General features: G+C 43.9%; 4 protein-coding genes across 5 annotated transcripts; all 4 read right to left on the reverse strand.

Annotated features, from left to right (window-relative positions):
- Positions 1-41,378: 41,378 nt before the first annotated feature.
- On the reverse strand, positions 41,379-54,174 carry GMPPA (GDP-mannose pyrophosphorylase A). 2 transcript variants are annotated; one of them, XM_083352570.1, is made up of 13 exons: positions 53,616-54,174; positions 52,683-52,780; positions 52,448-52,551; positions 51,852-52,044; positions 51,598-51,657; positions 51,284-51,414; positions 51,143-51,157; positions 50,736-50,870; positions 49,454-49,551; positions 48,773-48,819; positions 47,666-47,758; positions 44,253-44,421; positions 41,379-44,096 (listed from the first exon to the last, which is right to left on the reverse strand). In XM_083352570.1, exons 1-13 carry the CDS (start codon positions 53,653-53,655, stop codon positions 43,996-43,998), a joined length of 1,284 nt encoding a protein of 427 aa, XP_083208696.1. In that variant the 5' UTR covers positions 53,656-54,174; the 3' UTR covers positions 41,379-43,995. The 2 variants fall into 2 exon arrangements, with proteins under 2 accessions (XP_083208696.1, XP_083208697.1); XM_083352571.1 differs by lacking the exon at positions 51,143-51,157.
- Positions 54,175-58,426: 4,252 nt separating this feature from the next.
- Positions 58,427-65,344, reverse strand: SPEGNB (SPEG neighbor). Its single transcript, XM_083348617.1, has 5 exons — positions 65,183-65,344; positions 64,493-64,614; positions 61,992-62,299; positions 59,543-59,684; positions 58,427-59,084 (listed from the first exon to the last, which is right to left on the reverse strand). The coding sequence occupies exons 2-5, from the start codon at positions 64,612-64,614 to the stop codon at positions 58,946-58,948; spliced, it is 711 nt and encodes a 236-aa protein (XP_083204743.1). The 5' UTR covers positions 65,183-65,344; the 3' UTR covers positions 58,427-58,945.
- An 8,232-nt stretch (positions 65,345-73,576) lies between these two features.
- On the reverse strand, positions 73,577-222,679 carry SPEG (striated muscle enriched protein kinase). Its single transcript, XM_083348568.1, has 41 exons — positions 222,111-222,679; positions 162,388-162,477; positions 155,097-155,439; positions 147,179-148,545; positions 145,639-145,782; positions 144,635-144,817; positions 139,483-139,691; positions 139,143-139,231; positions 138,026-138,201; positions 133,878-134,138; positions 130,303-130,461; positions 129,327-129,516; positions 125,132-125,361; positions 123,043-123,162; positions 122,108-122,212; positions 118,884-119,090; positions 116,038-116,161; positions 114,971-115,143; positions 114,504-114,616; positions 113,870-114,038; positions 112,806-112,899; positions 107,632-107,832; positions 107,334-107,394; positions 105,252-105,329; positions 102,851-103,023; positions 102,088-102,114; positions 101,621-101,773; positions 99,195-99,237; positions 98,903-98,971; positions 94,593-96,774; positions 93,048-93,203; positions 91,924-92,040; positions 89,816-89,983; positions 89,565-89,687; positions 88,559-88,723; positions 86,929-87,655; positions 85,256-85,495; positions 80,311-80,534; positions 78,288-78,363; positions 77,833-77,982; positions 73,577-76,066 (listed from the first exon to the last, which is right to left on the reverse strand). Exons 1-41 carry the CDS (start codon positions 222,541-222,543, stop codon positions 75,862-75,864), a joined length of 10,317 nt encoding a protein of 3,438 aa, XP_083204694.1. The 5' UTR covers positions 222,544-222,679; the 3' UTR covers positions 73,577-75,861.
- A 5,763-nt stretch (positions 222,680-228,442) lies between these two features.
- On the reverse strand, positions 228,443-240,571 carry DES (desmin). The gene is made up of 9 exons (XM_083349520.1): positions 239,956-240,571; positions 236,294-236,354; positions 234,824-234,919; positions 233,546-233,707; positions 233,291-233,416; positions 232,632-232,852; positions 231,956-231,999; positions 230,281-230,363; positions 228,443-229,909 (listed from the first exon to the last, which is right to left on the reverse strand). Exons 1-9 carry the CDS (start codon positions 240,507-240,509, stop codon positions 229,868-229,870), a joined length of 1,389 nt encoding a protein of 462 aa, XP_083205646.1. The 5' UTR covers positions 240,510-240,571; the 3' UTR covers positions 228,443-229,867.
- Positions 240,572-247,174: the final 6,603 nt, after the last annotated feature.

A 247,174-nucleotide genomic window follows, 5' to 3' on the forward strand; every position in this document is an offset into this window, starting at 1 on the left:
CCTTCTGCTGAGTGATATGGTTCTAGATATTTGCTCAGTGAAATGTAACAAATACAATGGATAAATCTGCAAAACTAAAATGATTGTGAGAATACCAGTAACAAATCTAAACACTCTTTCAAGTACTTGTGGGACCTTCCCTTTAATACAGATAGAAGATCATTTGTATACAGTGTATACTATTTGATTAATGTACATTTTATCTTTTCACTCCAGTGGGTAGTCCAGGTGGCTAACAAGTTTTTTTTAAGCAAAGCAATATAAATGCATAAATTAAAATGAACACTTCTGGGGATACTATTTTAGAGAAAGAGACCCTAAAAATGAAGAGAAGCGTCTCTTCTCACTGCAAAAATGCAGAGCCTTGAAGACTGTTTTGATGATGCTGGACTGAGAGGTTCACTCAAAATGCCTACCTTGTACCTTGACCAAAGCGACTCTGGCCAACCAAGCCAGGCTTTGAAGGAGACTTTAATTGATTATTCGAACCTAATCAGTTAACGTGGAACACTGATCCTGCTTTGATGTCTCCATTAAGAGTCCCAGATTAAGCAACATGCACAACCATTAATCCTTGGTTGCTTTAGGGGGGAAGGAACACAGCAGTAGAGAAGAAAAGACCAAAAGATGAATTTAGTCCCATTAAAAGGCTGCTTTTTTTTCTTCCATTCTTTCTCTTTCTCCCAACAACACACACAAACACACACATCTACCTACCTTCTTCATTGTACCACCTAGACAGATTGTTTTAGGAACAGAAGATTTGCTCTGATTCAGAGGCTTCAAAATCAGGGCCAAGTGCCCTTCACAAAGAGACATTTCAGCCAGATGCAAACAGCTGGGCTCTTTCCCCTGTGAAAGAGCCTTGGTGTAGCAGTGGGCTAATGCCTCCTTAAGTAACACCAGCTGCCTGCAATTAGTGCAGGTTCAAGTCCCACCAGGCTCAAGGTTGACTCAGCCTTCCATCCTTCCGAGGTAGGTAAAATGAGGACCCAGATTGTTGGGGGCAATAAGCTGACTTTGTAATAATGCCGCTTGGGGGTGGGGGGCGAAAGCCCTAATAAGCAGGCATATGCATAGAATGAAGGCTACTGCTAAGCTTATAAGCCGCCCTGAGTCTTCGGAGAAGGGCGGGATATAAATGGAATTAAAATAAAAAATAAATAAAACTGCCTGTTTTGGAGCTGCCAAATCCAGGCAGAATTACTTTATCTAGGCTGTGCTTGTACTGTACTTGCCGCAGAAAGAGACTCTCACACATGCATGAAGGCCAGTCCAATGGGGCCACTAAGATGAAGATATTGCTTGCTCTGCTCTGCTTTTCTCCCTTCAGATTCCATGTTTTCAGTTCCCTCTATGCAAAATGTCATCTGCAAACTGCTTTTCCATGTCCTGCTTTGATTAATTTCTTTGATACCAAGTTTGGACTGGAGCTTCTCGATCTGGTTATTTTTTCCATGCAGAAGTGTACCTCGTGTATGTGCCATATTCATCCTATAAGGCAGTATTTCTCAACCTCAGCAACCTTTAAGATGTGTGGACTTCAACTCCCAGAATTTCCTTCCCAGAAGAACAAGGACTCTGGGGATTGGGTATACTAGCTGTGAAGAAGTTCTGTCTAAAAGCTCATAAAAACTGGAGTCACCCTGAAGCTATGAAATTCAGGATCCAAAGAAAAGTCCATTTCAGTTCAAATTACAGACACAAAAAAAACTAGACACATTTGTTTTTGTTCTGAATTTATGTTGCAATCAAGTCTGCAATTGCTCTAAAGACCCTGCTAGCAAGATCTGAGTAGGGATCAGCAATAAAGGAAGAAAGGGAGTTAGGATTTGCGCTGGGTTAACCAAGTGGGGCAGGAGACAACTGAGATGGCTAGTTGGCTATGGCCAAGACTGCATTAGCGATCTTCTTCCCCTTTCTCATCTAGTATTGCTCAACAGATACAACCATCTGGCCTGGAAAATGAGAGGGGTGAAATCCTAGCATACCTGGAGGGTGGCAGGTTTGACTGGGATAGAATGCAAGATGATAGAGCACCGAATGGCCTGCATTATCTTCAAGTGCAGAGATGGGAGGGGGAGAACCAAGTTACTGAATGCTGCCAGGTGCTAAAATCTCCTGGCAAATAGAAAGATAGAACAAGGGATTCATGACATGGCTGGAACCTTTCACATCAAGATGCTTATTTTCTATCTTATTTCCTATCTCCTATCTCATAGGGAAACATCAAAAAATGCACCCTTGGAAATCGGAAAGAACACTGTCAATTCTATTACTCGTTCTGCTATTTGCTGTGAATACTGTTACAAGTTGTCCTGTTCCTATATTTCTTTCAACACAGGTAGTCCTGTCTTAGTGACCATAACTGGGACTGGCAATGGTCACTAAGTAAAGCAGTCACTAAGTGAAACCCCTGACTGTGCTTATGAACTTATGTCAGTTTTGCTTTGCTTTACAGACCTGCAAAGGTCTTTTCCATCACGGTCAAAACTGTGAATAATTGCTGTGTGAGGCAGTCTCTAAGCGAGGACAAGTTATATGGTCAGTATCTAAATGGAGGAGAATTGTGGCAACTGGTTACATCTTCTAATGTCCATGGATTTAACATAGATTGTATTCAACCCTGTCTGGCTTATGCACATGCAGGGACTCCTTTTGCGGACTCTGTGAAATGTCAGGATGTCAGGCTTCCTTTATTTGATGTTAGAACTTGAAGTTGCACAGGATACCAACCTCCAATAGATCAATTCATTGCAAGACAAGGAAAGCCATTAAGAAAGGAGAGCAGTGACTGCTAGGCATAACATAAAAGACTTATTTGTAGTGATTTCACGATTTAGTTATTTTCTCAGTGTAATGGGCTCTTGGAGCCCCATTTTTGGATAAAAGAAGGAGATCGGTACCTATCGTTTGTTACTGGAATGGACTTGACTGATTTCAGGCTGGTGTTTCTGATATTGCCAGACCCAGCTCTCTCAAGTCAACATCTTTAACTAAACAGTCCTTTTGGGTAGGATTCATATATTGAGCTAAACCATAATATACATTACTTGTTTGCAGTCCCCTGTGTTTTCAACTGGTTTGTAATTTGTGCATTTCATAGACTAATCATACTCTGGAGTAGCCAGTATAGAGAAGGAAATTAATCTCTTCAGCATCTCATACGGCCTTGGGAAGATTTATCTTCTGAAATGTATTTGCTTTGAAACTGGGAGAAATTGCAAATTGGCACAGAACCTTGGTGGTGAAAGGAAAACTCTTCTTCCAGTTCAAATGCTAGCTTTAGAAGAGGAGTTTTTTTGTAGGATCTCGATTGTTATTACTCCCTCCTCAATTGGACCTCATTCATATGTTTAATTATCTTCAGATGCCTTAACAATTCTATAGAGTTTTCCGTAACAGCTAGTTACTATGGCTAAATTGTACCTCCAAGGGCAGAGGCAGTATACTACTTCACAAAACCATTTGGTTGGTACAGCAGTGGGATAGAGAAAGGGCTGTCCCATTTGGGATCCTCCCAGGAGCATCTACCTGTCCAGGGTTAGAGAATAAGATGGCAAGACTATGCAAACTTCAGAAAACATCAGAATAGGTATTTTGGCTCCTCGCTCCCTGAGAGGTGAACACAGCACCTTGCTGAAGCCCAGGAGAAAAAAGAACAAAAAAGAACCGTAGGCTACTTTAATGAAGCAATTGGGAGATAAGTTGGGACTTAAGATTTTCCGGGGCAGAAATTTATTTATTATTTATTTTTTATTTTAATTCCATTTATATCCCACCTTTCTCCGAAGACTCAGGGCGGCTTACAAGCTTAGCAGTAGCCTTCATTCTATGTATATGCCTGCTTATTAGGGCTTTCACACACACACCAAGCGGCATTATTACAAAGTCAGCTTAATTGCCCCCAACAATCTGGGTCCTCATTTTACCTACCTCGGAAGGATGGAAGACTGAGTCAACCTTGAGCCTGGTGGGACTCGAACCTGCACTAATTGCAGGCAGCTGGTGTTACTTAAGGAGGCATTAGCCCACTGGTCCACCAAGGCTCTGTGAGGAAAATGTCAATAATCACCTGCCAGCTAGCATGAGAAACATAAAGTGGTGTGTCTGATCAGCCAAGAAAAAAAATGCCAAGTTTAAATCCAAGAGGATAGAAGGTAAATGCAGGCCTTCCTTATCAGGAAATAGGAGGGATGATGCAAGAACTCCCACTGATAGGCCCTAAGACTGCCCAGAAGTCCTGAAAACTCACAGAATTCCAAAAGGAGAACCATTTTGCCTCAGTTTTAAGTTAATTAGTCAGAAATAAAGTAACTCAACCGCCTATGAGATTAAGCCAGTACACACCTGGAGGAAAGCTCTTATTAGTAATGAAATAGGCAATGTTTGATTTTTCCCAACCACAGCTCACAACCATGCTGAACTGAAAAAGGTCAGAGCAGATTTATGGATGAAAGGAGTGCAGGAGATAGAATTTGCATTTAAAAATTGGCCAAAGGAGAGAATCAGTGACAAATGAGTCAAGAATGAATCTCTATATAGTTCCCAAGTTGGGGTACATATATCTAAAAGATTTTACAGTGCCCCCAACACTTGAATAAATGTTTATGTCTTTTACCTCCATGTGCGCTTCTTTGTCATGTTAATGAAAATAATTCCCAAGACCGATACTCATTGCCTGAACGCATAACACATAATTCCAGTTTCCTACCATTTGCTAAAATTAATGCATTTTTACCCCAGTGGGCCATTAATTAAGTATTAAGATGTGGGGATTGGTTTGCTAAAATTCAAAACATTGTTTCTTAGGCTCTTTACGAAGGCATCGTGAGGCTGTAATAATTGTCATTCAATTTAGGAAAAGAAGGTAAAGAAACTTCAATCTCAGAAAGACAGCCTACAGCACTTCTGATATGAAGGAATGAACTGTTTTTTCAATCAATGAATACTTCTATTCAAAACCCAGCTTCTTCTGGACATTTTGGGTGAGTTCTAGGTTTTTAGGCTCCTAACTTTTAAAATAAGAACTTCTGATTGAATTTGCATAACTTGTGAAACAAACTCGCCAAGAGGTTGACTATGGCTTGGGTCTACAATAGGCCAACTATTGCCAACACAAATATGTAAAATCAGAGTATCTTATATCCATGTCATCTTTTAACTAGTTGGCCTTCTTTTGCTTAGTTTTCCTGTTTATCCTGTTAAATGTCTTACAAAATAACCCATTTAAGAGTACCAGAAAAGGGTGGCAAAATTTAAAATGACCATTAGATGGCAGCAAAGCCAAAAACCTACAGAAAAACCAGACATTTCTGACATCTAGTGGTTATTGAGATTTTTGCTGTTTAGATCTAGATGCCATTAGGGCTTTTGTTTCTGCCGCTGGCCTCCTAGTTCAGGGGTCTCCAACCCCTGGTCCGTGGACCTGTACCGGGCTGCAGCATGCCAGCAACCGATCTGCACAAACAAGCAAAGCCCCATCTGCGGGATCCAGGCAGCACACAAAACCACGCACCCTCAGGTCCACAGAAAAACCTGTCCTCATGGAACTGGTCCCTGGTGCCCCAAAGGTTGGGTATCTCTCTCCTAGTTTCTGATATCTGGAGACAGCACTATGCTGACATGATCACACAGTATTGTGATTAGCTAGAAAACATGATTTTTATTACTTTTCTTGGAAACCCACCCATATCTTTCTTTTTCATCTCTGCTGTTTGATACATATGTGGCTTCATTGTAAATGGCTTGAGATATATATATATATATATATATATATATATATATATATATATATATATATATATATATATATATATATATATATATATATATATATGTGTGTGTGTGTGTGTGTGTGTGTGTGTGTGTGTGTGTGTGTGTGTGTGTGTAGATCTAGAGTCTCGGGTTTCTTCCCGCGTTCCTTTCATCTTCAGAAAGTTGTGGCGACGTTTCGACGAAATCCCATCCGTCATCATCAGGCCGGAGTGTTCCTCCTGCTGCTTCCAGGAGCAATGCGTGGTCTGGCTGTTCCTTTCCTTCCAACTGCCGGTGGGGCTGTGTTCTGACTGGGTGGAGGCGTGGCTGCTTTCTGATTGGGTGGGGGAAAGCAGTCACGCCTCCACCCAGTCAGAACACAGCCCCACCGGCAGTTGGAAGGAAAGGAACAGCCAGACCACGCATTGCTCCTGGAAGCAGCAGGAGGAACACTCCGGCCTGATGATGACGGATGGGATTTCGTCGAAACGTCGCCACAACTTTCAGAAGATGAAAGGAACGCGGGAAGAAACCCGAGACTCTAGATCTACACATACAGACACCCACGAGAATCTATATAGAAAACATATATATATATATATATATATATATATATATATATATATATATATATATATATATATATTCAAATTCAGAAATTCCCCAACCCTGTGAGCACAGAAAAGGAATGCAAAGTTTTTGCTTTGTAACTGGGAGACTTTTCATGCAAATCTATCAGTGGCGGGATTCACCCAGTTCGCACCACTTCAGCAGAACCGGTAGCTAATTTTTTGTTGCCCAGGCCCAGAATGGACTTCTGGAAGCGGCATCCACACAGAAAACCAGTTGTTCACATATTTGAATCCCACCTCTGAAATCTATGCTTATTGCAAACATTTTTTCCTCCACTGAGATCTTCCTGTTCTCTTGTGTTTATGGCTGGCTGTACATTGCTCAAGAAGTACTTGGGCTCCTGGGCAGCATGTGTTGGCTGGTCTTTGGGAAACACAGTTGGCTTTCATTTTACCTTTATTTCAGCTGACTGGTTGCTTAAACTACAAAGGACTCTCTCTAATTAGTCCATCTGTTACCTATGTGAGTTCACTTGGCCTGGTTTTATTGAGCACTCTCCTTATTACAACACTTCTTGGGCTCATCTGGCACCTAGTTTCCTGGAAAGAAGTGGAGTTATTACTCCCTCTTCAGCAAGAGGAGTTACAGTGAAATTAAACTGGCCATAGATTTAAGACCCCAGGTGATAGCAAGGGCCTCTCCACGGCACTTGCCTTGGGAACTTCTTGAGGTGGAGAGACGTAACAACTCTGTGTAAATGCTAGTGATGCCTCCAGATGACCAAGCTAACTGGTGTTCAACAACATCTGGATGGCCTAAGTTGGCTGTTAGCATCATGCATAAACCCTTTTGCTTAACTCTAACATAAAATACTACATACACTTTACAATCTGAAGCAAACAAACATATTCAAAATGAACAAGTATCAAATCATTTTTTTCTTGTTTCTCTCATACTTATACCCATCTCTCATTGTTCTATTGTTCTAAATTCAATGTTCTCCCTCTCTTTGGACAAATTTTTGACCTTATCCTTTTAATCCTTCTTCCAAACTTCATTCAAGTTTTCTATGCTTGATGACATTAAATAGATCATTGTTGATTTCAGAAAATGCAGACACAGCCACACTTCTCTGTGCATAAATGATTCACCTGTGGAAATGGTTACCAGCATTAAATTCCTGGGTGTGCAGTTAACAAGTAGGCTGAGTTGGTTGCTCAACAGTGAGACACTGATGAAGCGGGCACAGCAGCGCCTGCATTTTCTGCATTGCATGAGAAAAGCACATCTTCCTTCTCCTATCCTTACCACTTTCTACAGGGGGACGATCGAGAGCAACCTGTCATACAGCATCACAGTCTGGTTTGGAAGCATCACTGCTTCAGACAGGAAGGTGGTGCAGAGAGTGGTGAGGATGGCTGAAAAGATCATTGGCAGTTCCCTCCCTCCCATCCAGGACACAGCACAGAAGCGTTGCTTGAGCAGGGTCCGTAAGAGTGTCTGGGACACTACACATCCTCTTCACAACCTGTTTTCCTTGCTATCTTCTGGGAGGAGGCTTCGTGGTATCCAAAACAGAACATCCAGATTCAGTCACAATTTAATTCCATACAGTATTAACCTTGTGAACTCTCAGGCTTCCTCCTTCCGTTATATATTCAAGATGGACAGTGTTTAATATTCATATGTTATGTATATGTAGGGTGTCAAGTCTATATATATGTTGTATGTAGTATATATATATATGTTGTATATAGTAAGTTTAGGTGTGTGTCATATATCTGTTCATTTTGAGAGCAGGCAACTAAATTTCATTTTTGATGTGTGTCGCTGTGCTCACAGTAAACAAATGATAATAAAGTTATCTTATATTATCTTATTATTCTATTTGTACATATTACCTTCATCCACACTTTCCCTTTCCTCCCATTCTCTTATTAGTTTATTGTAAGATGCTTGGATTAAGAACCTACACAGTTTCTTGGTTTTCTATTTTTATTTAGTTTTGTTTTAAATGTTTTAAAGTATCATTTGGTTTAAGCCAGCATACAAGTTTAATAAATAATGATAAATAAATAAATATTTGTCCATTTCATTTCTAGTGCCATTATAGTAATCATTTAATAATTTTTATTGAAATTTAAAATTATGAAGAAAAAAAACTAATACAAACCAAAGAGAATATAAATAAGAAAAAATAGAAAGTGGAAAAAGAGGGAAAAGGGGAGGGGAAAAGGGAAAACTACATAAAAGATAAAAATATATAAAAGAAATAATATAAGGGATGCCTTTAATATAAGGGATATAATATAAGTATACACATTTTCAATAGCTTAACACATCCTCTAATATTTCAACCAAACTCACTTCATCCATATCTCCTCTTTTATCTATTGTCAAATAATAAAACTTCATATTTCAATCTTAATCAGCAAAAGTCCATTAAGAGCTAACACACACACACACATGTATGTATGTATGTATATGTGGATCTTTGGTCATTCGGGTTTTTCCCCGCGTAGAATTGAAGGTGTAGGAGCAACGTTTCGACGGAATCCCATCCGTCATCATCAGGCTGGTGGCTTCAGCTTCCTTCTTCTGGGAGAAGCATGTGGTAGTGGCTGTTTGTTCCTCTTTTTTAAACTGCCAGAGGGGGTGTGTTCTGTGGGTGGAGGTGTGCTCTGATTGGGTGGGGGATTAGGTGTGTTCTGATTGGGTGGGAGTGTGTTTTGAATGGTGGGGGTGTTCTGATTGGGTGGGGGTGTGTTTTGAGTGGATGGGCTGGTCTCAGCTGCCAGCCTTAGACCTGAGCTGGTGAGTTGTGCTGCTTTTGTTCGGCTTCGTGTTTGTGGTGGTGCCGTGTTTTTATAGTGGGTGTCAGTTTGCTTATTGTGTGGTTTGGAGGGGTTTAAAGTGGCTGATGTTGCAGCTGTAGTTAGGTTTCTGTTTTGTGGTTGTGTGTCGTTATCATTGTGGGTTCGGATTTGCTTTTTGAATGGTTGTGTGGTGGTGATGTCATGTGATGTTATCATGAGTTTGGTACCATTCTTGGTGGTTGGGACTCGTCTGTCAATCAAGGCGGGTTTCCAAATGGCTGGTAGGCGAGAGGTATCATCTCGTTTGTTCATGCTGTAGGGGCGTTTTTCTATCTCAATGGCTTCTCTGATTATTCTGTTGTTAAAATGTTCAATTTTGGCGATAGTTTTGGTTTTTTTAAAATCAATTTCATGTCCCGTGGCTTCAAAGTGTTGGACCAGGGATGAAGTTTGTTCTCCCTTTCTGAGTGAGTTTTTGTGCTCTTCAATGCGTGCACTTATTCTTCTGTTGGTCTGTCCGATGTATGTGGTGGGGCAGGTGGTGCATGGGATTTTGTATACTCCTTCGTTTTCTAACCCAATTATGTCCTTGGGGTTTCTTAGGATGGTGGATACTTTTCTGTCTGTGTAGAATGCTGTTTTGATGTTGTGTTTTTGGAGGATCTTGCTGATTCTGTCTGTGGTCCCTTTTAAGTATGGGAGGAGGGCTTTGCCATTTTCTTGTTCTCTGTCTTGGGTTTTTGTGGGTGTCTCTCTTCGGATTAAGTTGGTAATCGTGTTTCTTTAGAATCCATTGGCTGTTAGTACATTAGTGAGAGTGTGTAGTTCGGTTTTTAGGTGTTGTTCGTCAGCTAGGTGTTTTGTTCTGGAGATGAGTGTCTTGGCTATGGAGTTGATCTGTGCTGGGTGGTGGTGTGAGAGTGCGTTCAGATAGCGGTTTGTGTGTGTTTTTTATGGTAGATAGTGTGTCCTAGGGATGTATGTATATGTATATACGTATAAACTTTAAACAAGTAAATCAGTTTTATAATTCTTTCCTGTAATTTACACTACCCCTTGTCACTTTCTCTAAAGCTCATTTTTCCATGTCTTATTCTTATATCTGAAAACCAATCTTTAAAACTTCATTTAAACTTAATCAAGAAAAATTCCATTAAGAGGTACTAGAAACACCAAATTGAAAATATTAATCCTTAATCCCTTCAAATTATGTCCCACAAATTATTTTCTTATCATCTTCTCTTGCTCTTCTCTCAATTATATCACTTTATCTAAAAATACAAAATTCTTTTTTCCCCATATCTTATTCATAAATATTTTTTTAAAAACATTATTCAGTCCTAACCAAGAAAAAAACCATAGAAAAGCGAGGACTGTATACAGTTCAAGTTTGAACAGATATGCCCATTTTGTATACCTTAGTTTTAGCTTTAAGGGTCTTTATTATTCCTTTTTAGGTCATGCCCCCAAAACTAATTTCTTCTCCCTTTTGCTTTTCTCAGGAATTCCTTCAAACTTTAAAAACATCTCTTGTGTAAATCCAAAGGAAGAAAATTGTCCAAATCACTTTTCTGAGTTAAGATCCATGTGTCCAAGTCATTCTCCTGGTTTATTATTTGTGTCACTTAACTATTGAAATTCACCCATATTTCATTTGTAGATATAGTATTTGTCAATATCATTCTTATATCCTGTCAATTTAAAATCCATATTCAAATCCATATTCAAATTCTAATTTTCAGCTAAGAAATCTTTTTAAGCCCATTTTTTTTTGTATTCAACAGTCTAAATAGTAAATCCTGGATACCTTGCTGCCAAATATCCTTAAATTCTACCAGAGTTAAAATATTTTTCTCCATTCTGTATTAGTGAAAGTTCTCCTATAATTATAATCTTTAATTCTGGTTGACTCACGCAGCTTTCATGGTCTCTTCTGATTACATTTTTCTCTCATCCAGAACATTTCCCAGGAAGAAATCTTTTTACACTTAAACTCAAAACTTACACATATTTAAATAGTATTTTAAGCAAATAAGAAATAATATCTTTTTAAAGACTTGTTTCCAATCAATCTGGCCCCTTAGTCTATTTAAAAACTTTCCAAAATCAGCATTCCAATCACACTTTTTGCTGCTTACTTCCAAATAAATAAAAGTTTTTCTCTAGCACCATCAGTTTTTAAACTTATATAAATCTTTCACTGAGGGTTGGAGGGAAATCACCTTATGTAATAAAACTTGTCTTTCTAGGGATTCTTAATGTCCAAAAAGCAATGTATAAGCCATTTCCAATAAAAGTGATTAAGAGGGGAAGTGGGTGAACCCACTGTCCTTATGAAAGACTCTAACTGCAGCTTGGTTAAAGCTATTTCTCCCAATTCCCAGAGCAATAAATCCCACTGGGGACTGCTACTTTATGGTCCTGTCAAAAGGAACATCTGCAAGGAACACTCTGGGTGATCACAAGTCCTCTTCTTCTCCGGAGAGGAATTCAGGGAACTGATTCTTTCAGCACTTCCCACTTGATTATTGGTTCTACTAAAAGCAAAGCTGTTTTAGTCTGCCATTACTCCCCATAGTCATCAATTTTTGGTTGATTAGTTGATTGATTGGTTATGTGCCATCAAGTGAATGTCAATTATTAGTGACTATATAGATTTGATCCAAGATGATCTGTGCTCAACCTGATCTTTTATGTCTCTCAATGAGGCACCCATTGCTGGTCAGGCCCCAAACCAAGAATGACATGTGGTGATTCTTCCAAGCTGAGTTCTTTTTTTCTTTCTTTCACACCCATAGGCAAAATCTTACTAGACTGAGGATTCTACTATCTGCATCTACAATATACTCTGTGAACTATTAGGGAGGAACTGCTTCACCTCTTTCTCTCATATGTAACATCTGGACTGAGTTGCCTCTTACTCCTCTGGATTGCACCTCCTATCTCCTGGAAATCCATCTCCTCACTAATTCCATCACACTGTTGTCCTTATTGAGACCATCCACCTTGCTGCCAATCATCCTCTCTCTTTTCTTCCTTTCCCCCCATCATTAAGAGTTTTCTCCAGAAATATACGTAGCGCTACCCCTGAAAGGACCGCTGGAGTCTGGGTTCCCCTGGCCCTCTTGGTATGGCTGCTGGTCTACAGTGGTCCCTCACTTAGGCACCTCTACTTGGCTGGAACATGTGATGAGGTGGTGGTCAGTCTCTCTCAGTAGACAGTTCATGTGCAGGGAAAGCATTAAGGTAGCTGGTTTCTTCTTCTTCTTCTTCTTCTTCTTCTTCTTCTTCTTCTTCTTCTTCTTCTTCTCCTCCTCCTCCTCCTCCTCCTCCTCCTCCTCCTCCTCCTCCTTCTCTCTCGCTTGCCCCACAGAAGCCTCTCCTCTTCTATCTCCTTCTCTCCCTCAGGCTTACCTCATAAAAGCCTCTCCCTATTGTCCTCTCTCCCAGGCTTATCCCCCAGAACCTGGGCCTCAGCAGAGCCTCCACTCTTCTCTGCCCTCTCTCTGACTCCTCCCCCAGGCATCTCCTAGCACTGCCTCTTCAGCTCACCCTACCCCTGCTACATATACATCTAAGAAAATAACGGTTCATTTTAAGATTGCCCCAGTCTTTACGATTCTACAATCAAGGTGCAAATCTCTTCTATTTTGTTGGTACAAGCATCCACAATTCATTCTATCACAATAGTGCTATGAGGGATAGGGTGGGGCTGAGGATCGGCTTTTGCTACTACCTAATGCTTCCTTGCCACTCTTATCTTGGGCTTGTACAGCTACAAGTAATCTCCCGATCTTGGCCCGATTTTCAGTGGTCCAATTAGGACATTTTAGACTTCATGGCCTTATGCAGCTTCCCCCTCTTGAGGTGATAATTTGCATTACTTTTACAAATTTTACTGCATTACCTAATTTGCAGTACAGTCAGCCAGACCTGTTACACTTTGGATCCCTGCTGCTCATTCTCCTGAGTGAAACCATGGGGCTCTGTCCCAAAGCCCTCTTCCAAATCATTCACCACTGGGTCTGCAATGTTGTACGTAGCAGTCTTCTAAAATGGTAGATAAACCAGAAAGCCATCTTCATAAAAAATATCCCCATGTTCTTATATCAATCAATGACAGCCCCTAAGTTAAACAGTTTTTCTATCACCTAGGTGCCTGACAGATGGGAAAAGGCCAGCCATTTTGTACTGGGCAATTCCTTTTATAAGTTTATTCTACTGCCCACACCATTGGAATAAGGAACTGGCCATTGTTCCAGCAGATGGAAGGATTGTAAGTGGACTTTTGTAAAAGAGCTGACAAAGGAACAGAATTAACTTGCAGGTGCAAGTGCAATGTTGATATTAAAACCATTAGAATAAATAATTGGGGGAAAAAACAAAGTTGATTATTCTCTGAGGCATAAATCTAAGCCAGTGACTCTGCACCAGTTACTCTTTCTCGGCTTATCTATTGTATGGATAAAGACAGGAGACTGGTAGGTTTATTCATAGATGCAAACACATTCACATGTGTACACATCCCAAAGCAAATATGAGATTAAAGAAATCTTTCATAGAGATGTTCTAAATACATGGCACCACATTTCAACAGCATGGAGGAAAAGCTGAGCCAAGAACAGCTGCTAAGAATTGGTATGGTGTGCTTTATTTTGTCACAAATCTTTTATAGAAAAGATTATTTAATTGTAGGGACTCTGGCATGTTGCTAGCAGGCACACAGGTTTCCATAAAGGCTTCCCCAAATGCCCCCAAATAATAACACTGTGTTTGTTCTGCTCAGCAACTTTCCTACTCCCCTTTTCATGGTATGAGGAACAAGTGATTTCAGCCTTGAAATCTAGAGCTGAGAGAGGAAATGAAAAAGAGGGAGGTTTTTTGTGGTTGTTCAATCTGAGACTGATGCCTGAGCTAAAGCAACATAGATATTGTAATCTAAGTACTTAGTTTTAGTTTAGTTTTAGTTTTATTTAATTTGTATACCGCCCTTCTCCTTGGTAGGGACTCAGGGCGGTTCACAGGGCATATATAAAAAAAAGACAATACAAAAATTAAAAAAGATTAAACCCATGCCCAGTTAAAAACAGTTATACAAATCTAAAAAGACGAATTAAAACCCAAAATCCCCCGTCAGGCCAGACCAGCCATTTCAAATAGGTGGGTCTTCAGGCCACGACGGAAAGTTCGGAGGTCTGATGCCGTCCGGAGCTCCACCGGCAGTTGGTTCCATAATGCCGGAGCGCCCACAGAGAAGGCCCTCCCCCTGGGGGCCACCAGTCGGCATTCCTTGACTGGCGGCACCCTGAGGAGGCCCTCTCTGTGGGAACGCACAGGGCGGAGGGGAGTTGATGCCGGCAGCAGGTGGTCCCTGAGGTATCCCGGACCCATGCCATGTAAGGACTTAAAGATCGTAACCAAAACCTTGAATCTCACCCGAAAGACAACTGGTAACCAATGCAGCTCGCGGAGCAAAGGTGTAACATGGGAGTACCGGGAAACTCCCAAGGCAACTCTCGCGGCCGCATTCTGTACCAGTTGGAGCCTCCGAGTGGTCTTCAAGGGAAGCCCCATGTAGAGAGCATTACAGTAGTCAAGGCGAGAGGTCACGAGCGCATGAGTGACCGTACACAGGGCATCCCGGTTCAGATAGGGTCGCAACTGGCGCACCAGGCGAACCTGGGCGAAAGCCCCCCTAGTCACGGCCACTATATGATCTTCCAGGGTAAGCCGTGAATCTAGGAGGACTCCCAAGTTGCGAGCCCTATCCACGGGGGGTAAGAGCTCACCCCCCATAGAAAGAGATGGAACATTTTGAATGTCCCGGGATGCCGGAATGTACAGCCACTCAGTCTTGTCAGGGTTGAGTTGAAGTCTGTTCCTCCCCATCCAGACCCGAACCGCCTCCAGGCAACGGGACATCACAGCGAGGGCATCACTGGGGTGGTTTGGGGTCGAAATAAAAAGTTGGGTATCATCGGCATATTGATGATACCCAACTCCAAAACCACGAATGATCTCACCCAGCGGTTTCATATAGATGTTGAACAGGAGGGGCGAGAGGACCGATCCCTGAGGAACTCCACAAACGAGAGTCCTAGGGGTCGACCTCTGCCCCCCTGCCAACACCGACTGCGAGCGTCCCAGGAGATAGGAGGAGAACCACTGAAAAACTGTGCCTCCCACTCCCAATCCCCTGAGACGCTGCAGCAAGATACCATGGTCGATGGTATCGAAAGCCACCGAGAGGTCTAATAGGACTAAGACAGAGGAATATCCCCTATCCCGAGCCCTCCAGAGATCATTCACTTACTATATTGGGGGGGAGAGAGATTAGTTAGTTAGGGGTAGTGTCAGGGCTGCCATCTTCAGCAAACTCTGCTTCACTGGCATCCTTCCATAAAATGAAAGGGAGGGGCAGGCAACTGGAAAAGTAAGAAATGGGCATGGGAATGAGCAGGAAAAGGGGAGGGGGTGACAGGGTGACAGGAACAAGAGGTGTCGATCTGGACTAAACCGACAGATCAAGGATGAAGCCTGAGAATGGAATGCAAAACTACACCAATCTTCAAAGCCATTCCCAAAGCATCAAAAAGAAATGCTATTGGACAAATGATAAACTGGTCAAGTGGGAGGGCCAGAGGAAGGGGGAAATTACAAACTTTGTGCGAGAATACTCAGATCCAGCTTTGCTTTTGCTGTAAGCACTTGACTTTAGTAAAAGTACCTTTCACTTCAAAGAATGGAGTCGAGGGTCTTTCTTCCCTAAATGTCTAAGTTGGGACAAGTCTGACATCAGGCTAGAAACTAGGAGACCATGAATTAAACTGCAGGGACTAATCCAGCCAGTTGCCAGGAGACAATACTGACTTGAAGGCACATATACATACAGGTGAAACTCGAAAAATTAGAATATTGTGCAAAAGTTCATTTATTTCAGTAATGCACCTTAAAAGGGGAAACTAATATATGAGATAGACTCATTACATGCAAAGCAAGATAGTTCAAGCTGTGATTTGTCATAATTGTGATGATTATGGCGTACAGCTCATGAAAACCCCAAATCCACAATCTCAGAAAATTAGAATATTACATGCAATCAATAAAACAAGGAGTGTACATAGAACAATATCGGACCTCTGAAAAGTATAAGTATGCATATGTACTCAGTACTTGGTTTGGGCCCCTTTTGCAGCAATTACTGCCTCAATGCGGTGTGGCATGGAAGCTATCAGCCAGTAGCACTGCTGAGGTGTTATGGAAGACCAGGATGCTTCAATAGCGGCCTTCAGCTCTTCTGCATTGTTCAGTCTCATGCCTCTCATATTTCTCTTGGCAATGCCCCATAGATTCTCTATGGGGTTCAGGTCAGGCGGTTTTGCTGGCCAATCAAGCACAGTAATCCCACGGTCATTGAACCAGGTTTTGGTGCTTTTGGCAGTGTGGGCAGGTGCCAAGTCCTGCTGGAAAATGAAGTCAGCATCCCCATAAAGCTCGTCTGCGGAAGGAAGCATGAAGTGCTCCAAAATCTCCTGGTAGACGGCTGCATTGACCCTGGACTTAATGAAGCACAGTGAACCAACACCAGCAGATGACATGGCTCCCCAAATCAACACAGACTGTGGAAACTTCACACTGGACTTCAAGCATCTTGCAGTGTGTGCCTCTCCATTCTTCCTCCAGACTCTGGGTCCTTGGTTTCCAAATGAAATGCAAAAGTTGTTCTCATCAGAAAAGAGGACTTTGGACCACTGAGCAACGGACCAGGTCTGTTTTTCTTTAGCCCAGGTGAGACGCTTCTGACATTGTTTGTTGGTCAGGAGTGGCTTGACAAGAGGAATACGACATTTGAAGCCCATGTCCAGGATCCGTCTGTGTGTGGTGGCTCTTGATGCACTGACTCCAGCCTCAGTCCACTTCTTGTGAAAGTCCCCAACACTTTTGAATGGCCTTTTCCTGACAATCCTCTCCAGGCTGCGGTCATCCCTGCTGCTTGTGCACCTTTTTCTTCCACACTTTTCCCTTCCACATAACTTTCTATTAATGTGCTTTGATACAGCACTTTGGGAACATCCAACTTCTTTTGCAATTACCTTTTGAGGCTTTCCCTCCTTATGGAGGGTGTCAATGATGGTTTTCTGCACAACTGTCAGGTCAGCAGTCTTCCCCATGATTGTGATTCCTACTGAACCAGATTGAGAGACCATTTAAAGGCTCAGGAAACCTTTGCAGGTGTTATGGCTTAATTAGCTGATTAGAGTGGGACACTTTGAGCCTAGAATGTTGTACCTTTTCACAATATTCTAATTTTCTGAGATTGTGGATTTGGGGTTTTCATGAGCTGTACGCCATAATCATCACAATTATGACAAATCACAGCTTGAACTATCTTGCTTTGCATGTAATGAGTCTATCTCATATATTAGTTTCCCCTTTTAAGGTGCATTACTGAAATAAATGAACTTTTGCACGATATTCTAATTTTTCGAGTTTCACCTGTACATAACAAAAAAATGCACTATAGAGATGTCTGACTAAAATACAGTTAAAAGAGAACAATATACAATATTGAAGTGACTAATATTGGTTTACAACAGAAATGGCCCTTTTCTTAATACTGCTCATGCAGTTTCAGATTGTAGCACTATTTTGGGCAGGATCTCTTAATTTCCCAAAGAAGCTGCTCAAAGTCAGAGAGCAAACTGGGGCCTCTTATAGCTGTTTGAAAGGCTGTCAGGACAGGGAAAGCAGGAGAGCAAATGGATTACTCCATGGTCAGCCAAAGTGGGGGTGAAGAATTGGTAATGGTAACAATAATTGAGAACTTACCTCAGGGATTGAAGGAAAAAGCAATATATATTGTACTAATAGGATTGGTTCGGCTTGACTTAGCATGTTATGTGAACCTAACCAGGTGTAGTTTGTTTAATAAACTATGGCTGAGCAAACTAGCATGATGTATGAACTCAGAGAGACCTCTCAAAAGGAAGATATTGAGTAATAATAGGATAGTCATCAGCAGAGAACATCTAGCAAATAGTATCAAATGTGATCATAGATCATCACTCAGACCTTGCTCCCAAAATTCCCATACACACCACCCAACAAAACATATTCAAATGCACAAGGACTTTCAAGTTATTACCTGACAAGTTGCCAAGACAGGAAGTTGATAATTTCCTGACTTTGCCCGTGACAAGCTGCAAGATGGGGATATTTAACCTCTGTATCTAATTAAAAAGTCATGCCTAGGAGATGTCTTCTAAAAATCTTTCTGATCTGTGGCCACATAAATCTAGATAACTTTTTCTTTCCATCTTATTTTTGAGCACACCCTTAATCAAAAAACAATCCTCTAGGATGGGGGAGACAACTCAGACCAGAGATGATGAACCTATGTATCAAAGAAGACAGAGCATGATGTTTTGGGTTAGATACCAGCAGACTCAAGTTAGGCATTTTCAGAATTTTTGACATGCCAGGCCCCAAAGTTCACCATCACTGACTTAGACTTGAATTTCAATCATCTCTAATTAGCATCATCAGTGGCTTTGTGTTGCAACCATTGCATAATACATCTGGTGAGTACCAATTTGCCTATCATTGTTTTAAGGGGAAAAAGTACCAATTTGTCTATCTCTATCTTCCTAGTTTTACATCATTTTATACAGAGGGCATTTGAGGTATCTTGTTATTTAATCAGTACTTTCCTCAGCAAACAATTGGCTAAAGCCTTCACAGCCTTACCACCAATAGTGAATATGTTTAGCAAAATCTCTTTTTCCTCTAACATTATAAAGGATTGCTTTCTCTGGCTAACTGCAGGCTCCTGTGAAATTGAAACAACCTGTTTCCTGGATAGCAATAAAATAAATCGGATCCACCCTGTTGCTTCATGTCTACAGGCCAAATTAGACAAGGTAAATGAGATTTACAATAGTCACTTCTGCTTCTTCATACATCTGTCTGCACTCACAAATTTGGATACCTTTGTATGATTTTTATTTATTTATTTATTTTTATTTTAATTCCATTTATATCCCGCCCTTCTCCAAAGACTCAAGGTGGCTTACAATTTTAAAGCACAAATCAATGTGCTTAGCAATAGCCTGGTGTTATGTATTCACATGTTAATAACGTTCGTATATATATAAACAGGGCTGAGGTAAAGCCGCGGCAGCTTTTGACAGCTGTCAAAAGCTGCCGGACAGAACTACGCAGGCGCCAACCGACTGACAGCTCTCGGCTGTCAAAATCACCTGGCAACAGCACGCGCTACCGATGACAGCTCCGAGCTGTCAAAACCAGCCGACTCCGATTGGCGGAAGCGAACGGCGCGGGAACCCGGCTCAGCCCTGATTGGCCAAACTGTTGACGGCTGCTAGTATAAATAGGAGCAATGTTCTTCTGTTCTTTGCCTGGTTCGTGAATAAGTTAAGTTGCTTAACTTCGCTGTCTCGCCTGCTTCTTCTATAAAGCACCTTCATTCTATGTATATGCCTGCTTATTAGGGCTTTTGCCCCTCCAAGCGGCATTATTACAAAGTCAGCTTATTGCCCCCAACAATCTGGGTCCTCATTTTACCTACCTCGGAAGGATGGAAGGCTGAGTCAACCTTGAGCCTGGTATATAACCACATACAACAAATCAAAAATGGATCTCCCCCCTCCCCCCTCCAATATTCAATAACTGGATAAATAATGAAAGAGGTAAAAAATACAGAGAGTAATGTCAGTAGTGTGGTCAATTTTTGTGTCTTTTTCCTTGTTTGTTTCAGTCACTACTGTGGTGTTTTCCACTCTTGCATTCTTAGTGACGCCTGTATTTCAGATGGAAAATCTCTGAAGTCCAGGGGACTGAAATTGCTCTCACATTCCTCACTCATCCTGATATACCAGTGGAATCATCAGTACTGACCTGATATACTTGCACTTTCTGTGTTCATAGGTCTCATTTGTCCCCTTGTTGACAGTACCATAAGTAGCAAACCAAGGGAAGGGCCAAACTGTTGGCCTTGAGAGATGATGTGGGGCAAGGTTCCATGAGCACTTTTCCCTTAACAAGTTTACACTTCTGGTTATTCACCATGGGAAAGCAATTCTCACACACCAAGGCTGGTGCCTGTGAAAGGGGCCTTAGTCCAGTCTTGAGAGAGAGGAAACATGCAGTGTTGCAAGAAAACAGGGAGCTCCTTCTTCTCATTCTCTCCTCACCCTCCCTCTGCCTCTGGCTGCCACTCCATTAACTCCACTGGGATCAGTCGATAGCAGCGTAATTGTTCCCTGCTAAAAACGCATTCCCGCTGTTTAGAAAGGCTAATCCAGAAGCTGCAAAGGTCAAGTGCTGACATTTCCCAGTGCGGTTCCTAATGCAGAAGCAGAGCCACTGAAGTGGGGGGAGGGAGCCCCAAAGGAATCAGTTCCACAGATGGGTGTCATAAGCATGCAGGCAATACTTTTCACTCCACAGTTTTGGGAGCAACAGCCTGCTTCTCTGACAGCCTCTGACAAAAGTTCTCTGTGTTCCAGGAAAGTGTTTCTCAATCTTGACAACTTTGAGCTGTGTGGACTTCAACTCCCAGAATTCCCCAGCCAACAATGACTGCATGAAGTTCCGGGTGAAGTTCAGAATGCTGGCTGAGGAATTCTGGGAGTTGGATGTCCACACAGCTCAAAGTTGCCAAGATTGAGAAATACTGCTCTAGGAAAATTGAGTTATGCTTGGTATTTGGCAATTTGGGTTACTAAAGAGATGATGAAGAAGAAGAAGGAGAAGGAGAAGGAGAAGAAGAAGAAGAAGAAGAAGAAGAAGAAGAAGAAGAAGAAGAAGAAGAAGAAGAAGAAGAAGAAGAAGAAGAAGAAGAAGAAGAAGAAGAAGAAGAAGAAGAAGAGTCAAAGGATAAGCCTGGGTGTCTAAAATCTGCTCCTTTGTCTTAGGAATGTTTTGTTTACCCAATGTTCCTTCTAAACATATTGAAGGAAGATTGGATGTGACTCCATCACATTTTACCATAAAGCTGGACAAATGATCAGCCACACCTATAAATGCTATGGACTGCTTTGATTTCAAGGGCACATACTTTCCTGACAATAATAGCAAGATCAGCTGCTCCATCAGTGCCACTGAAATGCTGTTTTTACAAATAACTATCATTTGGTAGACTTATTTGTTTGATAATTTAAGAAATTTATACAGCCAACTATCTACCCAAGGAACTCCAAGGGATGGACAAGACTCAGAATCATCTATAGGATCCATTAAAAGGAAACTTGACTGTGGCCCCTAAAAACCCGATTATTAATTCATCAAACAAACCACATCCACACCAGAGCTCTAGCAATATCCATCCACAATTTATCATTATCTCAGGTGAACCACAGGTGTCACTTCAGAGAAGTACAATCAGAAAATCAAGGGAAGTTACAATCCTGTATCCTCCTGGGATATTGTGCTGTTAAATGGCAGGTGGCTTGGTTATGGGTAAGCATCCATAGAATTGCATTGAAAGAGTCTCTGTGTATCAAGAGGTGAAGGCAGCTACTTATTTCTTCATCCACCCCTCCTCTGGCTTATCTCAGCTTCTGCTGAAACCTTTTGCTCTTAATGGAACAAGGAAGGGGAAGCCAGCAGAGAGTGGATTTCTGCGCACCCCTTTCATAGCAGCTCTGCTTTGGGTCCCATGGCCAGAAGGGAGGAAGGCTGAATAATGGAACTGTCAGCCCCATCTTTTGAAAAAGCTCAAAACCTTCTTTGTACATAAAGTCTGAGTGCTTTTTGCAATATTTTTAAACTGTTTTATTATTTTGGTGGGGACATTTCCCCCACCCCCCTTACTCTATCCTTGTTTCATGGCCCTCCATAAGCTCCATAAGAGCAAAACTGGGCTCCCTGCTGTTCCCATGTGGTTGAGGACAAGACTTGCTTGGCTTTGATTAATCCCTCCCACTTCAGCAGAGCCCTCCCTCTGCACCTCTAATCTGTGAGGTAGCCTATGTCTGGACACAAGTCCAGTGCTCTTTCAGAAGAGCGCTAAGCCTATGTTCAAAAATAGCGTGACTGGCAGGTCCTGTGCATTGCTAGCTGTTCAGCAACTTGACAGGTCGCAAAACAGGCCACTCCAAGTGCCCACCCATCCTTGCCCATCTTAACCTGGTCCACATTGGTGGAAACACTTGGTGTGAGGAAAAAGTGAAGCCGGGTAATGCACCAATCACTTCCTTTAATTCATTCCACATTTAAGCAGTAAGGATAGCATCGGTTGGAGCCCTTATTCCTGAGTCAATATAGGACTTGCAATTGGGGCAGCAAATTTATGTAGCTCGAGGACTGGTGAATTGCACTCTAACTCAGCCATCTGGCTGTTCCCTTATATTTCATGATTATACCAGGGATGATGAGAATCAATAACGCTGCTTGTTCAGGGGTGAGAAGGAAAGCAAGTAGTACAGAATTTAACTGTGTTTTCTGCTCCTGTATAGCTTGCTATACACAAAAATAAATAATACAATATATCAAAATTTGAAAGGCGCTTTATCCATTCTTCACTTGATTTAATCAATGTCCATTTCAGTTCCTCCTTTGTAATGACTCTGCATTCATCTATCTCAGGTATGTGCAATAAAGAGGTTGTGGGCTATTTCTGTGAGCCCCAAAGCCCCCAACATGTTCTCTGTCCTCAATGAATTGAAGTGAAAGGTGCTACTGTTTGGGGGGGGGGAGTAAATCTAAAAAACAAAGAACACCCCCCCCCTTCAATCACTTGGAAATGCCAGCTTTGTGGCCTGCTCTCTCTTAATTTCAGGAGCAGCAGGATCATAGATGGCTATAATATGCTTCATGCACAACATAGAATATCTTTGAACAGTGTCTTCATTATGAAGACCTTCAGACATAAAGAATTTTCATGAAAACACAGATGAGGGGCCTTATAGGCCTGGAGTCAAATCTTCAGTCACGACACTTGCAAGGTTAGGTAAAGAGAGCCCTGGCTCGCCACCTCATTTATTCCACTGAATTGTTTTGAGTATGAAAAAGGAGGAGAAAAGTGTAGCTCTATATTCTTGGAATAAAAGTACTGTAGATATAAAGCTTCTTTTGAGCTGAACGTCACTAGTGGGGATTTCACAACACAGCCAAGTTAAGTTCTTGGCCACCAAGTTTAAATGGTTTGCCATTTCTTTTAGGAATTATTTTCCAAAAAGACTAGAGTCTTCAAATTTCCCATTCCAGGATTGGGCTCTGTTTGAGCTTTTCAAAATCACCTCAGTCACTTTATAATGTAAGGTAATGTAGCAGCTTCTTATCTCTGGAAGCTGCTTGTGTCCGTATGGCTGGCTGATCATGGGTTAAAAAAAAACAACCTTTGTGTATTTGTGTTGGAGGGGAGGGGGGGAGAAATGGAATATAATTTGATGCTATTTGAAACCTCTGGGGTTGTCTGTATTAGTTATCAGTTTAAATGTTTATGGGATTCCATATACTATATTTATATTTGCTATGCAAAGCAAGAAGGGGGGAAAAAAGAACACCGGGTTTGTTTTTAAAATTACTAACCTATCACAAACATTTCCTCTCTGGAATGGCGGAGTGGGGAGTGGGGGGGGCTGTAGACAAGGATGGCTTTTCCTCAGTATCGCTTTCCTTCTCTGCCTTTACTCCGGTATGAACTGAGCATCTGAAGTATCAACACTGCAAAACATAATGCCGGCTTGGGGAGGGGGGACAGGGAGTCATTGGGGGCCCTTTTCTTGCCCCTCCCCCTCCCCCCTTGTCCCAGGCGCGCCCTCTCCCCGTCGCCTGCGGCTCAGCCTCGAGGCGACGAGTCTCTACCACACAAGAGCAGCCGCCGCTTCAGCGGGCTTCCCCGTTTTCCCCGTGGTTCCATTTCTTCTAGGTCAGGGGTCAGGGATAGGCAACCTCGGCTCTTTTATGACTCATGGACTTCAACTCCCAGAATTCCTGAGCCAGCTTGGCTGGCTCAGGAATTCTGGGAGTTGAAGTCCATGAGTCATAAAAGAGCTGAGGTTGCCTACCCCTGCTCTAGGTCCTTCTCAATTCACCCCTTTTCCCTCCCAGTTGTTTGGCTAGCCCTGCCGGGCGACCTCCTCTCAACAGCCGAGAGAAGTCAGGCAGCTCAGGCGGAGGCGTCTGAAGCGAAAGGCTATCGGATAAGGAGTCCTGGGTTAGCTTGGTGCAGGGGACGACGTGAGTGAACTGGCGCCGCTTGAGATGGGCTGGCTGGAGCGCGCTTGGGTGCTGTTAAATGTCGGAGAGGCTCCCTACTTCTCAAACGATCCCTCGAAAGACGCGCTGCTCTTCTAGGGAAGCCGTCGGAGAAGGAACCCCCGGGATTGTGTTGGCTTTTATATCCTGCCCAGCCTCTCCCCTTTTCCTCTGCCTTCCCCTTTTCTGTCAGATGCAAAGCACCGACCCACACACCGCACCCAGACCGCTGGGGCAATCCTGCTTCAAGGTCTCGGTGAGGTCATGCCCTCTGTACAATTGGAAAGGCTGACTCAGTTGCCCATCTCATTCCTAGATGGGGGCAAAGACGTCTGCCACTTGTGGGGACCTAGTCAAAATTTCTGCCACCCTTTCCAGTCCCCCCTCCCATAGGGACACATTGCAATCATTCTTGACTTGGATCCCAACTGGCACGTGCACTGCACAAAATCTCCCAGGGAGCATAGCTTATCCAGCAGGCAGAGACTGATGCCCCCTGCTTGCTGTCATGGCAACCAGCCTCTGTCAGCTTCGGGGTCAGTGGGGGCCTGGTGATCATTGTCCTGGTGATCATCTCTGGTAAACTACTGCTGGCAGAAGATCTGCCGCAAGCCACTCCATTCGTATCAGGAGCATTGTACAGTCTTTTGGGTAGCCCAGGGGTAGGCAACCTTGGCTCTTTTATGACTCGTGGACTTCAATTCAGGCTGGCTCAGGAATTCTGGGAGTTGAAGTCCACGAGTCATAAAAGAGCCAAGGTTGCCTACCCCTGGGGTAGCCAAATCAAAGAGCCCCCCCTTCCCAATTCTCCAGGGAAGGCATTCTGCAGAGGCTAGAAAGCTGGGACATACCACTCCGTGGCGAGTCCACATTTCACTGAGCTGTTCTGGGAGGGGATTCCCAGCCCCTCACAACCAGTTCCCAAAGGGTTAACTTATCTGCACTGTGTGCCAAGCGCCAGCCAGGAATTTCACTTTTATGGGCTGAATTGGGCTTGGAAACTATCTGGGAGCAAATGTGAGCGCCCCAATTATTCCTGGGGAGATAAACGCAGTGGCTGGTGCCTCATTAACATTCCCCAGCCTAGGCAGCTTTAGATGGGAGTCTGCTGGTGCAATGTACATTGATAAAAGAAAGCAGCTGGGAGACACAGCAGCCACTGCACTCCAAGCTTTGTAAACACATGCACATACACAATATAGCCACATGGATTAAGTCATGCTCATGTATCCACACCTATTGCTTAGTGCAAATGGACTCACACATCAGCCTTTTTCCCATATGTCTAGCTGAATCACGAGGAGAAGAGTACATAGGCATCTGTGGGGTGGGCAAATGGCAAAACATTTATGATGCAAATGTCATCTGCAAACACCTAATAGTGGTATTTGCGTGATGACATTCCATATGGGGGTTATTATGCTTAGCTGTGAATGTCACTGGAAGTATACAGTGAACAGCCTATCCCGTACATACTGTATGCCTGTGTGAAATCTTACCAAATCAGCAGTATTCTAAGTTCAGGCACTGGGGGCAGAAATTTAAAATCCCCCATTTTCAAAAGTGAAGTGATTGAACTTCTTCTCAAGAGCAGGGTACGGTAGCAGATTATGCACAAGCAGGAAAGGGTGGCTTCCTCCAGTCTGTGAAACGGCAGGCAGGACTCACTTGCCTGAAGGGTAAATTGGTTCTTCCCTTACGGCCCCCCTCGCTTCAATCTTTCTCTTCATCACTCTTCTTCTGCCTGCTGCTGCTTTGCTTGATTCCCTCCTCCAACCCTCTTCTTGACACTGCCATTTTTCCTGCCTCCACTCCACCCTCTGGTCACAGAAGTAGCCAAGAGGCTGGTTTGATTTGTTGTGACAGTGAAGCACCAAATTCTCAGTGGGGACCTGTGAGCCTCTGGCGTCTCCTTATATCTTGTCCCCACCATCAGTCTGGGTAAAGTCATGTTGGTCATGGGTGGAAGGCCAAGGTCCAGGATGACCCAGAGGTAGGAATGGCTTCTGAAGGGTCAGGGGCTGCTTGTTGCAAGGAGAAAAAGATGAGGTCCACAGTGGGGGAATCAACAAAGTGGACTGTGCTATTCTGCCTTCCAGCTCCCCACCTTTATTCACAAGGGTAGCAAGCAAGGAGGAACGTTTGAACTAAAGAGGCTTCCCCCCCACACACACACACCCCGAAAGATGCAGTACTCGGACAGGGTACTCAGCCTGGGCTATGGGGGACAGGAGCCCCACTGCTTCTCCACACCTTCTGTTCCAGTTAGTGGTGGCCCAGTCTCCAGGGGCCAGCTAATGGATTCTGCTTTGCTGAGTACAGCCTATTGATCCAGCAGTAATTAAAGTTGCTCCAAATTCCTACTCAGATTCAACTTTACGCAGTTGGGATGTGTGCAAAACACACCTTGTCTAGGGGGGGCGGGGGAGAAAGCTGATCCTGTGTTTCCTTGGATCTGCAGGAAGCATGACCTAACTCTGTTCCTGCAACCCTTCTACAGCTCTTAGGTCGTAATTTCCAGAACGCTGGCTTTACATCTGTGGATTTTATTCCAGAGTGAAGACTTTGGGAATTCTTTCCTGTCTGGAAGAGGTCAGCATGGTTCCTTATGTTCCTTGAACCCCATGGACTGGGAGAGATCCCCCTGCCCTGAACCCTGGTCTGATTCACATGCTATATATATTCACAAACATGCTGGAAGTAGGAAGATGTAAATCCTTACATAGATTTACCAGCCTGCAAAGTGTTTTGTGATTATTACAACCACAACCTCATTTTTTTTCCTCTGAGGAGCTCACGGCTGTAAATGTTTCTCTTCACAATAACCCTGTGAGGTCGATTTGAAAAGGAATGATTTGCTGTGCCCGGGGGCAAGCTGTCTTCCTATCGGAGAGCTGGTGCCAACTGCACAGCCCTGAGAAAGCCAACTATTTCAGGAAAATTGTGTTCCCTGATGTGGCCATTGCTTCTGCTGTTTCATATGAATGCTCCTGAAAACCCTTGGGGAAACCTGCCCATATGGAGCAGCTATGAAAGACAGCAACATGGAGCACCAGCTAAAAAAAGAGGTGACTTTTGACAAAAGGAACAAAGATGTCATGAATTTCATTCTAATAAGCATTAAGAAAAATAAGAGTTCTCCCAGAACAAAAGCAAGCTGACAGGAGGTGTCATGGATGGGGAACAGTTTGAGGAGAACCTCATCCAAAATTCTCCCAAGAGCCATTCTTTAAAATCTTAATTTGGAGTGAGTCATTGTGTCCTTAAGGCTTGTGTGGCAAAGTGTTTTCTCCAATGGGACAATTAAAGCCAACTGAGAGGGATACAATCCAAGAGCAGGCAAGGGATCCACAATTGAGGGATCAAATGGGTGCCTCAAAGGTGGGGCATTGTGTGTGTGTGTGTGTGTGTGTTGGGTGGGCTGTCTGGAATTGCCTGTTCATTGAAAGAGGAAAGGAGAAACCATGATTTATTACCTGTTTTGCAATGGGATAGGTTCCCCCTTTTTGCTGAGGTTGAAACCTTAAAGCAGGTGATAAAGTTAGTCCTCTCTAAGTTGTATAGGAACCCCACCCCCACAGTCCTTTCTATTGTGGCCAAGACACATAATGTTTCTATCCACTATCCCCCCCCCCCACACACACACACAGTTTACTCTTCTTTCAGAATAAGGGGGATTGAAGTGAGAAGTATTTTGGCAGAGTAGAGCAAGGGGAATCTGAGGAATGTGAATGAAACTTGGAAGAGATGGAAGAGTCATACCTCACCATTCCCCAATATATACCCATCCTGTTCTACTGTCCCTTCACGCAACCACTTATCATGCAGAGGGATGCCTGTCCCAGAGATGCCAGCCTCATTGGGGGCAAGCACGCATTGTTTCTGTGTGGCAGCCAACACAGCACTCAGCTCCAAGGACGATGTCTCCTCCAGACACAAAGCAAGGGCATTTGTCTCGTTGCCTTCCATGAGGAACCTCCCTCCACGGGCCAGCCCTCTTCTAGGAGATCCTGGGGTTGGCCTAGATTCCCTCTGCTCCAATTCAGCAAGTGTCCTTTGTGCCCTCTGCTGCTTTTCCAGCCAAGCTGGAGCTTGAGGACTTTCCCTTCAGTTGGTTAGAGCAATGTTTCTCAACCTTGGGAACTTTTAAGATAAGAAGACTTCAACTCCCAGAATTCATGCTGGCTGGGGAATTTTGGGAGTTGAAGTACATACATCTTCAAGTTGCGAAGGTTGAGAAATACTGAGTTTGTTAGAGGATGGAAAGAAGGGAGGGATAGAAATTTTTTTTTGAGGCTGGTCATGGATGGCTTCTCACTGTTCTCAACAGCTGGAAGACTGCAGGAAGCTTGTAATGACACAGCCCCACAGCTAGATGAGAATCAATTAATTGTTTGGATCCTTTTTGTGTGTGGGTGCAGTTAAAGGTAGGATTGGGGCAAACCATTCCCACTGTCACCCTGAAATACCTATTCCCTCTCCCCACCTCAAATTGTGCCGTCGAAAGTGTTGAGCATCAAGGTACATAAGATCATTCTGTTTTCCTCCATGGCAATTAATACCAGATAACTACTATCCTTGTGTGGTTTTGAGCTTACAATCACTCGCAGAGAGTCCAACTGGAGAAATACAGCCCTTGAGCTCTTCTTAATCATCTTGATTGTACAACAAGGCTGGTTAGTGTGTTAAGGAATAACTAATCTGTACTGGGAATTGGAGGGTGTGCCTAAGAAAGATGTCTGCTTCTATCCTTCACTCTCGAATAATATGTCCAAAGAAGGTTAGTTGTATAACCCCAGTTAAATTGTCATATTTAAGCTAAGATGGCGGACGTGCGGGCGGCCGTGTGAGGTTGAGCTCTGCAGGTCCGAGAAGATAGGCGTCTTAGGAGCCCCTCAGGGCTTTTTTCTTTATGCCCTGGGCTGGGGGAAGGGTGGCAGCAATGAATTTTGCAACTGTCTAGGTCTTTTTACCAGCTTGACCGGCGTTTCGCTGGGCTGCCGGTTTGCTTTCTGCTCAGCTGCTCAGCTGGTCGTCGGGAGTTTCCGGCTATGTCGGGCGGTCTTGGCTTCTTCGGCGGCATTTGGAGTTCCCGGCGGCTGGCGGCGGCGGTGCTACGGCGGCGGCGACGGAGCTGTTTGCGATCTGCGTGGCCTGCCTTTTCTACCGCTTTCTTTTCGACCGACCTGCCTCTGCTTTCTGCCTGCTTTCTGCCTGCATCAGCCTAATGGCGACGACGGCGGCGGCGGCGGCGGCGGCGTTGTTCCCGGGCCGTTTTCGGGCCACTTTACCATCGATTATTGTGGTTTGGCCTGCTTTTACCGAACCGTTTGTCCCTCTGCCTCCTGGACCTTTTTGGTCCGTTTCTTATCGGCGGTGGCGGTGGCTCTCCCCGGATTGTTTGCGGCCTTGGCGGCGTTCTGATGGCTACGGTGGCTACGGTGATGGCGGCGGCTGTGTCCATAGCGGCTCAGCGGCAGCGGCTTCGATGACTCAGCGATGGTGTTATGCCCGGTTTGCCGGCCCCCCGGTTGGTTTTGCATATCCCAGATGGGTTGGCACCCCCACTGCTTCTGATGGCCCTGAAGGTTCCTGGGCTAGCCGGTTGATCCCGGTGGAGCCCAGTGGGGCCTTGTGGACTTGGGCCATTTTGAAGGACTTTGGAAGATCGGCGGGGAATTTAATGGACCTGGGGGAGCCAATCTTTGTTGACCACAGTCTGGAAGGCCCCAATAATTATCAAACTGAGGGCCTATGGACTGGTGGTCAGTTACAACCTCTGGGAATGACGAGACAACGGGGGTCTTGGCTGTCATCAGAATTGACTATGATGGTTTGTTTTTGTTTTTTACAATCGACTGCGCATTGCCCCTTATACCCCAAAGGACAGAGAATTCTGGGTATGGGCCATTGTGAGAGGATGGCCGAATTTACATCTCCTGCCCCTAGAGGTGAGAGCTCTATGGGGCAGGCCATACCCAGTGGGGTTGCTCCAGACTTCCATCCCCCCCCCCGAGAATTGGCTCTGTAACCGTAGTGAGAGGACGGTGGTAGGCCTGCCCGGGGGGCTTATCCAGCTGAGTGGCAGCGGCTGGACGGAGGCCTGGGACTCCCTCTCCGAATAGATCCTCCTCATGGACTATCATCTATGGACTGCCTACGATTCGGACTGCTATTTATGCCTTCCTTTAAATATTCGTCCACGGATTTATGCGCCCTCAGGGGTGCTCCCCCCTCCTGGGTGCGACCCGCCTTGCCAGCCGATTATAACCTCGAGGAAGGGCCCATTTATTGGGACCCTGAGAGTTGGCTGGGCACGGGTAGGGGCCTTCGTCGTAGACCTAATAAGAGGCCCCTGATTATTTTTCTTTCAAAATTTTTTAGGGGGTTAGGGAAGCGGGAGGGTTCTTTTGGTTGTTTGGATAAGGGGGGCTATCCAACTACCGCTGTTCTGGCTAGGGCCGATGGAGATCGCTGGGGGGAGGAGCGGGGGTCGGTCACCTCCGGGGCTCCAGGGCTGGTCGTGGGGCTACCTATTCCCACGACATCAGGGAATGGCAGCAGATGGAGGAGCAGAGGGCCGTATCGATCTCAGGGAAGGCCTCTCCGCTACTTACAAGCGGTGAGGCACTCCGACCCTCTGGCTCTACCCCAAGGTCCCGGGAGTGAGGGTGTGCAGCCCCCTGAGCTCCGGCTGGTGTATTTGAACGCCAGGTCCGTCGCTAATAAGGCTCCTCTCGTTCGTGATCTGGTCGAGGGTGAGCAGGCGGACCTGGCTTGCATCACGGAGACTTGGTTGGGCCCAGAGGGCGGGATTCCTCTGGTTGATCTTTGCCCACCAGGTTTCCGGGTGCTGCACCGGCCTCGGGCTCAGGGTAGGGGTGGGGGTGTGGCTGTTGTTATGAGGGAGACCTTGTGTCCGCGGGAGGCCACTGTTCCTCAGATAGTCGGGTGTGAGTCTCTCTTTTTGAGATGCGGCCCTGGTGCGCAGTTGGGCTTGCTGCTGGTGTACCTTTCGCCTAGTCATGCAGCAGCAGCCCTGCCTGAGCTGCTCGATGTCCTCTCTGCGCTGGTGGTTGAGTTCCCGAAACTTATAGTTTTGGGGGATTTCAACCTACCATCGCTGGGAGGATCATCTGAGTTGGCCCGGGAGTTCATGGCTTCCATGACGGCCATGGACCTGACGCAGGTAATTTCGGGACCGACTCATGAGGGAGGCCACACCCTTGACCTAGTTTTTTTATCTGGACAGTGGTTAGATGATCTTGGTGGGGGCTCTCCAATTATTATGCCCCTGTCATGGACCGATCATCATCTCCTGCGACTGGTCTTCCGTTTTGCCACCCCCCGCCGTGGGTGTTTGGAACCAATTAAATGGTACCGCCCCAGACGCTTAATGGATCCCCAGAGGTTCCAGACAGCTCTGGGGTCCCCACCTGCCTCCCTTGCTCACAGCTCGGCAGATGCCTTAGTGGAAGCCTGGGAAAGGACGGCCACTGAGGCTCTTGATCGAGTTGTACCCCTGCGGCCCCTGACCCGGTGCAGATCCCGTCGAGCTCCATGGTTCTCTGCGGAGCTTCGGGAGATGAAGCGTCGGAGACGGGGCCTAGAGAGCGGTTGGAGGTCCAGCCGATCCGAATCCGACCGATTGCGACTAAGAGCCTACATTAGGTCTTATCTCGCTGCGATAAGGGAGGCGAGGTCTAACCACTTCGCCACCCTTATCGCGTCCGCAGATAATCGCCCGGCCGCCCTGTTTAGGGTGACTCGCTCCCTCCTAAATCAGGAGGTGAGGGAGGATCCCTTGCAGGGCCGTGCCGAGGAGTTTAACCAACATCTGTCGGACAAAATCGCTCGGATTCGGACCGGTCTGGACTCTGACTGGGCAGAGTCTGACGATCAGGACACGGGTGGTCTTGTCGATATCATCTGGGAGGAGTTTGATTCTGTGACTCCGGAGGAAGTGGACAGGATCATGGGGAGGCTGAGCACCACCACATGTTTATTGGACCCGTGCCCTTCCTGGCTGGTTTATGCAGCCCGGGAGAGGACACGCAGCTGGTTCCAGGCAGTTATATCGGCTTCTTTGAGTGAGGGTATCTTCCCCGCCGTCTTGAAGGAGGCGGTGGTGAGGCCTCTCCTCAAGAAGCCTGCCCTGGACCCTGCTGTATTGAATAACTTTCGTCCTGTCTCCAACCTTCGCTTTCTTGCGAAGGTTGTTGAGAGTGTGGTGGCGCATCAGCTCCCTCTGGTCCTGGATGAAGCGGATTATCTAGACCCGTACCAATCGGGTTTCAGGCCCGGGCACAGCACGGAGACGGCATTGGTCGCGCTGGTGAATGATCTCTGGAGGGCTCGGGACAGGGGGCATTCCTCTGTCCTAGTCCTATTAGACCTCTCGGCGGCTTTCGATACCATCGACCATGGTATCTTGCTGCGGCGTCTCAGGGGATTGGGATTGGGAGTGGGAGGCACAGTTTTACGGTGGTTCTCCTCCTATCTCTTGGGACGTTCGCAGTCGGTGTTGGCAGGGGGGCAGAGGTCGACCGCGAGGTCTCTCATTTGTGGAGTTCCTCAGGGGTCGGTCCTCTCGCCTCTCCTGTTCAACATCTATATGAAGCCGCTGGGTGAGATCATTCGTGGCTTTGGAGTTGGGTATCATCAGTACGCTGATGATACCCAACTTTTCTTTTCGACCCCAAACCACCCCAGTGATGCCCTCGACGTGATGTCCCGTTGCCTGGAGGCGGTTCGGGTCTGGATGGGGAGGAACAGACTCCGGCTCAACCCCGACAAGACTGAGTGGCTTTGCATATCTTCATCCCGGGTTTATTCGGACATTCCACCTCTAACTATGGGGGGTGAATTATTACCCCCCGTAGATAGGGCTCGCAACTTGGGGGTCCTCCTAGATTCACGGCTCACCTTGGAAGATCATATAGGAGCCGTGACTAGGGGGGCCTTTGCACAGGTTCGCCTGGTGCGTCAGTTGCGGCCCTATCTTAGCCGGGATGATCTGTGCACGGTCACTCATGCGCTCGTGTCCTCTCGTCTGGACTACTGCAACGCTCTCTACATGGGGCTGCCCTTGAGGACCACTCGGAAGCTCCAACTGGTACAGAATGCAGCCGCGAGAGTGGTGTTGGGAGTCTCCCGATACTCCCACGTTACACCTCTGCTCCGTGAGCTGCATTGGTTGCCAGTTGTCTTCCGGGTGAGATTCAAGGTACTGGTAACGGTATTCAAAGCACTCCATGGCATGGGGCCGGAGTACCTCAGGGAACATCTGCTGCCGGCATCAAGCTCCCTGCGCCCTGTGCGTTCCCACAGAGAGGGCCTCCTCAGGGTGCCACCGATCAGAGAATGTCGATTGGTGGCCCCCAGGGGGAGATCCTTCTCTGTGGGCGCTCCGGAGCTGTGGAATCAGCTACCGGTAGAGCTCCGGATGGCGCCCGATCTTCGCTCCTTTCGCCGCGATCTCAAGACATTTTTGTTTGTACAAGCCGGCCTAGCCTGAGGGGGAGTGTTGGGGTTGTTTTATTTTTTGTTTTTTAATTTTTCTGGGGGTTTTTAGCGTTGTATCATATTGTTTTTAACTAGGGCAATTGTTTAATCTGTTTTTAATGTTTGTATTGGTTATTTTATTCTGCCCTGTGAACCGCCCTGAGTCCTCAGGGAGAAGGGCGGTATATAAATGTTATTAAATTAAATTAAATTAAATATAAACCAGGGACCAAGGAGAAACAAAATAGCATGTGGGGTTTGTGTGTGTTTGTGTGTATGTGTGTGGGGGAGGAGAAAGAGGGAGAGACAATGCACACAAGAGAAGCAGCCGGGTGGTTGTGTTGTGCCATTGTGTAAGTAAAATTCAATACTCAACGAAAAATCTAATGTTTAGCGAATTGGCTAATAAAAATCTTAGTATGGCGATACTGCCCTCTGCTGGCAATTTGTAATATTGCCAATTCAAACCCGGTTTAGAAACTCATCTGGTACATAAAAGAGAGAAAAGAAGCGAAATGAGTTAGATGGGAAAGCATTTGCCTGTGAATTGAGGTGAATTTAATAGAATGGGGAAAAAATTCTTCTGATAAGCACAAAAGAAATTGCTGAAAACAAAGGAATGAGCAGATATTCTAAGTCGCTGCTGAAAAGCATAGATTAGCCTGAAAATTAGACATGGGGGTGGAGATGGGAGCTGCTTCTCAGATGAATTAATTCCTTTTTGTATCTCTTAAACAGATCTTCCCCCTCCCGTTGTCTTCCCTTTCCATTTACCAGTTCCCTTCTCCACCCAGTTTTCTCCTTTCTCTTTCCATCACTTTACAGAGCGGCTTTCATTTTCCTCCCTGCATCTCCCCTTGGTTGGGTTTTTTTTTTTTTCTCCTTCTCCTCCTCTTTGAGTGGTGTGCAAGCCAGAGTGTTTGGTTGGCTTATGGAGACGGGAATCGGTTGATTATGTAAATGGGGCGTTTTATGTTGTAGGATATTCATTCTTTTTCTCTCCCCCTTTTTACAGCATATTCAGGCAAGAATACATGCATGCATACATGCACACCTGCAGACACAGTTACTTTCTATAGGATAGCTGGTTTTAGTTAAAGATGGTAACTTTAAGTCTGGTAAAGTGGGGAAGCTGGCCCTTGCTCACAAGATAGGAATGTTTGATAGATGAAAAGATCAACTTCCCATCTACTCTTCGTGGGGAGGGGGGCACCTTCCAGATAAACACTGCAAAGATAAATTAAGATGGCTGAGCGCTTAATTTTTCAGAATTCCCTACTTTATTTGCTTTTCAATAAGTGTCCGTTAACCTGACATGATAGTCCTTAAAACATATCCGACTCTCCAGTTTTAGGATTCCTTGCCTAGCATCATCTGATAAAAGAAAAAGAAACTATAGTAAGTAGGTGAAAGTTATACAAATTTACCTTTCACTATACTTTTTGTAGTTCAGAAAAAGTGATCCTTCCTTCCTTCCTTCCTTCCTTCCTTCCTTCCTTCCTTCCTTCCTTCCTTCCTTCCTTCCTTCCTTCCTTCCTCACACTCCAGAAGATGGCACTATAAGGCCAGAATATAAACCTTCCATATGGTTGGCAGTGACATGAGATTCACACACAGATTAAGTTATGAAACAGTTCTCTTCTGCACTGTTTTTACTGAGAAAGATAAATTTGCTCCTTCATATATATTAGAGCTCCAATGCCTTTAGCAGCTTCTCGAAATTTTGACATTCGAGACTGCAGTTTTCCCTAGCAGATGCATAGTACTGGAAGTTTCCCATCCTTGCTTTTTCCTATAGCTCTTGGACACAGCAAGGCAGTTCAATTATGCAGCAATATGTCATGTTATGCCATTCAGTTCCCAGTACAGAGACAATGTCAGGAGACAGACACTGACTCAGAACTGGACTGATGGTTTCTTGCAACCTAATGTGATTTTCTTGAGTTATGTTTACAAGAGAGAGAGAGAGAGAGAAAGAGAGAGATTCTGTGTTATACACAAGGGGAAATCCAAAGAAAGGAAGAAGAAATACTGCTTGGAATATCATGCATTGCTACCCCTGATCCTATCCTAGATTCCTACAATTCCCCTATCCCATTACAAATCAACAATACTCCCACCACCACCACCACAACTTTCTTTATAATGGTTGATTATGAAAAAGGGGAGGGCAAATGCCAAGACCTTTGTGTGGTTGTGGCCAAAGAATTCAAATTTTGTCTTAACATTTCAAAGTGTTTTTATTTCAAAATGTTTCAGCCTTACCAAGGTTTTCTCCTGCAAATTTAGACAATGACTGTTGAGGTTGGAGAAAGGGTTTCTTTCTGAAAATTTTTTCCATGCAGATCACTGTGGTAGAAGCAACAACTTGTGGACGACCACTCCACTGCTAGCTGTGATTTGCCGTATGAGTTCTGTTTTTGCTGATACAATCAGTTTGGGGGCAATTCTGCTAGATGTTTTTTCTCAGTCTTCAATCTATTGTCCTAAAGTCAGTGAAGAAACTGAAGCAGCAAATAGGCTGGATGTTTCAGCAAGACAAGTATTTACACCGTACCTCCAAATCAACCATGAAGTACGAGAACGATAAGGGCATGTATTGTGTAGTGGGTCCGACGCAAGGAAGAGACGCCAGCTGGTGTGTGAGTTCAGCTCTTTATTGGAGGGGGGGTAGCGAACTGGGGAATGAGGGTTACCTGGCCTCCTTAAATACCCGGCCAGGTAAGCGGACAGCCAATGGGGTTGGCCCTACGTTTCCCGCCGAAACTGGGTTTCCCGCCGAAACCGTTCAGGCCAATGCCCCCTGGTGGCTGTTGCTATGCAGGTGCCTGCATACATAACACCATGCCAGAGGAACTAAGAAACTCAAAGGTGCTTTTTCAAAAGGCAGCTGGAATTTGAAGATGTTTCACTTCCAAGAAGCTTCTTCAGTTCTGACCGACGATAACTGAGAATCTCCATAGGGCCTAAGAATATTTCTGAGCTAGGCAAGTTCTGCAAGGAAGAGTTGGAAAATGACCCAAAGCAAGGCTAGAATGACTCTCGCCTAGAAATACAAATCATTCGGAAATGATTGTTGTTTCAGCCAAAGGAAAGTGGTGACCTTCGAAGTGTCACAGCTGCTGTGCTGTGCTGTATTCACTGTTTTTTTGTGTGCATTAAATGCACAAAAATCATCAAGTATGCATTCAAATTTACAGATAGATATTGAGATTAATTTTACTCAGTGGAAAAGTTGTGTGAGTTTCTGTTCACTTAGGCAGTCACTGGAATATACAAATCAATAAGGGGTACATAAACTGTTACATACCAGGGTGTGTCTGTCTGTCTCTGTGTGTGTGTGTGTATCTGTCTGTCTGTCTTTCTGTGTGTAAACTCAAATCCATTTCAGAAGCTGCCCCCTTCTCCCCCACAGTGGAAAGAAGTGAGTGGAGGAAAATACAGTTGTTGGCAACTTTCCTTCCCTTATCCCTCTACCCTCTTTCTAGGTTTTGTTTTCACAGAAAGCAAAGACAAAGCTGTTAGTTTTATTTGAAGGCTATTATTATTCGTTTATTTTTATTTCGTCCAGCTTCTTTGCAAATGCCTATGCTAGCTGGTCCTTTTTTTCAGGATGCTGGCAAATTGCCCCATCCTGATGGACTCTGGAATGAGCCATGGACTTAACTCTCTGTAAATACGCCTGGGACCAGAGCGCTGCTTTTCTTTTTATTAATGGACACGGCCAATTCTAAACACAGTAGCTGGAGCTATTCCCTCCTCCCCACCACCCGCCCCCATGCACTGTGCAGAATTTATCAACTCTGCATTTCATTATGCACTCTCCCACTGTTATAAGATCCCCATGGAACTCCTTACAATCTGCTTTAGATTTAACTATGCTGAATAATTTATCATCTGCAAATTTTGCTACATCCCTGCTCAATCCCTTTTCCAAGTCATTAATGAATGTGTTAAAAAAGCTTGGGTCCCATTATAGATCTCTGAGGCTCCCTACGGTTTATCTCTCTCTGCTGTGCAAATTGACCATTTATGCCTGCCTTCTATTTCCTATAATTCAGCCACTTGCTTATCCACAAAAGGATGTCTCCGCTTATGCCAGAACGACTTAACCTGATACAGGGGCCTCTGATGGCGGACTTTATAGCCTGCTTTATGAAAAGTCTAATTATACACATCTTTGCTCATGTATTCACTGACATTCGCTCAAGCTTTCAGCAAAGTTCTGAGCCACGTTCACCTCATTTCAACTCTGCTCTTTCCTCACTTGCTAGATTTTGCACCTGGAAATCGGTTTATATTAGTTTATAAAAATAATTGCTATTCCCTCCAGGTTTGGCCTACCCAGATAAGCCTTGGCCTGATTATCAGAAGCACCCAGAGAGCCTGGTGGGCACAACAAACCCTTCGCCACGTGGCCAGAGCTCAGAGCAGAGAGGGACTTGCCCACCCCAGCTCAATCCCTGGCATTTTATTTCTTTAATTCCTCCCCTCCCTGAGCCTTAGCAGTGTGTTAAGTACTTTATAATCCCCCTCCCCTCCAGTTTCACAGTCCAGCATTTTATAGAAGCCTGCGTTTTAGGGAAGATAAAATTCACAATTCCATTAGCAGGGCAGAAGTGGCCAAGGATTAAAGCAGACCAGCTGCCGAATAGGGCAAGGGTGGGCACTCATGAGGTGATAGGAAAGGGATGGGATGGGCTTGGGGAGGGTCAAAGGCCAAACTCACAACCAAGGACCCAAAGGCTCTGTCTGGGCAATGGGTGCAAGTAGGTCAACAGCTGCATTAGTCATTTCTGTCAAAATGCCTCTATGAGAAATAAAGGGGGAGGTGGTGGTTCCATATTCAAGGCCTCAACCAAGATACCCATAATGTTATCATTTGATCAAGGGTGATCTTCAGAGCTCCCTTCCTACACTTTCTCTTGCCAGCAGCTACACTCCGTGACAATTACCCTGCAAGGTAGGCTGGGCTGAGAGTGCGACTGACCCAAATTCACCCAGTGATTTCTATGCAACCTGAAGCTGGCTCTCCCCGATGTCTGTCGACTTCATTACTGCTGATTTTAAGTCTTCATATTGTTCCTTCTTCTATATTGAGTTATTACATTGAATGGCCTCTAATAATCGGAATGTGGGTAAGATAGGCTTGCATGTTATGTTCACAACGGCTGTTAGTGACAGGAACCATTCAGAAACTGGTTCTGAGTAACGTTTTGAGGGTGGGACCTCTGAGGGCGAATGGCAGGCCGAAGGCAGCTCCGTGTATGAAGCGGAGCTGATAATTGTGGCTGAAAGGAGGAGCCGATGGGTAGATCAACTCCATTAACCATCTCTGGTCAAAGAGGGGACTCGAGATCTCCCAGGCTGCACTTCATATGGTTGCTTCTCCTCAGGAGCCTGCACAGTAGGGGCTCCTGGGAAAACCAGGAGCCAAGGGAATTTGTCACATTTGCTCCATCCACAATCAGAGCCTTTCAAAGGACACCAAGCTTGCGCTTCCTTCGCTAATCACTTTTGGACATTGGTTATTAATTCTCTAAATAAGTTAGACACTTTCAAAATGGCAACACTGAGTGCCTTCAATTCTTAATATAGGAAAATGAAACACTCTTCATAAGCTTTAAGAATTTAAAATAAACAACAAAATTCAAGTTACGTTTTTTGCTATAGAAAGTTTTAAGCAGGCTAAAGGCTCAGAAAAAATTAGAATATTTGATTCTGAATATTAAGACTTTGGAATTAATTTTTTAAAAAATAAATGCATTTTTATGGGAAAGAAAAAAAATAGTTTTGATATTGGAGACATAACAAGGTGACAAGTTCGGAGACATTTTTGAGAAATTGCATCAGGACCTTTAATCAATAATGTCAGCTGTGTTGTGTGTTCTTAGGGACGGTTTGTTCCCAGAAGAACTTGTTACAGAAAAAGATTTACAGCAATATTTATCTGAAAGCAACATGGACAACAATTTGTCATTAGACATACAAAAAAAATTGGATGAGGCTTTAAAAATTAATACGAAATAAACATGCCAATCTCAAAGAGCAATTGGAAAGATTTCTTCTTGCTAGACCTATAAAAGAGGCTTTTTAACATTTTGGAAAAAATAAAAGACAAGGATCAATAATCTAAATGAACTAAAGAGTAAGATTATTTTACGTAAATGGAAAGAACAGAAACTTGGTTTATTTGATCAGGGTTAAAATGGGACATGTTATTTGGGGTGGGTGGTTTTTTTTGGAATTTGCTGACATTTGGACTGGAAAAATGTTGTGTATTGAATTTGCTTACAATTGACATAGCACTTAGGCGTTTTCCCCTATACTGTAGTCATTTTATGTAATCTGATAGTATTTAAATTGCTTTATATCTAATGGTTGTTTTACTTAAAATATACGTGAGCTTGTTCTTCTTACAGGAGAATTTGTCCCTCTTGCTATCTTAAGTATCAATCTTTTGTTCATAGTAGGATACCGAGACCACTTTATGCCTTCTAAATGTGCATCTGCTGTTAAGATTTGAGATATGGTGAGAGTTATATCTGTTAATTAATGTTATCACTTTAGGGCAGTTTGGATTTTTTGCTAATACCCAGATTGGAGATGTTACTTATTGGATTTGCCTATAATTAAGAGTTATAGAATGAGGTGTTTTGTATCTGCTAATTAAGAGGAGTTGAAGAAATAATGAAATTGTTTATACTTGTCACGATTAAGGTGGGAAATCACTTTTTAAGGTTTTTTTTTTCACCCTTTAATATTTTTTTTGCCTTCTTGCACCTTTTATTCTATTTTTTCTTTTCCTTTTTAGTTTGTATTATTATTACTATTGTAATTATTTATTTATTTATTTATTTTATTATATTTATATACTGCCCTTTCCCGAAGGACTCAGGGCGGTTTACAGGGTGATTAAAACAAAAAATACAAAAGTTAAAAACAGATTTTAAAAAATTATATCCGTCCCTGAACAAATAAAATTAAAATTAAAATTCTCAGCCTGGGCCAGAGAGCTCGAAGAGCCAGGTCTTCAGGTCCCGGCGGAACGAACGGAGGTCGGGGGCAGTCCTAACCTCCACTGGCAGCTAGTTCCAAAGGGCAGGCGCGCCCACTGAGAAGGCCCTATCCCTGGGTGTCGTCCGCCAGCAGTCTCTTTCCGGCGGCACCCTGAGAAGACCCTCCCTGTGGGAGCGCACTGGACGAAGGGAGCTTGATGCCGGCAGCAGGTGTTCCCTCAGATATCCCGGACCCATGCCATTTAGGGCTTTATAGGTCATCACCAGCACCTTGAATCTCACCCGGAGGGCAACCGGGAGCCAATGCAGCTCACGGAGTAGATGTGTTACATGGGAGTATCGGGAAACCCCCATCACAACTCGCACGGCCGCATTCTGCACCAGCTGAAGCCTCCGAGTGGTCCTCAAGGGCAGCCCCATGTAGAGAGCATTGCAGTAGTCTAAACGGGAGGTCACGAGTGCATGCGTGACTGTGCGTAGGGCATCTTTATCAAGATCTTTATCTTTATCAAGAGAGGATCCTTAATAAAATAATTTTAAAAATGTTTTGAGGGTCACATTCCATTTTGATAAGGCCAAAGTTAAAGTAGCTAAGTATGTAGGTGTTATGTGTATGAATGCATTCGGAAATAATCAATAGAATTATTTGCATTTGCATGTCCTCTGCATGTCTACTCAGAAGTAAAAGACAGGCCAGCCAGAAAAGTTCTGCAAACATATTCAAAATTCTTACCAGCTTCAGTGTGACTTCCAGTGAAGCAAGTTGTAACCTCTTTGTAGAAAGTAAACAAAAAACAAACCCTGGATGAATTATAAGCCACAGGTCTTTGTATCATTCCTTCTCCATTTTTCCATCCAGTACAAAGCTTCTATTTTCTTAGAGAAAATTTGGAGATATTGCTACTCAAACAATACAATCGATTTAGAGGTAAATCCAATTAAGTTGGATTATTATCACGTAAGAGAGTGGCAGGTTTTATGCTTTCTTAAACAGAATTAAATAACGAGCAGAATCGGAAAGCGCTGATTATATTTACAACTCTGATGCAGCTCCTGTAAAAAATAAATAAAAGCATCCTTCCCCAGCATCTCCCCTTCTGACAACTGGCTTTACAACACAGCATCCTCGGGAATAACACATTAATGATGTGTGACTAATGCTGCAGGCATCAAGCCCTTCCCAAGGATTGCTAGGTTCATTTACCAATCGGCCTGTTCTATTTCTAGTCATTACTTAAGCTCTGAGGCCTCAGAGGCAAACAGAAGGCAAACAGGAACCTCATTCGAGTTGAGCCCGACTCCATCATGGGCTCCAGATAGCAGAAACTGCATTTCTTAAGGGATGTTTTTTGACATCCCAGTCTAGGCTTCCCAGGCACTTTCCAGGACTAACCAGACAAGACCTTGCTTAGCTCCAGAGCCCAAATGATATTCAGAGAGGTACTGCAGGTTGGAGGAGGGGAGCAATGAAAGATTACAGGAAGCAATTAGCTAAAGTTGCCAATTTACCATTATCGGGTTCCCTTTGCCATTAACCAACTATAAAGAAAATCGTGCTTCCAATAGTAGGAGAAAGATAAATCCTCTCTTGATAAATGGGTATCCGATGAACATGCCAGGGGCTCCGTAGTGGGACTCGAAGAAAAACCAGCAGAGATGGATCAGCCCAAACTGATCAAGGGACAGGTATTGATTTCAGCTGTTTGGGACCCAGGATTCTGTAGGGACAAGAGTTTGCTGGAAAACATCACTTTGAAAAATGCCACCTCAGAACATTTGGGCTGGTTAGTGGGCTTTGATTAGCTTATTACAGGGACTCAAAAAAGCCAGTCGACATTTGGTTAGCTTTAACCCAGAAAGAACTGAAGGTACAGGGTTAAACTAACCTCCCCCATCAGCCCTGACTTTCAACATGATGAGAGTTAAACCAGGGTGACCATTCATCCATATTCTCACTGCTAGCACAGATAACATGGAGAATCCTTGCAAAAACAGGGTTTTTCTAGGCATGTTTGTTTCAACTTTCCTGCTTACAACATGAATAACACGGGGTGGGTGGGGGGGGGGGAAGGAAAGAGAGATACATTTCTCCCAACCCGCTATGTTTTTCAAAGGATATTTTTCTCCAAATAATAATAAAAAGAGAAGTCAGCTAGGTGCATTGCATTTGCAACCTCAGTTCTTTTATGGAAAGGTTGATGGGTAAGGACTTCTTTCTCCAGGGACACGAATGAAAGTTGGGCACCAAATGAATCTGTGTTGGGAGTCCCTATCTGCTTCCTTTCCCAAAAGCCTCTGAATAGTAGCAGCTCTTATTCCAGGCTTTATATGGGAAGCCATTCATTCCATTCACTGGGATGGAGGTAATATACCCAAAGCTTTCCACAATATAGGTTTATTATTGGTGACTTCTTAGCAACACTTTCTCACTCATTTCAAAGTTTCAACTTGGCTTGCATTGTATTAGAACAGGGAAACAAATCAGTTCCTCCACCTTGTAAACAACCAGAGGCAGATAGAGGTCCGGCATCTGACGATTTCCTTAGTGCACAAGTTCACAATGTTGTGCGTGGGGGGGGGAGCGGGGGGAAGGGGACACTACATGGAAAGGAAGGGAGAATTGCAGGTCTTTTTGCCATGTGAGCTGCAATACTTGATCTGAAGTTGCCCCTAACTCTGTTTCATAGGTGGCATGAGGAATGAAGCTCTTGGGACCGATGGGATTTAACTGGAGGATGAACAAAGGCATTTGGCAGCCACGGAAGGCTGCAGAGATGCGTCCTCTCAGCTACACACCTTTCTCTGTCAATGGCCTTTAGCGAGGTAAAGTTCAGGCAGGCCTCTTCCTTGGAGAGGTTTACTGGCAGTCAAGTCAGGGAGAGAGGGGGTGAGTCAACTTCTTCCAGCCTTAGAAAGAGACTCATATTCATATTCCCATTCCCTGAAAAAGCCCAGAAGGACATTGCAGACGACACCAAAGCCATAGATCTTGGCCTACCCAGACTGAATGAGGCTTGAGAGGAAGTCTGATGGTCACAAATTACACTATTATGACGCCCTTGAACTTTCTGTCTGGAAGTCACCAGTGGTCAATTCACGGCTCATTAAAGAATGATCTGATTCTTGAAGCTGCGGCTGAGTTCCTTGTGAGGAAGCACGATGGAGTTCAGGATGACCACTTCAGCGGGAATGGTCACATTGCATCCTGTTGGCGGGGTGGGGTGTGGGGAGAGGTTTAAAAAGGATTAGCTCAGAAAACAGGCTGGGGAGGAGCTGTAATCCCACAAGGGACTCCTGCTTAAAAAGGCAGGAGGGTCCCCACTGTTTATTGGGGAAGGGAGAGACAGGATGCAAAACTTACCCAGAATGGTGATAGATGGAGTCAGACGGCCATCTCGGAAGAGTGTCTCGCTGTTGATCTTTGCATAGGGATCGTTTGGATTGGGATCACTGGGGGTGCCCTCTACACGGGCCCAGCGTCCAATTGTGCTGTCCCAGCCGACAATGCTGTTGAGCACACACGTATGGTCCTATGGAAAAGAGAGTGGGGCATTCTATGGGGAGTCAGCCACACATTGCCCGGAGCTGCCAAAGTTCAGTTCTCCCACAAATCAGGCGCACCGCAGCCCCTGCAACTTCTTTCCTTTTTGAAAGAACTGCAAACAACCGAAGCTTCCCAGGAAAGGCTACATCCCATGAAATTTCAGTGAACTTGTAGAAAAAAGCAAATTAAAAATCGGCTCCTTCCCAGCACTTGGGGCATTTTACAATTAATGCCTTATGTTACTGAACCACAGACTTTTGCTAGATCCAATAGAGATTATCCTTGGGTGCTGAAAAAGGAGTGCAGGGAACAACTCTCCAACAATTCAGTCCACGCATTTTAAAAAGAAACAGGCAAAAAGGACAGAGGCCAGAGGGGAAGAAAAAGGAGGAAAGACTTAGTTCATTGATACATCAGGCAGCTGGGAAGCAATTCAGCCTTTATGAATACCCCCCCCCCCCCGCAGCCTGTGCAAAAGAGATTCCCGCCTCCAAAAGTGCAGTAGCAGACATTTTAAGGGCTTCAGTTCATTTCCTAAGACCCTGCATCTGATCCAGAGAATTGTAGGCCACAGAACCTGGGCCACAAGTACATAGCGCTGCAGGCGATAGGCATCATCATCATCATCATCATCATCATCATCGTAATAGGCCCCTTGGGTGCAATCCCAAAACAACTAGAGCACCTCTTGGACACCATTGGCATTGACAAATTCACCATCAGTCAATTGCAAAAGGCAACCTTACTAGGAACAGCTTCCATTCTGCAACGATATCTATAATACTATCAATTCAAACATCCACATCTGCCTATCCCATGTCCTTGGTAAGGACTCGATTGCTAAACAAAAATGCTAAATCCAGTTTCAACATCTGGCTGACTGTGCAATGAATAATAATAATAATAATAATAATAATAATAATAATAATAATAATAATAATAATAATAATAATAATAATAATAATAAGTTAGCTTTGAAGAGGACCAACAAATCTCTTTGTTCATTCAGTGCAATACTCTATTATAAACATTTACAGCACAGTAGCACCTCCTGCTGGGCAGTAGAAAAATATGAAAAGCAAATACTCTAGATGCAGAATAGGACAACTTGCCACAGACAACTCACTATGGCCACCTCACCATGGCCAACTCACTGCGGGATAACTCATTGCAGGACAATTTATATCAGTGTAATTCTCATCCTGCAGTAAGTTGTCCTAGTTGTAGCAAGTCGCCTGTGACAAGTTGGCTGTGGTGAGTTGGCCTCAGCAAATTGTCATATAACCCTCTAGATGTTAGGAAAACCTGCTAGGTATAGCATTAATCCCAATGTAACATCCCCAAGTGATACAAGGCAAGATTATCACTGTGTTACTGCATTAATACCCGATCTTTTCTTTGAGGTTTCAGGGTACTGTAGGTTGTGATTCTCTCTTCATTTGTGCTTTTGAATAAGATTCCTCTCATTATGTGCTAACAACAACTTGTAGGTTGGACCAAGAAATAGGAACTGACCAAAAGACACCCAGCAGGTTTTATGGCTGAATGAGATTTGAACTAGGGTCTCCATGATTCCAGGCCATATTTCCAATGCTATGTTATATTGGTTCTGTGTATGGACCTGTCCAATTATAGTGGATTCCACCAATTCCAGGCAACATTGCTTACAGTTAGGAATGGCAACAGTTGCATCCAATACAAATAGTCCTCATTTACTGACACTAATTAGGACCAGGAACTCCATTACTAAGTGATGTAGTCATGAGATGCAGGTTCATGTGACCGTGCCAGCCTATGAAAGCATCTGTGGCAGTCCCAAGAGGCATTATTAGGCAAATCCTGTACGGCTGCAGCATCCCACGGTCATGTGATCACCTTTTGTGACTTCCTGCCAGCTTCCCCATTGACTTTGTTTGTCAGACACCAGCAGCGAAGGACCCAAATGGCAAACATGTGATTGTGGGATGATGTGACACTGTAAACTGTGAGGCAGTTAACAGTACCAGATCGCAATCATATTTTAACTATAGGAATGCTGTGATAAAAGTAACTACTAGGACAAGTCTGGGTAAGTACCCCTCACCCAGTTCAGCCGTCGATTGCTGAACGAATGGATGTTAAACGAGTATGATCAGGCATGTAGTAGTCTGAGCAAAGCTGTGATCAAGAGTCTGGTGCAAAGCCTCTTATTAAATTTATTAATTTTTTATGCCTCCAATCTCCCCTATAAGGCGGCTCTGGGCAGCTTACAGAACAAAACAAAAATAACTAAAATATTAAACCTACGCAGATTTAAGATGACAAAAACTATACTAAAACCAGAACTGAGAGAGGGATGGGACAACAATGTTCAGGAGGCATTTTTGTTGAGCCACCCTTGGTGCCTCCAGGTGGGACCATCTCAAAGCAGAATGTTCCAGCACTCGCAGCGCCATTTCACTCAACCTCTAACATATAAATAAAGTGGGAGATGATGGATGATCTTTCCCCACATTTCTTAAACGGGACGCATGGAGAGGAAATGAAACTGGGAAAATGAAATTGCACTGTTTCGGAGAAGACAGGAGCTTTGTTTAATAACAGACCTGCCTTTCTTTTTTATCATTTCGTAAGTGATCCAATATCTAAATCACCCCAGAAGAACACTCACTAATAAAACACACTAATATATATATATGCCTGATCATACTCCTTTAACATCCATTGGTTCAGCAATCGATGGCTGAACTGGGTGAGGGGTACTTACCCAGACTTGTCCTAGTAGTTACTTTTATCACAGAATTCCTATAGTTAAAATATGATTGCGATATGGTACCGTTAACTGCCTCGCAGTTTACAGTGTCACATCATCCCACAATTACATGTTTGCCATTTGGGTCCTTCGCTGCTGGCGTCTTGACAAACAAAGTCTATGGAAAAGCTGGCAGGAAGTCACAAAAATATATATATTTTTAAGCATCAATGGGGCAACGCTTGTATAATCAGTGAAGACACGGCTATAAGTTAAGTAAGAATTAAACTGAGGGGTTTGCCGTATGCTAAATAATAAATAAATAAATGAGGGATAAGGATTTAATTTTCCACAGATGACATGCCATTATTTGACTTGCAGGAAGTTTATGGGACGCCCAGCAACAATGATATAAAACGACTGCATAAATATCAATGCTAAAAATGCAAGTCATGCAAATGCCAGGTTCTGGCCCACGGGATTTTCAGAAAACACCTACCTGGAGAGACGCTCCGTGCAGAATGATGGATTCACGTACTCGCACTCCTGCACCAATGGTCACTCCTTTCCCAATGGAGACATTGGGGCCCAGCTACAGGAAAAAAAACCATGGGAAAGACGCCAGTGGTCACTGACCGGGCAGGCAAGAGTCTCTCCTTAGCCCCCAGGCTTCTTCTGTCCTCAGGGGCAAAGACAGGGACTAGATGGAACACCCTCGAAAACCCAGCCCGGCCCCAGACATGCTAAAGCGAGGGTGGTGAGGGGGATTCTTTTTAAGAAGTCTCTAAGTGTCAGCTGAGGCTTAGCCCCCCAACCAACCACCCTTTAAACCCTCTACCAGTGCTTTTTAAAATCCTATTATTGGGAGGGGAAAAGGGAGGGGAAAGGAAAGACCAGTCATCGCGTCCTGTCAGCACTTTTGAGGTAATCAAGGCAAGAAACCAAAACCACGAGTACTAAGCTTGTAAGCCGCCCTGAGTCTTCGGAGAAGGGCGGGATATAAATGGAATTAAAATAAAATAAATAAATAACTAATACCTTTATTGCGGACCTGGCCAGTCTGAAAGCACTTCTTCCTTTCCCTCCCTTTTACTTTCCAGAGAACTAGGAAGCTCCCTTCCGAGGCGCTTTCCCTGCCCGTTCCTTCTGTGAGCTGAGATAGTTTTGGTCTGAGTTTGCCTACACTCCTCTTCCTCCTGTCTGCCAAGGTTATATACTCTATTACACCCACCCCCTCCCTCCCCAATCCCCTCAAAGCATCCTTCCCTTAATACTGCAATTAAGCTTGAGGGGAAAGAACTAATTTGTTTATACCAGGGGTAGGCAACCTTGGCTCTTTTATGACTCGTGGACTTCAACTCCCAGAATTCCTGAGCCAGCTGTGCTAGCGTAGGAACTCTGGGAGTTGAAGTCCACAAGTCATAAAAGAGCCAAGGTTGCCTACTCCTGGTTTATACCCATGCAAGCACACACAGCTGTAAATAACCTATTTGAGCACGGGGTGGGGGGTGGGGTGGGGGGAATGGCAGGCCTGCCAAGACACTGTGACCCTGGGTCCTCATTCTTTTGTGGGAAGCAGCAGGTATCGCCCAACCCACAGACTTACCACAGCACTGGCATCCACCGAGGCCGTTGGATGAATATAGACATTCCCTGTATGGAAAAGCAGCAGCAATTACTTCTGCTCTCCTCTCTCCTCCATGAGACATTTCCATTCTTCCGAAGGCTTTGCTAGAGGAGGTCACCTGCTTTACAATAGGGGCTTTCCAGCTCTAGCACTGAGTTATTCGGTGATCCCTGGACACACACCTCTCAACATCACTTCTGAATGCCTTTCCCCACACAGGGATCAGCCGCTAAAATTACCTCACTACTGAAACTTGTAGCAAAGCAAGGAAGGTTCTTGCCAGAATGCTCAAGATTTTGGAACCAATTATATGAGGAAAAGCGAGACAATTCTCCAACTTAGGTAAAAAAAAACACTTTCAAAAACATTTCATCCAAAACAATCCAAACAACAATGTAGTATTAATAAATGAAACCCCCTCTGATCCCCCCCAGGAACTGAGGAAAATATGCCAGACATTTTGGAGTCCTAGGACAGATATGATAGCTTAAGAAACTGATCTGCCATTATGGTCTCTCCAGCAAGACATCCACAGGACTGATGGAGCTGGATGAGAGGACAGCTTTACCCATAGGGACGACCAAAAGTGTGTGCCTTATTCCCGCCAACGGAATGTATTGCTGTTTTTGCCTCACAGTGTAATGTGGAAGGAGGAGATACCTCGGATGGTGGGCCCACCAGGTTGGTTCTGGGCAAGTCTCTCCGGATGACACTGGCTGTAGCAGCTCAGATAAAGACGATTGGCATAGATGGCAGAGCTGGCAAAAAGAACATGGGAGCTATTATGTTTGGCCCCCAATTCTCAAACATCACACTTTACCTGTATTGCCAGCCTCATGTAGACAAAACAAGAAATCAAATTACTCTGATCAGGAACAAACACACACACACACACACACACACACACACACACACACACAAACTCAATTATAAGAAAATGACATTCTACCTGGCACAGTATCCATATTTATATTCAAAAATTCAGATTTTCTTTCTTTTATGCTGGGGTCCTGCCATTTATCTGACAAGCCACAGATCTAACCCTGATGGATGCTAACCTACAAAACCAAGGCTTCAGTTAAAGTGATGCACATCTTAATTCATTTGGATGCTCTTCCTTTTCTACAGATGATTTAGACAAGAAGCAAGAGAGAGATTTACAGGGGCAATATACAGCCCAGGAAACAAAATGAGCAGCCAGGCTCACCGTCTCTCATCTGCTCTGACTTGCTACTTCAAACAAAGGGAATGGTTTCTCTTACCACTGCGACACATATTTTTCATGGCGCATTCTGAAGTCTCTCCCTCATTTGCATTATCTGCATATTTGCTCAAGGAAGAAATAGTTAAGTTTTATAAAACCCAAAGTTGTGTACAAGGCAGCTGAGTCAACCCTGTGTTCACAGATACACTCGGCTCCAATTTGCAACCACTGCCTGTCCACTTCATGTGCCACTGAATACAGGGAATCCTTAAGTGATAACTACAGTTAGGACCAGAATTTCTGTCGCTGGGCAAGGTGGTTGTTAAGTAAGTCGCACCCAATTTTTACAACTTTTTTTTCCCACTTGCCATAGTTGTTAAGCAAATCACTGCAAAGGTTAACTGAATCGTGCAGTTGTTAAGCAAATCCAGCTTCCTCCATTGACCTTGTTTATTGGAAGCCAGCTGGGAAGGTTGCAAACGACAAACACGTGACCCCCAGAACACTGCAGCCATTGTAAATACACGCCCGTTGCCAAGCGCCTGAATTCTGATCACGTAAGGGTGGGGATACTGTGTCGGTTGTAAATGCAGGGACTGGTTTAAGTCACTGTTTTCAGTACCACTGTAAACTTCATATGGTTGCTAAATGAATGGTTATAAGTTGAGGACGACCTTGTATGAGTCTGGGAACCGCTACCACCTTGGGTGTCAAATAAAGCCCCTCCCTCTTCCTCACCCGGCAGATTTGATCTGGCTCCAGAATCCTTCCGTCCTGTAGGCAAAGAGGCGCCCCTGCCCAGCGAGGCCTGTAAAGATGTCTTGCTCCAGCCGGATGGCTCCAGCCCTTTGCCAACCGTTTGTGTTCTCCTCCCTGTGGGAATGAGACAAAGACAAGCTGAGGAGCAGCATATTGCTTCCTAGGAAGAGAGAGAGAGAGAGAGAGTACATATGCAACCAGAAAATGAAGCTCTCAAGCCATAGGAAGAATGAATTTGGGAGCAGCACAACTTCCTCCAGCAATTGGGAAACTGGAAAAAAACAACAACTAGATTTCTACCTAGTGTCTAAGTTCTACGGAACCAAAAGGAACATCAATGACTCTTGAAAAATGCACATGCAGGATGAAGGGAGATGGACACTTACCCAAGGTACGAATACCTGCGTGAGGGCAAAGGTTGGCAGGAAGAGGAGATGAACAGAAAGAGAGAGAGAGATGGTAGATGAGTGACCTGCCGTTATGCAGAGCAGGAAGGACCCAGACGTAACGCTGGAAAGGACACTCACAAGAGCAGCTCCTGCTGGCTACGTTGGAAGACTTCCCCAATGTGATGGAAGATGGCTGGGGTAAATAGGTAGATGCCACAGTTGATGAGCTCGCTCACAAAAGTGCTGGGCTTCTCCACATAGTGCAAGACCTGGAAAAGGGGACATAGGTGGAAGTGACAAGAGCCTTGCCAATGTCGTGCACAGTGCTGAAAAAGATTCCTGGGATCTGGCATGCGGAAGGCAGGCCTTCTCTTTTCGGCTCACTAGTGGGCCCTGCCTCCTTCCCAGCCACCACCACCCCCCCGCTTCTGCCTGGCTTCCTACCTTCATACCTCGTGTGTGTCAGCATTTGCCACAATACAGCCATAGTTCAGAGACTGCTTCCTATTGGCCTGCAGAAAAGAAGATTGGCATGGATGCACTGAGGGGACAGAAACATCGGAAGCTTCTGGGAGGTTTAAAAGAGGATCTTAAGGCCCCAGGCTCTCCTGCCTGGTACCCTGGGATTCCCCAGTTAACTGAGCCTCAGTCTCCCAACCACTCCCTCATGACTGACCCAGTTTGGGAAGGCAGGACTGTCTCCTACCGTGGTACCCAGCATGAGGAAGCTGTCGGAACTGCCACGCTGACGATGGAAGGCAAGCATCTCTTCGAGCGGGAATTCAGAGCAGACGTCAGCATTGAGCACAAAGAAGGCTGCAGGATTACCTGAAAGGATCTGGTCACGGAAGTGGTAGATACCCCCACCTGTGCCAAGTGCTGCATATTCCTGGAGATACCTACAGAAATTAGAAATGAGATGGCCATCGGAGCCTCCTACTTTCAAATACTGGAAGCTTATAGACTGACTACTTTTTATTTCAGGATAATCTTTCAAATACTACATCTATTTCATCTAACATGAGGCACAGTCCTCAGTCCTTAGGGGAAATTACATATGGATACATCCAAAGGAATGAAAAACTTGGAATCAACTGGTAAAACCAAATTCAGCTCCTGAGAGTGATCTGGCCTAGCATATCTGGAAAGGCTTAAGACAAGACAGATTGAATTACAGCTGTTTGCAAATAAGATAACAATGTATTGGCCAATGCAACAGGGCATTTTTTTTTAAAGGCCAGAACCGGTATCTGAGCACTGGATTTTTTACATTTTTCTTTACAATAACCACTGGCCACCCACCTGATAGGGATTTTGAACTCTTGCTGGGCAGACACCAGGAAGTGGTTGAGTGCCTCATTAGGCTGATAGAAACCAATCAGAAGAATCTCCTTCATGTTGGGTACCTGTTAGAAATGACATAGCTGACTTCACTTTCCTGCTTGCTTCATTGCCTGACTATGTTTGCTTAAGGTAAGGCAACAAACTGACAGGTGCTGCCCTGCCCTTCCAAGTTTAATCTGAATAACCCCCTTACCTTAGTGCATGCCTCAATGTGATGCTGTATCATGGGTACCCCTGCCACTGGGAACAAGGGTTTGGGCACTTCAAAGGACAAGGGCCGGAAGCGGGTCCCTGAAAAAGCAAGACAATTCCACAATCGGGAGCCAACTCTCCCCAGAATTTGCCCTTCTTTTGGCCTCGCAATCTTCTGCCAAAAGCAGAGAACAGACAGTAAAACACCAAGGGGATTACAAAGTGGGAAAGACATCATTGCTGGAAAAAAAATATATGCATCTTTTAGGTAGTTCTCAAAGAAACACGGACAGGATTGTGGAAATCAGTTCTGCACTCCACAGATTGCCCAGCATTTTAGGGAGCCCGTTAACCAAGGGGAGCCTATCCAGCCAAAACTGTGAAGAAGGGTTGAAGAAGCTGGGAATGTTTAGCCTGGCACAAAGAAGGTTCGGGGGAGACATTACAGCCATCTGAAGGGAGGTCCTTCCGAAGAAGAGGCCCGGCTGCCCTGGACAGGAGGAAAATCAGGGGTTAATAATAATAATAATAATGTTGGAAGGGACCTTGGAGGTCATCCAGTCCAACCCCCTGCTCAGGCAGGAAACCCTATACCATTTCAGACAAATGGCTGTCCAGTATCTTCTTAAAACTTCCAGTGTTGGAGCATTCACCACTTCTGGAGGCAGGTTGTTGCCCTGATAAAGGGTTGGGGGATACCGGAGGCAGAAGTCAGCTAAGGGTCAAGTATACTCTTACAGGTAAAAGCAGCTGGCTAAAGGGACACGTGAAACCCGCACATCGTAGGCTTGTTTTTTGGGGGGCGCGGGGGGGGGCAGGAGAAGAGATTTCAGCAAATTGTGGACTCGCTTTTATTTCTGCAAAGGGGCTGCTCTACCGCCTCTAGCCCAAATGGGCATCAGCTTCCGGACGATGTGGAGGGGTATCAGCTCACCTTTCTGGGGACCCCCGATTAGGATCACGGCTTTCAGCATGGCCCACTTGGGTCTGGGCGGCGAAAAAGACGGTGTCAGATGGGCTCCTCGGCACTATCCCTAAGGCAAGACCCCCGACGCGAGATCACCCCGCTGGGACACGGCCTTCTGCTTCCGAGCACGTGAGAACGCCACGTCACCGGTTCCACCTCCTCACGGATCTAAGCTCAGACTCCGGGCGGAGTCGCAACCTTAAAGCCGCAGGAGAAGAGGCGCGGAGCGGGAGAATCGGGATTCTCCAGCCGAAATGCCAGGAAAGCGCAAAGCCTCCGCCTCTTTTCCCGCTCGCCGCCGCCTCCCGCCTTTGCATTCACGTCCCCGCGAAGTACCGGGGCCGCGGCGCGACTCAGCCCGAAGCCCCTGCCGCGACTCCAGATGACCCAAAATGCAGTGCGGGCCCTGGCTTCGTTCCCACTACTAGCCGTTTTCGGGTTTTATTCCCTTTGGCCTCGACTCCTGGAAACTCAAGAAACAATAACCCGGGACTACGTAGGTGTTTGCCTGTTTCTGACTTCTCATCTAGCCTGTCGATTTGGGGCTTGCCGGTGATTCCCCATCCCAAACATGTATCAGGAATAACCCTACTTAAAATGTTTTGGACTCAGCCAAAATAAGGTAGATGATGCCACCTGCTGTAGATTCCCCGTTCAAGAGGACTGATCAGGTTGACCTGGATCAAAGATGATGTTAAAGAAACTAATTTGATGTTGAATATGATAACAGCAGCACGGTTACTGGTGGGACAATATTGGAAGAAGGATAGTTTGCCCACTATAGAAGAATGGGTGTTTAAAGTTTCGAATCTTGCAGAAATGTCTAAGATTTCTGCTTATTTGCAAGATCACTCACAGGAAAGATATATTTCAGTTTGGAGGAGATGGATAGATTATATTCAGAACAAATATGGGACTAAAAAGTTCCATTTAGCTTATGAGTAGATTTTAGTGGGATATTGTTATTGGTACTTTGTTTGTAGTTATGTTAAAGGGGAGTTAAAGCACATTATGAATTTGGTTAATTGTATATTATATATAATTTTTATTTAGAATATGATTATTATAACTATAATCCTGTATTTAGCTCGGGGAAGTGGGGGGGGAAGTGGGCAGGTTTGGGGTGGGGGGGATTTGGGGATATATTGTAAAACTCTTAAAAAAAAGATGACACTGTTGGGTTTGGGCAGATTTATTTATTTACTTTATAAAGGTAAAGGTAAAGGTTCCCCCGCACATGCGTGCTAGTCGTTTCCGACTCTAGGGGTCGGTGCTCATCTCCGTTTCAAAGCCGAAGAGCCAGCGCTTGTCTGAGGACGTCTCCGTGGTCATGTGGCCGGCATGACTACACACCAAAGGCGCACGGAACGCTGTTACCTTCCCACCGTAGTGGTCCCTATTTTTCTACTTGCATTTTTACCTGCTTTCGAACTGCTAGGTTGGCAGAAGCTGGGACGAGTAACAGGCGTTCACTCTGTTACGCGGCACTCGGGATTTGACCCGCCAAACTGCCGACCTTCTGATCAACAAGCTCAGCGTCCTAACCCACTGAGCCACCGCGTCCCTCATTTACTTTATATCCTACCTTTATTATTTCTATAAATAACTCAAAGCCACGAACTTATCTAATTACGTCTTCCTTCCTTTCTTCCTCCTCCTCCTCTTCCTTCCTTCCTATTTTCCCCACAACAGCAACAACAACCCTATGAGGTCAGTTGGGCTGAAAGAGAATGATTAGCCGAAAGCCATCTGGTGCTGATTTCTGTTGCTGAACTGGGGAGCACAATGAAGAATTGCTTTTCCCTGGATTGACTTCTCAGCCTTACAAAGTCAGGAAGACATAATAGTTTCCAAGCATGTGCAAATGGCTTTTCCTTCCCATGTTTAGCACTGAAGACAGATAACTGCCACATGTCAGATTGGGGGAAAGAGGAGAGGCCTGCAGCAGTTCTAGATGTGAGTCTGCTGTGTCCTTTTTCTAGGGTGTTTCTTGCCAAACTCTTATACACACTCTCTCTCTCACACACACACACACCAATAATTTGTCCATCAGCATTCTAAGGATATTTTCAGTTCTCAATGTTTTTGAGCTACTTCACTTTATCCCCAAGTCTTTAGTGGCTTGGAATGATGGTGAAATATTTAGGTTTCAGTGGGCTTCCTACGACAGTGGTGGTCAAAATTGTGGAAACCTTTTGGGAAAAGTGTACAGTAGAAATTTATTTATTTATTTAATTGAATTTCTATACCACCCTTCTCCCGAAGGACTCAGGGCGGTGTACAGGGCAATAAAAGCACTACATACAAATGCCACCTTTGGTTAAGTTTCCACCAATTTTTCTTCTAATTTCTTTATAACTGTAGCCTTATTCACTTAATAATACTATTTTACATTGCTTTCTGGGCAACCAGTCAACTCTTTGCACCATTACTTTAATTTTATTACATTTTACAAGCTCACTAAATGAAAGAACACAAAAAACCCAAACAACTTGATAGCGATCACATAACACATTGACAAATGTCCTCCTCTCAGCTTCAATACATGACATCAATAACTGAATCCTACTGTGGCTCATTGCCAAAACAAGATGACACCTGATTGGCTCTCTAAACACTCATGCTCATTGGCTACAATCAGATGAAGGAAAGCTACCTGATATCAACCTAAGCAAGTTGTGCTTCCTTTTTTCTGGCTATTTGGCTATAACCTTTCATAGAGTACAGTACAGATAATTGAACAAACTATGTTGCATTACATTCTTGATTAAATTATCTTTCCATTGATAAAAAGGGTTTTCACAATTTTGGCCACTACTGTACATTATTTAATGAACTGTTTGTAAGTTTTCGCATCCAGAGAAGACTAGCTTTGAATGGATATTCCACGGCATCTAGGGTGTCCTGCAAGACAGATCACGTGATGTCAAGAACCATGAAGAAAAAGCTTGCAAGAGGACAAGGAAGAAATGTGCTATTCTGCCTATCCTGAAATGTCAGAAATAAATTCAAGGTGCTGAGGCTAGAGCCTTCTTTAAAACCTACCTTTAGTCTTTTCCCAACTGATTTATCTCCAAGACTTGGCAGGGCTTATCTGTAATAGATCATCCACTGGATAGTAACACAATCTAAAGCGTGTCATGAACGTTAAATCCCACTCTGCTAAGAGTCCTATAAAGCTTCATGAGTATGAGAGAAGTTGCTAAGTCTTTTCAGATGAGGCTTTTATTATGCAATTATCACTTTGCAAAATCAGGAATTTTTTGAAGTGTGCGAAGGGTTCTCCACTGCTAACTGTATGTTCTTGGTTCTGTGCTGGCTACATGAAATCTTTTAAGTTAGGGAAAGCAGGAGAAGATTTGCGTTGTCTTTGAATTAACAGCATTAAGAAACTATCTGTCAGGAAATCTGCTTCCGGATGCAAGTCAAGATCCTGGTTATCACTTTTGAAACTACATGGCTGGGGGCCAGGTTATCTGAAGGACCACCTCCTCCTTATTGCATCTAACCTGGTCCACCAGGGTAAGAAGGCAAGGCATAACACGGGTCTCATAGAAAAGGGATTGTCATTTGATGGGACCATGAAAAAGAGCCTTCTTGGTGGTGGCCCCTTGATTGTGGAACATCATCCCCCCACCAAAGGGCCCCCACCCTACTTTTCCAAAAAGCCCTTTAAAAAGTGGTTTTGTCAGCTGGCCCCAAAACCACTGGTGGAGATGGAGCTGATCAAATAGCTGATTTGATTGCGTTGCTGCCATGGGGGTGGGTGAGATGGGGTGTTTGGTTTTTTTAATGAGTTTGTATTATATACATTTTATATCAATGTGTTTAATAAAGAAAGAAAATAGATATGCACTCTTTGAAGCCAAGCTTTGTCAAGGAGCACTCATAACATGATTTGGAAGGAATAGAGTTTGTCTGCTCCACTTCCCCTCATTTCAGTCCTGTCAGGTGGACCAGATGACGAGGAAAAGTTGGAGACTGAAACAATGCCCAATATGGTCAGGAAGAGAGTTATTTATATCTCCAGAGCAGCTGACTGGAAAAGGGATCCTGCAGTGCTTCTGAGCAACGGCAGGAGGCAACATTGCCAAGAAAAAGAGGGTAGCCCCCCAGAAGGTGCCTTCTTCTCTGAGAAGTCCCAAATGCTTTTGGTCTTCAGGAGCCTGCTGTAATCCACAGCCCTTTGCCCTAGAGCCTAGATATTCTAGGGCTGCAACTCCCATCACCCCCAGCAAATACATACTAAGTGCACAGGTAGGGAAAGTCACAGAACATGGACTCGGAAGAAGTGTAAAATGTTCTGATGAATCTGCTGAAGTTGCTTATCCACAATGTAGGTTAAAATCTCAGCTAATATCATGGGCAACCATGAAGCATTTATGCAGAGTATTAATCCTAATTGATTCCTACAATACACTAAAATACACAAAACCCTGGTTTTCAAGCCACATTACATTACATAAAGCCAAGTCAAACCATTTCATAGCTCAGGGCTACATGGAAAACCACTCCCAGCTATTAGGTTATTAGTAGCAGAGCGGATCCAATTCCAAAGCTAAGGAGGCGTACCTGTTCTTATCCGTGGCAAAAGTTATGTCAGGAAAAAAGGAAAAAACACTACAGCACTGGAACAGCTAAGGATGACTTCAGGTTGCCAGAGGTGTGGACTTGGACTGAGAAAAAAAGTTATGAGGAAATGTTTAATGATAATAATGACTTGGTAGGCGGACAAAAATGCCAAATCCAGTAACATCTGGCTGACTGCAATGAATCATCGTCATCGAAACTCTCAAGACAGTATAGAGTCATTTGGTTTTATTTGTCAAGCAAGAAAATGGGCCCAGAAGAATATGGAGGCTTCTGGGATGGCTGACCTATCTTGTCAGCTCTGGGGAAAGACCACTGGTGTGTAATCTGCGCTGCCCCTTTCATACCCCCACCTAGATGGCTTTTCAGTGAACATTGCTTATGACGTACTGATGGCAAAGCTATTGATAAGCTGATAGCCCTGCCTGCCCAAGAAATGGATTGAGTCCTGGAGCAAAGTGTGTGTGTGGTGGGGGGAGAGTTCTTGCCAGCAAGTCTGGGAAAGGTTGTACCCTTATTGAAGGTGTCCTGTCTGAGTGAGAGACCTAAAGCATCAGTGAGAGGTGTAGCTGGGCTTTGGGGTATTTCAGGGGAACAAAATATCCCTATTGCTCCAGTTTGTTTGTTTTTAATTGCATTCCCCCAGCTGTGAAAGCTGGGTTCAGGAGAGTTTCTTTGGGGGCGGATCAGACTGAGGTGACAGGAGCTCAGTTCACATCGAGGCGCGCAAAGGACTGATCCATGCCCAGGCTGTTCTCCACAAAGATCTCATACTTCCCAGCATCAGCTGGCGTCACTTTCTTGATGGTGAGAGTTGTTGAGTCACTGCCAATGTTATAGTACACTCTGCAGAGGAAGGAAAGGGAATCAGAACTCAGGGACCCATTTTAAGACCTACAGTAGATAGAAATTTCTTCCTGACTTAATCAACAGCATATAAGAGTGCTTGCTACTAGGGAATCAGCAGTTATCTGGACTAGGTTGCCGTCTCCTTCATGCCCTGTCAATGCAAAGGATCCTAAACTAAGGGTAACAAGCTCTTTTTAACCTGACAATCACTAGAGAAAGAACTGGAGAATGAGGAGGAATAATGATCATACTATTGGAAGTTCACATTATACACTGTACTATACACTTTTAAGCTACGGCATCATCTATGCTTTTTCTCCGTGCCTAAACGTTACCGGTAAGGGCTTGTATGATGAAGGAAAGAAGATCAGAAGTTCTTATTATATCTCCATTCTAACTCGATTGCCTCTGATCTGAGGCTACCCATCCAGTACCCAGGGCTGGGCTTCACTCACCGATCATCCTCTTCAATATCCTCCCCATCCTTGGCCCAGCCAACATCAGGGGCTGGCTGCCCACTGATGTGAGCTGTCAAATTGACCGTGCTGCCTTTCTTGGCTTTCAAATTGTCCGGGCCTTTCTGTATCTTGGCAGGTACTGAAAGAGAGGGAAAAAAAGGTAGGATCAGAGCTGGGCCCTTTCACCAGACATCTACCTGGAGAGAACTTATCCTGGGACCCAGCACTCTAAAGCTGTGTGATGTGAGTCTTCTTCCACATGTTGGCATTGCTTTTCTTGTAATGGTTGTTAACTGCTGAGTAATTGCAACTTAGCATCGACAGATCTTGTTAGGGATTGTATTGCAAAGAGAGCCACCATAGCCACTTCTCAGTGCATCAATCCGAAAAGATTTCTGCATACTTTGAGCTAATTACTTAGTATTTCCTCTCTCTTCCCTGAAGATGACAGTGGCTCTGGGCACAGAAAAAGGTGATAATCCACTTGTTGCCTGTGTAGTCTTCTTTTAAAAACAATTTAACTTGCATTCTAGAAGTGTGAAATAACCCTATTCAATACAACTCCCTTTATGAATTCTTCTGTCACTCTTATCTAAAACATAATAGAGTGGAACTGCTATAAAATACATTTGTCAAATGGTGCTTCTATTGCTAGTCTTTTCCGATAAATTGTTAAAAAAGTAAAAGGGAGAAGTAAGAGGTTGGCTGATAATTAACAAAATGCAATATTTTTGAACGTCCCTGTGACATTACTGCTAAGCTTGTAAGCCGCCCTGAGTCTTCGGAGAAGGGTGGGATATAAATGGAATTAAAATTAAAAAATAAAAAATAAAAATTACTGAAAGAAACTATTGCCAGTTCGTATTAAGACCCATCCAAAAGAAATCCTGAGATTATTGAGATTGTGGGAAATAACTGCTAAGCTTTTCCTGGGGGTGAAAGAGTTCCTCTTTAGAGCATGGCTAGCCTTTCCTAAAGATAAGGCAGGATAGGAATCCTGCTCTGGGGTTGCTGCTTTCCCCACTAAGTGTTCCTGAAGGACACTTCCTAACAGTGAGAGCAATTAACCAGTGGAATGACTTGCCTCCAGAAGTTGTGGGTGCTTCACAACTCATCACTGGAGGTTTTTAAGAAGAGACTGGACAGCCACTTGTTGGAATGGTATAGGGCAGGGGTAGGCAACCTCGGCTCTTTTATGAGTCATGGACTTCAACTCCCAGAATTCCTGAGTCAGCTATGCTGACTCAGGAATTCTGGGAGTTGAAGTCCATGACTCATAAAAGAGCCGAGGTTGCCTACCCCTGGTATAGGGTCTCCTGCTTGAGCAGTGGGTTGGACTAGAAGACCTCCAAGGTCCCTTCCGACTCTGTTATTCTGACACAATGGAGGGAAGTAAATTACAATAGTAAATCTTATTTTCATTTTTTCCTACAATGTTTTAGGGGAGACCTGGGTTACCTTGGGCCACTCTGCAGACTTGAATTTGTCTGCAGCTATTCCGAGTTATCTGGCTGCTTAAAAAGATGGATTATGCAGTCCCTTTGCCTAACTCTATTTCTTCTCTCCATTGCTCTCTCTGTTCATCCAACCATTGCAACAGACAGGTGAATGATTATGGAGAAACTATTCTTGGGACTTATACTGTACTTAGAACACCCTAGAATTTAGGATACCTTCTTGAGATTATCACTCCATTTTGCTTGGTCATATTCTTTTCCTAAGTAATAAAAACTCCCATTGAATTGTTGATGTATCCACCAAAGAGCTTTCAAGACTTCAGGTTCAGTGCAATAATATAGAAGAAGTAACACCGGAGTTAGTTGCCTTCTCTTCTTCTGTCGCATCTGGGCAACATTTAGTCATGTAGCACTCAAGGTATGACCACACAGAAGTTTCTTTAGTTAATTCAGAGTTGGAAAAGCAGGATATTACAGGATCTACATGCTTTGTAAGTATCAGCTTGTATAAATAAATACATACCTGTTTTGTTTGTAACGTTCCCTTCTGACTTAAGAATGATAGGTCATGTAAATCAAGACCTGACTGGAATATCAGTCTCAAAAACCAGCCTCTTCCCTTGGTGACTGAACTATTCCTAGAATTCAACAGCGAATTCTCCCACTGCCTATGCTGCATCTCAACAGGACCATGAATAGCTAGACAAACAACACAACTTTACTAGAGGGGAGGGGGTGAAAGGAGGGAAGAAGGAAGGCAGACAGGCTCTGTCTTGGCAGAGGCAGGGCTAGAGTTAGGAGTTGGCTTTTTGCATTATGATTAGACAGACCTGGCCTATGAATAGAAAATGGGTAGGGCTACAACTTGAAGCAGTAGAGTAGACAGTGAAGGATGCCAAAGTGACAGACTTTCTTAGAGAAGGTCTTCAATGCCCAGGGGATGCATGGCTCTATGTTTAGCAGGGAATGTGGGAAGAGAGTCGCATTACCTTCTATGAGGAGTCGAGCTGAGTCAGAGCACTCTCCAAAGGGATTCTTCACAGAGATGGTGTACTTGCCCAGGTCAGGAAGGCCTCCATCACGCACCACCAGGGCCACAATGTCAGGATCCTCAAAGATGTAGCGGTACTTGGGCCCGTCCTTGAGTTCCACACCATCTTTAGACCAGCGGATAAAGGGGTCAGGGAAGGCACTGATGCGACATTCTAACTTGGCCGCGCTCCCTTCTATCAGCATCACATCTTTGAGGTTCTGTAGTACCCGTGGAGGGCCTTTGTCTTTCAGTTCCTTGCGAGACCTGAGAGTGGAGAAGAGGAACTGGAACAAGCAAGCATGCAGAACTTTGCTCACAATCTTATAGCTCCATGTTTCCCCAGTCCAGTGGTCTCTGAATAAGTTAAAATTGCATCTCTCAGAATTTCCACGTAGCATGTTCATCTATTCTGTTGACTAGGAATTCTGGGAGTTGTAGTCTCAACAGATCTAAAGAATAACCTGCTGCCAAACTGTGTTCTCATTTCTCGTTCTCATGAATAGTGCAATAGCAAAGTGTCATGAAGAGTGATCTGCAAAAAAGGCAAATGATAACAGTTCCCGGGCAAAACAAATTATGTGGCCTTATGTGTGTGTGTGTGTGTTTATATATATATATATATATATATATATATATATATATATATATATATATATATATATATATATATATATATATATACATATATATGTGTGTGTGTGTGTGTGTGTGTGTGTGTGTGTGTGTGTGTGTGAAATGCTTGTTAACTATTTGTTAGCAATCTAAAAAAAATTTATACACACACACATACACACACACATATATATATATGAATATTTGGAGGGGGTGAATTGAACACTTAGACAGCAACTTGTCTCTGCACTTAAAAATTAGCATTATTAAACTGCAGTTAATTGAGCAACATTATTTTGACACCGAATGCTTTGGATATAAGTGGGCAAAACCCAACTAATTATAAATCCTCTTGTTATATACCTGTTCTTCTCTGTTCCAGAGAATTAACACTAATAAAATTATGGGGGTAAATATTATTAATGAAGATTAGCTTAAATTTTGTTGGAGTTTGAGCTTACTCTTGAAATGGAATGGCCCAGTTTGTTTATTTTCTATGGATAAATCTAAGCCTGTAAGTAAGAGTGTTCAACAGTTATGTTGGGTGCTTAATTGTAAACAACTAGAACACTGGGTTGTGAAGAGGGATTGGGTGTGTGATGATAAGAGCTGGTCCTAAGGCTTCATCAAGGTGCTGCATTATAAATAAAGTATTCAGTCTAAATGCTGAAGCAAACTCTTCAAGGAAGCAAAGTCTGTGTAATCCTCTCTCGAGGTGATCGCTCTATAACAGGAAAAAATTAGGATGTTTATGTTGTTGAATCCCAGATTTTGGAGAATACACTGAATTGGATTCCTATCAGATTCCTATCCTTCATGTCATATCTCTAACACTAGACATAACATCACAGAATTGGGGGGAAAATGGAAAAGGTTTTGGAAATAATCCACCCTAATCCTTTGCTCATGGCAGGAATTGAGGTAATTCTTTTCTCTGAAAAATCTTCTTCTGTTACTACTACTTCTCTAGCAGCCCTTCCCCATCCATTTCATGACCACCACCTCTTTGTAGTCCTTCAACATCCAGTCACGACTTACCACAATTTTCCAATTATTTCCAAGCTATCTTTGTCATATACTAAGTCTCTCTCTTTCCTAGCTGAACTACTGAGGATAATATGTTCAGCTTCCCATACTGCATTCTCTCATCAAAATATACAAAAGACACTTTCGTCAAAACATCAAGAGATATAGCAGGCTATCAATCTTTCTTCTAAATTTCCCTTTCATGTGCCTTGTATTTGTTGATCTTCTTTTCCAAATGACTTTTGAGTCCAAAAGTATAATTCATACAAAGACAACAGTAGTCAATGATTAAAAAAAACTAATAATAGCATGAAAAAGCAAGGACTGCAAAGGGATCACTGATATAAATATCTTTCTCCAGAGTCTGAAAGTCTACAAAATGAGCAAGGGTGTAAGCAATGGGCTGGAATGCTTCACATTTGGAATGCCTCCTTTGAGAAGATTCCCTTTTTGGTTGTAAATTGCAAGAGGAGGAGGAACACCGAATTACAAGCTAACACAGAGGCAGGCAAAGCTGGAGGCAAGTCATCCCAAACTCTGGAGAATGATGACATTAAGAAGCAGCACCAACCTTGTCCTGGAATTGTTTCTTCATTTCTAAAATACTTATGTACCACCCTGTAGCCCAGAAATATATTTATGGTTGCTGTAATTTTTAAAATGTGTGTGTGTGTGTGTGTGTGTGTGTGTGTGTGTGGTAAGAGAGAGAGACAGACAGACAGACAGACAGACAGACAAAGTCCTCCCAGACTAATTTTTCAAGAACCCCTTTTCTTACTACCAGTGAAGATGTCATCTTTCACTGGCTACCTGCCTCACCTGTGTCCACGATAGGAGGACTGGATGCGAATGGCGGCATTCTGCACCTGAGGATCATTAATGTCCAGGGAGCATCCTGGTGGGGGAAGGGCTGCTGCTTTCTTGGGTGCAGCTTTTGACATCTACAGTGCAAAGGGGAGAGGAGGAGGAGGAGGAGGAGGAGGAGGAGGAGGAGGAGGAGGAGGAGGAGGAGGAGGAATGACATGTTAACATGAGAGAGAAAATCCCCATTGCCAAATGGTACAAACTCCAGCCCTCTCTTTGCTTCCATCACCGCTGACCCCTTCTGACTGACTAGGGAGGACATTACATTTCCAAATATGTATCATCCCTGCACTGCCAAGAAATTCCAGTGGGTGCTGCCTTCCCAGATCCAGAGTCTTCCAAAAACATCAAACTGGAAGGGAGTGACCTTCCAGGTTAGAGAGCTTCCTTTTGACATTCATACTGCAAACTTAGCATAAATTTGCATGAGGCAAGGCTGGTGAGGATCCCATCCATCTCTGTCATCATAAGGGCAAAATTTCCTTTTGAAGGAAGGAAGAAGGATAAGACAAGGCTCCATCCGGACCCCCAATTGGAGAGGAAGGTTCTCAGGTAGGCTAATGTTTGGGGGAGAGAGTCATTAAATTGGGGCAGAAGTCCTAATGATCTATTCTTTTTTCCACAAGAAAAGTTGGAATCTCTTACCGTCAATTCTACCAGTGTAGCTCTGCTGGGATGGAAAAGGCCACAAGCCTCTCATCCCACTCAAATTTATATCTCTGGAGGGGAGATCTCAAGTCTGTTCATGCCCCCAACTGCATTCCTGCCCAGGCATCTCCTTCTTTGGCTGGGGTGGGGGGTGGCAAGTGTGCCCCCTGCTCAGAGGGGAATCTTGGCACTCCCTTATATAGTCTGCTGCCAGGTACCTGTGAGAATTGGGGCCGCGCTGATTGCAACCCAGTGCTGTGTAATCACATTGACCAGCCCAGAGAGACTGGAGCAGCTGTACCATTCCCGTCCTTTGCTGAGAGACAGAGAAGAGGAGTGGCAGACTGACAAATACACACCCTCTCCGGGTTGCTACCAATACATGCTGCTGTTGGAGGACCAAAAACACCGGACAGGAGCGAGCTCCAGTATTAGGATCAAGGGCTAGTCAAACAGCTTGTAAAAGTGAAGAGATCTACTCCAATGCACATATTTGATCCAGAAAAGTGATTGAAATGTGCCTTTCACAGATAAAATAAATGTCAATCTGCATTCATCACACTGAATTATTTCATTGGACAAGTCAGCCTCAACAAGTGGTAATAATTATGTTATTGCAACTCTCCCAGTTATGTACTGAAATATGAAGCTCTCAAATGGAGGGTGTTTCCATACAGTATCTTTGCATATTCAGTGTCAGTTCTCATGAGCCAGTTAGATCCAAAAGGGGATACTTTATTGCTGGCTCAGATGCTGCAGTCTGCCATTTTGGGGAAAAAAACTACTGTTTTTCCCTGAAGCCTTGCAGTTCAATAGAACATTGGGGCAATCTCTTCTCTCCTTGAGGGAAATTCTTGCTTCATTCTACATCCTGGCCTCTGCTTCCTCACAGAAATCAACCTGTGATAGCATTATTTTCACCTTTTTCAAAGTTGTTGGGGGAAAGGCTACCTTTGAAGGATAGTGATGACATAGTGGAATGACATAGGAGAGGCATGTGTGGTCAAAGGGTCTATCATGCAGAGCTTCAATATGTCTGTCCTTACATTTTATTCATTTATTCAATTTCTATAGCTACCCAATTCAACCACATGACATTTGGTTGCTTACAGTTCTAAAACTATAAAACAATTATATCATAAAAACATACAGCAGCCAAGATAATTAACCAAGAAAAGTACCATAAACAGTAAAGCCAAGAAATGGGACCCTTAACACACCTGAACCCCAGGCCCAAGTACATAGCCAAGTTTTAAAGCCTTGAGAAAAACTAACAAGGTTGGGGCCATTCTAATCTCTAAGGAAAGGATATTCCACAAGGTAGGCTAGAGCAGAGAAGGGCTGTCTGCTGGTTCCCATCAGTCAATACCTTTGACTGATGGGATCTGCAGCATGTCCAATTTGCTAGATTGAATTGGATGTGTCTACACGGTGGCTCAGTGGGTTAGGACGCTGAGCTTGTCGATCAGAAGGTCGGCAGTTTGGCGGGTCAAACCCCGAGTACCGTGTAGCAGAGTGAGCGCCTGTTACTTGTCCCAGCTTCTGCCAACCCAGCAGTTCGAAAGAACGTAAAAATGCAAGTAGAAAAATAGGGACCACTATGGTGGGAAGGTAACAGCATTCCGTGCGCCTTTGGCGTCTAGTCATGCCGGCCACATGACCACAGAGATGTCCTCGGACAAACGCTGGCTCTTCGGCTTTGAAACGGAGATGAGCACCGGCCCCTAGAGTCGGAAACGACTAGCACGCATGTGCGGGGGAACCTTTACCTTTACCTTTACATAGTCTACACATGGAAAAAGATGGTCCTCAGGTAACACATTCCCAAACCATGTAGGGCTTAAAGATGACAACCAACATCTTGAATTGCACTTGGAAACACACTGGAAACCAGTACGATTCATGTAGTTATATTTAGGCAAGAAAAAACAAACGCACAGGTATAAAATAGGTGATATCTGGCTCAATAGTAGTAACTGTGAGAGGGATCTTGGAGTCCTAGTGGGCAATCACTTAAATATCAGCGAGCAATGTGGTGTAGCTGCCAAAAAAGCTAAAACAGTCCTAGGCTGCATTAACAGAGGGATAGAATCAAGATTATATGAAGTGTTAGTACCATTTTACAGTATAATGCCCTTGTAAGATCACACTGGGAATATTGCATCCAATTTTGGTTGCTACAATATAAAAAGATTTTAAGACTTTAGAGAAGAGTAACAAAGATGATTAGGGGACTGGAGGCTAAAACATACGAATAATAGTTGCAGGAATTTGGTATGTCTAGTTTAATGAAGAGAAAAACGAGGGGTGACATGATAGCAGTGTTCTAATATCTCAGAAGCTGCCACAAAGGAGAGGGGATCAACCTGTTCTCCAAAGCACCTGAAGGCAAGACAAGAAGCAATAGATGAAAACTAATCAAGGAGACAACCAACCTAGAACTAAGGAGAAATTTCCTGACAGTTAGAACAATTAATCAGTGGAATGACTTTGTGGGTGTTCCAACACTGGAAGTTTTTAAGAAGAGATTGGACAATCATTTGTCTGAAATGTTATAGGGTTTCCTACTTGAGCACAGGGTTGGACTAGAAGATCTCTAAGGTCCCTTCCAAATCTGTTATTCTATTATTCTGTTAGTAGTGGTATTACATGTGCTGTGTATGTGGCACCATTTACTATATCTGCAGTCACCTTCTGCACCATTTGAAGTTTTCAAATACTCTTCAAGGGCGGCCCCATGTAAAGCATGTTGCAGTAATCTAAGGGCATTGGGTGAAAATGAACAGGGCCTTCTGGTCCAGGAATGGATGCAACTGGCGCACCACCTGAAGTTGTGCAAAGGCTCTCCTAGACACAGTTGCCACCTATGTCTTGAGTAGGAGCTGTGAGAATAGGAGAACCTCCAGATTATATACTAGAGCTGCATACAAGTAGTGCTACCCCATCCAGACTTAGAAATGGAAGCACCTTGTCTCCAAAGAGTCCAAATACCTGAGTTACTCAGTTTTGCTAGGGTTGGGTTAGAGCCCGTTTTGTCCCCTTTAGACCTGAAGAAACACCAGGCACTGGGATAGGATATCCACAGCATCACTCAAGGGGCCTGCAGTAGAGATATAAAGCTGGGTGTCATCCACATTAAAAAAAAACAAATCAAAAGGCCTGAGTCTACACATCAGATTAAAAAATTAGCCAAGGGTAAAACTGAGCAAGCTTAGCCTTCTGTGCAAATGCATCCACTATTGTTTAAAAACCAGCTTGGCTAATTTTATTGTGTGACATGTGGCCAACATATTTAAAAACTAATATCTATTTTGCCATCAAGTGAAGTATTGAAAAACAGACACTAAAGGTGCCTTTTGAAAGATAAGTAAATTATGAAACTATATTTATTTATCTAACTTTATTGATAAAACTATATCATAGTGTGTGTGTGTGTTTTCATTGATTCATCATTGATTGATTGATTGATTGATTGATTCATTCATTCATTCATTCATTCCTGGATACTTATCTCCCTGAACAATGGATCTACTGACTTATCTACACATTTCCAGCCCTCTCCCATTTTACCATCATCGTAGATAAGAGAACACTCCATTGTCAGTCCATCATAGAGGGCGATTCTAATCCAAGAAATCCAATGTCATTATAAATGTATCGGCTTTTAGGATGCTAAAACACTTTGCTGAAGTTCCTGCAACATGGTTAATATGATTATGGAATTAACCATTGGGGTATGGGAGTTTCACAGCATGTTGAACCGCAGTATAATCGTACACGTTGAGTTCACCCAACTTACAAAATCAGAAAAAAAGAAAAGAAAAACTGAAGACTAACCAAGCTGAGCATGTTGTGTGCAATCTCCACCTTTGATCAACCGATTCACATAAGCTTGTTATGCAAGCCCATCCTTTGCTTCACCATGCAACAACAGATGAAGGAAACAGTTCTTCTGAAGTAACTACTGTATGAGCTCTGGGGCTGTTTTTCAATTAATTCTGTTTTTTTAATTAAAAAGATAAAATAACGTGACTTGTTTAAGAAAACTTTTTCACTAGTTTGCAGTTTCAGTATAGCTTGTCTGATACTTTCTGGTATGTTCGTTGGTTTAAAAGCAAATGTAAAGGATACACAATGGTTCAAATGTCTTAAAGGTGTTTGAGAAGTGTTGAGTGTACCAGATTTCCAGAATGGCATCTAAGCCACATTCCATCTGTCCTTGCAGATACAGCTTCAAAGACTTGGAAGGTTACCTCTGATTTACTCATGTGAGTAGGGGAGTGGGCATGGGTGTCAGAATGAGTTAGAGGTTTGAGTCGTCTAGTTAGTACTGAACTTTCCTGATTAGCAATTCTTAACATAGTAATAAAGACAGTTCCTAGCATAATAATACATTGCCCTGCCTTCTTTGCTCCCATCTGCTTTGCTGATTCCTTTTGTGGTACAGAAAACAACAGGATAATGTTAAGGAAATGATGGCTGGAAAGGGAGACAGGACCGGGTCAAGGGAATATGGCAAAAATTGGGAACTCCATTAGTGTAAATGGAGTGTAAACCAAAGGCAATAGGCTCATTGCCTACTACGCTAACTAATCGAACCTCTCCAGGATTTTAAATGGAAATTTAAGGCCCAAGTCTGTCTGGAGTACTGTAAAGATTAACCTTGAGAACTTCCACGTGCTAAAGGTGAAATCTCTAATACTGTGATGGACTGTGCACTGAAGACTCAGTGGAAGCAAACCTAGGCAGCTCAGAACTTTTCAAGAGGAGGCAGTACATTCCCTCCAAGAGAAGCCTGAATTTAGAGACTTTGCAGTTCAGAGCTGAATGGGGAAGAGGAGCTGGTTGGGGTCAGTTTAGCCACCTCCTAGAATCTCAGGATATACAGTATCTGGTAGTTAGAGGGTTATAACTTGAGTTTGGCAAGACTCTGTCCCTTAAAAAGGTAAAGGTAAAGGTTCCCCCACACATGCGTGCTAGTTGTTTCCGACTCTAGGGGCCGGTGCTCATCTCCGTTTCAAAGCTGAAGAGCCAGCGCTTGTCCGAGGACGTCTCCGTGGTCATGTGGCTGGCATGACTAGACGCCAAAGGCGCACGGAACGCTGTTACCTTCCCACCATAGTGGTCCCTATTTTTCTACTTGCATTTTTACGTGCTTTCGAACTGCTAGGTTGGCAGAAGCTGGGACAAATAAAGGATTTCTTAGACTTTATGGGATTTACCCACAGAAGAAAAGACTATGTGAATGCTAGCCCATGAAATACCTTTTCTCTTTCCCTTGGCATGTCTGAAACAAGCTTGAGTACTGTGAAGAAGAGCCCATAATATGTTCTTGGGGCCCACTCAGAAACTAAGTCCAGAGCACAGGCTGTTCCTACATCACAACAGTATTCAATTAATTAGTCCTATATCTTCAGCCTCCATAGGATTCCCCTGGATTTCTAGTGGCATCTTGAGGAAAAGTAGGAGCCCTTGCCAGATGAAACTTAGAAAATGTGTACTGGGAAGATGATTCAGAACTCTGTGCTAGCAGAGCAGTGTAACTTCCTTACTTATTCATCCAGAGTCTATGAGAAATTAACAAATGCAAAGAGTATTTGTTTCACTATAGTACCTTTTAAAATCAGTTCTTGGATTACTGTACATCTAAATCTGACTTGGATTATAGCTAATAACTGATTTTTTTAAAACCAGTTTTGCGCTGATCTGACAAATGAAGGATTCTGTTAGGGCCCAGGGGTGTCAAACTCAATTTCACTGAGGGCCGCATCAGCATTGCGGTTGCCCTCAGGGGGCCGGGTGGGTGTGGTCTGGGTAGGCGTGGCCTACTGGGTGGGCGTGGCTAGAGTGCATATGGCCTACTGGGTGGGCGTGGCCATCTCTACATCGTTCGCATCAAGGGTGCCTATGGGGGCCTGGGCAGGAGTGGGACAGATCTGAGGGTCTCTGGCAGGAGGAGGGTCTCTGGGCCAGGGCCAAGGCAGTGGGGGCCGTTCCCTCACTGTTTCCAGGATGGCTTCGCGGGCCGCATGAAACCACTTTGCAGGCAGGATCCGGCCCCCGGGCCTTGTGTTTGACATGTCTGAGTTAGGCAATACTTTGCCAGACCAAGTTACATAAGGTAGTGAGTGTGTAGTCCAGTTCTGTTCCTTACTTGCCTGTTTGGTCCCGGCACAGAACCTAATTTCAAAAGCCCTCCTTCCATAGGAGCCAGCCAGTTTAAGGTCACCATGCTTCATCCGATAAAAACCTCATACAAAATTGTTTAATTATTGAAATGTGTAACAAAATAATTGCCAACTGAGTTGTTTCCATCTATTCTGGAGAGGTGGGGCTAAAGAACCCTTTATTTATGCCTGAGCTTAAAGGCAAGGATCATTGTGTGCCTTCAGCCTGATTTAAACCAGAACTTTTAAAATTTTAGACTGGTGGTGGATAAATTTGTGTGCGTAGGGAGCCTGAACTACTGAGAATCATGGAAGAAGTGTAGTATGAGGACTGGGCCATACCTTGCAATTGTGTAACTATTGTCACTTGTGCGAGATCCTTTTGCATGTGGGTGATGCTCAGCAAGTTCAGGGAAAGGAGAGGGTGAGGAGAAAAAGAATGCGGGGAGGAACAAGTATATTCCACAGGCTATGAAACCAGGAGACTATTAGAAAGCGTGTGAAACTGTTTAGGGGTAGTAAGCTAATCTAAATTTAATGAATGGTTAAGAACAAATGGAGCTGCCTTCATCCCCTGCACACACACCATTACTCCTCCCACCATCCACTCCTCACCCACATTCACCCGCACACATGTACCACCAATACCAACACCACCTTCTACTTATGGTGATGAACAAGTTTTTCAAGAATCAGTTGAAGTTTTTCATAACAGGTCAAAGACACCAATTTTGGTTCTCTTTTTAAGTCCAGCATTACTATGGACTATCTAAGTTTTGTCTCTATATTTTTGGAAGGGTTCATCCTGTGGGTTGAATCCAGCCTCACTTCCAGGTTGCAGAATAAAAACTTGTTCTGCTTCCTTCCTCCCCATTAGTCACAGTGTGAATTTGTGTGTGTATTTTTTTGGTATGTACTTAAAAGTACCCTTTTTATTTATTTATTTATTTATTTATTATTTATTTATTTTAATTCCATTTATATCCCGCCCTTCTCCGAAGACTCAGGGCGGCTTACAAGCTTAGCAGTAGCCTTCATTCTATGTATATGCCTGCTTATTAGGGCTTTCATACACCCCCCCAAGCGGCATTATTACAAAGTCAGCTTATTGCCCCCAACAATCTGGGTCCTCATTTTACCTACCTCGGAAGGATGGAAGGCTGAGTCAACCTTCAGCTTGGTGGGATGCGGACCTGCACTAATTGCAGGCAGCTGGTGTTACTTAAGGAGGCATTAGGCCACTACTCCACCAAGGCTCTGGTGGATTTAATTTAATTTAACTTTAAATTTAAAGTTAATTTAATACTACTGTATATAGCCCTTGGTCAATTCTTTGATGATGCATTCTGAGAAAATGTGCTGCACTTACCCCCCCCTAAATTTGTACCTAAAGGGGAAACAATGCGTATCAGATCAAAAATAATTCCATGGCAACTCCACTCGTTTTTGTTTTTCTTTTTTATGACCCTTTAATGCAGGGGTGTCAAACTGCCGGCCCGCAGGCTGGATGCGTCATGAAGAAACCACGCCCACCCCATTGCTGGCAATGGCGAAAAAGCTCCGATATATTGTGCGATGTCACATGATGTCACGAGTTTGACATGTCTGCTTTAATGTCTTTCTTCCAAGTGGAGTCGGGGCTCATCTTCGCAACAGATATTCTTCTTTGTACCCTGGGAAAAAATATCTGCCACTGCCTAGGATTGAACTCCCAACCTTTCAAGTGGGAGGTGAGCTTCTTCATCTCTAGGCCACTGTGCTGCTGCTCAGCAATTCCACTCATATTTTTAGTTAAATCCAGTGCTTTTTTGGTAAAAGAAAAAGGTGCCGGAACTCACACGGGTCATACAACCCGCCTTGCCTACCCTACAAGGTTCCATCCAAAAAAGGTGCCGGAACTCCGTTCTGAGCGTTTTATGGCAAAAAAAGCCCTGGATAAATCCAAACACATGCCGAGGGGTCTCTATTGGCATTCATCCTTGTCTTTGATAGAACACCTTGATTAACCAGCTCAACATTTTTACTAAGAGAAAATACAAAATATGTACCTTTCTTTTGTAAGCTTCCATTTTCTCCATGAATCACATCAAACCACTGAAATTATTCTCTGTCTTTATTTTTACTGGTGAACTGCTTCCACACAAGGCATTTATTGCAGATTTCCCCCTTTTCACTCACCCTTTGGGAAGGAATTCAAACATTTGTAACTTTTTCATGTTTCCCACTGTTTCTCTCTCTCTCTCTCTCTCCTTTCTTTCTTTCTCTTTTCTTTCTCTTTCTTTCTTTCTGAAAAAAGACTAGCACAATCTCAAAATGTATAGAGGGTGTTTTTTTTTTGAGGCCTATCTTCAGTTTGTGTAATAGGGTATTGGAAAAGCTGTACCCCTGAAATCTCAGCATACTTTTAATATAAACTGCGTGGTAAGCATCCATTTGTAAACCTTATTTTTTTTTTAAATTAGTGCCAAAATGCTTTTCCAATTATATATTTTAAAAGTGTTAAAATACCACTATAATACTAATTTTAAAAAGAAAAGCCTTTCCAAACTTTTTTGACATGTAAGTAGCACTTAACACTAACAAACGATTTCTTTTAATAAAAAAGGTTACTAAGATATCCCACCCCATGATTGCTCAGGTGAATATATATATATATTTTCCTTTCCATCTACAGCATTTATGCTGTTGCTTTGGATAGACCTAGAAAAGAGTGAGAGGAGTTTACGGGAAGACTGCAATATCCATGATAATGTGGAAAGTCATGTGTGGTTCCATTTACAGTTGCAGCAGAAGAAGAGTGATTGATTTGTGATAAACCATCCACCTGGAAGAGGTTTGTTGTTTTGCGTTTCCTGTGCAAGAGGGGAAATGTGCATCGTCTCCACATTTAAAATACATTGGACAGGGTGAGAAATGAACTTGAGGGAATCAGAGGCATGGATTTACATACCCCAAGGCAAGACAGGATAGTTGCATTTATGCACTAGATGCCTGGGTTCGGGTTTCTCTTCTGATCAACCGTCAACATCTTATTTCCACTATCCTACCCAATCTAGGTTTGTAAACTCCTCTCTACCCCAATACATCAGAGATTCTGCAGATTTGAGAACCTGTAGATTCTATTGCTCAGAATGGCTTCCATCCTTTTCAGTAAGACCTGAAAGATTGATTGCTATGGACACTATACAGGCCAGGCAAGGTAGAAAACGGACGGCCTGCGACTTCATTCCTTGAGAAGGGAGACGGCTATAAATATTCTCCTGACTATGTAAGTGGCTTCATTAGTGAGTTTCTACCACAGCAGAGATAAAGTCAGCCACCTTCACCACAGCAAGGCTAACAGGTAAAAGGGCTGGGATGAGCTCAGAGGCCGTTGCATTTCCTTCCTTAACAATACAACCAACACACCATGTTGTATATCCTGAGAAAGCCTACTGCAGAAGAAAAAGCTGCACAAAAGTGGAAGCTCTCTGCCTGTTTGGCCAGGTGTTCTGCAGGTCGCAAGATGTACTTTGGCGAAAGAGCATGAAGGAAAGAGTCTTGTGTAAATGTAAATACTTTGAGGAGGTGGAGTTGTGTAGAAAATACTGTATATACTTGATTCATGAAAGTGGACTCGTGTCTTCTGCACGAGTTCTGAAGGGGAAAAAAAAGGATTATACTTTCAGAAAAGCATGTGCAAAATGCAAATGAGAGATTGTGGTGAAAGTTTGAAGATGAAAGATCTTCTAATGGCTGTCTAATATCAGTGTTTCTCAACTTTGGCAACTTTTAAGATGTGTGGATTTCAATTGACATTGGGTTGCTGTAAAATCCTAAGACCATAACGTTGGAAGAGGCCACTGAAACCCTTGAACCCAACCCGACGCAGTGCAGAAACAACAGATGTAGACTTAATGCATGCCCCTCCTTTCCTATTCCCTGCCTTGGGAAACAGACACACCCATGATGATGACAACAAATTATTCCACGGCTGCACTGCGTATCAGTTACACGGGTGGCGGACAAAGTTTTCCCTTCCTGTTGTGCCTTCACACAAACCTAATCTAGCAGGGCTGATCCATCTTTCTCTTTCCCAGCTCAGGTTACTTTGCAAAACAAAACCACGGGGCCACTCCTCAGGGCGATGTCCCAAGGAACGGAGGCCATCCATTAGACACAATGCGGAAGGCGTCATCTGAATCTTCCCCAAGGAACTTTCTTCTGACGAGGAGAGGTCCCGGCTTTTGCCTCTTCAAAGCCCTTCTCCGATTTCCCAGAGCACATCACCCCTTTGTGAACTAACCCCACAGTCGCAAGTCTCGTCACCAGGCACTGTTTCATTCCCTCTAAACCAGCTTGCCCTGCTGTGAGGATTGTGGGAGAAGGGGAAGATCAGCAGCCAGTGCTGATGACTCTTTGTCATCCATGAGGTATATCAACCGGTCCCACCCTGGCTGGGAGGACAGGTACTTGGCCCGTTACGCCCCCTGCTGGAATGTTTTGTGGCTCCTCCGGCAGGGCAGGCGGCTAGGGCACGTGGCTGCTAGCGCCATGGTAGGAGCGCAATAAGACCTTGTGCTTGGTAGCCACTTCATTGCGCCGACGCTGGTGCTCCACCAAGAACTCTTTCAGGCGACTCGTGGTGAAAGTGAGGGTCTGACGCCGCAACTTCATGAGATAGGCATCCTGGAGCCACGGATTGGCGAAGCAATCCTTGAGAGTGGGACGGCTCCTGCAAGAGATAGATTTATTAGGAGGAGCTTTCCAGAACCCTTGTTATATTCAGGATGGAAACAAAACCCCCGACTGAAAGTCAGGTGGAATGTAAAATGCACAGGGTGCCATATTACACTAAGGCAGGCTCCTGGGTTTTCATCTCGTCCTTGACACTGACGGGTTGCTGCAGCGCTCCGGAGTTTCCAACAAGAACTTTTCTCAGCCTTACTGGGAGATATCTCAGGCTGTACTTGAAACCTGATTTGTATAAATCATGCACTCTGATATTGAACCCGGACACGATCTATCCAGAATTTGCAACAGAAATAAGGCACGGCTAATGCAGTTCCAACATCTTCCACCTCTAAAGCCATCCCACTCCCATTCCACAAAACCACTGGTGAAAGGTACACGTGATGGATTATAATTGCAGGAAAGGATATTTGGAATTATGCTGCTGATGGGATTTTATTTGCAGGAAAGGATATTTGGAATTATGCTGCTGATCACGTCTAATGACTGTTCTAATATTTGCCATGAATTACCCTGACCCTAGTGGTCTTCTGTAAGGTGCTAAAGATCAGGTTTTCTCTTAAGCATCGGGACTGGAAACACTGTTGGTTGGTTTGCCTGCTGCTTGTCTCTTTGCTATTGATTTGTAAGATGGAAGGATTTAGCTGGCCCTCTGGGACACGACAGATCGATTGTTGCCATAGCTTCTTTCATTTTTTAAAAAACAAACAAACATTGGATTCTTTACACTTTTTATGGTCTTAGTTCATTGTCAGCTGCTAAGTACCAGTGGCAAGGTGGGCAGCCATACACATTGTTTAAGTAAGCATACAAACAAACAATTATTTGCTTCCTCTTGCAATCCTCCAAGCAAAGCCTTGTGAATATCCTAAAGCAGGGCTTTTCAACCTTTTCACCCATTGTACCACTTTTAGGATATGGAAACATCCGAGTACCACCAGTCGCCTAACAAGGTGTCAAAAACTTGATGACAAAAAAAAAGGAAAAAAAGTGATGAAGTACAGGTAGTCCTCGACTTACAACAGTTCGCTTAGTGACTGTTCAAAGTTACAATGGCACTGAAAAAAGTGCCCCCCCAAGCCACAGTCAAGCAAGACACCTGCCTGCCTCCCCGGCAGCACTCTTCCTCCTGTCCTCTTCCTCATTGTTATGAGCATTTCTGTTGAGGATTGGCAGCGGGGGTGGGGGTGTTTGTTTTTTATTTCCCCCCCCCCCCTCTGCTGGGTGGTTGCAGCAGGTTTTGGTCACTTCACATGACCCTGGGACACTGTGACCGTCATAAATATGAATCAGTTGCCAAGCATCTGAATGTAAATCATAAGACCCTGGAGATGCTGCAACATTCCAGTTTGATCGGCGCCTCTTCCGGGCTCAGCAGAAGCGCCAGGATCAGCGCCGAGCTCCAGCTGGAGCCTGGCGCTGATCCTGGCGCTTCCGCTGAGCCCTGACAGCCCTGCAGCTCCATCCGTCTCTCGCTCAGGCTTGTGCGGTGCTGCCACCGATTCAACCTAACCCTCCCCCACTACCTTTCTCGGATGGTCGCATACCACCTGCCAGGTGCCAATGTACCACAGGTGGTACCTGTACCACTGGTTGAAAAGCCCTGTCCTAAAGCTTATAGTATGCTTAATAACCTTCACACTTACACTATGATGGTGCTATTTGGAGCTTCAGATGCTGCTCAACTAGGCTGACAAAACCTATGCTGCTCCCAGGTTCTGTTATTTTCTTTCCCCACAATTTACTCACCATGGATGAGCAGAGAGGACTTTGCGGATGAAAAGTGCAGCACTCTGGGAGACGTTAGGGTAGAGCTTGAAGGCATCATAACGCCCTGCAAGGATCCTGCTCTCTATCTCCAAGGTATCTGCTTCAAAGAACGGTGAGCGACCACTAAGCCTGATGGGAACAATCGAGAATGGGAGCAATGGACAACATAAACGATCCGCTTGTCTATGGAGCTAACATTCCACAGTGAGGTGCCGTTCTGTGAGCATTGTTATTAGAGGTTTCTATAAGATGCTGGTGCCTTTAAAACTTTACAGAGCATGTTATTGCCCAGGTAAGCAGAATATCAAGGAAACAGAACTACCGTATAGGCTCCAATTTGATATACTTTTATTGCAGGACATTAATCAGTTAAGACCTTTAATTCTACTTGACACACTCAACTTCCTGCCATCGCTCATCTCATCCATACTTACATAATATACGTGAGCACTCCTATGCCCCAGATGTCAGCTGCTGAGCCAATGGGATCCCCCTTCACCATTTCTGGAGCTGCAAAGAAAAGAAAGGACTATACTTCTTTCTTCCTTGCAGATGACATGCAAGGCCAAATTCCATATTGTGCCCAGAAGGGCTTCCACTTAATATACCGAAGAAAGTCGAATAAACCCATGGGAGGGAGGGAGGGAGGGAGGGAGAGAGAGAGAGAGAGAGAGAGAGAGGATGAGAGTTCAGAACAAAAATATTGGCTCAGACCCATCAGAGACAGAGTAAAAAGGACTATAACCAAGTAAAATGTGGTCACAAAAAGGCTGATACAATGTTTTTGCACAATTATTCGGGCAATCTTCAAAGGAGTATCATTCCACTGATTATTTATTTTTTAGATTCATATCCGGCTTTCTTGCGTAGGCGCTCCAGCTGGTGTGTGTAGTGTTCTCTCCTCCCGATTTTCTTCACAACAGCAGACCTGTGTAGTAGTTGGGGTGAGAGAGAGAGCAACTGCCCAAAGTTATCCAGTGAACCTCTTTGGCTGAAAGTGGACTTGAACCTGGATCTCTCCACTCCTAGTCCAGCACTTAACCGTTACTCCTCACTAGCTCTTGGTTATTCATGGTCAAATATTGCAAGCTGTCCAGAGTCATGAGATGAGCGGCATATGCATTAATTAAATAATCAATCAATCAATCAATCAATCAATCAATCAGAAAGGTAAGATGTCTATATGAATTGTGGGATTTTCCATGCCTCGAGATTTCTGGCTACGAGAAGATATCTAAAACCTTAGCAGGAAGGTATTTGGCTGGCAGCACAAGCAAAGCCCTTCCTCCACCTCCCAATGTCAACCATGCAAAAGAAAAGCATTTTTACCTCTAGAGTTAGGGTCTCACCAAGTGCTCTGTAGCTAATTTTTATAGTTCTTTCCTTCCTGCTCTGCTTTCAGGCTCCTTAGCAGTGTGGTGATTCAGGGTCAGCCTGTGGGTTCGGCAGTTGGGTCGGACGACTCAGAGGAGGAGGGGGGTGTTGAAGAGCTTGCTGATGAGAGCCCTCAGCCAGGCCCCTCCCACCTGGTCATGACAGAGACCCAGCTGTGTGAGCCTGACAGTGTGGATGAAGATGACCCACAGCTGGCCCTGTTCAAGGACGCCCGACGCAGGAGGCAGTCAATCAGGAGTAAACAGAGGAAGGCAATGGGGTACCTCAGAAGGAGGCAGAGAGAAGCCACGCCCTGAACTGTATAAAAGGGGAATGCGTGGGAGGGCTGGTTTGCTGAAGGCAACCGCTTGAATAGTTCCTGTTTCATAGCTCCTGTTTCATGGTTGGTGTCTTGTTTTGCTCTGTTTTATGTTAATAAATTTGGCAGGCTTAATTCCAGCCTCTTGCCGTTTGTAAAGGAGTTGTCCCTGCCTTTTCTGCAGGGCCGGTAGCAGGCTGGTACAGAACAAGCAATTTGATTGTCTATATATATGTATATGTGTATGTGTATGTGTATGTGTATGTGTGTGTGCCGGTGCTGATCTCCGTTTCAAAGCCGAAGAGCCAGCGCTTGTTCGAGGATGTCTCCGTGGTCATGTGGCCAGCATGACTAGACGCCAAAGGCACACGGAACGCTGTTACCTTCCCACTGTAGTGGTCCCTATTTTTCTACTTGCATTTTTACGTGCTTTCGAACTGCTAGGTTGGCAGAAGATGGGACGAATAACAGGCGCTCACTCTGCTACGTGGCACTCGGGATTCGACCCGCCAAACGCTTGCTAGGCCCCAAATACGGGGCAAATGTTATTTCCTGTCAGCCTAACCCAAGGCCATCCACAGGCTGTAGTCACAACAGTGACAGCTCATATTTGTGTAAATTTTTTGGATTGATAACAAAGAACTAAAGGGAGGCTGATATGGCCATTTCAAACTCATTTGTTCTCATCAGTCAGTCATACCCTTCTGAGATTCGAACCTGGGCCGACTGCATCTTAAGCTTATATATATATAAGAAAGACTCACCCATGTATTCTAAAGTGCCAACACGACGCCCTAGCTGTCGCAAAACTATTGGATTGTATGTCTGGGCACTACCAAAGTCAATAATTTTTACTACGTTTGTGGTGGAAACAATGATGTTTTCAGGCTTCAGGTCAAGGTGAACGATATGTCGTCCATGAAGATATTCTAGACCTTGAAGGATCTGCATTATATACCCCACCACATCATCCTCTGAGTATCGGAACCTATGGGCATAGAAATGAAGTTAAAGGACGGTTGGGAATTCAAAAATCAATTCCAGATGCATGTCCTAGTATAATTGTACCATACTTCCTATTTGAAAACAATTAGCCCTAAATAAGCACATTGGAGATTTTTGCTAGCCTTCATCCACCCTTCAAGTATACTGAGAGTACAGCTCCTAAAATTCCCAATCTGTGGCCCCTTCTGGAGGGCCTTTATTTGGGAAAGCTTACCATAATGTTGTTCAATCATGGTCATTGTATTACAGTATAATTTGTCATCATCATATTATATAACTATTTTAAGATAAATGTAATGCTCCTTCCTGCCTTGCTAAAGTGAGATTTTCATTTTTCAAATTATGACCTTGTTAGTATTCTGCTTGACATCAGCTTAACCAGTTTATGTTATGATGACCGGGAGTCATCTTACCGGAGCAAGGACGACATGGGGCTCCTGCATCGTGTATCATCTTTGGACTGCTTTTGCAGTGACGCCGGTGATTTAGACTACTTTTACTCTGGCCTGCCTATCCTCCTTGCCTTGGACACACTTTTTACCATCTGCCTACCTATCCTCTCCCCTCTCCCTTTGGACTTTCGACATACCTGGGTATCGGCCACGGTGGGAGAGTGGCTGGACTTTTCCATCTGCAACCACATAGAGGTGGGAGCTCTATGGGTTTGCCTACCCAGAGGATATCTGGTCCACCCCCAGGAACGGAGCCTCTACCTGTTGTGAGAGAACGGGCTGCGGCCTGTCTTGGGGGCCACCCAACTGAGTGGCAGTGAAGTTGGGTGGATCCAGGTTTCTGTCATGTTCAATCCTCCCATGGACAACTAGGGATGCCTATCCTGGACTGTTTGGACTTTTATACTTATGCGGCAATATACGAGTACGCGTTTGTACGCCCTCAGGGGTGCCCCCCTCTCCTGGGTGCGACCTGCCTCCTTAAATGTTGATGACCTTGATGACGGGCCCGAGTTTTGGGTCTCTGAGAGATGGCTGGGCAGGGGCAGGGGCTATCCATGTAATTCTAGGAAGCCTCTGATTATTTTTTTATCCAAATGTTTTATAAGGTTAGGGAGCGGGGTGGGAGATAGCGGTGGTTTGGCTATGGGGGGTGGCCGATCTACCATGGTTCAGACCAGCCTTGGGTCTGATGGCACGGGGGGAGAACGGGGTGGCGTTGTCGCCGGGGCTCATGAGCGGGTCGTGGGATTATCAATTCCCACGACGGGGAAAGGCAGCAGGCGGATAGACAGGGGGCCGTATCGTTACCGGGAGGGCCGTCCCCGCTATTTGCAAGCGGTGAGGCGCTCCGACCCTCTGCTTCTTCCCCGAGGTTCCGGGAGCGAGGATGTGCAGCCTCCTGAGCTCCGGCTGGTGTACCTGAATGCCAGGTCCGTGGTTAATAAAGCTCCCCTCGTTAGGGATTTAGTTGAGGGTGAGCAGGCGGACCTGGCTTGCATCACGGAGACTTGGTTGGGCCCAGAGGGTGGGGTCCCTTTGGTTGACCTCTGCCCACCAGGCTTCCGGGTGCTGCACCGGCCAAGAGCTCAAGGTAGGGGTGGGGGAGTGGCGGTTATTATTAGGGAGACCTTATGTCCGCGGGAGACCACCGTTTCTCAGATAGTCGGGTGTGAGTCTCTCTTTGTGAGATTTGGTTCGGGGGCGCAGTTGGGTTTGCTGCTGACGTACATTTCGCCTAGTCGTGCAGCGGCAGCCCTGCCCGAGCTGCTTGATATCCTCTCAGGGTTGGTGGTTGAGTTTCCCAAACTTATAGTTTTGGGAGACTTCAATCTACCATCCCTGGGAGGCTCATCTGAGCTAGCTCGGGAGTTCATGGCTTCCATGACGGCCATGGACCTGACGCAAGTAATTTCTGAACCAACTCATGAGGGAGGCCACACTCTTGACCTGATTTTTTTATCTAGACGGTGGTTGGATGATCTTGGTGGGGGCTCTCCATTTATTATGCCCCTGTCATGGACCGATCATCATCTCCTGCGGATGGTCTTCCGTTTTGCCACCCCCCGCCGTGGGGATACGGAACCAATTAGATGGTACCACCCCAGACGCTTAATGGATCCTGATAGATTCCAAGCGGCGCTGGGGTCCCCACCTGCCTCCATTGCTCACAGCTCGGCGGATGCCTTAGTGGAAACCTGGGAAAGGGCAGCCACTGAGGCACTTGACCGGGTTGTACCCTTGCGGCCCCTGTCCCGGCGCAGATCCCAGCGAGCTCCATGGTTCTCCGCGGAGCTCCGGGAGATGAAGCGTCGGAAACGGGGCCTAGAGAGCTGTTGGAGGTCGAGCCGATCCGAACCCGACCGGTTGCGGTTAAGAACCTATATTAGGTCTTATCTCGCAGCGATGAGGGTGGCGAGGTGTAATTACTTCTCTACCCTCATTGCGTCCGCAGATAATCGCCCAGCCGCCCTGTTTAGGGTGACTCGCTCGCTCCTTAATCAGGAGGTGAGGGAGGATCCCTTGCAGGGTCGTGCTGAGGAATTTAGTCAACATCTGTTGGACAAAATCGCTCGGATTCGGACCGGTTTGGACTCCAGCTGGGCAGAGTCAGGCGATCAGGACACGGACGGTCTTGTCAATGTTATCTGGGAAAAGTTTGATTCTGTGACCCCTGATGAAGTGGACAGGATTATGGGGAGGCTGAGCTCCTCCACATGTTTGTTGGATCCGTGCCCTTCCTGGCTGGTTTATGCAGCTAGGGAGAGGACACGAGGCTGGCTCCAGGCGGTTATATCTGCTTCTTTGAGTGAGGGTTATTTCCCCACCGTCTTGAAGGAGGCGGTGGTGAGACCTCTCCTCAAGAAGCCTGCCTTGGACCCAGCTGTATTGAACAACTTTCGTCCAGTCTCCAACCTTCGCTTTCTTGCGAAGGTTGTTGAGAGTGTGGTGGCGCATCAGCTCCCTCTGGTCCTGGATGAAGCGGATTATCTGGACCCCTACCAATCGGGTTTCAGGCCCGGGTACAGCACGGAGACGGCATTGGTCGCTCTGGTGAATGATCTCTGGAGGGCTCGAGACAGGGGATATTCCTCTGTCCTAGTCCTATTAGACCTCTCGGCGGCTTTCGATACCATCGACCATGGTATCTTGCTGCGGCGTCTCAGGGGATTGGGAGTGGGAGGCACGGTTCTTCGGTGGTTCTCCTCCTATCTCCTGGGACGTTCGCAGTCGGTGTTGGCAGGGGGGCAGAGATCGGCCCCTAGGTCTCTCGTTTGTGGAGTTCCTCAGGGGTCGGTTCTCTCGCCTCTCCTGTTCAACATCTACATGAAACCGCTGGGTGAGATCATTCGTGGTTTTGGAGTTGGGTATCATCAATATGCCGATGATACCCAACTTTTCTTTTCGACCCCAAACCACCCCAGTGATGCCCTCGCTGTGATGTCCCGTTGCCTGGAGGCGGTTCGGGTCTGGATGGGGAGGAACAGACTTCAGCTCAACCCTGACAAGACTGAGTGGCTGTGCATTCCGGCATCCCGGGACATTCAAAATGTTCCATCTCTTTCTATGGGGGGTGAGCTCTTACCCCCCGTGGATAGGGCTCGCAACTTGGGAGTCCTCCTAGATTCACGGCTTACCCTAGAAGATCATGTAGTGGCCGTGACTAGGGGGGCTTTTGCCCAGGTTCGCCTGGTGCGCCAGTTGCGGCCCTATCTGGACCGGGATGCCCTGTGCACGGTCACTCATGCGCTCGTGACCTCTTGCCTTGACTACTGTAATGCTCTCTACATGGGGCTTCCCTTGAAGACCACTCGGAGGCTCCAACTGGTACAGAATGCGGCCGCGAGAGTTGTCTTGGGAGTTTCCCGGTACTCCCATGTTACACCTTTGCTCTGCGAGCTGCATTGGTTACCAGTTGTCTTCCGGGTGAGGTTCAAGGTCTTGGTTATGATCTTTAAGTCCCTACATGGCATGGGTCCGGGGTACCTCGGGGACCACCTGCTGCCGGCTTCAACTCCCCTCCGCCCTGTGCGTTCCCACAGAGAGGGCCTCCTCAGGGTGCCTCCGGTCAGGGAATGCCGACTGGCGGCCCCCAGGGGGAGAGCCTTCTCTGTGGGTGCCCCGGCTTTGTGGAACCAACTGCCGGTGGAGCTCCGGACGGCATCGGACCTCCGAACTTTCCGTCGTGGTCTGAAGACCCATTTGTTTGAATTGGCCGGTCTGGCCTGATGGGGGAGCTGGGTTTTAAATTGTTATTTTAGATTGTATTATTGTTTTTTAATTGGGCATTGATTTAATCTCTGTTTTAACTTTTGTATAGTATTGTATTTTTATTTATATGCCCTGTGAACCGCCCTGAGTCCCCAGGGAGAAGGGCGGTATATAAATTAAATAAAACGTAAAATAAAACGTAAACATAGTTGGATCAAGCAGAAATTTCCCTTTTCACCCGCAATTCAGTGGCTGAGAGGTATAAGCTTCGTACTGAATAACCTTGCCTTGAATAAATGATAATCTCCACTATCAATTTCCCTGGTAATTAAATCTGGTTCAGGTTGCAAAGGATTTGTTGGGATTAGCCAACACGTTGCGACCATATTCTTTCAAAGCTCTTTAACCTTGGCCTGATATATTTCCTTATGGAATTCTCTGCTTGCTGTCCAAATCCTGCAGATTCCTGTTTGCCTCTCTTGGACACAAAGACCTTTATAACCATCTGAAGTCTCATTCTCACCATTTGCCCCCAACAAACCTGTCAACAAGGTGGAAGAGGATCTCTTTCCCAGTGCAATATTCTGCTATCAGCACCAGATAGCGAGGAGTAATGTAGGCTTCATGGAGGGTCATGATGCGTTCGTGGTGCAGACCCTTAAGGATCTCGTACTCCTGCAGGACATTTTGCTTGCCTTCTGCCTCATAGGGTACAATTTTGGCCAGAAAACGCTTGCCTGTGGCATTCTCCTTACATTCCCGGATCACTCCAAAACGGCCTCTGCACAGAAACATATAATATACATTTAGTGCATGGCTGGGTGCTGTTTAGTGCAATCTAGAACCGCCTTCACCTGCAAAATCAATCAGTCAAGAGACCGGGGCCATTCCATGTAAAAACCTGGTGAATCCGTATTGACTAGCTGTACTTATAACTGACATTACAACTTGATAGAGAAACAAGAAGGGTGAATTATGTAACCTGTTTATCACACTTTTTTTCTTTTTGATGTCCTAACATGTGTAATCCCACAGAGCTCATCAAAGGGGTGGAGATAAAATAATTATGTTTCGGACATTACAAAGGATAATACAAAATGGGAAACAGGAAATGCAAACCACTGTTTTGGGTCTCTCTCCTACAAAACACATCTGAAGTTGTTTTGAGCATTACAGCTTAAGGACAATGTTGAAAATGCTTAGTTAAAGAAAAGGGCAGGGCTTTTTTTGTCATAGAATGGAGTTCCGGCACCTTTTTTGGCTGGAACCTTGTAGGGTAGGCAAGGGGGGTTGTATGACGTGTGTGAGTTCCGGCAGCTTTTTTTTTTTTTTTAGAAAAAAAGCACTGGAAAAGGGTGATTGTGCAGCATATCATACAAGCTCCTTGCAAACTGATTTTTGTAATACAGAACTATAGGTCAATAATCCCTACAAAATTTGAGAGATTAGCAACAGGTTTCACACGGTTACTCATAAGCTCCCTGAGAGCTTGGGAGCTGTAGTCTTATAAATATTCCTAATGAGGAAACTAGGTATATTCATCCTTAAAAGGCATGAATAAAGGTGTGAGAATGCTCTTCAAGTACCTGAAAGGATGTCAGAAGGAAGTTCTGCCTTCCTGAAGCGCAGGGTATGAAAATCATGGTAAGTTATAAAATAGCAAATTCCCACCGAATATTAAGAGAAATGGGTGAAGCAATTTCATCAGTGAACCCAATTATCCACTGAGGGGTTGAGTTGCCCTTTGCTGGATTTGTTCAAGAAGCTGGATAACTTCTGTCAGACATTCTAATCCGGATTCCTGCATTTACTAAGGGGCTGAACATGACAAACCAAATGATCTTTGACTAATCCATGAAATAAACTAAGAGGAGAAACTTCTCTGGAGTTCAGTTCACAGTATTGCAAAGATCCAGGAGCTGCAACATCTATTCAACTCAATCAGCCCCACTGTGGCAATGGTGCAAAACCCTCTGTTATTATTTACAAAGGTCTGAGGCTGCATACCATCTAAAACACCACATTGCAGAAATAACTCCGTGGAAGATTTCAGTCTCAGTCTCTGACATCTCTGGCCGAAAAGCTCCAGGGGAAAGGAAAAAATGTCATCTCATGAGCCTGTTGGACAACTCACGTGCATGTAGAACGCTGGGCTAAATGGCCCAAGGTATGATTCAGTCTAAGGCAGCTTTGTTATTGATATGAATCGCTTACCTCGCTTTCTCATCCAAGAAGGTGTATGGCTTTTGAGGCACTCCTTGGCGCAAAGCGGATTCATCTTTTGAAGTAAGACTGCCCCGGGCTCCACTACTAGTATCCTTACTGGAGGTGACGATCCGCCTTAGAAAACGTGTGTGTGAAGGTATTTCTTCTGTGGTGGGGGAGACTGAGGGGCTGGGGGCATCATCTGCTGTGACAGGTGGTCTTGGTGGGATGGAGACAAAAGAGGTGGCAACATATGGCACGGTTTTAGGAGAGATGGTCCCTGGTGAGTCCACTGTGGAAGTTGGAAGTGCAGGCTGGACTGGGGAGAACTGGGAGACAGAAGAACCAGGGGATGATGCTGGGGTCGGCAAACCCTTGGTGGTAGTCGGGACATTATGAGTGCTGAGGGAAGAGGCTGTCCTGGAAGGCTTTAATGTTGATTCTGGGAAAGGAGCCTTGATCATGGATGGACCTTCCAAAGTGGGGGAATCTTGGGTGGATGGAAGGAGGGCTGCAATTGGGAGCTTTTCTTTCTCTGAAGCCACAGATATCTCCTCACTGGCTTGAATCACTTGTGGCACAGCAGGAACCTGTCCTAAAACTGGCTCAGGGGTCGACGGAGGACCAGTGCTTTTCGTCATTGGTTGGGGAGTCTGATGAGGAAGCGTCTGAGTAGATCTGGTTGAAGCTGTTCTGTTCTTCTTGGCAGGAAGACCAAAATGGGCAGCTGTGGGTTCTGAATGGGAAGAAAAACACAAAAGGGAAAGTTTCTAGGCTCACTTTCCTTCCAAAAGCCAGTGAGAATGCTGAGTTGACTCCTCTCCAAAACAGGAAAGCCAACTGTGATAGAACGGGATGAAGGAAGAAACATTCTCTGTTTTGCTACCATGGGATGGATTTACAGCCAGTTGAAGGCACAATCCAGAATGTGGAACCAGGTGGCAAGCACTAGCCACACAGGCTGGAACAAGGGGTTGCTGCTATAAGAAGCAAGCTTGATGAGATGCCACCAAACAACCTCTCCTGGTGTTTGCCTCCTGCTTTCTGAATTACTCACAGGAGGACTTCTCAAGAACTGCATCACTCTGAAGTGGGGAGGTAAGAATGTGGACTAAGCTTAAAACCTAAAGGTATTGCCGCCTTGCAGCCTAGACGGCAAGCACATTTAATAAATAAGTAAAATAAATAAAAAGGTATTATGTTAACAACAGAAGAGAAAATGCCAGTTCAGAAAGATAGAAGCAGGGCAAATCTTATTTTTAATGTGAGTAGAATCAAATATAGAATAAGAAAATTCCCATCCATCCAGATAACTATCTCAACATGTTTCCCCCCTCCCTCTCAGTCTTTTTTGATAGTCACCTTTTTGACCAGGGGGGTCTTCAAACATGGCAATTTTAAGACTTGTGGACTTCAACTCCCAGAATTCCTCAGCCAGCCCTGGCTGGCTGAGGAATTCTGGGAGTTGAAGTCCACAAGTCTTAAAGTTGCCAAGTTTGAAGACCCCTGCTTTTGACTGTAAATTGGAGCGTAAGGACTATTTTATTATGGATACTTGTAAATGGTTCTGGGAATTTTATTTCCCTGAAGAAATAATGTAAGCTAACATAATTTAATACGAGGCTTTCCTCCTTCTCACCTGCAGACTCAATGAACACTTTCCCTGAAGGGTTACTGTACGGGCCTTGTCCAGCTTTGTTGGCACAGGCAACACGGAACTTGACGGTGTTTCCTACGGGAAGATCCGTTGCGTTGAAGTAACAGTCAGCAATGCCTGAGCTGATTGTTTTCCAATCATGTTCTCCTGAGGGGGAGAAAAAAGGAGTTAGGTTGTTGTTGTTGTTGTTGTTTTTTAAAAAGCAGATCCCATGAATGATCTTGGCTGTCATGTTTTATTTTCAACCTCATCTAATTTGCTTTGCAAATCTAATGTAAGTACGTATATTGGTGGGCAAAGGGAAGAGGCTGTGCCAAACAAGAAAATACTTCTAGCCTCAAGAAACTTCCAGCATTCCAGAGAGTTGGATTTTGTTTTTGGCCACTGGTCAAAATCTGCTCTTCATACTTGGACTTAGTCCGTTGAATCAGAGATGATAACCCACAACCCCAGAGTTCCTTCTGTCACCAAATTCCAGAAGCACGATTGCTAAAAATGGACAGCGTGGTTTTCTCCCATTCTGAAGCAGAAAATACCTCAGCTAGCAACGTAACAGACAGTCAGCTAATACTTTGATTTAAACTGCAAAGAGCCACATCCCAAGTGCGGAGAACCCACCCCTTCCAATACAGGACCATTTTGTGACACTGCTCTTTTCACTGTCGCTTCTCACACCCCTCCCCCCCCCAAATGGTACGAATTCCAGCCAACAAAGAGTTGCACAACAGATGAGTTTTACTGAATGCAAAGAGCTAGAGAAGGGAGACCATCCTCTCTTCTTTGCGTTGCACCACCAGCAGTTTGGGAAAGAAGAGAAAAATCAAATCAGACAGGAGTGGGCAAGCAACTAGTGACAGACTCATTAGAAAGAAACAGAATTCTTCAAATAAAAAATGCAAGGATACTTCAGGTAGCTGTTCAGGAGAACAGCTGCTCTTGAGAATCTCTGCAGCAGATACACACTCTGCCACATCCAATAGGTACATACCATCTATCTTGCGTTCCAGTGTGTATGTGCAGGGCGCCTGAGTGTCTGCTGGCCTCCACAAGACCAGGACTGTGTTTCTGTATTTTTGTGGAATTTCTGGAGTGCCTGGTCTCCCAGGAAGACCTGTTCCAAATGGGTTTTAAAAAGAGAATGAACTGAGGGACACGAACAGCAACTATATATATGGCAGAAATACAATATTGATTCGAGGGGGGGAGGGGAATTTTTAGAAAACCTTTGTTTATTCTTACGTGCCACAGCAATGGTGCAGGAACTAGTTGCAGTGCCCAAGGCATTTGTAGCATTACATTCATACAGGCCTGCATCCTTCTTGGAGACTTTGGAAATGGTAAGTAGCTGACGGCCATCCTTACATGCCACAATATTAAGAAGTCCCTCTGAAACCAGGGCACGTTTATCTGTGGAAGACAGAAAATAGTCAGTTCAACCAAACTAGAGACATTGATGATTCAGACTGCTCTTCATCAGACTTTCACATTTATGCTCCTTTGCTATGGCTTCCCACATCTGATAACAATGTATTCAAACACATAATTTTGATACAAAGCTGAAACTTGTCCCTCCCCTTACTCTCCAATTTCTGGTTCTGAGTTTGCCAGGTGGATTTGGTCTAACACTGAGTGACTGCAGAAGTGACATGTTAAGCTTAACATGGTCATTTCTAGATCAGGATCAGTCCTCCCAAGTTACTGGTTTTAAGCAATCCCAGGAAACTAGTCTTTTTTTTTTAATTGAAAAGTTTTAAAATACAGTTTTCCTTTAAAAAGCACCCCTTCCCCCTCCCCCCTCCCCCCCTACCTCTCCCCCTCCCCCCCTCCCTCCCCCCCCTCCCCCCCCCGACTTCCCAGAGCTAAATACAAGGTATATATATATATATATATATATAAAAGCAATCATAAACAACCATATACTAACAACTATAAATTCTAAAATCCATCACTCTCTAACTTATATAGGATAAAACAAACCTTAGCAATATTAAATATATATAAAAAAACTAAAATAGAAAAAGAAAAAAGAAAACGAAAGAAGACTTATTCGAATGCTACATAAAACTTCTTAACCGAAACTAGTCTTAAATTAACTAGTTTATACCATATGAAAGGGAGGGGTGGCTCAGTGGGTTAGGACGCTGAGCTTGTCAATCAGAAGGTCGGCAGTTTGGCGGGTCGAAGCCCGAGTGCCGCGTAGCAGAGTGAGCACCTGTTACTTGTCCCAGCTTCTGCCAACCTAGCAGTTTGAAAGCACGTAAAAAATGCAAGTAGAAAAATAGGGACCACTACGGTGGGAAGGTAACAGCGTTCCGTGCGCCTTTGGCGTCTAGTCATGCCAGCCACATGACCACAGAGACGTCCTCGGACAAGCGCTGGCTCTTCGGCTATGAAACGGAGATGAGCACCGGCCCCTAGAGTCGGAAACGACTAGCACGCATGTGCGGGGGAACCTTTACCTTCACCTATATCATATGAACTCAGAAGACTGGTTGATTGAGTTGATTCTCCTGTCCACCACATGGAGTTAGAAGCCTTGTGGCTTATAGAATGGACTTTTTTTTACTGTTTCTTTAGTTGCTTTTGTTTTTAATCCCATATATGCACACATTTTTAATTACATACAGGTGCGTGAACCCAGACAGAGCGGTATCAAATTACAGGAAGGAAGGAAGGAAGGAAGGAAGGAAGGAAGGAAGGAAGGAAGGAAGGAAGGAAGGAAGGAAGGAAGGAAGGAAGAAAGATTATAAATAGCATAAAAGACACAAGGACATTGGGCAAGATGACCATTGTCCATATAACAAAGGCTATTTACATTCAACTGATCATGTGCCACGTCACAGAAAAAACCAGGAGTCACGGAGGCTGAGTCAGTTGTGTCATGTGAACACACCCAGAAAGTTGGATTTAACTGAAAGGGCTTGTTGTTTTTGATGCAATTTAATTCTGAATTCCAACTCTTTGCAGTCACTGGGATGGCAGTTCAAGCCAAGGATTTAAGACTTTGTACCATAAGATTCTAACTGAGCCACTTCATCTATTTGGGCTACAGTTATGTCCCCTTTCTGATAAATTTCAGTTCAGTGATGAAGTTTCAAGGCTGAATATTACTCAGCTCGGCCAGCACTGCTCTCACTTGCAGCCACCACCACCAGTGGCAGAGCTTGCAGAGGATGATGGGAGCTGCGTACTCCCACACGAGATTGGAGAAGGATAGTATAGTCCTTGCAAGGAGACTCAGAATGAATCAGGTTCCCCCTTTCTTGACCTTGCAAGATCTAGGTAGCTCCTTGGCCTATCACAGCCCACATGTAGGAGGCATGTTCTCCTTGTGGTGCAGAACTTACCTTTCATCCACAGAATACAAGGGGCGGGGCTGGCGGCAGGGAGGCAGCAAAGTTGCACTGCCTCTCCCTCCAACAATACCTGGTCCTTTAATTTTATGTGGAAAACAGGAGGGAAATCTGGTAGGAAAACAGATAAGAGGCATTCATTGGAAAAGGCTGCGAAATGCCACCTGGTTGGTACTAAAGGATTTGGCAGGAATCTAATTCTTATTACTGGGATAGGAATAATTCCCTCTAGTGAAGGCAGGTGATTTACAATCCTGAGCCCCTTTCTTGACCCCCTTCCTGAGCTGCCACCATAAAATTAAGTGGCAAATCATACAAAATTGCAATGCCGCTTCCAGCCAATTTCTGATGGGAAAAACTAAAGTGGCAAACTGTGCTGGGCTGAACTTAGTGCACCTAAAATAGAACAGAAACAATAAAAAAAATATCCTTAAAGTTTGAAGGAAGAAAAGCAAAACAAACATGGTTCCTTCCTCTTACGTGACACCTTACCGTAACCTGACCACTCTGCCCCTCCCCTGGTGAAAAAAAAACAACCCATGTTTTCAAGAAGTGCAGGTCCCAGTTGCAAGCAAGCAAACAAAAAGTCACCTGTACAATTTCAGGTGACAAAAAAAAAAGTGTGAAAAAAAGCACCTCAAGCTGGAGCCTTCAATATCGAGGGGCTTCCCGCAAGTGTGAAAACTTTGTAACAGAGCAAAATGGAAGTGAACAGATCCAGCGCTCTCCCTCCCTGACACTAAATGGCATATACTTACCTCAGACATGTCAAACACAAGGCCCGGGGGCCGGATCTGGCCCGTGAAGTGGTTTCATGCGGCCCGCAAAGCCATCCTGGAAACAGTGAGGGAACGGCCCCCACTGCCTTGGCCCTGGCCCAGAGACCCTCCTCCTGCCAGAGACCCTCAGATCTGTCCCACTCCTGCCCAGGCCCCCATAGGCACCCTTGATGCGAACGATGTAGAGCTGGCCACGCCCACCCAGTAGGCCATACGCACTCTAGCCACGCCCACCCAATAGGCCACGCCCACCCAGGCCACGCCCACCTGGTCCCCTGAGGGCAACCGCAATGCTGATGCGGCCCTCAATGAAATTGAGTTTGACACCCCCTGACTTACCCGATTCACTCAGAGTGTAAGGTTGATTGACAATAACAACGCCTTCCCCTCTCAGGCTGGCAGGGAGGTTGGGCTGAGAGGCCACCTTGTCCTTCTTGGCACGGGATAAACTCCAGCGATCCCAACGAGAGCTGCGTCGGTGGCCATCGCTGGAAACTGTAGGGGCAACAAATATGGGCTGGCTCTTTCCTGACCAGAACGACAGAATTAATGCCTTTGGAGGAGGGCAAGTCTGTTTGTCTGAAACCTGGCTTTCCCCGTGGTGAATGTATAAAATCAAGGGTTACACACACTTGCTACTGGTGCTCTGCTCCACCGTGGCTGTACTTTTATCTTTTGTATACCCAGCCCTTCTTCACTTTTGCCCTTCAGCCCTTCACTTTTGCCCTAACATCACAACACAGGAGATGCTACTCATAATCCTCCTTGGGGTGTCACAGTCTCTTCTGGGCTTTTACTTAATTGCATACTGTGGCCATCATTCCCAAAGAGCAGAAAGCCTGGGGAATATTTTCTCACATTTTTCTTATCGTGAATTGTGCCCTTCCAAATTTTTGGGACCGAATAACACTTGACTAGGGACACGGTGGCTCAGTGGGTTAGGACGCTGAGCTTGTCGATCAGAAGATCGGCAGTTTGGTGGGTCGAAGCCCAAGTGCCGCATAACAGAGTGAGCGCCTGTTACTCGTCCCAGCTTCTGCCAACCTAGCAGTTCAAAAGCACGTAAAAATGCAAGTAGAAAAATAGGGACCACTACGGTGGGAAGGTAACAGCGCTCTGTGCGCCTTTGGCGTCTAGTCATGCCGGCCACGTAACCACAGAGACATCCTCGGATAAACGCTGGCTCCTCGGCTTTGAAACGGAGATGAGCACCGGCCCCTAGAGTCGGAAACGACTAGCACGCATGTGTGGGGGAACCTTTACCTTTACTTTTAACGCTTGACTATATTTTGTGCTAGTTGAAACTTATGGGGTAGAGTGCAAAACACATGGAGGCTTCACATGGAGGCTCCAGGTGGCAAAAACAAAGTAAAACAAAGCATCTATTCAGGTCAGGTGAAGGCTTATCACACTGCATTTGAACACTATGCTGAGTGTGTTAGTATTTACTATGGCTACTTTTGTAAACCACCAACAGCCATTAGAATTTATGGTTTAGACTTTAGAGTATTATGTGAAACCCCCCCCCCCACAAAAAAAAATAGTTAATTCAGCAGTCATTGTGCACCAAGATACAATGTTGGTTGCTAGACTACATCATTTCAGTCTGCAAGGATATATATGGCTGGGGAATATTTGAATGTGGTCACAAAGAGTGCCTATACCTGCAAAATTAACATGTTGGGTACGTTTGCTCTTCCCTGACAGGTCTTCAGGAACAAAGACTATTTGAATAGGGTGAAAGATGTGAACCTTATCAAATGCATCTTCCAAAATACAGAAGGCAGCATCAACAGCACTTAGGCAGAGGTGTGCCTGGCCATAAGTTCCACTTGCAGTCCTTCCTCTTTCCCTTCCCCTCCCCGGTAATGACTTGTAGCTCACCATTGCCTGTGGACGACTCAGACTGGAACGATTCTGTGGAGGGGACCTTAGCAGACTGGGCTGCCAGCTGGTTCTGTGGGATGCCCGCCTGGAGCAGGTTTTCACCCTCAGAGGTTGCACGGCGTATCTGAGAGAGAAAGGGAGCTCTCTTCTCATGCTGCCTGACACGGTCACCAGTAGCAACAGGACGGTCGTCACCAGCCTGTTGCTGTGAGTGGCTACGCAGATGTGTGGAGAGGCGGCCTACTGTACTTCCAATCTTCCGGCGTACGGCCATCACGGGGGATTCACTGGAGCCAGGCTCGGATTGTTGGCTCCCTGCGTCCTTTTTGTCCTTGGAAGCCAAGCCCCAGGAAGGTCTACGCCCCTGGCCCATACTCCCTGCCTCCCCCTCCTTGACCTTCTTTCTCTCAGCAGGGGGAGTCCGACGCAGGCGCATTGACATCCTGCGAATGAAGCCTCCTTCCTTCTCCACTTCGTGCAGGTCCTGTACTGAACGGGAGCGTGCTCCTAGCTGCTTGGGGGCCGTAGACTTGGAAAATTCTAGTGGAGCACCCGCTGGTCCTGGCCGATAAATGCCTTCTTCCTGCACCAGGGGCCTGGCCAGGTGTCGCTCCTCAGATCTGGAGATTAGCTTATAGCCTCTGCTGAAGGAGCCTTCCCTGCCTCTCTTGAATTTGGCTTCAAAGACTTCTTCAGAGTCAATGTCCGCAATGCGTTCAGCTGAGGAGGGAAGTTCTTTCTCTTGGCTGGAGACCACAGCAGAGGGTGGCATTTCTGGGGGGGATTGCTGAGGCACACCTTCAGGAGCAGCAATGGAAGCTTCAGCGCTCTCCCTCTGAGGGCTTTGGGGAGATTCACCAGCCAGGGACTTCATGACATCAGCATAAGCAGAACATTTTGGAGCAGAGCTGCCGGGGATGGGTGAGATTTGCCTGGATGGTATGGATTCCCGTTTGGAGCTCATGGCTTTCCCAGCCATTGGAGTATCAAGTTTAGGAAATCTGGCTGATGGCTTCTCCTCAGACTGTCTAGGGATAGGTCTCCTCAGGCTAGACCTAGTGAGGGACTTAGTTCCTACCTCCATCTCAAGGCTGGGCACTTTGGAGAGAGTTTCATGCGGTGTGTGAGGCCGGGACTCATTCAATGCTGAGAGGGAAGGGGTCTCTTTTAATCTCTGAGTCTCTGCCTGTGCCAAGGGGATTTCCAATGGTGCCCCAGAGCGCCGGTGCAGGGTGACAGGCTCCCCGTCACCCTGGCTGAAGGAGCTACTTTTTTGGAGGAGGCGTCCCTCTGGGGGCAAGTGCTGTGGGGCTGTCTCACTAGAAGCTGCACGCACCATTTTTTGCCCTGGGGACATCTGTTTTTCTAACCGGGGAGGCCTCGGGACCTTCTTCTCAAGGCCCAGGGTCTCCAGCAGGGGCCCCCGCAAGCCACTCAGTTTGCCATCCACAGGACTGCCTCGCAGTAAGCGCTGACGCATGAGCTCCAGGCGCTGAGCATATTCTTCCTCGGGGAGGCCACCTTTCCTACGATACAATGTGCCAGGGCTGGGGCTGCGACGGGGCAGCTCCATGGAGGCCGCTTTGGTCAAGATCGGGCGGGAGGGGGACTCCGCTTCATCTGAGGGAAGGTTGAGCAAAAGGGCGCTATCTGCAGAACTGCCTCGGCGCAGCCCTCCCTTCTGTGAGGCTTTGTCAGATGCATCTGGAGAGTCCAGACTGGAGCCTTTCTTCAGTGCCCTCCTTTTCTCTGGCCTTTTCTGGATGTCACTAGTCTCCTCTTCCAAAGAGCCCAGGGCGTCAGCCTCCGTGGAACGTTTTTGGGGCCTCCTCACGGATGACTCTACGTCTTCCTTTCTCTTGGGAGCCACAGTACCTCTCTGCTCTTCATCCTGCCAATCCATGGATGTATCCTCCTCCGCTGGAGCCCCATCTGGACCCACAGGCTCCTCCTCTGTGGGAATCTCGGTGAGGGACACGCGGGAACCCGAAAACTCAGGCTGGTGGGGCATAGGAATGTAGGGCAGCTCCTCAGGGTCATCAGAATCCGAAGAGGAGGACAGGACTGATGTTTCCTTTAGGAGACGTGGCACAGCGATAGACAAGTGGGTGGATGTGTCCTCTAGAAGCTCAGGGATCGGTCGCGGCACCATGTTACACTTGTAGCTAATCTGGGAGCGCTGTGTAAAAAAAGCGTAGGAAGGACAGAGAGAAAAAGTGAGCTGGGATTCAGGAAAAAACGTAGAAATCTCCCATCTCTTCCACCTTATAGGTTTGGTTGCTGTGCCTATCCAGTAATAACATCCCCCACCCTGTTCTGTACAGTACTTAAGCAGGCAAAATATTTGCTAGGCTAAAATGTTTTTTTTCAAGACCCGTTTAAATAGAATAAGCGGCCCCTCTTTTTTTTTTATTAAAGAGTTTTACAAAAACAAAATTTTACAATATATCCCCAAACCCCTCCCACCCCAAAACCCACCCACTTCCCCCCCCCACTTCCCAGAGCTAAATACAGGATTATAGTTACAATAATCATATTCTAAATAAAAATTATGCATAATATACAATTAACCAAATTCATAATGCGCTTTAACTCTCTTTTAACATAACTACAAACAATGTACCAATAACAATATCCCACTAAAATCTACTCATAAGCTAAATGGTACTTTTTAGTTCCATATTTGTTTTGAATATAATTTATCCATCTCCTCCAAACTGAAATATATCTTTCCTGTGAATGTTCCTTCAGATAAGCAGAAATCTTAGACATTTCTGCAAGATTCGAAACTTTAAACACCCATTCTTCTACAGTGGGCAAACTATCCTTCTTCCAATATTGTCCCACCAGTAACCGTGCTGCCGTTATCATGTTCAACATCAAGTTAGTTTCTTTAACATCACAATCTACAACAATGCCCAATAAAAACAATTGCGGGGAGAACTTTATCTTTCTCTTAAAAATCTTTTGAATGTTCCACCAAATTTTAATCCAAAAAGCTTTTATATTTCTACAAGTCCACCACATGTGAAAATAGGTAGCTTCTAAACTACCACACCTCCAGCATTTAGACTGTACATTAGGATACATATTGGACAACTTCTTGGGATCCAGATGCCATCTATAAAACATTTTATAAAAATTTTCTCTTAAATTTTGAGCCTGGGTAAATTTAACATTTCTGACCCAAATTATTTCCCAGGTGTCCAGCAAAATTGGTTCCTGAATATTTTGTGCCCACTTTATCATGCAGTCTTTAACCAGTTCCGTTTCCGAATCCAATTCAATTAAAGCATTATATATCCTCTTTATATGTGCACAATTTGAATCTCTAATTTGCTTTACTAAATTTTGATCTGTAATTGTGATGCCAACCTTTTGATCTGACTTCCACCTAAAGCGGCCCCTCTTTAAAACGACACAATTTCGGTCAGCCTTGGAAAAAGCAAATATGTCTTCTACAAACATGTAAAACCACGTCTGTACTTTTTCTGCATTAACGTTTTCTAAAGAGGTCCATGAAAAACACATGAAAAGTGTGATATATAATAGAGAATAAAAAGTACATGACCCGTCAACATTCTTGCTTATCACCGGCTAACAGTGCAATTCTCTATTTTGATCTTTTCTAATAAGTGGCTATCCACTACTTTTCTAATTCACTGTTTTATAGTATTTAATATCAAACTTAGCTACTTCTAATGTACGTTACTCTGAATGCTGTCACCACATACTTTAAATATATATAAAATACAATTCAGAATTTTGTTTTGCTGTTTTTAATGGGGCTTATTCCTACAACATCAGGGTAGGAATGAAAAATTGTGTTGGGAGAGAGGAAAAGTGGGTTTTCACCTCTGTGATGCCACGCATTAATAATAAATTTGTAAACGAACACAAGGATTACAAATCATTGCAATTTACTGGGATTTCTCAGTTTTCCCATTTCCCTGTATGAATTTTTCTAAACTACAGCATGGATGTCAGAAATGGAATTCATTTTTTTTTTCTTGAAGAGCAGCTGAGAGCTGCTCGGATTATGCCTGGCACAGGGTTAGGCAACCTCGGCTCTTTTATGACTCATGGACTTCAACTCCCAGAATTCCTGAGTCAGCATAGCTGACTCAGGAATTCTGGGAGTTGAAGTCCATGAGTCATAAAAGAGCCGAGGTTGCCTACCCCTGGCCTAGCAGAACCTCTCTCTCCTTCCTTCCCCATTATTTTTGGCTGAGCAAAATGGCAACCTCCCCCCAGTCAAACCACCAAAGAACTGCCGCCACATCGCTAGGAGATATTTTTTTCTTTACCTGCCACTTCCTGCGAGATATGAACAGCTTGAGATGATCTGTGCTGATACTCTTGCCCTTGGCCAGCGTCTGGAAGGGAAAATGGGCGGTAAAGAGTGAAGCAACTGGACACAATGAGTTTCGTTCTCAGTGTTTATGGGAGAAGCCCAAGCCTGCTGGGCTTCTGAGGGAGAGAGGGAGAGGGGGAGGGGGAGGGAGGGAGAGAGGGAGAGGGAGAGAGAGCTCAAAACCCCGAATAGGTTCCCCAGTTCTTTCCCAAGAGAGGCAGGCAGCTTATTTTAATAGGACTCACCTTGAACCAGGGATGTTCCAGGGTCTGCTCCGCATTAGGCCTCCTATTTGGAAAAGGTAAGGAGGATTAATGTGCAGATTAAGTGGCGTTCATTAGCACAGGGAAATGACAAAGTTGGAGTTGGCTGCATTCCAGCAAATAAGATTATGTTCTTCCCAGTTTGGCCATCCCCAGCTGAATACCTTCTTTGTTTTATCAAAAGAATTTCTCCTCGTACAACTTCCCAGGGGTCGGAAAGACACTGCATTATTTCTCACTGGACTGTGACTTTCTTTAATGTCATATGTTATAACCCTGGTTAATGCATGGTTTTAAATGTTGTGACATTGTTTGCTAAAATATGAAGGAAAAATCTGTAAACTGTTTGCAAGAATATGCATCTGAGGTAAGACTGCTTGCATTATTGTTTGTTTGTTTGTTTGTTTAAACTTGTATGGCACCCATCTCACCAGAGGCCACTCTAGGCAGCTTACACTCAATTAAAATTCACTGTCAAATACTAAAACAATCACGAGGGATCTTCAATTTAAAATTCAGTTAAAATAAAACTGATACGGATGGAGAGGGAGGGAGCAAAGTATGCACAAGGAGGAGGTGGGTTGTTAGATACTTATTAGCCATCTCCGAAATGCCACATCCCCGTGCAGGAACACCTGCTGCCGGCATCAAGTTCCCTTCGTCCTGTGCGCTCCCACAGGGAGGGCCTTCTCAGGGTGCAGCCGGCAAAGGACTGCCGGCAGGCAATGCCCAAGGGGAGGGCCTTTTCTGTGGGCGCGCCTGCCCTCTGGAACCAGTTACCCGTAGAGCTTAGGACTGCCCCTGATTTTCGTTCGTTCCGCCGGGACCTGAAGACCTGGCTCTTTGAGCTTTCCGGCCAGGACTGAGAATTTTTAATTTTTAACTTATTGTAATTGGGTTTTTAGGGACGCGGTGGCTCAGTGGGTTAGGACGCTGAGCTTGTCGATCAGAAGGTCGGCAGTTTGGCGGGTCGAATCCCGAGTGCCGCGTAACAGAGTGAGTGCCTGTTACTCGTCCCAGCTTCTGCCAACCTAGCAGTTCGAAAGCACGTAAAAATGCAAGTAGAAAAATAGGGACCACTGCGGTGGGAAGGTAACAGCGTTCCGTGCGCCTTTGGCGTCTAGTCATGCCGGCCACATGACCACGGAGACGTCCTCGGACAAGCACTGGCTCTTCGGCTTTGAAACGGAGATGAGCACCGGCCCCTAGAGTCGGAAACGACTAGCACGCATGTGCGGGGGAACCTTTACCTTTACCTTAATTGGGTTTTTAATCAGAGTTATAGGGGTTTTAGATTTTAATTAAGGATAATTTAATCTATTTTAATTGTTATTAATTTTTGTATTGTGATGTTGTTTTAATTGCCTTGTGAACCGCCCTGGGTCCTGCGGGAGAAGGGCGGTATATAAGTTTAATAAATAATAATAATAATAATAATAATAATAATAATAATAATAATAATAATAATAATAATAAATTTGGGGAAATATTCACTGAACTTCATACAAAATTTAGCAAAAATTATTTTAAAAGATCAAGGCCAATGAACTGAAGTCAACAGTGTGCAAAAGAGTGAAAAACTGAGAGAAAACAAAGTTCACAAACTCATCCAATCCTTCCTGAGGCTCCAACCAACTGACTTTATGAAAAGTTCTCAACCTTTTTAAGGCACTTGAAAGTCCCAAAGTTTGGGATGATTGTAATAAATCTCGCTTAAACACCTTGAATTTTGATTTTTTGTTTTATTAATAGACAAGATCAAATGGCAATAAAGGTAAAAGTGAAGGATTCTTCTGTCCAGTTGTATCCGATTCTAAGAGATGGTGCTCATCTCAATTGCTTACCAGCATTCTCCAAAGACGCTTCTGGGACTATGTGGCCAACCTGACTTCCGGTATATGCTGAGGTGCACGGAATGCTGTTTTCCTTCCCACCAAAGTGGTACCTATTTATCTACTTGCATTTGCCTGCTTTTGAACGGCTGGGTGGGCAGAAACTGGGGCAAGTAATGGGAGCTCACCCCATAACGCGGTGTCTTGAACCTGGGCTGTCAGCTTTCAAGTTGATAAGCTCAGCATCTTTAACCGCTGAGCCATCACACCCCTTAAATGACAATAAATAAATTTAAGTACTGATACACACACAGAGTTAATGGGTGGCCAAAGAAATTGCAGTGAAAGTATCAGTTGTCAATACACTTGTTTTCTTTAGGATTTTAACTCTAAATTATCTGTAATGCATGTCTGGATTTTGTTTTCACCCTATTCAGAGCTTTTTTCACCTGTGGCACTGTGACTTTGGGAGAAGTTTCCTTTCAGCCCGTCTATTAGTACAGGGAAGTGGTGCAATTTACAAACCCCAACCCCACCCCACAGACCACCATATCCCCTGTAGCAACTATTACTTACAGGCGATCATTAACCAGCACCTTGATAACAAAGCCTTTGGCCTCCCTGGTCAATCCGGTGAACATGCTCTCCTCAAAAGCCACATTGTAGTTGCGGATGTTCATGAGTGTGGTCTTGTCATTTTCACCCACAAAAGGGGAGATCCCTGTGAGACTAGGAGAGGGAACAGTCAGCAAATCCTTAGCAGCTGCTCAAAAGGCATTGGTGGGATAAAGTCTGGGGCTTCCTTATCTGCTCACTGTGTACAGCAAACAATTCTAGAGTGGGGCCAATGAATTGTAGTAGCTTTTCTAGGTTTCCCCAGGGCATAATCTGCAGCATGAGAACAATCCAAAGAGAAAGGAATGCCAGGCCAGACTATAATCAGATGAACAAAGAAAACCCCACTTAGGTGCCACTTATTCACTATTATATGGGAAGTGGAAAGGTTCTGAGTGCTGGATTAACTCCCCAAACCTGGGGCTTACCATAGATATGTCATGACTCCCACAGGCCTGTAAAGAGAGATGAGAGAGAGAATTTCACTGCTTTGATACGGCCATCTAGTAATGGCATCTATACCTGGAAAATCTAAAAAAGCTAATCAATATAAATTCAGAAGTCCTGGGTTCTGAGTCCCTGGGATTTTTTTTTGAAAGGTTTTGAAGGGAAAAAAAATCCAACTCTTAATTCAAACAAGCACACTTTAGCACGGTGAAGAATGTTGTGTACCATGATCTCATTCCACAATCTTGTCTCACATTTCCTAGGGCGGTTTCAGTTCTGACATAAAAACCTGATTTATGTCACCCCGAAGGCGAAATTATGAATCCTAAATAATCTGTGGTGCTGAGATGTTTGGCATTTTCTCCTGTCACCTCCGTCCCCCAGGCTCTTCATGAAGCTAGCGATCTTAAGCAGAAATACAAAAACATTGCCCTAAGGCAGCAGTCATCGCCCTAGAACCAATTTTGAGCTGTGGTTGTTTTCCGATATCTTAAAACCTCTAGATCAGGGGTGTCAAACTCGCAACATCACGTGACGTGTCCTTCAAAACCTTAAAAAAATATCGTGACTTTTTTGCCATTGCCGGCAATGGGTGGGTGCAGTTTTGCCATGACGCATCTGGCCCACAGGCCGGCAGTTTGACACCCCTGCTCTAGATGATACTCTTTAAGTCCCTTCTCCACATCTATATTCAGGGATGTGCCCAAAGATAAACATCACGATGTGTAAGTTGCTCCAATTTACCAGACATCGGTGACCACGGACACGGGACTCTGGCTGACAATCTCAGGACCAACAAATTCAGGGGTTCCATACTTGCAGTACTGTGGTTCATCTGGCGTCAGTTCCTGGGCGTTGCCAAAGTCACAGATTCTCACCTGATCACTGCCTGGTTCAGCCAGCAATAGGTTTTCAGGCTACAGGGGGAAACAAAAAGGAAATAATTTTAAAAAGTTAAAATAGCATTCCAGTCAAAACCAGACCTTAGATTCCTGTTAGCTGACCAGAGGTTACCACAGTTACTTCCTTCTCCAGAAGATTTCCTACAACTTCTTTGCATTATTCAGCCCATGGACACTGATAAAAGTGCATTTCTTAATGTCTATTTCTGAACAAAATTGGAGAAAGTAATAGAAATTATCATCAATTTTGTTTCTTCCATATCTTCCTTAAAACTCTTAATGCCAAACCTTCTTTTACTAGAAAATCTCAGAAACTCCCTTGTCAAGCAACTTTCCATTTTCCCCCAGTATGCTGAACAATCCAAACTCCTGCAATTTGACAAAAATGCTTTTGAACTATTAGCTTTCCTTGCTTCAGGGCTAATTAACCGTTCCAAATCCACACTACCATTTCCATTTCTGATATCACAAAAATCTGATAATGGGAAAGAAAAGAGGAGGCCAAAACTGAATTGTGCCATAGACAAGGAAACCTGGAAAAAAAATGTAACGTAGGTAGGAGAAAAAGCCCTCGTTTCTTTCCCCAAAGAAAACTATTTATGATTGGCCATTTTTATATGTCAACCATTTGTGTGATTAATTCTACAATCTGCTCCCGAAATATCCAAATGTGTAATATTAGCTCAAAATGTTGGTGCACTTCTTTTTCTACTGGTTATATTCCACCTTCATGATTTCTGTTTTTTTCCAGAACTCCCTGAAATTTTGCCAGTAAATGCAAATTACTGCCTACTTGCCACAGGAGGTGTAATTCATATAACAGCTGAAATACTATTTCTATGTTATCCTGTTCTCTTAGAAACATTTATAGGAAGGAAAAAAAATGGTGACTCCATTTCAGTTCTACCATTCATCAAATAGCAGCCAAACCAGCAAACTATACTTCAGTTCTTCCTACATATCCATTTAGCTTTTCTCTGCAACCTTTAGCAATGTAATTTGAGGCAATAGTTCATAAAAGTGGTTGCCATCTTGAAATGAGAAAAAGTATTGCAATGCCTGTGTTCCTGAAGGCCCACTTTGTTCTGTTTGATAGACGTGAGGCAAAATTTCAATAAGGTTTATTTTATAAAAGCAAAAGCTTACACAATAGCAGCTAGTTTTTTTCAGCCATTCAAGACCTGTTCCTTTTTGTTCTATTCAAATTACACCTCCCAAGAAGCATTGTGCACAGTCCTATTAAAAGGACATGCCAGGGGTTCAGAATTTCTAATCCTCTCTGATTAATTTAAGATGCCTCTGCCAGGAATCGGCTTGTATATCTAGCCATAGGAGTAATGTTGCTTCCCCACTAAGAGGAGATGAAAAAGCTCCAATGGAAAAGAATGTCAGAAAATGAACAAATGATAAAAAACATCCAGTTTGGGTTTTGTTTGTGCCCTTTCTCACTCTCTCATACTATATCTGAGGCAATATAGCCCTAGAAATAAGGAGAGAGAGAAGAAACAGAAAATCATTATTTATATTTATATACAATTGTTTTTTCAAAGGTGAAGTCTCATCATTAGCTTTGGAACCTTTTTTTTTCCAGAAAGCAAGTTAACATTAACTTCAGTTGGCTTTTACTTCCTATGTTGATCAGAACTTTTTTACAGACCATTCATTAGCCAAGTAATCCTCAATTTTACCAACTTTAAGATATGTGGACTTCAACTCTCAAGATCCCCCAGCCTGCATCCTGGGGTCCACGCTTAAAAGTTCTGAGGATGAGAAATACTGCATTAACCTACTGCACTCAGATCTGGTGGAAAAGTGACATGTCCCCAACTGAGAGTAAATCCAGCCTACTTCTTCCTTTTGCTGAACAATGAAGAGTAAGAGAAACCACCCCAGATCCAAAGCTTAGGAAAGCAATAAGCTTTTCCAGATACTCCTAAGCAACTGAATTCTTTATGGACTTGCCATGCATGCCTGCTAGATGGTAGCTAGCATCATGGAACATTAAGGCATGTCCATTTTGACATATGGTTTCTCCGTGCGTGTGCTAAAGATGCTAGCCAACCCAAAGTAAGATTTAGCTGGTAATTTCCACTGTCTCTGCAGAGAGGAGAACTGCATTCACTGAATTCTTATACAACATGCAGTGAATGTGGTAGCTAGCCAGAGTATTATACTTTCATGCCAAAATAGGTTAAACGTTCAGAAAACCAAGTGAGGCTGCAAGCATGCTGGAGCAGATTCACCTTAATGTCAAGATGCAAGATGCCATTGCGGTGGAGGTAACAAATTCCCTCCAGGACCTGCCTCACGTAGCAGCGGATCTGCATCGGGGAAAAAAAAAACCCAATGGCATTAGAGGTGTCCGTACAATCAAATGTAATTCCATGTTCACTGTCAAGCAAACAGGTGCTTCCTCTTCCCATCCCTCACTCATCCAATACTTTGTGCTGAGACTGGTGCTGAATTTACTTTGGTTGCCTAGCTGAAACCCTTTCCTTGAGGAGGAGGAGGAGAACAAGTGTTGCTTGTCCCCCCCCCCCAAGCTTTCTGCATCATTATCCTTTTGGATAACCTGTTTGCAGTTGGAGCAGGAACACCGTTCTAGTTTTGGTTTGTCTGGAGAGACCTTTCCAAAATTAGTGCCAATGGAGTGCTGTTCTGCCCCAAATTCAAAACGAGGCATCCTCAGTTCTTCTAAATATCGCCATCTCTAAATTTCCATTCATAGGATGCAATTCATATGAAGTCACCTAAGGTTGAACGACTGTTGGGGATTAGCCATAGAGGCAAATAACAAGCAAACCAATCCTTAATCACGACAAGGCAGAGGTTATGGTAGTAGCGGGAGCTTCACCCAGCATGAGAAATGGCACCGCAATCTCTCTGGCCACATTCGTAATCTTGAACGAGAGCGGATATGGGGCCTAGCTGTGCAGAGACAGCTTAAATGCCTAAGTTCTAGTAACGTTTTTTTATTTATTTATTTTTGCAATATGTATTACGAGTTTTTAAAAGCCATTTTGATGTAATGGTTAAAGGCACTGGATGTTCTGTACCAGCCTGCTACCGGCCCTGCAGAAAAGGCAGGGACAACCCCTTTTACAAGAAGGCAAGAGGCTGGAACTAAGCCTGCCAAATTTATTAACATAAAACAGAGCAAAGAGAGCAAACACGAACCATGAAACAGGAGCTATTCAAACGGTTGCCTTCAGCAAACCAGCCCTCCCACGCATTCCCCTTTTAAACAGTTCAGGGCGTGGCTTCTCTCTGCCTCCTTCCGAGGTGCCCCATTGCCTTCCTCTGTTTACTCCTGATTTACTGCCTCCTGCATCGGGTGTCCTTGAACAGGGCCAGCTGTGGGTCATCTTCATCCACGCTGTCAGGCTCACACAGCTGGGTCTGCGTCGTAGCCAGGTGGGAGGGGCCTGGCTGAGGGCTCTCATCAGCAAGCTCTCCAACACCCTCAGCAACCTCTCCAACACCCCCCTCCTCCTCCTCTGAATCGTCCGACCCAACTGCCGAACCCACAGGCTGACCCTGAATCACAACACTGGACTAGAAACCAGGAGACTGGCTGACTTTAGGCCAGCCACTTCTCTCTCAGTCTTGGGAAGAGGAAATGGCAAATCGCTTTTAAAAAGGTTGAGGGAAAATTGCACAGGCAGTCACCAGAAGTAAAGACTGAGTTGAAGGAGCGAGGGAGGCAGGTGTGAGAGAACAACAATTTCAAGGGCTTCTGATTCATTCCCAAACAAAACCTAAGACTTTAATGACTCTGGATACTTAAAAGCCACCTGGCTTTTGACCAGGTCTTCCTAGCACTGAAAGTAGAGCAGATGCAGTGGTGGGATTCAGCCAGTTTGCACCAGTTTGGCAGAAAGGGTAGCTAATTTTTTTGTTGTCCAGGCCCAGAATGGACTTCTGGAAGCGGCATCCACACAGAGAACCGGTTGTTCACATATTTGAATCCCACCACTGAGCAGACGGTGTTCTGAGCTACATGCAATAGAGTGATACACCTAGTATTTTCTTTGCCCTCTCTTTTTTTTTGCACAAGATTAAACATCTTTTTAATTTACTAATTGCTGATTAGATCTATTAATCCTGAATATAATCTAACACAGGAAGATGATCTGCACGGTTTATATTGTGTTTTGGCACAAAGGCTCTTTCGCATTTTCAATTTAGTGTCAACTACTTGGGATGCTTTATTGGTAAAGACTGGGGTAATTTGTTTCTTTTTTAAAAAATTAATAAATTCCAGGACAATGAACAAGTCGAAATGCTTCGGAGAACCTATATTGATTATTTGAGCTGGCACTTACTTCAGATTCGCTCACAGAGGACTTCCTCGCCATGCGCTCAAGCAGTTCTTCTCCAGTGCAGCTAAAGAGTCCATTCAAGGAAACAATGGCTTTAAAAAGCTAGTGGCTTCCTACAGAAGTGACCCCACATAGTAAGTTTCCCTTGGCCGTGTCCTAACGTATAGATGCTTAGAACTGTCAGGACCAGAAACAGCATATCCAGGGGCATACCCACATACTCTTACCCCAATGATACCAAAACAGGCTATTGCCCAGATCATTGCACTGCCCACAGAGCCCTACGAATGAAAGAGGATACAGTTCTGTAATGATGATGAGGGCGTTCCTCTTCTCAAAGGCATCATGGAAGTAAACAATACGTTCATGGTCCAACTGAGCTAAAATGCCAAGCTCACGACGGGCTGATTTTTTGGCTTTGGCCCGGCATGGGATGAACTTTGCAGCAAAAGCCAAGCCGGTGCTTTTCTGGGTCACTCGCCGCACGTATGAGAAGGCTCCCCTGGAAAACAAGACATTGTGAAACATCAGGCAACTACGCTCCTTATTGCTGCGCTTGTTTTGCTAAGCTATGTCACTCTGCTCTGGCTCCAGGCCAATGAAGTGGAAGATGGAGTGAAAAGGTGGGGAAGTTGAGCAAAAGATTACATTCAATTTGGATGGAGATCTGATACAGAAATGTGGAGCACTGCTTAGAAGAGCACAAAATCCAGGTTATCCAGCCCTCACTAAGAAACGTCTGAACTGAAGGATTCCACATAAATATTTTTCTCCCCAGTGTGTCACATTCATTAATAGGTCAAATGACATTGCATAGGGATTGAGCTACAAAGCATTGCCACTGTAGAAATAGTTCTAGAAAATGAAATGCTGTCCATCTTTCCTTTATTTTAACCTATATTGATTAAAACTATACTATACTATAAATTTAATTAACGGAACAACCTGCCTCCAGAAGTTGTAAATGCTCCAACACGGGCAGTTTTTAAGAAGAGATTGGACAACCAATTGTCTGAAATGGTATAAGGTTTTCTGCCTAAGCAGGGGTTTGGACTAGATGACCTCCAAGGTCCCTTCCAACTCTGTTATTCTAGTCTATTCTGTTCTGTTCTAATATTATTAGTCATGATTCCTGGTGACAACTAGGACGTGTTCAATACATTTTCAGAAAGGGTTTGCCTTTGCCTTGTTCTAAGGGCTGAGAGAGGGTGACTGTGCCCAAGGTAATTCAGCTGGTTCCGTGCCTAAGGCAGGACTAGAACTCATGGTCTCCTGGTCTGTAGTCTGCAATCTTAACCTCTACACCACACTGGCCATCCCCATCATTGATCCCTATTCTGCCTCTATTGGCTCTGTTTTAAGTCACGCAAAACACCCGACTCCCCTCCAAAGCCATGGATGTGAAAGCCTGGCAGGTGTGATGTACCTTGAAGCTGACTTAAATGGCGTAACAAGAAGGGGGAAGATACCAGGGGTAGACCTCACTTAGCAACCACAATTGTGTCCAGCAACTTGGTTGCTAAAGGACACTGCACTAAGGGAAACATCGCGTGATCCTGACACGCTGACCACCTTACTTTGCCTTCAGCTATTTTTTTTAAAAAATGCCACAGTCATTAACTGACATGTCATCTGACTGCAACTTATGGTTTTATTTCTGCCTTCTCTATTTGCTTGTTATGAAGTTCCCAAATGGTGATCCCATGACTGTGAAATGCTGCAAGAGTCGTAAAGGAAAGGAATTGCTGCATTAAACAAGGCAGCCAGTAAGTGAGGACTAACTGTATCTTAACATGAAGGCAGTTATAGGTAGTCCTCAACTTACAACCATTCATTTAGTGACCGTTCGAAGTTACAACAGCACTGAAAAAAGTGGCTTGTGACCGCTTTTCACACTTCTGATCACTGCAACATCCCCACGGTCAGGTGATCAAAATTTGGACGGTTGACAACTGGCATGTGTTTATGACAGATGCAAGTGTCCCGGAATCATGCGATTCCCCTTTTGTGACCTTCTGACAAGCAAAGTCAATGGGGAAGCCAGATTCACTTTACAGCTGTTTTGCTAACTTTTAAGTACCGTATTTTCCGGCGTATAAGACGACCCGGCGTATAAGACGACCCCCTACTTTTAAGAAGTTTTTCAAGGTTTTTTGTCTTATACGCCGGAAAATACTTACATGCCCTGCCCTCCCTGTCCGTCATAATCCAAAATTCCGTTTGGATCAATCAAACACAACTCAGTGATGCCAGACTGGATTTGCAAACAGATCCAAAACTGTCACATTCAGAATCACCATGGTATCATGTTCTCCTAGAGTCCTCCATTGAATTCAACAGACTGAAGTAATGAAGGAGAGGTTTGAATGAAAAATACGCTAGACAGTTTTAACTGGAGTGTTAAATCACCACTCTAACACTCACGTGCACCCCCCCTTTCAAAGGATTGTTTTTATGGTCCTGTCTTTCGATGTTCTTATCCCATCTCTTTCCATCTGCAATTTTCGGACAGCTTTTTGTTTAAATAAAAAACGTATCCCAAGAGTTATCGATAGTCTTTACAAAGAACTAAGGCCCCTCGAGTTCAGAAGTCTGCTCCCCCCACAAAGAAAAAAAAAATCCCAGGAGGAAAAAAACATTTTCTACCCGTCAAATAAAAATATAATGGCTTTCTCCTCTTCCCTTCCCCCGTTTCACATACCATTAAGCAGAGCCGAAAACCCCGTGCCCCTCCTGTTTAAAAAGTTTTGATCTTTGCAAATGACCTTAGCAAAACTTCTGCGCAGCAGATGTGGGAACAGCGGGGGCGTCTCATCCTTCCTCCCGCTCCGGATTGATCCCCGTCCCGCCGCCCCTCTTTCTCCAATTTGAGGCTGAAGCCAGTTTCTGAACCAAGAAAGGGGAGTTCAGTGCAAGGCGCCCCAGGATCGAGCTAAATTGCCGGTTAATGCAGAACGGAGAAGACGGGAAAAGTTCCCCAAGAGTTAGAGCAGGAAAGGCGAGGCAACCACTGACCAAGGGGATGGAAATCGTCCGAATCCACGCAAGCACTCCTTGCAACTGCTTCTTGCCCTGCTTCACCCTCCCCAAATGAAATTAAAACAACCTCTTACCGCCTCGCCCGAGACGCAGGCCGATAAGGCAACGGCGAGCACCATCCACACATTCCACATTATTCCTGCGTTTGCAGCTCTCGCTGCAGCTGCTGCTGCGCGTGGGGCTGCTGGCCGTCCTGCAGGCGCTGGGCCGTCCTGCCGCTGCCCGGGGGGAGGGCCTCGCGCCCACTGGACTCACCTGTCACCAGCACCGCTCTCCCCCCGGGGGGAATGCGCTTCCGCTGGGCGGTGCTGGCCGAGACGAGCCAGCAGGCAGCCGCCCCCCTCGCGTGAGAAGAATCGAGCCTCCCGCGATCTCCCGTCCCCCCCACCCCCCTGAAATTCTCGCCCGCTTTCACAGACTTGTTCTTTTACACCAGCTGCAAGTATCAGGAGCCAAAGGCAGCCTCTCCGAAAGCCTCACACCCAAAGACGCAGGCACGCCCACACCGAGGAACGCCGCCGCTGGCGAGGCTCGCAGACGCCGCCGCTGCCGTTCTTTCTTTCTCGTTCGCGGGAGCGCGCGGCGGCGTGCGCATACAGAGGCGTATATAGACCCAGGGAGCCGCCGAGCCTTCCCCCACCCGGAGAGAGAAGCGTTTCTGTGTCGGCGCAGGCACAGATACCCCTCGCTCGCGAGCAGCCTTGCCCTAGCCCGCCGGTCGCGCCCCCCAGATGTTGCGCCCGGTGCGGCCGGCCCCCCTGCACCCCCCACGCTACGCCACTGCCTTTTAAATCAAGCTCCCTTTCCTCCCTGCTCCGTTTCCCTCCCTGTTTCCCTGCTCCGCCTGCTCTGTGATTGGCCCAGCTTTGCTCCTTTCCTGCCAAAGGGGTGCCTCGCCTTATTGTCTCTGAGCTCTCTCGCCTGCTGCGCTGCTGCTCTCAGTTCCGCACTCCGAGCAAGCAATTCTTGTGGTCAGCGCGAGTCAGGCGATGCCTCGGCGGGAGCAAAGGCTCTCCCTTCCTATGGTCGAGTGGGGCGCCTCTGGGGACTGCCTGCCCGTCCTCTCGTCGGGGACCTGACAGCCAAGCATTGGAGGTGCTAGCATGGCCAGTCCTTGAGCGAGCAACGGCAGCAGCTGCAGTAGCCGCCCCAGAAGCTGACGAGACCACGGGTCGCCATCGCCTGCCTCCATTCAGCCCAGGGCTCCAGCCGAGCGGGAGTCGTGTTTCTGCAAAGAGGCGGCGGCCGTGGCGGCGGCAAAGGACTCAAGAAAACTTCCTGTCGCTGGGGAAGGACGACGAAGTCACCCCCGGCAGCGGCTGCTCGAGACGGGCGCGGGCTAGTCCCGCTCCTCTCATCAGGGACCTGTCAGCCAGCATTGGAGGCGCTAGCACGGCCAGTCCTTGAGAGAGCAACGGCAGCAGCTGCAGTAGCCGCCCCAGAAGCAGACGAGAGTTTGCCCGTTCGCCGTTCGCCGTCGGCCGCTTAACCACGGGTCGCCATCGCCTGCCTCCATTCACCCAGCGATCCCGCCGCCCAGCAGAAAAAAGATCTGAAGGTGGTTTTTTTCTGGCGTATAAGACGACCCGGCGTATAAGACGACCCCCCAACTTTTGAGGTGATTTTTAGGGGTTCAAAAGTCGTCTTATACGCCGGAAAATACGGTAAGTTTTAAGTACTAACTATTTTTTTTTATATCCCGCCCTTCTCCGAAGACTCAGGGCGGCTTACAATCTAAAGCACAAATCAATGTGCTTAGCAATAGCCTTCGTTCTATGTATATGCCTGCTTTATTAGGGCTTTCGCGCCCCCCCAAGTGGCATTATTACAAAGTCAGCTTAATTGCCCCCAACAATCTGGGTCCTCATTTTACCTACCTCGGAAGGATGGAAGTCTGAGTCAACCTTGAGCCTGGTGGGACTCGAACCTGCACTAATTGCAGGCAGCTGGTGTTACTTAAGGAGGCATCAGCCCACTGCTCCACCAAGACTCTAAGTATGACTAGGGAAAAACTTACAACTATTGTTCAGAAATCAAGTGGGAATCCAGGTAAAACCCAGTTTTTCTGAGTAACCCTATGCTTGAAGATGAGAAATATCAATTCAGATTCACCATGTATGTCTGAACCTACACTACTGGAAAATAGAAATGGATCTCACATTATTACTATCCAGTGCTAGCTCAGGAGAATGGGACACTCCCAAGCCACACTGATTGACAGCTCTGCCAGCCACTGATTCATGTTTTTAGAATGATTTGGAAGGAGTGGGGGGGTTGTTGACACCCCACCCCCCGCTTTTGAGTCCTAGGCCAGTGACTACTCAGCCTTAGCCTAAACCTGTCCCCATCTGCATCCCCAATAAAAAAGTCCCAACCCAACAAGTCAGAGTTGCTGCCTATCTGAGCTTCCTCCGCTTCTTTCCCTCTTTGTCTCACCTGCTGATCTCCTCGTGGACATCATAATAGTCAGCAAGACGGCGGGCTGTGTGTGATTCTTCTTCTGCTCGTGCAGCCTCCGAGTCTGGTATGGCTGGAGATCAATAAGACGTCAAAGTGGTAAAGGAGAGATGGACGGAGGAGAGGAAGAAAAGAATATTTATTACAAAAGCCCAGGGCTTTTCCCTCCAACTTCTTTTTAAGTTCTCTTGGGCCTCTTTAACTCTTTACTACAGTATTACAGGCGCATTCATTTGAATTCCAGCCTTCCTAAACCACATGCAGCTGACAAGTTACGAACGGGATAGGGATGACATGAATCCTCTACAGCAGGGGTGTCAAACTCAATTTCATTGAGGGCCGCATCAGCATTGCGGTTGCCCTCAGGGGGCCGGGTGGGTGTGGCCTAGTGGGTGGGCATGGCTAGAGTGCATATGGCCTACTGGGTGGGCATGGCCAGCTCTACAAGGGTGCCTATGGGGGCCTGGGCAGGAGTGGGACAGATCTGAGGGTCTCTGGCAGAAGGAGGGTCTCTGGGCCAGGGCCAAGGCAGTGGGGGCCATACCCTCACTGTTTCCAGGATGGCTTCGCAGGCCGGATCCGGCCCCCGGGCCTTGTGTTTGACATGTCTGCTCTACAGGGTATCAGAGACTTGGCTGTAGAACTATGAATCTTGTCACTTGCTTAAAGTTCAGCGAGAAAACCCACTATTTGATGTCTCAGTCAGGCTAGAAAGAATGACCTCTGATATGCAAGAGAGCTGTCATTGGTCACTCTGCAGGTAAAACTAAGATATCTAGGTGTTTCCACGTTAATCTAATCTTCTGCCCTTAATAAAAAAATAATTGGAAGTTTTGCCCTCCAAATTCCGGTCTTGAGCCTTTCAATAACTGACCTCAAAAACGCTGGGTTCGATTAGAGCAGCAAAAATCTTAAGACTTTCCTGATATCTACCAAGCTCCAGGAGCACCTAGGAAACAAGGCTATTTGCCTATTCTTGATGTCCAGGGCTTCCGACGAGCTAACATTTGGATGCTCATCCCTGCTAGTACGACATCACATACCTGCACGAACCACAAGTTCAGCCTTGCAAGACACTTCTCCAGCCAGATTGCGTGCAGTACATGTGTAGACTCCACTGTCCTGCTCCGTTGTGTTCAGCACAACTAAAGAGCATTCACTTTCCTCGTATACGAAGCTCAGGTGGTTACTTTCAGTCAGGAGCACCTCATTCTAGATAGATTTGGGGGAACAAAGGACCTGTTAAAAAATAAGTCTGGAAGGCCGAACTCTTACATCGTTTTACTTTGCTCTCCCACATCCACGCTTCTTTAGGAAGGTGCAGGAAATGGGTTCCTTGAATCCCACTGTCTAAAGGCTTTCTCAACTTTTGCTCCCCTGTTTTCTCCCTTGAAAGATCTGGATCTTTGGGTTAATGTTTCATTATTCCCATTACAGGGGAGAAGGGTATTAAGAAATCAACCAAATAACTTTTCCTCTATGTTGGTGTTTTGATATGTGATGAAATTTCTCAGCCTGGCTGTTAACATCTAAACTGTGCTAATCCAAGAAAATCTAGTAGGAAACAGACCCTACTAGTTAATACTGAGAAGCACCGTCGAGAACTTCTTAAAATCTGAGAACATTCTGCAGGTATTCTTAACCCAAGAATCTCCTCAAAATTAGACACGTACTCACCTTGTACCACATTATATCTGGAAGTGGTTTGCCCTCTACCACCACTGCAAACTGTGGTGTTTCACCTATTCCAACTTCAATGTCTTCCATGATTGATTCAAAACGTGGTGCCTCTGGAAACAGAAAATGCACACTCAGTTGGAGCAGGGAGAAGTGGACTCAGCTCTTTGATTAAGCAAAAAATAATAATCTTCCAATGAAGTTTGCCAGAAAAGTTGTCACACACTTCCATGGGGAGTATTATCCTGCAATGTGAGAAAGTTTAGGGCTTTATTAACCAACTGGATCAGGAATCTCTCACAGTTGGTTACTCTGTACTTGTGACATGAGATTGCAGGGTGTGCACTTGCCATAACCCTACTTCTGCATTACAGAATATTTTGGAAAAACAGCCATCTCCTAATAACTAGATAAAGAAGGACATGGGACAGTCTTCAGATGGAGTGAAGTGGGATGATCTCCCATACCTGCCAGCTCCATGCTGACGAAGCCATGGTCGTATCCATGCTGGTTGCTCACCTCGCAGGTTATTTCCCCCACATCCCCCCTTCCCACCCGGAGGAATCGCAAGGTGTGCTGATCATCATCAGGCATGCTCATCTCACAGTTGGGATCACCATCCTTGAGCACCGTGCCAGCCCTGGGAGAAATAAGGAAGAAGAGTTTTTGATAGAAAGCGAATGTGTTCAGCATGTGTCCTGTTGTTGAGCCTCTTCCATAAGCAGCAGCCTTCCACCAATGTGCTTTGTCCACAAGTGTCATCACTTGACTTTAGGATCTGGAGCCTATTTGTAACTTCTCCTTTCACATGTCCCAAAACTGGCAAGGTTCCCAATCACCTTGGAAAGCCTGTCTAATTAATTCCACAACTAACTTGGTCCATGCTCCTGGAGAAACACTGCACAATAGCTTCATAGAACTTCCCTGGAGCTGTAGGATGGAGTTGCTTCCGATTGGCAGAAAGTCTTGCCTTACCCTGTCTCCTCTCCTTGGGATTCTACTCTCTGTCCAGAAGCCAGGGGACCATGGTACCTTGACTGGGGGAACGCGGAACCCCATTTCTGTGCCAAACAGAGGAGTAGTGACAGTGGTGGGCTTTTTTCCACTTCCTTCCCATAAAAAGCTAACAAAAGAGGTAAAGTGTAAAAACAGAGATGGGGTGTAGCTAGCTCCACTTTTTGGGACTCTACCTTTGACTGGCTAAATAAAGTGCTGGCTTCTATGTGAAGGGGAAGACGAAGTGGGGAGGGGGGGGCAATTGCTAATCAATGATAGTAAACATCAGTGTGGAAGAGACTTGAAGCTTCGTATGCATGAAAGGTCAGCAGTAAGAACACAGTTCTCGATTCTTCTACATTTTAAGACCCTAAAAAGCACCCTTACTACCGTACCATCTTTCCCTGGATCTTTGCCGCCCTTCTGCAAAGATGCATAACAGTTGCTCTGTCATCTCTAGCAGCCTCTGAGTCTCCTGCACACCTCACCAGGGCAAGTGTGAAGTAGGCTTAAAAGTACATTGGGTGGCTGGACCTACCTCCTCCAGGTGACAGCAGCTTCAACGTGGTTGAGAGTTATAGTAATGGAAGCCGGCTGTGCCTCTACTGCATACACCACATCTGGCTTGTCCAAGATGATAGGGGCCTCTGCCATATACGGACCTGGAAACACAGCCCATCGCATTAGAGCCCCAGCACAGATCCAAGAAATTCTACCCTATCTCTACAGGGAGAGATTTCATGCTTCTCAGCTCACTGGGCTAAATTTCCTTGAACTATATTAAACAGGAGTAAAGTTCATCCCTGCACACCCCTTCCATATACAGGTAGTCCTTGACTTATGATCACAGCTGAGCCCAAAATTTCTGTTATTAAGTGAGACATTTGTTACACGGGCTTTGCCCCATTTCTTGCCACGGTTGTTAAATGAATCACTGCAGTTGTTAAGTTAGGAACATGGTTGTTAAGTGAATCTGCCTTCCCCAATGACTTTGCTTGTCAGAAGGCCGTAAAAAGGGGATCACACGATCCCTGGACTCTGCAACCATCATAAATACGAACCAGTTGCCAAGCATTCAAATTCTGAACACGTGACCATGGGGATGCTGCCGTGGTCATAAGTGTGGAAAATGGTCACGTCACTTTTTTCAGTGCGGTTGTAACTTTGAACAGTCACAAGCTGGCCTGGCCTGATGGGGGAACCTTATAGGGTTTTAATGGGTTTTACATTTTGATTGTTTTAATTGGGCAATTATTTAATCTTTTTTTAACTTTTGTATTTCTATTTATATGCCCTGTTCACCGCCCTGAGTCCTTCGGGAGAAGGGCGGTATAAAAATTCAATAAATAATACTGCACTGGGGTGACTTCTTACAGTTCTTACATAAAACTTGCATTGTAAGAAGAATGTGCTTCACAACTTTTTCTAACACGACACATTTCAGACGTGATGAGGACACTGGCTAGGAATTCTGGGAGGTGTAGTCCAATACAATCGAAAGGTGCCACTTGAAATCTCCGATTTTAGGAAAACATTTTCAAAGGTCCATTTGAAAAGCAATATGATATATATTTCTGATAGAATTCTAGAAACAATGGACTACTACTGTACTAAAAAGCTCCTGCTGATAATTTAGTATTCAGCTACCAGCAGGAATAAATTCCACAAATAGAAATAATCCACCTTCCCAGCTAGGAAAGAAAACTTTCCATCCTCAAACAGACAATTGGATCATGTTCTGTACCAGCCTGCTACCGGCCCTGCAGAAAAGGCAGGGACAACCCCTCCACAAACGGCAAGAGGCTGGAACTACGCCTGCCAAATTTCTAGCTACAAAAACAAACAAGACACGAACCAAGAAACCGGAGCTTTAAGAAGCATGAACCATCCGAGCGGTTGCCTTCAGCAAACCAGCCCTCCCAGACATTCCCCTTATATAGAGTTGAGGGCGTGGCTTCTCTCTGCCTCCTTCCGAGAAGCCCCATTGCCTTCCTCTGTTTACTCCTGATTGACTGCCTCCTGCGTCGGGCGTCCTTGAACAGGGCCAGCTGTGGGTCATCTTCATCCACACTGTCAGGCTCACACAGCTGGGTCTCCGTGGTGACCAAGTGGGAGGGGCCTGGCTGAGGGCTATCATCAGCAAGATCTTCAACCCCCTCAGCAAGCTCTTCAACACCCCCCTCCTCCTCTGAGTCGTCCGACCCAACTGCCGAACCCACAGGCTGACCCTGAATCACAACAGATCAACCCGAGGCAAGGCAGACATATTTTTTTATTGCTTATGGTGCAATAAGAGCCTTCAGTTACTAATAATTTTTTTTCTATAAAACCAAGGTTCTCAGATGGCAAGTTCTCAAAATATTTGAGTACTGTCATCAGCTTCATATTTCAACGAAGGAACAAAGAGCAAGTTTCTCTGAAGAAGGTGTTCAGAGTCTTTTGTATGAAACCTGAATTAACTGTGAATTCTTCTGAACTGGAACTTGTTCGAAATCTTTTAGGCTAGCTGCAAACACATCTAAGAAAAAAAATGAAGAAGTAGAAACATACATTTTTCTTCAATTCTTATAAATGCCTTTGATCCTCCTGGTTCTAAAAAGACATTTATTGGGTAATCATTAGAGTGTAAGGAGCTGTGATTCCTGAGTTCAAATCCTCTTCCTAGCCAACAGTACGTAATTTACTGTTAGTCATAATTCTGGCGACAGAATCCTTCCGAGGTAGGTAAAATGAGGACCCAGATTGTTGGGGGCAATAAGCTGACTTTGTAATAATGCCACTGGGGGGGGCGAAAGCCCTAATAAGCAGGCATATACATAGAATGAAGGCTATTGCTAAGCACATTGGTTTGTGCGTTAGATTGTAAGCTGCGCTGAGTCTTCGGAGAAGGGCGGGATATAAATGGATTTTTTTAAAAAAAGACACCTCTTCTTCCTCCCAATTCCATTCTTGACCATCTCTTCCCCTTCTCCTTCCTCTCCCCCACATTTTGCTCCTCTTCCACAGACTTACTCTGGGGCAGAAAAGGGACAATTTCCTTTTGCCAAATGGTCCCATTTCTTTTTTTATCTTGGGCTCCCCTGTTACTTCAGCACGGGCCAGGGCCATGAATCGTTGGATTGTTTTCTTTCCTTTATGAACTTGGGCCGATTCCTGTCTGTGTGTGGACTTTTTAAAGGTTGCACTGCTTGGAAAAGGGTGAGGATTTGAGAAAAGGAGCCGGATAAGGAAAGAGGTGACTGAGGATGCTTGTTTTTTGTTCATTGCATTTTCTTAGCTCAGCTGTCTTGGCTTCCAGGAGAAAGTGGGAGTACTTCTAGTAGGGTTTTATTCTATAACGAAAAATAGCCATTTACTTGCCCCTTTATTCCTTTGGTGCCTTACCATGATCAAGGAGCTGCACCGGTTCTGTGGGTGGAGAAGGCTTGCTGTTAGCCTTAGCCGTTGCTGTAAGTACGCGGAACATATAGTAAATGTTTTTCTTTAGAGCCAGAATGGTGTGGCTGGTTTGATGCAAGCCTGTAGTAACAACAGTCCAGTGGCTGGATCCCAGGATCTGCTGCTGGAGAATATAGGTGACAGAGGCAGGGTCTAAGAATAGAGGAAGGAAAATGCCGGTGAGCTGTGACTTGTAAATGAGAGCATTCTGGACTAGATCACAGGACACACAACATTTCATGAGTAGGAACCTGCCACAGTCTGCAATATGGCAGTGCGTGAGAGAAACTATAAAATGCATATTCTGTATAAAGCGTTTCCCTTCCCCTAATGAGCACCCTTAGATCATTACGAACCCCAGCTTTTGGTAAAAGAAGAAGTTTATACTACAGACTATAAAGGTATGTTTAGAAATATGTAAATGCCTACTGAAATATTAGGATAGCTGAACAAGATTTCTGGTCATAAGACTTATTAGCCAGTCCTACCCATTCCTGTAACAAGCAGAACCTAAATAAATAATGGACAACAGTGTTAACTGCAGAAAAATGTATGAAATAATATAAATATTGCAAATGGACTTAATTTAGTACAGGCCACAAATTTCATAGCAAGGTAAGGAAGGCCTTCTGGATTAGTCCAATTGCTGTCTAGTGCAGAAAACTAAGGAACCACCGACAGTCCAATCCACAAAGGATTTGTCCAGTTCCCTTTTAAAACTATCTAAATATCTGATGGCAGTGAATTCCAGTTCAGCTACGCGTGATGTATAATAAGAATTGTTGGTCCTGAAACTCCCTACCGTTCAGTTTTAATGGGAGATTCTCACTTCTATCGTTATGAAAGAGGGGCAAAACTATCCATATACGTTATGCTTTTCCATGATTTTTTAAAAAATATATCTATCGTATTTCCCTTAGACACCTGTTCTCTGAGAGGGACGTCAGCCAGTTGGATCTATGGAAATAACTGAGGCATACCATCTTTGCTTGGTTATCTTGGCAAAGTTTCAGCTGGCTGGTCCTGAGGAAGTGAGTAGGGTCCACAGACAGCGAGCTTGGCCACCTGCGCTCTCTACCCGTGCTATCTTGGCTGGTCAAGGCCTTCTGAGATGTGGCATGTGGTTGGATGCAAGTGGCGGTTAACGCCTCTTTGGGAGAGGGGCTGATTCTTCACGTCTTGAAGAAAGCAGTGGTCTGCCCCCTTCTCCAGAGGCCTTTCTTTAACCCAACTGTACTGCACTTGTGTAATTTTCATCCAGTTTCCAACCTTTCCCTTTTTAGAGAAAGTTTACTCACTCCAAAGAGGAAGAAGATTTTCTGGATTCTTTTCAGTCAGGGCTCACATCAGGGTATAGTACACTGTGATAGGATATCTATGTGGATGAGTTTTGGGAACAGCGGGGTGGGAGCGGTGCACAGACCTGCTGGATCTCTCAGTGGCCTTGCTGCCTATCTCAAACCAGTGTTTCTAAGTGGTGAACCAACGTAAAAGCCATGGTATATTTTTGGATCAGCTTAGGGGGCTGGGAACGGGAAGTGCTGGCCTGGGGTCGTTCTACTTTCTCTGTAGTCATGCCCAGTTGGCTTTGGTGGTGGTGAAATATCTAGGCCTGGTGTCAACGCTGCTAACATCGAATGTTATTGCTTGACATGAGATGAAGAAGCAGCTATTTCATATGTTAGACTGGTGTATTGTTTTAGTTTAAAATTGGTGGGAGGGAAGAGTAGGAATGCACTTTGAAGGCCATTTGTCTCTCTAAAGGAAGATAAGACTTTGGCGGTTCTTCTAACGGAAGGGAAGCTGATTCTTTAAATTAATTGGAGAATACGATTAACGACAAAATTAGAAAGGTGGAGAATTGTGTTTAATTATATTGTGCAAGGGGCGGAGATTTCAGATTCCAGCTTCCTTCGAGCAAGCATTTGCCGGTGTATTAGGCTAATAAAGGACTTTTAAGGTAAACAATGCCTCAGAGTCACTTAAAAAGCCCATACCTCGGAAAGGTGACACCTGGGTTTCAACCACTGATCATTCTGTGTGTTGTTTCTTTTTGTACTTTTCCAATTAAGTAAGGCGGCAGGAACTTCATCTAAGGCAGTGCTGCTCTACATTAAAGAAGAGCAATGCTCTCTTGGCTGCCTTATATGCATTCCCAGGCCTTTTTTTGTCATAGAACGCTCAGAACGGAGGAGTTCCGGCACCTTTTTTTGGATGGAACCTTGTAGGGTAGGCAAGGCGGGTTGTATGACGTGTGAGTTCCGGCACCTTTTTCTTTTACAAAAAAAGCCCTGTGCATTCCTCTTAATCATTCTAAGCAGGGAGTTTGTGTTTTTCTGAAAGCATCCTTACACAAGGCAGACATTTTCTACTCTGATTCCCAGAATCCTTTTCCTGATCAGTCAGGGACAGTTCACATCCCATTAATATATCCAGGAAGTTTGATTTATTTTTTTCTTCCCACCAATATGTACTCCTTGGCACTTTTTTTTAACGTTGAACTGTTTTTGTTATTTTGATGTGCATTTCTCAACCTTAGAGAAATCCTTCAGACATTGTTTGCAATCCTGCTTTGATTTTATTATGCTGAATGGTTTTGTTTCCTTAGCAAACCTGACTGCTGTGCTACTCAACTTCTAATTTCAGTCCATTTCTAAGCAAATTATACAGCTACCAACATATATCCTGTCCTTGTAAGCCGTGACTGCTGCTGAATCTGAAAGGAACCCTTGGTGATGAACCTTATCAAAAGCCTTTTCTAAGTCCAAATGCACAGCATCCGTTAGATCACCCTCACCCACAAATTTCTTGAAAAGTTCACATCTAGCAAAGGCTAGATTATTCACAAGATTTTACTTTGCAGAAGGCATGGTTTTGGAGAGCAAACACCACTCACTGCTGATATGGATGTATTTGCCAATTTAATGCTGCTGAGTAATGCCCTTTCCCTATCCCTATGCAAAACTCACCTCAATGGCAGCTATCAATTAGTGGGGGACCTTTGTCACAAAGAATACCACAGATTGGGCACACAAGAGCCCAGGAACAACCACCTGTTTCCTCAGCATATTTTATGACCTGCCTCTGAAAATCCACCAGACTCTAGAACAGTAGAATCTGGGAGTAAATTTTTCCCTTTGCATCCCCGTTGTCTTCCTGTCCCTGCCTACCAATAGCTGAATCCAGCCACTTTGGCGGCTTCCATTTCAGTGTGACACCTCTGCCAGTGACAGCTGCTACGGTGGGTGGGCCATCAGGAGGTGTGGGTACCACATCTGTAAGAGACAAACATAGGGAAAGGGGGGTGGGTGGGTGAAATAGTGCTTTACTTTCTAATCAGAATTACCTTTCATCGCTCCCCCTTCATCAGCTATATCAGAATGCTATGGTTTCATTGCTGAGTCACTTCAACTATTTACTGTGCCCGTGTACTGTATATTGGGTGCTTTTCTACAAAGATGAATCGAGAAATAGAGAGCTAGGCAGAATCTCATGTGCTTTAGGAAGGTAATCTCTGCTAGGGTTACAAACCTCTGGCAGAAGGAGGAGATGTCCTCCTTTTCTCCATCTGGGAGGCATAGCCTTAAAATCAAATAGGTGTAGCCTAGCATACTGAAGGGGAAAGAAATTCAGAAGAAGGGACAGGAATTCAGACCTGAGTCGATAGAGAGCTTTGAACCAGCCAGGCAGCTTCGTCTCCAGAAAAAGAACCCCCGTGAGCACTGCCCGCTGAACTTTTATTCACCTCCAACATTACAAAAAACTCCATCCCTCTCATACAACATAGCATACATACACAGAGAGAATTTCTCAGGTGCCTCTGAGATCATACAAAAACAAGGTACTAAAAGATGTATGTGAAAGCTTTATCATAGCGTTTCCCAAACCTCCCACATGCCAGCCTGCCCATGAGCCAGGAGAGTTTGCTCTCACTGTAACTCAAGTGAAGGCCAGTTAAGGGGGGTTGGAAAAGCAGAAGGGTGAGAAACCAAATTCTTGGGAAGCCAATTCTGGCCGTTCCCACAGCATACCTGGAATGCATAAGCAGAATCTTGTCAAAAAAATAAATAGGAACCTCTTCCCATGTCCCAACTTCTTTCCTTACCCGTGACATAGAGGTGCGCATAGCAGGTAGCTTTGCCCACTCTGTTGGCAATAACACTTTTGTAAACTCCAGCATGGGCATGACTGACAGAGTTGAAGACCAAACGGTGTACATCCTTATCTGCAAAGGGGAAAGAAAGATGGAGAGGTGAAGGGGGGAAAGGAACACAGAATGAGATTATGATATTTGTAGGAGTTGGGCACAAAATTTTTTAGGAGCAGGCAGCCAACATAACAGATAGAGGTAGGAAAATACTGCTGAGGAAATAGTACAAAGACTATACAGGGCAAGCTGGCAAGAAAGGAGTATTTCCAGGGCTATTTTAAGAGCATTCTTCCTTACAAATTTGGAAGCTGAACCATAGAGTCAGGCGATAACAGAGCTGCGAGTTAAGTTACTCGGCCAGCTATCCCTCATCCAATCCTGAAGCAAGTTGCAGCAAGGAACAAACTCAAGGCAATGAATTTGGAATGCCACGAATAGGAGTAAAAAATGAATAAATAAAAAATTAAGGATACTTCCACATTCATCACCGCTTCCATTCTTCATCCCTCCAAAGTAGCTTGAACCTTACGTGCGGTCATTTTCATTGTGGCCAGTTCTTAATATTTTCAAAGCACCATTAACCAGTCAATATTCCCTCCAACTGACCAGTCAGAGAATAGCATTTGTCAGTCCTCCAACCCCCTCCCATCTGTTTTTATTTTCCGTTGTATACAGTTTGGTTTGAGTTTGGAAGTCACCAGGCAAAATGTATAAAGCTGACTAGAATTTTCCTTCCTATTAGCAGGGAATGCTGCATATGACTGAGGTGCAGCTAAGATTGAAAATCTAGACGAGTGTTTCTTAACCTTGGCAACTTGAAGATGCATGGACTTCAATTCCCAGAATTCCCCAGCACAATTTTTATATGGTGAGTGCTATGCTGGTAAAATAGTAAATTTCTATTAGGAGGAAAACCATAGCATATGCAAGATTGTGACCAACTTGGAAAGCTAGAGGACTAAATGTTAAAGAATTAATTAATCAATTAACTGATGAACTAGAAGGAAGGAAAATAGATATTTGCTATATCCGTGCAACAAGAGAAATAAGTAGGATGTAATAGATATGAATGAATTGATATGAATCTTGTAAAATGGGGCTGATGGATATATATGCAGGAAAGTTAAGCCATAGATTTAATTACGAATGAAGGAGCTAAATTATGTCAGGTGATATGAACTGATATCACCTAATGTTGGGAAGATGCATATAAAAATAGGGATTCATAGGTTGGGGATAATTGTTTGTTAAACTCCCAGTGAACAGTGATAATTAAATGTGTGCAGTATTTAGATCCACGTAGGCCAGGTTAATTTGAATCTAGCGTGGGCACCCTAACTATAATTGGATGCTCTAAAGGAGCCAGGTCTTTCACTAGGTTTACAAAGGAACCACATGGGATCAGGAACATATATTTGAATTAGGGGACTGATGACAAGATGGTGACTGCCACCACCTCTTTACTGCCTTCTAACTCAGAAGGTGACCTTGACAAGTACTCAGAGATGTGTTGAGGCTATGACAGAGGCCAATTACAAAAGTCACTGAAGGAGAACCCCAGCTCCTGAATGCTGCATACAATCTGATCCAGTGTCAGCATTTTGTCAAAGGCCACCCATGTCCATACACAATGGGATCAAGTGTCACCCTCCTCAAATTTTCCAGCAATCCCTCAAAGGGATACAACTCACTAGTTTGAGGACCAGAAGCAAGAACGTATGCAAAAATTGCAGAAGTATCAGTCCACAGGACCTACAAAATAAATGGTAATATGAAGAAAGAAGCAGCTGCTACATAAGCTTAAATGCTATTGCTATTTCTACTGCTTGTTCATTCATATCCAATCAGCTAGCAAAGAAGGAGTAGAGCTCAGGGCTAGAAGTAAACAAAAAAAAAATCTGATGGCTATTGCTGACAAAGATGGCAGAGCCCTTGGGAGGTTGCTTGCCCAAGGCCCTCCCCCAAAACCTGGAACTGACTATTTCATATAGGAATTCCCTGGTGTGCAAAAAAACCAACAACAACCCTATAGGATGGAACATACACTGTGTCATTCGACGGTCCTCAGAGCTCTCAATGCGCCGCCCATTGTGGAACCAGGTAATGGCTGGATAAGGAAGGCCAGCCACCTGACACTCCAGCCCAGCTTCTTTAGATTCCACCACATCCAGATCATGCAGAGGTCGCAAGAAGTCCGGCATGGTGAAGCGTTCAACTTCACTCTCCCCTTGTTCTGGTTCTTCGGGGATCGACGGCATCTTCTCCAGCTTGGAACTGTGAGAGAAAGGAAATCCCTCAAATGCATCCACCAATCCAGCTACTGGGCCGCTTGCATAGGTATCTTATTTATCTGTCGCTTAAATATAAATAAAAACTTTTCAGTGGTAAGATCTCTACAGCCATGGTACAGTCTACCTATGGAGGAAATGGTTCTCCATTCTGGGAGGCTTTTGAGAAGAGGCTGGATAGCCAGCTCTTATGGATATTTCAAATAGTTCCTTGCACACTGTAGAACAGGGGTGTCAAACTCAATTTCATTGAGGGCCGCATCAGCATTGTGGTTGCCCTCAGGGGGCCGGGTGGGTATGGCCAGGGTGGGCGTGGCCTACTGGGTGGGCATGGCTAGACTGTGTGTGGCCTACTGGGTGGGCGTGGCCAGTTCTACATCGTTCGCATCAAGGGTGCCTATGGGGGCCTGGGCAGGAGTGGGACAGATCTGAGGGTCTCTGGCAGAAGGAGGGTCTCTGGGCCAGGGCCAAGGCAGTGGGGGCCGTTCCCTCACTGTTTCCAGGATGGCTTCGGGGCCACATGAAACCACTTCGCAGGCCAGATCCGGCCCCCGGGCCTTGTGTTTGACATGTCTGCTGTAGAAGGTTGGACAAGAGGATCCTTGGGGTCATTTCCAACTCTGTGGCTTCAGGTACAGGTGTGATGTTCCCTTTCCCTTTTGAGCAAAGAGAAAACCACCTCCTATGGACAAGCCATAACTATGCCTCAGAGGAACAAATATGGGAAAGGCAAATATCTATTTCTAAAATACATTATATAAAGAAGAAGAAGAAGAAGAAAAAACACAGGGAAAACTGTTGCAAACATTCCCCAAGGAGAAAAAGTATGAAGAGAAAAGAAATTGAGAGACTTTTCATGGTTAATGGAAACTCAAGCAATCCCAAAGGGACTGAGTACGAGCCAAATAAATGTGGGTTATGACACTGTCGTACAGAAAATATGCTGGATCAATCCCGTCCTTTAGTTGGAGCATAAAGGCCTGGCTTTTCTCCCAACCTCTGGGTTAGATGCAGGATGTGTCCCCCGTGTGTCATTATGTGTTCTGTTGGATATATTGGTTCCCTGGTTATCACCTTTTTAAATTTGTTTTGTTTTGTTTGTTTTGTAAGTTTTAAACTTGTATGCTGTCCAGAATTACTGTGAATTGGGTGGCTTTATAAATATGATTTATCAACCAATACATTTTATCCTGTTTGACTATGTGGGGATGGGATAGGGAACATGAATCCACTGATTTATTTGGCAGTGTATGTATAAAGATATACGGAAATAAAAGAAAAACCAACCAAGTTTGGGATTATATATTAATGTATGTTAGGAGATTGATAGGAAAATCTTTAAGTGTTAAAAGATATTGATGTAATGTTGAATTCTGTACCACAGCTGTGGAATTTGACTGTTTATCAAAAACTGTGGTTATTTATTTATTTATTTATTTATTTATTTTATTAAATTTATATACCGCCCTTTCCCGAAGGACTCAGGGCGGTTTACAGGGCATTTAAAACAACCAATACAAAAGTTAAAAACAAATTAAAAAAGATTAAATCATCCCTAGAATTAAAAACCCCAGTTAAAAATTCTCAGCCTGGGCCGAAGAGCTCAAAGAGCCAGGTTTTCAGGTCCCGGCGAAATGTGCGGAGGTCGGGGGCAGTCCTAAGCTCCACGGGCAGCTGGTTCCAGAGGGCAGGCGCACCCACAGAGAAGGCCCTTCCCCTGGGTGTTATCCGCCAACAATCTTTTATCGGCAGCACCCTGAGAAGACCCTCCCTGTGGGAGCGCACTGGACGAAGGGAGGTTGATGCCGGCAGCAGGTGTTCCCTCAGATATCCCGGACCCAAGCCATTCAGGGCTTTATAGGTCATCACCAGCACCTTGAATCTCACCCGGAGGGCAACCGGAAGCCAATGCAGCTCGCGGAGTAGAGGTGTTACATGGGAGTATCGGGAAACCCCCATCACAACTCGCGCGGCCGCATTCTGCACCAGCTGAAGCCTCCGAGTGGTCCTCAAGGGCAGCCCCATGTAGAGAGCGTTGCAGTAGTCTAGACGGGAGGTCACGAGCGCATGAGTGACTGTGCGTAGGGCATCTCGGTCCAGACAGGGTCGCAACTGGCACACCAGGCGAACCTGGGCAAAAGCCCCCCTGGCCACGGCTCCTATATGATCTTCAAAATTGAGCCGTGAATCCAGGAGGATGCTGAAGTTGCGAGCCCTATCAACGGGGGGTAACACCTCACTCCCCATCGTTAAAGGTGGAATAATCTGGTTAGCCCAAGTTGCCGATACGCACAGCCACTCAGTCTTATATTGAGGTTATATTGAGCATGGAAGGGGGAAGATGGCAAAACTAATTATATTAAGAAATTGGAAAAGTGATATTATTCTAGATGTCAAGGAATGGTTGTAGGCACTGTCTCATCTGTTTTGGAAACATCAACATTTTCTACCAATCAAAGGATGCAGCAATATGTAATATAATGGCAAAAGATTTGTCGTATTTTACAGTGATATCTTGTATTGTTTATATTATTAGTGAATTCATTGCTTAACCAATGATCATCGATAAGTATAAATTATAAGACAGACTTTTTCCTGCTTAGTTTGTATCTTTAATTTTTTTTTAAGTTTGAAAGGGTTTTTTTGTATAATTATTGTTTGTTACAAAAAAAACAAAGAAAAAAACAAGCAGGTAAAATCAATGCTGGTGCTCCTCTCAAGCAACTCTTTTAAAAAAAAGGAAATTATAGTATTTTAAGATAGGAAAAAGTGGTCAGCATCTCCATATTTTCCTGGAACTATGGATAACATATAGCTAGTGAAGCTGTTTTCAATAGCCACAAGAGAGTCTTCAATTGCATTCAGTACATGGATCCTATGACATCGAAATGATTTGATTGTTGTCCACATTGGAAAGAGGAACCATAGTCAATCAAAAATATTTGTTTTTAATACAAGATAAGGAGATTGCCCAACCAGATTGATTTTTTGATTATCTGACTAAAACTTTCCATTATGCATGATACCTAGAAAACCTCGGCAGTGGCAAGGACATTCTTGGAGACAACTGATTCACTCTTCAGGGCTCTTTTTTATATTACATGTAATTGGTTCAGTTGGCCTTAATAGAAAATGTCTCTATTTTGTCTTGATAAATCTCCCTGGTCTCAAGCAGGCTAATTATAGTTGGCTGATGCATCAAACGCTCTGTGCTCTGAAGCATCTATAAAATCTGGAACTGGAAAACAGGAAGGGAATCCTCTGAGAAAGCTTGTAAAATCCACACGCAAAACTAGTTCCCACAACTTCTGTCTATCTGTCTGTCTGTCTTGGGGTTTATGTGTGCATTTAAAAGCTACACACAGTATTTTAAGGCAAGCAGCTAGGCCATGTTGAAGTCCATCTTCCAGAACTGCACATAAGGTTGTGTTAACCAGAACAGCAGCCCAATCTGGTTCCCAGATTTGAGTACAGAGTGATTCCCAAATTTAAGAACTCTGTTTTCAAGAGTTGTTATTAATTCCCTCATGGGCATGACGAGAGGGAAAAGTCCATCGTTGGTTTTATACCTGTCAACACAACAGCCTATTTTAATGCATGAGCCTTCCTATGGTTCATTGGCTAATGGAAAGGCAGAGATGGAGCAAAAATATCACTGGGTCAAAACAGAAAGCCAGTAAAACAAAGTACACTCATCTTTTACCTAAGAGGATTTAAAATAACCAAAGGGAATGAGAGCCCCATGACTGGGGATCAGGTCATAAATGCATTGGCATAACTAAGGATGCTTAGTTGACTTTCTGACAATGTCATATTCAATTGCACACAAGTTTCTAGGATTTTCCTATATCTTCATTGGATGTTTCCATAAGCAATCCCCTTTCAGCCCGTTTTCCTCCTCCTCCTCCTCCTCCTCCTCCTCCTCCACCTCCTCCTCCTCCTCCCACTCACATCTGGGAGCTAGCTGCTGGCCGCGGCTCCTCCACATACAGCTCTGCGGTGCACTCAGCTCGGCCGTGCTTGTTGCTGGCACTCACCCCGTACTGACCCTCATCCTCGGAGCTCACATGCAGGATGACCAGAGAGTGGAGTCCTCCATCTTGCTGTATACGTATGGCTTCCCCCTCTTGTACAGGCTGGCCTACATCAGACACATGACAGTCAAAGTCTGACCCAAAAGGGAGGAGGAGAAGAAACAGATGGGTACCAATTTATATGAAAGTTAAAACCTAGCATTCAGGGCCCATGGGGGAAAGATAATAAAATATAGCTCTCTAGGTCTTGGACCATAATTAAGACCATTGGCAGAATACAGCAAAAAGAATCTTCTTCTCTTTCCACAACCTTGAGGGATAAAGAGCTATATTAAACCTTATGGCATGGCAGCAACCATATTTTTTCGGCAACTACTGTCGTAGTCAGTGAGTGAACATGTTCTCATTACCAACTGGTAGATTAACAGGTGACTTACCACCCCAGAATAGGGGCCAGGCTTTGCTGAGAAATGGCTATGCCAAAAGGCCACTGCAAAGAGACATGTTAACAGTGAAGGGAAGGCTGCAAGATGTGGATAAGGATAGTATGGAGACTTGTGATCTTAGTAGATTCTGAGGGGATTCAGGCTCAATGATGTCTTTTTACTGAAGCCAGGGCATTTTTTTCTTAACAGATACATTTGATCACTAGGAGACCAAAAACTGATTTCTGATGTGGCAGCTTATTGCAAGTCTGGCTGTTCTACAGATGTTCCCACAGTCTTTTGAAAGAGAATGATAAGATTTTGGCCTCCTGCCTCTTTACCACCATGCCTGGCCCAGGTAAATGGACAACAATCCATATATATTGACACTCCCTCCATAGCCATGCTGCCTGATCTTAGAATATCTTGTAATCCAGTGTCTCTGAACTGCAGGGTGGAGACAATTACCAAAGTGGGTCCAAACGATGGTTGGTGGGGGTTCTCCACTGATCTTGCAGTCAAGCCGTGCTGTTCGTCCTTCCACCACAGCCACAGATTCCAGTTTGCGGGTGAAGAGGGGATGGCGCGAAGGCCACACTGTTAGCTTCGCACTGCAGGTCAGCTCATCTGCAAGTGAACAGTGGACAGTCAACAAAGAGTCCACAGGAATTCATCTTTTCCTTGCCTTTAAAAGCTTTGGAACCTAGCAAGACTATAGGGCAAGGAAAGCGGCTTGCTATGAAGTTGGCTTTTCCTGGTCTTGAGATATATGAGTAAGCATGGAAAGATATTAGGAGGAAAAAAAGAGCCAGTTTGGTGTAGTGCTGAAGGTGCTGGCCTAGAAACCAGGAGACAATGAGTTTTAGTCCCATATTAGGTATGAAAGCCAGCTGGGTGACTTTGGGCCAGTCACTCTCTCTCAGCTCAAATCACCTCACAGAGGTTTATTGTGGAGAAAAAGAGGAAGAGGAAGGAGTATTATGTATGTTCATCACCTTGAGTTATTTGTTAAAGATATGAAATGAACCTTTTACCCTTTCTGTACCCTTCTTAAATGTTGTTTCTTCCTCTGAATCCCAAATTCTTCTTGCAAATGGAACTCTAGAGATTGGCATTTGGCTATGGGCCCACTCTTGTATTTTAAGTTACACTTTACCTGACACACGAAGTGAATTATCTGATAAATGTTGGCATGGCAGATTGTTAGTAAGGCCAGATCAGAACTAATTTCATGGCAAACCTGCCTGGAGCGTTTCTCCCAATTCAGAGCAACTCTGCCTCCATTTCCACAGTAACAGAATCCATTCATCCAGTTGTACAGACAGGCATAAAATTTTCCAGATCCCTTCCAGCTTTCTGCATTACAGGATTTCCCCCCTCAGTCTGGGAATCAAATGTAAATAATGTGTAAATTTTCTCCCTCTAAGAATGTTATAGCTGCCACTACCAAAGCAAGCTTGTTTATTTAAATGGTTTCATAATATTAGTTTAATATGTAATCCCTAGCTGGATGTATGTATACCTGGGGTGGTCTGCATCAAAGTATAATGTTACAATAAAAATCAACCTGCTATAAAGCTGCTATATAGCTTGTCACAAGATGAAGGAACTTTGAAATACGGTTTTTAGTATTTGCCTTGTTTTCTCATGCTGTATTGCTCCAATAATCTGTGAAACATATTTGGCCAGGGGCAAAATCAGCACGGAATGTAGTATTGTTTTCAAACCATTTTGAACTTCTTATAAAATCTACAGGTGCCCTTCAGTTTGAAAAGCTCTGGATGAAATCACACCTCTGCAATACACTAAGTAGCTACACAGGAGATAAAGATTCCTAAGAGGCAATTTAGATGGTAATTTTTTTAGTATTTTGTTTTATTATTGATCTGAACTTCTGTGAGTATGTGCCATGTATCAAACTAGAAGACAAGCTTTTTCAGTGGTGACCTACATATTTATGGACACCTCTGCTTCCCAAAGGAATGTACATTTGATTCCAATCTTGTTTTCAATCCATTTAATTGTTTGGTGCATTTCATTTAGGCTGTTTAGCTAAGCTACATGTTTTATACTGCTGCTTTAGTTCATGACCTTACATAGAATGTGTGCATGTACATTTTAGTATACTTGATTGTAAGTTGCCTTATGATGATTTCGGCTTCTAAAAGGGGGAATAAAAGGTAAAGGTTCCCCCGCACATGCATGCTAGTCGTTTCCAACTCTAGGGGCCGGTGGTCATCTCCGTTTCAAAGCCGAAGAGCCAGCGCTTGTCCGAGGACGTCTCCCTGGTCATGTGGCCAGCATGACTAGACGCCAAAGGCGCACGGAACGCTGTTACCTTCCCACCAGAGTGGTCCCTATTTTTCTACTTGCATTTTTACGTGCTTTCGAAATGCTAGGTTGTCAGAAGCTGGGATGAGTAACAGGCGCTCACTCTGTTACGTGGCACTCGGGATTCGACCCGCCAAACTGCCGACCTTCAGATCGACAAGCTCAGCGTCCTAACCCACTGAGCCACCGCGTCCCTCAAAAGGGGGAATAATGGTTTTTTTAAAAAGCAGAAATAAGCAAGAGTGCAAAATCATTTCAAAATAGTGCTTTCACTCCAACATTTTCCAATGAAATAAAAAGTTGCCAGAAAAATACACTTTGAGAGCTCCTAATCAAGATGTTCTATCTACTTTTTGCTTCCCAACTGATTTACTGGCAGGAAGCAGAGATACATCATTTCCTTGACTGAGGGGAGGAAGTTGGGCGTCTTTCATATGTATATTTGTTTTTAGCTAGATTTGGGCATGGGAGCATTGGAAGACCAAAATACAGTCAGCACAAACTGTAGATTCTGATAATAGCAGCAACTGATTGGTCTTGGCTATTTTTTTTTAAATCCCAGGGTTGTGAACTAGAATGGGAAGGAGTGTGGAAGGAGGAGACAGCAAGCTACTTTCACATTAAGAAAACGATAGATGTGATCCTGGAATCACTAAGACTTAAGCACAGCTCAAAAGGGACACTGTTTTACCTTCAGTGTAAGCCAGTTAACTACTAAAGTCAAATGATTCCTTGTACAAATATGAGCTCAGGAATTTAGTCTCAGAAATAATCATCTAAACATCAATTAATAAATTTAGTTCTGGCTAGGGGAATCATTTTACAGTACTTTTCTCTTTTTTCAGTTTAACCCCTTTTTTCATTTTGTAAACAAATGTCAAGGACTACCTGTATCACAAAGATGGGGCTTTCCAGCTGTGACTAAACTGTGGCCAGCTCCAATTCCCCACCCTTGCAGCACAAGCTTTCATAATGTCCCCTGTCTACATCCGTTAAACCACAGGTCAAATACTGTAAGCTAAGAAGGATGGAATTATATGCTCCAGCATGACTGGAGGGGATTTGGTTCTTTACCAGCCCACCCGCTGATTGAGCTTCTCTCTTTTCCCACGCTCACAAGCTGCTTCTCCTCTCCAGCCCTTGCTACTTATTATTGGCATTCCAAAGCTGATGTTTGTATCTGTGGGTGTGTTTTAGACCATCACTATTGCCACCTGGGAGTAAGTTTGCTATTTGACAGAAACGGGAGAGAAACAAACCAGCCTGGCATGCTCTTATGCTTTTATAATGGGAATTTGAAGTGGAAAATCATCATCGACACTTTTTAAAAATAAAATTAAAAAACAACATTGGTTTATCAGACAGATGGAAAAGACAGGTTTAGTGACTAGATGAGAAGTTAACAGCTCAACCCCCAAGTGTTCCATTTATGGCTTATTTTAGGGACAGGATTAATATCTCAAAGTTGCAGGGTTCTTGGGGTTTTGCTTAGTATGTTATGTGAACACAGTCGCCGATTTGTAAACTATGATTTGTGACTCACAAGAATTATGCATTGAAGAGGCACAACCTCAGTTACCTTTATTGTGTGAACCCAGTCAATGATTGCTTAACAAATTGTGATTAAGTCAGTTTGCCTTAGTTCAGCGTGTGAACCCAGATCCTTTCTCCTGTCTTGACCTCTGTTTCTACAGCATTTCCACCCTCCTTACCTTTAGCTGTGCTTAACTTGCATGTGTAGATACCACTATCATCTTCATGCACAGAGGTAAGCAGCAGCTTGCACTTGCGCCCGTCAAAATGCATCTTGCACTGGAGCAGGGCAGGCTGCAGAAGGCGCCCCCGCCACAGCCAGTCCACATCTACATCCGGTGGGCCAGAAACCAGGCATTCGAAGATCGCTGCATCCCCAGCCCCCACCACCACGTCCTGCAGCGGGGTCAGCACTGCCAGGGAGTGTGTCTCAGGGTGCACTGGGAAGAAGGAGGGAACAGGAAGAGGAAATGGAAAAAGAGAGAAAGAGATGCGTCTCTGAGCAATGGAACAAAACAATGGGACAGGATGCAAAGGATAAGGTGTGGAAAGCATGCAGTGGGTATTTTATGGTTAAATTAAATTGCCATGTTGCTACAATCTTGTTGATCTGCGAAGTTGGATTACACTACCCTAGCTGGCAACTGTTACACACTGCTCTCATAAAGAAGTTAAATGCAAATCTGAATTTCAGAATTACTCTCTGGCCTCAGGTGCAGATAACTCACTTGCCACATTTCCAGGAATTCTGAATGTCTGTTCCTCAATACCATAAGGGAGACAGACATTTATGATCCTGCATTCTTCCAAGGCATGGAAAACAACTGTCATTCCCCCGCTTTGTGGATGACCTTAGATGTTCAAAATGCAAAGGAGCAGGAAGCATGTACAACCTGGCAGGCCCTTTCCTTCCTACATCCTAAATATCAAAGCTACCATTCCATTCTGTGGTTGGATGGAAAAATCCAACCATCATATAGGATTCCTGCAACCTCATCCAATAACTAAGTCTACCTCACAGAAGGAAAATGTTATCAGCGTTCCAGTGAAGCCTTTTCTGAGCGAAGAGGGAACAACTAACTTACAAATTTCAAAACTGCAAGATTTAGAGCAAAACAGAGCAACATTTTACCTGTGTATGTACTCTATTTTCAATATCTCAGTTAAATGCTATAAGCAAGGCTTGTTTTTCCCTTTCTAAAAATGTACAGATTGTTCAGCTGTGGAAAAGCAGCAGAGTTATTTATTTAGATCAATATCTCTACCCCACACTTCAGATGCAAACAGACCAGTTAGAATGGTTTTCTCCCAGTATAGCTGGCAACTCATTAAACACTGCAACAAAACATGGAGACAAAGCAATCATAATCCCAAGGCAAACTCAATCTGAATGGGAAATCATGATGAGGTATGGAGAACACAAGAGCATGATATGGAGTAAGAGAGGGACACGGGGAGAAGGGAAACAAGGATCTATGCTAAGAACAAACCACACAGTACTTTTACCAAACAAACAGACTTTATTTCATCTACAAAAAAAAAAGGATTCTCTATAGCCCAGTTCCTGTGAGATACTACCAGAGTGGGAGCAGAATGATGGGAAGAGACAGCATCCTTGGCCTCCACTGAAGATATCTGGAGACCAAAGTCTAGTGGCCTCCCATTATTTCCAAAACCCCTTTCCATTCTACATAGTACTGGGCAAAAGGGTCTTTCCTGGTCACTTTTACGTTCCCCAGAGGTCGTGGTTGGATCAAGATGCTGAACTAAGTGACCTTCTAACTGAGGGGCCTTGGAGCCGAGGCATAGCAATGTCCAGATGTGGCCCGTTCATTTCAAAGCTACCTCATTTCAATGTGTTGGCTCCATGGATGAGCAGAAGCCTCTTGACAGACCAGCAAGGAGAGGACAAGCTAGCATTCTGCTCTAAGCCCCCAGGAAGAAGAGTGGGCAAAGGCAGAGGAGGCAAGGAGACACGGACACATGAAGAAAACAGCACCACACACTGGCCATAGTGTAGGCCAGACAGCAGCGAAGGGCCAGCATGGGCACTGTGCACCATCAGCACCTGGGTGGGAAATGCCTGTTACGCAGGCATGCTGACCACTTCTGAGATTCTGTGCCTAGCACAGACCCTATGGAGATCCATCTGGAAAAAAAGCTCCCTGCCCAAACACTAAGGAGGTGCCACAGATCAGTTCAGCTCATGTAGCCATAGGGAGCTCAGAACTGCTCAAAGGGAGTCCCCCCAACTACTTTCCCACCCGCTGTGTCCCATTCCCCTAGCTGCAACCAAGCTCTGCATCCAAGGTGAGTCTCAGCGCTGGCCATCCAGAAGCCAAGCCTTGCCAGCCTGGTTTGTTCAGTCGTGCCGGGAGTAGAGGCAACTGCCCAGGTTGTCTGGCTAGAGTGGCTCAGGGGCCAGGAGTACCTTAGCTCACTCTCCCTGTACAGACAAAAACACAGTCAGCAAGCGAAGGATTAGTGTAGCATGATGGACATAAAACAAAGCACAGACAAATTCATACATGCTCAGTCTAAGCAAAAGATGTTCACCAAAGCACAAATACATTTGTAGATACTGGCCGACAAAAGCAAATGCGTCAACACAAAGCAGTTGCACACATAAAACTCTCACACCTATCTCATAGTATCATCTTCTTCATAAAAAATCAACCCCAAACTCAAGCTGGGCAAAACAGCAGATTCCCCTATTGCTAGCTTGGAAAACATGTCGTTTAGAAACTTTCTGCAGATGCAAATAGCGGGCCCAGTAAGCACTTTAGTTCAGATATTTGTAAGAGAGCCTGCTTCTATTCCCCCAAGAGTGATGCAATGAATCAGAGCAATGGGCTGTTACTCAGCAAAAGAAGACAGCAAGAAAACAGGTTAAAATAGAGCAGGGAAATCCTCAAAGGGCAGCAGTTAATTTAATGTAGGAACAGTTTCTACTTATTTATATTTCTATCCCACATTTTTCATTTGGTTAACAACTCCAAAATGGAGATAGTGCGAACACACCAAATTTTCTTAATTGCTAGAAGAGTGCAGATCCAGCTCCTTTCTTGTTACACTGCTGTGGATCAGAGCTAAACCAAATATAGGATCGGGCAACTGAACCAACCTTTTTTTTTACTAGAAGCGATGAGAAAAGACAGGCCTATGGTAGCTATGCATCATCCATTCCACCCCATTTGGGGCTCCTGGCTCCCTTGCCGGATGAAGATGATGCTTTATGAGGAGGACGGAAACATACTTAAGCACCTGATTCCTAAGGAGTATTAACTGGAAGGAAGGAGGCAAACCTGACATCCATCTCAGAAATGAATAAATAAATAAGTTGAACAGGGGGAAAAAAATCCTGCTTAAGTCGTGGGAAAATATGATGGGGATATGAGGTCAGGCAGATTATTATGTACACTACTTCCTTTTTGCAAATGGAGCTCACTGATGTAGAAGGCATTATCAAAAGAGTCAATTAAAACGGGGAGACTATGAGTTCTAATCCTGCTTTATGCTTGAAGCCATTTGATGACTTGGGATCATTTACTCTCTCTTAACTCTAAGAAGCAAGCAATGACAAACTATTCCTGAAATCTTGCCAATAAAACTGCAGGGGCTATCTAGGCAGTTGCCAGAAGTCAAAATCTGACTCGAAGGCACACACCCAAATGTTACATTACATGTGTAACAAATATAGAAATTGACCTCTGAATTAAGTAATTCTTGCTTTAAATTTCCCTGTTGGTAGCGAGCACAAACTCTTATGGAAAAAAGAAGAAGCTAGTACCTCTTAGACCTCCAAGTGCAATATGAGGATGATCCTGAGCATTCTTCAAGGCTGTTGTGAAATTTGCCAAAAGCTATTTTATCAAAGACCCTGAATATTCAAAACTGTTTTATAAAATGCAATTACTTTTGTTACTCCTGAGTGTTTTCTTGTTTTCATGTGTTCCCCATCCTTGCCCTCAAGATGGCTTTAGTCCAGGGGTATCCAACCTTGGCAACTTTTAAGACTTGTGGACTTCAACTCCCAGAATTCCTCAGCCAGCCAGGCTGGCTGAGGAATTCTGGGAGTTGAAGTCCACAAGTCTTAAAGTTGCCAAGGTTGGGGAGCTCTGCTTTAGTCAAGGGCCACGAAGCAGCTACTGGTGGCTAGAGAGATAGTACCAGGATTATGAACAAACTGCAAGCATGTTCACATTGGGGGAGCAGGATGGTTGATGAGTGGAAGAAAGAAGCAGACATGCAGGTGGGATCTCTGAGATCATCACATGACTGGCAAAGCATTACTGTAATTCTCATGCTCGGGAGTTCCCAAAGATACCTTGTATATCAAGCTTGGCTTCACACTGTTTGGTGCCATATTCATTTATGGCCTTGCAGGCATAATAGCCGGCATCTGTGCATTCCACCATGCGGATATGGAGGCAGAATGATCCATCCTCTTCTTCCACAGCAGAAATGCGCCGTCCGTATTTTACCGGATGCCTGTTCTTCAACCTAGAGTTCAGAACAGAGAGTCTGAAAGCTTGCAGCGCTTAACATCACCCAACTTCAAGAGATAATTCACATACTTGCTTCTCCATCACTGCATACCCAGAAGAATAACTGCATATTTTGGTTCTGCCATTATCCCTGTTTTGTTAAATTTTGTTCTTATACTTCATTCAGGGCAATTCAAGCCAGAAGACTAAATGTTCATTTCTTTCTATTTCTTCTAGCCAACTTAATATATATCAGAGCTGAGACCACTATTTTAAAAAACAGGGTTAGGGTACCATTTGTGCCCCTTCTGGTAGCAGTCCAGTTTACTGCATCTCACAAACACAGAGCAAAAGAGAAGGACCTCATTATGCTTCCCTTATAAGCAACAATGGAAAAGTGATGGTTTTGGCTTCTTTGATAGGGTGAAGGGGGGAAGAAAGCAGATCAGATACCTGCATTTCTGCTTTTGCTGGTAGTGGAAATGCAACAAATTTGAATGCTAAAATGACTTTTTTGTGGCATTTTAGCACCACTGCTGAATGTTACTGGCAACAGGGATCCAAGATTACACTTTCTCAGGTTTATTCCTGTTCTAAAGTTACTCCAAATCTTTTTTTCCTTTTGCATTTCCAGCACACAGAGATAAATTAACCTTTCCCATTGTGAATTAGTGCCTTCTGGGAATGAAAAACCAATAACACAATTCTACAAGCCTTTTAAAATATCACTTCAGCTGACACATTATAGAACGGTTAATTAGTTGTGAAACACTGATGGATAGGTTGGGAGGGGGGAAAAAAAGTATAAAGCCTTGCTTGGCTAAATGCCTGAAGGCAGCTGTTGTTTTGCAGGACTGGAGATACTCCCATCGCTGCCATCTTATCCATTAAGAAGGGTGTCTGGAAGACAGGACAGGAATGCCTTTAAAATCATACTGAAACATATGACCCACTTACCAGTGCACAATAGGTTTGGGCTCTCCTTGCACCCGAATGCGCAGGACCACATCTTGTCCTTCCAGTACCGTCTGGTCATTTAGTGCTATCTGGAAAAGAGAGCACCCAAGATCATGACAATTGACAAAGGGAGTTCAAAAACTTCCTCCCTCCCATCCTTCTGGTGGAATATAAGAGGCTACAGCTTGTTTCTTGCCGCATGCAGCAAACAGACCCAGATTCTACTCTACTCACCATCCAAAGTATTGCTTACAGCCTTACACCCTTGGATGATTATTATCCAAGTAGGTCAAAGCTGCTGGCTTCTTCTCTGTGCTCTCATGCCATTTTCTAACCTCACCTCAAAACATGGTGCAGCCTTGAAGTTAACGTCTGCATGTGCTGCGGTCAGGCCACTCTCAGAGCGGGGTTGAACTTTCATAACAGGATGGTGCTGAGGGGTGACCGACTCGGGGAACTCTTCCAAGGGGCTCAGGTACTCTTCATCCGAGGTGACAGGGCTGATGACTTCACGGCGGGGCATCAATCGGCTGTGGATCTCTGGGGGAGCTGGACAAAATCAGAAGAATGTAACAGTACAGATTGGGCAGAGCCCAGCAAAATAGGAGAAAACAAAGAGAGCCCAAACTAATAGCAGGCAACTGAGTCAGCCACATATAACAAGCAAAAACCGACTTCTTAAATGATATCCCACAGTATTATTCTCCCCCATCCCATAGTTCTGAGAATTAAGATATCTTCCTGCCTTATTTTATCTTATAATTTAATTTAACTGTATCTCATGATTTATGATTATTGTATTTTAGGATTACGATCATGATTTATGCACCGGAGACAAAATTCCTTGTGTGTCCAAACACACTCGGTCAATAAAGAATTCTATTCTAAAGAATTCTATTACTAAAACAGCATGCTTGGGAATGCAAATAAAGCAAATGAGGGACTATTTGCCTGCCTGGACTCTTTTTGAAGTAACAAAAGTAATAATGTTTCCACACAAAAACAGGAATTCATCATATCAAGGATGGTTACTTGCTTATATCATCATTAATGATTAATCAGAAAGGGCAAATCTCTTCCTCTTTGTTAAAGAAGTACTACCCTTCACAAAGCTTTCCTCACTACTCAGTTAATGCTCCCCACTTTGTCAGAAAATTATACCAGGGTGAAATTTGCTGCACCTATTGCTGATCTATATCTTGTCACTACTGCTTCTGTCTCAAGGCACTTACAATCACCTGACTTCCCTCCATGAATAAAGGATTTTGCATACTGTGAGCCTATTGTACGGCAATGCTAGAATAAGGAGGGAAATACTATTGAGCTTCAATACAGCTAAAGACAGCTTAAGGTTGTCTCATTCATGAAATCTGGATTTCAAAAGAGTTTCAAGGGGGCATGCCAAGAAAAAAAATATGTTGCTAGGGAACGTTTATGCCTTTCTTCAGTGCATGTGGGGAAAGCCCATAGTCATACATACGAACAGGTTCTTCAAAATTGTATTTTTCTTCAACCATAAGAAAATTAAGGCATAATCTGCTCAGGTCTCATGCAGTGTCTTATTATATAAAAAGTAAAATTGTGTGTCCTCCATAGTTCCCTACTTTACTCTGTGGGATACAACTATATTATTCACTCTTCCCACATGAATTTCCCTACTTGACTATTTACCAGAGAGTTGTAATTGAGAGAAAGTCAGGAAGGCAGCCACAGTATACTGTTACAATCCCTCTTAACACAAACATTGGCCCGAAGAGCCTAGGCTAGACTGGCTTTGTTGCTTTTACTCTGTCCCTTTCCCAGGATGTTAGCTGTCTATTTTTTTTTTACCTCTATTCAAGCCCCATGGCAATTGTTCCCTTTCTTTCCTTTGAACTATTCCATTGGGTTTTAAGGATCAGTTGAGTATGCTGTAAGAAAAATGCCCATCTTCAAGCATCCCCACAGGCTACAGAACTCAGCTACAGAACTGTAGCTACTGCTACAGAAAACATTATCTCAACAAGACTATTTTCATTTCTATTAAAAGAAGTCTACTGGTTGATGTGAAGCAGAACAACAAAATCAGAAATGTTATACAATATGCAATCCTCCCAGGCCTGGATGTTTCATAGTTGAGATTGCTCACCTGTTGAAATGCTACCTCACTGGAAAAGTAATCTTATCACATATGTACAAAATTATATTTCAGATAAAAAGCGAAAGCTAAACGGCCTCTCCTAAATATACCAGTATTTCACAAACAGGGTTTTGCTAGACAATGGCAGTACATTTAAACATGTCATTTCCTCCATCTAGATCCTTAAGTGATTACTGTAACATTTCCTAGTAAGACCTTCGTCTGAAGTGATGAAGACCTTATGCAGACTTCATACACATCACTTCAAATTTATCAATTCATTTTTTGTAAACAAATTCACACTCTCGTCCAATTACTGACAGTTCAGAATACTAGTTAACAACCAGGAAGTCTCTTTAACAAGTCAAACTTCCTCAATCAGACCTAATTTGGTCAGCAGATGTGAGGACTACCAAGTATTGGGAAAAAGACCAATGTCCTAAATTCTTCGAAGCAATGTATTCGGGGAAGTGCACAATACTATCATCTATTTTTACACATCACTTCAGACTTCACACCAGCAGAGTTGACCCACACTCAGTAGCCAACTGCAGTTTTTTAAAAAGATTTTTTAATCTCACCTTTATTATTTTTTATGAATAACTCAAGGTGGCAAACATACCTAATACTCCTTCATCCTGTTTTTCCCACAACAACATTATAAAATGTTGGGCTAAAGAGTGTGACAGGCCCAAGGTTACCCTGTTGGCTTTCAGGCCTAAGGCAGGACTAGAACTCAGTCTCCTGGTTTCTAAGCCAGCACTTTAATCATTACACCAAACTGGCTTTATTTTTTTAGTGTATACAAAATAAACCAGATAGCTTAGTATAAAGTATAGGGATCAAGTATGTATTTGTGTATGTGTCTGGAGAGAGAGAGAGAAAGAGAGGTGTCGGAGACAGGGTTTAAATCGTAGGCCCTTTTCCCCTACCTTTTTGCATTGTATTTTAGCTGTTATTTTATCAACTCAGGAGGTCAACATCCACAACAGTCTTTTATCTAGCTATAGTCCAGGCCTTGTTGGAGTCAATCCTTATGTATGGGTATAAAATGAGAAACAACTTCTAATGTAAATCTGATGTGGCTATAACGTCATGTGAAAATGTCATCCTTTCAGAGCTACGTATAAGAATTAGACAACAGAATCTAATGTGATCAAATTACAATTTGGTATAAAAGTAGTTTAGAACAAATGAAAAAATATGTAATTACAGAACTTGCCATAAGGCCTTTGCTAAGCAAGAAACAACATAAGCACTGTCAACAATACTTTCTTGTAAAATATTTCAAATGATACGACAGCCAGTGCTTTCAGAGGTTTCCATTATTCACGGTTGGGTGGCGGAAAGAATTATGGCCAATCCATATCATCAAAGAAAAAGATATCAGCCAAGAATAGGGCACTCCAATCTTGGATAACTAACATTATCTGTTCATGCTGGCAGCAGCATTTTTGGCGTGCCGTCCCTGAAAAGGGCCAAGGTGACATTAATAGTTTGGACAATGAAAGCTTGTACTAAACTGGTAGGGCAGAGGAGGAATAGTTCTGAACCAGAACTTGATGGGAGAATCCAGTATAATGGATATAGTTGGGGGCATCAGACAAGGAGAAAGCAGAATATCATGATACTCCATGGTACTACTATCCAATGCTGCCCTATAAAAACAAGAGGGAATTATTTAAAACAAATATTATTTATGGGGGCAGAGGAACAAGGAGGAGCAATATACTGATTCTACCTAAGATCCAAATCTATATGACTTCTCAACTCTTCATTAAAACTGACTAGAAATCAGAGTATTTTCCTCAGATTACCCCCTTGTGACTTGTGCTGTAATTTACTTCATCCCCAACTCATCACTATAAGGTAAAAAGATTGGACAGCAAATCTCTCACAATCTGATGTACCCCAGCTGCAGGTGAAGATAGTCAGTTCACAAATCAAACTAAACCCTAAACTTGAGATAAATAAGAAACCATAATTCATCTAATACGCCTTGCCCACAAAAAGTATATCTTGGCTTAACCTGACAGCCATGTTTAAACAACAATATACTAAGGTAACAGATTCTGTTCCAAAACCCTAGCCTACTTTAGCTATGTGGTGTTCCAGGTCGAATATACTGCCTTATTATTGAAGGCTTTGGAAATTCACTACGGTGGGTTTTCGCTTATAGGATATGCGTTTTGCTACCACACCTTCCTTCCAATTCCCCTTCCTCCAGATGACTACAAAGGTACAATGAAAACAAAATAAATCTTCCTTCGCTCCTTCCCCTGACTTCCTAAATCCACTTTCGCTGAATAAACTCCAGCTCCAAATTAAGCTCCCGATTGCCATGCTATGTAAACATACCTGAAGTTAAACGCCCTTTAACCCAGCGGACCTTACTTTTGTGAAAACGAGCACAGGATCGCGTTGCGGCACGAGCATCGGAAAGGGACGGCGCGTCCTTCCTGCGCCTGCCACCCCCCGCAGCAAGAGGACTCTTGCAGACATCGCGATTGCTTTCAACTGGAGCCCCGCTTCGAGCTGAAGCCCCGGCTCTCTTTATCGGGGATCTCCGCCAAGAGGGGAGAAACGGATCCGGCTAACAGGGTGGAGGAGAGACGCCAGAAGCGGGCCAGCAGCCAGCGCGCAACCCCTTCCCCCTTTGCTCCTCAGCCGAGGGCGGCGTCCGCGCTCCACACAAGCAGCCCAGCCCCGCTAGTTCCCCTCTCTCACGTTTCAGACCAATCCATGGAAGGGCTGGCTGCTTTGCATCCTTTCACAAAGTTTACTCGCACGTGCCCAGAAACCGCAACTCTCCGCCCTGAACTGGAGAATTGGCGGGCCGGGAGCTCTAAAGACGCAGGCCAAGATAGAGCGATCGCCGCCGCCTCCCCCCTCTCCCGATCCCGCCGCTTCTGCTCTGGTGGAGCCGGTCGTCTCTTCCTTCTCTCTTCCAAGCCTGCTGGCTGGTCGTCAGACAGGCTGGCCTAAACCGAGCCTTGTAGGGTAAAGGCAGCCTCATGCCTCGTTATTCAGCGGGAGCAGAAATGCTGGCCTAAGCGCCCCCCCATCCAGGACACTGAGAATCGAGCCTGACGCTGCTTTCTCACATGCTGATGTGGGAATATGAACCTCTAACTCAGGGGTCTTCAAACTTGGCCCTTTTATGACTTGTGGACTTCAGCTCCCAGAATTCCTCAGCCAGCATTGCTGGCTGAGGAATTCTGGGAGCTGAAGTCCACAAGTCATAAAAGGGCCAAGTTTGAAGACCCCTGCTCTAACTCCTCTGGCCTTAAGGCACCACCGGCCTGGCTGCAGCCTCCAGGACAGACTGGCTGCTCTGGCACCTTCCTCCTCCCCCCCCAGCCTTTGCCCTTACCTGGCCGCACAGTTAAGATGGCACTGCAACAGGTCTCGGCCACCTCGTTGGTAGCACAGACGGTATAGAGACCGGCATCAGCCATGCGGGCGCTCCTAACCAGCAGAGTGTGGCGTTCGCCCTCCGCTTTGATGGGACGAGTGGTGCTGCTCCGAAAGGGGATGCCATCTTTTCGCCAAGACACTGCAGAAAAGACCATAGTCGGGGGGGGGGGGGGAGATGTGGTATAAGTGAAATCTAGTGATTATTCTGCATTTGTCAAACAGTATTAGTTGTGGAAGAACTGTTGGTTTCGAAATCACATATAGTTCTGCCTTCCCTACATTTCATCAAGAGACAGACTACGTTTATCTTCTGTCTTTTTCTTAGAACATTTCCATGTCCTCATGAAGGTGGTGTCACGACATAATTTTTTGTCGAGGGCCACGTGTAGACTTGGTGGACAAATGCGGAAAGCTGAACTTGAATGAGGCAAGTGGTAAAGTAAAACAGATCAAAACGTAAAGTAAGGGTGCAAGAATATAAAACATGTTTTAATCCATTTTTCATAAGTTCATAAACTGCTAAGTTTAATAGATATCAACAACAGCAGCGTATTGCCACAGGTTTGGGTATGCGCTTCTCTCAGCAGATTACTTTTTTATTTTATTAATTTTTATTTTGAGGAAAAGCTAAGTATTCCAGGAATGAAGCCCAAGCCCAACAGACAAAGTCCGGTATTTTCCATATGTAAGGTGAAGCATTATTAGAAGTAGATCAGAAATGTACGTAAAATAAAAATTAAAAAACAAAGAACTTGGTTGGATCACCTTGTGCCACATTCCTAAGCAGGATTTTATCAATGCAAATTGGACAATATAAAAATCATGATTGAATTAATATAGTATTTGTTATACCTATTGGGAAGAGACACTTCTGGGCATGAAACAATCAGAGAGCTATGAGTCTCCAGACTCCACAGATTCTCACGATTTGCCCTGCGTGTGGTACCCCTATGCATTTACCTTGTGGAGAAGGGTTGCCCGTGACGATGCATTTGAACAGCACCTCAGTCCCAGCTATGACCATTACATCATGGATGGGGATTTCAAAGATGGGAGCCTCAAGGGGATCTTCACCCGCTGAAATGTAGGAGTCATCAGAAGATTCTGCACAAAATGATGGAGAAACAGCAATTATTAGAAGACCTGCAAGGAGGAGGGCTAAGAGTCTGCAGACAGATCTTGCACTCCCCTTGCATGAGGAATGTATTAAACCGTAGCATCTTTTCAGAACAAGGAAGATAAAGGACTGCTTCCAAAATAAAATCCTGAGGGAATCCTTATTTTGACTGGCATAGATGCTCAAAGTCCTTAATCTCCTTCAATATGTCTCCAATTTTTAAAGCATAGTTCTTGATATGATGCTATCCTTCTGTAACCACTAAGTCCTCAAAAGCAATAAAGCTGGCTTATCACATTCTAAGATACATATCACTTTTAATTATGTGGAAAGGCATACAATCATTTTCAGTGCTATATATTAGTGCAGGGATGTCAAACTGCCAGCTCATGGACCGGATGCGTCACACTAAAACCGCGCCCATCCCATTGCTGGCAATGGGGGAAAAGTCACGATATATGGTGACATATTACGTGACGTCACGAGTGTGACACCTGTGTATTAGTGTATAAAATAGAGAAGAAGGCAAAGAAAATGATTCAGTCTGGAAATATAAAATTACTGATCTATAATATTGTTACCGTATTTCTTCAAGCCAATTAATTCACAGTGGCTACTCCTCTATACTGTACAGCAACGGACCCCAACCTTTGTGGCTTGGTGGCCCAACTGGGGGGGGGAGGAGAGGGGAACTGGGCCATGCACACGCTCTGGCCAGCCACTCATGTGACCCGATTCTGAGTAGGCCATGGCCTGGTAGTGGGCCCACAGCCTGGGAGTTGGGGACCAATGCTGTACAGTACTTTTTCCCCCTGCTTTTGCTTCCACCACCCACCCCACCCACCCCCACCCACAATTGATGAGTTGTGTTCCGATTCAGAACTCTTAGTCCTCTTACCATTTTGCGCAACAATTTCTACTATTTTCCTAAATCTGAATTATAATTAGCAATAACAGGAAATAACTAAAAGAACCTAGCATGACACAAACTTTTTCACCTTCTCTCACACAAGGACATTAAGAGGCTTGCCATCAAAACTCTCTTTTTAAAACAAACAGCTGAAGTGCAGTTGGACTCGAGCTTAACATAAGCAGCTAAAAACAAGGGAGTGTTGTTTAAGTATACAAATCTATATAGAGAACCCAAAGAGGTAGACAGATAGGAAAGTGAAAAGAATGAGGGAGGGAAGAGAGGAGAACATGTCCTCAGCATTTACTAATTCTTTTCGCAAATGCATCCTAGGTACCTAGGATGCCGTGAATTCAGTCTGTGCACAACCCAGGGCCTCTTCATGTTGTGTGGGAAGATGAGCCGTAGTGAGAGCATTTCTGCATGGCTTTGTCAGGTTCTTTCCCAACAGACCCACAAAACGTATTCCCTACCTGGTTCTGGTGACATTTGTCGGGACCGTCGGCCTTTGCCTCTGCTCCGTGCACTCTTCCCTTCTTGAGGTTGCAATGCATTGTCTTTTTTTTCTGTCACTTTTCCAATCTTTCTGTCGAATTCTCTGCTTGTACCATGGATCCCTGCTTTGCTTCTGTCTGGGCCAGTTTCTGTCTTGGCCCAATGTAGAGAATGTCCATCCTGTCCTGATTCCCGTTTCCGGCCATGTGAGGCTTCACTTAGGCCCTTTGATTCATAGCTGACTTTTGCTGCATTCAGAGGCCCTTTATCTGTGCTATCCTGGCTATTTAAAGCTGATACATGCAGCAAGTTTTTCTTTCCCCCTGGAGCAGCATGGGAGAGTGGACACTGCTCCACTTTCTGCCGCAGATCTTGGCCATTCAGTTCTGGTTCCTTTTGACCTCTGTTCTGTTCTCCTACCTCCTCAGTCATGGCTGCACTCCTCAACAGAATCCTTTGGGGGTTTTTGGGCTCATCCCTAGGTCCCACTAATCCCACGCTGGACAGAACCAGCTGCTGTACACCATGTGCATTTTCTGTAGCTGGGAAAACTTTCATTGGTTTAAGTTTGCGTGGCGGTGGAACCTTGGGGACAGATGACTCTATGGAGGTAATTGCAGTGGGTGACTTGAACAATTCTTGGGATCGCCGCAGCTGCTGTTGAGACACGGTGCGTTTGATGCGTCCCAGTTCCTCAGTAAACTTTTGTTCCAGATCATGCACATGACTGGAGAAGCGGCCGCGCTCATCCAAAGAGGCTGCTTTCTGATGGAAGATATGACGCCGAGAAAATACATCTCCAAGTTCTGAACGAGTATCCTCTTGAAGGTCTTCATGAGAGCCAACCGAGAGGAAGGGACTGGCATTATCAAAAGCAGCCTGATCAAAAGAACGTGACTTGCGTAAGGGTTGCCATGTGTGACCTGCAAAAGGATTGTCATTCTGCTCCAGACTTTTCCGCCGCACTTCAAAAAATTTGAGCTTGTCAACAATCTTGGAGCCCGACCGTGGCAGCTTCGGGGATGGGCGAAGGATGGACACGCGACTGGAAGCCTCACTCAGTGGTGTCTGGGGCCGTGACTCTCCTGTACCAACCTGAGAGTGGCCAGATGATTTAGGGCGCTTCAACTTCTCATCAAATTCCTCAGATGCCGTGTCCTGGAATTCATTGGGCATCAAGAGTTTTCTTCGAGGAGCCACAGGTGGTGTGGTACCATGGCTGGTTCCAGGTGGCTGGACTGGGCATTGCCCTGCTCTGGGGGTTACTGGGTGTTGGAGAATATCTGTGCTGGTTTTGCTGCTGCTACTGACACCGTCCCTTCGATATCCACCATGGGGGAGGCTGCTGTGGTTGGAAAATAAGATAAGGTAAAGTTTGCTAAGGCAGGAAGATCCTAAGAAATCGAGGGAAATGAGCACAAAGGATCAGACACTTATAGGAACATGAACTGTGATCATGAGGATCAGGACTTGCAGTGACACCTGAGTTCAAATTACCTAGATGAAAGAGAAAAAGGGCAAGGAAATTGTCACTTCATTGAGAAGAAAAAGAGCTGTGACTATATCTTACCTGAATACATTAACCTAAACTGAAATGTTACTTCTGTGAGAATTTGTTTTTTACAGCATCAGTGTGCCTTTGGAATCATTTAAATGTTAAATTTTTGCTTCAGATTCAGTTCTGTAAAGCTGCTTTGGTGCACAGGAAGAGGTGAATTCAGTACCTGTCTGCAACTCTTTAAAAGAACTGTCTTTTCCTAACTGATGATTCCAGAAAAAGATGCAATAGATTTAACAAATTTCAGGCAGATGCCTGTACCTTTACCCACGCCTTTTTAGAACACTACACAGCCCTAATAAGTATGTATAAAAAAAGGACACACTTATCTGGCTTCTCCTATATCATGTAGTTTAGCTAGGTATGTGAGTCTCCAAGGTCTATTCCTTCCACATTTAACATCCTGTAATTTGTATTAAATAAAGATAGGTTATACTTTCTAACCAAAGTTTTTGTTCCCTTTGAACAATATCATTCTATGAGTAAACCAGGGAGAATCCATCTGTCAATCTTATTTGATAAATGTGATGCATCCAGTTAGTATCCAAGTTGGAAAAAATATGGAAATCAGCCAGTTCAGCAGTGATATATCAAGCTATTAGGAGTAAGGTTGGGTTGAGTTGTTTGGAAAGAGGGGAGATATAGGGAAGCCCTTGCACACTTAGAAAGTCAACAGAAGGGAGGAGAATACACAGCTGCATCCTTTTCAAACATGGTTTTTTCTACAGACACAGTTAATTCAATGGTTCATACAAACAGACATTCATTGCAATGTCATCTTAATATGTTCCAAGAAACATAGGTACATTCAGATATGTACACAGAGTCAAACAAACCAGGACAATGGTGCATGTGTCTATGGTATCACAGCCTTTTCTTCACTTTGTTATAGCAGGCAGGCTGTATTGATAAGCACGAGGAAAAGGTGGGGAAGGCAACCCTAGGAAGGAAGAAGTGGCAAATGAAGGAGTCTTTAGGCATCACTTGTTCTTCTAGACACATCACTTAGTTCTATCCACAATTAGATTCTAACTGTATTTTCACTGCTTCTGCAATTCATCAGCTTTACTGCCATTTTCAGTATCCACTGAATCTTATTTTTCATTTTTAAGGAAAACAACTGGCCACTTAGTTTCTTATTATAACAGAGCATTGAAGAATAAAATCTGTGGGCAGCACATTCTAATAGCTCAGACGTTAGAGGGAATCTTGAGGGGGGAAAATTAGGCCATCTTAATGAGCTCTTGATTTTGCTTCCTTGCTTTGCTACTTTTCTGACATACACACACACACACACACACACACACATATATATAGGGATCTTTGGTTATTCGGGTTTTTCCCCACGTAGAACTAAAGGTGTAGGAGCGACGTTTCGACGGAATCCCATCCGTCATCATCCGTCTGGTGGCTTCTGCTTCCTTCTTCTGAGAAGGAAGCAGAAGCCACCAGCCTGATGATGACGGATGGGATTCCGTCGAAACGTTGCTCCTACACCTTTAGTTCTACCCGGGGAAAAACCCGAATAACACCCGCGAAAACCTCAGAAAACATATATACATACATACATATATATATATATATATATATATATATATATATATATATATATATATATATATATATATATATTGTTTTACCTAGTTTATTTATTTGTATCCTGCCTTTATTATTTTTACAAATAACCCAAGATGGCAAACGTATCCAATACACCTTCCTCCTTCTACTTTTCCCCACAACAAGGGCCCTGTGATGTGAGTGGGGGTGAGAGAGTGACTGGTTCAAAGTTACCCAGCTGGCTTTCATGGCTAAGGTGGGACTTGAACTCATGGTCTGCCACTTTCTTGCCTGTTGCCTTAACCACTAGACCAGGACCACTGCACTAAACCAAACTAGCTCACACAACTAACCTATGCTAACAATGCTAAAATATCATGACTATTCAGGTTCATTGAGTCACATCTCTTAACTACCAGTAGCCAAACACTTCCTCATGCTGACATTTTTGGGAAAAAGTGATGAGAAGTCTACTTAGCTTAAGTTCATCAAAGACTTCCTTCTCAAAGGTTTATAGAATTTTCTCTTGATTTCATTTAAGCCAAGAGTAGGCAATATGGTGTTTTCTGAGTGTTTTGTCTAGAACTCTCATCATACCTCAGTACTATACATACAGCGATGCTTCTGGAAATGTAGTCCAAAATATCTAATGGCCACTGCTCTCCAGGTCCATGAATCTTGTAAGTCTGCAGTAACCTCTGTTTTTTTACTTAGCTCAATAGAGCTCCTGACAGCATTGGGAAAATTCTGAAAACCCTGAATAAGCAATTTTTTTGTTTTTGTACCTCAGTATTCAGCACAAATGTAAGCAGTTTCCCACAATATATCATCCAGTCAAAATTGGCCTTTCTAATCATATAAATGCAGCATCTTTAAAAGTGGAGCTCAAAGCATTCAATTACTTTCTGATTTGCTGGTATGAACGTTGACACTCGAAATGGAAGTTGGCATATTAAGCAGCAAAGCAACAGTAAGAATTGCTTTTATGATGTCAGATCCCGACAATGTTGTTTCATTCTCTCTGAGGTCTATATCTGACCATGATCTGAAAGCCAATCTTTAATATTGCTGTTAAATGGTATTTAGAGAGCCAGTTTGGTGTAGTGATTAAGGCATCAGGCTAAAAAGTGGGAGGATATGAATCCTAGTCCCACTTTAGACATGAAGACACCTGGATGATCTTGAGCCAGTCATTATCTCTGAACCCTAGGAAATAAGCAATGGTAAACTACTTCTGAATGTTGCCAAGAAAACTACAGGGACTGGTCTAGGCAGTTACCAGGAGTCATCACTCTCTCACAGGCATGCCCCTCCCTGCAAAAGGTATTTATTTTCTTGGTTTTTATGTAGAATTATATGTCTGCAATTGTTGCATTTCATGTTTTCTCCCTTCTTTTTATAAGTAGACAATATGATCATACTGTTTTTAAAAAAAGTATTTCTCACTGTTACCATTCTTAAATGCAGGCTGGCATGACAAAATGTATTGTTAAATTGTTATGAATTTTGTTTCAGATTAATTTCTGCACTTTGTGAGCTAAGGGCAAGAGGAGTCAATAGTTCTCTGATGAACCTCCAAGTGGCCTCAACGACTCTCAGAAAGAATACTAATGATCAGATGACTGCAAGGAATATAAATCCTTCCATTCTCCCCCATTCAGTCAGAACTGAAGAAGCTTCTTGGATAAGAAGCAAAACTTCTTGAAGGGAAAACCAAAAAAGTCCAGTTGCCTTTTGAAAAAGCACTTTTGGTGCAATGTACAGAGGAGGCTGGCCTGCTATGATAATTATAATTTGGGGAACAAGTCTTCCTAAATAGGAACCCCTTGGTTAGCAAATGTCATCTCTTCTCCTAGTCCTGTAACATTCCAGTTTACCTCTTTCAAGGAAATGCTGCTTTATGCTTGATTTGAATATTCCATTCTACCACACAGTAGAAAAATCCATGCGAGCTGCAGGAGACTTTATGTGGCTCATCTGATGCCAGCTGCAAAGCACAGGCAATTTGCTGCAAACTATCAAGAACTCCAGGCAGCTGGTCACCCTTCGTAAAACAGGATTAGTCTTCTCCTGGTACTTCAGGAATATTTGTTGGTCCATCCTTGAGCCTTGGTGGAGCAGTGGGCTAATGCCTCCTTAAGTAACACCAGCTGCCTGCAATTAGTGCAGGTTCGCATCCCACCAGGCTCAAGGTTGACTCAGCCTTCCATCCTTCCGAGGTAGGTAAAATGAGGACCCAGATTGTTGGGGGCAATTAAGCTGACTTTGTAATAATGCCACTTGGGGTGTGTGTGAAAGCCCTAATAAGCAGGCATATACATAGAATGAAGGCTACTGCTAAGCTTGTAAGCCGCTCTGAGTCTTCGGAGAAGAGCGGGATATAAATGGAATTAAAAATAAAAAAAATAATCCTTGTATTTGTAGGGCAGAGTAGCTGCATGCTGAAAGCCCAAAAAAGTTCATATCTCTCCACCATGCAATGAGAAAAATGTGTTTGTGTGTGTGTGTTTTTTCTTACAAAGTTCTCTGTCCTTCCTTTCCCATCTCAGTCCAAAAACAGTCATCTCTATTGAAGTGTGATTTTGCCAGAAGGAAACATGGATTTATAATACCTTTTATTTGCAGTGTCCTGGGTATATGCTCAGAATCAGCTGGGTTGTGGGAGTGTAAGGCTCATGAATTCTATAGAATGATTTGATCGTGGATGAGAAGGCTAACCCTATTATCAAAATCTGCTTGGGCATGTGGGGTGCACGTGGGGATGCTTGCAATCAGGCTGCATTCATGTCTCTTGTAAAGCAACCTGGTTTAAAAGTACCTCTAGGAGATGAAACAATACAACAGATATGTAGAACATTGCTGGTGGAAAACAACGAGCAAATGCATTCCAACGTAGGAGACAGCCTTTATTAGAAATTATTTTGTGGCAGTAAGAGCAACAAAGAGGCCTTATTTCCCTTATTGCATCCACAAATAGCCAGCTAAGGGTCCTGTTTCAAGTGACCAGGTCCTTGTAGAAAGGGACCAGGAGAACCCTTGTGGGGCTGCTGTGAGAGTTATTCTAAGCATCTTTTGGATGCTTAGATAAAGTCACTTGGACTTTGCTTTGAGTTGGACTCAAGTTGGATGGATCCTAAGGGAATGACTTAGGCATGTCTTTACTTAATTATCTAGGCAGAGGTTCAGCCAGTTGTTGCTGAGAAAGTAGATAGGTTCCTTGAAATTCTGAGCTCTCTCCCCCGCATCCTGAATCAATGACCCTCCGTTTTGGTCAAGGCCTCCTAGGAGATGACATGTGGCTGGGTTCAAGTGGTGCTTAATGCCACTTTGTGGAAGTGGGAGAGGGAGGGTACATGTGTTCTGCCTACTTGAAAGAGGTGGTGTTTCACTACTTCCTTCTCAAGAGGTCAGCCATGAACTCAGTTGTATCAAATCCATTCTTTTTAAGAAAGGTTGTTGAGAAAGTGTTTTTTTTATTTCATGCAGGATCCAATATGGGTCAGTCACTGGGACTAGAGATTTAGTCCCCCGAGCTTTCAGACTTGTGCTAAACCCTTCTTTTTAATTTCATGTTTTTTTATTAATTGTGTATCTGTATAGTATATTCCAGGATGGTCACAAAGGATTATTTTATATAATACAGGCAGCCATATAAAATTTTCTAATGAATAAATAAAATTTGAGTCTGAATGACCAAGAACTGGCAAAGAAAGATCAGTGATGGAAATTATCCAAAGAATCAGTGCCAACGCTAGGCAGTTCAAGAATTGTGAATACTATATTGGAAACCTTTAATATTAAATAAGAGAAATGCATAGCAAATGATATCTCTTTTTGTTTCTTTTCCTATTTGTGGATTTTTATTCCCTGACAGATATAATCTGATTTCATACCTGATTTTGGTTGGGAATTCTGACTTATTATACATTGTAATTTGTCGGTACAGTAATTTTGTGACCTCTTGATGTTTTGGACTTCCATTAACCTCATTATATTTGCAATTCAAAATACCTGTTGGGCCCCAGTCCTTAATCTAGAGCTTTTAAGGAATGCAGAAGAAAAGATGAAACAAAGCTTTAATCCTTAATACTTTAAACAAGTAACCTATGTGCGCTTAATTTGGCCTGGGATACAAACTGATATTGTCTGTTTGTTCATGAGCAAAGATACCCACACATTTGTAGATTGAAATGGCTCATTTAGTCATAGCAATGTTTTTGTTGGCTCCCTCTACTATTATCAGGCATGTTAAGATTAATAACCACGCTTGAATTCAAACCAGAATATAGCATCACAGTTTTATACATATCTGGACTTCTTTTCTTTTTAGTTTAGAATGTGAGGTTCAATGAAAATAATGCAGGAACTAAACTACAAGAGCGAAGGAGGAGAGCTAGGTTGGGACTGATATGGGAGGTGACAGGATTGCAAGTGGGTGGGTGGAATGGTAATACCTACCTCTGTAATTTTTTTTGCCTCACAACCACAATCTTTAAGAGTGATAGCAGGACTGTAGGGGTAAAGAAAGAGACTGCAACAAAGGAGGGTGTAGCAGAATAAATGACATCAGAGTGTAGGAAGCTTCAACGGGTTGAGAGTGCAGTCAGGGCTGTGAAAGGAAGGCGCTATGAAGTGGGGGAGGGTGAGATTGGGATTAGGATGAAGGGGCTCAGGAGGGATTTAGTGGTGCATAATTGGGGATTATGACTGGGGATTAGGGAAAATGATGGTCCCAGCACAATGGCCCCTGCACCCCACTCCATGGCCCCGTGGCTACTTACACGTGCAGGGAGAGGGCACGGCCCCGGTACAGGCTGAAGGCACTGCCGTAGGGGTCGCTCCCCAGAGACAGGCTGTCCTCGGTCCCCGGGGCCACACCAATCAGCTCCGCCCGTGACGCCCGTACCAGCGGCTCCACCCCCAGGTGCCGGGCCTCGGCAGGTGCTTGCCTTGGAATGCTGGGGTGTAGGTAAGGTCCTCCCACTGGGAGCCCAGCCTCTGGATCCTTTTCCAATACTGTGGTCTGGCTCTCTGACCAGCTGGCCTGCTCATCTGGCTGGGACAGACCTGGCGCCGAGGTCGGCGTTGTCTTCATGGAGGCATCCACCAGCGTGTCCGACTCCCCTGTTGGAAAGACAATCAAGACCTGATCAAAGAGGCTGGAAACTGCCTTTCCCCTGAGGAACAATGCAGCTTTGGGCTAGAATTGGGAAGCCTCGAGAATCATAGATGGAGGAGAGGAGCTAGCACTGAACTGCACTGATAGATAGAGCAGCAAGAATGAGGAGATAAGGGCTTTTGTTTTTTCCCAGAAGGGACCTGGGATATTTCATGATTTCACACGTGTTGTTGCTTCATTCAGAATGCCTATTATTTCCTAGTGGAACACAGCACCAGTGCCAAGTTAAGCCCCTGGCATTAAAGTAAGTATTATTATAATGCTTGAGAGACACTGATCTCAAAACAGAGATGAGAAGAGCACGAAACAAAGTGATAAGAACAAGAAAGTAATGGCTGCACTGAAGGTTGACTAGAGATCAGAAGGGAGGAAGCCCACCCAGAACACACAAGACATTCCAAATACCTCTGCATTTCACCCCCTCATTAATGGGTGTAAAGCTTAGGTTGTTCCTATAGGGATTGGGGGGGGGAGAAATAAGGGCAAAGTTGTAGGTCCAAAGGGAAGAGGTGATATTAGGAGGGCAAGACTGTGATGTGAACCAATTACTGAGTTCCTTACTGCTTCCTGAATAAGCCTGCAGTGTGCTGCCACCACGTGGCTGTTTTGGGGAAATTATAATTTCTGGGTAGCCAACTCCTCCTTCCTTATGACATATTTCCTCCTTCTCTTGATCATGTGCCTTACACCCCTCCCCTTTCTGGGATGGACTTCCTCCTTCTTCTCGCTGAGGGCTCTCCTCCTCCATAACCGGCAGATACGCATGCAGACACTGGGAGTCGTAACTATCTTTTGACCTTGAATTACCGTCTACACATCATCTCTACACCTTGTCTGCTGTAATCTCATCTGCATGCAAATAAAGGTATTTCTGGATGATCAAGGTATTTCATGAGTTCTGCTATCTGGAAAAGAGCTGTTAACAGTGATAACATCTGCTTATACAGACCAGCACAGGGGTCTTAACAAAGGGATCAATCACAATATAGCAGCTTGATCCAGAATATGCAGTAATCTCACTTACTGAGAGTGCCTTACCAACATTATCTATTTTGGCTAAGTACAGGTAGTCCTCGACTTATGATCACAACTGAGCCCAAAATTTATTTTGCTAAGTGAGAAATTTGTTAAATGAGTTTTGCCCCATTTTATGACTTTTTTGCCACATTTGTTAAATGAATCACTGCAGTTGTTAAATCAGTAAAACTGTTGTTAAGTGAATCTGGCTTCCCCATTGACTTTGCTTATGTGAAGGTCACAAAAGGTTATCGGGTAGCCATGGGACATTGCAACCGTCATAAATATGAACCACTTATCAAGCATCCGAATGTAAACGATGTGACCTTGGGGATGCTGCAATGGCCGTAAGTGTGAAAAATGGTTATAAGTCACTTTTTTCAGTGCTGTTGCAACTTCGAACAGTCATTAAGTGAACTGTTGTAAGGCAAGGACTATCTGTAGAGAGTTGAATTCAGCAAGGAGGAACCCTCAATCCCCATATACAGTAAATCACACAGCACTAGGCTTTGGAGGTTATTTTACAAAGTATCCGTGTTTTTTAATGGCACAGAAATGATGAAAAGAATGGCAGAATCTCTCTTATAACCGATTATGGCTCAGTAAAAAGAATCCTGAGAAAGCACAGAAAGTATCATCTTCAAAATATTTCAAGGGGACTGATCCAGAAATAGGGAAGGAACTATTCTTAGAAGAAACCTTGAAAGAAATACGGTAGATGGCTTACCTTGCCAATTAGTTCATTTAGGAAATTCCACTATCACAGAGTTGCTACTAAGAACATCTGCATTATTTTGCTTTTTGAATGCATAACTAAAGGCATTTAAGACTTTAAAGAAATGAATCTATCATGCTGCGTTAAAAAGCAGCAGTAAATATGCTTGCCAAAAGATATTCTTAACCAGTCATTTCTGGTTGATTAGCCTATGCTTAGGATGACATCCTATAGAAATATGTGCTCTGGTTTCCAAATCTCAGAGCAAAGTCCTTATGCGATTTTATGTGTTAATGCTATCAGTGAGGGAGCTCACTGTCTCTCCCCCCACCCCCCCATGACCAGCAAAACAAGAATTAAGTTTCCATTTCTTGGCTGTACTGACAATTATTATGATAATTTGTGCAGCTGCTGTATATATGTTTATTGGACCCGTGCCCTTCCTGGCTGGTTTATGCAGCCCGGGAGAGGACACGCAGCTGGTTCCAGGCAGTTATATCGGCTTCTTTGAGTGAGGGTATCTTCCCCGCCGTCTTGAAGGAGGCGGTGGTGAGGCCTCTCCTCAAGAAGCCTGCCCTGGACCCGGCTGTATTGAACAACTTTCGTCCTGTCTCCAACCTTCGCTTTCTTGCGAAGGTTGTTGAGAGTGTGGTGGCGCATCAGCTCCCTCTGGTCCTGGATGAAGCGGATTATCTAGACCCGTACCAATCGGGTTTCAGGCCCGGGCACAGCACGGAGACGGCATTGGTCGCGCTGGTGAATGATCTCTGGAGGGCTCGGGACAGGGGGCATTCCTCTGTTCTAGTCCTATTAGACCTCTCGGCGGCTTTCGATACCATCGACCATGGTATCTTGCTGCGGCGTCTCAGGGGATTGGGAGTGGGAGGTACAGTTTTACAGTGGTTCTCCTCCTATCTCTTGGGACGTTCGCAGTCGGTGTTGGCAGGGGGGCAGAGGTCGACCGCGAGGTCTCTCATTTGTGGAGTTCCTCAGGGGTCGGTCCTCTCGCCTCTCCTGTTCAACATCTACATGAAGCCGCTGGGTGAGATCATTCGTGGCTTTGGAGTTGGGTATCATCAGTACGCTGATGATACCCAACTTTTCTTTTCGACCCCAAACCACCCCAGTGATGCCCTCAACGTGATGTCCCGTTGCCTGGAGGCGGTTCGGGTCTGGATGGGGAGGAACAGACTCCAACTCAACCCCGACAAGACTGAGTGGCTTTGCATACCTTCATCCCGGGTTTATTCGGACATTCCACCTCTGGCTATGGGGGGTGAACTATTACCCCCCGTAGATAGGGCTCGCAACTTGGGAGTCCTCCTAGATTCACGGCTCACCTTGGAAGACCATATAGGAGCTGTGACTAGGGGGGCCTTCGCACAGGTTCGCCTGGTGCGTCAGTTGCGGCCCTATCTTAGCCGGGATGATCTATGCACGGTCACTCATGCGCTCGTGTCCTCCCGTCTGGACTACTGCAACGCTCTCTACATGGGGTTGCCCTTGAGGACCACCCGGAAGCTCCAACTGGTACAGAATGCAGCCGCGAGAGTGGTGTTGGGAGTCTCCCGATACTCCCACGTTACACCTCTGCTCCGTGAGCTGCATTGGTTGCCAGTTGTCTTCCGGGTGAGATTCAAGGTACTGGTAACGGTGTTTAAAGCACTCCATGGCATGGGGCCGGAGTACCTCAGGGAACATCTGCTGCCGGCATCAAGCTCCCTGCGCCCTGTGCGTTCCCACAGAGAGGGCCTCCTCAGGGTGCCACCGATCAGAGAATGTCGATTGGTGGCCCCCAGGGGGAGATCCTTCTCTGTGGGCGCTCCGGAGCTGTGGAATCAGCTACCGGTAGAGCTCCGGATGGCGCCCGATCTTCGCTCCTTTCGTCGCGATCTCAAGACATTTCTGTTTGTACAAGCTGGCCTAGCCTGATGGGGATTGCTGGGGTTGTTTTATCTTTGGTCTTTTAATTTTTCTTGGGGTTTTTAGAACTGTATTTCAATTGTTTTTAACTAGGGCAATTGTTTAATCTTTTTTTTAATGTTTGTATTTGCTATTTTATTCTGCCCTGTGAACCGCCCTGAGTCCTCAGGGAGAAGGGCGGTATATAAATGTTATTAAATTAAATTAAAATTAAATTATATATTAATTTTTCTACTGTTTTTAAGTTTTCACCACCCAGTCACTGAGTTGAGATGATCAACAGTAGAAAAATAATTAATTAGCTCAGTAAAATAATAACAGTAGGAGGACCCCCTGCAGGTTTATTAAGGATGCAGAATTTTGAATTTCTGAGTGTAGATTAAAACATACAGTAGATAAGAGTAAGAAGGACTATTTCTACAATAGACTATTTGTTCATCTAGACCATGATTTCTCCTCCATTGGCAATAGCTTTCCAGAATCTCAGGTAGAAATTCTCTTCCATCCTTTGGTATTTAATCCTTTTGAATGAAAATGTAATGAAAAATGAAAAGATCAAAATTTAGTAAAACAAATTAGAGATTTAAATTGTGCACATATAAAGAGGATATATAATGCTTTAATTGAATTGGATTCGGAAACGGAACTGGTTAAAGACTGTATGATAAAGTGGGCACAAAATATTCAGGAACCAATTTTGTTGGACACCTGGGAGATAATTTGGGTCAGAAATGTTAAATTTACTCAGGCTCAAAACTTAAGAGAAAATTTTTATAAAATGTTTTATAGATGGCATCTGGATCCCAAGAAGTTGTCCAACATGTAACCTAATTTACAGTCTAAATGTTGGAGATGTGGTAGTTTAGAAGCTACCTATTTTCACATGTGGTGGACTTGTAGAAATATAAAAGCTTTTTGGATCAAAATTTGGTGGAACATTCAAAAGATTTTTAAGAGAAAGATAAAGTTTTCTCCACAATTGTTTTTATTGGGTATTGTTGTAGATTGTGATGTTAAAGAAACTAACTTGATGTTGAACATGATAACAGCAGCACGGTTACTGGTGGGACAATATTGGAAAAAGGATAGTTTGCCCACTATAGAAGAATGGGTGTTTAAAGTTTCGAATCTTGCAGAAATGTCTAAGATTTCTGCTTATTTGAAAGATCATTCACAGGAAAGATATATTTCAGTTTGGAGGAGATGGATAAATTATATTCAGAACAAATATGGGACTAAAAAGTTCCATTTAGCTTATGAGTAGATTTTAGTGGGATATTGTTATTGGTACTTTGTTTGTAGTTATGTTAAAGGGGAGTTAAAGCACATTATGAATTTGGTTAATTGTATATTATGCATAATTTTTATTTAGAATATGATTATTGTAACTATAATCCTGTATTTAGCTCTGGGAAGTGGGGGGGGAGTGGGCGGGTTTGGGGTGGGAGGGATTTGGGTATATATTGTAAAATTTTGTTTTTGTAAAACTCTTTAATAAAAAAAAAAGAATGAGAATGTAAGGAAGCGAAAGAGGAATTTTCTCCATGCAATAACATGTTTGGTCCCTGGCTGTGGTCTTTCTTGTTGATGAAAGTCACAACAGTAGCTCACTTACACTGTTTACATATGCGTTATATGCAGTGATGGGATTCAGCCAGTTCGCACCACTTCGGCAGAACTGGTAGCTCATTTTTTGTTGCCCAGGCCAAGAATGGACTTTCGGCATCCACACAGAGAACCAGTTGTTCACATATTTGAATCCCACCACTAGTTATATGTCACCTCTCTTTATCCAGAACAGTTTGATGCCTCATGCTTGATTTTCCAGTTTTAGGAAACCACAAACTCTGTAAGGATAGTACTGTTACTTTCCTTAGAATAATGAATGGAGATTATTCACTCAGTTGTATGGGTATACAGTATCTACAGGAACACTGAATTGGCAGCTAAGTTTAATAACTGACTGGTGATCTCAGCCCTTGATAACAAACCAGATTCTATCTGTGAAATCTTGTCCCTTAAGATGGCATGTTGGAGCAGGCTAGAACTTGTGTATGTTCTAAGGATAATATTTTCTAACTGATGACAGTTCAAACTTTCTCAAAGCCCACAAGCAGATCATGATCATTTTAATTCCCGTGAACTTACATAATTCCTTTTTTCATAATTACAAACTTCCTATATCAAATTACTTCCTTCTATCAATCCCAAAATCTCCATTGGATGATTCTGGGTTTCCCCATATTATGAAAATGAGGGGGGAAAATCTCAGAAATTCTTCACATTTCAAACCAAAGAGACTGCCTTAATTAATTCACTAAAAAGGGGGTGGGAAATTTATCTTCCAATTTTCAACATTTTGTGTTTATGTCAGACTAGCCTTAAAGATACTTTTCTGAAATTGGTGTAGCTCCTGCTTCCTTGATCTTGCCCACCTCTGTGAGGTTTGACAATTGGCTTAATTCAAAACAGAAGTCTGTTTAAAAATAAATTCCTCTCTGGGATGTGTAATTATCTTTCTAATATGTTGGAGACGTATGTGAAGTAATAGTAATAGTATTCTGCAGGGAATGCAAAGAAGCTATACTGTGATCTTCCCTTTTGAGTTCTGCAAAATCCATATGGTTTGATATAAAATCACCTTATTTATTAAAGTTCTATGTTGGTCAGTGTGCCCTGGCTCTGAGGGAAGATGTTACAAGCGAGTAAGGGATGCAGTAACTCTCACTAGTGACCAGCAAGAGGCTGAACAGAGGCTTATGGTCAAAGAAACCCAGATACTAGGGACAAAAGTAGGTCAGAATAACATGGTTTCACATCCTTTTTGCCTGTGGTGGACAAGTCAAACATGTATGGTTTCTCTGTATAGACACTGTGTAGCCTGTAATATCTATGTAAGGTTCCATCTCCCAGGAGTTCAAGAAAAAGATTTTAGACAAGGAATGGAAATTTGGATGGAAACCAGAGATTCCCAGAGCTGCCTACAGAACTGTAACCCCTTTTTTGTGTGTGTGATTGTTACTGATGAAAATAAGTGTCAGTGTCTCACTTCATGTTGAGGTGGGAATCACATCAAAACTGTTATGCAAATCATAAGGGAACAATAACAGGAAAGTTGCAGGCTGGAATTACAGTGGCAGGCAGCCTGGGACATCAGCACAAATGTCTTCAAGGGGTTGAGATATACTTTTAGTTCTGCTCATAATACTTTGCAACTCCCTGCTTGGCTTCTGCTCACCTGTAGGGGAGCTGTAGGTTGTTTCATCCTGGAGATGGCTGCGTTGGGTCACCTGTGTACTGCTGGCATCATCTTCTCCCGGCTCCGAGTCTAAGCAAGAGAAAGAACAAGGTGAACAGAGAACCTTAATGGGGAAGTTGAACATGTCTTTATCCTGGGTGCTCCATCGGATTTATCAGAACTAGGCAAAACAGCTATAAAGAGAGTCCATTTGACTCAGATGTCCTTGATAAGATTTTGAAAGTCAAGCTTTTAACACCTGGAAAAATGAAAGGATAAGACAAATTTCTAACTCTGCGTATAAGTAAAATATGTATGACAAACATTAATTTGAAAGATCCAAGCATCTGCTGGCAAAACATACCGGTAATTCTTAGATTTCATAACACTTTTTGCTTATGGGATTCTTTTAAAGAATTATTTAGGATTTCAATGGTAACAGTTTTCAGCTAGCCAGCTTTTGATTAAGGTGGCATACAAAACATTTAATATAAATTAGATATACATGATTTTTTTTCATTTACAGTATACTGCCAATGATAAAAGACCTTTTGGGGGCAAGCTTCCTTCTTAGTTGTTATAGGATTAATGTTAAATTATCCCATAATTTCTCATCTTAATTCTGTTCGGAAATTATAATATCAATCCAACAAGCTCAACTAAAACTTATTTTGGAATCTAGTGGTCACAGCTGAAATGTTGGCAGCAAAAATGTCTGCCTTTATAAAAAATGTCTAGCTAAATATTGGGAAGCTGACAGAAAAGTCAAAACGCATGGAGAATGTTCAATTAAGAATTAGCAATCAACATTAATTGAATGAAATTGTCTCCTTTATTGATTTTATGTAGGGAAGACACATTTTCAAGGCCAATTATATATAATTGTTTTTCATTATTATAAACGAACGTTCATATTATTTATTTGGAGTGTCTTTTCTATTTTCTCTAAGAGTATTAATGAATTATTTTTTTATTTTTTTTAATTCCATTTATATCCCGCCCTTCTCCGAAGACGCAGGGCGGCTTACAAGCTTAGAAGTAGCATCAGAAAGGAAAGTCGTCCTGGGAAACAAACCCCCGTATAAAATACTGTAGTGTCAGGTAGCTCAGCACTCAGGATCTGATTTGGAAAATCCAAAACTGCCTCTAGAAAGGCTTTTTTTTAGAAGGGAGAAAATGGCATCATTTTCCATTTGTAAATGTTCCATGTCCGCTTCTTCATCAGATGATCTTCTTTAATGAGGGAAAGACAGGGTAGGTGCAATACTTTTGGAATGGTAGCGGCAGGAGCTTTTCATTGTCTATGCACCCAACCAGGAGTTGACCTCCGCTCTTTCCACTGTGGTGTTTCCATTTTTATTTTAAATTTGCCCATTTTGAAACATGTTGATGAACAGCCACCTTGGCATTCTCCATAAAGAGGGAAAGGGGCTTAGAACATGAACGGTGGTCTTACATTTCATGCTCCAACTCTCAACAACTTGTCCCCTGCTAGGATCTTTGCATCTCAAATTGACTAGGGAGTGAAACTAGAAAATTAAACGGCAAGAAGCGTAGGGGGTCCTCTCTCCTTGGCAAGTATCCTCAGAAGAAAGTGTGTGACGCACATCTCTTGCCGAATTCCAAAACCGTGTATTTCACATTAAACAAAAATTTAAAATACCAAAAGCAGCAGGAAGAAAGTTATTAGAAGGAAATCTCTAGCAAGAGAAGGCTTAGTCATTTCCTTTCTTCCTGCCTCTGTTCAGATCCAAATCGTTACCTTTTAAAGGTTTTTCACAAGGTCGGAGCTACTGCGGTCCAGACTAGAGATTGCATAACATCTCACGTCTGGAATAAACGGAATCAGAGGACCAGCGGGCGATTTAAAAGGCAGTTTTCTCTGCTGTTTTTCAGTTCAGATCCACACCAAAGTTCTTACCTCCGTATCAGGGGACGGAGGAAACGAAGGGCCGTACACTTTTTTTTCCATGCAATGTATTTTGGGGGTTGTTTCGTTTCGGGGATAGAAAAGTAAGGAGCAGGAATTGGATGAAGTTCTCTCTCCAACCAGTTTTCCTCCATTTCATTTGTCTCTTTTGTGATATTTTTTTTCAATTACATAAAAAAGTCAGAGGAAAATGACCCGGAACATATGGCTTGCTCTTTAGATAAGCAGCGATCTCAGAAAACATAAGTCCATAAAAAGCCCTGGTGGGATCCGGTCAACAATCAGTCTAGCCCAGCACGCTGTGTCACATGTTGCAATCCAGATGAACACAAAGAAGCACAGGAAGGGAGTAGCTGTCCTCCAGTGTTCTTTGTGGTATGGCGTGACTAGCAAGGTAAAAGAGCGTATTTGTTCTTTTGTTTTCCATTTCCTTAATAATTGCAGGTCTTTTCAGGGGTTATGTACCACGTTTTCAGTGACCTACCAGTCCTGATTCTGGGACCCCTTTCTTCATCTGTGCACGTCAATTGTATTAATATATGTGCATGTGGCAATAATTTGGGAGGCGGAGTAACACACTTCTCTTGATACTTGCTTGGACTAAATTCCATTTGCTCCTTTGACAGCTATTAACCCAGTTAGAGAGATATTTTTGGAGTCTCAGAATCCCCCTTTGATTTTATCACCCTGGACTGTTTTATATGAAGAGAAAATCTAGCCTGTTCGCAGCTCACTGCTGATTCCTAATTTGTTTCTACACAAACTAAAAAGGAAGTTAAGTTAAGTTTATTGAATTTATATACCGCCCTTTTCCCATAGGACTCAGGAAGGAACCCAACTCTAATTCTAGATGAATTCCACTTGGAACGTTTTACCACTTTGATAGTTATCTATTTAATGCTACTCAATGCTTTCAGTAACCAGTACATAAAAACTCCTGTCCCCCCTATCTTGAATGTGTTCAGAAGCCCTTATAAGAGGCTTTGTCAAAGTTGAACCATATACTTATTCAGTGCTTTTTTTGTAAAAGAAAAAGGTGCCGGAACTCACACACGTCATACAACCCACCTTGCCTACCCTACAAGGTTCCATCCAAAAAAGGTGCCAGAACTCCGTTCTGAGCATTCTATGAGAAATAAAGCCCTGTACTTATTATATAATGCCATTCTTGTTGATTTCATCCTCCTCTCCATCTCAAAAAATCTAGAAGGAGATTCAGCGCATTCTTTAAAAGCATTTCCTTTCCAAATTCAAGTTCGGGGAGAAAAAAAAAAGACTACTGCAGATTTCCAGAGAAGAGCCAGAAGAATTATTAAAGCACTGAACTCCAAAGTTGAAAAACATTTGCAGGTGAGTAAGTAGCAGTGTCCCGCTATCCATTTTTTACACAATACTTTCATATTGTACAAAAATACGATACATTTTTCTGGCAACTGCAGCCTTTCACTGTGTTTTTACTGAGTAACGAGAATTCACAATGGGAAAGTTTAAATAACTGACAGGGAAGGTGGCAGATGATTGCTCATCAGCCAAAGAAGCCACAGAAGTAAACAGTAATCAGATCAAGAACTGAGCATTTATGATACATATAACAAAGAATTGGAAGAAAAAATATATATATGTCAAGTTGTTCTGGCAACCTTTTCCTCTCAAAACCTGAATTTTGTTGATAAAAGAAGTTTAAAAGTAATGCCACATACTTTGGCCTTACTGGCAGCATTTTCACAAGTTGCTTACCCATGGCTTATACAACCAAGCATTCACGTGGAACCATAAACTACCCATGTGAGCTGGATCTGCATAATACACTAAATAAAAATGTAGTTGCTTAATTTGCAATTAAGAGTATCATGCAAACATAGCATTCATTCATTCATCTCTATTGCTGATAGAACCATCAGCCTTAAATAATGAAAAATTTTAATGAGGAATTGATGCCAAAAAGGTTGGCTGTATGTTTACATAAACAGTCTATTAACATAGCTTCTTCAGCATAAGAATCTTCCTCTCCACACATTCCAAAGAATGCATTCAAAACATAATAAAATACTATAAAACGGCAAATTAGGAAAACGGCATGATTCCTACCGTAACTTTGCTTTCTGCAGGAGCGGAAAACTTCGCTTCCATAGGGGCAGCAAGAAAGAGAGACACACGTCAATGAAGTGTGATTGCCAAACCAGCCCAGGCTTAGAATATCCCAAAATATTATGGAATGCAACATATACGTACATAAACCTCAAAAAAATCTGTAATGCTATATGCAGGGAACATTATTAGATCAGCAATGCATATAAATATAGCAATAGAAGGCTCGGATGCAATATGTAAAACCCCAAACATCTATTCATATAAGAGTACATATCTGAAAAATAGAATCTGATAGCTATGCTAATTTCCGAGAAAGCAAAACAAAGAAGCTGATGGTCCAAAAGGCATGGGTTGAAAGAAGGGGAAGTTTGAAAGTCATGTCTTTAAGAATTTAATGAATGCTTTAGAGAGCCTATTCAAACATACCTATAGAAGTTGGATATTCTTCCCTCCCTCACACCATTTCCACCTCTCCCACAGATTGCACTTTCCCTTTTCAGGAAAGTGTCATGCAAATAAAGTAAATACCACTCTTGAAGGGGTGCTTGCCTCCACATTATTTGACTAATGGAATATTTTAGGTGCCGGCTCAGAAATAAGTTTCACTGATTCAGTGAGACTCTTTGCGAATGGGGGCAGGATAACAGCCTAAACTTAGTAGGTCAAGCCAGAATTCTCCTGTAATATTTGATTTTCAAAACTGGCTAACCATACACTATGATGAAATTCAGAGAGAGAGAGAGAGAGAGAGAGAGAGAGAGAGAGAGAGAGAGAGAGAGAGAGAAGCAACCTCTGTATTTTATCCCCAACAACTAATAATGTAAATTGCACTGATTCTGATGACGTGGCTTCTATTTTTAGTTATCATAGCTAATAACCAGCGCTCTCTCTCTTCAAAACTGTCTAACCTAAAAGTGGGAAATCTTTGGCCCTCCGGACAAATTTTGGGGAGTAGTAATGTATCTACAGAATTACACATGTCAACTTTGTCTAGAAGTTGGATATGGAAGCTAATGTCACTCTGCGTAGAAATAAAAAGCAATCATTTTGCTCATAACACACACACGGTCCAATTTCTATAGTGTGGAAATACCTTTATTAAGACTCAGATTCTGGAGAATTCAAAGACTTACTCACTATTTTATTACAATTGGAGTGGTCCTATTAGACCAATGTTTTTCTAATTGTGATCCGTGAAACACTTGGGTCCTGCTGAAGCTAAACAGATATTTCTATTTGTTCTAGATAAATTTGCTTGCTGAAGCATCACTTTATCATGCCACAAACTAACACATAGTTAAAAAGGATTTACTGAATTAATTCAATTAATTAACCCATGGATTAACCAATGGATTTATACACACATACTAAACTACAAAGCAATTACCTTTGGACTGGGGTGAAAATGGGTGTGACTTCTTTTGCAAACACAACCAATGCAGATTGCTAAGGGAAGATATTTCAGAGCCTTAAAACCCACCTAGACTCTTCCTAGCCAATCTCTTCCATTAAGAAACACAGGTATTAAGAAGAAGAGAGGCCTTGACTTGTAATGGCGGTGCAGTAAATACAAGTGACACGTTACATTGTGTCTGCACAGACATGTAAAGGTGCAATACTGCATCTGGCCCCTGGCCACCCATCTGTTTTCCTCATCCACCCCAAAAGGGACTGAAGGGCAGAAGTAATGCAACGCACCATGCGTGAAGCGTCCAAAACGCCGTGAGTGACCGCTTTTCTGCAAAGGAAAAAGAAGAAACAGTGGCATTACCTCAGGATGGGCAAATTGAGCTGAAGAGACAAACTGGAAGTGAGGTGACACAGGAAGGTTCACCCCCCAAAATAGCCCATTCCCAATGAGAGCCAAATTCAAGTATAAGGGCAACCTCAGAGAAAGATCAAACAGAGTCAGTTCTGCTTCTATATTACTTCTATATCACTATATCACTTCAGGGTCCCTTCTACATAACAAGTGGAGCTGCTCTTTAGGCCCTGGGTGAAGCCTTCTTAGACCTCTTTTTGCTACCATCTTGATGCGCTCTGGCCAGCCTTGAGCAGCTGAGAGCTTGCCTCGGTGGACTTCCCAAAACTCAGCAGACTCATCCCAAACTCAGGAAGCGTGACTTTCCCCCAAAGTCCTTATCCTCTGTTCCTTTTATCTTTCTAGGCACCATAACAGACACTCTGCACACAACATCAGGCTTCCCCTGGTAAGAATCACTGCTCCTTCCAATTGCAAGGAAGTTCTCCAAGGGATCTCCATGCAGGAAGCAAGAATGCCAGGCTTCCTGTGGATTTCAGCCCTGGCTAGCAACTCCATGAGACTGCTCAAAGGACAAACCATTGGAGCTTTCCATCAGGAAAAGGGCAGATTTTGTAATGCAGGAATAGTGATGGAACAGCATGTATGTGGTTGTAAACACATATTCATATGCACACACGCAGAGCAGCTCAGGCACAAAGCCACCCACTCCCCAGCTTTCCTGCTGTTCCATCTTTAGCAAATCTGCTCACTAACTTGATTTTCCTATGATACTAATGTTGAAGTGAAATACTCCAAGCAATGGTGAATACAATAAAAGTGACAGCATCAGTCGGTGAGACGTGAGAGATAGGATACTGATGTCACAGAGAAAGGAACATCCACCTTGCACCCATTATACAGTGTCTAGTTTCCTCTCTTTTGCATTGGAGTCCATTGGATTCAAAATTGTAGGAGAGCTGTCTATGGTGACAAAAAAATAAATAAATCAGGAGTTCAGTAGATGTCCGACTAGCACATTTTATTACAAGGCATAAGCTCACAAAAGCTCTGTTCATCAGCAAAAGTATAACCAAGCTCCTGATTTATTGGATTAGAAAATCTCCAATTCATGAAACTCCAACCCTAAGAACGAATTGCTCCCAGGATGCAGATGGAATGTCTGATCGGCTCCCCTTGGATCTGTATTCTGGTCAAGCCAGTTTGCCCCCATTGTGACTGGTGCTGGCTGACAGCCCATGTGCCACGCCAGGAAGATATATGAACAGACAAGCTCTGGTGTCGATGGATAATTCCTCCATCAAGAAATGAAAATGCAATCAACAGCCATTAACAGATATCTGGCTAGCATCCCCATGAGTCAGGCACATGGCAGGAAGCACAGTCTGGCTTCAAAATTATATACAAGTGATGCTGCTGGCGATTCAAATACTGGAACATTAGAAAATGAGGCATCTGGGCAGTAAACATAAATCCATTCCATGGAAAACAGTTGCCCCCAAAATTAAGGCGGCTATCTTCATATTCCAGGGAACCTGCTCAACTAAGGCAGTACTAAAATGAAATAAAGCAGGGGGAAAATTGGCTTGATGGGTGAATAAAGAAAGGTGTCATCATCACCAAAGACAGAAGTGCTTGAGACACATGTAGGTGGGGTCTTCGCTGACCTTGCTTAGTGTGAAAATTCCCAGGATTCTGAACCCTGGACATATCTACCAGCAGTGACCACATCCCTTTCTTCGGAAAGTGACAATGACCTCAAATAATATAGTTTGCTCTTTTACCTAGCAGTCGGGATCAATCCCTTTTCTGCATGATGGTTTGGGGATGCCATCAATCTCAGCATTTCTTGAGATTAGCAGCACCTCAGCCCCGTCTGGCTATAGTATAGACCAGGGGTCTTCAAACTTGGCCCTTTTATGACTTGTGGACTTCAACTCAATGAGGACCCAGATTGTTGGGGGCAATTAAGCTGACTTTGTAATAATGCCGCTTGGGGTGTGTGTGAAAGCCCTAATAAGCAGGCATATACATAGAATGAAGGCTACTGCTAAGCTTGTAAGCCGCCCTGGGTCTTCGGAGAAGGGCGGGATATAAATGGAATTAAAATAAATAAATAAAATAAAACTCCCAGAATTCCTCAACCAGGCATGCTGGCTGAGGAATTCTGGGATTTGAAGTGCTCAAGTCATAAAAGGGCCAAGTTTGAAGACCCCTGGTATAGACGGTTTCTGTTCCTGGATCACCCTTCCCAAACTCCAGGCACATCGGGTAAAAAGATCTACTCATTTTAGGATGTCTAACGGCCAAACAGGCGCTTTGGGGGAAACTCATAAGACCAGCGTTTCCCAACCTTAGGAACTTGAAGATGCGTGGACTTCAACTCCCAGAATTCCCCAGCCAGCTATGCTGGCTGGGGAATTCTGGGAGTTGAAATCCACGCATCTTCAAGTTCCTAAGGTTGGGAAAGGCGGCATAAGACCAAGGCAAACGGCCACTCCCGGCGCCCTTGGCTTCCCAAGCGCCCCTCTGAAGAGCAGGAGCAGCCAAGGAGCTCGGAAAGGGCAGGAGAACAAGAGGTGAACTAAACTGAAGGCCAAGGGGGCGGGGGTGGGCATGTCCCCACGGCGCCTGGTTTGCCTGTTCGATTCCCACCTCAGGAGCAACAGGGAGCGACAGGGAGCCCGGCTCGGAGGCCCCGAGTGACGTCCACGCCCCGAGAAGCCGCGCTCCCGCCAGGTGCTGACGCACAGGACCCGATGACGCAGGTGCTCAGCCTCCGTAACCCCCGGGCTTTGGGCCGGGAGCGGGACGGCCTGCCCTGCCTCCTCCGCTTTGGGCATCTGAGGTGAAGAGCCGGGTCCCCCTCTCCAGGCTCCGGCTTCCTTCCCTGCTCTCCAGACCCAGATCCAAACCCCAGCCCGCCCGCCTAGCAGCTGGGCCAAGTGGCGCTTCTGGCGGACGGGCAGAGTGCTACAGCCCCCTCCCTGACACAAACACAGACACACACACACACACACGCACGCACACGGGCGCATGTTGTGGCGGACCCCACTCATCAGCGAGGCAGCGGAGAAGCAAGCCCGGCAGGGAGAGCGGCGAGCATCGCACCTTGGGAACCGGCCCAGCGGATCCCCCTTGGGTCGCCGCCTGGCTCGGGCTCCGTGGCTTCCCTTCCCCGGGACGGGCACCTCCTATGACCTCCGTCTAAAATCCCCGGGGATGACCCGCCCCTCCCTCCTTCTCCCCCGGGGTGGGCTTCGTTACCTGGAGACGTTTCTTCACCCAGATCTTCTTCATCTCCCCCAACTCGCGCGTCCCGGGCGGCTCCCGCCCCAAGATCAGCGCGATGCGACCGCCACGCGGTTAACGGGCCCGGAGCAGCAGGCGGGTGGCTGGAGCAAGAGGCGCATCCTTCGCACGAGCGGCGGACCCCGGGCTCGGTCCTTTGCCTCCCACGGACCCGGGCGCGGAAGGACCAGCCAGCCCGGAGCCTCGCCCGCCGAGACAATGACAGCGCAGGCGGAGAGGTGGGGTGCCGAGGAGAAGGAGGGGCCGGAGGGAGGGCTTGGAAGGAGGAGCCGGGGTGGAGAGGTTAGAAGGGGTGATGGCTGCCTCTCCCCCCGCCGGCAAGGTACCCCTTCGGAGCCATTCGCCCTCGACTCCCCTTCCGGGAAGGCGAGAGTGGGAAGAAAGCGGTCTCGTGACACCTGCGCAAGGAAACACCCGGAGATCCAGCAGGCAGCACCACCTTGTCCTGCGCCTGCCTCTTCCAAAAGCTCACCTGGGAAAGCAGGACCTTAACAAAGGCATCTCCGGATCCGGAGGCAATATAGCCCTTCCCTGAATACTTTGGACGAAGAGGAGGGGAAACTGTTTAGAAGCATCTCACAGACCCCGTTCACAATTGTTAGGAAACAGCAGTTCTCTGAAGGGATCTGCGGGTGGCCTTGGGAAAGGGAAGGAGGGAGGGGAAGCTGTGCTTCAGCCCTGGGAAAATAAAAAGGATGAGAAAGAGACTGGGTGGTAGGAGATCCAGGGGACTTTTTGGACAGAATCTCTTGTTCCTTGCTTGCCCACCAAAAAGTGTCTGTCCACAAACATCCTTGAAGACATTCTACCTGATACAGCTGTCCTATATTCGCGTAATTGAGTAATATTAGTTTGTAGAACCTGCACCTGCAAATTTATCTGCTATTGGGAGAAACGTTTTGGTTTGAGATTTTATTGATAGTAGCAGGCAAAAAGAGAACAGGAAAAAAGTCTGGACGGACTTTCAAAGTTTGGTTATTTTATCTGATTATAATAAAAAACATTTTCATTAAAGAAAGCCACCAACGTAAGTTAATAGTGCAGACATGCCCAGAACATTGGGATTAAGTAAAGTCCTCCTGGCAGTATAGTCAGATGAAGACGACCTTGGGGTAATCTGCCTTCCCTTCTCTTCCATGAAAAGAAAACAGCTTATTGCAGACTTCTTCTTGTGCAAGAAACTTAGTTTGCACTGCACACTCTTGTAAGGTATCTTAGCTAGAGTGAACATCCTCAAAATAACTTTTATCCCCAAAGTAATTTTTAACTAGAAAGTAACAAGCTAAGTCAGTTGCTCACATATGAAAAGCCACTCAAGAAGGTATACGCCATGGTTCCTGCCTTCAGACTAAAACAGCATTATCATAACCAAATATAGTATAAATGAGATGCTGATGACGAATAATTGAAGTGAAAAACTAATATAAAACAGATCCAGAAAAGAATATATGAGTCAGGAATGTTATATAAGTACAGAAAAAGGACCTATCTTTGTGGGAGAGAGAAACTGAGGAGTGACTCGTATAAATTCATATAAGACATAAATATATTTGCTTAACTTTGGATAGGAGTTCCTCATGCGCTTATACCAGCCTCCCAGAGGGTAAAAAGAATTTACCATTTTACAAAGTACATGAAGTGTTGTTATTTTAAATCAATCCAGGATCTGGCCACTTGACTTAAGCCAGCTCTAATGTGAACTACCATCCAAGTTACCGTCTAAGCTAAGGACAAAGTCAGTTTATTTTATTTTATTTATTTTAATTCCATTTATATCCCGCCCTTCTCCGAAGACTCAGGGAGGCTTACAAGCTTATCTGCTTCATTGCTTTCTTTCTATCACAGGTATTTCTTATACACTGTACTATTATAAATCTTGACTCTCTTTACTACATATGTAAATATTCTCGCAGCCACCCTCATGCGTATTCACTTAAAAATTACAATAAGTCCTTTGGATTTAAACCATCTTCATTCCTAATTAAGTATATCAATGATTGAGGTTCCTACAATTAAGAAGAGAATAATCTGCCAGTGGTTCATTATTTAACATGATTGTGTTATTATAATCATGACAGAAAGAGCCAATAATTGGGGTTTCTGTCTCAGGTGCCAAAATAACATAGCTGGCATTCAGTGAAGGGAGCATAGGACGCCATTTGCTGCTAGGCCTTACAAAATATTATGGGCTGGTTTTCATAAGCTTGTTCATGCTAAGAGCCACAGTATTGCTTACATGGAATGTTATTGAGGATAAATGATCAGCAGCTCTTCCTCGGTTATACTTTTATGAAGGAACATAGACATCAAGCCAAATTGGGCATCTTGGAATCCTCCTGAAATACTGATCTCAACTACCATACAGTATTTCCCAACCATCTTGCTGTATATAATGATTGCTGTTTATCATTCAAACCAGATTGGCAAAGGTAAAGATCATGCATACACTAGTGATGCTGGCGAATGGTGCATTTAAACTAATTTATTCAGAGGTCCCAAAGTTGTTTTTTTTCCCCAAAAGGCAACTGGGCTTCCTTTCTTCTTTTCTTTCTTTGAAAACATTTCATTTCTCATCCAAGAAGCTTCTTCAGTTCAACTTCAAGTGAAGCGTTTTCAAAGAAAGAAAGAAAAAAACGAAGTCAGGTTGCCTTTTGGGAAAAAAAGCACCTTTGGGATAACCATGAGTGGGATGATTGAAAATCTCCATAGATAATTTATTCAGAGGTCCAAACCAGGTGACGATCTGAAGAGGACTCTAGATGTCAATGTTTCTTCTTAGAAAAGACACCAATATGTCGGAATGGGCTTTATAAAGAATCAGAAGAGGCTCCAGTTAAAGGGAAGTTTTATGATTTTGTGCATGAATGCAGTGAAACTCTAAATCTTCCATAAGTTACTACATCCACTCAGTGCTGATGACATCATCACCGTTATCTCTCTGCCATCACTGAATTTTCTGAGATGATGGAGATAACAGCGATGACCTGGTCATTTTGGGAAAAATGTAATGGATTGTAGTGCTTCTAGAATGGGTCGTAGTGATCCCAAAGATGCCTTTTCAAAAGGCAACTGGAATTTCTTGGTTTTTCCTTGAAGACGTTTCGCTTCTCATCTTGAGAAGAATGCCCAGTTGCCTTTTGAAAAAGCACCTTTGGGACAACCATGACCTGAATGATTGAGAATCTCCATAAACATTTGAGATGTGGTGGGTTTTTCAATCTCAATAGCCTTGATGGTGTCCACGGTTCATTCATTTTATTTGGAGTCTGCTACTTCATACAAAAAAGGGACGCGGTGGCTCAGTGGGTTAGGACGCTGAGCTTGTCGATTGGAAGGTCGGCAGTTTGGCGGGTCGAATCCCGAGTGCCGTGTAACAGAGTGAGCGCCTGTTACTCGTCCCAGCTTCTGCCAACCTAGCAGTTCGAAAGCACGTAAAAATGCAAGTAGAAAAATAGGGACCACTACGGTGGGAAGGTAACAGCGTTCCGTGCGCCTTTGGCGTCTAGTCATGCCGGCCACATGACCACGGAGACGTCCTCAGACAAGCGCTGGCTCTTCGGCTTTGAAACGGAGATGAGCACCGGCCCCTAGAGTCGGAAACGACTAGCACGTATGTGCGGGGGAAACTTTACCTTTACTTTACCTTTTTACTTCATACAAGATGGACATTATCTGAAATCATAGCATGACTTATTTTTTAAGTTAAAGTGACAACTGAAAGCAGCCATTTTAGTCTGTAAATTATTCATTTCTTAATTTAATGTGTGAACCTAATCAGCTTATCCAACAAAATATGGTTGAGCACAAAGTATGTATCCAGTCACAGACTTCACAATGATTGCAACAAATAGAAATATGCTCACGCACACAGATACACAGATATACTATCCATATCTGTATTATACACACACACACATCATATGTGAGTCATCTCTAAAGGGAAAATCAGGAAGTGTCAGATTGTACAGATTACATACATTGGATTTGAGAGAAGTCCGGGGGGGGGGGGGAATCAAGTGATCATCTTGATTATTTTATTGTTTTATTTCAGGATAACCCCATTCCAGGCTGATTGTTAAAGTGGCCACTGTTTTGATGTTAGAAATATTTTAAATGGGAGAAATAATGACAAACAGAATCAGGCACGTCAGCTGTCTATGGTCTTGTTTACAGAAAACTTCTCAAAGTCGATCACTTCACAGTCCATCACTTTTCGTAACAGCATAACAAATTGACTTGATAAGAAAAAATGTATCCATGCAGGCTGAAAAGCTTTCAGAGGCACTTCCACAAGACATTTTTCTAGGGTCCCCAGAGAAATGTGGGTTAGACAAAACTGCCATCGGTCGAGTGCTCAGCTGGCTGAAAACAGCACTTCTCCAGCCTGTGTTAAGAGGATAATGGCAATCAATATTTATCGTCCTAATTGTTTCTCCTCATAATACTCCGTGCTCATTCAAGCAACACATCAGATTCAAGCAACATCACCCCTTTCTTGTATTACTCAGCATTCATGAACAAAAAAGAGGTATATTCTCATTAGGCATTTTTTCTTCTCAGACCAAAACTCCCTGCGGTCAAGCTCAATTCCAAGTGACTGCAGAGACATGTTGTTTTCTTGACTACAGTGTGGGTTTTCTTGTTTCTTCTGATATATTTTTTTTACTTCTTCCCCATCTAGCCCACGGTGCCAGGGTGTTGTAATGGTCTGATAAATAAAATAACAATAACACATTTGCTAACTTAACTAGGTAGTTGTAGAAGAAACAGCTTTATAGTCTTTCTGGTGCCAGACTTCCATGGGAATTCACTTACCTGTTTAATCTTTGTTAAGTGAATTCCCATGGATTTTTTAAATCCATTTTTAACAGATAGTCCTTGTTTAGTGACTGTCTTGTTTAGCAACCATTTGCAGTTACGACTGATGAAAAAGTAACTTTCTGACCAATCCTTGCATTTACAACCTTTGCAAATCTGTAAAACTGAACTAAGGTCATAAGCACAGTCGCAGTTTCACTTAGCAACCACTTTACTTAACAACTGAATTGCCAGTCCCAATTGTGGTTGTTAAACAAGGAGTATCTGTATTTAGCTATCAAATATTTCTCAGTTACAGAATACAATATAATTACACAGTATAATTATCCATGGTACACTTAAAAACAGCATTAACATCAACTCCTCCACCAATGGAAACCATAAAGAAATAACAAACAAAACATATAAGAAGTAAAAGATGGCGCAGTACTCAACTTATAAGAATGCCCTCCAAAATAACTCTATTTTCTGGAAGGCCACTTGTAATGGGATATGCGAATAACCTTGGGAGACAGGAGAGGTTTTGATTTCCTGCCTGGACTACCTCAAAGAGCTGATATCACTAGAAACAGCTCTAGCCTGATCCCTATGGAGAGGTATTCCAAAACATTGACCGTGCCACAGAGCAACATTTGTACACTGTGTTTGTACTATGGCTGGATAAAAGCCCAGGCTGGGGAATTCTGACTGGGGAATTCTATGCTGGCTGGGGAATTCTGGGACTTGAAGTCCACAAGTCTTAAAGTTGCCAGGTTTGGAGAGCCCTGACTTAGCCTTTCCTCCAATGAAGCAGCAGAGCCATCTTTTCTCCTCTGGAGAAGGTTTTGGGTGGGATGCCAGAGAAGCAGTGCTGAGAAGACGATGGGAGGAACCACTGGCATTGGATGTAGCCAATTATTTATGCATTTTTTGTCCCTTGAACTTGCACATGTATTTGCATGTGTGCAATCTGGAGACAAAGTGTACCTATCTGAGGAAGGGACTGATTTGATAAATTACCATAGGATCAGCTCACAAAGTTCCTTGTCCTAGTAGAAATATTAGTTAAAGTAACACACCTAGGATGGTAGTAATAATCAAGAACTGCTGCTATAAAGGAACCTAAGCTTTGTAGAGAATTTTAGATAAGTAGCCCTTTTTATTCCATGCCACCAACATAGTTTCATAGTTCTCCCCATATTCTCTGCTCATATCTAGCTAGGGATAACCCTTCATACCTCAGGGAGTAGGTGTTGATCCATGAATGCTGATGCTATTTTAAAAGCAGGTTTGGTCTTTGGGTACTAAGTACCAGTGAGGGGTAGTGATTATGATTTCAATAGTACCAGGGAGACTTAGACTGAAGTCCACCCACATGCCAAGTCCATCCAAATGACAAGAAATAGTCATTATTTCTTGGCTTAACTTATCTCACACAGCAAGAACTGGAAGAAGGAGTGTAACGCATGCTACCTTGAGGCTTTGGAGAAAATGAGGGGTAGAGATTTAATCAATCAATCGTATTGTTTAAGCAACACCTAACTTTTTTTTCAAAATACGGACCATTATTTATTGGGGAGAAAACATGAATTAAGGACTTGAGGAATATGATTTTCCTGTATTCAGGGAAACTGGCTCATTTTTCTCTAAATTAACAGCAGTTTTAAGGGATTTCAAATAGAAGGAACTTCTAGTATGTTCAAATATGAGCCTTCTGTACTATGATTTCAAGACTCATTGGGGCTGCAGTTTCAACTTATGGTAGAGCCAGCATGAGGCGGATTTCTTTATTATATGTTCTTGAGAAAATGCTCAACCTATCGGGGGGTTACGGTATTTTTTCTATCTGGCTCTTGTGAGAAGGATCTATCAGGCAGCGACCATGAAGTCCTAAGAAACCACTAGCTGCAAGTGCAAACCACCAGTCCTCTTTGACCCTCTGGATTCTTGTTCACTCACCTAATAACAAGACTTATTCAAGATGGGCTTCCTTATGGTGCATCCTTATTAGGATTTCATTACCTTTAGGGCCCATCCCAGAGAGGGGTAAAAGTTTCACTACTAAAAAAAAACCACCACAATATAATAGGGGAGCTACATTTATGGTATGGCATTGGAGGAGATGGCTTCTACATAGTCTCTACTTTCTTTTATAGGTATAATATAAATTACATGGGAGCCAGAGTTTGGCACTTTGAACGTATCTCTCTCAATGTACCTAAGTGACTTCAGGCAACAGCATTTCCTATCATGCTATCTTTCAGGTTTCCATCAATTCTCCCTTAGCTTTACATATATTTAAAGCCAAGAGAGGATTGACCAAACATGAAAGGTTTCAGTTTCTCATTCCAAATTTCATGCATCATTTGAGATTCATTCTTGCCTCATTGTCAAGGTTTGGGGTGACATCATCAAACTGCCCTTCAAAAACCAACTACCGTGGCAAGCTCTACTAATGCAGAAGAGTACTGAAAAGATTGCTGTTTACCATCACTAGCCTTCTGCGGGATGTTCTGTACCTCTCAGCTAACTTTTGCCCTTTTTTCCCATGGAGAAAGAAATACATTTTGAGGCGATGCACTGGGCTGCAGTTTATTTTCTAGGAGTGTCTATGATACAAATCTTAAGGGAACAATAACCAGGGAGACTGCTAACTGGGGTCACGCTAGAATCACAGAGCAAGAGGTTACCAGCACAAATTTATTCAGGTGGTTACAATATAAATTACATTCTGTTCATATTCTGAAATGCCCTGCCTGGCTTCCACTGATTTGTAAAGGAGCTATAGTTCATGTCTCATCCTGGATATGGGAAGACACAGAGCAAAACTGACACTGTGGGCTGGTCCTCTGTTATCAGCATGCTGGCTTCTCATTTAATTTATTTAAAATCATGATAATGTTTAAACCATTAGTCAAGTGGGCAAGGAGCTTTGTTGATGCCACATTCTTTGCAGACACGCCGGTGCCAGCAGTAACAATCCACGATGATGCCAAAATAATAAAACAGACAATGACATCATTATGCAAATGTTGCAATTATATTATGACTCAGATATCTAAGTCATGGCATTTGTAAATGTCATTACACATACGTTGTCCTTTGCCCCCTCACCCTGAGTGCCCATAATTGGTGCCTATAACACAAGAAACATGCGTTGTTTCACATAAAATTCTATTCTCTTTTTTTGTGTCACTAATGCCAGATTACAGATGGACCATTTTAAAATACACTACATGTATTTTAACATGTTTATATGTTAAAATATGTTTAACATGTTTATACTGCATGTTTATATGAAGATAAACTGAATAATAGGTGTGTTTCTTCATCACAGTGGAAGTAATGGGGGGGAAACGCACGATGCATCAGCATTTGTCAAGAGACGAAGCTAGAAACAGCTTGTTGTCCTGCTGCTGCTTTTACATGACCGAAGGCATAAATGTGCCATATAAAGTTGTTTACTTTTGCTTCTGGCAGAAGGTCCTAAAATAGCTACATCTAAGACAGGAGTTCTCCCAAGCACTCTCTCTCTATCCCATACCTGCTGCTGTATTTCCTGGCTGCCATGCAACAATCAAAATCATTGTTGGACCAAAAGAAACCTAAAACCAAACTGGCCAATCCTAATCCCAACGTAGCTCCCTCGGCGATGAACTTTTAGAGGCATTGCACACAGAAAGCGACAATTCTGGGTTCTATGGCAGGATGAAGAACCATTTTATTCCCAGGGACCCACTCGGTTCCCTAGTCCTCATGGAAATGGTGCTTAGAATGAAAGCCACCTTCTTTCTGCTTCTTCTCTTTTCTTTCACATACCCAGGCACTGCCTTTCCATCATCTTTTCTCATTTTTTCTCGTCAGTCTTCTCCACCCCTCCCCCACGCACACACCCCCTTTTTTGCCTTCTTTGCTTCAGAGCTGCCAGCCCTCCCTGTTTCACTATTAGTTAAGCCACCTGCAACTGAAAGGAATTGGACTTCATCAATATCACGATGGCCACTCACCCTGCAGGCTTCCCCTAGGTTTTGAGGCATGTTCTTCCAAGCCCCACCTCTATGGCCAGGGTATGAATTGGGGACCTCTGCGAACCTGGTCACATGGTGCCTCCTGGTGGTCAGTGTAGTTGATGATGATGCCACCCAAGTTTAAATAATAATAATAGAGCAATTCCCCTCCCTTCAACAGGGAATGTATTTATTTATTTATTTATTTATTTATTTATTTATTTATTTATTTATTTATTTATTTATTTATTTATTTATTAGTTGAATTTATATACCGCCCTATTCCCGAAGGACTCAGGGCATGTTAAAAACAATACAAAAGAGAGAATAAAATTAAATTAAATTAATACAGCCCACAATTAAGATAACATTAAAAATTAAAATTAAACTTTAATAATTTAATTTAATTTAATTTAATAATGTAATGTAATTTAATTTAATTTAATTTAATTTAATTTAATTTAATTTAATTTAATTTAATTTAATTTAATTTAATTTAATTTAATTTAATTTAATTTAAATAACTTAAAATCCCTCAGTCCAGGCCAGACAATTCAAACAACCAAGTTTTTAAATCTCAGCGAAACGAGCGAAGGTCGAGGGCAGTCCGAAGTTCCATCGGCAGTTCGTTCCAAAGGGCGGGCGCACTCACAGAGAACGCCCTCCCCCTGGGAAGTATGGAAGTCGAGTAAAATTCCCATACATGGGACCGTAATGTAATGTAATATCAATACTTATCCTTTCTGAGAACTTAAGACAGTGTTTCTCAGGCTTGGCAACTTGAAGGTGTGTGGATTTCAACTCCCAGAATTGCCCAGTTGCCAAATTTGAGAAACATTGATTAAACTGTTGTAAGCGGCAGCTCCAATACCTTCAGAGGTAATTCAGACTAATTCACAGAGCACCACAAGCAATCAAACAAACATCCTTCTCCTTACCACTTTCAATCATGCCCACTTCAATCTGATTTTCTTTTCATCTTTGGAACAATGATATTAATTTTAAGTGTGCAATTAAGTGCTCTGCCTATATTACATTATGCCAGTGGGAGTACTAATTCAGATCTAACTGCTTTAAAGACCGTTCCCACTGCTGAGTTAAAGTGCTAACTACCTATCCTTGAGTTGGCAGAAAGCCCTACTGGCATGAAATTTGCTTCTCCTACCCTGCAGTTACTACATCTTTTCTGAGACATCGCCAAAAGATGCTGTTCTGATTTTGCACTTGCAATATATGACAACCAGAGCAATTTGTTCACTTGTCTGGCTTGGCTGTCCTCTTCTTCTGCACTTCACCAACTGGAAGGGAAAACCTGACAATCAGAGCACTGCAGAAACAATGGGCAGAGTTTGACTACTAACTGATAGGAACATTATAATGCATATTTTGCATTGCCCTTCTTGGAGAGTTTTATCACCCTAGAGACACCCTTACAGTTTTATTTTGTACCAGGTTAGAAAAGCAATTGATGGATTATGCTCACCCATCAAATATCACTAGCCAATGAGAAAAGCTTCCACCAATTTCTTTTCTTTATTCGAGAGTCAGTGGGGCTGAGGAACGGACACATTTCCACACATGGCTAGGCCAGTAGATTTAATCACCTTGCTTTGATAGTTGTGGATGCTCCAGAATGTAGTTTCCCCCCTCCCTTCCATTCAGTCATGTCCAATTCCCAGAGAATGCCTGGATAAGTCCCGCTAAAAGTTTTTGACATGGTTTTTCAGAAGTGGTTTGCCATTGGCTCCTTCCTTGGGATGAGAGAAAGTGACTGGCCCTACGTCACTCAGCTAGCTTCATGGGCAAGGGGAACTGCAACTCATGTTCCCCAGTTTGTAGCATGATGCCTTAACCACAACACCAAACTGGCTCTACATGGCTATTCTAGAACAGCCATACATCTGTTTGAAAGTTACTGAAAAACTGGCTGATGTGAGTGAGAACTGCAAGTTGAAATGTGAAGGATCATTCAGTGGGGTGGGTGAAGTGTTGCTTAGTAAATTTCAGTGGTCAAAAAATGCAGACTGCTTTAAAAGAAGAAGTGATAAAATGAATGAAGAATGAGATAGTATAATACTGACAAACCCTACGAAGGGGGTATGGTGGGCATGTGTGCATGCTCTTCCTCTGCATTTAAATGTATGGATTGGCTGTTCCCTTCCCCTTTGGTGTTGGCATGGAAATAATTCAGAATGGATTTCAACTTTGGGGAGGGGGAGAGTTTTTTCTCTGGTCAGTTTCTCCGCTTGGCTAACACACAAGCACTCAGATTTCCCAAGAGATTATTACTCCTGTTTTGCAAAGAAAGGCTACTTTTTGTTTTTCCAAAAGATAGTAAACATAGGTTTACACATAGTACTTATTTAGCAACTGTTATGGGATACACAACTGCAGTCACTAAGTGGAAAATCACATAACCCCAATGGTTCTTACAATTTTACACAGAATAACACAGATGAACTGATGGTAAAAGCACATGTGGAATTGAGAAAGAGATGCTGCAAAGGTCATAAATGTAGGCATTGGTTGCAAAGTTAATTTTTCATCACTTCATAACTGCAAATAGTTGCTGTCCAAGGAAGTCAGTAGGTGACTATCCCAAATAATACAAATGTTCCATGATTATACCTGCATATACTTCCACAGGAACCAGACATTTGGCTTCTTCCTCAGCCTAAACCAAAATGTTTATTTGCCACATAACCAGAGGAGAGAAACTGTGTCCAAACCAGCCTAAAGTAGCCAACAGATTCCAGACCCTAAAATGATCATCACCACCATAATTGATAGTGTGTCTTAGATCACGTCAGTGGTGGGATTCAGCCGGTTTGCACAACTGGTAGCTAATTTTTTTGTTGCCCAGGCCCAGAATGGGCTTCCGGAAGTGGCATCCACACAGAGAACCAGTTGTTCACATATTTGAATCCCACCACTGGATTTGAGTCAGGGGAAGAAGGAAACACTACTTTTAAGCTGAATAGCTGAAGACTAATGTATGTGCTTCTATGGTTGGCTGGGGATGAAATGAGGTGTCAGGACAGGAGGTCCTTTGAGAACAATTATTGGTGCATCTTTATGCCATAGTTAGAGGGATGCGAGAAGGAGCCTTCTGTCTATCATCTCTCAGCATTCCTATGTCACTTATCCTATGCTTCATTTTGTCATATGCCAAGTTACATGCAAACATTCATAAATACGTACATATTCAGAGTTACAAAGGGAGCTGAGTCACAAGATAGCACTTTCAGTTAGGATTTCTTTTCTTTTTATTTTATTTACAGGAAATGAAATTCTATATTCCTCTGCTTGAGAAGCAACCCTGGGATCAGTCACATCATTCCATTGCTTGGCTATTTCATCCTTAAGAAAAATTGGTAACAACCATAGCTAAGCCAATACAGTACTGAGCTGAGTAATCTAGTGCTATCGTGCAACTCTGATAGACCATCAGCACAGCACAGGCCTTTAGAGAGATAACATTAGAAGGAGACCCTATGAGGCTGACCAAAGAGGAGAAAATAGCCTATGAACCTGCCCTACTCTGTTCTCACCTACTCCTAGCAATAACTTCACCTGTTGTCTAACAAATGGCAAGACCCATTTGGATCTGTCAACTTAAGTAAGACAATAGTATCTGAGTATCTTCTTAGCACAGCTAAGAATCATTAAGGTTGTCTCACTCTGGGCCTGGGGATGAGGTGAAATCAAGAAAAAAAATGTTGCTAGGGAAAATCTTGCAAAGAGGAAAGATGCTGTCAACTTTTGCCTCAAACAATTGCCACAAAGCTCATAATATGGCCAATTTGTATATTTAGCGTAATCAAATGACAAAGGATTATTTTGTGGAAGGAACAGCTAGAAGTGGTGAATTTACACATTTGGATATTCTTCCAGTGGAAATATTCTCAGCCTGTATACTCATAATATTAACATTCAAAGGGAAAGTTTTGATTCAGTGTTTTCACTGAATTTTGCTTTTTTTAGTGTGCAGTAGTTTCCCCGACCCTTAGAAAGAATATTTAAATATATAACTACTGTACACACCTATAATAGTACCATCTGGGAAAAATATTTGCTACTTTTGTTATTCTTTTTATTATGAAGCAATTAGGACACAAAAACCAAATAAATTACAAATTGCATTTTAGTACATGAGTCCTCCATTTGATGAACATTCCAATTATGCTTCCTATTCTCTCCTAGTTGTTGATCACATTTTTAAAAAGTCTCTAATGTTTTTCTGGTTGTTCCTGCCAGCCAGGAAGAAATGACATAACATCTGTGCTATGGAACCTTCTTAGCCCCTGGCAGCTCCCCAATGCCTCTGAGTTTATGATTTTTTAAAACCATGTTCTTTTAAATAAAACATCCCCACCACCACCAAAACAGGAAACTCCCATGCTGCAAAGGAAAATGGTATCTACCTTAATTCAGAGAATACTATGGACATGCACATACCGTGCACATCCTTATAAAGGTGGGGGCAGTTGCAGTTCAGTGTTTTGTATAAAACTGTCCTCCTTTGTTTAGGGAGAAAGTCTGGGGTTAAAAGGTCACAACATCTCAGAAAAATGAGGCAGAGCAATCTCACTAATCTGCCTGCGGTAAATGGCTGGGCTGTACTCTCCACAGCAGCCATTTTTTAAACAGGCAAGCTTTCCACTCCCTACTGTGAGATACACAGTAAATGTACATGTTATAATTTTTCATTTCTGCTAAACGAATAGTCACATAGAGGCGCTTAGCTAAGGTATTTTTTTAGGAAAGGGGATGTAGTAAGCTGGAGGAATAGAGAGGAACTATATACACTGACTTAAAGCATATTTTTAGAATAGAGCACACTGTTGTTGAATAGCATATAGCTTATGAATAACATTATTCATTTTATATAAGGTTTATTCTTTATAAAAACTGTCTAGAGTTAGTATTTTAAAGTATAACTATGAACCAAAGTGCAACCATGTTTAACCAAAGCACGAACTCTGTTACAAATATAGCTTTTAGATGAAAAGCAGGCACTCTTATAGATAAACAAGGGAAGACATAAATCCTTTATGATTGCATTTATCCAGTTTGGGTAACAGTTCATCTTGTAGATAAAGCTACACCCCTAGTTAGCAGGATGTTACAAATCAAGGGAGGGGAGATAAGATAGGAACAAAAGGGGCTTTAGATCTAATAATTGGAGGGTTGGGTAATTGTAATGGTTGGTAGGCGATCTGAAAAGCATGTAACCAATTGAAACCTATTAACTGGGTTTCAGCTGGAAGGATCTGGCGTGATGCATGGGATAGGGTATAAAAACCGATGCAGAAATTCATTCAGTGTGGCCCTTTATTTGCACATAGAAGGGTACACCAGCTTTTGCAAAAGCTTTAATAAAACTTGTTTTGTTTTCCAACACCTTTTGAGTTGAATTTTTATTCCTCACACCACCATGGGAGCCATTTGTGAAAGCAGCCATGACACATTTGTAACATTCCTAATAAGTCTCCTGACTTAAAAGGTGTTCTAGTTTCTCTCTTAAAGGAGCCTTGCCCCTCACTTTCCCCTCCCCCAGCCTTTGCTTCTGCTGATGGCATTCACAATCACCAGGATGGAGAGGGAAGATGTCACTTGGTCTAACAAAGCCAAATGACAGACCCACAGCAATCCCTTTCGACTTCTGAGGTGTCTCTGGTGCTATTCTTAGAACTGTCCAAATATTGAACTATAAGAGTTCTATCTATTAAGTTCTAACTAGAAGAGTCAGAAACTCGTTTGAGGATGAAAAAAGAAAGGCAGCAAAGAATTCTGTGCTCAGCTTCATGTTTTGTTGACGGCCTAGACTCATTCCTGACTGTAGGCATTAACATATGTTGCGATGGAGGAGGAAAAGCATTAGTGATTCTGAGTAAACATCTTGCTTCTGTTTACATTTTACATTTGCACGTTGGAGTTGAAGAAATTGGGAGTCGTGTTTGGTTTACTGACCCTGAATTTCCTAAGCTGCTACCATTTCCACCATTTTGCATCTGAGTTTGAAAACGGATCAGAAGGCCTGCTTGCAAAAACCTTGCTCCTTTCCCAAGGGTTGAGTTTCCGCCCTGTTCTCACACATCGCTTCTAAAGTGCAACAACACAGAGAATACCAAAGCTGTCATTCTTGCAAATGTTCTGTGCTTTGAGGTTATTCAAATAACCTCAGATGCCCAGAAGGGACTACCCTTTTCCAAGGCTGGAGTTTATTTTAGCACTACATATGTATCTCTGGGCAGCTGGACTATCAGGACCAGAAGCCCTAATTCGTTTCTCCTTGACAGAGAGAAAGGCATGACCTTCTTTTGCTACTCCTGACAAAAGAAGCACCAAAACTTTCTATTACATTTATTTATTTAATTAAATTTCTATACCGCCCTATTCCCAAAGGACTCAGGACATGTAGTCCTTGACTTACAACCATTCATTTGCTAACCTTTAGAAGTTACCGCGGCATTGGAAAAGGTGACTTAAGACTGCTTTTCTCATTTACGACCTTTGCAGCATCCCAGTAGTCACATGATCAAAATTCAGGCACTTGACAACTGACTCGTATTTTTTGAGGGTTGCAGTGCCCCAGGCTCACGTGATCCCCTTTTGCAACCTTCTGACAAGCAAAGTCAATGGGGAAGGCACATTCACTTAACAACCGTGTTACTAACTTAACTGCAGTGGCAAGAAATGTTGCAAAATGGGACAACATTCACCTGACGACTGTCTCACTTAGCAACAGAAATTTTGGGCTCATCTGTGGTCATAAGTTGAGGACTACCTGTATTTACGTACTTGAGGGGATGAGCATTTTCCCCATAATTGTTGAGTAGCATTTGCAAAGTGCAGTTCAAATACAGAATCTATCAGTGGCTTCTTCTGAGTGCAACCTCATTTTGCTGGCCCCAACGCTTCCAGCGCAACCCCCACAGACCTCTTTTCACATCTCAATAATACAGATCTGAGTTTTCTCTAAAGAGGCATAATGTTTCAGTTCCCATTTGTTTTTCTGTCATTCTGCCTCTTGATACAAGAGAGTAGGATACCATCTTACTGTGGCTACCTGCCAGGTTCTGCTAGATGTAGAGACAGATGCAAAGATATTTCTTCTCCTACGACTGAAAGTACCAAAATGGTGGCAATAACATAGTCAAGGGCAAGGAGGATAGAGGAGAGGGCAGCCAGATCTTTTCTCAGACAGGGCCCTTAGAGAAAAGCCAAGATGCCTGAAGACCCAGTACAATGTTGCAATGTAAGCTCTATATTTATTCCCCTTGTAGACCTGATACTTGCTCTCCGCCTGATGTGTAACACAAGACCTGATGGCCCTGCTAGAATCTAAGGGACTGGCACATTCCATGGCAAAAATAACCACCTAAATCCAAGTGAGAGGCTGACTGACTGGACAGCTGTACCAGGCACACTCCTCAGAGGGAAAGTGGGACCCACAAGGCCTTTGGTATCTCCTAACACCCTATCCAGAGGGCAACTCCTTACCTTTTCTGCCTATGGCTAGCCAAGCAGGAGAGGTCTCCTCAGGGACACCACCAAAAGATCTCCATTTTAACCCTTATGCTCCAGCATCATTCTAGAGAATCTTTAGTCAAACCCCATATTTGTTCATGTGAAAAAGAGGAGGAGGAGGAGGAGGAGGAGGCCTTCCAATGATGTGAATAAATGAAGTTTGAAAATGTCAGGACATTACATAAAGTATTTTATCCATGTTTTGGCCTTGAAGCACAGTCTTTTCATTAGAACCCTGAGGTTTAGCAGAAGGGCAACTGAAATGGATTGTATGGCCTACTAGATCGAAATAAGGAGGCATACTGAACCTTGTTCCCCAGTCAGTCTCACACACATTGGCAGAGGAAAGGGGCTGTAAATAAAGTTTTATTAATCACTGTTTAATCTAAAATTGGTTTCTCTGTACTTGAATCATAGAATCATGGAACTGGAGAGGGTACAAAAGTCTTCTAGTCCAGGGGTGTCAAACTCAATTTCACTGAGGGCCGCATCAGCATTGCGGTTGCCCTCAGGGGGCCGGGTGGGTGTGGTAAGGGTGGGCGTGGCTAGAGTGCGTATGGCCTACTGGGTGGGTGTGGCCAGCTCTACATCGTTCGCATCAAGGGTGCCTATGGGGGACTGGGCAGGAGTGGGACAGATCTGAGGGTCTCTGGCAGGAGGAGGGTCTCTGGGACAGGGCCAAGGCAGTGGGGGCCATTCCCTCACTGTTTCCAGGATGGCTTCGCGGGCTGCATTCAACCACTTCGCGGGCCAGATCTGGCCCCCGGGCCTTGTGTTTGACATGTCTGTTCTAGTCTAATCTCCTGCCTAAGACAAAAGTCCTCATAGCATCCCAGATGAATGGCTGTCTAAGCTTTGCTTGAAAACCTCCAGTAATAAAGTCCTCATGAGTTCAGGAAGAAAGCTGTCCCACTGCTTAAGAGCATTCATGATCAGGAAGTTCCTCCTTATTTTCACTTTGGATCTATCTCTGTAAAGCTACCATGCATTGGTTCTTGTCCTCCCCTCTGGAATTCTGGAAAATAAATTCACACTCGTTTCCTTGTGATAGTCCTTCAAAATTGAAAGACTATTATCATGTCTCCCCTTAGCCTTTTCTATTTTAGCCTAAACATACCTAGATCCTTTAATCATTCATTCTTCCTCTAGCTTCCAAGTCCTTCAGTATCTTCATAACTCTTCTCTTCACTTTTTCCAGTTCTTCAGCATCATTGTGGCAACCAGAAGTGGACATAGGATTCCAGATATAGTCTGACCAGTGCAATGCAGAGTGGAACTATCAATTATTGAGTCCACAATACTAGTGTTTAATCAAAATATAATGATGCCAGCAGTATACTTAATAGCCCAGGACAGTTCCCTGAAATACTCCATTGGATCCTCTTTCCATGCTGGACAAAGAATCATTAAGGACTACGTGTTGGGCATGATTGCTCAGCCAGCTGGAAATCCATCTACCTGTAGGTTATCAATCCCACATTGTTCCATTTTATTAAGAAAAGGACTATGGTCAACCAAATGCCTTACTGAAATCTAAATACAGCACATCCATAACATTCCTTTGGTCTATAAATCTAGTTACTCTGTTAAAAAATGCACTAAGATTTATTTGGCATAATGAGTTTGTAACAAGCCTATGCTGGAATCTAGTAATTACTTTGCTCCGCTTTAAGTATTTTTAAACCCACTGTTTGATTTTCTTTCCCAAGATTTTCCCAAGTATTGAAGTTAAAGTGACAGATTTGTAGTTTTTTGGGACTATTTTTTCAAAGATTGGAACATTAGCTCTTCTCCAGTCTTCCAGCACTTTCTATGTTCTTTAGATGTTGCAGTCAATGACTCTAAGATCACATTTTCATTTTCTTTAGATCACTTTTTCCTTATACAAATAGAGACACAAAATAGGAATTATGCAATTGAGCCTTCTCTTTGTTGCTCAGCACCATCTCAGCGTCTTTTCCAACTAACTGCTCCCTTGATTTTCCACTTGTTCTACACATATGCTAAGAATGCTTTTTTACTGTTCTTATTTTTGGTGTTCATTGCAATCTTCAGGCCATACTGAGCCTTAATTTTCCTGATGTGATCCTTACAGATTCAGCTATTCTGCCCCTCCTTCCCAGTTTATCAGAGAGTTCTTTGTGCAACAATGCTGGTTTAATTCATAAGCACCCATTTTTCTTTCTCTTTAATACCATGTGTGTTTGGGCCTTAATTAACATATTTTTCAGAATTACCGAATCCTTCTGAACTTTGTTTTTCCTTCATGAAATTCATATTTTCCCTTGGCTTACTGAAGTCAGCTGTCTTGAACTCTAGAATACTATTCTGACTTCCTTCAGTTCTCTCTGCCTGTAATATGGTGATTTCCAGGCTAGGTATGGTGACTTTCCCTCAAGGCCTCTTCAAATTCCATGTCCTCAATCTGTTAGTAAGGATTAAGTCCAGTATAGCTGATCTCCTAGTCCTTCCTCCATCTTTTAGATGATGTCTGCAAGGCATGTCAAGAACCTGTTGGTCCTCTCTCTTGCTACACAGCTTGATTCCCAGTTGATGACATCATGAATGTGTGTGTGTGTGTGTGTGTGTGTGTGTGTGTGTGTGTGTGTATGCATACACATGCACACACCTTGTCTTTTGCTGTTTTTTTTTCTTTTCTTTTAAGTAGATTATATTGTTCTGGTACTATATCTTTAGTTCCATCCCACATGCTTTGACCAAAAATGTCATATTTGCCCCCTAGGTTAGGATTTCAGGTTTTTCCTGTTTGGTACCCATGCTTTGGATATTAGGGTACAGGCATCACCGCCCTTCAGCATGCTCTTCTAAGTTTGCCTACTGCATTTCCGGGATATTTCTGAGCACCCCTTTTCTTCTTTTGGGCTTGTTTTTGAGTGTGGTTCTGTATATTGGTCTCCCTTTCCTGCCGTTTCAGATCAGTTTTAAAACCTACCAAACAAACTGAGCAAAAGAATTAGACCAAAATTAAAGAAAAATAAATAATTAAACCAAAACCATTTTGGCACTTTAAATGCTAATTTAATTTGTTAATTGCATAACCCTGTTTTGACTTATTGATTCATTTCGTTTTAAATATATATATATATATTATTAAGCTGTAGTATAAACCATTTTTTGCACTGTAGTATAAAGGTTTATGACAAACATGGAGTTATTCCCCTTTATCTTCATATCGAACCTATGAGGCAGATAGACCAAGAAAGTTCATTCAGGTACATCTTTGTGCAGAACTTTGAATAGAGATCTCTGTGATTAGTACCCTGCACTCCACTGCTATGGCTAACTTGATATATTACTGTATTATAATGACACTTTTTTCATTATTTCTCTACCACTGCATTTACAAATTAAATTTTCAGAGATGGGCAACTAGATCAATCTGTAACCCAATTTCTTTGGTGGAAAAAAGAGATGAAATGTTAGACACATTTAGCCTGGATAAAGTTAAAATGAGACACAGTGACTATTTCTGAATATTTGTAGAACCGCTGTATGGCATGCTGCAAATCATGTCTAAAAACTAATGTACTTTTTTGTTCAGAAAGACAGAAGAGGGAAGGCACGTTAACAGCTGCAGGGAAAATGTATTGAATATCGCACAAAACTTTCTGCAAGTTTTTTGATAATGAAACAAGCTACATTCGCAGATTTTATTTACTTAAAATATGCGTCTGGCTGTCCATCTTGAGAGCACAATTTTGAGACTTTCACAACAACACTAAAAGCCCCCCCCCAAAAAAAATTAAAACAACGAAACTAAAAACAGAAACCTGGAGCTCCAGCCATCCTCCATGGATGCATCCTATCTGTATGCTCTTATCTGACATATCCAGAACTTGGGGGAAGACCCAACTCTTTACTTGAAGGGTAAAAGATTAGGAGATCTCTTGCTGGATCCCAGGGAGAAAAGTTGATGAGACTTTCTAGAGTCTTAGAAGATGTTGAGACTCAAGTCTAGAAAGAGTATAGAGAAGAGCAACAAAGATGATTAGGCAACGAGAGGCTGGAACATATAAAAAAGAGTTGATGGAATTGGGTATGTTTAGTTTAATGAAGAGAAGAACTAGGGGATGACATGAAAGCAGTGTTCCAATATCTCAGAGGGTGCCACAAAGAAGAGGGAGTCAAGCTAGTCTCCAAAGCAGCTGAGGGCAGAAGAAGAAGCAATGGATGGAAGCTAATCAAGGAGAGAAGCAACCTAGAAGTAAGGAAAAATTTCCTGACAGAACAATTAATCAGAGGAACGACTTGTCTCCAGAAGTCGTGGATGCTGCAACACTGTAAGTGTTTTTAAGAAGAGATTGGATAACCATTTGTCTTAAATGGTATAGGGTTTCCTGCCTAAGCCGGAGATTGGCCTAGGAGACCTCCAAGGTCCTTCCAAGTCTGTTATTCTGTTATTCTGAGTGTTGCACAGGACAGGGGCTGCTATGAGAAAGGCATGCTTCTTAGGTGCAATCACTAGATGGCGACTTGTAAGGGAAGACTGTGCCCATTTTATCCATTCTGGTGGGGTGGGCAGATACCCTCAGGAGGAGGAAGTCCTGCATATAACTTCATCCTGGTCCATGCTGGACTTTAAATATGATAGCCAGCACTTTGAATTTCACCCAGAAGGAAGCTGGGAACCAGTACAGCTCAAGCAACAGCCAGGGGTGCCAAACTCTGCATGCACAAACACATGCCTTCTGGATGGGCTTCCTGATGATCTCCCAAGTGGTTGATTTATCCCTTGGAGCTCCTCAATACACAATAGTACTCTGTGAGATCTGTGGCCATAGAGAATCCTCATGGATATGATGGGTCTGGATTATCTTAGGGAGCACCTGCTGCCAGCATCCACTTCCCATCGTCCTGTGCGCTCCCACAGGGAGGGCCTCCTCAGGGTCCCGCCGGTCAGGGAGTGCCGGCGGGCGATCCCCAAGGGGAGAGCGTTCTCGGTGGGCGTGCCTGCCCTATGGAATCAGCTGCCTGTGGAACTCCGGATGGCCCCCGACCTTTGCTCATTTCACCGGGACCTAAAAACTTGGCTATTTGACTTAGCCGGCCTGGACTGAGGGGTTTTAAGGTTTTAAATTTTAAATTTTAAACTGTTTTGGGGCTATTAATTTAATTTTATTTTAATTTGTACATTGCACTGTTTTAATTTGCCCTGTAAACTGCCCTGAGTCCTTCGGGAAAAGGGCGGTATATAAATTGAAACAAATAAATAAATAAAATAAATTCCAAGCTGTGTCAAGGGCCTTGGCTGAATTGTTCACCAGAGTTTTGGGAAAAACCTGGAGGTTCCTTCACATCAGCCATCAGGTTCTCTCCCACACCAATCCTCAGCATCTTTTTTGCATCCCTGTGTGGTACCTCACTTTTCTCTTCTTGAGCCAGGCTGTGTTCTCTCTCCTTAAGCTGGCAGATGCCAACTTGGCAGTTGGCAGGAGAGTATAGAGAATCACAGAGGATATATGTCCCTGACTAGCTACTTCTTGAAAACCCTCTGGTTGATGGAGGGAAAAGGTTGGCAAGATGAAATGGTGCTTTATCACATGCCAGGTGAGAAGAAAATTCCTGTTGGGAAGAGGTCAATGTTGGTGCCCTGCCAATGTAAACACCTGTCTTTTGCTCTGCAGGAAATGTTGCAACATTTCTTCTGGAACACTACTAAATCAAAACATGGCTGAGTTTCTAAAACTCACAGAAAACACACAGTATAGGAACATATGGAGAATCTGGAGGATGGCACTGTGAATAGAAGGGTCAGATGCTCCTATGTGGGACTCAGAAATATTTAAGCAGAGAATTGACAGTCACTTATCAGACATGTTATGGTTCCGTCCTATGGTGCTGATTTTGCCTTGAACAGCGATTGGACTCAAAGATCCCTCCCAACTACAGTACATTCTTAATAAAAAAATTATAGATACAGATGACATACTGTGTTTATCCATAAGGAACACAACCATGAATTTAAAATGAATCTTTTGCAAATGGAAGATTAGTCAGAAAGAAATTATCTGCCTCCAGTATGGTATTCTCACAAAACTAATATGATTTTTAAAAGTAAATTATTTAGGAAAAATCATTATTTTTCTTTCAAGTAAGTTATTAGTAGAAATATCTAAAGATGGAGTTTGGATTATTGCAGATACACAGTCTTAATAAATTTGCTAATGTTGGTTTCTGAAATCATGTATACCAGTGTGAGTTTATTGCAGAGATAAAAATTTACCATATTAAACAATGAAAAATGATATATTACAATAGGTACAATAACTGGGGGGGCGGGTTGTCATAGAATGCTCAGAATGGAGTTCCGGCACCTTTTTTGGATGGAACCTTGTAGGGTAGGCAAGGCGGGTTGTATGAGTTCCGGCACCTTTTTCTTTTACAAAAAAAGCACTGGGTACAAAGATAAGGAATGAGAATCTAACAGTTGAAAAACACTCTCCATGGTGAAATATTTAATTTGTAGGTCAAAGAGGCAAATAAAAGAAAGCCTGATCTTAAACTGTTACCTATTGAGCAGCTTCATAAGAATTAATTTTTTATTTGATCAGCTCTGGAGTCTAGCCCAGAGGTCCCCAACCTGTTGGGCACCAGGGACCGGTTCCGTGGAAAAAGGTTTTGTGTGGAAAAAGGTTTTGTGTGCATGGTTTTGTGTGCTGCCTGCATCCCACAGATGGGGCTTTGCTTGTTCATGTTACTGGCATGCCACGGACTGGTACTGGTCCACAGACTGGGGGTTGGGGACCCCTGGTCTAGCCTATAATATTATAAGAAATAATAAAGAACACATATTTAACCATGCAACCATTCTCTTACTATGAAACAGTCATAATAAAACTACATATTTCTAGGATTAGAATTTACTGGGCAAAGGGTATCTATAAACAATTTAACACCACCAACTCTTACGTGGGTAAGAGAATCAGCATCAGCACTTTCATTTCTTCCTAATTATACCTATTTTTCCTTTTTTTTAGACGCATGCACATAAAACTTGCTCACATTCTTGTGCAAGAATGCTGAGCACATATGCCAGTGCACCCACGCATAAACATATGTTAGTCACACACGACATACACATTTATTGAAACCCAGAGTTCTGTTACATGAGGTCTCTCGATGGGAATCAAGTTAAAATTTCATCATGCCTTCTTGGTCTTAAATGTTTGCGTACAATTCGGAAGGTTTTGTTGAGTTCAGTCAGCTAAGGCAGCTGTCAGCCCTTGCAGAGCCCGAAGCCAAATTCTTAATTGCTACTTGTACTTCTTTGCCTGTCTATAAGGGAAGAAGAGGACATTATAGGTAGCCTTCGACATAAACCACAATGGAGCCCAAAATTTCCGGTGCTAAGCGAGACAGTTGTTAAGTGAGTTTTGCCCCATTTTACAACCTTTCTTGCCACAGTTGTTAAGTGAATAGCAGGTGTTAAGTTAATAAGACAGTTGTTAACTGAATCTGGCTTCCCCATTGACTTTGCTTGTCAGAAGGTAGCAAAAGTTGATCACATAACTTTGGGACACCACAGCCATCATGATTACATCCCAGTTGCCAAGCATCCAAATTTTGATCATGTGACCACGAGATGCTGCAACAGTAGTGTATTATATGTATATAGTTCAGTTATGTGAGGAAATTTATGTGTTAACTTCATTGGTTCATAAAGGTTAAGCATTTGACAACTGAACATGAGGTAAACCGATGACAGAGGAACACGAGGGAGTTTTGACAGCTGTCAAAACTCCCGACTCGCGCATGCGCACGAGTTGACAGCTCTCGGCTGTCAAAGCAACACAAGCCGCAGCACGAGGAACCGAACTGTCAAACGAACCGCAAAGCTGATTGGAGGAGAAGAGAAGCGGGAAGAAGACCGGCTTGTGATTGGACCGATCGACCGGCACCAGACTATAAATAGCCAAGTGTTCCTGTTACCTTTTGGCTCTGTTCTAATAAACGTGTTAAGGTTACCTGCTGTCTGGAGTGGTTTGTCCAGCCACTTTACTGGCGACGAAGGTGGGATCCGCTTCTCGAGCTGAAGTCACGGCCAGGAAGGCAGTTCCCGGCCAACCGAGCTAAGTCACTGGAAGTTTTAACTTCCACAGTGAAGCGGACCACCGAACCTTGACAGCATGGCTAATTTCGGACGAGTGAGAGAATTCGACACTCACCACCCCGAGCGATGGGAATCGCACCTGGGGCAGGTCGAGGGGTTCCTCCTCGTCAGCAAAATCACGGATGACAGAGCCAAAGCAGCAGCCCTTCTCTACATCAGCGGGCCACCCGTCTATGATGCTGCTGTCGGGCTATTCAGCCCCGTACCGATCACCGAGGTCCCATATGCCGAGCTCATCGACCGGTTTAGCAAACACTACATGCCGGCCCGCTCGGAACTGTACTGGCGAGTACAGTTCGCCCAGCGAAGACAGCGGCCGGATGAAGCTGCGAACGACTTCATCGCAGGAGTCCGGCACGCTGCACGAAGCTGCAACTTCCCCGATTTAGAAGAGCGGATCCGGGACCAGGTGGTCATCGGCCTGAGAGACGAACGCCTCAGGAAGAAACTCACGTCAAAACCTGAGATGACGCTTGCCCAGGTCTCACGGGAGATCTTGGCATATGAGGACAACCATAAGAAGTCCCTCACCCGAACAGCAACGGAACCCCAGAGCAGCGTCCACCAGGACGAAGCATCTTTCAGCGACGAAGAGTCCATTGACTTGACCGACACGGACGCCATACAACGCCGTATGGAGAGAAGGCAAAACAGACGCAGTGACACCAACGACCGGTCCAAGCCGAGAAACTTCGTACCAGTTCAACGTGAACAACGCAACGTCTGTGCCAGTTGTGGGGGCAACCATGCCCGGGCCAATTGCCGGTTTAGGAGCGCTAAATGCCACAACTGTGGCAAGACTGGCCACATCAAACCCGTCTGCCGAAGCCGTCCCCGTGACAATCTGCATGAAGTGGAGGCTACCCCCCCAGGTACGATCTCCTACCGAGCCAGTAAGGGAAAAATTCCAGAAGCGTTAATAGAGGCAATTGACAGGGTGCACAATCTGAGCCCTAAGGTAAAAATTAAAACTAAGCTGCAAGGGGTCCTTTGTGACATGGAGGTGGATTCAGGCTCAGCTGTAACACTAATTTCGTTTAAGACGTTTAAGGAAGTCTGCCGGAACAGTAAAAAAATAATACCGTTAGAACCTCCTCAGGTTCAATTAGCAGACTACCAGAAAACTCCAATTCAGCTTAAGGGTAAAGCTAAGGTCTGGGTGGAGTACAAAAAGTTCAAGGGACCCCTAGAAGTAATAGTCACCAGCGGAAACCGCACTAATCTAATAGGGTTAAATTGGTTTAACCCCTTAGGAATCGCCATTACTGGCGTCAACATGGTACAAACGTCAAACCTCGAGGCCGTCTGCAGAAAATATGCAGACGTGTTTGACGGTTCTTTAGGCAAATATACAGGTCCGCCCATCAACCTTAACTTGAACCCCGCCATACAACCTGTCAAAATCAGGGCCAGGAGGGTCCCCTTCGCCCTCAAACAAAAAATTGAGGATGAACTAGAACGCCTCGTCAAGCTGGGGGTCTTAGTACCTACTGACGGGGGCAGCTGGGAAACCCCCATCGTAACTCCAGTAAAACCTAATGGACAAATTAGAATATGCACTGACTATAAAGGGACCCTGAACTTAGCGCTCAATGCCCATTCTTACCCCATTCCAGCAGTAAGGGATGTCCTAGCTTCCATTCGCTCAGGCGCCATTTTTGCGAAATTAGACCTCACGCAGGCGTATTTGCAATTGCCTGTGACAGATGACACTGCGGTCGCCCAGACAATTGTCACACACCGCGGTGCATTTAAAGTGACAAAGACATAGAACAACACGTAGGGGGATGTTATACTTGCCAACTAACGAGAGGCGAGCCACCCCACGCCCCAGTTCATAGATGGGAAACGACAAAAAATCCTTGGTCCCGCATCCACCTAGATTTTGCGGGACCAATACGAGGGCAGAATTTCTTAATAATAGTTGACAGTTTTTCTAAATGGCTCGAAGTGATTCCCTTAAATAAAATTACATCATACTCCACCATACAAGCACTTAGAAAAGTTTTCGCAACACACGGCCTTCCAGACGTCATAGTTTCTGATAATGGCCCACAATTCACTTCTCGTGAATTTCAGATGTTCGCTTCGAGGAACTGTATTAGACTGGTCACATCAGCGCCATTCCACCCATCGTCGAATGGGATGGCAGAAATTATGGTAAGGTCCACTAAAGAAGCACTTAATAAGTTCATAAAAGGGAACTGGCACCAGCGGCTTAGTCAATTTCTCCTAGCCCAACACACCACACCGGGCACCACCACCGGGAAAACCCCAGCGGAGCTTCGATGGGGCAGGAGACTAATTACGAGATTAGACCGTCTGCACCCTGATAGAACATCAAACCACCAAGATTCCCCAACACCGTTACCACGAACCTTCTCTCCTGGCCAAACCATCTGGGCACGGAATTACACCAGCAACCAAAAGTGGATTGAGGGGGTTATAATAAAACAAACCGGTCCCGTCTCATACTTAATTCATTCAGACTCACAAGGCCATTTACGCCGGCACGTCGACCAACTACGTATCCGCAAACCACAAATTACACCACCACCACCTCAACAACCCCTTTTACCTTCCTTCATACCAAGTATCCCGCCTGCCGAAGAAGCACAGCCACTTCAACCACAAGAGGAACCAGAACCCGCAAATGAGACTCCCCTGCGACGATCCAGCCGATTACGGAAAGCACCCGCATACTTACGGGACTACGAGTGGGAAGGAAGTAACCAACAAACACATGGGGGTGGAAACGAACCAGGGGAAGGGTAAGGGGTGTATTATATGTATATAGTTCAGTTATGTGAGGAAATTTATGTGTTAACTTCATTGGTTCATAAAGGTTAAGCATTTGACAACTGAACATGAGGTAAACCGATGACAGAGGAACACGAGGGAGTTTTGACAGCTGTCAAAACTCCCGACTCGCGCATGCGCACGAGTTGACAGCTCTCGGCTGTCAAAGCAACACAAGCCGCAGCACGAGGAACCGAACTGTCAAACGAACCGCAAAGCTGATTGGAGGAGAAGAGAAGCGGGAAGAAGACCGGCTTGTGATTGGACCGATCGACCGGCACCAGACTATAAATAGCCAAGTGTTCCTGTTACCTTTTGGCTCTGTTCTAATAAACGTGTTAAGGTTACCTGCTGTCTGGAGTGGTTTGTCCAGCCACTTTAAGTAGTGCGTGTGAAAAATGGCCATAAGGTTACTTTTTTTCAACGCCATTGCACCTGTGAACATCACTAATGGTTGTTATGCTGAGGATTACCTGTTTGGACATGGTTTCAGATTTGTGCAGTGTGACACTGTGGCTATCTTCACCTACCAATTTCTCATGTTAGGCACTAGCTTCCACCTGCAGTCACTGGCACAAACCTTTGCCCACGTACCAGCTAGAGGCCAGGAGCTAGCATAATGCTACTGACAGGTGGGTGATCAGGTCCCCACAGTTCTTTTCTATACTTATAATACTTATAAGTATTATAAATGCCCTCCATTTCCTATTCTTCTTCTATAGATAAACAGATGAGTATAACTGAAGATTACAAACTTGGTTTAAGATTTTTGGATATCCCAACTGTTGTCTTTGTTGAGTTAAGAAAAACCTCCAAACCAGTTAAATAGAAATTTAGAAAATATGGCAAGATTTCATGGATAATCCCCAGGAAAATTATCAACTGGTTGGTGAGGCTGCAACTCATTTCCCAAGAGAATCTGAAGTGATTTCATAATTGAAATCTTGAGAAATCTATTAATCCCATAACTAATTGTTTCCCTTTGGTATAACGATGGGATTTGTCAACCTGTTTGATAGACTGATTGAGATAAAGATATATAATCTCTTTAGGGAGTGTATTTTCCACATATAATACCATGCATTTGGAATCAAGGGATTTTGCTAAATCAATTACAAATTAGTGACTGTATTTGTACAATATTTGAAGTTTGGTTATTTCATTGCTCAACATATTGTATGAACACAGGTTAAGCATACTGTGTGAATGCAGTTATAAATCCAATTGGTTTAGAGGGAGTTCCTGAGATAGATTTGAGTAATTTGAAATTAGCAGACTGGTTTACTGTACCATGCAGTTTTCTAGTAAACTATTTCCAGAAAAAGAATAAGGATGCTCTGTCAATATGCCTTTTAAGTCAGAATACATCAACCCTTCCAAAGCCCAAAGATACTTCCTGATGTCTTCCCAATAAACATCTCACTGGCCAATGTTTTTCAACCTTGGCAACTTTAAGAACCGTGGGCTTCAATTGCCAAAATCCCCTATCATGCTGACTGGGGAATTCTGGGAATTGAAGTTCACACATCTTAAAGTTGCCAAGGTCAAGAAATAGTGCTCTACCCAGTAGGGCACAGAGTAAATAATGAGTTCCTGTTAAAATCTCAGATCAAGAGCAAAGCTGAACAGGCTAACAGTGAAATCTGAGGACCTACTGTATTTTTTTGTGTGTGTGAAAATGTACTATCTTTCGGTCAAGCAACTTTATTGGCTTTTTGACCTGAATACTACATTCATTAAATCATAATATCTCCTCCCTAGACCAAGTTAAATCCAAAAACACGAGGCAATTCCTGGAAGGTTGGCATTCAGACAAGTCAGCCATCAATAGACACATAGAAATAAATCACTTTTATGGACTTTTCAAAAGAGACATAAAAAACATAAGGAAATAAAAAGACTAGAACACATTCTCACAGAAACCAACACCCAGATAAGTAGAAATTAATACTAATACTAAATTAATTCTAAACAAGCAGAAAATAATACCCTAGTCAAGAAACTACCAAGGAAAAAAACTACACCCCCACCAGCACTGGCAAACTACAGTATAAAAACAGGAAGAAACTTCAGACCAACGCTGATGATGTTACCTAGTTGGGTAATGATGAGCAAACATGCTTAGAGAGTGTCAAGGACTACACAACTATAATATGGTTATGGTTTCTGCCTTAATGTATCACCTAAACCATGTGCTTTATTCATGCTTATGCTGGTATTTTCTTTTGCTATTTTCTTTTAAACAAGACGTTTGGAGGCAGAAACCCCACTAGCAGAAACCTTTGCCTCACTCCATCACTTCGACCTGAAATCAGTGTAACCATTAGTCTGTTCTCTTACCCTCATTCTTCAATTGTTTTTTTTTTGTTTTGTAATGTATTTCTGGCAGTTTTTCAACAACAATTTTAAGAGCATCAAATTGGCTGGTTCCCTGCTGCAGAAGAGAAAAATTGCGAGGCTCTGCAAAGTTTCAGAAGGCCTGGATCAATTCTGGCAACATTCCCCCACTTCTGCTGCTGCAGCAACAAACATCTGCATTTAGAAGTATTGTGAAAAATCACCTGGCTGCAAAAATGACGACACATTCTCCTTCTGTTTGCTGTTTGTTCTCTTTTTAAACAGAAGGAAAAGTATATTTGCAACTGGGTAGGTTCCCCTCATAGTAACCACTCAGAATGTTTGCAAGTGGAGTTAACATTTACTAAAAACAAGGAGGGGGTGGCACTACCCCCCCCTTTTATGCTGCATGGGAATGGGAACTCTTTTGTTACTAATATTGTAGGAACTGCAGCAGTTGGAAATAGTGATTGAGTGTCACTTTTTGTATTTTCCTGTCAGCTTGAGGGAATGCCTTGGGGCCTACATTGTCCTATGCTTGTCCTCAGCACTTCTAAGACCAGTCAAAGACCAGATGTTCAGACAATTGGTTTCAAATTATCTTTGAGGGACTGTGGAATTATGTTGCATGACACAGAAGTATATAGCTGCAAATAATTTTGACTTGTTAGTGATGGATTTGCTTCTCTCACTGGAGGTGTTCTTGGCTCACCTCACCTCTCTCTTCCTGGGGCTCCATCTGTGCTGACAGGAATGACACCAGCGAGCAATTGGCATCTGAAAGGCAACAAAGGTTTGCAACCAAGGAAAAACCCAGAAACAAGAGACACTATTAAATTGTATTTTAAATTATTAAATATTAAATATTTTGTCTTCTATTATTGGATGAAGAGGGGAGAAAGGCAGTGGTGGGCTTCAGCTGGTTCGCACCAATTCGGCAGAACTGGTAGCTACTTTTTTGTTGCCCAAGCCCAGAATGGACTTCCAGAAGCGGTACCCACATAGAGAACCGGTTGTTCAATATTTGAATCCCATCACTGGGAAAAGGTATTTATAAGTAGGCTCACAAACCTGAGAAATCAGGACGAGGCACTCAGTTATTGGCCCACAAGCAAGGTCTGATGGACAGATAGTTCTCTGCAATGAACTCTGAGCTGGAAAGTGCAAGCACTTATTTGTTGGTATTCTCTAAAGCTCTGTGGACCTGGTATTGTTGCAAAGTATCCCCCGCTCATAGAATCCCAATGTCTAAACAGATTGAATGTAATTATAATAGTACAGATCCATCATCAGCACATTCAAAGCAGAATTCAGAAAGACTGGGAGACAGAAAGACTGGTTGTTTGGATGTGTCCGTGGTGTGGGATGCTTAAAGTGGGATCTCGCTTTTTAAAATTAAGTATTTTAAAGCAGTAATGGAGGGAGGTATTTTTTATCAGAGCAGGGAAAGACAGACAGACATATGTTCATTTAGATCCCATCTCCCCAACTCTTAACTAAATTGCTTATCCTAATGAGAAAAAAACCCCTTGCATATGCAATTGTGTATATATTTACATATTGTGAATGTCTCTGTGTTTGTTTTATCCCTTGCTTACAGCAAGCGGAAATCTGCAGGATATATTATGCTGGCAGTTGTCCACAACATGGCAACTGTCCAGTTATATATTTTTCATTTATGATTGTGGAGCCATTGGAGGCAGACAAATTACTGAACTCCAGGGTTGGGCTCTAAAAATTCTCTCTCCCTTCCCTTCATTACTGAACCTGAAAAATCCAGATGGAGAAAGTGATTCTCCCCACACAGTACACAACGACACACACATACCAACACACCCAAAGACAGGGAGAGAAGGAGAGGGAGAGATTATAAGACAATGGCAATAAGGAGACCGACTGAGGTTTGATATGGAAACTCTTCATCCTGCCAGAAATGGGGCCATTGTGCCTTATAAGATTACAAAACCATGTGTTTTCCCATGGATAGGTATGCTAGGAACGACTATGGTCCTGAGTGCAGAATTAAGGAAACATACATGGAAGCTCCTTCCTGCCACTCTTCTTCAACTAAGCCAGTGAAGAATGAAGGTGGAGAGGACTCCGTCTGGAAGTAGGTGTTTCTGCAGTGTTTCCTATTAGGATGGTACTTTAATGGATAGTTCCAATGGCTAGGTACCAAGTTGAAGGGCAAAAATAAAAGTCAGGTGTGTTCTTAGAAAAAGGAAAAAGCAGAGAGGCAAAATGAGGACATCAGTGATTGCTGGAAGCTCAGCAAGTAGAAATAGATTGGTGAGAGGCTCAGTACACATATACAAAAGATAGAAAGAGCTTAAAAATATTGATATAATAAAATAATCCTGCTCACAATTCCATTAAAATGAATAGGTGTAGAGAACTACAATACCACAGAAGGCCTCCCACAACTTGCTTTTCACCCCAAGCAAGATGATTAGGGGACTGGAAGCTAAAACATAATAAGAATGGTCACAGGAATTGAGTATGTTTATGAAGAGAAGGACTAAGGGGGGTGACATGATAGCAGTGTTCCAATATCTAAGGAGCTGCCACAAAGGAGAGGGGATCAACCTATTCTCCAAAGCACCTAAAGAAAGGACAAGAGGCAATGGATGGAAACGAATCAAAAAGAGAACCAACCTAGAAATAAGGAGAAATTTCCTGACAGCTAGAACAATTAATCAGTGGAACAGCTTGCCTTCAGAAGTTGTGGGTGCTCCATCACTAGAGTTTTTTAAGAGATTGAACAGCCATTTGCCTGAAATGGTATAAGTCTCTTGCTTGAGCAGCAAGTTGGATTAGAAAATCTCCAAGGTCCCTTCCAAATCTGATCTTCTGGTAATTCTGTTAATTTGTTTAGATTATCTAATTATTGAAAGGAATACAACACAAGAGCCTTGGTGGAGGCTCTTGAATAGAATACAAGAGCCTTGGTGGAGCAGTGGGCTAATGCCTCCTTAAGTAACACCAGCTGCCTGCAATTAGTGCAGGTTCAAGTCCCACCAGGCTCAAGGTTGACTCAGCCTTCCATCCTTCCGAGGTAGGTAAAATGAGGACCCAGATTGTTGGGGGCAATAAGCTGACTTTGTAATAATGCCGCTTGGGGGCCCCCGAAAACCCTAATAAGCAGGCATATACATAGAATGAAGGCTATTGCTAAGCACATTGGTTTGTGCTTTAGATTGTAAGCCACCCTGAGTCTTCGGAGAAGGGCGGGATATAAATGGGATTAAAAAAATAAACAAATAAATTATAGTTACGGGCTCAATGAGCCAATACCTTATCTACATTGTGAACCTTCCACCTGTTTTGTTTTCAGTTTAATAGTCTGCACAGATTTTCGTCTAAAAGACTGCGGTGATGATGGAGGAAAAAGAAGAGTTAAATTTCTGCTGCACACATCCTGTAGTCCTAATGACAACCCCCTCTTTCCCCTACCGAGTGTTATATTTAATAAACTGCAGTATGGTTACTAACCGCACGGTTAAGTCATATTTGTTTTGCTGTGATAATGCAGCTGAATTGCATGTGGGAAGTCCCACTTTCAATCTGATGTTATCTCAAGATTTTAAAAAAAAATCTGTGAGGAGAAAGGCTTTGCACCTCAATCAGAATCCATCAGAGTAGAGCTGGAAGGGACCTTGGAGGTCTTCTAATCCAAACCCCTGCTCAAGCAGAAGACCCTATACCACAGGTCTGCAACCTGCGGCTCTTTCAACCGTCTCCTGCGGCTCCCAGTCCTCTGCCATGTCCAAAAAAAAAAGTGGGACTAAAAAAGTTCAACCAATCAATTCAAATATGCAGGGTAGGTACATATCTCGCCTTGGCTCCACTCTTCAGTCAAACCCTGTTCTGCACATGCACGCATGTATGCCCACAATCCCTGTGGCTAAGGTACAACTAGACAATCACTTCTTCCTTGTAGGACAAAAACTAAACTTCTACTTGTTGACTTTTTTGCGGCTCCCAGTTTTTCCTTTTGTGAGGGAACCGGTTCCGAGTGGCTCTTTCACTGTTTCAGGTTGCTGACCCCTGCCCTATACTATTTCAGACAGGTGGCTGTCCAGTCTTTTTTTAAAAAACAAAACAAAAACAAACCATTCAGTGATGAAGCACCCACAACTTCTGAAGACAAGCTGTTCCACTGGTTAATTGTCCTCACTGTTAGGAAGTTTCTCCTTAATTCCAAGTTGCTTCTCTTCTTGATTAGTTTTCATCCATTGTTTCTTGTCTTTCCTTCTGGTGTTTTGGAAAATAAATTGACCTCCTCTTCTTTGTGGCAGCCCCTCAAATAATGGAATACTGCTATCATGTCACCCCTTGTCTTTCTTTTCTCTAGACTGGCCATACCCAATTCCTGCAACCGTTCTTCATATGTTTTTGTCTCTAGGCGCTTAATCTTCTTAGTTGCTCTTCTTTGCACTTTTTCCAAAGTCTCAACATCTTTTTTTTAATATGGATATTAAAACTGGATGCCCTGTTCCAGGTATGGTCTTACTAAGGCTTTATAAAGCGGTACTAATACTTTATGTGATTTTGATTCTAAGCCTCTGTTTATGCAACCAAGGATTGTATTAGCTTTTTTGGCTGCTGCCGCACACTACTGGCTCATGTTTAAGTGATCGTCAACTGGGACTCCAAGGTCCCTCTCACAGTTACTGTTTTTGAGCAAAGTTTTGCCTAATCTGTACTTGTACCTTTGGTTTTTCCTGCCTAGAAGTAAAACCTTGCTTTTCTTTATACTAAATTTCATGTTATTGAATTAAATTTCATTGTTCAAGTCTGTCAGGATCTTTTTGGATCCTGACCCTCACCTGGAGACACTGTCACTCAGAGAAGATAATAATGGGATGGCCTGACAATGAGTCTGTAGAAGTATGTGCAAAATTGAATGTTCCAAGAATTCTGGAATATTCCATTCCTCCTCCAAACCATCCAATCTGGATGTTCTGGGTTGGTTTCTTCATCTGAAGAACTCAATTCTCTGAACCCCAACTGTTCAGTTGAAATAACGCTATTTTAATACTGGATCGTATCTGGAATGCCAGTTCTGATTCAGTGGGTTAATTTCTGAAAAACTGCTGGATTAGCTCAGGACAGCTGAATTGGCATAGTCTGGAGGAGGAAGAGAATGTCCCAGATCCTTCAGAACATTCCATTCCCTCAACATAATTTATACACATCCTCATGTTGTCTATATGGCATCTTTCTATATTCATTAAACTACTCCCCCTCAAACCTGTAATAAGCTGATTATAAGAATTGTTAAGTAACTGAAATGGTCTGATTTCTTTAAATGTTAGAAAAAAAATATGATTAAACACATGGTCTCTGTGAATATTGTATCTTTATTCATTATGTGTGAAGGAGGACAGGATCCCCGACTATAAATAAAGCAGACACTGAGTTGACTAAAGTCACAGGGCACTTCCACACTGCCCTAGTTTCCAGTGTACAATCCTTGTTAAGCTTTTTGAAGGCAACCATCTGCACTGCTGCTGATTTTGAAATGTTGAAAATAAGACCTCCGCTGCTCTTTCCAGATGATCAATAAGAAATTGCAAAACACATCTTTAGTTAGTGCCCCCTTCCTATCTGTATTTTTTTTTAAGTTTACATGGTATGTGTTTGTCTATTTTCTCCATTACTCCTCAAAGGCCTAAGAAATAATAGCATCTCACAATGTCTACGAAAGAGGCGTGGGCAAGACTAGATTCAGCCCAAGGCAAGGTAAAAGTCCTTGCCAAAGAGGAAAAAGGTCCCCCATCACCTCAGTAAAGTGTCAACATTTCAGACAGATTTTCTTTAGTGCAATTACAGAGACATCACAGCTAAGCCAGAAATAAATGAGTATGGCAGCTGAAACAGAAGAGGATATATTGGGCCAACTTGGCAAATCTTAAATGATGCTTGTAAAAATAGTCTATGTGGATCAGAAAAACTATAAAGCCTGAGAGTTTGAGGGTCACACTTTCCAACCCAAGTTCAGAGATATTTCTGGAGTAGTACAAAGGTCCTATGTGGAAATGGTCTTTTCCCCTTCACAGGGCCACAATTCTTCCTTCTCTTGGCCCTAAATGGTTCACATCTTGTTGCCTTCTTTGTGTTTAACTATAACTCATCCAGAGCTTATCTAATCTTCATTCCCAATGTACATGTAATCTGGATTATGTGGATATCATTATGAACCTTGGGGTGATATCTATAACACTACATATTATAAGACTTAGGGTGAATTCATTCCCATAAAATAAATTGCTCACAGTGAAAGATGGCACAAGAATTTCCAGCATGGCACCCACGGATACCAAGGCCATCCCTGAGGATTTTTATAGTGCCTGCCATGCCAGTTGCTTCCCTTAGCACCATGTTATTTGTGTAAGTCAATATTTTAAATGCATGAGCATGATCTTTCCAGTTTCTGCTACTCGTATGCAGGGAATGTAAAAAAAAAGGAGTAAGACATGGAAGGAAGAGTAAAAGAAAGAGAGAGAATAGATCCATTGTGAAAAGGATGCTACATTAGGTGTACCACTGGGAGGGAGAGAACATAGTGGCTATGGGGTAAAAGGGAGAACCCAGATGAAAGGACAAAAGAGATCTGAGAAGGAAGAAGTTGGTAGGGGACATTTCATTTTCCCAGAGGTCCCATTCCTTCTCTGCTGTTGAAAGCCTTTTTTCCCCCCCCAGAAAGGCCACGCGCTAAGATGTTTGACAGTGCTCTTGAGCAGTGATTGGTGAGAATGCTTGCAACTGTTTTTTAAACATACTTCCACATAATGCTGGTTAGTTTTTATACTTCTTGCATTCTGTTGGCTTTTACTGAGTTTTCAGTGTAACCCATTGTAAGTGTTTCCAATTGGATGGCCATACAAGTCAAATCAACAAATAACCCATTGTAAGTCTTTCCAATTGGATGGCCATACAAGTCAAATCAACAAATAGAAAGAGAAATGAGAAACTCAGTTGCCTGGCTCACAGGTTCACACAAAGAGAGCAGTGATTGGTGAGAATGGCTGCAACTGTTTTTTAAACATACTTCCACATAATGCTGGTTAGTTTTTATACCTCTTGCATTCTGTTGGCTTTTACTGTGTTTTCAATGTAACCCATTGTAAATCTTTCCAATTGGATGGCCATACAAGTCAAATCAACAGATAGAAAGAGAAATTAGAAACTCAGTTGCCTGGCTCGCAGGCTCACACAAAGAAGAAATAACTGTGGTGAATTGACTGGTCTTCTGGGAGAACATTGGACTGTCACAGGGGAAAGAAAGATGGGGAGATTATTTCTCTAAAGGAGATGGCCAAGTTCACACAACACAGATGATCTAACCTGGCTTGAGCCAAAGTAAGTCACTTATCCCATTATTTGGTGTCAGATGATCTGGGAAGTTAAATGTTAAATATAAGCCTAGATTCTGAGGCTATAACTATCCCAGTTAAGAGTGTTGTGCAAACACAGCCACAATTTTGTGACATATAGTATTTTTTTTATTATGAGGATTAGGATTACATATATACATGTATAGTGTTTTTTTAAAAAAATGAAAAGCTAAAAAGTTATTTTCTTATTTTTTTAACCCTATCCTTTTTTCTCATGAATGTAGGGATAGTTGCATTTTATTAGAAAAAAAAGAGTTTATTGTTAATAATAATTATATATCAGAATTATGAGATTTCTAACAGATAAAGTATTGCAGCTTTCACTCTTCCTCGGGATACCCAAGAAATATTCTCTCTTTTCCTAATGGGACAACCCTGCCCCATTCACAACAGCAGAAGAGGCCTGCTATGGAACCTGTCTGCAAAGGAAAGGAAGCAGGCGAGGTCAAGGAGAAGAGCCTTCTCCATTGTGGCCCCACCCTTCTAGAACATTCTACCTCCAGGGATGAGAACGGCCCCCTCCCTTTTGGCCTTCGGGAAGGGTATAAAAACCTGGCTTTGCCAGTTGGCTGGGGGCCCTGAGAGGGGCCCTTGCCACTGTAGGTGATTGATGGGATAAGAAGACCTCATCCCTATCCCGTCCATCTCTTCGCTCTCTTAGTTACAGTTTTAGTACAGTTTTAGTGTAGTTTCATATTTTCATATTTTAATTAATTTTTTTACTTGTTTTACAATCTTGTAAGCCACTCAGAGCCACCTTGTGGGGAAAATGGGTGACATAAAAATAATAAAAATAAATAAATATTAATAACTAGGAATTAATAGATTATTGGCCATTAATATTAATGAGATAATAGGAGATAATAGCTGAAGGTTGAATTTTTCACAGATTATGTTTTCTTTATTCCTCTGGGTTATAAGGAGTAATGTGCAATAGCAACTAGTTATTTTTCTGTTGAAGTGGAATCAGAGAATCCTCTGCTGAAAATGAATTTGCCATGCTGGACTAAATGTTCTTGATTTAGAAAGTAATTGTTACACTTGGATAAATGATGTGGTGCTGCACAATCAATGAACCTTCAGGATCACCTCTGTGTTATCAGTGTAAGCCAGGTTTCTGCCTGCAGTTGGAGGAATAATATTAGTTTTCCACTGAACAGTTTTTCTAAATAAAGTAGGCTGGCATGAGATGGAGAATTATTCAAACCCCAGGATATTTTTTACGCAAAACACACCACCACACTAGTTAAAACAAGGCCTCCTCATTTCACACTCCCCCAGAGTTGAAGGGTTTTAAGAAATGTAATTTACGTATGAAGTTATGAGAAAATGTGTAAACCTTATAAAGAAGTCTTTTCAAAATTCATCTGATCACAGAGTATTCTGGAGCTTTGAATATATTGTTGGAATGGATATGTTAGTACAGAGAAAGACTTTTATATTCAGGCACCCACCCAAAATTATCAGTTGCCAGGCAACCGAGGAATCAATTAACTTTTTCACAGAGCACTTATTCAGCTCTTGCAGAATCATGATTCTCCGCAGAATCAGTGTTTGGGGCTCATGATCTATGTATTTCCCTGACTGACAGATGTTTAGTAGACTTTGGGAAGATCAAATATGAAGAAGAGAGGAATCTCTTCCCCACGAGCAGGGAAACACGCCCGACCTTATTTTTATCTCTGGGCAGTGGCTTAATGGTCTGGGTGGGGTTTCTCCATCTACTCAACCCCTCTCATGGACAGATCATTATCTCCTGCGGCTGGGCCTCCATCATGCCACCCACTGCAGGGAGGCGGAACTGACCAGGTGGTTCCGCCCCAGACGCCTGATGGACCCAGAAGGGTTTCAGATGGCGCTTGGACTGATTCCTGCCTCCCTTTCCCACAGCCCGGTCAAGACCTTGGTTGACGCCTGGCAATGGGCTGCTTCTGAGGCTCTTGACCATGTTGTGCCTTTGCGGCCTCTTACCCGGCGCAGGTCCCCATTGGCCCCTTGGTTTTCCGTGGACCTTCGGGAGATGAAGCGCCGGAAGAGGGGCCTAGAGAGCATTTGGAGATCCAGTTGGTCCGAATCTGACCGAACACAGTTAAGATCTTTCACCAGATCTTACCTTGTGGCAATGGAGGTGGCGAAGCTTGCTTACTTCGCCACCCTCATTGCGTCCACAGATAATCGCCCGGCCGCCCTGTTTAGGGTGATCCGTTCCCTTTTAAATCAGGGGACAGGGGAAGATCCCTTCCGGGGACAGGCTGAGGAGTTTAGTCAGCATCTGCTGGACAAAGTCGCTCAGATTTGGACCGGTCTGGACTCTGACTGGGCAATATCTGATGAGGGGGAAACGACGGGTCTGGCTGATATTATTTGGGAGGAATTTGACCCTGTGACTCCGGATGAAGTGGACAGGATCATGGGTAGATTGAGTACCACCACGTGTTTGTTGGACCCGTGTCCCTCCTGGCTGGTTTATGCGGCTCGGGAGGTCACACAAGGCTGGCTCCAGGCAGTGATTAATGCTTCTCTGAGTGAGGGGTGCTTCCCTGCCACCTTGAAGGAGGCAGTGGTGAGGCCCCTCCTCAAGAAACCTGCCCTGGACCCAGCCATTTTGAATAACTTTTGTCCTGTCTCCAACCTTCGCTTTCTTGCGAAGGTTGTTGAGAGTGTGGTGGCATGGCAACTCCCGTTGGTCCTGGAGGAAACTGAGTATCTGGATCCATACCAATCGGGTTTCAGGCCCGTGTACAGCATGGAGACGGCATTGGTCACGCTGGTGGATGATCTCTGGCCGGCTCAGGATAGGGGTTATTCCTCTGTCCTAGTCCTATTAGATGTCTCTTCGGCTTTTGATACCATCGACCATGGTATCCTGCTGCGACATCTCCGGGGGTTGGGAGTGGGAGGCACCGTTTTATGGTGGTTCTCCTCCTACCTCTCGGGCCATTCGCAGATGGTGTTGGCAGGAGGACAGAGGTCAACCCCGAGGCCCCTTGATTGTGGGGTGCCTCAGGGGTCGTCCTCTCTCCCCTCCTGTTCAACATCTATAGCAGGGGTGTCAAACTCAATTTCATTGAGGGCCACATCAGCATTGCGGTTACCCTCAGGGGGCCAGGTGGGTATGGCCAGGGTGGGTGTGGCCTACTGGGTGGGCGTGGCTAGAGTGCATATGGCCTACTGGGTGGGCATGGCCAGCTCTACATCGTTCGCATCAAGGGTGCCCATGGGGGCCTGGGCAGGAGTGGGACAGATCTGAGGGTCTCTGGCAGAAGGAGGGTCTCTGGGCCAGGGCCAAGGCAGTGGGGGCCGTTACCTCACTGTTTCCAGGATGGCTTCGCAGGCCACATGAAACCACTTTGTGGGCCGGATCCGGCCCCCGGGCCTTGTGTTTGACATGTCTGATCTATAGGAAGCCACTGGACAAGATCATCCGTGGTTTCAGGGTGAGGTATCATCAATATGCAGATGATACCCAGCTTTTCATCTCCACCCCGAAACAACCCAGTGATGCCCTCGACGTGATGTCCCGGTGCCTGGAAGCAGTACGAATCTGGATGGGGAAGAACAGGCTCCAGCTCAACCCGGCCAAGACCGAGTGGCTTTATGTATCAGCATCTTGTGTAGTCCAAGATCTTCCATCTTTGGTTATGGGGGGAGAGGTGTTGCCTCCCGTTGATAGGGAGTGCAACTTAGGCATCCTCCTGGATGCACAATTCAGTTTAGAAGATCATGTTGGAGTCGTGACCAGGGGGGCATTTGCACAGGTTCGCCTGGTACGCCAGTTGCGACCCTATTTGGACCGAGATGCTTTACGTATGGTCACTCATGCGCTCGTCACCTCCCGGGTAGATTACTGCAATGGGGCTGCCCTTGAAGACCACCCGGAGGCTTCAGCTGGTGCAGAATGTGGCCGCGCGGGTTGTGATGGGAGCATCCTGATACTCCCATATTACACCCCTCCTGTGTGAGCTGCATTGTCTACCGGTTTCCCTCCGGGTGAGATTCAAGGTGCTGGTTCTTACCTATAAAGCCCTACATGGCTTAGGTCCGGGATATTTGCAGGACCGTCTGCTGCCAGGAATGTTTTCCCATCGCCCTGTGCGCTCACACAGAGAGGGCCTCCTCAGGGTGCCGTTGGCCAGACAATGTTGGCTGGCAACCCCCAGGGGGTGGGCCTTCTCTGTTGGGGCACCTGCTTGGTGGAATCAACTCCCCCGGGAGCTCCGGATGGCCCCAGACCTTCAGTCCTTTCGCCGTGACGTTAAGACATATCTTTTCCAACAGGCCGACCTGGACTGATGATAATGGGGTTTTTAATTATGATTTTAAATGTTTTATTGGTTTTAGTGGGACTTTGATACAATTTAATTCTTTTTAAATATTTGTATTCATTTGTATTTTATTGTTGTTAGCTGCCCTGAGTCCTTCGGGAGATAGGGTGGCATACAAGTCTCATTATAAATAAATAAATAAAAATAATGATGGGAAGAGTGGCAGGAGAGCACTTCATCGTCTCTATGATACTTGCAAAGTGATTCAAATCACGGATCCTCTGGAATAGGATCATGAGATTTGGGGCTACAAAAATAGTTGGATCATCACATAGTTGGAAACATTATCTGGTAGCAAGAACAGATAGTGTCTTCTGCTAAAGGTCAAGGAAGCCCAAACTCTTAAACATGATTATTTGATAATGTTAATTTATGGAGTAGGGTGTGCGTTCCTATTGCATGTTCTCTGTGTAGAGATCAAGGAGAAGCAGAAATTATGAATGCCCCAAAAAAGGCACTTGGCAGTTTCTGTATAAATTAATCTCCTACATATCTAGAACTGCACATGGCAAGAAGCTGTGTAGGCATTGCCATATGTGAATGTGTTTTCAGAATAATCTATGTTGCGGTGGCCATGGGGTTTGGGGCTTTTGCCTACGCACTTTGCAAAACAGAAAGCTGAGCCTTTATTTCCATGTGCGGTGTTGTAGAGAAGCAATTTCTTTCACAGATGCAATCACCTAAATAAAGCAAGCCATGTGTGAAGCAGTAGCTATTAGTTAGGGTACTATATTAAATAGAAAATACAGAAAACCAAATTGGGAGTCCCAGTGGCCTTCAGTAATCTGTCTTAATGGCTTTGGGGTGTTTAATGAAGATGCTGGAATCAGCATAAAAGAAATGTCAGCCAAGGAACCATGGAGATATAGCAATAAGACTGGGAAGGACTATCCTTCACAACCCGAAAGCAGAAAGTGAGTCTGTTAGTCTATTCACTCCTACCTTGCCAAGCAGGAACATAATTTGTTGAGCAGTCTCACCTCCACTCCTCATTCTGCAAACTTCACCTAATAAACTGCAGCCTTCATTACTTTACCTACCATAGGAACGTAGAATTCAATGGGCAAGGTGGGTGTAGGTACATCATTAACATTACAGCTCCACAAGGCAATTATAGTTATAATGACGATAATAGAGTAAGGCATAGAGGACAGATTAATATCACTGGATCTTATCTTTCATCTCTCCCCTGAGAGTTCTCAAGTTCTTATCTGAGCATTAGTTTATCTGAACTGTCCACTGATCTGAAGTAGCTTTCCCTTTGAAATAATAAGGCTACTATGTGAGCCAAGGAGGGCCAGTTTAGTGTGCTGGTTAAGGCTGGAAACTGGGAGTGTGTGAATTTAGTCCCAGATTAGGCATGAACCTAGCTGGGTGACCTTGGGCCAGACACTCTCTCCCACCCTAGGAAAAAGGCAATGCAAATCACTTCCAAAAACCCTTGGCAAGAAAATTGCAGGGACTTATCCAGGTAATCTCTAGGAGTCAGCACTGACAATAGGGAGGAGGAGGAGGAAGAGGAGGAGAAGGACACAAGTGGGGGTGGAGATAGGAGGGGATAGGATGCAAGATGGATAGAGGATAAACCTGAAAGCAGTCCATTTACTTTTGCCCCTTGTATTCTTCCTTTTTCTGTGTAGCTGACTTTGAAGATCCTTGTTTTCATGGTCTACTGTAAATACTGATTCAGATATTCTACATGCACTGATCCCCTCATTGTTTCTATGGAGGCCTTGATGGGCATTGTACATGGATATGTGGATTGTGCAGCCTCTCATAATTACAGTCAAACTCCAACAGGTACCATTGCACCATAAAGGCCGGTTGATTTTGTTTTCAATGAACTGTGATGTGGACTTGCTGCTCCATCTTCTAACTTTACAAATGTCCTGTCCTTTAGCCTTGTTGCCTCTAAGCCTTCCAATTCCATTCAGTGTCCCACTCAACTGTTTTGAGACTGTTTGGGCAATTGGAAAGCTACAAGAGTGAGGCAAATTTGCATGCAGGGAACCAGTAGCCAATCAGTCCTAAAGGGTCTTTCCCCTGTAGTAGCTGAGAACAAAGGAGTGGCACTCAATCAGTCCTTGTCTGTCATGCAGAAATTGACTACATTGTTCTGTTCCCACAGGTTTGTGGCTCTGTCCTTTTCCTCTCATTTGAGAAATCAAAAAAGTATGCTCTTAATACCCTTGTGTCACCTTCTGAAATGAACCTGGATGAAGCCATCTTTGTCGTTCCAAGTTGCCACATAGTTTGGGGGAAGGGGAGGAAATGAAAGTATTGTTAGACTAAGCATGGAGCAAACACTTGGAATTTTAGAGTTGGTTTTACTTTTGACCATGCTGATATTATGTATCCAATAAACAAGTGCTTTGAGGAAACTTCAAGCCACTATACATCAAGCTAAAAAATAATCCCTCAGCCCCGACTGTAGTCTGACCCATAAACTTAGAACCGAACTGAAATCTGACCCTGATTCAGAGACAACAGGTAATTATTGACATACAGAGATGAATTAGCATGGAAAGGTTCCAAATTGTACCTTCCTGGCACTCTCAGGGTCCAAGGCTTTCAACGAAGCCATGATGCCAAGCAGGCTGGTCACTTTGGATTTTTAAAGATTTTACATGTAGTAAGACATGTTCTGGTGGTCCAGAATGAAAAAGGACATTGAAAACTAAGAGCTGAACAATCTGTGCCACCATGAAAAAAAGACCAGGAAAACTTCCTGGGCTGTTACAGCAGGTAATGGAACCATCCCAACCCAAGGAGGAAATCACAATGGACTTCATTGTAGAGCTCCCTGAAAGTAGCAGCAATACCGTAATTTGTTGTTGACCTTTTCTCAAAGCAGGCTCATTTTACAGCCTTCCCTGGTCTTCCTTCTGCCAAAAAGCTTGTGAAACTGTTTCTAAAACACATATACTGACTCCACGGAACACCCAGGAGAATTATATCAGACCGAGATATCCAGTTCACCACAAAATTCTGGAGGGAGTTCGTGAAGCTGATCAGATCCACCTAGGGGCTCAGCTCAGCTTTTCATCCGAGTATGAATGGAGCTGCTGAATGAGTGAACACAATGGTAGAACAATACCTGAGATGCTATGTTAACTATCAGCAAACTAACTGGGCAGATCTCCTGCCTTTTGCTGAAGTGGTATACAACAACACTGTGCACAACAGTACTGGACTTACTCTTTTTAAAATAGCTACAGGCAGGGAGTTTGTTCCCATACCTGAATACTCTCAAGAGCCTCCCTCCTCACAAACACTGACCAAATGGTTAAACTCACTGCAGAACGCTTGGGTAAACGTCAAACGTGCCTTAGCTAAAGCTGCAAGGATTCAAAAGGAGCAAGCTGATAAGCGATGATCCCCCCAAAAACCCTTCCATATAGGAGAGAAAGTCTACCTCTCAACCAAATACCTAAGGTTAAAACTACCATGTAAAAAGCTGGGTCCTAAATTTATTGGTCCTTTCCCCATCGTAAAAATCATAAACCCTGTCACAGTGGAGCTAAAGGTCCCACAACTTTTGGGGAAAATACATTCAATTTTTCATTGCAGTTCATTGAAACCAGTAATAGAATCAACAATGAGGACAGTACCTCGAACTGCCCCAGGTCCCATTATGGTAGAGGGTGATACCCATTATGAGATAAAATGAATTCTAGATTATATAAAGGAAAGTTACAGTATCTAGTTCAGTAGAGGGGGTATCCTTTGTCAGAAGTCACACGGGTGAAGAGTAGAGATGTAAAGGCAGAGAGATTAATTTGGAAGTTTCATGATAAACATCCCCGAAAGCCTAGGGAACCTTCAGACGATAGAAAAGGAGACTAGCAAAACACTAATGTGTATCTATGCTTGTTTTTTTTTAAAATTCCATTTATATCCTGCCCTTCTCCGAAGACTCAGGGCGGCTTACAAGCTTAGCAGTAGCCTTCACTCTATGTATATGCCTGCTTATTAGGGGCTTTCATACCCCCCCCTAAGCGGCATTATTACAAAGTCAGCTTAATTGCCCCCAACAATCTGGGTCCTCATTTTACCTACCTCGGAAGGATGGAAGGCTGAGTCGACCTTGAGCCTGGTGGGATGCGAACCTGCACTAATTGCAGGCAGCTGGTGTTACTTAAGGAGGCATTAGCCCACTGCTCCACCAAGGCTCTTGGTTTTATTTCAGAAACTGCTTTCTCTTTAGGGGAGTCTGACGGTCAACTTCTGAAATGAACTGGGCTGAAGCCATCTTTTTGTTCTATGTTGCCACATAGTTTGGGGGAAAGGGGGAAAAATGAAACAATCCCAGAACAATCCCGTGGGAACCAAGGTCATTGCCACAGGAGCTGAAAGGTGGAAAGAAGAAGTGTCATGGAGCCTACCAATTGCTCTCATTGGGTAGTGTGATCACTAGCATAGTGGGGGGAGGGGAACTGTTCCATTTGGTCACCTTGAATCCCTGGGGGGAGTCACTTCAAGTCTTGGAGTTCTGATTTATTTGGTTTAATTAGTAGGAACCTTGACACCTTGACTGTTTCCAAACTTCTTAAAACTTCAGACAGTTGCATGCCAGGATTACTTCATGCTTGGTTCCTTTATCCTAGGTTTCTCAACTTCAGCACCTATAAGATGGGTGGACTTCAACTCCCAGAATTCTCCAGCCAGCATGCTGGCTGAGGTATTCTGGGAGTTGAAGTCCACCCATCTTAAAGTTGCTAAGGTTGGGAAATATTGCTATTGCTAGATTAGCCAATGCATGGTATGCAAACTCTAGGAACCTCTTCTATCCCCCCAAGTTAAGGAGCAGGAAAGTCCAGACATCACAGGGCAAGATCAGAATGTCATACTTTCAATTACAATATCTGTGGTGTCCTTGGTGCACTCTGAGGTTGGTTGCAGAAGCAAACCACCAGGCTCAGAAAGCACCAAGGACCCCACAGTTCAACCTTGAGCTACAAATATTCCCTTCTATTAATTACAACATCATTAAGGGATGCAGAGAAAAAAATCAACATGGTCCCTTGTTGATTCTGCATTTCTGTCTGGAAGCTACTGTAGCCTTTTGTCTACCAGAACCAAAGCATACAGGGAGCAGAACTATCACCTTAACCTTTGCTTCTACATTTGCAGATTAGTCACTGGCAAAAAAACAATCATGCTCACATAAATTAATCCAAGAGCAATTTTCACACTAGAAAGCAAAAAATACAAAACCCAGGAACTTCTGTCTCCATTGGTAGCAAAATAGGCTTCAGAGAAATAAATATTTCTAATTATATAAACACGCATTCATGGGTGGTATTTGTATCATGTGTACCACAGCAGAGTTCATTTAAGAGTTTTTTAAAAAAACAGTGAGAGATATTACTTGCTTTCTAATGTATCTAGTATGTTAACTTCCATATTCTTGACTTACTTTCTGTCAGGTTGCCAGAGGACTTCTCTATCTTAAGTGCAACGTGTTCTTACATTACTTCACCACTTCGAGCCTTTGAATTATCCCAAACACTAGAGCTACCACATCCGAACTGCAAACATCCAGATAACCACTAGAGGGCAACAATGAGAGCATATCAGTTCGATGCCGTCTAATGGTTGTTCAGCTTTTTACAGGTTTTAGTCATACTGATGACTTTTTTTATGAACCAAGAGTGCAGCAACTCTGCCTTGCATCGCATTTCCCAAATCCACAATCATGTTAATGAAATGGTCTCATGCTTTCTTCTATCACACATAAAAAGGACAGGGTTTGCATGCTGGTTCATATTTTCTATTGGTTTACTGTAACTCCACGCGCTTCTTGGGTGCTTCATAACATAATTCTTTCATTCTGTTCTAAGCAGTATCCGTATCACCTTTCTTACTTCCATTCTGCGTTCATTCCATTCAGACAACAATCTTTTACTATTTTTTCCATACAGGACTCGTTTTTTTCTTCCTGCGGTTGTATGATTTTCACTATAGTTACGTTCATCTCTTTTTCTCCCTTGTCTAATTTTCCCCAAGACTTCACTCTTAATACAATCCAAAATCATCTGCCCTAAAGTCATGACTTTCCATTAGGCATTTATCCTGCTTCACTGATGTTCTGTCTTTCAGCATAAGCAATTGTGCTGTTATTTCAGCAACACAAATTTAGGAAAAGAGGCAGCTGCAGGATTGGAGTCTTTTGTCCAAATGATGAAAGTAGTAGTGCAACACAAACCCCACCCCTTCCATGTGTTCATGTGATATATTACTGCATACAGGTAATCCTCATTTAGTAACCAGAGTTGAGACTGGCAACTCAGCGGCAAAGCAAAGGAATTGCTAAGTGAAATCACCTCTTACTTCTTTCTTTCCTTTGCTTTACAGACTTGCAAAAGTCATAAATGTAAAGACTCGTCATAAAACTACTTTTTCATCATTGCCATAATTGAAAAAGATTTTTGATTGAGGCAGTTGCTATACAAGGCCTATCTGTATACAAATGGGACACAACTTTGTTTTCATCACTGATTCATTAGCCCCTTGACCCCACAGATACCTCTGTCAAGAAATTGGGGTGGGGGGGCAGGGGTGGAATACAGGTTTCCCACCAAACAACAAAGAAACTATTGCTGCCCTGATTGGCTACTATACCATGAATTCATCAGACAGGATCATATATTAAATACATGGAGGATGCAAGATACAGCTGAAGAGTTAAAAGGCTCTTCCTTTCCTACAATAACAGGACTTCCATTAGGCTCTCAGATCTGGGCTGCAGAATTAGGAGGACCATAAGATGGCAACCAAGAGAAGAATTTCCTGTCTCTTTGCTGCCATCTGCTGACCACCTGAATTTATACAGCCTGGATCTGGTAGTCCTATAATCTGCACAATGTTTCTCTCTTTAGTGGAAACAATTGAGTACACTGGGCTTTCTGTAGATTACTGTCATTACATTATACATGTGGTAGTGTTTATGATAGATGAGAACTTCCAGATTCTGATTAGATGGCCATCTCTGTATGATTGCCCTCTCCTCCAAGTTTTGGACATACGTACACATAAAAGTTGGGTTTGAAAAGCCACCTGCAATGTTAAACTTCCCACAAACATAAAGCAATGAGGATTTGAACTTTGCTTACTTTAAGGTTCTGAGACAACATGAGAATTCTCAGATTTTACAATGGTTATCTTTGCAAATACTAAACAAAGATTAGATTTGTACGATTCTCATGTAGATACACTCATAATATCATTAGAAACAGCCTTCTGAAACCTATTGGCTGTGTTCACACAACATAATATCCCTTGTTAATGTGTTAGTCTAGCTGTAGTTCAGCTTATCATGCAAATACGGTCCTTAGAACTGGCAGGGTTTTCTAGTTCTAACCTTTTTGCATCTATATAGGATATGACCTTCATCTGCTTGACTAAATGACTGTCAGTTCCATTTTGGAAAAAAAAATGCTGCCATGTGATTCTCTGGTTCATTGGACCATGCTCAGAGAAATACAATCTTGAGTGGGTGCTAAATCCAAATGCATTACAACACATATTGTAGATTTATCTCTGGAAAGGAACAGAATACACTAAGGTGGCCAACTTGGAATGGCTTTGCCAAACAGATCAAAATTAGACTCGTTGAACTTACAAGAGTTCTTCTGTCTTGGAGACATTTCAACCTAAATGTCTTCTTCTCTTGTTTTATATGTGGAAATATTTTTTGCTTCTATTTAGTTAATGATTCAAGAAAGAGGAACTCCTTCTGGCTGTCAGTCTCATAATCTGCAATTAGTGCAGGTTCGAGTCCCACCAGGCTCAAGGTTGACTCAGCCTTCCATCCTTCCGAGGTAGGTAAAATGAGGACCCAGATTGTTGGGGGCAATTAAGCTGACTTTGTAATAATGCCGCTTGGGGTGTGTGTGAAAGCCCTAATAAGCAGGCATATACATAGAATGAAGGCTACTGCTAAGCTTGTAAGCCGCCCTGAGTCTTCCGAGAAGGGCAGGATATAAATGGAATTAAAATAAAAATTAAAAAAATAAATAATCTAGCACTAGGAGGTTGTCAAAGCTGTAGTGCAGGGTACTATAGCCTCCTTGCTGCATCTCTTTGGACCATGCTGAATTAGGAGTGACTTTACAATTTGTCCCTCTCAACAGAAGCTTCCACCATACTGTGCACAATGACAAACACATTTGAAGTACTGTAGGTAGGAAAAGGGCCGTTGGTGAGTTGGTAGCAGTTTCTATCACACCCTCAGCACCGAGAAGAACCAGATCATACGGAAGCTATGTAGGAAGGGGATGATTCAGATGACGAAGTGAGAAGCAGCCACAGTGGCAGTGTGCTGGCCAGACAGGAGGTGGTTTAATTTCCTGAAAGAGCTCAGGTTGCAGATGTTAAATGATTGCTGCCCTAACTTGGGAAGGAGGGAAGAATGGGTCTGGCTGTTGTCCCTCAGAGTTGCCCACAAAAAAAAGATGTGCTTTGCTATCCGCTACATTATGTAATTCCCGTCCCGTTTCTAAGGACTCCAAAAGCCTCACCCAGCTTTCCCTAACTTCAAAATGGAGATGACTCCCTGATCCAATTTAGCTTTCAAGGTGCTTTGCCCTGAGGCTAATTAAGCAACTGTGATTCTGCTAGATGGGGGTGTTATTCTCCTCCTCCTTGTTAATGTTTAATTCTTATTCTCTCATGAAAGAGAAGCGGTGAGATTAAGGGTACAGATTTTCAGGCTATGTCTTCCTCCGAATTAAGCCCAGGAACCGCATGCATTTGGGTCTTCCTTTTCCTCCCAGTTCTGTTCATGCCACAAAGTCCAAGGACTGGAAGAACCATGCTTAAATAAGGACAGGTGTTCAGTCAAGTAGCATCTACAGAAGTCTCCATTCCTGCCCTACGCTGTGACCCAGAGGGCTGTTTGGTTTACGCCAGGGATTGATTTCTAGAAGAAAAACGCACCAGAGCTAAGTCTAAGGACCAAACACCCTGCAACAGGAAAACCTGGCTCTCTGATTCACTGGGAGAAGCCATATTTGCTTATTGATAAGGGTTATGATTTTGATACACAATCAGAGGCACTCGGTTATTGTTTTTCCAGGCTGGCGCTGGATTATAAACCCTGCTCTTTTGCAGCGCTGCTCAATATGAATCTGATGTGCTTGAGCTGAAGAACTGGGACTCTTGGAAAAGCAGGGCTGATTGTTCCCCCTTGGGAAGCTTAGTGGTCACTGCTAATGCAGCAACTGCTCTGCCCAGGTAGGGGTCAGGTATTGCAGCCCCTTCCCCCCAGATAACCCCCCCTCCCACTTTATCCATACCTTCCATATCGGTGACTGTCATGGTGGCTGTGCTGACGGCTTCACCATGCTTGTTCTTGGCCACACAGCTGTAGACTCCAGCATCAGCCACCTTGCTGTTGAGGATCTGGAGGCTGCCATAGTCCTCTTCTTCTTCTTCCTCTTTGCCCTTCTTGTTAGAAGCAAGAGGTACCTTCTCCTTGTACCAGGTCAGGTGTGGCTGGGGGTTGCCGGTCACAACCACCTTCAGCAGGAAGTCATGGCCAATGCTAACAGCTGTGTCTTTCAGCTCCTGCAGAAAAATTGGAGCCGCAGGGCCTCCCTGCTCCGCTGTGACTTTGGCTCTCTTAGGAGGGATGGCAGGGCTTGGAGGAGCTCTGCCGGGGCCCCGTCCTGTCTGCCCAGCTTCTTCTGTGCCATGGATGAAAATATTCTGCTCCTGAGCTTTCTGCATGGTTTAGGGCCTCACTGACTTTTACACGATCTTTAGTTGCAGTGATGTTGCATAAGACACCCACCTACCCACCCCCAACCTAGGATTCTGCAATCTCTCCGTCAGATAGGGCCCCGTGCAGCCCCCCGGGAGCTCTTTCCCTTCCTTGATGTTCACCCTCTCTGTGTGAGACCCCCCAATTGCTGGGCATCTGCCAGGGGGCACTGACGCTGCTCCAGGTGCCTGCCCACCCAGCCTGACAAGTCCCAGAAGGTTGCTATGCTGCCAGGCAGGGGGTTATTTTTAGGATGGTCTCAGGTTGCAGCCAGCCCATCCCAACACACTGAGGGAGCTAGACTCGTTGCAAAAGGCACAATCCTGCCAGTTCACACAACACCCATGCCCTCATTCTGAAACTCCTAACATCTTTACTGTCTTTTTGTGGTCCCACTACTCCTCATTCCACTGAATTACCTCCCCCCTCTTTTAGAGAAAGGGAAATCCAGAATGAAAAAGCCTCCCGCTCCTGTTTAGTTCCTCCCTCCCTCGCTTCCTCCCAAGTAGCAGCTGTTTTCTGACATGTCACATTCCTTGACCGAAGCTGAGAAGAGCAGAGTGTATGACTGGAGTAGCTTAGCTTCTCTAGCAAAGATAACAGTGGGTGGGTACAGTTTGCCAAATCAGGACTGAGGGACATAGCAGGCCTCTTTGGCCCAGCCAATTTCTAGACAATTCACACTGGGCACACTTCAAATGCAGGATGGAGATACAGTGTTCCCTTCTACGATCCCAGGGGAAATATTTGAAGAAATGATCTCTTCCCGAATTCTAAACAAAAGCCCATTTCCCCCTCTATATTCACTTTTAAAAAAATTGCTAGATTTATATATCCCGCTTTTTGTAAGAGGAATTGCAGACTGTACATAGTGCTCTGTCCTATTTTTCCCTACAACAACCCTGTGGATTGAGGAGAGGGAGGGAGGGAGGGAGAGGGAGGGAGAGAGAGAGAGCAGCTGACACCCCCCCCCCAATCACCCTGTGACCTTCCATGGTTAAGGGCAGACTAAAACCTGGGTCTCCTTATTCCTAGGCCTTAACCACTACACATTACACTGGCTCACTCACACACAGTTGTGCCAAATATTCTCCGTGGTCTATAGGGTGCAGTAAAGAGGATCTAGGGCAGACATGTCAAACACAAGTCCCGGGGGCCGGATCCGGCCCGCGAAGTGGTTTTATGTGGCCCGCGAAGCCATCCTGGAAACAGTGAGGGAACGGCCCCCACTGCCTTGGCCCTGGCCCAGAGACCCTCCTTCTGCCAGAGACCCTCAGATCTGTCCCACTCCTGCCCAGGCCCCCATAGGCACCCTTGATGCGAACGATGTAGAGCTGGCCACGCCCACCCAGTAGGCCATACGCACTCTAGCCACGCCCAGCCAGTAGGCCACGCCTACCCTGGCCATACCTACCTGGCCCCCTGAGGGCAACCACAATGCTGATGCGGCCCTCAATGAAATTGAGTTTGACACCCCTGATCTAGGGGCTTTAGGTCACAAAGAGAAGTATGATCCGATCTGTGCAGCTTTCTATTGGGCAAATGGAGCATTGAGAATCCTTCCAGCTGCACTGGATGGAGACTTTCTAGATAGCAGAGGTCTGGTGTTCTGCTGAAGAAAGAGGCAGGATGATAGGGTCTAAAGCCAAAAGTATAAAGGTGGCCTTGGCTCAATATTTGCGTAGAAGAGAGAAGATAGGAAAGTGATCACCATCACCTCCATTGCTCAGGAAAAAGACATTGGGCCACCTATGCATAGAAGCAGAAGGATGCAAAACCACGGTTGGCCATGAAGTTCCCTGGATCACAAGCACTAAATGTAGCTCTTTGGAGCAGCAGCACACTTATAACATGTAAGAAAAAAGCAAGTAAGATCTGGGAGAGATGGGTAGTTTGGCAGATTCCAAGCTAGTGAAACTGAAGGAAAGGATAAACACAGTATGAGAAAAGTCTGCTAGAACTGGCTGAAAAAGAATTGACCTAAAATTAAAACAGGGAAGACGCTCATATCACACAAAGGATGAGCTGTAAGAACCCTGGCATAATGACACAATAACAAATTTCCAGTCCTGGGCTTTGTGCTCTGTACCGCAAACCCTTAAGAGCCGAGAGACTTATGAATTACTCAGGGAAAAAAACATTTTGACATTATTCATTTAAAAGACAAACTAAAAGGAATTACAGCCTAGAGCTGTAACAAGGGCTACCTGGCCTCCTTATATACCTGGCCAGGTAGGCGGCTAGCCAATGGGGTTGGCCCTAGGTTTCCCGCCGAAACTGGGTTTCCCGCCGAAACCGTCCAGGCCAACGCCCCCTAGTGGCCGCTGCTATGCAGATGCCTGCACCTGGATACATAACCCACTACATTACAGCAGGGGTCTTCAAACTTGGCATGCCTGGCTAAGGAATTCTGGGAGTTGAAGTCCAGAAGTCATAAAAGGGCCAAGTTTGAAGACCCCTGGCCTAGAGAAAGGTTGCTTTATCTCTAGAGCTGCGGTGGCGAACCTATGGGACGCGTGCCACAGGTGGCACGCAGAGCCCTCTCTGTGGGCACGTGCACCGTCGCCTCAGTCCTAGCTAGGCATAAAACCTTTTCGCTTTAGGCCTCTGTCACCGTGTGCAAAAAAAAAAGGTTCAATCAATCAATCAATTTCAACTTCTCGCAGGAAAAAAAAAGATCTCACAAAGTTGGAACTAACTGATTGAACTTTTTAGTCCCACCCAGTCTGCTGTTACCACCACAGCCACGCCCACCCAATGGGCCATGCCCACCCAATTGGCCACACCCAGACAATGGGCCACACCCACCCGGCACCCAACGATACATAAGTGGGTTTTGGGTTGCAGTTTGGGCCCTCCTAAAAGGTTGCCATAACTGCACTAGAGCATGTAAAAAATTGAATGATGCTGCCACCTGCTGGAGAGGAGAAATTTTGCTTTTCAAGTGGCTGAATAGAGCTGAGGAAAGCTTTACTGCAGGGGTCCCCAACCATGGACCAGTACCGGGCCGCGGCATGCTAGCAACCGGTCCGCACAAAGAAGCAAAGCCCCATCCGTGGGATGCAGGCAGCACACAAAACCACACACTCTCCAGTCCGTGGAAAAACGTTTCTGCATGGAACCGGTCCCTGGTGCCCAAAAGGTTGGGGACATCTGGGTTACTGTACTCAAGTATTGCACACAGACAAGGACACGTAAAGTTGGTGAAATAAAATGCATCAGGTAAATTACAAACCATAGCCAGTGCACTAATATCTCTGCACTGGTTATCAGTTTGGATCCTAGGCACAAAATTGAATTTATACATCATAAAAGGTAATGGTAAAAGTTTCCCCTGTCCAGTCATGTCTGTCTCTAGTCTATGGGATGGTGCTCATCTCTGTTTCTTAGCTGAGAAAGCCAGTATTGTCCAAAGACACTTCCGTTGTCATGTGGCCAGACTGATTATATGCCGAGGCGCACAAAGTGGTACCAATTTATCTACTCGCATTGGCATTCTTTTGAACTGCTGGTGGTCAGCCCTTGGGGCAAAGATGGGTGCTCACCCAATCATACTACGCTCTGGTGTTAAACCCAGGCTATCAGCTTTCCAACTGACAAGCTCAGCGTCTTTAGCTGCTGAGCCATCTTGCCCCCTTTATACATCATACTAAGCCGTAATGTGGTTTGATTTTGGTTTAATATTAAACCCGTCCATTGCAATTTGCAAACACTGCTTTATAGCTTAGCATGTGATACATTTTTTCAGCAAACTGCAGTTAAACAAGCCTGATCTGGTTTGCTGATATCATTACCAAGTAGTGTCAACCTGGCTATTTTATTTTTAAATCATGGTTTATGACTCTAATGTACAATATTGTGCAATGCCAGTTTATTTAAATAAAATGTGATGTGTGAAATCAAACAATATATTCAAAATACTTTCCAGGCTCTCTATGAATGCTAATATTATTATATCTTGTTGAAGGAAATGGTGCAGTAAATTTTAAACAAAGAACAGAACAGAATAGAATAGAATAGAGCTGGAAGGGACCTTGGAGGTCTTCTAGTCCAGCTCCCTGCTCAAGCAGGAAGACCTATACCATCTCAGACAGGTGATTGTCCAGTCTCTTTTTAAAAACTTCCAGCAATTTCTGGGGCCAAGCTGTTCCACTGGTTGATTGTCATCACTGTCAGGAAGTTTCTCCTTAATTCCAGCTTGCTTCTCTCTCTGATCAGCTTCCAACCACTGTTCCTTGTCTTTCCCTCTGGTGCTCTGGTGAACAACCTTACCCCCTCTTCTTTGTGGCAGCCCCTCAGATACTGGAATACTGCTATCTTGTCTCCCCTATTTCTTCTTTTCTTTAGACTGGCCAAACCCAAGTTCCACAGCCGTTCTTTGTACGTTTTGATCATCTTAGTTGCTCTTCTCTGAATTTTTTCCAGACTCTCAACATCTTTTTTGTGATACGGTGACCAAAATTGGCTGCAGTATTCGAGGTGTGGTTTTATTAGGGCTTTATAAAGTGGTACTAGTACTTCACGTGATCTTGATTCTATGCCTCGGTTTATACAACCCAGGATGGTATTAGCTTTTTTGGTGGCTGCTGCACACTGCTGGCTCATAGTTAAGTGACTGTCCACCAGGACTCCAAGGTCCCTCTCACAGTTGCCGCCTCCAAGCCAGGTCTCGCCCAATTTGTATTTGTTCCTTTCGTTTTTCCTGCCTAAGTGTAGGATTTTGCTTTTCTCCACATTGAAACTTGTTTTGTTGGATAGGGCCCATTGTTCGAGTTTGTGAAGATCTTTTTGAATCCTGAGTTTGTCTTCTGGGGTGTTGGCTACTCCTGACAGTTTGGTGTCATCTGCAAATTTGATGAGTTCCCCTCATCTAAGTTGTTTATGAAGATATTGAAGAGTACTGGGCTAAGAAAACTAAGGGAAAATATAAAGACATACATTTCCTTTAATTTAATTCTGTGGGTTTACAATAAATTCTTCTTAAATTGAAAATGCCTTTGAAAAAAAAATCACCTAATCCCATTTTTAAAGTTTTTTAGTGCCTTCATGTCAGTACTTGCCTGAACTATCCTGCAGTTTTCTTGGCAAAATTTCGGATGTGGCTTGCCATTGCCTCCATCCTAGGGCTGAGAGGGAGTGACTGGCTTAAAATCATCTGGCTATTTTGTGCCCAAGGAGGGACTGGAACTCATAGTCTCCCTGTTTCTAGTCTGGTACCTTACACCTTATTCCAAACTGAGTAATCCCATAGCAAATGAAATAAACAGAGAATACATAACTCTGCTTTGAAAATCCAGACAACCACTAGATGGCAAAGTGATATTTTAGTTGGATTAATGACATAATTAGTCACACGGAAGTCAGGCTTCATATCTGTCCAGAAGTCAAAATAACCATGCAGGGCAGTGGCCTGCAAGTAGAGGGGGCAGGATGTCATTATTGTATCCAATAGGAGCTGGGCAGACCCCTGCTTCTGACTCATTTTCTTCAATCATGCTGTCTGAACACTAGATATCATCCATGAAATAAGACGTATGTCAGGAGAAGGTGGAAACCACTTTTCCACCTGGTTGAGGAATTCTGGGAGTTGAAGTCCACAAGTCATAAAAGAGCCAAGTTTGAAGACTCCTGACATAGAGTACAGCAAATAGGAGGGTGCCTGGGTTAAATCAGGAATAATGAAAACCATGCCACCAAAATGGAAGAGAAGCAGGACACATTAGAAATGCCTCTGCTGTACAAAGCACGGATGTCTCTTTGACTTCTGAATCTCCTTCTCCATTCTCCTTTCTCCTCAGTGTGCAATTAAATTGAATCAGTTTTATTCTGCAGCAGCCCGCAAAAGAAGAGCATATACACAACCAGTTTTGTGCTGCATAGTTTATTTATTTCTTTGCAGGACCAGTACGTGTTGGGGTATAGGGCTAGGAGTATTCATTCTCTCTCCATGTCCTCTCTCTCCATTCATTCACAATAACAGACTGTTCTCTGCTGGCTCTCTCTCCCTCTCCCTCTCCATCACCTGATCACCTGCCAGTTCCTTCTCTTCTCTTCTCCAATCTTTTGCAGGCTTTTCAGCAGTCCCCGTGGGACGGATTTGGGATGTGGCAAGGGATCATGCTCCAGGCAGGGAAGCTTGCATGTGTGGGTGCATTGCTCCTGGCATCTTGCTCCTCTCCCTGACGGCCATGATATCCAACCTCCCAAATTAGGAGCTTCACTTCACAGCAGGCATGGGGGAGGCCTTGTCCCCTTCTGGGCCCAAGTCTTCTCCTCTCAGAGGCCTCACTCACTTTCTCCTTCAGAGATCCTAATTCTCCTAGCACTCTAGCCCAGAGGTAGGCAACCTCGGCTCTTTTATGACTCATGGACTTCAACTCCCAGAATTCCTGAGCTGACTCAGGAATGCTGGGAGTTGAAGTCCATGAGTCATAAAAGAGCCGAGGTTGCCTACCCCTCCTCTAGCCTATGCTTGTAGGAAAAACCCCAAGACAGGAAGGGGAAAACCTTGTCCAAAAAGAGCTTCAGTAGCATAGCAAAAGGGACAGACAATTACTGAGCTTAGAGATGCAAGCGTCACCCATCCGCTCGCCCACAAGCAAGGAGTCCTGCTCCCTTGAGGGTAGGGGCAACTCTGTGGCTTTGGTCCCGGAGGCAAGACTGGGCAGGTGACTCAGCCTCATTCTCTGGGCTATGCTCACACATGCCCCCCCCCACTCTTTTCCTCTGTCTGTGCATGGCCTGCAGGCAGCTCTCATTACTGCTGCAGCAGAAGGATCCAGAAGGGGCAGGGAGCCACACTCAGGTTGGGAGTATAACTACACATGGCTATCAGAGCACACGTATGTGACTCAGGGCACCTGTCACCATGTAACGGCAGATGAGAGTTTTCTTTTCAGGCAACAGTCAGACCCCATACAGGGGCAGGAAGCCTCACCTCTAACACATGCATACATGCATGCAACACACACACACACACACACACACACACACACACACACACACACACACAGCTGCAACTCTCTTTCTGCCCTCCTCCCGCCAAAGGGCAGGAAAAGAATAGAACAGAAAAGAAAAGAAAAGGAAGTGCAGAAAGGGAGCCGAAGGAGGGAGGCTTTGGGGAACACAGAAGGCCTCTTGTACATTCAGTTCAGCAGGTGAGGTTGTCCAGTGGTGCTCTTACAAAAGGGGGTGTGTGGGAGAAGGTGTGGGAACTGGCATCCCCTGATTTTTGCACCTGGGAAGGGTTGAGGGTTGAGATGGGCCAAGTCGCTCTGGGAGTTACGAGACCTACAGCATTTCGTGCTGTTGCTGCGTGGCTTCGCTGACCACCTGAAGAAAGACAGAGATTTCAGTTAGGGAAAGCCCTATAGGCCCACCCTCCTGGCCTTCTCCCCAATCAGGTGGGGCGCCTTTGCTCGTTCCCACCATTGGCTTCCCTATTTCTGCTTTATAGGGACAGAAGAAAAAGGAAGACAACCGCGTCCAGCTGTGTTCCTTCAGATGCATCTCCCATTCCTTATTCTCAGTCTCACATCAAGAGGGTGAGCGGTTCTCAACTTAGAACGTTCCCCCTGCTCCATAATAGGAAGGAATGATACACTCAAGACTGCCTTCATTGACTTTTCGTTGGGGTTTTCTACTGGGCAGCAGGGTCGCTAACCCTTCTGATTTTTATCAACGCCCACAGCCTGTCAGCTTACCTCCCCATCACGTGTCTCGATGGTTTTGATGGTCACTGTCTTTTTGGTGTGGACCTCAGAGCTCCTCTGCTCCGGGCTGGTCTCTGTGGGACAGAAAGAGGCAATGGTTGGTAATGGCTGCACTCTGGCATGCATTTCATGGGAGAGTCCCATGAAGAATTTGGAGTCCAGAGAATTTGGAGGGTGGGGTCTGTGGCTAGGGATGTTTTCTTCCAAGCACAACCTCACTGTTCTCCATGACTTGCTCACACCAAGACTTAAGAGGAGATGGGTACCGTGTTCACTTCATGTCCCTGACACACACACACACACGCCCCACACCGGCTCTTGCCAGCCTAACTGAACAGTGTATGTAATGCAATAAACATTTATGCCAAAACAAAACAATCTTCCAAGCTCTTATTCAGTTCTACTAAATTTGGCCGCAGCATCAAAACTGATCTTGAATTCAGAACTAGAATTACTGCAGCTTTGATATTCCGGCTTGATTGCCCTTATCTTTTAGCCTTCATAAGACCCTTTTTGGACACAAGGGAAGAGTTTATTCTTGTTCTGATGCAATGCCGAGAAAGTAGTAGCTATCCTGTTTGGTTTTGTTAGTGGTATCTATGTTTGTAGTATTCATCATGCTTCATTTCTTACTACAGTCGTCTTTGTTTACAGTGTCTCACCAAGAAACATGTTAGAAAGAAACTTAAGAGGAGAGATGGATCCCTTCAGCTCATTTATACATTTCTGGATAGAACTATATATTATTATGCCTGGTCCCAACCCCCACCCGCAAAGAACCAACTGTAGAGAAAAACAGCTGTAGGTGAGACTGGGTTTGAGTGGAAGGTAGGCTGGGATGTATAATCCTTTCTTCGTCTGAGTGTTTTGTTCTGAACCTGACCCTCCTCCTTGCAGAGTTGAGGGGGTTCAGATACATTTGTCTTTGCAGGCCCATTTCAGGAACTCCAGGGCTAGAGGGGGAGTTAGAGAAGGGAGAGTTATAATTGCAGAGAGTGACTCTGTAAGTGGTTTCTAAGTTCGATAAATATTTTTATTTTTATTTTATTTTATTTTAATTCTATTTATATCCCACCCTTCTCTGAAGACTCAGGGCGGCTTACAAGCTTAGCAGTAGCCTTCATTCTATGTATATGCCTGCTTATTAGGGCTTTCACACACACCCCAAGTGGCATTATTACAAAGTCAGCTTAATTGCCCCCAACAATCTGGGTCCTCATTTTACCTACCTTGGAAGGATGGAAGGCTGAGTCAACCTTGAGCCTGGTGGGACTCGAACCTGCACTAATTGCAGGCAGCTGGTGTTACTTAAGGAGGCATTAGCCCACTGCACCACCAAGGCTATATAGATAATATGTAGATAGATATATATAGATAAATATAGGGAAGGGCACTATTTTTAATTGAAAAGCAATCTCTTTCTCCCCTGCCTCTAAATGCCATCCTTTAAAAACCAAAAAAAGGTTTTAGTCGGGAATAAGCAGAACAGATTATGATAGGCATGAAACACGTAATTCCATCCTCATTTCAATCGCTCTTCTAAAACGAACCTTGGGGATGGGCTTTTGTCTGTTTCTGCTCCATTTTTAGCATTACAAAATAACCCAAGCGATTTGCATGCCCATAGATCCTTTTTAACCACATAGACCAGATCCAGGTCACTTACCTCGGAAGTTGATGGCAGAAAAAGTTTGAATGGGCAGTGAAATTCTGTAAAGAAGGGAAAGGAAAGGGAGATTAAAATAGCCTTGTCTTTCTTTCTTGTTTTCAGATTTCCTATGTTCTACAGCAGCCTCCCCAACAACCATCATTATCCCTTATGGTCCTTTTAGAAGGGGGGGTGAAGAACACTTAAATCTGAACTAATTGTATTCTTCTGGCTTGCATGCTGAAGTGTTGTTTCCAGTCTTCCTGTTGTAATTTTAAAACTGAATCTTCATGCAAATTCAGCATTATTATAAAATGCAAGTCCCACTAATCCAAACTGCTCAGCTAAAAGAAAAAGTAACATTTGGCTTCAAGAGATTCACTGTCTATTTCTTTCCTAAGAGAAAATTAATGTCATCAACTGTCACAACAGAAGGATGCATTTCCTTCTTTGTTATCCTTTGCTGTCACCAAGCACAAAGGCAGAGTTCAGATACTGTGATAAGCCACGCCTCTTTTACTCGGTCCAGAATTGCAGTAGATTCTCGTGTAGCAGTAATACACTGACACTTCACAATCGGTGTACAAACCTACTACCATTCCATCAGAACAAAACCCACCCCGGACACATCATCTACCAACTTTAATGGACCTAAGCTACCTTCACAGGACACGCAGAGGCAGACAGTGCTCACCTGCTCTCTTCACCCTCCAGCAGCTTGCGGTAAGTGGCAATCTCAACGTCAAGAGCCATCTTGACATTGAGCAGGTCCTGGTACTCGCGCAGGTGCCGTGCCATCTCATCCTTCAAATGCCTGATCTCCTCTTCAAGCCTCTGGATTGTGTCCTGGTAATTGCCAGCCTCACCAGCATAGCGCTCCTCCATCTCCCTCATCTGCCTCATCAGAGAGTCATTCTGGAAGTCAAAAAGAGGAAAGCAGTGAGGAGAAAGGAAAGGGGAGATTTCTACCCCCTTTCTTTGTTGAATATAAAAAAGAGGGGGGCCCTCCCCCATCCATTCAAGGGACATGCTGTAAGAGATTGTCGATTGGGACCATCAGCTGAGATTTTACCAGTCAGCCTATATGAGGATCTTCAGCTGGCCACAGAACTTTCTCTACATTGAACAGATTTCCTGTCAGTCTCCCTCAGAGATTATGAATGACCTCTCCATCTGACAGCTGTACAAAGCTACATCTGCCTGAGCAGTTTGCTTTCTCCATGCTTCCCTTGCATTTGCGTAGGGAAATGGGCGTAGGGAAGAGGAAAAACATTCCTCCCTAAAATGCTTCAATGCAAGGTACAGTATTCTGAATTTGACTCCATGATTAATCTGGCGTGGCAGCTCACTCACCGTGCCCTTGAGAGCATCAATCTCACAGGTGAATGATTGGATTTGATGCCGGTACTCCATCATCTCCTGCTTGGCTTGGCGAAGGGCATCATTGTTTTTATTTGCTGCCTGAGTCAGGTCAGTCACCTGTAGATGGGGGGGGTGGAGGAGCAAATAGAGCACACACATGGATTAACAGGAGCGAATCCCATGAGTGAAAACTAACTCCCATCATCCCTAGTCTTTTAGCCAAGTGAAGCTGCTCTTTCTCCCTACCTTGGACTTGTACCACTCTTCTGCTTCAGAGATGTTCTTTGCAGCAATGTTCTCATACTGGGCACGGATGTCACGCAGTGCTGCGGTCAGATCTGGTTTTGACACGTCCATCTCCACCTGGACTTGTTGTTCCTGCAGCTGGGATTGCATTTCTCTAATTTCCTGGAGAAGCCACAAAGAGTGTACCATCAGGCCAGTGCAGTAGGGAGAGGCTTACTAACCACCTCCCCTAATCCATACTGGTTAGGCAGAGAAATCCTTGCACTCAAAAATATCGGGAACCATCGAAATGAAAGAAGGCTTTCAGTTGTGACAAAACCTTCTCCAACATGATCTTTCAAGAAGATGTAAACTATCTCTCACTAATGTATGGTGGATTAAACCATTGGGTTACTAAATTAAGCCAGTTCCCAGCCAAGAAGGACATTCAGCAAGAGTTCACTTCTTTATTTGCTTACACACAATAGGCAGAATCTTGACAGACTAAACCCTTACTAAGGTAAAGGTAAAGGTTCCCCCGCACATGCGTGCTAGTCGTTTCCGACTCTAGGGGCTGGTGCTCATCTCTGTTTCAAAGCCGAAGAGCCAGCGCTTGTCCGAGGACGTCTCCGTGGTCATGTGGCCGGCATGATTAGACGCCAAAGGCGCACGGAACGCTGTTACCTTCCCACCATAGTGGTCCCTATTTTTCTACTTGCATTTTTACGTGCTTTCGAACTGCTAGGTTGGCAGAAGCTGGGACGAGTAACAGGCGCTACTGTCACCTTAATTGATACACCCTGGGAGATTCTAGGGAGTGGCTAGCCTTACTCTCTCCTATCCAGCTCTGGGCTGTGCTACCTTTTGTCTCCTCCCCACCACCCTTTTTGAAATGTGTTCTCTCCCTCCCTCCCTTCCTTCCTTCCTTGGAAACTGCTGTTTCACTGTAATCCATCACATCAGCTCCCCCTCCATAGGCACCATCTCTTACAGAACCCCAAAGTAACAACACTAGCTTGGTTTACATCGCAGGTTGGTAGGGTTTGCCCAACATGTTAGGAAACATTGTGCCACCGTACCAAAATGTGGTGCAAACTAGCAGGAGAAGGCTGGTCTGGTGACATGCAACTTTTGATACCTGATACCATCTTCCTTTTTTAAAAAAAAATTAAAGCTGCTATTATAGCTAAATTCTCGGCTTGATTTTCACCATCCCCTTCAACAGCCTCACCCCTCCTTCCATTCTAGAAGCCATCATTTTGAGAAGTACTAAGACACATGCACAAGACAGCTGCTTACTTCTTCATGCACTTTTTTGAGGAAAGCAATTTCTTCTTGCAATGATTCGATACGCCTCTCCAAGTCAATACGGGCCAGAGTGGCTGCATCAACATCCTGTAATGGCAGAGAAAAGAGGAGCATGACCTCAGCAGTAATAATAGACCCAAGAGGTTGGTCCTCTTTAAAAGAGCATAAATTCACTGAATAGGGAAATGAACTCAGCTGCCATTTAACTCTGTGCTCCTGAAAAGGCCAAGAGGTTATGTCCACCCCACTCTGATTTTTGACTGAATCATCTGGGAATCTGACCGATGAAAACAATACTGGAAATTCTGGAAGCCCAGGAAATGAATGGGAAGGACCCCAACTGAACCAATTCAGTTGATCCTTGAACAAAAGGGCTACTAACATTTTCTAACATCACTCCAGATTCTGGCAATATTGACAATGGCAAGGCAGTTGCCTGCATCTCAATTCCAAATTCCTTGAAATTCAGGGCAAATGCTGCTCCATTGTACTGTATGTATCCCTGAAGGAGTACTTACACTATTCCCTGTGGCTTATTGATTCTACTACTATGAATGATTCAAAACATTGTATCATTTAGAATATTCTAAATATTCTAATAACATGTTAAAAGTTCACAGGCACCTAGGTTGCACAATGTTGTAGACAAAACAATAGGGGGCGTTGCGATTATTCAAAAGGGGCTACACAGTATAGAACAGTGATGGCGAACCTTTTAGAGACCGAGTGCCCCAAAACTGTCCCAACCCTACCTTACCTGCCCGCAGGGCCACCCACTGCCTCCACGGCCCACCGCATATGGCCCAAGCGGCCCAGCAACACCATGGTGGCCACGGCCTCCCTCCACCCGTGCCCCGCAGCATCATCTGTGCGCAACGGGGTGCAAGGACAGAGTCGTCCTTGCTGCCTGGCTGCCATGTCCTTGGCTGCGCTGCTCTGCGCAGGCCGCACCCGAGGGTGACTCTCCTCCGGGGGGCTGCTGGTGAGGAGGGGCCATGGGGGGAGGCGGGGCTGGGGCGACAGTGCGTGTGCCCACAGAGAGGGCTCTGAGTGCCTCCTCTGGCATGTGTGCCATAGGTTCGCCACCACTTGTATAGAAGGCTGGCAACTTGATGTTCTCCAGAAATCTTGTCTTAACTATAATCCTGATAATTCCTTATATTGCTGCTAAGCTTGTAAGCCGCCCTGAGTCTTCGGAGAAAGGGCGGGATATAAATGGAATTAAAATTAAAAATTAAATTAAAAATTTTGAAATCCAAATACCAATTGTCTACCTCTACCATTTTGGGAAAGATCTGAGAAAGTGCTAATAGGTGGGGGGAAAGGCACATGTTTTCTCAGAAATGAAGGGGCAAAAAAAAAACGCAACTTTTAAGTATGCAAAGTGATATTCCCTTTGTGCTATTTCACAAATCTTTTCCTCATTTTCCCAGACACGCTGGGGAAAACATTTGAACTTACAGCTCTGAAAGCAGCTAAGTTGTTTTCTGCTTCTTCTTTAAGATGAATCTCCTCTTGCAACCTGTGAAAAAGGGGCAGAAAAATGAGCATTTGGGAAGACTGGGAAATCACTGACTGGTCTATATAAACAGCATTGCCTTTCTCATGCTTTAGAAGTCAAGGCCAGTGCTTCACCCTAAACCTCTGACCTGCTACCAATCCACTTTAGTAAGATATGCATCAGGAACGGGCATTTCTCCTACATTCCAAAGGGAAGGGGTGGGATCTGGCTGGTGGCCAGGCTGGGAATGGAGCAAGAACATGTCCTCTCATTGCCTGTTTTAGTCAAAGCCTTAAGCACAAAGGCATGAGCTCACTGATGGATAATGCTAACTCCCCCTTCCCTTTTAGGGTAGCACAGCCTTGCTCTACTAAGAAAAGCTGAAGCAGGAGACAGAGACTTGCAAAGAAGCAGCATGCAAACTCTTGGGATGACCCTCAGCCTGGGATTCTGGAGATGACCCGATATGAAAGATACACAAGGTGTTGGGAGACAGGTGGAAGGTTACCAAGATGCTGAAATTCAAGATCTGTCTTCCAGGTATTTTGACGTGAGATTGGTGTAGCATCACCCAAGTCCACTTTTCCTCACATATATTCAGAATTTGGGATTATAAGCTCTTATCACAATCAGCCAGGACCGTCATTGTTCATAATGGCTGAAGAAATAGAAACTGTAATCTAACATTTCTGTGGGGTTTGAGATTGGGAAAGGCTCAGCTTCAGGATTTGGACACTAAAGTTAGTGAATCATGGCCCTGGAGTCCTAGTTTCCATATTCTCAATTATTGTATCCATATTTGTGTATTTTTATGTTTACAAACACAGCACCCTCAAACCTTCAGTTCTAAATTGTCCAAGTTCCTGACATCTTAAACTACAATTTGAATAGTTGCTAGTTGCAGCTGTTGTTATATAGTGATAAGGCTTGCAGAGGCGGTCTTCTGAATAAGATTCTTGCATCAGCTTGACCCTATCTCATGCCTCCTGATGGACGCTGGGAGATGTGGTCCCCCAGATCTTAAGGACGCCAAGTTAGGAAAGGCTGGTAGCCACTTCCATTTCTTTTTATGTGGTTTGGTGGGGAAAGAGCACAAGAAAAGGACAAGTGATATCATTTGCCACCTTGTTATAAGTCTTGGACATTCAATTTGCTACAATCCAAATGAGGGAAAAAAGTTCTTTTTTGCTTCTCCACACCAGTAAACACTCAAGCCAAAGATCACAGTTGGTGCATGCTATAAAGAACAAATAAAACGACGACCCCCAAATTCAGTGCACATCTGCTCACAGAACCAGGAGAACATTTGAATGGTATATACTGCTCAAAAAAAAAATAAAGGGAACAGAAAATAAGACATCCTACTATTAAATACAGTACATTGTGTTGTTTAAGTGTTCCCTTTATTTTTTTTAGCAGTATATTTATGTTTTTATTGTAGTGTTAGCTACTCAGGGTCACTTTGGCTAATGAGATGAAATTAATTTAATTAATAAATAAAATATATATCTGATTGAAAGACATTGACCCCTGGATTTCTTTGCCTAAATTTCCCCCTTTCTTATTTATATGCACTTCCTGTCAACATACTCAACCTTGCTATCTGGCTGTTGCTTTCTTCTGGCAGGGTCCACTTGTGCCCTATCAATCACAAGAGAGTTAAATCTGGAGGAAAAGAGAAAGCTTCCAAGAGAATTGGCCACAGAATAAGGGCCTAGGGATTAGCCTTCCAGAAGCAGGATATGAAGGGCCCTTCTACTGAACAGCCCAGTTTCCCCCAAAAAGTATTGTATTATTTTCATCTCTCTCCTGTTGTTATAGCATTAACCCATTCCGTTGCTAGTACAAGGTGTGCCAGCGCACATCCTGTGAACTCAGCTATTGAACCTTCGAGAGAAAGCAAATCATGACTTAGCATGATTTGTGAGCCCAGCTATTAGGTAAATCCAGCTGAGCAACAATCATTAGGGCTGCAAAAGCTGTAATTATACTGGTACAAACTGTAGGTGGTTATGAAGAATCCGCTGACATACAATGAAGAGCAATATCAGATAACTTCCTGGGAGTCACTTTTCCTAATAAACTGAAACTGGATTTTTCCCCCCTTGTGAGTAGAAGAGAAATTCTAGAACAGGAGTCTTCAGACTTGGCCCTTTTATGACTTTGCACTTTTCAACTTCCAGAATTCCTCAGCCAGGCACGCCTGTGTGCCTGGCTGAGGAATTCTGGGAGCTGAAGTCCACAAGTCATAAAAGGACCAAGTTTGAAGACCTCTGTTCTAGAACAAAGATTTATAGACTTGGAAGATGTGTTGGGTAACATGGAATCTTGGCCATCTGCACCCGCTTCAGTTCTGTAATGTACATTTTTTAAAACAATAACGGCACTGTCAAAGAGGGATTCTGTTACTACACCACTAATATATTTAATGTGCAACCCCAGAAGAAAATTGGTTTCTGGCTCTCACATGCAATTAATTAATTTAAAAGTTTTAAATCCATCCTATTTCTAATCTTCAGAATATCATTTTTTTTATTTCAACTCTTAAAAAACTCGTAGAAATAGATCATCAACATATCCTTGTGGCACATATATCCTGAGCTAGTCAAGGTCTTACTTAGTTGGGACATAAATAGACAATTTACATCATGCAGGGGGAAAAAAATTCAGAGCTACCTCATGGAAAGAGGCAACCATCAGTCATCCTCACCCTACCGAAAGGAGTCAAGAGTTGATCTGACAAGAATTGTAAAAATTGTTTAGAGTATCACACCTCTCACTTCCACCCCATCCCCTGTACAACTGAAAAGGAAAAAGCAGACCTAACTGGTGTGGAATTAAACTAAAGAGATCCCCCATTAAAAACCAAACCTCAGTGTTTGATAAGGAAGAATTATCCACTCCCTGCATAAATAAAATTACATGTGTAATTTTTTCACAAAGTCAAATCCAAACAAAATGTTTCACAAATATAATTTAGTCTTTTCATCCAATTTTTCTAAAAAGGCAGGAACTGGTGACCTTACTACTGATTTCTGAACCAGCACGGATCCCTGTGCCAAAATAAATCTCACAAATATTTTCTCAGCAGATTTAAATATTGTGCTAGGGTTTTTTTTTAGATATTAGCCTTTCTCTTCAGGATGAAGACTTTAGCCCTCAAAAGCTTTCTTAAGTTTCTAAAGATGGAAAGGTTTATAAGGAGAGGGTGGTATGTCAGGAACGTCACTGGACACATTCTGAGCCTTATTCAAAGAATACATTTTCTTGGGCCCAGGGAGATAGATTGTCTCTTATTAGTTATGATGGCAATTTCAGATTAGAGCACAGGAAATTTGCAACTTCAAGGTGAATGTTGCTCAGTGCCATTTACCCAGGGCCTGGCAAATATGACATTTGCTCAGAGAGTTTTGGCATTGCTGTTTGGAAGGTCAGAGCTGGAAGGCCACTCACCCTGGCTGTGATTTGCATTACCCTTTCCTGTTTAATCCATCTCTGGCCAGAGAAGCATTGTACCTGTTCGTCACTAGGAAGAAACCTTAAATTTACAGATCAACATAAATAGACAGGCATGAACTTAGAGAAAAAAACCATGGTAGCAAGTCATGGGCCTCAGTCTCACCTCTGCTTCAGCTTCTGGAGATCATCCAGCAGATTGTCCCTCTCCACATCCACCCGTGCTCGCTGGTTGGTCAGCAGCTCCACCTGGCGCCTCAGCTCCCTCAGCTCTTCCTCATACATCTCGGCGATGCGCGTGGGCTCCTTGCCCTTGAGCCGATTGACTTCAGCCACCATGAGGGCATTCTGCTGCTCCAGGAAACGGACCTTCTCAATGTAATTGGCAAAGCGGTCGTTGAGTTCCTGCAACTCCACTTTCTCATTTGTACGGGTTTGCAGGAATTCCTGGTTCATGGCATCAGCTAGGGAGAAGTCAAGGACCTCGCCGGCACCTTGATAGGCAGAACGCAGCGGGGCTGAGTAGCTTGCGCGGAAGCTAGAAAGGGTGGGCACCGCAGCACTACGGGACACTTGGTATACCCGAGAGGAGATGGAGCTGGAAGAAGAGCCCTTGGTGCCGAAGGAAGCCCGTGGGAAGGAAGGGGATGAGAAGGAAGGGCCAGCTGTCCCGCCGAAAGTACGGCGATACGAGGAGACCCTCTGGTTAGAGAAGCTCATGATGGCAGCTTGGTGGGACAGGCAGGAAGGAAGACAGCAGCTAGTCTGGGTGAGAAGATAGAGCCGGGATGACAGCCGGAGCTCTGCCTATTTGTATCCCTGAGTCTTGACATCATCATCCAACAGCCCCCTCCTTCTCCTCTCCCAGTTTGGAACAGCTGTGGATTCCTCTGCTGAGCAAGGGAGGAGGGAGATAGATGGCAGCAGCCAGCAAATAATCACTGGACTCGAGTCATTTTTTTGGTTCTGCTTGGCAACCGCAGCTGGTCCTTTCCCCAGGAGCAGGCCTAGAAATTGACTCAGAACTCCAGAGAGGATGATGATGGTTAAGAGATATGAAATAGAAGCGAGGAGGGGATATAGAAAGTGGAAGGGATATATGGAAAGTGGAAAGGGAGTGGATTGCTGTACAAGACAGAAGAGAGCAGGAGATGTATTAGGGGGCATTTATGGTCCTCCAAAGCCAAAGAAATAAACCTCTGTACAATACACACGTGCACAGATACAAAGATATCCCAGGCCAACAAGCTCTCCCAGACTGGGATGAAGTCAATCTGAGAAGTATTTATAAAAGGCAATGCGTAAAGTTTTCCCAGAAAAGTGAAATCTCAGTGAAGCTACACACGGCACAAGTCTACAGAATGGAGCACAGGGGCTCTGCAGCCATCTCCCAATTACAAAGTGATGACAGCTAGTGCCTGTCCTGTCCTGGAGCCACTTCTATTACCTTTTAAACCACGGTTGAAACAGCTTTTTCCAGTAAGCAGAAGACAAAAAGCCTACCCATCTCCAGGCCTCCTTTGTAAGTGTTATTTGAAACGGAGCAATTTCAGAGAAGCTGAATCACTGACAATTACCCAGCAAGATCATTGCAGAGTGAGGTGGGTCACCCTGTTTACCCATGCATCCAGAATGGAGCCTGACAACTAGCAGTCAGAAGTTCCTGACTCGCCTCCTCTTTGCATTCTCCCAGGTAGTAGCTACAAGACCTAAATAGCTCTGCCTCTGTGAGCTGTCAGAGCCTATTCAGAGCCAGGAGGAAGGAGCAGTGTTAACTCTTTCCGCTCTTGGCTCATAGGAGGACTCAGGATGCCATCTCTTCAGCCCTGACAGCTACTCAGCTTGCTGAGGTTCAGGCATTCATGCATCCCCCTTCACAGCATACGCTCCCATTCTTCTCTCTGACTCCCAACATCATGCTGCCCTTATTTCCCACTTAAACCCACTCGTGGGATATGAAGCAAAAGGGCCTCTTCCCACTGTATTTTCTGGTTCTATGGAGCCTAGAGATTAACCAATAGCTGTCACCCAGTTGGTATGTAGCCTCCCCATCCTCCACAAAGGGGACCAGCAAAACTACAGCTATCAATTCACCTTAAGAAAGTGAATCCTGCGATCTGTCTGTGTGATGGATACAAGAGTACATCCTTCTACCTGGCCTTGAATCTTCCCTCCAATTCTTGAAGAAAGTTTAAAATAAGGCAGTTTGGGATCTCAGTCTGGCTATTAACATTCAGATTCACCCACTAATGACTTTTGTAAATGCACAATAAGACTCTGTGAGAGAATCAAGTCATGTTCAATAAATCACCCCCACTCCACCCTGTTATGTCAGTAGATAGTTGCAAACATGTAAATAGCAAGGTTGCAAAGAAGGTTCCTTGAAGCGGGAGATTCTGGTGCAACTATTGGTTAAAGTTGTAAAAGCGGGAAAATAGAGACTTGCGATTGGATACAGTTAAAAACAGCTCTAGTATAAAAGCCTGAAACATTTGACAGTTGTCAGTTGACATATGTGTATTGAATAAACTCTTTTCGCTGTTAACCTCTCTGAGTCATTGTCTACCTGAACCAAACAACTGGCGACGAAGGTGGGATAGACGGCGGACCAGAGAAGGATTTGCGGAACAGCTGCGCGTAGGCGGCAAATTTGAAAAGAAGTCACAGTCAACCACTAGCGGCCGCGGCGGAATCAACAATCCTCCGAATGGCGCAAATCGGGTCTTTAAAAGAATTCGACCCAAACTTCCCAGAGGACTGGGAAGAATATGTGGGACAGGTCGAAGGGTTTTTACTTGTCAACGGTATAATGGATGACCGAAAAAAGGCGGCTGCTTTACTAACCATATGCGGCACACCGGTGTATCGGATCGCTGTCGGACTTTGTCAACCACAGCCGGTCTCAAGCGTTCCATATGCCGACCTACTGGCCAAGCTTAAAGTGCATTTCACGCCAAGGAGGTCAGAACTCTTTTGGCGACGCATTTTCGAAAAAAGGAACCAGAGACCGGGTGAGTCGATCCAAAGATTCGTCGCTGCAGTCAGAGAAGCAGCAGTACGATGCAAGTATGACAACTTAGAGATAAGAATCCGGGACAGAGTGGTGCTGGGCTTGCGAGATGAGCAACTACAAAACAGAATTATCGCTAAGCCCACCGGCGATTTGCAAGAAGTACTGGACGAACTCTTGACTTATGAATCCACCGGGTATCGCGACCCCCCCCTGTAATAGCATGGCTGCGTCTGCCGAAATTAATCAAGAAGGCCTTGTGGACTGCGGGGAGGTGGACCAGCAATGGGAAGCCGACATCGCCGAAGTCACCAGACGGTTTGGAAAAATGGCGGCAAAACCATCCCGAAGCGACGGGCCTGAACCAAGTCGCCGATTCCAAACCACGACACCGCAACGACAAACAACTACAACCCAACGACAACTGAGAGACACTGCAACGAGACCGCGCGACAACGACCAAAGATGCGGCAGCTGTGGGGGCAATCATCCCCGAGCAACGTGCAGATTTCGTACCGCCAGATGCAGATTGTGTGGGAAGACCGGCCACATTCAAGCCATTTGCAGGGGTCGTGCACGCGACAATCGCTTACACGAAGTCGACGTTTGGCCCGAAGGTAAGGTAACCCCTTACTATAGTGGCAAAGAGACCCCTAGACCGAGGGCTAAATTCCCGAACCGCGGGGAGGTGGCGCGAGTCAATCTCTGTAGAAAGGAAAAAATTAACAATATTGTGAGAGAAAAATTAAAAATTATAGTCCAATTGCAAGGAATTCCTTGCAAAATGGAAATCGATTCTGGGGCCTCAGTGTCCATAATATCCAGTGAAACCCTTAAAAAGATTGAACTAAAAAGTGGCAGAAAGATTCCACTTAGTTCAACCAAAATCAAATTGACTGACTTCCAAAAAACCCCAATAAAAATTAAGGGAAAAATCACCCTTGGTGTTAAATATAAGGGGTTTAAGGGAGCACTAGATTTAATAGTTACTGAAGGCCATAGGACTAGTTTGATAGGCCTTAACTGGTTCCCTGCCCTGGGAATTTGGATAGGGGGAATAAACACAGTTATTAAAAATAAGACCCTCGAATCAGTCTGCGATGAATTCGCAGACGTATTCGATGGGTCTTTGGGTAAATACAAAGGACCCCCAATTAATTTTAATTTAGACCCGTCGGTTAAACCCATCAGGCTTAAGGCCCGAAGGGTGCCTTTCGCCCTTAAGCAAAAAATCGAGGCCGAGCTCGATAAGCTTGTAGGCCAAGGCGTCCTAGAACCAGTCGAGGGTGGTTTGTGGGAAACGCCGATCGTCACACCCCTTAAACCTAATGGGGATGTGAGGATCTGCGCTGACTACAAAGCCACCCTGAACCTTGGAATGAAAAAACATGCTTAATACAGCCTTGTAGATGTTCAGGTATTCTAAGTATAAATATTAGGGATTCATTGGCCAGAAGAACATATGCCCAAATAACAAACTAAATCATAACATAATGTTCAAATTCTTACGCAAAAAGATTAGATGAAATAAAAACGCTTCCCTCTTTCTCACACTTAACTTTATCTATACAAAATCCAATAATATGCACAGGCATATTGAGACTTTAGTGCAGAGTTTAGATTTCACAAGGTTCCATACAATGCAGTATACATTGCCTCTCTTCAGAGGTGGCTGTAACTTCCTTTCCAGGTGATGACCTATCTTGACCTGAGTAACATCCTATAGCCTTTTATTCTTTTCCCAAATTCAGAACTCCATTCCATCTCATCCCATACTTGTCCCTAGCTTTTATGGCATTAAAGCATAACCTGGTACTTGGAAATCCAAAATCTTTCAAATTAAAGGTAAATGGATTAGGTTCATCAAGGTGGGTGAATCAATAAGCTACTCAAGGTCTTAAGAAACAAAATAAGAACAAGGTCACTTGACACCTTAATTTGGTTGAGCAATCCTGATTGTGCTTTGTAAATATAGCATATTGTAATGGTTGTGTAGTAGTTGTAATAGAAGATAGTAGATAAGAGCATGTTGAAAGAAAAATCTTCATCAGGGTCCAGTCCAAACTGTGGATAAAAAAAATGGAGACTGCTTTGGAAAGAAGGTTGCAGTTTATTGAAGAGGAGAGCCAGACAGAAAGATGGTTCTGGGAAAAACTGACCACATGTAGCTGGGAGTGGTGGGTTTTTATATCTTCTGGGGCTTTTGAGGTTGTTTCCTGTTCCTGTTTGAGGCTTTGTATTTCCTATGTCATGTACTTTGACCTTAGCCTGAGTGTGCCCTTTTGGTATTGGTGGGTTAATCCTATTATGTTTCCTGTCCTTGGAATTTGGATGGGGTATGTAGATTTTAGGGGTCTGTCTTCCTAATTTCTTCAGTTTCTAGCTGAAAGGATAATTGAATTTGCATTTCTAAAAGCTTGCCTCTGCCTAGGGACTGGGGCTGATTTCTAGGGACTGGTTTCCGTCTTTTTTTTTTTTAAAGATCTTCTCCATTATTCCTTTGGGGAAATATATTTTGCCTTTTTACTATTTCCCAAAATATTTCTTTCTCTGGATTCTTCCCACAAGCATAAAGAAAAAACAATGTTGATATAGATAAAGAGTTGCTAATTTGAAGCCTGTAACTTCAACCTCCTCTTTATACCATCTGACAGCACTCTACAACCATACTATGGAGATTTATGGTCAAAATGACTGAATTTAAGCAACATGGGTTTTGTTTTGCTTGACTTCACAAAATCAAGGGTAAAAATAAGGAAGTAGGAACATTTCCACTTTTAAACTACTCCCAAGGTCTTCAAAATGAGCTGAAATCATTATTTTTCAGGACAATTTCAGCCCGAAGGGTAGAATGGGTCAGCCCTCCCAGGGAAGCCAGATAGGAAGCATGACTAGATGCACTACTTCTACTTTATTGTAAGGCCACATTAGCAGAATCTTGCAAGTCTGAAAGTGAAAATTTCCTGCTGCTACTTTTACCTGTTTGATCAATTAGAGTGGATCCTTCTTGATTTTTTTTGTCTGGCCCTTTAGCCACTGGCCTCCTGCCTCTCTTGTCTGATTACTTCCTAGGCAGCATTTCTTCCCCCATTTCCCCAAGGTCATCTCCGTGTTCCATTACAGCTGAGTTCCCCAACCTTTCCGCCTTTGCAGACCGATGGGGGTGGGGTGGGGATGGTTCTGCATGAGTAGCAGGCAAATGCGTGTATGCACACAGCTCCCTTTCCATGACTGGTGGGCGCACACACCTGCCGCTTGTGCAAATGGAGCATGTGCACACGGGCTTGCCCGTTGCTTGTGCAAGTGGGGATGCACGCGCGCTCACCCTCTACTTCCACAGCCCAGTTTCGAACAGCTCAAGGCCCGGTAGCCTGGGGTTTGGGGACCCGAAACCATTCCCACCCCATTGCCGGCAATGGGGAAAATGTCGCGATACGTTACATGACATCACGTGACATCGCAAGTTTGACATTCCTGTGTTACAGAATAGAAGCTCCCTTTCTCATAACTAACTGCCCCCAAATCACTGAAAAAACGCTTCTCCTTCTGATAATATAACCATATCAACCAGTATCCTGGGCCTATCCAGGCAGAAAAGGGCCTTTGATGCTCTCAAACATTGCCTGGCTCACTTCATAAGCATCAAGGCCAAATCTTCCACTAAATAAATTCATGCTAGTACAATGAAAGCTTGGATCATTGGTCTTTCCACACACACAGTATTCCCATATTTTATTTTTTATTGCTGGATCAAATAAAAATCCTTCTTAAGTTTCTGAACCCACAGTTATGGTTATTCTATATATATGAAGACTGAAATAGTTGTTGAGGAGAATGTGGAGCAGAAACACTGCTATGTGGAAGTATTCTCTATACTTGTCTATATTTGTGGTGTACAATGACTTGTTCAGTTCCTCACTTTCTGAAGAAGGTAATTATTCAAGAAAACATGTTCAAAACTGGCAATTTGAGTAAAATGGTTTAGGGTTGCTTACTTGGGAGGCATTCCTCACTCATCTGTCCAACAAAAACCAAGAAAAGACTACAATATAGTTGCAAAGAAACCATCTGTTAGCAAAGATTTTGTACGATTTGCTAATGTAGCCCTGGATTAATCTTCTGTATTACATTTTCACAAAGAAGAACTTTGGAGGTAGAGTGTTGTGCATCAGCCCAGCCTCTGTAGCATATTTTACATTCTCCATCACATCTAAAGCCGTGACCGAAAAGACAATGACACTTTGCTAATTGCCTCCTTACATCCTTGAGTCGTTTAGTCAACTAGAGCACCTCCAAAGAAAGGCTAAGGCTAAGCTCATCCCCCTGGGGCAGTCTGTGCTCTCTTTCTTACTGTAAAAGGGAAGGTATTTCCTAA

This window comes from Vipera ursinii (genome assembly GCF_947247035.1).
Source record: "Vipera ursinii genome assembly, chromosome: 1".
Taxonomy (NCBI): domain Eukaryota; kingdom Metazoa; phylum Chordata; class Lepidosauria; order Squamata; family Viperidae; genus Vipera; species Vipera ursinii.

What these genes read in the sequence shown, in the direction of transcription:
- GMPPA (XM_083352570.1), bottom strand. Translation starts at nt 53,655, where the DNA reads ATGCTGAAAGCCGTGATCCTAATCGGGGGTCCCCAGAAAG. An exon ending in AATCGGGGGTCCCCAGAAAG is followed by an intron (nt 52,781 to 53,615) that starts GTGAGCTGATAC and finishes TTGCTTTTTCAG; the next exon opens with GGACCCGCTTCCGGCCCTTG. An exon ending in CAAATGCTGACACACACGAG is followed by an intron (nt 51,415 to 51,597) that starts GTATGAAGGTAG and finishes CCCCTTTTCCAG; the next exon opens with GTCTTGCACTATGTGGAGAA.
- SPEGNB (XM_083348617.1), bottom strand. Translation starts at nt 64,614, where the DNA reads ATGTCAAAAGCTGCACCCAAGAAAGCAGCAGCCCTTCCCCCACCAGGA. An exon ending in TCCTCCTATCGTGGACACAG is followed by an intron (nt 62,300 to 64,492) that starts GTGAGGCAGGTA and finishes CTCCACTCTCAG; the next exon opens with GTCTCGCAAGGAACTGAAAG. An exon ending in GATATTGAAGAGGATGATCG is followed by an intron (nt 59,085 to 59,542) that starts GTGAGTGAAGCC and finishes CTTCCTCTGCAG; the next exon opens with AGTGTACTATAACATTGGCA.
- SPEG (XM_083348568.1), bottom strand. Translation starts at nt 222,543, where the DNA reads ATGCAGAAAGCTCAGGAGCAGAATATTTTCATCCATGGCACAGAAGAA. An exon ending in GGTGCAGCTCCTTGATCATG is followed by an intron (nt 116,162 to 118,883) that starts GTAAGGCACCAA and finishes CTGTGTTTCCAG; the next exon opens with GTCCGTATATGGCAGAGGCC. An exon ending in TGAGTCGTCCACAGGCAATG is followed by an intron (nt 93,204 to 94,592) that starts GTGAGCTACAAG and finishes TTGCCCCTACAG; the next exon opens with TTTCCAGCGATGGCCACCGA.
- DES (XM_083349520.1), bottom strand. Translation starts at nt 240,509, where the DNA reads ATGAGCTTCTCTAACCAGAGGGTCTCCTCGTATCGCCGTACTTTCGGC. An exon ending in AAGAGTGGTACAAGTCCAAG is followed by an intron (nt 233,417 to 233,545) that starts GTAGGGAGAAAG and finishes CCCCATCTACAG; the next exon opens with GTGACTGACCTGACTCAGGC. An exon ending in CTGGAGGGTGAAGAGAGCAG is followed by an intron (nt 232,000 to 232,631) that starts GTGAGCACTGTC and finishes CCTTCTTTACAG; the next exon opens with AATTTCACTGCCCATTCAAA.